At 38.7% G+C, this 213,379-nt stretch overlaps 6 protein-coding genes and 1 long non-coding RNA gene across 8 annotated transcripts; 4 read left to right on the top strand and 3 right to left on the bottom strand.

Annotated features, from left to right (window-relative positions):
• Window positions 1–2,776: 2,776 nt before the first annotated feature.
• LOC129739983 (uncharacterized) lies at window positions 2,777–3,598 on the bottom strand. Its single transcript, XR_008736051.1, has 3 exons — window positions 3,463–3,598; window positions 3,230–3,406; window positions 2,777–3,155 (listed from the first exon to the last, which is right to left on the bottom strand). It is a non-coding gene; the product is annotated as an uncharacterized LOC129739983 (long non-coding RNA).
• A 53,832-nt stretch (window positions 3,599–57,430) lies between these two features.
• LOC129737924 (uncharacterized) lies at window positions 57,431–63,846 on the top strand. Its single transcript, XM_055729093.1, has 3 exons — window positions 57,431–58,286; window positions 58,539–61,943; window positions 61,994–63,846. The coding sequence occupies exons 1-3, from the start codon at window positions 57,431–57,433 to the stop codon at window positions 63,844–63,846; spliced, it is 6,114 nt and encodes a 2,037-aa protein (XP_055585068.1).
• A 9,658-nt stretch (window positions 63,847–73,504) lies between these two features.
• Window positions 73,505–75,244, top strand: LOC129737923 (uncharacterized). The gene has a single exon (XM_055729092.1). It carries the CDS (start codon window positions 73,505–73,507, stop codon window positions 75,242–75,244), a length of 1,740 nt encoding a protein of 579 aa, XP_055585067.1.
• A 26,319-nt stretch (window positions 75,245–101,563) lies between these two features.
• LOC129739980 (probable maleylacetoacetate isomerase 2) lies at window positions 101,564–191,203 on the top strand. Of its 2 annotated transcripts, XM_055731560.1 has the most exons (4): window positions 101,564–101,932; window positions 102,328–102,505; window positions 186,791–186,909; window positions 190,102–191,203. In XM_055731560.1, the coding sequence occupies exons 1-4, from the start codon at window positions 101,909–101,911 to the stop codon at window positions 190,438–190,440; spliced, it is 660 nt and encodes a 219-aa protein (XP_055587535.1). In that variant the 5' UTR covers window positions 101,564–101,908; the 3' UTR covers window positions 190,441–191,203. The 2 variants fall into 2 exon arrangements, with proteins under 2 accessions (XP_055587535.1, XP_055587534.1); XM_055731559.1 differs by lacking the exon at window positions 101,564–101,932 and having other exon boundaries at window positions 102,257–102,505.
• LOC129739977 (uncharacterized) lies at window positions 165,352–166,211 on the top strand. Its single transcript, XM_055731557.1, has 2 exons — window positions 165,352–165,409; window positions 165,472–166,211. The coding sequence occupies exons 1-2, from the start codon at window positions 165,365–165,367 to the stop codon at window positions 166,168–166,170; spliced, it is 744 nt and encodes a 247-aa protein (XP_055587532.1). The 5' UTR covers window positions 165,352–165,364; the 3' UTR covers window positions 166,171–166,211.
• Window positions 184,453–185,428, bottom strand: LOC129739978 (uncharacterized). The gene is made up of 2 exons (XM_055731558.1): window positions 185,375–185,428; window positions 184,453–185,315 (listed from the first exon to the last, which is right to left on the bottom strand). The coding sequence occupies exons 1-2, from the start codon at window positions 185,411–185,413 to the stop codon at window positions 184,617–184,619; spliced, it is 738 nt and encodes a 245-aa protein (XP_055587533.1). The 5' UTR covers window positions 185,414–185,428; the 3' UTR covers window positions 184,453–184,616.
• Window positions 185,573–186,593, bottom strand: LOC129739976 (uncharacterized). Its single transcript, XM_055731556.1, has 2 exons — window positions 186,438–186,593; window positions 185,573–186,375 (listed from the first exon to the last, which is right to left on the bottom strand). The coding sequence occupies exons 1-2, from the start codon at window positions 186,480–186,482 to the stop codon at window positions 185,671–185,673; spliced, it is 750 nt and encodes a 249-aa protein (XP_055587531.1). The 5' UTR covers window positions 186,483–186,593; the 3' UTR covers window positions 185,573–185,670.
• Window positions 191,204–213,379: the final 22,176 nt, after the last annotated feature.

Here is a 213,379-nt window from a genome sequence, read left to right as displayed (position 1 = left end):
TTTTTGATACCCTAAATTTGCATCGAAAAGCATTTAAAATTCAACGCATTCTGAGCAGAGATGCCAATGTGCCTGATTTTTCAGGCATTGCCTGATTTTTCGAGGCTCTGCCTGACAACCTGATAAGGTATTGAATTTCCCTGATTTTTGAAAATATGCCTGATTTTGCCTGATTTTTGCGAATGTGGAACAGGAGTAGGTACTTAGCTGAAGTCAAAAAGTGGCTGAATCAAAGCAATCGAAAGGTTCTCGTTAATACTCATTAAAAAAAGGATTTCAATGGAATCTTTCGATTGCTTGATGCAATAGAATTATTCAACCAAGTAGGCTCACAACACATATTAGAGTAAAAATGTGTAGCGATGACCAAAAAAAAAAAAGGTCATCACTTTGACCGAAATTGCCGTTACTTTAACGTATTTTTTTTTTTTTTTTTTTTTCAGGGATTTTCATCCTATTGGATGATTCATCCCATCTCCTACCGTGGCTAGTGTACTTTTTTCTTTTGAGTTTTTTGTTTTTTTTTTTGAATATTTTTTTTTGTAAATTTTGTATTTTTTTTTTTTTGTATTTTTTTTTTGTATTTTTTTTTTTGGGAAAAGGAAAGGAAATGGGTTTTTGGTAGGGACAGATAGGTTGGACCGAATGTTGTTCATATTTCTTCGTAGATGCTGCTGCTCCGGAGAAATGAAAGGACCTTTTCCTCTTCTTCAGGGTCGTTCGACAGGATCTGTCGAAGGTTGTCGGCTAGGTCGCAGTCCAGGCGGGCTTGCTGGTGTATATTACTTTAACGTAGCCTGATTTTGCCTGAATTTTATTTCGCCAGTTCCCTGATTTTTGAAAAAAAATTTTGGCAACTCTGATTCTGAGATATTTTACTTTCAGTGTGATTCTATGTTTTTTTTCACATCGCCGCTTTGGAAGTGACATTTGAATCGCCTTGAAATTACATCGCTACGCTTGGAATTTGATCCGCTGATTCCGTCGCATCAAAACAACAACCAAAATGAAAAAAACAAAAGTATTCGAAATGGTTTCAAGAATCGAGAGAATCAGAGGGCATCAGAATTTTGAAAAACTAATCTAAATGTATCAATTATTGATATGTATTAAGCAATGTCAATAACTGTTTGGTTTTTTGACCAATTTCATTAGAAATTGAATGCTCGTGAAGTTGAGTGCCAGGTTGTGAAGATATTGGTGACATATATTCAATTTTTCGTTCCCCAAGAATTATATTGGTTTTGGTTGAGGTATTAAATTTTTTGCTTTTTGTGCCAAGAACGATACATTTTCTTCGAAAATATTTACATCAGATAACAAATGTGAAAAATGGAGCTCGTTTATAAAATTTGCTGTTGGAATATCATCGGAGGATATTTGTTTTAAATTTAAATAGGATTTGAGTAGTTCGATGGTATACCTTTGAGTATATTCCATCATCTTTGAAACACCGTTAATAAAAAGTTGAATATTTTTTCAGGAAGCTTTACATTGATGCGTAAATCGGTTACAAAAAAGGAAAGTTCATCTTTGATTTTATTTACAGTAATAGGTTCTATGTAAAACAATGGATTTTGAATTAAACTCGGTAAAGATTCTTCCTCCATCAGAACATCTGTTCCTTCTGAAACAATTTGTGAGGAAGACGAAGAAATATTCAAATTAATGGAAAAATATCAGAATGTTTACTTTTTAAACGACGTTTTAAGCTATGAAATTGGTGAAATAATAAGTGAAGTTTACTGAAAAAATGTTGTACCCAAATCTTTTTTCTGGTTTCGAAACGTAAAGCGTAGGAACATACATCATTCTAGTTCGCGCGCGCAGCGTAAGGAAGCGGCCTCTTAGTTGTAATCTATGTTTTTACGACGGTCCCGTTTTTTCTAGGTTTACTGAAACACCTATAGGAAGGCCCCATGTTTTTAGGTTTACCCAAAGCTAGGGACAATCCCCCAGCCCGGTCCGCAATGCGAAGCGTAAGGACCATATATCATGGTAGTTCGAACGCGTAGCGTGAGGAGGCGGCCTTTTAATTCTGATGTATGTTTCTGAGACGGCCCCGTTTTTCTAGCTCTTATCAAAGATCTAGGAGACGGCCCCGTGTTTCTAAGATTACCCAAAGCTGGGGACGATCCTCGCAATTTGGCATATGCCAAATTAGAAACCGCCAAGTGTTACAAACCGCTAAATGGTAGACCGCCAAAACGAATACCGCGAAATGGTTTACTGGGAGCGGTTATACAATCGAATTCAAATTGTTTTTGTTTACCCTGCATTTCAACTTTGATAAAGAACTTAAATCATTATTTTAAAAAATTTGCAATTTAGAGCTATCAAGTTTTCATCTTGGTTTTTTAACCTACATAGCAAATTTTAATTGTTTTAGTCCTTGGATTCAGACACTGATATCTAATTTGGCACAGGCCTGCCTGATAAAGGTATTTCTGATATTGATGCACAACTCACCAACTGCTACTTCATCCCTTACTTGTGTCGGAAGTATTCTGGCACATCCGGCGATGAATCCGTCGTCGTAGGGAACTGCATTGGTACACGCAGAAAAATTTATTTTAATATCAATAATATTTGGGCCGAAAATAATAAAAATTTTGGTTGGGAAAAAGCAGAAATATATTTTTGTCTATATTAATAAAAAACGCTACTTGGAATTAAACTTATCGTTTATGTTTAAGTAATATAGGCCCTTTTTGAAAATGAACCATATTTATAATTTCATAATAATAAAATTTTGGGTAAAATGGAAAAAAATAGATTTGAAAGAAAATTTATTTTCGATGTTCAAAATTATAATTTTTTTTGTGGTTTTGAAAATTAAAATTTGATTTGTAACAATGCAATGTATTTTGGAACATATTAGTTGATAATGTTTTCAGTTTCTGCTGTATTAATATACACATGTTTTTTTATGTTTCTTTATTTATTCACTCCGGGGTCACGGGGTATCACTAACAATCATTAATTGACTCCTCCAGCTGGCTTTGGGGACAACACCAAACCATTATTTCAACCGGCGATGCTGCTGGTGGCAAAGGCCAACTCGGGAAGGGCCTCTTCATGACCGTCCATGCCGGGTCGACAGAATTTCGGCCCTATGGAGTTGGATGTCGAGGTCATCTATTCTGCCCATCGATCTGTAAAAATTAAATTATTTTCATGTATATTTTACAAAATTTGCTCACGATTTTGAATAATAAAATTAGCTTACCTGTATATGCGGGTAAAAACATTCATTCAGGACCGGATCAAGATAACTCCATCAAAAGGTATCCATCCGTTTTTTCTGCTGCTCTAAAAGCCAGGCTGTGTTCCGGCATGCACTCACCAGGAACACTGACCCGTTCGTGCCTGTATGCCCGAACCATGTTCCCGGTTCCGAGGTTCTCTGCAAACAAAATAAGTTTAAAAGATATAAAATATAACTCAAGTTTTGAAATCTACCGGTATCTGGTCCAGCAAGAACGGTGAATGCCGCTTTTTTATTATTTCCCACGTTCCACAGTTCTCCGGCTTTGTACCGTACAGCTTGTCGGGCCATCCTGTTGTTGTTTTGTTCAGTCGGGTGCTGGAAAATTTTCCGTTTCCGTTTTTTCACTTATCGTTTTTAAGTTGCACGTTCAATGAAATAAACCGAATTTTGGTTGCAAATTAAACCAAATTTTATTTGTAAGTGATAAAAAATGCGTGTGTATAAATAACAAAATTTAGTTATTATTCTCGATCTAATTTTTCGTGAAAGCTATCAAAAAATCTGCATCAAATACACAAAATATAATAACAAAACGTTTTGTTGAAACCATCCCCCATTCTTTTTCTGCGTGTAGCCATCGGGTATCTTGCTGCTTCGGACATGACGAACAATTCCTTTTTAGGTTTATTGCGAAGTGTTTGAAAACAATTAGAACCGTTTCAACAAGGAATTTCAAAACCAAAAATCAGCGAAAGTGTCACCAACTAAAAAGCAGGAATACTAATTTTCACCCAACAAAACAGTTCTCCGCTAACAACTTCGTTTGGAGGGTAAATCTGACACAATGGTGGTAATAGAATCCGATTTGCCAACAACAAAAATCCCCCAAAAAACAGTTCTCCGCTTGAAGAGCAGGTTTGGCGTATTGACAAGCCGTGATTTTTTCATAAACTTGAGTTGTCTATATTAAACTTAAGTTTGGGGGGTGGAAGTTCTCAAGTTTGGGTATTTTTGATTTTCAGTGTATATGCCCTTGCATACGCAATATCTCGTATTGATATAAAATATAAGAAATAACTTCTTGAAACATAGAGCTTGACTTGAGTTGACAAAGACTTGACATATTCCTGCAGTGAAAAATCGGTATCATATCATGTTTAGATTTCAGTGATTTTAGATTCTTGCAAGAAAAAAAAATCCTTCATGCCTACATCTGTTGAGGGATTGTTTTCTCAGCAATTCAATAGCACATTAAAATTGATTTTGTACTATATTCATCCATTTAAGTTATATTTCAAATCGTTTAAAATTTGAGCCTTAACCCCGGTAGACACAGAATAGCAACGAGATGTCACGATTCAACGCCACTCTCGGAAACTCAATTTGACTTCTGACTTCTGTTCGCACTACCGGAAGCTGCATGATCACGTAGAGGACGGAGATAATTAAATGAAAAATATTTTTACGTTTCATTGCTCCAGAGTCTTTATTATGTCGCTGAAATTAAGAGAATCCTTTGAACAAATTACTCCCAGCCAGACATGATTCATTTGCACACGCTGGCTGCATGGAAATGCACTCATTTATTGAAACAGTAACAAAACTGAGCAAAGCAGCTCGTTTTAAATTCGAAGCGTGATACAATCATTGAATTGTCAAACGCATTTGATTTATATTTTTCGAATAATGATGAATTGTATGTTCCATAATTTGAACAGGAAATTTAATTGCCATTTCCAATTTTGACGGAGGTGTATTTAGGCCGAAAACTTGTTCTCAATTTTCAAATTAGCGGAAATACCAGGAATGAAAAACGCTTCAACCGATTCGCAACTCAACCGTAAGCAACTCGTGGGCCGAAATGTAATTTGTCGCTTCAAGCAGATTAAGTCTTTAACTCAACGACGCTTTTCGATTGCTTGCTTGAGGGTTGAAGTTTTGCGTCAACATTCTGTTTGATGTGGAAATTTTAGCGATTGTCTGTTTTCAAAACCGCCTGTAATGCGCTTGAAGGGATACGATCAATCCATTACTGCATATGTTAAATGCAAGATTTTCAAAAGAACAGTATGAATTTTTTTATCACGATGTTGAAGATTTCAAAAATCTATATCTATATATATAAAAAGCAATTTCTGTATGTTTGTTTGTGTTGAAACTCACTCGCGACGAACGACCGACTGTTTACCGCGACGACTATACGGTACTGACCGCATGGCGAATATAAACAACAACAGAGAGTCTCAAGTGAGAACGTCAATTCGCTATTGTTTCAACAATCGATGAACAGTGAATTCGTAGTGTTCACTGGAAGTGTTGCCAGTTGAACACTACGGAAACCAATAGAGAAGTGTTGCCAATATGGCAGATAATCCATTTATCAATATCAATCACTATTGTAACCTGACCTTTTAACATCACTTGACTTAAATAAAGATGATTACGATATCAGTTTTCCGATACAAACTTGCGTTCTTTATTTTCGATATTACAACAGTTTGTTTGTTTGTTTTTTTGTTTGTCCTCTATAGACTCAGCCGTCTTAACAGCTAGAGATCTGAAATTTGGCATGGATGCTCATTAGGACCAGGGGTGCCAGGTGGTTTCGTCAAAAATCAGGACATCGCGAAGCTAAAAATCAGGATTTTTCAGGACACCTCTGGATTCTTGAAAATATCAAGGATTTCTGCTTAAAATGCATAAATAAAGGTGCAATACAGGTGCTGTAAACGCCTTGATTTATGTAACAACAGTAAGCAGCTTCTTGGCTGGCCTGTAGTTCATATCGAAAAACACCATTTAAATATCATCGCTGATCCGAAGATTGCCATCTGTTGAATGGGTTTATCTATTTTATAACCTACTTATTCAATTTTCTTATAATTTAACTACAAATTCGATTATATTTGTGAAGTTTTTATGAAAATCAGGACAAATCAGGACATTTTGAGGACCAATTTTAGAAAATCAGGACAAATCGAGAGTTTTTGAAAAATCAGGACGGTCTCTCGAAAATCAGGACAAATCCTGATAAATCAGGACACCTGGCACCTCTGATTAGGACCAGGAAAGATGAAAAATGTTTTCAGATTTTCGGATGACCCCTTCTGAAGGGGGTTGTCCATACAAGACAAATATTGTTTTCGCGATATTGAGGGACAAACAACTGATTTCACTTATCCAAATTAAAGTCAGAGATCGGCCAAAGGTGACGTTCATATTAACTTTTCACTGTTAATGCAATATTGTCGTTATTATACATCGGATTCCAATAAAAATTGGTACACGAGAGTTTTTAGGGACGGGCAATCGATTTCAAGTATTGAATTCAGTGCAAGGGGCCGGCATAGGGGGTCGTGCATATAAACCTTTCAATATTTTTGCAATATCGTCGTTATCATACATCGGATTGGGATGAAAATTTGCACACGGTAGCTTTCGGTTACGGGCAATCATTTCAGATGTAAAATGTTTTGCCAGGGGTCGACGAAAGGGGTTGTCCATATATATTGTTTTGATTATAATATAAGTAAAGATAAGCATAGATTAAGAAATCAGTCTGAATGATATTAAGTTGTCGAAGACCGTGAACAATAAAATAAATAAATAGGGGAGAGTGGGGTATCGTGGGCCATGGGGAAACGTGGGCCACTTTTAATATCTCAGATGTGTGTTGAGATAAAAATCTCAAACCAACTGTCATCGTCGTCGCTTTGCGTGAGCATATATTCCTATATGTTGTTGACTGAAATACGCATCATATGCTTCTTTTATTTATCAAGCTAAAAAAAAGTTAGAAAAATTTACTTACATAATTAAAAAAACACCCGCTAATTTCATCGGTGGGGAACCCAAAGTGCATAACAAAAATATGCTCATACGCTTATGATCTTAGTTTTAACATGATCTTTCACGTGGAAAAGGAATTTTTGATGAAACATAAATAAGTCACACAAACGCAACCAATTTGCAAATCATAGCTTGTGGGGAATCGTGGGCCACACATCTTGAATCACCTGTATTTTTATGTTTTTATACACATTCAGAACCTAAAATACGTTTTTCAAATCTGTAAAGTTTTCTTTTGCCAAATGAAGAGTTGTGAAAAATATTTTGTCCATCTTATATAAGAAATTTTGCCATAACGGTTACAAGTAGGTTTTGGAATCTATGCGATCATACACAGCTCTCTTTTTTATTTCATCATCTGAAATTGCTTTAAAATAACGAAATGAATTAGAAAATCACAGCTTTGGGTCAACTTATAAATTTTGCATGTTATTTGATCAATTTGGATTTGGTGGCCCACGATTCCCCACCATTTTTAAAATTCCAAAAAATATTGATTTTTTTCAAACGGTCAGAATTTGGGGAAAATAACTTATTAGAATTTTTAAAAAAATGCCTTATGATGCCTTGAAAATGTAGAAAACCATACCATTTTTTGTTTTCATTTTATCTTTTATAATAAAGAAGTTATGGAACAACGAAAAAAAGTGGCCCATGATTCCCCACTCTCCCATATTATTTAATTTTTAACAGTTTTAAGCAATATTGACCTAATTATGCACAGGATTGCTTGAAAGTTCATACATGGGAGTTTTGAGGGAAGGGCAATCGATTTCAGATATCAAAGGTTGTATAAGAGGCCAAAAGGGGTTTAGCTTTTTGACAATAATTGCGTTGTTGAGCAACGATCGAGTCGAATTTATACAAGGGATTTTTTGGAACAGTCAATTGATTCCTAATTTCAAATTTAGTAACCGACGACAGAAAAAGTGATCGTCCAATATTTTTGCAATTATCACTTAACAACGAATTTGGAAATGCATCTGGAAAATGCTTGGCAATTGACTTTCATACAAACTGTTCATGACAAATTTCAAGTTGAAAGCGAAACGGAGTTCGTATGGGATCAGCTCGTAACTAACAACGTATTCATTGAAGAGCGAAAGGTTTAAACATGTTTGTTCATGGTAGAAAACGGCGTAGTTGCGTTTGTCAACATTGAAATTTAATCCATCTAAACATTTATCTTAATGATTACTGCTATAAACATTTCGTATAGAATGTTTTACCCCTAAATGTATGCAGCACTATGAAACAGCTTTATTGACAGAAAAATATGTAAAAATTTAGCTCGAATAAAACCAAACAATACTGCAATGGATGTTTTAATGCGTTATGGCGAAGTTGAAAAATGTTGCTTGTTACTCCAGTAGACGCAACAAATGAGGAGAAAATCAAATATTAAAGGTACCTGAATTTTGGTTAAGTTGTTGTTTGACAGATCAATAAACATTGAGAATCTTATCCACAATAACTTACTTACTATACTAAGTCCTTTTTTTAAGAATTCTTGCTGATACATGTATTTAGCAACACCGTTCATAAAGAAGAGTTTACGCGTTGTACGCATAAGGCGCGTTGTACGCCTACATCATGCATCTAGACTAAAATGATTACGAAGCTTTTAAGTAATCAAGCCTACCACATGTTCTTTGAAACACTTACTGAGCTGCGGAAATCCCTTGAGCCCCAAATGGTAGATACCTACTAAATCGAACACTCATAGATTTTTCCATCAGCCTATTTAATCTGCAAGATGGGCCATAAATTTCACTTCTGGGAAACTTTCGTTCATTGTTTCCCGGCACCCAACTAGGGGAAGAAAAAAACCCAATCGGAAATGCATTGCATTCCTAGCTTAGTAAAAGGACCGGGCGAATCCATGAGCAAACAGAATTTGAGAACATTGGCACTTTGAAGATTAATCGAAAAGGTGTAGCCGCGACAGGTCGTTTCTTTTCGTTTTCGACTACCTACCTAGAATGGGAAATTCAAACGTTTCACCGTGTTGCTTGGTCATGCAAAAACTGAGACCGCCCTTTGCTGAGTTTCATGTAAAAAAAAACTTCAACTATTGTTTTATCATTTCGCTGTCGACGTGTTTTTTTTATTATAACTAACCTGATACAAAAAAATGCATGCATACTTCAACAGCTTCTCGTTAATTCGATTTGATGATGATCTTATTTTAAAAAACCAAGTTTTCTTTGCGCTATAAATAAATCTTAAATTCAATACGAAGAATAATGTGCCACCGTTACAATAATTCCATTCCGTTACTTGATGATTTGTAGCAATATTGTTTATTTTTAAGAATAACCTTTTGAAGTTTAAATTTTTGATTTATGTATATTAGCACTTCAGCACAGTTGATCATTCGAGCAAAAATCTAGTCAAACCAGTAAATACCTACTCTCATTCTTGCATTAAATACATCCACTAACAACTTAAGAAGTACAAACTAACAACATTTAAACAAACGAATTCAAGCAACAATAAAGTAAAAGTAGTAAGTTAGGGGTGGAGATTTTTTCCAAGGCAAATTTTCAATTCAAAAAATGAATTTACCGTAGTAACGGGAAATTACTTCATCCCCAATGAATATAAAAATAAGTGTTAACAAACATGTCAGAAAATTGGCTCGCCTCCGGTGGAACTTTGTCCTATATCACTCTAGACCAAAGACATTTCATTATATTTATGACTAGTATAATTATGGAAGTTAAATTATGGAAGTTTGGACTTGTGATCCCCATCCGACAACCCAAACAGAAGCCAAACCTAATCGACAACTTCCGCCCCATGACACTCCTCCATTGCTCCGGGAAAATCGCGGAGAGAATCGTTAACCGCCGCCTTCACACATACATGGAAGAACAACAGCTCCTTGACACCCGACAATACGCCTTTAGAGCCGGCAAATCTACAGACGACTACTTCGAAGATCTTGAATCGTTACTGGATACCTACCTGAACCAGAAGCACCACCTGGGTTGCCAGGTGCCCAGATTTGTCTGTAAAACCAAGACTTTTGACCCTTCGTCCAGATATTGGTCAGACACAGATTTTGCCCAGATTTTTGCTGAGAGTGCCCAGATTTTACAGATTTTCAAAATTGAGTGATGAAACCAAGATTTATGCATCGGATTTGATCCGTAAGTGCCAGATTAGACTGAAATCTCGCTTGTATTCATTGGTATTTCACCATGCATTCATTACCAATTCTTTTTTTAATAAGATGAACATGATACGTGGTAGGAAACAGTGTTCTTAGCGCGATAATAACCTGAATACCACAGGAAACCACCCCCCCCCCCCCCCCCCCCCCCGCTCACACGCACCGTCAAATGTCTTATTTAGTATCAAATTTGTGATCTTACCTGTGCACAGACAAACACAGACTTTTTTTCGAAATTGCCCAGATTTTTACTCCTCAACACCTGGCATCCCTGAGCACCACATCGATGGCCTGTCACTCGATCTTTCGAAAGCTTTCGACCGTGTGGATCGGGTCGCCATCATAAATCAGCTTATCAAATGGAATATTCGAGGCCGTTTGTTGCACTACATAAAAAAACTTTCTATCGGATCGATTCATCCACATTCTCGTCAATGGCGTTCGCTCAAATATCAAACCAGTCCACGGCGGAGTTCCCCAAGGATCAGTCATCGCCCCCACCCTCTTCCTAATAGCCATTAACTCCCTTTTTCAGTCCATCCCAAAACACATCTCTACCTTCATTTATGCCGACGACATCCTCTTCGTTTTTTCCTCACCTTTTGCCAAGATAGCCCGACGAAGACTGCAAACAGCTGTCAACCTGGTCGAAGAATGGGCGCTCACCAGTTTTCTCCTATCAAATCCAGCCTACTCTATCTCGGCCCGGACCGAAGGCGACTCCGAAAGCTACCTCCTCTCATCATGCAAAACCAGATCATCCATCTTTCCCACACTACACGGTTACTGGGGGTTTGGCTCGACGACCAACTCAACTTCAAATGTCACCTGAACAACGTAAGAAGGAAACATCAACAACAAAATCAACATCCTCCGAATTCTTACCAACAAAACAAGTCTAGCACACCGAGGCTCCCTTTTCCGCTTTCTGCACGGGTGGCTTATGTCATCCATACTGGATTCCATACATGATTCCATATTTGTTAGCAAGGCCTTTTGGGGTTCCTCGTGGCTAAACATCATCAAAGGCTCTTCGCTCACTATCAAATGGACGGGTCAACAGTTCTCCTATGGTGGAAAGAATCAATAGTTTCTTACAACAAACAACAGGCATCCCTCTTCCTACCGTCTGTATAAGACAGGGGCCCAAAATTAAAAATTGGAATGAAACTTCACCAAAAGTCGACCTATCCCTCAAGCGGCATATCAAAGCTGGAGATCCAAGAACCACCATTTTACCCAAATTCCCCCAACCGGTCCAAACAAAATATAGAAACCATCCACAAATATACATCCGATGGGTCCAAAAGCAATTGCGGCAAAGTTGGTTGCGGAATCTTCGATGTAGTCTGCAATAGGAGCCTGGGCCTTCCTGAAGCTTGTACAGTCTTCAGTTCCGAAGCTTTTGCCCTGCACGTAGCTATTGAGGGTTCGAAGCCGAATTCCGTCATCTTCTCAGACTCGGCAAGTGTACTCACAGCTATAGCTGCCTACAACATTAAACACCCCTGGATCTATACCATTACTAAAAATGCCCTCCTAAAGAACATCACACTCTGCTGGATACCTGGGTATTCAGCCATACCAGGTAATGTGGCCGCAGACCGCCTAGCCTCTGCCGGGACCGTCCTTCCACCATCGATCAACTCTATTCCTCAATCCGACGCTATGCTCTACATGAAAACCACAATAAGCAACGCCTGGAGTATGGAATGGGGCGACAACCTGGAAGCAAAAATTCGGGAAGTAAAGAACTCAACCGAGAAAAGGAAAGACAGAGATTGGCTCAGTGAAAAAAGAGTCCTGACCAGACTCCGGATTGGACATACTCGACTTACTCATAACCAAAGATGTCCATTAGACCGCTGCAAGCTTTGTATGGAAATTTCAAATTCTTAAATTTTTACACCTCCCATAACTTTTTTTGGTTGTTTTTGCTGCCAGAAATAGCAATAAAATTTTTGAAAGCGATCCATCCAATCATGAATTAGCGCAACGAGTTTTAATTTTGTATGGAAATTTGTATGGGAAAACAAAATTTTTCATTCAAAAATCGCCAGAGATGTTCTGAAAGTTCCTAAAAATATATCTTTAGATGAAAAATGTTCCTTGATTCTTGCAGAACATTTCATATGAACAACGCACAAACCTAAATTGTACTTCAGAAAAGATATTCAATGTTTTATAAAATTTTTGTTTTCAAAATTCATTTTTTTAATTATATCGTTTTTGACTGCTTGTTTGTAAGCTGTGTAACAGTAGAATAGAAATAAAAATCACAAAAAACTGCTTTGCATTGTTAGAGAATTTATTGATTTATAAAACCTTTGCAAAAACATTTCATGCAATTATTAACAGATCTAGCAAGCAAAATCTGCTATTTTTGAGTATATTTCAATGGATTCAGATTTTTAATTTTGAAATGGATATAACTTTTTTCATGAAATGCTTAGCTGCTAGTCATGTAAGCAAAAAATGAAGCTTAAGAATAGTCAAAACCAAAAATTAAAGACCGATTTCATTTCAAGCTTATTTGAATTTTCTGGATGATTTAATGTGCAAAAATTTCTTCTTCCATACAAATTTCCATACAAAATTGAAACGCGTTGCGCTAACTCAGGAATCAACCAAATCATCTCAAATTTTACACTGATGCTTGGTGACCCAAAAGGCATCGAAAAAACCTATGGGAGCAAAAAGTCATTTTTTGCAGCGGTCTAATGTCCATCCTGCAGCGGTCCAATCAACATCAAACACATCCTTACCTCTTGCTCCTTATTTAACCCACAGAGTGGCAACATCCCTTCTTCAAATCCTCTCCCCATGCCCTGAAGAAGAAGAAAATCTGATATCTTTCCTCAAAACATCCACCAACTTTAAACATGAAAAACGAAAAATCTACAAATAGTATCCACACAAATCTTCAAAATAAAACGACAGAAGAATACTTGAAACGCTCAACGTCGGGATGAATAAATAAATATTTAGGAAAATTTTCGCGATCGGATGGAAAATATTTGTTTTGTATTAAAGTTCTTAATGTCGCTACTAATTAAAATACATATTTATACTTCGCGAAATAGGAATCTCATCGGCAGCGGATGGTGCCAGCAGCTGATCCAGTGGAGTTCCCGATTCGGAGATTAGTTTCGCGGATAACACCATCATCAATCCAAAAATCCAACCTACCGAGCTAGTATCTGGTGAAAGCCTTTGGTGCAAATTTTTGTTGGTTTTAACGCGGTCGGTCAACTGGAACAGACGTACTATTACGATTTTACTTCGCTCAGATATGTGTGGTGTAGTGTAGTGTTATAAAAACATTGTGAAATGGTGGTAGTATGATTTTTTTTAATAGATAAAGGAGTGTACTTTTTAAATTGAAAATTTTTATTCTCTTAACGATTTTCCATCTAAATTGATCCCTCTTTAAATAAATGTACAACAACAACAACAACAACATCTAAATTGAAACTCATAACTTTTATTTTGAGAAGGCTTTATTTTCGTACATAACAAAAGAACATAAATAGCTTATGCAGCAAAGTGTCCAATAAATACTTACTCCCAGAAATTCTAGGTTCGATTCCAGTTCCTGCCCAAAAGGAATTAAAAAAAGTTCGGGTGAGGGCGAGATAGAAAGAAAGCGACAACATAAGGGCTTTGGGAGATTTTTTTTTTGCTGAAATGTTTTTTGACATCTTCGCATAGGCGCGTTTCAAAGTGGTGTCAAGCCGTATATCGGCCGAAATTCACGCCAAAAGAGGCTTTTAAGTCGAATATAGAGCTTTAAGGCTATGTAAGCAAACTTTATATTCGACTATGAGGCTGAATCAGGGCCAATTTTAACGGCTTAACGATTACTTGAATATAATGTATGCTAAAGGATTTTCTTATGAACTGGCGCCATAAGAAAAATCTTTGAAATTCATATGATTATCTTATGACGCGAAAGAATTCGTCAGATGAATACCTACAACAATGAGATGTTGTTGTTTTTCATAAGAGGGTCTTATGGAAACAGGAAATGCCACGTCCAATAAGAATAATCTATATATATAAAAATGAATTTCTGTCTGTCTGTCTGTCTGTCTGTCTGTATGTCTGTCTGTCTGTCTTTCTGTCTGTTCCCTATAGACTCAGAAACTACTGAACCGATTTACGTGAAACTTGGCAGATGGGGGTATTGGAGGCCGGGGAAGGTTCCTATTATGATTTGGGACCCCTCCCTCTCTCATGAAGGGGGGGAGGGGCCTCCCAAACAAAAGACAATTTTTTGCATAACTCGAGAACCAATCACGCAAATGGTATCAAATTTGGCATGAGGTGGTATTTGGGAACGGTGAATATTTCAATGAACATGAGGTACCCCTCCCTCCTCTCAGTGGGGTGATAGGAAGGGGGGAGGGGGGCTACCTCACAATTTTTCATATAACTCGAAAACTAATAAAGATATTGGAACCAAATTTGGCATGGGAAGGTATTTTGATACGAAAAATATTTCAATGTTTATTTGAGACCCCTCCCTCTTTGCAGTTGAAAGAGGGCGGGGCTTCTTTCATATTTGTTTACATAACTCAAAAACTAATAAAGCAAATGGAACCAAATTCGGCTTGAGAAGGTATTTGGATACGAAAAATATTTCTATGATTATTTGAGACCCCTCCCTCTCTCCAGTAGGGAGATATAAAGGGGGGAAGGAGATCTCTTTTTAATTTTTTTACATATCTCAAAAACTAATCAAGCAAATGGAACCAAATTTGGAATGGGCGGATATTTGGAAACGTGACATGTTCTAATGATTGTTTGAGATCCCTTCCTTCTTCCAGCGGAGAGAAAGGAAAGAGGGAGAGAAGTTTCATACAATGTTTATTGCATAACTCAAGAACTACAATAGCAAATGGAACCAAATTTGGAATTGAACGATATTTGAGTACTAGAAATGCTTCTATGAATATTTGGTATCCCTCACTCCTTCAAAAAGGTGAATTAAAAGGGGGAGAAGAGGTCTCCCTTACAATTTTCAGTATAACTGGAGAGCTGATCGAGCAAATTGAACCATATTTGGCATGTGAGGATATTTGGATACGAGAAATGTTCCTATTATTAATTGAAGCCCCACCATTTTTCAGCGGAAAGATATAAAGGGGAAAAGGGGAGCTTCCATACAATTTTTTTTGCATAACTCGACAATTAAAAGAGCAAATGAAATAAAATTTGGTATCAAAAAGTATTCGAGTACAAAAAATACTTTTATGAATATTAAGTTCTCACCCCTCCATGCAATGGGGAGAACGGAAGTGGGATGGTACTTTCTTTAAAGTTTATGCATAACTCAAGCATTTACAACGCAAACAAAAACAAATTTGGCATGGGATGGTATTTCAATACGAGAAATTTGTTTATGTCAAACAATTCGTTTCTTGCAGTGGGATGACGGAATTGGAAATAAAGGAAAGGAAAAGGAAAGCTTACATTTAACTTTTTTTTTAAATTAAATCCGAGAAATGGACAAAACTTAACTTACGAGATATGTTTCTACGATTGTTATAGACCCTTACGCTTTAGCAGGGTGGGGGTCTCTATTATCAGTTTTTTAGCATAAATCCAGAACATATCAAGCAAAAACAACCATTTTTCATCAGTTGGATTGTTTGCGTACGATTAATTTGAGGCCCTCCTTTTTTAGGGCGAAGCTTAAAGAAACAGATGAAAATTATCAGATCTTAAACACAAATTTATAGATCAAGATTCAGAATAATAGTTTAAGTATTTTTTTTTGTGTTGCAATCCAAAACTACAGGTGCAGCTTTCATTTTATAGCGGTTGCTTATGAATTATGTTATAATTTGATTTAAAATAATGCCATCAAAACAATAAAAATTTGAATAAGTTCTGAAAATTTCATTCGATTTTGAAAGGTGTAGCAAAGCACACCGGGCCAGCTAGTTAGAAATAAATGTTTGATGTTGAAAAGTTTCAATTTATTATATTGAAAGTTGACAATAAATAAACTGCAATTCAAATGTACGATTTAGAAGACCACAGTCACATAAATTGTTAATTGATTATTTTTAATCTTTATTTTCTTATTGTAAAACATTTCAAGAATTTTGTGTCAAATTTTCAAGTCAATTGAAGCAAAACTGTAGAAATTATGTAAGCGTCAGATAACACTTCCATCGAGGTGGTAGAGATTGATCGCGGTTTAACGTAGCTTTTTCAAAAAGTAGTATATCGCAGTGAGTGACTAGTGTGTGTGAAGTTTTTCCCCAAAAATCCGCCTTCGAAGCAACGAACGCCTGCGCAACGAACGTCAACAGCATGCAGCCAGAATGGTTTATCAACTCACAACCAGAGGGCCAACTGGGATAGTCGATGCTTCCGGGTAAATACACGAATGGCAGCGACGCCCGACGATACGATGAACGAAGAGCGATCGCGAAGCGAGAGCAACGACCGAAACTCGCGATTCAAGGCCGGTCAAATGCGGCTTCCTGGTGCTGGCTCACTTTGCTAAAAACCACCGCAGTGTACACATAAAAACTTTGATAGTGCAAATAACAGCCAGACACCAGGTAAGCCAACCGCCGCTCATCCGCCATTTTGCCCTCGCCAAGAAGGACGCGCACTAATGCCAGTGTCCCCTTAATACAGGACCCCTTTGTTTTGGGACAAAATACCGTGGTTGGAAGAACCTTTTCCCTCCCACTACGTCGGGAATAACCGCCACCGAACATCAGTTAACCCACGATCGGAAGTACCGGTCTTACATCCTCGAACTTTACGGATCGACCCAAGACGGTGGACCACCCGTTACTTGAAAGGCCACTGTCTTAACCCATCGAGATCGACGCTGTACTCGAGGAAAAGGGGGACCGCCATCGTCATTGGACCGGTTAGTCCACTCGCTGACACGTCTACAACGTCAGCCTTACCGACACCCGTACCAGTACCGGCTGCATCCACAAGGGCTTGGCCCTACAGGTACCGTGCCATTATTGTGACCATTTTTTATGTGCAAATAAGCGTGAATAAAACCATTAGTCGAGAAGTGCAATTTTGGGGTTTTTTCTGAGTGCATTCTGGAAGCTCCCTGCGATTTAGTTTGATAAGCGTGCCGCCCTGAGGTCTAGAAAGGGACTCTCTTACACGCCGGTGGGAGTGGTAGGTCTCATACTTACAATTATAGGCCTTTATCTCCTCCGATCTAATACTGCAAGAAAGCAAGAGCAGAAACTTCAAACGCGTTTTTCTGGAAAGCACATTTTTAAAGTCCGTGGACATCGTCATTTGAAAACTACTTCACCGATTCTTTTCGAATTTGGAACATATTTTCTACATATAAAATACCAGACCCCAACGTTTTTCTTATTTTTTTCCTTTGGGGAGATTTTACAGATAAAAAATGGCGGATTTTTTCGTGAAAAATCGTAGTTTTTACTTCAAACAGCCACAAAAATTAATTTTTTTTTTAAGTTAAATAAAAACGTTGGGGTCCAGAAAAACATCTACTGAAAATATTTTGCTCTGATTTTTTGACTTCAGATGATTCTGTGCTGAGATACAGTGTCCACCGCAAATCCTGTTTTCTAAAAGGCATCCTCGAAAGTGCTCCGTCACCGGCTCATTTTTCAATATTTTTCTACGAAAAAATTACTAAATGTTTTTTAACAATGCTTTGTATAATGCAAAAAATTTAAATACATTTGTTTGAACGATAGCTCTAAAAAAAAAATCGTGAAAATGGTGTTTTTTTTTACCCGTTAGACCCATTTTCTCATGGCCCCAGAAAAACTTGAAAGAAATCATTAAGATGAAAGTATTTTTTATCCTTTACCGTCCATCTCCCCATTTTCATCCCCGTCATTCAGACGTTCACAACATCTTCAACCCATCAGATCCATACCCACAATATTCTCATCTTCATCAATAATTTCCGATTTCCCCATCCACGTAGCACCAAATTCAATGCTGAAAATTATCAAAAAATATTGATAAATATCTTATTTCTTCGGAGTAAATGTTTGAACGGAACTTACCTTTAATGTTCAAAATGGCGACCAGTTGGTGTTGAGATTTTTCAAAACAACCAGTGCCTCAGGAAAATTTTGATAGATATAAAATTTTCTTTTGTATCGTGTGTTATCCGGAAAAATGGATATAGAGCAGGCGTTTATTATACATTCTCTTAATTTTATTCTCTTATACTTTTGTTTTGTTTTTTGTTCTTTAAATAATATGATAAATATTTTGAATTCTGTTCTATAAAATAATTTTTAAAGGTCCCAAATCATTGCGCCAAATTTACCCACTTAAGCACAGTGTGTTTGGCTGAACAAATTAATTTTGCCATCATTCGTCGCCAGAAAATATTCTTTTTCTGTGCGAAGAGGGGCTCGGCTCCCTATGCTATGCACAATTCTCACTAGTAATATATTCTGCTAATTCATTGAATTGGTAATCCATGCAACCATAAGGGATGATATGCCTAGATATGAAGCTCACCTACACGTATGAGGTATGAAAGGTTGCTTGCCTAGCGATCTCTTGGAAGGATTCGCGAGCAATATATTCAAGATTATCCTTACCTCCTATCCACGTGAACTGCGTTTTTTTTTTGCTGAATCGAAGCATCTTAACCCTATGTACTGTTCATAACGGAGCGTAGCACATTTCGAGGCTCAGTGATGCAGAACAAATGGGATCTTGAAAGAAAGCCAACAGCATGAAATAGTCTTTCACAGTGGTCTGGCCCACAGATTCAGAGCAAGTGAAACTTTTACAATTAAGATAACTTGGAAAACTGTGTGCATATTTAAAAAAAAAATTAAAAACTTTTAGGAGATTCTTAGACATATTTTCCTTTTTTAGTTTCGATAGAAGTATTTGGTGGATATTATTGAATTTAAAATCGTCTTGTTCTTACGTTTCTGACGAGTTTTCTGAGAGAATCCGATTGCCGACCACAACATGCCTTATAAGCACTAGGAAAAGTTTAAACCCACAAAGCTGTGGCCCACAAAACTAGCGAATGATATGTATTCAATTTGGGTGCACCGAAAAAGGAGCAGAAACGAATTTCATCTGCACCAAACAAACTTTCCAGAGGGACAAGTAAAGGGAACACACTTGCAAGCATCTCGGTATGTAGAGTGATAATAAGTGGTCCCATAAATTGTAATACCCGACAAGCACCACCAGTTTAGAGATATATGTGCGAGTGTATAGTAACAGACTTATACATAAACATAGTTCACATATCTAATACCGACTGAATGGCACAGGCCAATTTGTTCCTACCCATGTTGTTATGAATCGGTTACCGGAGGCTTTGCAAAGCCGCAAATAGAAAAAAATATGAAAAAGCTTAATTCAAGACTGAGTTTTTACTATAATGGGTTATAATGGGATGAATAGGGAAGTTGACCAGTGTCAGAAAACGCACCAATTAATTCATACAACTTCAAATGGAGGCCTCGCTCGTTGCGCCCCTACTCGTCTTTTTCCTACCGGATTCGTAGTGAACACCTGTTTTGCAGGACAGTCGTCCGGCATTCTCGCAACATGTCCCGCTTAGCGCATCCGGCCAGCTTTCACCACCTTCTGGATACTGGGTTCGCCGTAGAGTCGCGCGAGCTCGTGGTTCATCCTTCGCCTCCACATCCGCTCGAATACTGAATGTACGCAGGTCCTCCTCGAGCAATATCCATGTCTCGTGCCCGTAGAGAACAACCGGTCTAATGAGCGTCATATACAGGTTACGCTTCGTGCGAGGGCTAAGTCTTCTCGACTGCAATTGCTTGTGGAGTCCATAGTAGGCACGACTTCCGCTGATAATTCGCCTCCGGATCTCACGGCTGGTGTCATTGTCTGCGGTCACCAGTGAGCCGAGGTAGACATAGTCTTCGACTATCTCCAGCTCGTCGCCGTCGACTGTGACCTCGTTATTGCTGGACAAGCGCGTTCGATCGGTCTCGGATCCGCAGGCCAGCATGTACTTCGTCTTGGACGTATTAATCATCAACTAATCTACCGCGTTTCAGTTTGCGGTAGATCTCCTCCACCGCCGCAGATGATCTGCCGACTTTATCAATGTCATCGGCAAAGCATATAAGTTGACTGGAACCGTTGAAAATCGTGCCCCGCATTTCGCCCACCGCTCGTCGAATAACACCTTCTATATATCAACCTTCTATATATAATATCATGCAGGATAGACCTTGGCGAAGCCCCCTGCGCGATTCGAATGAACTCGACAATTCACCCGAAATCCGCACACAGCACTGCGTTCCATCCATCGTCGCCTTGATCAGTCTGATCAGCTTCCCGGAAAAGCCGTTCTCGTCCATGATTTTCCATAGCTCGTTACGGTCGATCGCGTCGTATGCGGCTTTGAAGTCGATGAATAGATGGTGCTTGGTGTTCTCGGCATTTTTAGAGGATTTTCCGTAATGTGAATATCTGGTCCGTCGTTGACTGTCCCTCCATGAAGTCGGCCTGATGACTTCCCACGAATCTGTTTGCTTGTGGCGTTAGGCGGCGGAGTAGGATTCGGCACAAGACTTTGTAGGCGGCATTAAGGACAGTGATCGCTCGGTAGTTCTCACAGTCCAATTTGTCGCCCTTCTTGTAGATGGGGCATATTACCCCCTCCTTCCACTCCTCCGGTAGCTGTTCTATGTCCCAGATCCGGACTATCAGTGTAGGCAATCGGCCAACTAGTCCGGGCCCATTTTGATGAGTTCAGCTGCGATGCTATCCTTCCCAGCCGACTTGTTTCTATTCAGCTGGCGAATGGCTTGGTGGTGTTCATCGAAGTGCTGCTTCCACCTTTTGATCACCTCACGATTGTCAGTCAGGATGCCCCCGTCCTTATTCCGGCACATTTCGACTTGCGGCACAAAGCCTTTTCGGGATGCGTTGAGTTTCTGATAGAACTTTTGTGTTTCTTGGGAACGATGCAGCTGCTCCAGCTCCTCGAGCTCCTCCTCCTCCAGGCGGCGCTTTTTCTCCTGGAAAATTCGGACTCGCTGCCTCTTCCGCTGTCGGTGATTTTCCACATTTCGATGGGTGCCCCTTTGCACTACTGCCGCCCGCGCGGCATTCTCTTCGTCCATCACCCTCCTAGACTCCTCGTCGAACCAGTCGTTCCGTCGAGTTCGCTCCACATAACCGATGAAGTTCTCCGCAGCACTGTTGATGGCTGTCTTGACAGCTAGGGCTATCCCAACAGTCCTAGAGTCCTAGGGCTGTCCCAACAGTCCTAGAGAGCCGGCAGCGCTGCTTCGACAGATTGCGCCTAGTCTGCCACGAACTCAGGTTGCTTCAGTCGTGCGATGTTTAACCAAGGCGGGCGCCGGTTTCGTGTGTTGTTCACTACGGAGAGTTTTGGGCGCATCTTCACCATCACCATATAATGGTCTGACTCGATGTTGGCGCCTCGACAGGAACTGACGTCGATGATGTCCGAGAAGTGCCGGCTGTCAATAAAAACGTGGTCGATCTGTGATTGTGTTTGGTACGGTGATCTCCAGGTGTACTTGGTCTGTACCAGGTCTACTTACTAACTTAATTTTCCCGCGCCGATCCTCCGGTGCATAGGGCCGTGGTAAAGGACCTCCACTGTTGTCGATCCCGAGTCAGCGTCTTCACTTGGTCCCAGTAATGGTTCTCGTCGATAGTTCGGATTTCGGCGGCTTGGCTTCACCGCCACGAGTTTCTGGGTCTGCCTCTTCTTCGGTGTCCTTCTGGATTCCATTCAAGCGTCTCTGCAAATCTCGTTCTCATCTCTTCGCAGAGTGTGTCAAATCCATCTCCACTTATGTTGACGAATCTCGATTTCTAGCGCCCTTTGAAGACAGCGGCGATGTAGTTCCTCATTTGAGATCCAATTGCCAGGCCACCAAGCGCGGATGATACTCCGCAGGCAACGGTTTACAAATACTTGAAGTTTTCGCCAATTTTGGCACCCGTACAGCAATACGCATTTGCCGTTTGAGTTAAAGATTCGAATTTTCGTTCGTAGAAATATCTGACGTGAGCGCCAGATGTTCCGAAGACTCTCAAATGCAAACCGGGCTTTTCTGATCCGGGTTCCGATGTCTATCTTGGTACCACCATCAAGCGTTATATAGCTACCAAGATACTGGAAGCACTCCACTTTCTCAACTTGTTTCCCAGCTACCATGAAACTGGAGGGATTTTCTGTGTTGATCTCCATCGACTTGGTCTTTCTGACATTGACTTTGAGACCTGCTGCTTTGGAGCTTTCGGTGAGGTCGGAATCGGAATCCAGCTTGTTGCCGTCGGAGTGTAGCGTCGATTTTCTCCTGAATCCTGTTCAGGATCATTTTGCAGAGTACTTTGAGGGTTGTACAGATCAACGATATGCCTAGCCAGTTACCGCAATCATACTGTAATGTTTTAAAGTCTGTTTCACATGGAATCTGGTCGGATAAAATAGATCATTTCTCCGCAAAGAAATGATTTGTAATTTGCAGTGTTCGGCATCGCTAACTGAAAAATTAGCGCCGCTAATTAAATCGCTACCTCATACAAAGTTAGCGATCGCTATTTCAAAACGCTAAATGCGCCAACAAAGTTATCGCTTTAAGCTAAAAGCGCTAATCGCTAATCGCTAACAATTTACCAACATTAAGGCCGGAACAAATATTAAATTTATCTTTAGTCACGCACTTCCCCCTTTCGATTTTTCCAACTCCCCAAGGGGTAATTAATGAAGTTTCAAATATTTAATTTAAAATTAGATACATTGATTGTATTTTCATAAAATTATATGAACAAAACCAAAACTGTCAAAGATAGGAGTTTTAACGAGTTTCTGTGTTCTATAAATTAAAATAAACGATTTTCGAACAATTAAAGAAAGAGCAAAAGAACAGAATGTGGAAAATGGGAACAATATCTCTCTTTCTTTTATTTAAAAGTTGGTTAAAAATTTACTCGATTTATTGGTTTTGTGCAAAGTAGATAATATGCAATTTTGTTGCAAATAATCTTTTGTGCAATTCATTGTTTTTTTGTTTTGGCATTATTTTTCATAATCCTCATTTAAAATCTTTAACCTGTTTTCTCCTTTTTCAAATTTGCAGGAGCAATGTCAAACGTTTATACAATTTCTATTTGAACTTAAAACGAAGACTACAATAGTGATTTTATCTTATATTTATATAAGCTGGTCTGTAAAATCTCTAGAAAACAGTATTGTGAAAAGTAAATAGCTCAACCACTTGAAAACAAATGCTGAAGAAGAGATGTTGAAAATAGTATTATATTGTTTAACACCTTTTATTGTTATCTTCTTCTGTAAAAGTTCCTAAAAAAAAGTGCTTAAAGAGTGAAAAATGACACTAAACACATCTTTTCTCTATCTCTAGTACGCATTCCTCCAATGAATCCAATTAAGCAATCAGAATGATGCACAATGTCACTTTGACTTGATTATTGAAAAAAAGTTTATTCTATCACTAAGAATTCGAGAGATTGATACCAATCTATGGGAGTTAGCGATCTTCAATTAGCGGAACCAAAAAATAGCGGACCTTTTCAATTCGCTAAATCAATCCAAACTTAGCGGCAAAATTAAACCGCTAACAAAAAGTTAGCGGACTAACTAGCGAATAGCGGATTAGCGCTTTTGTGCCGAACACTGGTAATTTGTAATTTATTATTAAATCAACAGATCATATATTGATCCAAATGATATTTTAAAATTAAAAACTAACAACAAATACAAATCTACACTGAACTTAGAACACTAAGAATTCTTCTTCGGAATAAAACCTTCGAAACGTCAAAATCAAAATGTTCTGAGAAGCGGTTAAAAGTCTTGATGACGCAAATTATTGCAGAGTTGGCCCCGTAATTGTTTATTCTAACAGGAACGAAGAGCTGAAGATCCCGATTCCTCAAACCACGAGGTCGGACGCTAAGTGGAAGAACTTCCAAAAGTGCAGGAGAGTCGATTCTTGATGAAAGCAGATCAGCGACGAAAGAAGCACGAGTGGCGGTCCTGCGGGCTTGCAGCGTGTCGATGTCGATCAGGCGGCAGCGGCTTTCGTAGCTGGGAAGTCGAAAAGGGTCTTGCCAGTTTAAGTGTCGAAGGGCATACCTCAAAAAACGTCGTTGGATGGCTTCGATGCGATCATGTACAATAAAAGAAAAAATGTCATTTTGTAAGGTTTTTATTGCACTTTAAGGAAAAAAATACATCAAAATCATTCGTCAGCTTTTCGGATGATTTTTCGAATTTTTTTATGATACCACCTTTTCTGCACAGTACTGCTGGTTACCTCATTCGCCATCTTGTTCCACCACTTTTCCATTTGAGCGGGGTTTTTCATGGTTCTGCCACATTTCTTCAGTTTGCCCTTAACTATTGCCCAATATTTCTCGATGGGACGAAAATCCGGACAGTTTGGTGGATTGATACTTTTTTCAACAAATTCGATCTTGTTCTTCTTATACCAATTAACGACATCCCGGCTGTAGTGGCAGCTTGCCAGGTCCGGCCAGAACTTCACCGGACCTTTGTGGGACCGAATGAATGGCAAAACCCTCTTCTGGAGACATTCTTCTTTGTTAGCATTTCCATTCATTGTGTCCCCAGTGATGAAAATCTTAGTCTTTTTCCCACAACTACAGATCCCTTGCCAAATCATCAACTTACGAGCAAATTTATCTGCGAAAACAAACTTGAATCTACCCGCAACATTCCCTTTACGCTTCACAAGGTAAAATTTGTTACCGGGTATTCGTCCAAAATCCAGTTTGACGTAAGTTTCGTCGTACATCAAAATGCATCCGTTGTACTTGGTCAACACTATCTCGTACAACTTCCTTGCCCTGGTTTTGTCAACCAGGTTTTGTTTCAACGTCCTGTTTGGGTGTTTGCTTGCATGATACGACCACAAGCCTTCTCGCAAACAAATTTGTCGAGCTGTACTGTGGTTCGTGTTGAACTTTTTCGCCAAATTACGCAAGGAGATTCCAAGATTATTGTGAACTAATAGAATTACCTTTGCTCGCAGTTTCCGGTCATATGTATGTTCCACTTTTACGCCTGGTTTGTTTTGCTCGATCTACCGCAAGGGTCTCCCGGTAACGATGCAGCACCGAATTTACAATCGATTTAGGATATTTCAGGAATTTCGCGATCTTTACCCCTGACCACGTCGGTTTCTCTACGTGAGTATGCAGAATTTTCGTCGATAACTTTTGACTGACTGCTTCAATCTTGATGAAATTATTCACCACTAAGTAAACAAACCATCCGGATCAAACCATTGTCAATAGATTCGCAATGTGACAACTAGGGGCGCTGCAGTAAATGAAAAGATGCGACCAAATTCTATGTGAAACAGACTTTAATGCCTTCTTTGCTAAATTATACCAAAACAATAACTTTGAATATGTTAGGATACGTTAAAAACTTGCTGATGTTGATCAAAGTTACCCCGAAATGTGTAATCTGGCTTTATGATAAACATTTTATTGTGGCTACTTATGTTGTAATAATATTCTGCATCCAATGCTCATACTCCTTTCCTCAGTAACTGTTTCAAAATTCAAGGTGCTACGAAAAAGTAACCCTTTCCTAAATATTTAATAATTAATGAACATAAGTGAACAAAGTTCCTCCAGTTTACGATAGTTCTTCTGCTCCCGAATTTCAATAACGTCTTCACCAAGCAAGCAAAAACTTTGATTTAAACATGTGTTTTCTATATCCGCGAGAGCAACGCGTAACTTGAGAAGTTATCAAGCGGTAAATTTGTCTACCACACAAAACCGGGTAAAATAATTGTTCAATTAGTTTCCTTACTTTCCGAGAATCTCCGATTCTGTTTTCAACACCGAAGTACGATTCTGATTTAGAATCGATCTCAATTTGCATCATTTCTTATATGTTTGTTCGTTCGTTCTATGTTTGTGTCGCATGTCACTGAGAACAGTTCCTGGAACGGTTCCAAAAAACCGCAACCCTCCAGCTTTGCGTAGAGGTTGTTTTCCCGTCCATCGACCGACAGAGAGAGCATTCCAAGGGTAGGGGAATTCCAAGCATTTTACTGTCTGTCGATTTGATTGCAATTTGTGTAGGACCCGGCCTACGGATTTCGGAAAACGGTTCGCTACAGATGGTGGTATTCGACGAACAGTGTTTCCACTTAACTCAGGGCGAGTAGGGAGAACGTTTCCGGCCATTCCGTACATTTTACAGATTAAAATGCAAATTCATGATCGAATAAAACAATGGAGGGCAAATTTAACCTCTCCTCTGTCTGAATCCGAGCAACAAATCCACGGATTTTGTTTGTTCAAGAATTAAGGAATAAATTAAATTTCCTGTTCGGTATGAAAAGCGATTTTAGCTGCTGAATGGAGCGAACGAGACGCCACTATTTAAAATGGTACCCACTTATTTTGTTTACTGATTAAATTAGCCAGAGGAGAAATGGCTCAAGCTATGGTTTGGATTTCTCTTATCATTTACATCGATAAGAATAATTTCACATCACAAATTGAGTTTCAGGACATAACAGATTTCAAATTTTACTAGAGTCTTATGAAAAAAGTATAGTTTTTGTGTGTACTTACTGTCTTTGTCGGTACGCCTGGATTGATGCATCATCTTGAAACCTTCCTCGAGCGTGGATGTCGTTTAAAAGGTGATCTGTTGGAATATCTGTTGAACGAAAACAATTAGCATTGGTCGAAGGCAAAGGTAAAAAATTAAGTCGATGGATTTATTAAGTATTAAATTTGTGTGCAATATATATTTTTTTCTTTGTTTCCACTGAATACAATCCATTCGTAGATTTATTGGGTGATTCGAACAGAAATGTGAAGAAAACAATCTGAAAACTGTCTCCCTTCAATTAATTTTACAGCGCCTCTTTATTTAAAATTTTTAAAATATCTGCAAAACAAATAAACCACACAATCATTCAGCGCTGACCTATTTTTCAGGGAGTTGAAAATCCATCAGATACCGGCAACTGGGGCAACACGCAAAACTTCAACTTTAACGGCCTCTAAAACCTTAATAAAGAATTTTTCTTCAAATGTTTAAGTCACCGTTGTTGTTATCTTCTCGTTAATGGTTTGATTTTTTTCGGTGATTCATGAATTAACTGCCGTGTAGTTTACGTTTCGGTTTACTTATTTAATTTCAACCATCTTCAGAACTAATTTTTATGAAAAATAAACGGAGATTTTTTTTAATAAAATATTATAAACTTTCTCATCTTTCATATCTACTATCTATCGCTTACACAAATAGCACTGACCACACTGACTGGACACTCGATTTCGTTTGTTGGATAATATTTTCAACAGTACGCAATATCGATTCCAGAGTGCGCATCGATCGATTTGAAGAAATACTATCCCTGTTAGAAATTGCCACCCAACTTTCAAAAAAAATTTCAATGAAACACGGACATCGAAGTCAACGACCCAACCCGTACTTTGAATAGAATATGGTAATGAGTATCCAAAAATAGAGTATACTTAAGCAACTATGTAAGTTGGCTGTTTGAATAATCCAGTGCCAAGCCACACAAAACAAACAAATTCGAGGGGCCTCGCGATGGAAACTTATCGAAATTATATTGATTTTTGAGTTGGACACTCTATTTCGCCCATTTTTTTTTTGAATATTAATTGTTTTTATTTCTATCAGAAAAACTTCCTTTTTTTACCAGCGCAACATCAACAAAAATTGAAAAGAACATAATAAACAATATTTTAAAAATTATTATGATGTATTTTCGTTGAATTTTATCCAGAAAAATAAAAGAAATTGAAAAAAAAAATAATTTGGACACATTATTTTGCCCCTCACTGTAGATGTGTACATCTTTGTAGTAGTTGAATTCAGCACAGCTATGCCTTTTGGCACATTCCACGCGCTTGTTCCGATTACAAATGGTTTTAATCCGTTCGCGTATCAAAAAATCATCTAAATAAATTTTAAGTTTTATGAGATTTGGATTTTAATGAGTTTAAAGAGCTTAATACCGATTCATATGATCATATTGATAAGTGGCCGAATGCTGCCGCTCACTTGAAATTTTAAGAGTATTTCTAATCTTGATCGTGCTTGTCTGATTGAGTACAGGCGTACCGTAAGTAATACATTTTTAAAAAGTAAAAATATGAATAAAATTTTAAGTTAGAATTAACTTACAGTCGCTCAGCTACTGATTAACTTTTCTAAGGAAAAGCGAAAAATGATATAATTGAATACGATCCAGACTGATTAAATTTCCGATTTATTAAAAAACTGCGCTAATGAGGTTATTATTTTAAAAATATGTTTTCATATTCTGACGTTTTCGTAACCCTTATGGTTTAAGGATGGAATAGAATCAGTTGCATTATAGAAACGCACATGCCTGAGTGATTCCTCGAATCTATTAAAGTTCAAAGTTAAATATCTCCTAACGAACTATAAAGGGCAAAAGGCGGCAGATGCGGTTCGAACCGATTCCATTGCTGCTTATGGTGCTAAAGAAGTACTCGAGGGAATTAGGGCATACGCTGCTAAAGTCTTGCACTATGATAAATGCTAAATCGGCTAAGACGGTGTATGTCTTTTTTTAGTGTTCGAAACACAAGGCGTTGAAGGTAGCATAGGTATGACGTTCGTGAAAGATGAACCTGATGTAAAAAAAAATATCGATAAATTTATCGCGCTGCATAATCTCCAAGCAAAACGATATTATGTTCCTTCATCAATAACAATCCAAACTCTTAACAACTGGTTGGAACAAGAGATTTGTTTTATTTTATACAGAACCCCTGTTCGTGCTGGCGCTTTCTCGAATGAGCTTCTTGGAGAGCTTGTTAAGGAGTTGAAGGTGCTACAAAGAAACTATTTCGTAAATTGGACTATTAGAGCCCCATACATTGAAAGCCACAAAACATGCGACAGTCGCTTAAGGAATCTGAACCTCCAGAATTCATGCTTCGATTTTTTAGTCTTATAATTTGTAAATTAACATAATTGTCATAATTCTCAAATAATTTTGAATGATATATAGAATATTGTTAAGGAATGTTGAAAATGCTACATAATCATCAAAAACTTATGGTTCCAGTAAAACATCATATGTGTATCCGTGAATCTTTCACTGTAGATCGTACAAGATAATGTTGACGTGTATCGCTTCATATTTTTGTTATCGTTTATTCCAGCTTTTCCAGAATATATGCTGGCTTGATCCTTAATTCAATAAGGAATTCGAGACTAGTCAAATTTGGCCAAAAAACACAGCTATTACAAAAAAAAACTTCTTGAATTATGCCAAATTTTATTCACATTATTTGCTGAAATTAATAAAATCTTAAATTTATCAAGACATTAATCACCGTAATTCATGTTGTTGCTTTAGTTTATCGGCCATATCCGTGAAAAGTGATGTCCTTTTTAGTAGGTACATCTTAAGATTATGAAATTTTATGTATGGATAGAACGTTAGAAAAAATGAAAAATAGTGAAAATGAGCGAGTAGAATTTATTTTAGAAGCATAATCAGCACATATCAAATTTTTGTTCCGCACGGGCCAACTACTATGAAGTGGTAGATACAGATAGAGTTGCATCTACAACCACACATTATTAGGCCAATCGTGGTTCGCCTCACGAGCCGTTGGCCAAATACCACTTCTCGGTACATCTGTTATTAGTAGTATAGAATTCAACTTAATCACAGATCCTGTTTCTGACTGCAGTGACCTTTTTACAGATCTTAATAATGCAATAAGTAAATGGAAACAAAATAAAATGAGCTACGCATGATAATTCTTCTTCAAACTCACCTACTTGCCAATCTCTTGATACTACATTGTAAATATTTTATGAAGAATTAACTAAATATTTGAAACAAAAATAAACGTTTGTTCATGTTTAGTGCCAAAAAGTAAAATGAGCTTGAACTAATACCTTTACATATCAAAAAACTAGCTACAAATAGATCGAAGCTACTACAAATGAAAAGTGGCAGAGCTAGTGTTCTGGATCGAACCACCCTAACACTAGATGAAATGACCCAGTAGCAACATGGCGATGCTGCACGCATTAACGGCAGTAATGCGCGCCAAAATCATCGGATTTTCCTCGGCAACGAAGAGGGTATTCCGAAGGGTCCAGCCAAATCCAGCCCAAGGCTCGGCCTCTTTTGCCAACCAACCACCATCGGAGACGGTAACAAGTCAGCGGCCCTTGAGGCCAGAGTCAGAGGCCTGTGTGGCCATTGTTAGAGGTCCAAAGGGACCAGATTTTGTCGGAAGTCCTTGTAGTTCTAAGTTGTAAAGCTAGTAAAAATACAGTCCACTATAAATCGTTGTAATGTTGTATGAAAGTGTGTGTACGGTTTTATTATTTTATTTTGGAATATCTGATGCTATCGATTCTGCCATCAGGGGCGATCCTGAACAGCTAGTTTAGTAAAACGACGGTACTGGATGTTGAACATATAAAAGTTGTCTACTTTCACGTTCTACTAGAAAAAAAAATCTTGTTTAGAACATCGTAAGAAAATTGTAAACTAACGTTGATACCGAGAGTGCAGCAGATTTTTTTTCGTGGATTTATTAGATGTGCATACTTTAAAACGGGCCATAGACTAGGGCTACCATATCCGGCAATGCTAAAAAGAGTACAATGAAGAAAAAAAATCCAAAATTGAAAGAAAAACAAAAAAAATCAAAAATATTTAAACTCATTCAAATACTGCCGATTTGTTGGGAGCAATAGGTATGATTAAGAATTCTAAATTGCCTGCCTTTTCAAGAAAAAAAAAAGAAATAGCCCGGTCCGGCCCGGTTGGCCAGGTGTCGTGGAAAAATGCCCAAATTTATCCAAAATCTAAGAAAAATCTAAACCAAACCACCTTTTTTACATAAAGTAGGTTTTTTGTTTAACCTTTTACATTGGCTGAATGCGATAAAAATATTGATCAAGGAAAAGAACTTCGTTCCTCAAGTAAAGCTATTGCGCAAGAAGTCATCAAGATTTTAGAAACTGCTGGCTTACCCAAAAGTAGATGTGTAGGCATTGGCGCCGTAATGACATCAATAACATGTGGAGCTGCGAAATGCACTTGGCGAAATGCACTTGGTAGCGTGAAAGAAGTGATAACATTTTTTTACTTCATCCGCCAAACGCAACATCTTAACGTCTTAAAGAGAGTTTTGGGTTCACAGCTTATTAGTTTATCGGAAACACGCTGGGTCGAAAGACACAACAGCTTTGTCAAGTTTCGAGATAACCTTAATAAAATTGTTGAAGCTCTTGAGGAAATTGGTCAATGGAATGATGGAAAAACAGCTTGGAAGGCAAACATTTTGTCGTCTGCTCTTAGTGAACCTAAATTCATCGCGGCGATTGTTTCTTTCGCTACACTCATCCGAAAAGGAAACTTTAAATTCACCTGGATTTTCACGTAGCCACTCATTACGTGAATTTTTGAATGATTTACGTGAATCACTTAAAAGGTAATACAAATTCATTTGATCCGTACGTGAAAATCACATAGCCGTTTGTTGTCAAAACTAAGGCACATTTGATTTACGTGAAAATCCAGTGATTCGCTAAATACAAAGGGGTTTGGTGCATTCTATGTGATATTCACGTAACTCAGAAAAGAATATTCACGTAGCATCTACGTGGATGAAAACAGTTTTCAATATGTCGCCGGACCCAACAGTTGGTGCTGAAGCTGGAAGATAAAAAAAAATCTGGGGCATGCAAACGCTGATTTTTGTAAGTACATAGTAATAATTTGATTGTGTCTTTGTTGTTTTAATCTTTTACTATTTACACAGGATTCGGAATCGGGGTCGCTAGGACGGCCAGCAACGCGGCTGTTCATCAAAATGTCATTTCATCGACGGTGTTTTAGTGAATATGTGTAGTTAAAGTGTTAAAGTAGAAATAAGAATTATGTGCTTCGTGTTATGAAATTAATTCGACATAATAAAACCTGCAAAATTGAAACATTTTTTTATTTAATTGGCGAAATAAAACACCCGCTACGTTCATATCAATATGAAATCTACGTGAATTTCATGTAACATAACGAATTGTTTTTCTATGTACGCTTCAAGTGGAGCTCACATGAAAATTACGTGAATTCTGCTCGCTACGCGGGCTCTGTTTGCTACCTGAAATTCACGTAGATTCCACATGATTTTCAGGGTGGCAAAAATCCATGTACATTTTCACGTAGCGGTCATGTGAATAGTTTTTTCGGTGTAATATTGTGGCCAAAATTCATGCTTTAAGTTGACTTCATGAAAAAAAAAATAGATGTTGTTGCTGCTAAACGCACAATCAACGACGTTATAACTATTATAGTGAACATGCGATCAAATGTGGAAGAAAAATTAAAAGAAGTTTTAAAGGAAGCGGAAGATCTTTATGAAACTCTACACTCAGAGGAAATCTTATTATAAATTTCATAAGATACATCTTATGAACCACTTTTTTGCGTCCAAACTAATTTTTCATAAGAGACTTATGAAATTCTTTCAATTTTCATACGATGTTCTTATGAAAAATAGAAGAAACGGCATTGTGAAAAAATGATGAACACATTCATTCATAAAGCTTAGTTCTTTTAGAAATGGGACACTTTCATTTGCTAATAGCTCGTTAACTAGTTATTGGATATTAAAAATTTTGACAGCATTTTGTTGCCTGTAAAAAGTACTATTCGACCTATTTTTTTCAAAATTTAAAATTTACGCGTTTTTGAGATATGTACGATGTAAGAGAAAAAGAAAAAAATAATTTTGCACAGTTTCCTTTAAAGTTCGTCATTATCAAATTGATAGCTGACAAAACCGTTGATTATTCAAAGAATTACTGAGTTTTTGTGGTGGATAAGTATGCAAACACTGTCAATAATGTCCACAAAGTTCAAATCAAGCATTGTAGTGAAGAAAATGATCGGCAACAACGGTTAAGGATCATCAGGGAAGTCAAGTCTCATACCAGCATTTTTAATTTTCAATAAACGAAAAACTAAGGGTAGACCGCTGAAATATCCAAAACAATTTTCTCCGATAAGCTGAAAGTGTTGCCTAGTGATGACTCATAGAAATCCAACCTCAAACAACCATTTTTTGATAGTTCCAAAGCTCTTAAGCTGTAAAACCGGTACCGAAAAAAAAACGTTCAAAAATGTGGTCAAAAATAATCAAATTTGTTCATTTCGAAACAACTGTATCCACTTAAATGCTTCCAGTTTCCAGTTTCCAGAGAAGTATTGGACCAAAAATTATCAGAAATTGAAGAAGGAGGGTGAAGCCACCTAAAATATAGATTTTACGAAGTATAAGTTGGAGAAACTGATCAATACCATGACTGAAAAAAGTGTGCGCCGGCCAATGGGAGATACCAAGAATAAAGTAGAAATTTCTTTAACAAAAAACGGTAAATATTTTTTTTCAAATTTTTTCATGAAATATCATAACATTACCTTCATTTTCTTCATAGAAAGTATTTGGTTCAAAAGAATGGTTTTTGAGATACAGGCATTCGTAACTGTCCCATTTCTAAAAGAACTAAGCTTTAGCATCAGTTTTTTTTCATCATCTAACAGTACGAAGCAATCGCCAGTTCATAGTTATTATAGTTTTCCTTCAATGTTAAATGTTATTGTTATCTCCGGAATGGTAAGTTCGATTTGATGTTTTTGGTGTGAACGTTGAATATATTAGTAAACCAAAATACATTATTTGTTTACTTTTCAGCAAGCTGATCGGCAAAAAACGAAAGGTCGAAGATTAAGATGCGGCAAAAAAAAACTTTGATGGAGCCGTCTGTTGATGCGCTGCTGATGGTGACCATGAAGGATTTAATTTTAAACAAATTTGGCAAACAATAAAGTGAATGTTTTCAGCATGAAATATCGAGAATTTTTCTTATTAGAAAGTGATTTACTGTTTCCATAAGAATCTCTTATGAAAAGCAACAATCTCTCAATGAACTAGGCGTTCATCTTCAGAATTCATTCGCGTCATAAGACAATCTTATGAATTTCATTAATTTTTCTTATGGCGCCACTTCATAAGAGAATCTTATGGCATACATAATAGTATTTTTCTGAGTGTAGGCGTTAAGATAACGATTCCCCGCATAATCAAATAACAGAAACATCGAAGTAATCTACCTGCACTAAGTGAGATTGAATATTTTAGGATCAACGTGTTTATCCCATTAATCGATCATGTGGTTAATGATTTATAGGAAAGATTTTCTGACGGATCTATTGATATATTTTAATGGCAAGTGCTAATTCCGCAGTTGCTTGTAGACAAGCCACAGGAAGCTATCACCGAAGCTATTGATGCTCTTAGGACAAAATATTACTTGCTTGATGGTCAAAGAAAAATTGGCAGTTTTAGCCGATGCCTTAATTCCGAAATTGAGCTATGGCAACAAAAATGGACCGGGATAACCGACTCAGAAATCTCAAACGATGCTATTTCTTCTCTTCAAACATGCGATTCAGATGTTTATCCAACAATTAACCTTCTACTTAGGGTTTTACTTTTTTTTTTTTTTTTTTTGTAGCGGCCCACCACACTCCCCCACACCAAAAGGCTCAATTGAGCCCCCTGGTAATGGACGCTACTGTTCTCAGCATGTCTGGCAGCAATGAATAATAAAAGTTAACGCGAGCAAATTTTAATCATGCTGAGAACACAAAATTGTTTAATGTCGTGCGAGGAAATGTATTATTTAACTAAATTGACAACAATATGAATCTCAATGGAAAATAATTTCCTTTGAAGAGATTCATTATACTATATTTACTATTACACTAATTATATTTACTAATTTTATCAAGTTATGTTCAATAATTTAATAAGATAAAAATACAAACTACAATTTTTTAAAGAATAATAATATTAGAAATTAACGCTACAAATATGCAAAAGGTAAGCAAAACAAAGACTGGTTGATGATCGACTGTTTTAATGGTTCAATTTTTCTTTCAAAAGCTGTATCACTTTGGTTTTGAACATGGAACGATTGGTTATGTTTTTAATATCAGTTGGTAAGGTGTTGTATTTAGTAGGTCCAATAAACGAAATTCTTTTTTGCCCTAATGATGTTGTGGATCGGCTTCGTTGCAAGAAATCTGACTGGCGAGTGTTATGAGTTCGCAACCCCGTAGTAAAATGGAGGTTTTGAATATTTTCAGTTGAGTGTAGATTATCATAGATATATATAACAGTTTGCAAATCACAGAGTTCAGATATTGGAAGAACGTTATGCGTTCTTAAAGAGTATAGCTGAAAGGTAGGGAATAACAAAGGGAGTTTTAAGATGTTTTTCAAGCATCTATTCTGGAGCGTTTGAAGTTTCTGTAAGTGAGACAAAGAAGCTCTTCCCCATATCATAACAAGGTAGTTCAAATGAGAGTGAATAAACGCAAAATAAAATTTAAAGAGAACATGTTGGGGAACAAAATTTCTCAGTTTCCAAAGAACACCGCAAAGAGGAGTAATTTTTTTTTCCAGGTGTTCAATTTGACGATTCCATGAAAGAGTTTCATCTAAGTAAATTCCTAAGTATTTGAAACAACTAACTCTCTCAATCGTATTACCATTCATAGCTGGGTCATTAGTACGAGGCAGTTTTTTATGTGAAGAACGAAACAACATGTATTTGGTTTTTGTATAATTAAGTGAAAGTAGGTTTGAATTGAAATATTTTGAAAGCAGTTTTAGGTCGTCTTCAATGTGCTGAATTATAATATCAGGTGAAGTTTCTGAATAAAAAATTGCTGTATCATCGGCAAATAAACGTGCTGTGCCTTTAAGTTGAAGGTTACATAAATCATTTACATATAAGAGGAAAAGTAATGGCCCGATATTACTCCCTTGTGGTACACCGATATCAATATTTCTTAATTCGCTTCTTGTATTTTCAATAGCCACAAACTGCTTGCGATCTTCTAGGTAGCTACGAAGGATATTATTTGCTGTTCCTCTTATCCCGTATTTATGCAATTTGGACAATAATATGTCATGATTTAGAGTGTCGAAAGCTTTTTTGAGATCCAAAAACAATGCCCCAACAACATTTTTTGACTCTATTTTACATATGATAGATTCCACTAATTCTGAGATGGCAATTTGAGTGCTCGAGCCTGATCTAAATCCATATTGCAGTTTATAGAGTATATTGTTCTGATTTAGAAAGTCTACAATCCTATTAACAAGAAGCTTCTCGAACACTTTACTAAAAACGCTTAAGGTCGAGATAGGACGATAGTTATTGACGTCAAGCGAATCGCCAGCCTTAAAAACAGGGATAACTTTCGCAATTTTTAGACAGTTCGGGAAAACTCCTGACTCTAATATTTGGTTAAAATATTGTGTGAGTATGTACGAGAATGTTTCATGGTTGTTTTTTAGGACATTAACAGGGAAGCCATCTGGTCCATGACCCTTTTTATTTTTAAGTGAAAAAATAACTAATCGAACCTCGTTTACATTAGCGGGTCGTAAGAAGATTGTATTTTCTACCTGTGCGATATGAGACAAATGATCATTTTCAGTGTCTATTGGAATCTCTTTAGCCAGGTTCTTTCCAATTGTGGAAAAATGTTTGTTAAATTTCTCACAAATCTGTGTACTATTGGTTATAACACCTCTTTCATCTGAAAGGTTGATTGAGGAAGTCGTTTTAGATTTACCTAAGAGCGTATTTATGTTTTTCCAGAGCTTAGAATGCGGAGAATTATTTAATAAGCGCTCGTAATAGAGCCTTTTACATTCTTGTTTTTTTGCACTCACTTTTTTATTTAAATGAATTAACATCTCTTTCAAATTGTTATCATTAGGATGCTTTTTTGATCGTTTTAAATAATTATCTTTTATTTTGATGAGTGTCCACAGGTCAAATGTCATCCACGGACAGCAATTACCTTTAAGTTTTACCTTACTCTTCCGATTAGTGTAGCCACAGCAGAAAGGTCTTTCTCAAGTTTGATGAGACTCAAAACATGGATACGTTCAACTATATCTGAAGAACGATTGGTAGGATTGGCTTGACTTCATGTCCACCAGGATATTATCATCCTTAATTTTTTTAACAGATTAAAATAGAGGAGAAATTCAGCAGACAAAAGATAAGACGAATGGAGTTTCTTTTATAAATAGTTTAGAAACGTTTCTACTGAACAAAACTTATTTAGAAGGTAACTTTATTTACATATATGTTTTATACAAAAGGCTTTAACGGTACACTGCATCTGCATAAATATTTAGTATCTATCAGAAGTTAGTGGAACCCTTGATAAACTAGATAGCGACATAGACAAATTTTCGTGAATAAATTTCAAACATATGCTCAATTATGGTTTCTCATATCCGTTTATTTATTTCAGATATGAAAAAATAATTCGAATTATCGATATTCACTATCCTTGCAAATAAATCGAAATAATTATTTTTGTAAATCCACAACCTGCAAATAATTCCGCTGTTGTTGGAGAACAATACAAAAATCAAAAAACTCACTGCAAAAAAAACGCTGCAAGTATTCGATAAGATACAGAACCTATTCAGCAAAACTCTTAAACGAAATAAAATCTTATTAGTCTAGATACGTCCTTATTTGTGTTTTTACTGTTTATTTGTTTTAAATTGTTTTTAGATTCACGTCTTCAAATTTTAATGGAACTTCAAGTGAAAATATGCAAATTAATTGAATAAATACATTGACGTGTTGTGATACGTAAAGGGTGCCAGTTCGCCTTGAAGGTTCCGCTTGACGATAGCCACAGAGATCAGACGTACAAGCTCGAACAAAAAATCTTCCAAAAAGTGTGTAAAATTTCAAATGCTGACATTCAAAAAATACGTTAAAAATTGACTTGAAATAGTGCAATCTATTGTTCCGTTCAAAAGTTACAAATCAAATTTTCAGGTGGTCAGTTTTCGAAAAGGCCCAGCCAAAAGAAACAGAAAAATTGTTCAAAACTATCGTTGGAAATTTTACACAAGTTTCGTGGGCTAGCTTGTATGTCTGTTCTCTGTGCAATAGCCCAGTATTTCTCAATTGGACGGAGCTCTGGCGTGTTGGGAGGGTTCTTGTCCTTGGGAACCACCTGCACGTTGTTGGCGGCGTACCACTCCATGGCCTTTTTGCCGTAATGGCAAGATGCCAAATCCGGCCAAAACAGTACGGAACAGGAAAGGCAACAGACGTTTATTCAAACACTCTTTCATGTAAATTTCTTGGTTGACAGTCCCGGAAGCTTTGAAAATGCTGCTTTTCAAGCCACAGGTACAGATGGCTTGCAAACCAGATATTTCTTCGCGAACTTTGACATTCCATGAAAATATCTGCTACCTTTCCCCTCTCTTTTGCCGTATAAAACTCCTGTCCCGGAAGCTGCTTGTAGTCGGCTTTGACGTAGGTTTCGTCGTCCATTACCACGCAGTCAAACTTCGTCAGCATCGTCGTGTACAGCCTCTGGGATCGCGCTTTGGCCGCCGTATTTTGTTTATCATCGCGATTTGGAGTCACTACCTTCTTGTAAGTCGATAGTACGGCTCGTTTTTTGGCTCGATGCACGGTTGTAGACGATACACCCAGCTTATTTGCGGCATCTCGGAGAGAGAGGTTAGGGTTTCGCTTGAAACTACCGGCAACTCTCTTTGTCGTCTCAGCGGCTTCCGGTTTTCGATTTCCCCCCGATGCAGACTTCCTGGTTGTCGACAAACGTTCCCCAAACACTTTAATTACATTTGTAACGGTTGATTTGGCAACTTTTAGCGATTTTGCCAGGTTTGCGTGCGAGTAGCTCGGATTTTCGCGACGCGCGCAAAATTATGATACGCTGCTCTTCTTCCTTGGACGGCATTTTGACAACTGAAGAGTGAAATCCAAAATCAAAATAGGAGCAACATTCTACACACACACAGTTGATAAATTACAAAATTACAAATTACACACACCTTCAAAATGAGGGGTGGACTTTTTGCTTCTATGTGTTTTTCCGCGTCCTTTTTGCTCTCCAATCATCTGTGTTGAATATAAAATGATTTGGTTCATCCCTGAATTAGCGCAACGGTTTTTAAATTTGTATGGAAATTAGTATGGGAAAGTTTTTTTTTCCGGATTAAAATCGCTAGGGAAGCGATTCTGGGTTTTATGCAAAAAATAACTTCTTCATTGGGTTACTGTATTCTTAAACTACAATTCTTACTAAGGTTACTTTCAGCTAGATGCTACCAGAAAAAAGTTAAAGCAATCTGTAAAAAAAATCATTCATAGTAGATCAACAGTCAAAACTTTCAGCAACACTGCAATCATAAACTTGCATGCAATTTTCCTTGCATGCAACAGCTTTGACGGTTGATTTACAGACTCCGTTCGTTTTTGGCAACATGCCGGTAAATTTTATGTTGCCAAAATCGAATGTTGCCTAAATCGAGCGGTTTCTTTGTCAATTTTTTATTTTAAGTTTTTATTTCAAATTGGTCAAAATTGATGTAAAACTTTATATTAGCATGAAATTTTTTAATTTAGCTCAATTATAGTTTTAAGTAGCAAAACATGGAAAAAATCATATTTTTACAGTTTAAAACTATTATAAATAAGCCAAATTGAAAAATTTCATGCTAATATTACGTTTTACATTAATTATGGTTCATTTAAAATGAACATAAAAAATGAAATTGTGACAAAAAAAAATCCGTCTTTTTTGGATGTTGCCAAAATCGAACGGTATTTACTCGGATGTTACCAAAATCGAATGTTGCCAAAATCGAACGGGGTCTGTATTAAAAATTACGCTTTACTACTTTTTTTACATTTTTAGTGGCCATGATCTTAAGAAATTTTCAAAAAATATTTCCATATGTGTAACATATAGCTTCTAACTTCAGCGTTCTTAGGCACTAAGTTAATTTTTTTTTCGAGTACTTAACTGATTTAAAGCCTTTTTCCCGAAGCCTGTTTTTTCGATTGTTTTTTTCTTCGACTTTGAATAACTTTGAGAAAAATAATTGAAGCTCAATTTTGTCCGAAAACCGTATTTGAGTCAATTTGCGAGCTTTCCAAAATTATATACTTTATAGAAATCGGTTGAGAAACAAGAGAGTTTTAGCGGAAGAGGTGTTTGCTGTCATTGAGCGCCGATGTGGTCTAGTGGATAGGCTGGCGCGAGTCTGGTATTGGTACGCCAGGCGTACTGGGTTCGATTCCCGGTATCGGCAAGAAAAACTTTTGGGTTCGAATCCCATAAGCGGGCCGACAGGTAAGATGTGTTTCATTATATAACTGACTATATAATTGGAATGTTCAATCAGTGGCCAGCTGGCCAGGTATATACACGGATGCCGGAATACCTGTAAGTAAACTAGCCCACCTGATTGATTCGTTCTTCCAAAATATACCTACATCAACACACGCAATACATTCACCACATAACAATTCATACGAAGCCATGGGGTACGGGTATGGTGGCGCGCGGCATTGGAGATTTGTCGAATCTAATAATCTAAGGAATGTATGTGAACCCATACTTTGGCAGAAACTGCGGTGAATCCGTGCACCCATGGTGGATTACCAACATACAACATACATACAAGAGGTGTTTGCCGTCATTTGACCGCTCACGGTATGAATAGGTACACAAAAAATGTTGGTATGTTTAGTGTTAAATTTGCAATTGATCATCTGAATTTCATTTTTGTGTAAATTTAACACAATACATACAGTTTTTGTGAATTAACACGATAAATAACGCATTTTTAGAAAAAAAATCAACTTTATTTATGGTTTCGGACCTGATTATAACATTAAAAAAAAATTTCATTTCCTGTGGATTCTGTGAATCAGTTAAAACAAATGATTCAAGAGGTTGTTTACCGAAATCGATTGAAAATTATATAAGTTATGATTGATTTACTGTAATAATGATGCTTTTTCTCTAAATAATACCACCATAGTGTAAAGTAAAGTTACTAAACATAGTTTATGAAGAAATTATAAATCTTCACCTGTTAAACGGACTGACTTTGGACTGATTTCTGACCGATTTCGAACCGACTCGGGACCGTTTCTTTGATCTGGGAAGGAATAACAGCGATGTCATGAGTGAAGCAAACTCGTCTGAGTTTTTGATAAATCTTTTCTAAATTCCAAATATCTTTGTAGTGTTACAACTAAGCATCACAGTACCTTCACATCATTTGTAGAGATAAATTCGAGGAATAGTATTCAGCCTTTTTTTTTACGAAGTTTCTGTAAATCTGTAACGATTTTTGAATAAAAAAAATTGATTCCCCATGTAATTCTCCATACAAAATTAAAACTCCATGCGCTAAATCAGGACTCAATGTATCGGTTCCAAACTTTACGGAGATTTTTGTGAAAGAGAATACCATCAAAAATGGTAAAGGAGTTGTAATCTGTCGGCACCACTAGCAGCACTGCTCTGATTGTCAATAAGCAGCACCGTGTGTGACTACCTTTTTCCGTCGAAAACAAATTGAAAAGGTTTCCCTCGCATTGTGCGCATTATAGAGAAAGAAGTTTAAGTGGCCGCGTTTTAGCAGTTTTTCTCGGATTATTTCCCGCATGAGAAGTATCACTCGGTGAAGTTAAGTTGCCCATTGTATTCCTCAAACCGTAAGTTGCCTTTTGATACTTTCTTGTTAGGGTATTATTTGCTAACTAGCGATTCAATATTGTTCGTACAGTGATCCCACCCCGAGCAGATTTTTATGGCAAAATAATACCTAATTATGCTATCATGCCTTGAAAGTAAAATTTGGTATCATTTTGCCCGAATAAAGGTGGTACAATGCCAAAATTTGGGTCTCACTTTTCATATATGGATACCTCGATTATGGCAAGTGGAGGTTTCATTGAAAGCTTAATGATACCTCATTTAACAAGCGGTTTAAAATTATTTTTAGGGCACAATGATGCAACTTTTTGGTTTCAATAGCATCCAAAATCTGGTATCGTTATGCCTTCAATTTTCCATTTGAACGGTTAGCAAAAAGAGGCAGCATTAAGCTTCCATTTTGAAAGTTTATGACTTGGTCATCTACTTCCTGCCAGCTCAACTCAAATACTTACGTTCTCAGGGTCGGCGCACGTTCTCAGGGAGGACGGAAACGACCAAACACTGTCTACAAAGCGGACCAATACAATCGAACAAGACAAATCACAGGGCTCATTAAACTCTACTAATTTATAACATAAAGAATAACGTTTTACCATTTATTGACTTGCCATTTCTGCCGTCACCGGGGTTTTCCGTCTGGAGTTTCGATGGCCATCGATGGAGAAATCGCTTCGTTTTTCTTGGAGAAGCCTTCCACTTTTGGTTCCAATACCAACCGATAGGGAACCGGGCAGCGTCCGCTGGATTCGGCTGCTACGGGCCAATCACGCTGTGGTGAATGTTGACCGGGAGCTGGTAGACGAACCACACCAAATGGAGATGTGGGCCGTGGTTCGCCTGGTGTATTCCGGCCTAACCGGGTGTTTTCTTAACGCAGGGGCGTCGTTCGGAGCTGCTTCAGTTGGGGGTCAAGCAGTGCGGTCGGGATAATAAAAAAAACCGGGCAAAGCGTGTGGAAACGACGTCACGCTTTCCCAGACGGATGGGGATGAAAACCGGGTACTCACAGCTTACACAATTTGACGAAGTGTAAAAGCTGTACCTCACTCAATAATGTGCCACAAATGTCGAACCGGCACAGACGATTTGCACCAGCGGTTTTTCCCTTTTCATCGGCCTCCTTGGCCGGACACTCCGCACAAAAACTCCGAAAAAAAAACTACTTAGCGAGGATTTTCTATTAATAGATGTTCGCTGTTTCCGTATCCCGATGTAAGTGAACGAGACATCCGCCTTCGTTCACGCATAAGCCTCCAGATTCCCGCTCTTTTCTCTCTCGGGTTTTCTGGATCCGGTGTCATATGCATCAAACGACACCTGTCATTTGACGGTCAACCTCAATTAGGGCATATTGGGCAAGCTACTTTTTATGGCTAAATTTAAATTTAAATCTACTTATAATGAGCCAAAACCAAACAAAATAAAAAAACAAGACCGCGTAAACAAAACAAAAAAATTATTGCTCCATTGAATTGGTACCGAATGCAAACATTGTTTGAATCGGTAACAATCCTCCCCTAGATCGGCCAGGAAAAATTTCAAATGAAATTTTTCCGTGCAATGTCTCTTTCGATCAATTCCAAATTAAACTGCTGCCATCCATCCGCCTTGAAACCGGACCCAATGTTTTTAACAAAATTTCTGATTGAACCATCTTGTGCCCCCATTAAGCATTTCTTGCTGCCGTTCAAGTATTTCATTAGACTCTCCTTTTGAGAAAATCCCCATTACATTGCTTTTCAACTCCGGAAAACATAATCTTTACTTTCCTAGACTTGTATTAGTTGCATTAAACTCCTCCATTCCGTGCAGAGGAAAACCTAATACCCTAACTCTACATTCATTCATCATCATTCACTCTCTATCCTCAATCATTGGACGCGTCCTCCATAACATTCATACTAACACTCACGCTTATCAATCATTAAATAAACTACACTCAACTTAATATAATTCTAAAGACAAAATACGACACTGCCTTTTAAGAAAAAAAAGGAAAAGAGAAAGGCTCAATCGCCTTGGGTTAAAAATGACCGAAACGTGTTTATAATCAAGGATTGTACGGGGTCATAGGGCATCAATGTTGTGAAACAACTCCGCTCAAATTTGGCGCATGGCTCAGGATCGAGCCACCGTGTACTGACCATCAGCGTCGCTTTGACTCCGGTCTCCAGCGCAGCCACCTCGAATTATAAACACGCCCAGTCGAACAACTGGCACACGATTGACCTGCCAATTTATCCAGTATCATTTGCCATTAAATACTTTAATGGAAAGTTTTCTAACTCAACTATACAACTATTGTCACACTTTTATTCGAAAACTTTTATTCCGAAAAAGTGGACTACTAAACCCACGCCACTGTTGTATGGGGATGTGAGCAGCAGTGTTAGGTCACGTCGGAATGAAACGAACCATTACGAATGTAAACACGGAAAACTGTCATTCGGTTTTTTTTTTCTGAACGACAACAGAAAGTAAAAGTGAATTGAAACGCGTAATTTACTCCGCTTTGTGTACTGTTTTCCCCGTTTCTAATGCGATTTTGGAATTTTTAGACGATATCCGAAACCACTGGACGGGAGAGTGAGGATTTTCCGCAAAAATTGAACGATGTCCGAAGATTATAACAAGATTTTGGTGGGTGCTGGTAAGTATGAAGGTAAACAAACATTGAAATCCAAATCAGTTGAATTTGGTGTTTTTCTTTCAGATTCGAATCGGGCGGACCTGCAGCTACTAAACGGAGACTACAATCTGGATCAATCTGGGGGTTTTGTCCTGCTAATTCCGGGGAACGATGGTAAGTACCAATGAAAGTGAAAGTGGGCAAAGTGAACCAAGTAAAGTAATTTTTTCCCGTTTTTTCAGCCTTCCTACACTCTACTCCCACGCCAACTGCTGGAGATGTTCCCTTTTGGGGAGGCCTTTGAATGTCTTCGGGCGCAACTGGAAATAGAAGGAAACAAAACGCGACTGCCGAACGATATTTGGCGAAAAGTCTAGGGAGGAGAATTATCGGAGTCTTGGTGCTAGTGATAACAAAAACGTATGGAATAAACTACCCTGGTTTGAGGTGGGCCGCCGGCCACACCCCCAGGGATTTACCATTGGTATCCTCAAGCTCGTAGGATGAGCTACCAATGCGTCGTACTACTCGTGCGGGTAGAAACACAGGGCCGTATTTGGCATTATATTTTTCTGCGGCGTTTGATAGTTTGGTGTTTCGCTTGTACACCAGTTGGCCAATTTCGAATGGTTTGGAATTTAGACGATGACGGAGATTATATCTCTGTTTTCCCGATTCATGAGCTTTTTTCAGATTAGTCTGAACAAGCTCATATATTTTTGAAAACAACTCCTTTTGATGATTGGTTCTTTGCTCGAAATTGGTTTGGTCAGCACTATTGACCCAGCGATGGTCAGACCCTTTTGTAAAGGCCTCGTGGCCATGAACTATAAAGAACGGAGTCAGTTCGGTCGATGAGTGTCGGGTCGTATTCAGAACGGTTTCAATTTCGGAAAGTTTACTGTCCCAGAGTCTCTGATCTTCTCGGACATAAGTTCGGATTGCGGCATTGATTGTCCTATTCACCCTCTCAACCGGATTCGCCTGAGAGTGGTATCTAGAGTTCAACCAATGCCTCACTCCGAACCTTCCGAGAAAATCTTTGAACTGTTTGGATAGGAAAACGGACGCGTTGTCTGAAATAAGTGTTTCCGGCGTGGAATAACGGAAGAACCATTGGTCCCTGAGGTAAGTACAAAGTGAAGTACTATCAATTTTTCGCACCGGGATCAGCATACACCACTTACTGAATAGGTCAGTGGCCACTAGTATGTGCTGGTTCCCCTTCTTGCTTCGAGGAAGTGGCCCGATATAATCGATCGCTATGATTTGCCAAGGGTGAGTGGTAAGTTTCTGGTCCCCCATGGTAGGCACGACAGGAACCGAGGCAGGTTTGGTTTCCTTGCAAATGGTACAAGCTTTGATATATTCTCTAATTTCTTTCGACATCTTTGGCCAATAATATTTCAACTTGACCTTTGCCATAGTTTTGTCGGTTCCTAGATGCATTGATTCATCGTGACATTCTTTGAGAATCGAAGCGCGTTTTTCCGGAGAGACGACTAATTTCCATTCAAACCGATGATCGTAGGGGAGGTTTGGGGTGGACACAAATTTGTATAGAAGTCCATCCTTCACCTGGAAGTCTACGTATTCGTCCGGCTGATTCATAACCTTCTTCCTCAGGTCGTCATACCACGTTGAGACCGTTTCGGCTGACACTGCAGCAACACACCTTGATAACGCATCAGCAACCACGTTGTCCTTGCCTTTCCGGTGCTTGATGGTTATGTCGTATTGCTGCAGAGCCAAGCTCCAACGACTGCAACGTGATGAGGTCTTCCATTTGGTACGAAGGATATGGGTCAGAGCAGAAGAATCCGTGACCAAGGTGAAGTGTGATCCTTCTATGTACCCACGAAAAGCTTCGATGGACAAGAGAGCAGCCAAAGTTTCTTTTTCACAAGCATGGTAATTCCTTTGAGGAGTACTTAGCTTGTGCGAAAAATAAGCTATGACCCTCTCCTGGCCATCTTGGCTTTGCGTCAGTACGCCAGCGACGGCTACGTCACTGGCATCGGTTTGAATGGTAAATTCCTTATCAAAGTCAGGGCTAACGAGTATGGGTGATGTAATAAGCTTTTCTTTTATTGAACAGAATGCCTCTTCCGCCTGGTCCGACCAGGTTATGGTTTTCCCTTTTGTTTTCAATAAGTCCGTCAACGGGGCCGTAGTCCCGCTGAAATCTTCGATGAAACGGCGATAATAGTTAGCCATTCCTAGGAACCTGCGCAATTTGGTGACGGTTATTGGACGTTCGTACTCAACGATGGGTCGGATTTTTTCTGGGTTTGCGCGCAAACCATCAATCGATAGTAGGTATCCTAGGAATGGTAACTCGTTTACACCGAAGTGAGATTTGTCCAGGTTAATGGAGAGATTGGCCCTTCTAAGTCTTTTGGCTATCTCGGCTAATAGTTGCAGATGGTGTTCCAATGTCTCACTAACTACAACTATGTCGTCGAGATAGACAAAGACAAACGGTTCCAATTCTCCATTACCTAATACTAAATCCATGGTTCTAGCGAGCCGACTAGGACTATTTACCAATCCGTACGGACATCGAGTGAACCTGTACATTCCTGATCCTTGAATGCTAAAGGCGGTATAATTTCGAGATTTGGGTTCTAAGGGGATTTGGAGGAAAGCCTCCGACAAATCTATCGTACTTAAGTACTTAGCTCTACACCCAAAATTCAGCCTCTGTGCCAATGGCGTGTAGTCAATTACATAGCATCATTGGTACAAGAAGATAACGCGATCGGTGCTGAATCGATTTGCTCCCACCGGCATTAATCTCCCAAGTTAACCGAATTGCGTATGTCTGAAAGAAACAAAATAAAAACGCTTTCACGTCCCTCCCTATCGCATCACAAGACGAAGAAGGATGGAAATAAATACCGGCCAACACCAGGCAGCCAGCGAACCGAGCACTGTGCGTGTGAATGTAGCAAAAGCAACAACAAAAACATCCTTCTAATTCAATCCCTTCAATCTACCGGCAAACAACCACGGCCGAGCTGTGCGTGTGTATGTAGCAAAAGCAACAAGAATATATTCCTTCAATTGACCGGCAAACAAGCACCGGCCAAGCTGCCCGGCTTTAGCAGCTGTGTATATGTAGCGTGTGTATGTAATAGCAGGCAGTAAGCAAAGCACAGTTCTCATTCAATGGGTTTCCCGTTTCCTCCACTCCCGTTCCCTTTCCCGTTTCCATCGCAAGACAAATGAATACCTTGAAAGAAGACCAAACGCCGGGAAGCCACTGTCGTGCGTTTCTTTTGTGATTGATCGGTGGCAGAATGCCTATGACAAATATCCCTCTTCCTGCATGAAGTTCAAATAGTACACTGGTTAAGATGTCGGTCTGGCAATACGATTTAATTGGTGATTTGAGTTCGATTCTCCCTACGGGCGCTGTGGTTTATATTTTGATTTTATTGTTTCTGGGATGAATTATCCAATAGGAACGAAATCCCATAAAATGTTTTTCTTGTTTTGCTTGAATGTAGTGGTCATGCATCATTTTAGTTGGGAGCCGAGTCCTTATGCCAGTTACGGTTTTTCAAACATATCATCTTCGGCACAGTGCACATTTCAGCGCATTATCGGCACAGAGATGTTCCAAATAGGCATTGGATTTTTGCAACCTCTTCTATGGGTGTAGGTAGTTGCCCTAATATCCTTCCAGGATGAGGTAGCGGATATGCATCTCGAACGGTTCGCTCGTTCAACTTACGGGCATCGAGGCAGAGTCTGACTTTTCCAGAGGGCTTGATAACAGGAACCACCGGCAGCGACCAGTCCGACTGACAACGTTCGATGATTCCTATCTCTAGCATCCGGTTGATCTCCTCTACCACTTTCTCTCGAATTTTTGGGGACATTGTATAAGGGTACTGTCTAACGGGTGGTTTAGCTTTCCATTCTTCAGCTATTTCAATGGAGTGTTGTGCTAGTGGGGTGATTGGTAAGTAACCAGGTTTGGCCACTTGGAATAGGCGTTTGATTTCTTCTAGCTTTTCGGTTTCTTCAGGGGTAAGTATATATTCAGGGGTTCTAGGTTCAGCGCCACTCTCTTCATGCAGAAGGGCACACTGCACCTGAGGATATATATTGAATTTGGACCAAAAGGTCATACCTAAAAGACAATCAATTAGCAGATCTTTTATGACAAGTGTGGGAACTATTTTAATTTGATTTTCAAAATGGTAAGGAATGAAAATTTCACCCAAAATGGATAATTTACCCCCATCAGCCGATCTTAATTCCATCTTCTTCTGCAAAGCGTGTAATTTTGTATTACGCAAACGCGTGTGTAACTTATCACTGATTAAAGTCTGATTGCTACCTGAATCGAGCAAACCCTTGATGCGTATATCATGAATGTACACCCAGGCGTATGGACGATTGTCGCCTGAGTTTTGAATTGTAATTTGTAGGATTTCAGATGTCTCGCTTGTATACCAATCTGGGTTAACTGGTTCGCAGTTGAGTAAACTTAGTTCAGGTGTGGGGGAGTTTACGCGAGGTCTTTCGACTCTCGGCGCTTTTCGAGTGTCGGACGACCGTTTTTTTGGCAGTACGGACAGTTCTGTGTGTCGAAGCCTTTGAAGCCACAGATGTAACAAATTAGACCATTGAGCGATCTGCATTCTTCTACCTGATGATTGACCTGTCGGCAATTCAGACACACGTTAGCGGGTGGTGGTGTGAAACCCTCAACGAGGTAGTCGATTGTGCGACGCGGGCGCGACGGACCAGGTTGGTTCTCGGGCGTAGGAGTTTTCTTCGGTTCAGAAACGGATCTAGCGTTATCTGAATTCTTTTTAAAGGGGTAATTTTCGTGGGATGAGTTTTTAGGTTTATCGCGCCAGTTTTCATTGCGATTTTGATTGGATCGTGGGTATCGTGAATGTTCTGATCGTGAGTTTACTGGGTTGTTTTGTGTTACTAAATTAACGGCATGTTCTGAAGCGAATACCTGGTTATACATGGCGAAGTTCGACGAGTCGATAACGTGGCCTGCCTCAATTAGCTGGGGTAGATTAAAAATCGGTTGCCACAAAAGTGATTTCTTGTAATCGTTCCTAAGATTGCGCTTTACAATATCGAGCTTTTCGCGATCTTCCATAGGATGCATCATGCTTCGGAACATTTTGTCCATCGCAAAATAGTAATCTTGGAAGGTTTCATTTCTTTCTTGCCTTCTTTGATATATTTGAAACCGAAGAAGGGCATCTAGTTCCGGATGGGCAAAATTACGTTTCAACTCCCATACTAGATGATGCCAATTCATCAAACGACCGGGGTAAGGATGTCTCATGCTCATATACCAGCTTTTAGCTGGTCCCTCAAACAAATGAAACGCCGAATCGAACAGTTCTTGTTCAGACACGCGTTCTGAGAGCGCCAATTGCTCAACTAATGCTAAAAACTCGTTTAATTTTGTTCCTCGATCTGTACCGGAGTATTTTTCAATTTTCCATAACGAAACTGGAAGTGTTTTGTGGGCGACCGCGACATTTCGGTCGGGTAGATGCATGCAAGGTGGAACATTATAAGGTGGGTATGGGTTCGGATATGATACTGACGGATGTATATTCTGTGGTGGAACCGGAAACGAGACTTGCGGCCTAGCTGTGGTTTGAGAAAACGTGGGTGGAGATTGGCTGAATGAATTTGGCCACTGTGACATTGTCACCTGGTACGAGGCAAGCGTAGTAGGTTCGAAAAGGGCTTGGCCGCGCGAATATGGTAAGTTGGGCCATGCATTCGACATACTTTGGGGTGTAGAGGTGGGTACTTTAGTAGGTATCAATGACATCGAATTTCCGTTAATTGACGATCGGTTGAACCACGGCTGGGTGAAAGGGTATGGTGTGGGATCTCTAACACTGTCATAACTGGCATATTCTGTTAATTTGTAAGGGTATGGGGTCGTGGTAGGATTTATCGATGGGCGCGGTACGCTTGAAACAGGATTATAATCCGACGTAATCGCGGGGGTGGTTATTGGTCTTGCATATTGATTGGTCACGACAGTACACTCGACGGTGACGTCAGTGAGCCTCGGAATTGTTCCGGTATAAGGTTCATTACTTGTATTTTGGTTGATCAACGGATTTGTTACGGTAGTTTTTTCTAAATAGGTTCGTTCATTCGAGGATGTTTTACTGCGAAGTTGGATAAGTTCCTTCTCAAGTGCAATTAACGAATCGCGAAAGATATTAACATCAGGTTTTTCAAGGTCTGTCGAAATGAGGCCCATTCTCTTCAGACATTCAATGGCATCTTGTTCCGGCGATGAGTTACCTCTTTCTCCCTCCTCAGCCTTGTCGAATAACTCATCAACTATATCCTGAATCGGAGTGGTATCTGGTATATTTGAAGGGAAATATTTATCTAAATGGTCGCAAACACGGGTTAAGAGTTTACCAGCTTCTTCATTAATCGGGGCCAAAGCATTACTTCCTAAAACGGCCAACCGATTAGCTAAGTGCAGTAATGTATGTTTCACTTTAGGAGCAACTCTATTAGAATTCAAAACGGATTGTTCTAAATAAATGACTCTGTCTCGACAAACACTTATTTCCTCCTCTGGAGTACTCGGTACGATCATTTCCGGTGTACCTCTTTCTCTCTCCTGCCTCAATAAATCTCTTAAGATCCGTCGACGTCTGGTCAAGGATCGATCACCAGTAACTTCTACACTTCTCATTATCAACTCTGAATCTAAATCATTCCCTTCAAGCAATTCAGGGCGCAATTCTTGGTATCGGTTTTCGAATCTTTGTCTCAATCCTGTAGCATTTGTCGCCATTTCGGACGCACAAGTACTAAAAAACTGAGCAGAATAGAAAAGTTAAATGAAAAATAATACAAATCAAGAAAGTTAAGATCCTGTAATCCTGCTATGAAAAGTAACTAGGCGAAGTACTGAACGCAGAAATACTTAAATGGTTCTCCAATCTGGTTAAATCAGAATCTCCCAGCCCCCCTTACTGGTCAAACGGTTTCTTAGCGGACTTTTGGAAACAGCTGAAAACGAAATTGAACTAATCAAGACAAGCGACAGTTGGTCTTGAGTCTCCCTGAGGAACGTTGGAAAAAATATTCTGGCCAAAGACTAGAATATTTTTTCCTTTTCGATGGATCGCCAATTGAAAGTTTATGACTTGGTCATCTACTTCCTGCCAGCTCAACTCAAATACTTACGTTCTCAGGGTCGGCGCACGTTCTCAGGGAGGACGGAAACGACCAAACACTGTCTACAAAGCGGACCAATACAATCGAACAAGACAAATCACAGGGCTCATTAAACTCTACTAATTTATAACATAAAGAATAACGTTTTACCATTTATTGACTTGCCATTTCTGCCGTCACCGGGGTTTTCCGTCTGGAGTTTCGATGGCCATCGATGGAGAAATCGCTTCGTTTTTCTTGGAGAAGCCTTCCACTTTTGGTTCCAATACCAACCGATAGGGAACCGGGCAGCGTCCGCTGGATTCGGCTGCTACGGGCCAATCACGCTGTGGTGAATGTTGACCGGGAGCTGGTAGACGAACCACACCAAATGGAGATGTGGGCCGTGGTTCGCCTGGTGTATTCCGGCCTAACCGGGTGTTTTCTTAACGCAGGGGCGTCGTTCGGAGCTGCTTCAGTTGGGGGTCAAGCAGTGCGGTCGGGATAATAAAAAAAACCGGGCAAAGCGTGTGGAAACGACGTCACGCTTTCCCAGACGGATGGGGATGAAAACCGGGTACTCACAGCTTACACAATTTGACGAAGTGTAAAAGCTGTACCTCACTCAATAATGTGCCACAAATGTCGAACCGGCACAGACGATTTGCACCAGCGGTTTTTCCCTTTTCATCGGCCTCCTTGGCCGGACACTCCGCACAAAAACTCCGAAAAAAAAACTACTTAGCGAGGATTTTCTATTAATAGATGTTCGCTGTTTCCGTATCCCGATGTAAGTGAACGAGACATCCGCCTTCGTTCACGCATAAGCCTCCAGATTCCCGCTCTTTTCTCTCTCGGGTTTTCTGGATCCGGTGTCATATGCATCAAACGACACCTGTCATTTGACGGTCAACCTCAATTAGGGCATATTGGGCAAGCTACTTTTTATGGCTAAATTTAAATTTAAATCTACTTATAATGAGCCAAAACCAAACAAAATAAAAAAACAAGACCGCGTAAACAAAACAAAAAAATTATTGCTCCATTGAATTGGTACCGAATGCAAACATTGTTTGAATCGGTAACAATTTAAACAAAAATTTGGGCTTTCTGTGCTGTCTGCATATGGTTAATGAGAGCTAAATTTTGGTATTGTACCACCTATATTCGGGCCTTAAGATACCAAATTTTACTGACAGAGCATGATAGCAAAATTTGGCATAATTTTGTCAAAGAGGCTGCTTGGGAAAGCGAATTAAAGAAAAAGTGTACACACGTTGAATGGAATTTTACCTGCAATGAAAGCATGAATAGCAGTAAATTTGATAGTATACATTCAGGCGTTTCACTGTGCGATGACTTATGAATAACCCCTACCGCAATTGTTGCAGTGTATGACTATGAAGAAAAATATCAATTCTTTCAAAATTTCTAATTGAACAATCAATAGTGGTTTGAATTTCAATATTCAGAAGCTGAACCTCTAGAAAAACTAAAATAATGTTTATTTCGAGAAATTATCAAAACTAAACTTGCTTGATAATAAATTTAAGCTCTTCTTATTCCTCGTCATATTTAATTTACAAATCTTAAAAAAAAGCTAAACTAATTAATTGATTATTTTCATTTTTCAACTAGTATGGATCGATTACTTCGAAGATATCTTGAAAAATAATCCGGAATACACAGATTGTATAAAATGAAGTACGTATGCTATAAATACTTCATACATGCGGTATATGGTAGAGTTCAATTATGCCTTCAGTTATGCACTTTAATTAGGTATTTATGTAGCAATTGATATCGTATAATAAAATGCAACTAAATGTGAAGATGCTATGTTACGCTTCGTGGTTGTAAGAGCGCCTTCGCTTATGCAACTATTAGTGAATGCTTTACTTCTGATGGGCATAGTGAAACGCCTAAACGTTTACAATCCATTTCACTAGTGCGCGAAGCAAACGACCCAATGATCACTTAACATGAGAAACGTTTTTTAAATTGAAGATTTTTTCAAAAATCACAAACTACTGAATTTTTTTTTTTAAATGATTACCAAATACTCAAATTCAACAAATTATCGAAATTATAAGAATCCTATGGTAGAGAATCAACATGTGTTTCTAAATTTTGATTTATAGGTGGGTCCTAAAGATAAATATATTAAGTGCAACTTACCAGTTTTAGTTCCGTGTCATCATTTGACCACTGTTCAAGTTGATCGATTTGGATCACGAAACTGATGACAACTAGAACCACTTTCCGAAAAATTTCTTCTTTAGCTTTGGACTTTACCGACAGATTATTTACGTCACCTTGATGCTGCTTCCGTGGCAAAGTGCTCCCAAGCAGCGCTGGAAGCATTCATTTCTGGTTGGAATTATCGTAAAATGGAATACCTGGAAGAAATAAAAACAATCGTAAATCTTTCCGATAACTATTGTTTAAGATACTCTAAATGATTTTTGAACACTCGGGACCATGGGGTGTCAGAGCAATCGGTCGGTGGCATGAATTTCATCCTTTTCACTTGCAACGGAGCAAAGCTCCAGGAGGGGCCCGCATCATCGAAGGTAACACAATGTCACACCAGATTAGAAAATTCGGCTCCCTGTAAAACGATAAACATTATAATTTTACCATAATTATTATCTATAAGCGTGAATACACAATTCATTTTCAGTAAATAACCAGAAGCTCTGCTGCAGCACTGGTGAATTCACGACCAATTGACAATCATTCACGGTCCACAATAAAACGGATTGTTTACCTACCACTTTTCCGGGTGACTTTGGTGGTCAGCAGCAAACTTGACGCTTCAAAACCACTCTCTTCCGGTAGATTTTCCTGTGCGCTGCAGCCGCTGCAGCGGATTCCGGCGAACGAATGAAACAGGTCGGCGTTTGTTGACAAGAAAAAAATATTTTGTTTTTGTTGTTTTTGATTTGGGCGCTACACTGTAATAAATCAAGTAGTAATACTTGAATATTAAATTAGGTGCAATTGACAACTGTTGAGTGACACATTAGCGATTTGAAAGTCATGTCGAGTCATATTAACTAACTATTAATTGCTAATTAAATCTTTCAGGAAAGCATATTTAAAAATTTCAAATGGCCTTTGTTATTTATATTTCTGTCAATTTTGGTTGATTTTATTTATATCGAAAATCTTTTCCGGAAAAAAATCTTTCAGCGAGACGAGTCTAAGCAAAAACTAAAGGGAAATATATAATCTTGTAACTTTGAATAAACATTTCAATCCTCATGATTAAATTTGTCTAAGAGAACGATTCGACCTGTAAAACTACTTTAATGTTTTTTTGTTGCGTCACTTGTTTTTAACGCGGCACTATCGTTTAAAGATTATCTATTAAGGGGCCGTTCATTTACCACGTGGACAACTTATGGGGAGGGGAAGGATGTATGGAAATGTCCACGGAGAGGGGGGTAGGGGTTTGGGTCATGTCCACGTGGACACACTTACTTCCTAAAATTTTCTCTAAGGGTGAATAAATTATGACGTTTGAATCTTAAAATTACAATGCTTTCCAGTTTAACTTCAAACAATTAATAACCACTTGAATGCAATTGCACTTCAATGATAAATATGATAATTAAAAAATTTAAAATTTTGTCAAATGTCCACGCTTGTCCACCGAGGGGGAGGAGGGTGTCAATAATCTCTTTTTTCTGTCCACGTGGCAGCCTATGCGAAATCGAACGGCGGAACAAATTTAAATCTCCTTCGCCGCGTTGAATATGTCAGGTTTAAGCGATTCACATACATTTTCATCAAATGTGGTTCACCGCATTGAATCGCATTCACCGCATCGCATCGCATCGTATTCACTATGTCATCAGCCGTCAGGGGTGCCAGGTGGATTTGACAAAAATCAGGACACCGCGATGAAAAAAATCAGGATTTTTCAGGACACCACTAAATTGATGAAAATATCATGCATCTCTGCTTGGATTGCATAACTAAAAGCGAAATAAAGGTGCTGAAGATGTCTCAAATTATGCAACTAAAGCGAGAAGAACCTTGAATGGTCTGATGTTTATATCGAAAAACACTATTTAAATATCATTTAACCCAAAGATTAAAATGGTTCAACTGTTTGATTAAAGATTTGTTTGATTTTCTTACCATTTAACAATAAATTTAGTTATAGTTTAGATATTTTTTAAAAAATCAGGACAAATCAGGACATTTCAGAGGACATTTTTCATAAATCAGGACAATTCAAACGTTTTTCAAAAATCAGGACGGCTTCTCGAAAATCAGGACAAATCCTGAAAAATCAGGACAAATCCTGAAAAATCAGGACACCTGACACCCCTGTCGGCCGTAGACATTTTGACACTTCAAGCACATTTTGAAAATTTACAACAAACCTTTTTTCAAGATTTGCGCCGTCGATTTTCTTTATCCATTATCCATATTTATAAATCCATCAATTTTAGCATTACAGCATGCAAAAATAAACATAGTGTTTAAAAGAAATTTGACGGCCACAGATCTTGAAAAAAATTTGACATTGTAAAATTATCAAAATGTGCTTGAAGTGTCAAAATTTCTACCACTTTCTTCCAACACGAGTGAACTTGCTCTAATAAATCTATTTTTTCAAGGTAGAGAACTAAATATCAAATCCTGCTATCATACCGATTTCACTTTTCTGCTCTACGTAAATATTTAAATGAAAACATAATGATGGTTCACTGGGCTTAGTAAAATCATCGATAGCTTGTTTTGGTCCCAGTTTGCTATCAATTAAGACATTAAGATCTGCTCGGGACAACACTTAAAAATGCGCGACTACGCGGGTTGGTTTTCACTTCAATTTGAATTCAATAACCTTCATAAAAAAAAGATTATGACGCAGTCAAATGAATACCAAATCATGCAATCATTTTGATCTCACTTTTCCGCTCTATCGTCAAAAATGAAACCTTAATGATGCCTTGTTTTATCATCTTGGAAAAAAAACAAAACCAAATAGTGCTTTCACTTTGGTCTCAATGCCTTATTTAGGTATTAATTTCGCATCATACTTCGACATATTGATGCTTTAATGAAACCTTATTTTGCCATCGGGAAAAATGCGATGCTAAATTATGCTATCATCTTGGCATTGAAAGCTCATTTTGGTCACTGTTTGCTATCGATTTAGGCATCAAAGTCTGCTCGGGACCATTCCGAACCCACTCGATTTGTAGACAATCGTTACTTTGCCAGATTGTTTCGTTAAACGTAAGTAGTTATGAATGTTACGATAGATTGATGCTAATTAACGCTTTCGAAACAGTGATACCGTTCCGATACCACTCGATTTCGGCAGCACTCGACAAATAATCTGACAGGAATTTAGAGCATTGCTGACCGTAAGTTCTTTTTACTTTTTGACTGAAAGTGAAATTCGATCTTAATAGTTTGTTTAATGTTTCATGTTTAGTGATATCCTCATCCGGTCCGGATAGACTCGGAATCTAAAACGAGTAGTTAGCGTAGGCAACTTTCTCGCACTAAAATGTAAGTGTGATCGATTTCAAAAATGTAAATTAGTATTAAAACAAAACTGTATTTTAGCTTTGAAGCTGCTGTAATAAACACTGCTCTCGAAAATTAGTGTCGAGCCTTATTTGAAGTAACATTCTTCAAAGATTTTATCCAAAATGATGAGTGGTGTCGGAAAAGATGATGGTCGACGAAGAAGAACTTCGAGAAAATCGCGTGCATCGAAGGTAGACGGCTCTAAGCTGACCAACTGCCAGGTTTGCGACAAATCGGAGTCGTTTGATGACATGTGCCAATGCGATACTTGCTCAACCTGGTGGCACTATGGCTGTGCTAGTGTTGGCGCATCAATAGAGGACCGGGATTGGGAATGCCGGAACTGTATCCTCCGGAAGAAAGCCCCTAGCGTTAACAGCAAGATATCCGTATCCAGCCGAGCGGATTCGTTGCGCCGGATGCGTGAACGACAGGAACTCGAGCTTCAGCGAGTGGCGCTTCATATGCGCCAGCGTTTCCTGGACGAGCAGGATGCGCTGATGAAGGAAACCAGTTCTAATCGGAGGGAACATGGCAAACAACGAACGGCAGAGTGGGTGGCACACGTGGACCCAATTGCTGGTGCAGTGGGTGGCGAACCTGCTCCTCCAACAGCTGCGGATGCTGCGGCGTTGCGAGACGGAATGTCACAATGCTTCGTGGCGATGCAGCGACAAATTCAACAGTGTGCAAATGAGCACCAACCGACGCAAGCACAGCTGATGAGTCTTCGGAACCAACTTCAGCAGTGCGAAGAATTGTTTTCAACTTTAACAACCGGGGGAACGAACGACGTTCTTTCGGTAGGTGCCCAGCCGGGTTCTGAGCGGCGACAGCTCGCACTACCGGCAGCAAGTAGCAACATGGCAGCCAAGCAGACAGGTCAACATGCTTTGACGTCACTCACCGGGACAGTGCCGAAAAGGAAATCGGTAACCATCGAAGCTCCTGAGTTAGAGGAAAGTATTGGACCACTTGGTAAGTGTCAAGCCTTTGATTATGCTACAAATATTAAAAACCCCACAACATATGAATCAGCCTTGATAATTGGGCAGCAGCGAAACCATGTCGCGCCCCCAGAACCCCACATTTTAGAGCAGCAGCGCAATATGGTCGCGCGCTCCACCCATACAAATATGATCAATTTTGAACCCCACTATCAATCTACATTTTTTAACGCGGAGACTGCACATCGGCAACATTTTTTTGAAAATCCTAGTCCATTGACAGAGATGGTTCAGCAGTCCGTGTCTAGTTTTGCAGATGTTCCCCCAAAAATTGCGTATCAGCCTTCCGCACGAACAATAGCACAACCTTTGCCCTCACAACCAGGAGTGCCGCAGCAATTTATGCATGAACAGCTAACGCATCCGCTGCCCAATTTGGTGCCTCATGCTAAGCAACATAATTTTGTACCAACTATTCCTTCTTTGCCACCTTTGACGTCTTTGCCCATTACGACGTGTCAGCCAACACAAATCCACCAAACCTCCCAGTCAAATGAACACGTTTTGCCCCAGTCAATCCCGCGAAGTGATGGAACCAGAGTTCAGTGTATTCCAAGGAACGATTTCGGTGCGCCGACGAGCTTGACGCCCCAGCAGTTAGCAGCCAGGCAGTCGTTTTCACGGGATTTGCCTTACTTTTCCGGTGATCCAGCGGAGTGGCCGATATTCATCGCAAACTACGAATACACAACGGCGGTGTGCGGTTTCTCAAATGGCGAAAACATGCTGCGTTTACAACGGTGCTTGAAGGGACAAGCTTTGGAAGTGGTGAGGAGTAGTTTAGTTCTTCCGGCCACAATACCTCATGTGATCGAAACGTTGCGGTTGCGGTATGGGAGGCCAGACCTGTTGATCAACAACCTGTTGCAGAAGGTGCGAGCGATTCCGGTACATCGAGTCGACAAGCTGGAAGGATTGATGGAGTTCGGAACAGCCGTGCAAGCGCTGTGTCACCACATCGAGGCAGCCAATGAGTATGACCAGTTATGCAATCCTCAACTGCTTCAAGAGTTGATTGCCAAATTACCGGATGATCAGAAACTGCAGTGGGCTACCTATCGTCGTAACCTGTCGGTGGTGAACTTGAAGATCTTCGGAGATTACATGGCCGGGATTGTCCGGGATGCAGCGAGTGTTATTCCATTCAAACCTGAGCAGCATAAGACAGGCAATCGTGAGAAGCCCAAGTCCAGAGGGTTTATAAACTCTCACAATTCATCGCCCGAGCAGCATGATCCAGGGAAGAACAAGGTGGAAGCGCAGGTGGAGAAGCAGAAGAACTCCGAAGTCTTGGAATGTGTTTGCTGTGGGAAGAACGGTCATCGTGTTCGGGATTGTTACAAGTTCAAGGCCCTTTCGGTATCCGAGCGTTGGAAACTCATTCGTGAACGGCGTCTTTGCTTTTCGTGCTTGTGCAGCCACGGTAGGCGCCCTTGCAGAAGCGGCATCAAGTGCGACATCGTTGGCTGTAAATATCGACATAATCCGTTACTACATTCTTCGCCGGAAAAAAGCTCAACAGAGACTGCTGAGAACCACACTCACCGCTTCCAAGATTCAGGAACACTCTTCCGTATTGTGCCTGTTACGGTATACGGAAAGTCTGGGACGGTAGATACTTTTGCGTTCCTAGATGAGGGATCGGATTTGACGCTCGTAGAGGACGGACTAGCGAAACAGCTGGGATTGGGTGGAAGTCTTCAACCTCTCTGCTTACGCTGGACAGGGAATGCGTCGCGAGTGGAGCACGATTCACGCATCGTCAGCTTCGAGATTTCGGGTCCCGATAAAGAGAAGCGGTACATCTTATCGAACGCTCGGACAGTGGGATGTCTGAACTTAACGAAGCAGAGTTTCCAGGCGGAGGCGGCAGCGTTGAAGTACAAATACCTCCGTGGAGTTCCGTTAGCCAGCTACAGTAACGCCGAGCCGCAGATTCTTATCGGGATTGACAATCTTCGTCTGGCGGTACCTCTGAAAACAAGAGAAGGTGATGGATCCGGACCTATTGCGACAAAAACACGTCTTGGATGGTGCGTGTATGGTCGGCGTAGCGGAAGCAGCAGAACATCCTTCAACTTTCACAGCTGCAAGTGTGAAGCAGATGAATCGCTCAACATCTTAGTGAAACAGATGTTTATTATCGACGATGTTGGAGCAGCGATATCGAAGCCGCAGACAGAGGAGGATAATCGAGCGCTAGCGATTCTGGAGAATACTACGAAACGTGTTGGCGATCGCTTCGAGACAGGACTGCTATGGGCACACGACGATGTTGTCCTCCCGGATAGCTACGGCATGGCCAAGCGGCGCTTGGAATGCCTAGAAAGAAGGATGTACCGTGACGAAAGGCTGAAAGAAAATCTCCATAAGCAAGTTCTTGAATATGTCGCCAAAGGATATGCGCACAAGGCAACTCCGAAAGAGCTACAGACTGCAGATAGGAACCGAATCTGGTACCTGCCGCTAGGAGCGGTGATAAACCCTAAGAAGCCGGAGAAGGTACGAGTCATTTGGGATGCGGCGGCCAGAGTCGATGGCGTTTCACTCAACAGCCAATTGTTGAAGGGACCAGATCAGCTGTCGTCGTTACTAGGAGTGCTTTTCCAGTTTCGGTTGTACCGAATAGCCGTTAGCAGCGACATCAAGGAGATGTTCCACCAGATCCAGATAAGGCCAGCGGATAAGAACTCCCAACGGTTTCTGTGGCGCTCGGATCCCAGCCAAAAACCGGACATCTACCTTATGGACGTGGCAACGTTCGGGGCCACATGCTCGCCCGCCTCGGCACAATACGTGCAAAAACTGAACGCGAAACAGCACGAGAAGCAGTTTCCCAAGGCGGCAAGATCAATCAGCACTCGAACTTACGTCGATGACTACTTCGAGAGCTTCGGAGATGAAGAAGAGGCCAAGAGCGTAGCTGCAGACCTTCGAACAGTGCAGCGCAACGGTGGTTTTATTCTGCATAATTGGAGATCGAACAGTACTGCAGTTCTTGAACATCTCGGCGTAGCAGAAAATAACGAAGACAAACCCCTGAACTGGATAACCGAGGAAAAAGTTGCAAGAGTGTTGGGCATGCTGTGGAGACCGTCAACAGACGAACTCGGATTCTCGACCCAAATGAGCGTCGAAGTGAGGGAACTTCTTCGAACTGAATCCAGGCCAACCAAGAGGCAGATTTTGAGGTGCGTCATGACTCTCTTTGACCCGCTGGGACTGTTGGCACCGTTTCTAATACACGGTAAAGTGCTCATCCAGGACTTGTGGCGAGCGGGAAGCGGATGGGATGAAGCAGTTAACGACGCTGTCTTCGAGCGGTGGTTAGAGTGGACCCGTATGATAGATTTCATCGATAACGTACGGCTAGCGCGCTGCTACTTTTCTGACGCGAGAGTTGAAACCTATAAAAACGCAGAAATCCACATCTTCGTGGACGCCAGTGAAGTAGCCTACTCCTGTGCGGCTTACATCCGAATTATCAGACCAGATGGAACAGCGGAGTGTCAACTAGTGTCCGGGAAGGCGAAAGTGGCGCCACTCAAGCCGATGTCGATTCCCAGATTGGAATTGCAGAGCTGCGTGTTGGGAACTCGATTGCTGATCTTCATTCTACAACACATTGGCATTCCCATAACAAGATACGTACTTTGGACCGATTCCCGAACTGCCCAGTCGTGGATAAACGCAGACCCGAGGAACTATCGACCTTCGTGGCACATCGGATAGGCGAGATCCTGGAACACACTACGGCTGCGGATTGGCGGTGGGTACCGTCGAAACTGAATCCTGCTGACGAAGCTACCAAATGGGGATGCGGACCCTACTTCAAGGAAGATGCGTTGTGGTTTAGCGGACCCGAGTTTCTACGATTATCGGAGGAAAACTGGCCAGGATCGTCGACGAATGTTCAGACAACTGACGAAGAGAAACGAGCGACTGTACTTATACATCGAGTTCATCAACCTGTGATCGACTTCAGTCCTTTCTCAAAGTGGGAGCGGCTTTACCGAACAGTTGCCTACATTCTCCGTCTTTCTCGTCGTTTCTATAAATCATCTGAAAGCCTTGAAATCCTCGAACAACCAGAGCTGATAGCGGCTATGGAAACCATCTACAAACAAGTCCAGCTAGAGGTCTACCCGGGGGAGATCGCTGCCCTACAGCGAGGCGAAAACGTTCCGGAAAAGAGCCCGATCACACGACTTGTACCATTCCTCGACGAAAACGGTGTGCTCCGGGAGAATAGCAGAATTCGTGAGTCGAAATCAGCTCCCTATGACGTCCGATTCTCGGTAATTTTACCGCAGAAGCACCGTGTGACGATGTTGATCGTGGATTATTATCACCGACGCTACAACCATGCAAACTCCGAAACCGTCGTCAACGAGGTTAGGCAGCTGTATTCCATCTCTGGCCTCCGTACCTTTACTCGACGCATTAGCCGAAGCTGTATGACCTGTAGAGTCCGGAAAGCTAAACCATCCATCCCTCCGATGGCTCCATTACCGCCAGCTAGGCTAGCTGAACGAGAGCGCCCGTTTACCTACACGGGGTTGGATTATTTCGGCCCACTTCTCGTCAAAATCGGTCGGTCAAACGTGAAGAGGTGGATAGCGGTCTTTACCTGCATGACCGTGCGAGCCGTGCATTTTGAGGCGGTGTCCTCACTCTCCACATATTCCTGTATCCTTGCAGTCAGACGGTTTGTGGGACGCCGCGGTGCACCGGCTATATTCTTCAGCGACAACGGGACGAACTTCGTTGGGGCGTCAAGAATACTTCAGCAGCAGATCAACCAAGGACTATCCAACACTTTCACGAATGCCGATACTAAGTGGAAGTTCAATCCTCCGGGGGCACCACACATGGGGGGCGTGTGGGAAAGACTGGTGAGATCTGTCAAGGTGGCAATTGAAGATGGGAACTCTGAGGGTAAACTAGACGATGAGGGGCTCAATACTTTGATAGTGGAGGCTGAAAGCATAATTAATTCAAGGCCTCTGACCTACCTTCCTCTAGATTCCGCTGAATTTGAAGCACTTACTCCGAACCACTTTTTGTTGGGAAGTTCCAACGGTATTAAACAACCCGCAGTTCCAATTGCAAAACAACGGAACCTTCGGGATACATGGGGTCTTATTCAACGTGAACTCGATATCTTCTGGAGACGCTGGACGAAGGAGTACCTTCCTATCTTACGACGGCAGGACAAGTGGTTCCAAGACGCGGAACCGATTGAAGTTGGAAGCTTGGTATTGATCGCGGACCCACGGACCCGCAACGGTTGGGTACGAGGACGTGTGGTAGAGATATTCATCGGATCCGATGGCCAGGCCCGTACAGCAGTGGTGGAGACGGCGAATGGTGTGTTGAAGCGAGCGGTCCATTACCTAGCACGACTGGACGTGAGCAGCGGAAATGGTCAAAACAGTGCAGTCTCAGGGACGGCTGAGATGCACCCGGGGGAGGATGTCGGCACCACTAGCAGCACTGCTCTGATTGTCAATAAGCAGCACCGTGTGTGACTGTGTGTTCCGTCGAAAACAAATTGAAAAGGTTTCCCTCGCATTGTGCGCATTATAGAGAAAGAAGTTTAAGTGGCCGCGTTTTAGCAGTTTTTTCTCGGATTATTTCCCGCATGAGAAGTATCACTCGGTGAAGTTAAGTTGCCCATTGTATTCCTCAAACCGTAAGTTGCCTTTTGATACTTTCTTGTTAGGGTATTATTTGCTAACTAGCGATTCAATATTGTTCGTACAGTGATCCCACCATTCCGAACCCACTCGATTTGTAGACAATCGTTACTTTGCCAGATTGTTTCGTTAAACGTAAGTAGTTATGAATGTTACGATAGATTGATGCTAATTAACGCTTTCGAAACAGTGATACCGTTCCGATACCACTCGATTTCGGCAGCACTCGACAAATAATCTGACAGGAATTTAGAGCATTGCTGACCGTAAGTTCTTTTTACTTTTTGACTGAAAGTGAAATTCGATCTTAATAGTTTGTTTAATGTTTCATGTTTAGTGATATCCTCATCCGGTCCGGATAGACTCGGAATCTAAAACGAGTAGTTAGCGTAGGCAACTTTCTCGCACTAAAATGTAAGTGTGATCGATTTCAAAAATGTAAATTAGTATTAAAACAAAACTGTATTTTAGCTTTGAAGCTGCTGTAATAAACACTGCTCTCGAAAATTAGTGTCGAGCCTTATTTGAAGTAACATAATCTATATACAGTGAAAACCCGATTTTGTCACACACCGATTTTGTCTGCCCCCGATTTTGTCTACCCCCGATTTTGTCTCATTTTTTCACCCGATTTTGTCATCATTTTTTATTCAACGCAAAAATACTAAATATCGCCTATTTTCATTTCCGTTGAACATCTTGAGGTTGAAATCATTCTGAAGGAACAAAACTGATGGATGATTACATCGATATTGAAAGTGAAGATGATTGATCAGGGACGTATCAAGATTTTTATACAAAAAAAACAAGTTTTAAACAGGTTTTTTTTGTTAATTAAAGTTGTTTAATACAATTATAACTAAATATAATGGTATAAAAGAACATAGATATTCAAGTAATCTTAAAGCTGTGTTTTATTTGTTTGAGCTTTCTTCAAAGCAATCTCTCTGATACGTTGCAAGAAGATGACATTATCTATAGAGAGATCTGAAGCATCAGCCCAACAGACTATGTTGTCCAACATACGTACAGCTTCAACATCAATTATGTTTCTTGAAATTTCACATGAATCATTTAGGGTAGATGCCGCTGAATCTGAGTCTGGTGCTACATCCGAAATTTTTAATGGCTCCAATGATTCGAGGGGCTCGTTTAATGCTGACTGATCATCCAGCGTCATGTTCAGAATTTCTTCATCCGTAAAAGCTTTACTTGCGTGTCTCTCCTCAGGGTCCTGTGGCAAAATAGTTTCATCGCGGTTGTTTAAATCAATCAAATGGATCAAGGGAACACCATCTCCGTGAACGAGTTTGTTATTTATAATAATTCCAATTTTCTTCCATTACTACTGCATTACTGTACGCTTTATTTCACTCCAAGGATCGTGCATCCAGAAACATAAATCGCTTAACGTCATGCTCTTCAAGCTTTGACCGATATCGATTTCGCGAGCCATGACATGTAAAAAAGTTTTTGACGATATTTTAGTTTCCAGTTCTGAATTACATTCTGGTCCATGGGTTTAATCACAGCAGTCACATTTGGAGGCATAAAAACTGTTATCAAACCATCATCGCTTTTTAGCTCATCATTCATATGATGTGCTGAGCAATAATCCAGTAACAACACAGCTTTAGGAGGAATAGACATTTCGGCTGAAAATTTGCGTAAGCTGGTACGAAGTCCTAGAGGAATCAGTTTTGGAAAATCATTCGAGTCATCCAGGCATTTTTAGAGGCGAAATATGTGACAGGCACATTAATTTTTTTTTATTTTGATTTGGACGGAAGCTTTAAATCTTATCTTCAGTAAATTATAACCAAAAGAAATAATTAGATCATTAGGATTTGAACCATTAAAGATTATTTAATTTTTCTGATAACACCGGTCGAAACAAAGTGTTTTAAGATGCGTACAACCGATATTGTGTGATGTTTTGATGTTAAAAAGACCTTTAACTAGTAATATGTCAAAAAACGGAATATCTACGACAAAACCTCTACACTGTTTTATTGGGATAATATACGTTTTTTGTAGTATTTTATTAGATTACTAGCTGATTTTACCCGGCCTTGCTCGGGTTCATTTAAAATATAAATCAAAATGAGTCGTTGACTTCTAGAAATTATAGAAGCTTTGTATTCATAATAATAAAAAATTTGACCCATGTTTGGTCAAGTTAACTTTGTAAATTTTGATTGAGATTATTAACTGCGTTTATAGTTTTCATAATATTGAAAAACTCTTAGTTATGAGGTGACAATTTCCTATGTATGCTTATTCATCCTATCACGAAAAACATGTTAACCCACCCTTTTTTATAGAGATTTAATAGATTCGGCCTTATTTTTTATCTTCAAATATTGAAACTGTTATTTTTTATCTTTTCCCTTTCCCATCTAATGAAAATCTCTACTGGAGTTCATACTACATTTTAAGATAGATGATCTCCCCGTACAATAGTATATTCACGTTTGATTTACTTAGAAATTTATTAATAGACTTCTGAACCTTGTTGAAGACTCACTTTGAATGTCTCCAATTGTATGTGTCCTTTTTTCGCAGTTTAATTTTACACTGTTTTATGATACTTTTTCCTGAATGTTGAAAGATCCACTAAAAGTTTTTTTGAAGTTATCAAACACAAATCATCTAGGAACCAAAATCGTTCATTTTATAACTTTCAAAGGTGATGGGAAATATTAGAGAAACATGAGATATCAAAGAAAGTAAGAACATAAGCCGTAAATACCAACTCCCGGGGGCTTTTCCCTGCTCTATTAGAAAAAAAATTTCGAAAAACATTCAACGGCTCACCGTACAGAACTTGAACTCGCAATTTCCGCTTGTCCGCACTTCATGTTTCTCTAATACTTCCCATTACCTTTGAAAATGTGATCATGTCCAGGTATGAAGATGTACCAAGACAAATTCAAAACATAAAATTTCATTTTATAATGGTATGAAAAATCTGAGATCTATTTCAATTTGTCTATTCTTGGACACAATTATCCCATTCATTATTGAAAAGACTTGAAGAGTTGTCAATTTAACATCTCTTAGGTATCATTCGATTTAGGTTTTTTTAATGAATTTTTGCCAATGAAATTGAATGGTATAAATCTAAAACCTCAGATTTTATTACATAAAGTTTCATGCGTTAGATTTGTTTTTTTTTTTCAGATAATGCATGTACAATTTTTTACCCCCCATTTACATTCCTTGACGGCTATCAAAGCTATGAATTCGTAGTCTTCAGCTTATAACTCTGAATTCGAAAACTTTTTCTTTCTCTATGAGGATTTCCAATAATATGAAAATGGTTGGTTTTTAGAAGCTGGAATTTATAAAAAAAACGGCCATTAGTTTTCAGCATTCCGTTAAAATAGCTATTCAGCAGAAGAAGTCAATTCATAATGAAGATGAATCATTGCATTGACATTACATACTGCGTATTCTTGTAGACCCTCAATACCCTCCAGGAGCAGTAAGCACCACTTTGAAAACCACTGTTTTCATAAATATATTCGTAACATGCGAGTGGTATTTTTTCATCCATAATGTAGGCTCTTTATTTCATCCAAGAACCACGTGCTTGTGACCCGTGCTACGAACAGTAGAAAGAAAAAAGCCCGCCAAAAATTTCGCAATGAATTTTTCTATCATCAGCAGGCTTTGATTAGCTATCCAGTACACGTGAACTCTGGATGGTCGTTTGCGTTTCTAATGCCCATCCCTTGGTGATGGTGAAAACAAATCCGCCAAGGGGAAAAAAGTCGGTTGCCAAAATGGGTGCCATGACTTTTGATTTGAGAGAATAAAAACGAAAGTTGTATGGGAGGGTCCCTTTTCTTAGGTGGGAGGGGCTCAAAACTATTACTAAAACCTTACCATGGTACAAACACATAACTGTACCAAATTTCAGGCTGATCGGTTAAGCGGTGTCGATTTGTACAAACAAACATATATAGTCCAACTCATCTTTATATATTAGATGACGGATTAAAATCATTTTTTCGAAATCTCCCGATTTTATCACTCTCCTCGATTTATCACTCTAAAATTCATCATGGGGGTGATAAAATCGGGTTTTCACTGTATATAAAAATGAATTTCTGTCTGTCTGTCTGTCTGTCTGTCTGTCTGTCTGTCTGTTCCCTATAGACTCAGAAACTACTGAACCGATTTACGCGGAACTTGACATGTGGGGGTATTGAAGGCCGGGGAAGGTTCCTATTATGGTTTGGGACCCCTCCCTCTTACAGGAAGGGGGGGAGGGGCCTCCCAAACAAAAGATAATTTTTTGCATAACTCGAGAACCAATCAAGAAAAGGGTATCAAATTTGGCATGGGGTGAAATTTAGGAACGGGGAATATTTCTATGAATATTAGGTACCCTTCCCTCCTCTAGTGGGGTGATAGGAAGGGGGGAGGGGGGCTACCTTACAATTTTTCATATAACTCGAAAACTAATCAAGATATTGAAACCAAATTTGGCATGGGAAGGTATTTTGATACGAGTAATATTTCAATGATTTTTTGGGACCCCTTCCTCTTTGCAGTTGAAAGGGGGAGGGGCCTCTTTCATATTTTTTTACATAACTCAAAAACTAATAAAGCAAATAGAACCAAATTTGGCATGGGAAGGTATTTGGATTCGAAAAATATTTCAACGATTATTTGAGACCCCTCCCTCTTTTCAGTAGGAAGATATAAAGGGGGGAGGGGCCTTCTTTTTAATTTTTTACATAACTCCAAAATGAATCAAGCAAATGGAACCGAATTTGGCATGGGCGGATATTTGGAAACGTGACATGTTCTAATGATTGTTTGAGACCCCTTCCTTCTTCCAGCGGGGAGAAAGGAAAGAAGGAGGGAATTTTTATTGCATAACTCAAGAACTACAACAGCAAATGGAACCAAATTTGACATGGAACGATATTTGGTTCGAGAAATGCTTCTATGAATATTTGGTATCCCTCACTCCTCCAAAATTGTGGATGAAAAGGGGGAGAAGAGGTCTCCCTTACAATTTTCAGTATAACTGGAGAGCTGATCGAGCAAATTGAACCAAATTTGGCATGTGAGAGTATTTGGATACGAGGAATGTTTCTATTATAAATTGAAGCCCCACTTTTTTACAGCGAAAAGATATAAAGGGGAAAAAGGGGGCTTCCATACATTTTTTTGCATAACTCGAGAATTAATAGAGCTAATGAAATAAAACTTGGTATCAAAAAGTATTTGAGTACAAAAAATACTTTTGTTAATATTAAGTTCTCATCCCTCCATTCAATGGGGAGAACGGAAAGGGGATGGTACTTCCTTTCAAGTTTATGCATAACTCAAGAATTACAAACGCAAAAAAAACCAAATTTGGCATGGGATGGTAGTTTAATACGAGAAATTTTTTCATGTCAAACAATTCCTTTCTTGAACAATAATTGAAAAACAAAAATTCGGTTCTTGCAGTGAGATGAAAGAATTGGGAATAAAGGAAGGGAAGAGGAAAGCTTACATTTATCTTTTTTTTTATAAAATGCGAGAAATGGACAATGATCCTATGAAGATCTGACACACCATCCTCCTTTCTGTGAGTACACAGGAGGAGGGAGGTGAGCCCAATGCAATTTTGTTAGCATATGTTCTCAATTTATGCTAACGGAGCCAATAAATGGAAACAAATATGGCATGGGAAAGTACTTGGTTACGAGATATGTTTCTACGATTGTTATAGACCCTTACGCTTTACAGTGAAAAAAAAATGGGTATGATTATTAAAGATCATGATCTCCATTCAGCAGGGGGAAGGGAAGGACAGGGGGTGGGTGGTCTCTATTATCAGTTTTTTAGCATAAATCCAGAACATATCAATAAAAAACAACCATATTTTATCAGTTGGATAGTTTGCGAACGATTTATATGGCACCCTTCTTTTTTAGGGCGAAGCTTAAAGTAACAGATTAAAATTATCAGATCTTTAACACAAATCAAGATTCAGAGTATAAGTTCAAGTTATTTTTTTGTAGCAATCGGAACCCCCAGCTGCAGCTCTCATTTTATAGCGGTTGCTTATGAATTATGTTATATTTTGATGCCAACAAAACTATAAAAATTTGAATAAATTCTGAAAATATCATTCGATTTTGAAAGGTGTAGCAAAGCACACCGGGTCAGCTAGTAACTTATAAATTTCAGATTTCCCATACAAAGCCTGCAGCGGTCTAGTGTTCAGGTTTTTTAAATGCAAAATTGAAAGAAATACGTCAAGTTGATATTGACCAAATTTTGACCATATCAACCTTTAATGAAGCAGCATACGGTTTAAAATTGGAACTCAAAAAAGAAAATTTTTCGATTAAATATAATTGAAACTTATGTAAATGACTTTTTTACCCGAACATTGTAATAGTTTCTATATTATTAAGACGTAGTTTTAACCATCAAACCAGATATGCTTATTGGAGCAAGTTGAAATCATACCAACAGATTTATTTTTTGACTGAAAATAAATTAAGTACGATTTTCAAAATTAAATTGCTTATGGAATTCTCATCTGATAAAATTAAATAAATGGTCACTCCTTACCCCCAACTAGATAAATAAATGTTATTCAACTTCATACTAGTAAAAAAACATTTGTCTGCGTTTTGCCTATGACTAAGCAATAGACTGCCCCAAATGACCCGACTTTATACGTTTACGTATACGTTTATAGTATACGTTATACGCTGCAGGGCTTGTGATATAGCTCAGTTGGCAAGTCTGTTGTCTCCTGAGCCGATGTCCGCGAGTTCGAGCCCAAGAGTAAACATCGAACACAGTTGTACCGGATAGTTTTTCAATAACGATCCGCCAACTGCAACGTTGATAAAGTCGCGAATGCCATAAAGATGGTAAAACGACTATAATCGAAACAAAAAAAAAAAAAAGTTATACGCTGCAGGCTAAAATTGATCCTGGGCCTAGTACAAGATCTCATGTCAAATTTGGGCCGGATCGGACCACGGGAAGGGGTCGCTCAACACGCCTGAAGTTTGTATGGGATTTTGAGACATTTTGTTCGAGAGGAACATGAAATACCAGTTTTTCATCAATAACTTTTGTCTCCTTCGATCGATTTCTTTCAAAAACGGGTTTTCTTAAAGCCTAAATTATGACAAATATTTCATCAGAAGGTTGCATTTCTATTAAACCTAAGATGAAAAAGTTATTAAGCTTCAAAAATTGGCTAACTTTTTTAAGGGTGACATTCATCACTGTTTTAATAAGACGACTAAATATCCGACCAGGATACTCAATGTGAAATGCATGCCGTTTCGTCAAATGATGACCGATTTTTACCATTGTTGTTGCGTTAGATTGCAATTTTTAATGTTTTTCTAATACTTGAGTTTGGACGATATCCACTTGATAGTTCGGAAAGAAGTAAGGGCGGAAAAATGCTTGACAATTTAAAAAAAAATATTGCATAACCACAGGGGCTTAGGAACATGACTGGACGATTTGTGATGCCAATAAAAACATTCACCTTCATTCTCTATCAAAAGAAAGCTATAGCTTATATAATAAAAACGTGAGAAAAATGAAAAAGGACCTTTTTTCGAAAAATTATCAATTTATTGGCATCATAAAGTGTTGGTCCATGTGTTTCCCGATCTAAAAAAATTGTTGGCGGTTGGGTCTGAGAGTAACAACCATTTTGAATAGATTTTTTGAGAAAAAATGATCCTGAGTTAGGTAGAAAAGATGAAACATAAACCCTGCCCAAACGCGGAAATATGTACAAAAGACTGCCTCAAATTTGTATGGGAAATTCAAAACCTCTGAAATGTTATACGCTGCAGGCTAAAAAGATCTCATGCCAAATTTGGGCCAGATCGAATCACGGGAAGGGGTTGCTCAACGAACCTGAAGTTTGTATGGGATTTTGAGACATTTCGCTCGGAAGAAACATGAAAAACGAGTTTTTCATGGATAACTTTGGTCGCTGTAATAATACGTAATGAATACCACCGTAAAAAGTTTAGCCCATTTTTGAAGCCTAATAACTTTTTATTATCTTAACTCATATCGAAATGCAGTCTTCAGATAAAATATGTTACATAATTTAGACTTTTAGAAAAATTGTTTTTGAAAGAAATCGGCCGGCGGGAACCAAAACTGTTTTATTGGCATCACAAATCGTCCAGTCATGCTCCTAAGCCCCTGTGGTTATGCAATATTTTTTTATTTGTCAAACATTTTTCCGCCCTTATTTCTTTCCGAACTATCAAGTGAATATCATCTAAACTCAAATATTAGAAAAACATTAAAAATTACAATCAAGCGCAACAACAATGGTTAAAATCGGTCATTATTTGACGAAACGGCATGCATTTCACATTGAGTGTCCTGGTCGGATATTTAGTCGTCTGATTAAAACAGTGATGAATGTCACCCTTAAAAAAGTTAGCCAATTTTTGAAGCTTAATAACTTTTTTATCTTAACTTTAATAGAAATGCAACCTTCTGATGAAATATTTGTCATAATTTAGGCTTTAAGAAAACCCGTTTTTGAAAGAAATCGATCGAAGGAGACAAAAGTTATTGATGAAAAACTGGTATTTCATGTTCCTCTCGAACAAAATGTCTCAAAATCCCATACAAACTTCAGGCTCGTTGAGCGACCCCTTCCCGTGGTCCGATCTGGCCCAAATTTGGCATGAGACCTTGTTCTAGGCCCAAGATCAATTTTAGCCTGCAGCGTACAACATTTCACAGGGTTTAAATTTCCCATACAAATTTGGGGCAGTCTACTAAGCAAGGATGTAACTTTTTTTCAAATCGCCTTCAACATTATCTACATGCTGCTGAATTCTCTCCATCTTTATCATCAACATTTTTCTTGTCATAGTTTTTATTTTTTCCAATCACTCAAAAAATTTTGGCCGTATTTTTCGAAAATTTACTAAATCACACCGCGCAGAGCAATCTCTAGATCCGCGCCTGGGATAGGGTAACCCTACTCTAGAAGCACTTTAAGTTCGAAGAAAAAACTCGCATTTTGCCTGTTCTTAGAAGAAAAAGCTCATTATTGATTGCTAGTTTACAAAAAATCTATCCAAAACTAACGTTAAATTTGTATATCAACTATACCAACAAAACCCACTCAAACACTTGTTCTTCATATCGGCTGTAAGCGCATACTACTGTTAAATGTGATAGTATTTTTTTTTACACAGTCGTTTTGCATCTTCTATATGATAAAGATGGTATTTGAAACTTTGTATCTTTTAGAAAAATTTCCATAAAAAGGAAAGAAAAATACAAACAACAACCAGAGTGAATGTATTTGCTAGGGTGTTTATTGATACAATATTTATGTTCTGGTTTGAAACACTGTTGACACTCTGGATTGAAGTTGTGAAAAGAATTTCCAAGTATAAATAAGACTGTCAGAAATGGGAATTCATTTCAAAGTGAGTATTGGAACACTCAAGTCAGAAGAATGGAATTACGAGCTATATCGGGTTGCCTTATTATTATAGTTTTGTCCATCGTGGCCGCTGATAAAACGTGTCTGGTGGGAAATTCTGAATTGCAAAAACTTCAGGAAACCCTCCACAATATAGATCAAACGATTTACTCTCTCGTGGATGATAAAAATGACGATTCCGAGTGCCGCAAGACGTTGAAGCAAATCAACATACGGTTGAAACAGTTATCGCAACGCTACAAGCTCATGAACAAAGGATATGTGACCCAAAAGGAGCAGCAAGAAATGATGGAAGATTATAAAAAACAGGTTGCAGGGCTGGAATCAGAAATTGCTAAACTTAAAGATCAACTCGAAGGCGATAAACGTGGAATCATTGACAATTTGAAGGCGGAAATCGAAAAACTCACTAACGAAGCGAGTATGCTGAGGTCACAGTTGTCTGCAATCCAACAGAAAGTAGATGATGTCAAGAAACAACTGTGCATCCGATATTTGGCTAGCAAAAATTTGGATAAAGCAATACATCACTTGAAGTCGATGAGGTCTCACCATCTGATGGACATGATTCAACTGACGTACGACGAGCGAAAAAAATCCAACTTCGCCACTCTCATCCTGTTTATCGATGCATACCCAGACCTGGATGATCGAGCTGAAGCATTTTTAAGATTGTTAAATAGGACAATGATGAATTTCGACACCGACTATGCGGATTTTGTCCTAATGGAAACCAAAGTTCTTCGTCTGGTGGATTCCATCGAAAAAAAAATTTCTATAACCGAGGAAAAAGCTGAACAACTTAAAGGAAAATTATCTTGGTTCGCCTCAATGTCGTATAATGCTTTCCAAGTGTGGGCCACCGGTCTAAGAAATGGTATTCCCCACGAATTGAAGGTAAATTTTGAAATGCTTCATCGGAAACAGGTAGAACACATAGAAACTCTTCTTCACTACAATTTTTTAAAAGAAAACGACAGCTTGGTGAAATTTGATATGATAAGAAACTTTGTTCGGCTGCTAGGAATGACTCACGGCATCAATAAGTACAAGGGATCCGAACTGTTGCTGAAGCGTAATATTTCTTACACTTTGATGTCGATTATGTCGATCGGAATGGATGACATTTTTTCAACTTCGATGGATATCAAAGACTCTATGAAATCAATCATGGGTCAAATGCCCGATAGTCTCAAAAACATTGAACACTGTTTGAATGCAGTGAAAGTTGTCCAGAAAAACAGAGAGAGATGCATTCAATTAACCAATTATAATACACAGCAATTCAAAAATATAGGAAACGAAAACCTTATTGGCCATTTTAATAGAACAGTCGTCACGTCTCAAAAGCAAGCATGTACAGTATTTCGAATCATTCCAACTCCAGATATGATGTTTGTCGAGCTGAAAACTTCGGAAGGAGTCGCATTTTCAGCAATAGATTCATTCACACCGGGAATTGTCTCGTACACAAGCTATGTCGGAACTAATCAGGTGCCGTTGCCGGGGTTCAAATCACAAACCGATTCCAGATGGTTGATTGAGCCAAACTACACCAATGAAACGGTGAAAATAACTTCCGAATTCAAGGTGTACATACATTTAAGGACTAGGGACTACTTAATAACGGAAAATATTAACAGCTCTCCGACGGTTGTACTGCAAAGATACGGTTACCATCAGGTTTATTTTGGAGGCCGGGCAAATCTGGCCGATTGGATTTTGAAGTGTTCTGATGAAAAAGTGAAGTAAAAGTGTCAAATAATATTATAACCAAAATAAATTAAAAAAATTGTTCATCAATATCTCACTGATCTGAATTTTTTATTATGAACCGCAAATTGAATTCTTATTTCCCTTCTTCAATTTATCAGTTTTTTTTTTCAAATCTATTGAATCACTTCTCAAATATGCAATATTCTACACGGTACTTGTAGAAAAATCGTGCCAAAGAACGGTGCGAATTCTCGATAACCGTGCTATATTTTTAAGTAATAGCTAGGATCAGCTCTTAAAATTGGGACAAAAATACATAACCTGCACGAAAAAAAGATAGGTTAAATTTACCGATGATTTTTTCCACCCTTCTTTCTCGGTAAATTTTACCTTTTTTATAACTCACCTAGCAAAAAGGTAAATTTTACCAATTTTGCTTTCCTCTAGCAAAATAGTAAATAATACCGTTTTCACATTCACGTCCCTATTTCTTAAATATCGAAAATTTACTTCAAAATACAACAAAAACTACATAAAAACTATAAGTTTACTAAGGAAAAAAAGTTGAACTGTCACGTAAATCAACCTGTTGCTTCTAAACGCTTTGATTACATCAGGATGGGTGTTTGTTTGCGAGCCTTCGAAAAAATAGATATTTAAAGATTTTGAAATAACATTTTTACTTACATTTTCAAAAACAAACCAAGTTTTTCCCAATTTGAAACTCAACATGTAGGTTTTTAAACACAAACTGCCTTAGTTTATCAATTACGAGCATTTGTAAATACTTTGAAGGTGTTTTGTATTTTCTATGATCAAGAAAACTCGTTAAAACCGTCGAAATAGAGACGGATCAATGTTACCCTAAAGCATCGAGTTCTAAACAGAGACGGAATCGATTGTTAAATCAATTTTAAAGTAGTCCAATAAATTTCTGTAGCATATTTTACGTTCATAGGAGTCCAGTAATGGTTTTAAAAATATGAAACAGAAAAAAATGGAGAAAAATTTAAAAAAGTGATCAATCTTATTCCGTTTTACGGTACCTACCAAAGTTGAATGAAGTTAATATGCCAGAATCTTAGTCATGGGTTATATAATATCGTCTAAAAGTTTGAAAGTAATCCGTCAACTGGGTAATTTTTAACAGAGAGTATTCCGAACGATTGCGTCGCTGAGAAGTTAGATTTCTTCTCTGTTACCTAATTATCGAACGCTCCCCATAAAGCTCCGCTCCGCTTAAGGCCAATGCATAAATACGATTCCCAGGTGATTCATGTGTTGGGTTGTTGGTTTATTCTGCAAAAGAGAAAATTTTCAGTCAGCCTCACTTCGGGCAAGTTCAGTACGTTGCGAGACGAGCCAATATGCCCCGATGCACTCACCCGGGGCCTGTGAAAAGCTTGGCTTTCACTCTTTTTTGGGGCCAGAATATTTACAACCGGTGAATGCTAAAAGCCATATTAAACTGTACTTCGTCGATGTTTGAAGTTGCCCCAATCGACATGCAACCATTAACTCTGCACCTGCAATCTGTTAAAACACATCTCATGGTTGACCAAAAATATTTGGTTTCCGTACTTTCGCTCCAATGATCCTGGGATCAAAAAGGAAATTTGAGGAAAAATGTTTTGAATTGCAGCAGACGAGCTCAAAAGAGTTTCGTACATTTTTTAACCAACCAACCTGCCGTGATATGACGAAGTGTCAAATATCAATTTTTTTCAATTTTGACTTTTAGACGTCGTTTTGTGCGGTTTTTCCAAAGCTTTTAAATGCTCTGATTTTTTTCCGAATAGTTTTTGAGTAAATTCTGAAAAGGAAGGGACAAATGTGCCATTCTGATGCCAATTCGACTAATATCCGTTCATACGTTTTGACGCGAGATTCATAAAGTTTGGGGCGTATGGTAGGGTTACCATACCCTTCAATGCCAAATAGCGTAGACTGAAATCATTTTTCTAAATATTTAGGAGTAACGGGATCAACCAGGATATTTTGGTCATTCAAATAGTGACAATTAGTTGGTGATTCTGTTACTTACCTGGCAATTATGACTTTCAACAAAAAACTTTTTCTAATTGAAAAATATTGTTTTCATCGCTGATAATTTTGTTGCAGATTTTTTTCGGAACACAAACTAAAGAATTAAAAGAAATAAGTTCGTTTCTCTGATAAAATGTCTTTCAACAAAAAAAAAAGAGTACATTCCGCAAGATTTAACCAAAAAGAAAAGTACGCTCATTTCTCGATTGAATGTGAAAAAGAGTACCTACATGAACTCTTAAAAGAGTACATATGGTATCCCTAACGTATGGCAATCTTGAAATAATGATATTTAAAATAAGGACCCATTAAAAATGTGAAAACTTTTTTAATGGCAATTTTTTTTTGTTTTATCCCATTTGAGACGTAAAACAAACAAATTTTTATAGGTTCAGGCTCTGAACATATAAAAAGTTGTCTTTTTTATGTCTCAAATTTGATAAAATAAAAAATTAACGCCAGTGGCAAGCTTATGCTAGCAACTTTATACTTCATGAGCTTCGTAGAAACAAAAACCGATCAACTTAAGTTGACACCAAATAAGCATCCGGTTTGGAAGAGGAACAGGCTTTGGGAAATGGTCATTTGCACAAAGGAAGGAAAAAAACAAGTTCACTTTGCAACTGAAGTGCACTTTAAACGCACCATCAATAATCGTTTCCGGAAATGTCATGCTGGTTTTGGCCGCCGAGAGCCACAATTTGCACGGCAAATTGAAGCCTCTCGTCGTTATTTGTGCCACTGCAGGTAAATTTTTTTAGCCTCTAGTCATCAGGAGTGTTTGCAACGAAGGAAAAAATTGCATTGCAATTATAATTTATGCGTCTGTTTTTTTCATTCATTTTATAGCTGATATCGTGGCAGAATTCTTCATAAACATGAGCAGAATGGTAAAATATATACTGAAAATCTCCAGTTGGCGTCATCACCTGGTTTTTATTTGACAACCAATTTCTGCCAATCAAATGAAATGTAATTTTCTCTGTCGTTATAAGATTTTCTTGTCAAAACATGATCATATTTTATGGTGTCCTGTGTTAAAAGTGAGATTTTACCTTTTTTTTATCATCAATTAGGAAACAGCTATGAAAAGACGAGGGTGCCACCCGGCAATCGTTAACTGGACCAGTGCCATGCTAATAAACAGAACCATTTATGCAAGCTTGGGAGGGCTTACAATCAAAGCCACACCAACGAAGGGATGTCCCCAAGGCGGGGTTCTATCACCGTTGTTGTGGTCCTTGATAGTGGACGACCTCCTAAACAAACTTGTATCCATGGGATTCGAAGTTATTGGCTTTGCAGACGACGTAGTTATTATAGTTCGGGGAAAACATGAGAATGTGTTGTCTAATAGAATGCAATCTGCACTTAATTACGCACTATTCTGGTGCAGGGAAGAGGGACTGAACATAAACCCTTCCAAAACTACCGTGATAGCCTTCACTAGGAGACGAAAAATTACACTAAAACCTCTAACATTAGATGGGGAAGTGTTAAACCTCGAATCACAAGTGAAATACTTGGGCATAGCACTAGACTCAAAGCTATCATGGAACCCACAGATAGAGCATGTAATCGCTAAGGCTACAACAGCTCTATGGATCTGCCTGAAAGGAGTAGGGAAAAAATGGGGACTAAGGCCGAAAATCATCCATTGGATATTTACAGCTATAATAAGACCCAAAATCTCTTATGCCTCCTTAGTATGGTGGACCAAAACTATGCAAATTACAGCCCAGAAAAAACTAGCGAAGCTTCAAAGACTAGCAACGCTAGCTATAACTGGCGCTAAGCGAAGCACACCGAATGAGGCTCTAAATGCACTACTTAATATTCTGCCTCTACATCAATTCATTGAGTTAGAGGCGGAACGTAGTGCCTTGAGACTCTCCAAACACAAAACGCTCTATGAAGGAGATCTTACAGGACATCTCAAAATCCTAAAGAAATTTAAATTAAACTCACTTATTGTGAAAAATGATGACTGGATGGAGCCCATTTTTAACCTAGACATACCATACAATGTAACTATCAATGATAGGGACGTGTGGGAGTCAGGTGGACCTGCGGTTCCTCCCAGATCTATCCTATTCTTCACTGATGGGTCAAAAATGGATAATAGAACTGGGGCAGGGGTTTTCGGACCTAGACTCAGGATCTCAATTCCTATGGGAAACTGGCCAACAGTATTCCAAGCTGAAATTCAAGCAATTCTAGAATGCACTTTAGCCTGTTTGAAAAGGGGATACAGGTACACAAGTATCTGCATATTCTCTGACAGCCAGGCTGCTCTTCGAGCACTAAGTACGTTCACATGTTACTCCAAACTAGTTTGGGAGTGTATAGTTGCACTAAGAAACCTGGCCATAAGGAACAGAGTATCTTTATTCTGGGTACCAGGCCACTGCGGTATCCTAGGGAACGAAGAAGCAGACCAACTAGCTAGGGAAGGATCTCAGGGACTGTTGATTGGACCTGAACCTTTCTGCGGAGTATCGAGAAGTGCCTTGACTATGGAGCTCAAGAACTGGGAAAGCACCACTATTGTTTCCAACTGGAAAACAGCGGAGGGAGCAACTCAGGCAAAAAGATTCATTGATCCAAGCGCACGACTCTCCAAAAACATGTTGAATTTGAGTAAGCACGAGTTAAGTACTTACATAGGTCTCTTGACCGGACATTGTCCAACAAAACAGCATCTCAAAAGGATAAACATAATTCAAAACGATGACTGTCGGTTCTGCGGGTTCGAAAAAGAAACGGCAGAGCATCTTCTATGCAACTGCTGCGCCCTCCTAAATAGGAGAGAGCGAGTACTTGGGGCAAAGTTAATAAGCGCACAAGACATATGGTTGCATATCAGCCCTAAGAAGGTTATATCATACATCTTTGATATTATACCCGATTGGGATAAAATGCTTAGTCAGCAATCAACTGTAACTCCAATCAATAGTGCAGGTGAACCTGAAAGCATATAGTAACGCGGGGTAAATACCACAATAGATCAGCTACTGGTCGCAGTGGGCTCTCCCCTACAAGGAAAAAAAAAAAAAAAAAAAAATCATCAATTAGATTGTTCATTCGATAGTGGAAAAAATTGTAAGACTTTTGTTACTCTCTACATGCTATGTCATCGTTTATGATATTTTATCTTCTGTTTTGTAAAAGTTGCAGCATGGATGTCATATTTTAAATACTTTGGAGCCTTTTAAAAAAAGGAATTTTAAATCTAGGCCAAGGGAATTCAAATCTATGAACGAAATCTAGGCCAAAAACATACCCGAGGAAAGTGAAAGAAAACTACTTGAAATACCAAGTTTTCAATGAATCAGAGTACCTAGCAGTGTTAAAATCGTATCTAAGGATTAATCAAACATTTATGTTCATTTTGATAGTTTTTTATAAAAAACAAATCTTTAAAATCTGAAAGACAAATTTCTGAATTTTTATTTCGGTTAAGCGTTTGACACGGACAAAATCCGGGAAGTTTTGAACAGTATCTGGGCAGATTTGACTTATCTCGATTGGATTTGTGGACAAGACTGTGGTCTGTGTAAATAAAAAAAAATTTGGAATAAATAATAATCTACGTATAGAGCTATCTACAGTGAAAGATACACGGATACAATTAAGATGTTTTACTGAAATCATAAGTTTCTGAAGTCTGTGTAGCTTTTTCATCATTACTTTTGAATACTTTATAAATTGTTCAAAATCATTTGAAAAAAATTGACAATTATGTTATTTCATATATTTCAAAAATTAATATTCGGCCTATTCGGCCGAATACTTTGCTCAACTATTCGGTGAGCCGAATATTCGGCTTAACGGTTTTTGGGTGGCATTCGGCGCCGAATATTCGGCCAAACGAATATTTGGTACATCTCTAATGAAGAATCGTTTGACATTATTAAATCAAAATCGACAATTTTTATGCTTATAAAATCCCCTACCCCTTTGTTCTTAGGGCCTCATATAATCTTGAATGAGTTCTGAATTGAGTCTTACAACAACATAAAGCCGAAAGCTAATGGTTTTTCATCGATCCAGATTAGCATTTTTTTTAAGATTTCCTAAAAAAATTCCAAGGGGGGGTGGGGAGGGGTTGAGCTCAAATATTTGGCAAAAGGGGGCGGTGAGTGAAAAAAGTTTGAAAACCACTGTTCTAAAGTGTTCAGCAAAACGAACCAATCTCATATTATGCTAATAAATTTCATGCCTTCAGTTTACAGAGCGGGATTGCTCATGTGAATGTTTTATCAAATTTCTCCCCGCTTTTGATATCCCGTCGCGTTCGGAATGAAAATGTGGAATGGATTTTTCGTAAGCACATTCGTTAGGTAAAACCCGAACCTAGTTTGGATTGACGAAGGTTTTGTTTCTCCGTAGCAGTTTTTGTTATCACAATGAAATGCATCGGTTGACCGCATGCATATTTATGTGCTAGAGAACTTTACAGTTTCGGCTAAACAATTTTATTGATTGTTTCTATGCACATATTTGCTCAAAAAAAGCAATTTGCTATGTCACATTTGCACTAATGTGTTTTCCTAATGGGGATTCTGAATTATACATATGTTTAATCAACAACTCTACCGCACCCGAAAAACCCGCACTAGCCGGACTAATCAATCTCGATATATTGTGCAGTTTAATCTATTTCAAGATCATCCAGCATCAAATGCAATGCACAAAACCATTAATTTGAGTAAGCCAACATGAATGTTAGCAGTTAAAGAATGTGTTCTAGACTGTGAAGGTTGAATTTGCTGCACTAATGGACTAACGAATACCAAAAATGGATTTCGGTTACATATACTTTATTTATAATCGATTTTCTAGCTAATTTTAAATTATTGTATGAAAGTTATGGTTTCAATAATAATTATTTACATATAATTTAATTCAAGGTATGGTCAAAAATTAAGAGAACCTTTAAAATATTTATCTCATTATAACCAGGCCAGAACCAGATGGCCTCGAACCACTTTTTCTATCAATTCACATCATTTACAGGCGAGGAGCTTTCTATTCATGTGTCGCAGGTTAAAATCTGATCATTTTGATTTTTCTGATTCCAGAACCGGCCAGATTCGCCGCGATGGCCCCAAACCACTTTTACTATCAATTTTCATCATGTACAGATCAAGAGCTTTCTTTTCATGTGTCGCAAGTTAAAATCTGATCATTTTGATTTTTCGAATTCTTGAATTCATGACTGTCGAAATCATGACATGTTTTAAATTTTTCCATGGCAATCACGGAATCCAAAATTCAAAAATGTCATTCCTGTCGAAACCGACCGAATTATTCTCATTCGCCTCAACACGCTGACAGTCTCTAACCGACCTCTCTTCGTGAAATACGTCTTAAAACTAACCCGTTTTTTTTTCAATGTCCACACGTTGAAGTTTTTTTTTTGTTATGGGAGTTTAACACGGTGTGTCATTCTTCCCTAACACGTTGGAGTTCCCTTTATCAATTTAATTTATGCTCTCCTCCACAAGAATTTCTCTCCGTATAACGCATTTTAACGGCGGAACCTATCGATTTGCTTATTAAATATCAATTAGGGGTGCCTATAATTATTATGGGAGAGTGGGGAATCATGGGCCACTTTTTTTCGTTGTTTCATAACTTCTTTATTATAAAAGATAAAATTAAAATAAAAAATGGTATAGTTTTCTACATTTTCAAGGTATCATAAGCTATTTTTTTTTTTAATAAGTTATTTTCCCCAAATTCTGACTGTTTAAAAAAAAGCAATATTTTTTGGATTTTGAAAAATGGTGGGAAATCGTGGGCCACCAAATCCAAATTGACCAAATAACATGCAAAGTTCATGAGTTGACCCAAAACTGTGATTTCCTATTTCATTTCGTTATTTTAAAGTAATTTCAGATGATGAAATAAAAAAGAGAGCTGTGTATGATCACATAGATTCCCTAACCTGGCTCGCGAACGTTTGGCATAATTTCTTATATAGGATGGACAAAATATTTTTCATAACTCTTCCTTTGGCATAAGAAAACTTTACAGATGGAAAAAACGTATTTTAAGTTCTGAATGTGTATAAAAACATAAAAATATAGGTGATTCAAGATGTGTGGCCCACGATTCCCCACAAGCTATGATTTACAAATTGGCTGCGTTTGTGTGACTTATTGATGTTTCATCAAAAATTCCTTTTACACGTGAAAGATCATGACAAAACTAAGATCATAAGCGTCTGAGCATATTTTTGTTATGCATTTTAGGTTCCCCATCGATGAAATTAGCGGGTGTTTTTTAAATTATGTAAGTAAATTTTTCTTAATTTTTTTTGCTTGATAAATAAAAGAAGCATATGATGCGTATTTCAGTCAACAACATATAAGAATATATGCCCACGCAAAGCGACGACGATGACAGTTGGTTTGAGATTTTTATCTCAACACACATCCGAGATATTAAAAGTGGCCCACGTTTCTCCATGGCCCACGATACCTCACTCTCCCCTACTATTTCAACTTTTTTTATACATATATTTATTATTCCTCATTTTATTTCCTACAATTCCGACAGTCAGAGGACCAACAGAATCTTCGACTGTCACAAGTCAAAAATGTTATCGAGATGAATAATTCGATGACATTTTTCTGAGCGACTGTCATTGCAAAACTGAATAACATTTTCTCCAGTCGTTTAACATTTTTTTGGATAATCGTCAATGTCATTGAGACATTTTTGAATGTCATCGGAAAATGTTATGCGACTGTCACGATCCCGACTGTCTTTTGGATGACATTCGCATCACTGCCCAAGATGCATTCTCTCTGAAATAATTTTTATTTATTTTTTAGTGATACCTACATTGAAACAACTCTTACCTTACCACTTATAAAATAGCTTAATATTTTGCTACAATCTGTAGATTTTGAATTTGAAAGACAAATCCTTTTTCCTGATTTGATATTATATTTCGATGTACATACATATTTCTGAACAAGCTAAATATTTTTTTCTTCAACTCAACTACAACAAGTTCTAGAAAAACAGAACCACAAGACCATTAACATTTCAAGATCTGGAGCAAAACAATAATGAATAGATGCCAATTTCGTTGGGTGCGTTTCAAAAATTTATGAAAAACTGTCAATATGATGCGAAAAAGCTACTTGTTAAAAGACGTTGAAGTCATGATTTCATACCGGTTAAGAGGCCGTTCACTAATTACGTAAGCTCGATGTTGGAAATTTTTAAACCCTGCCTGCCCCCCTGCATAGACAAAGTATAAGATAGTGTTTCTGTTGGTTTGAATTGGTTCTCTATAATTTTTATTTTTTTCATTTAATCTAAATATAAATAACATAATATCAAAAATAACCAACAAATAAGTAGTGAGAAAATAAACCTGAGTAATATGGTTACGTATGGCTGTGACGAATTATCAATGTAACATTTCTTACGTAATACTTTTGGTAACCCCTCCTACCCTGCTAGTAAGAGATCGTAAGCAAATGAGAAAATTGATTATTACAGGGCTAGAAGTTGGTCACTTTTTAGTAACTTTGTCACTTTTTTCACACTGGTAACTCAAATTTTACTTATTTTGAAATTTGGTCACTAAAGTCACATTTTTCAATAATTACTTTACAACTGAGCTTATTTTTAAACATTTTTTTCAATTTCTTGAAATTCCGTTTTGTGTCACCCGTTTCAAAACACGCAGTTAGTATTTATCAGGCTTAACACTATATTTACGTCAATTTAACGTGTTCCTTTTTTTCCTTTCGATTGTGGAAAAATTTACACGATCTAAATTGGATACCAAAATGACTCTGATCCAGTAAGGAAGTTGATTGTTTTGCCTTGATATATGGCTAAAACTTGAACATTTCTGGTTGCAAAAATTGAGCTTGAGCTTGAGCTTAGATAAACCGTACATTTCAGTAGTTGCTTCTCCGTGATTGACAAGAACCATCAAAATTGTACATAGATCCAAATAAATGGGGCTTGGGATTAGCTTACCATTTTCTGTGTACACGTTTCGAAGGTTCCTTATCTAATATGGTCAATAACGGCGCCGGCCACGTCCTTACGGTTCATCGGGGAAAGGGAAGGATTGTTAGTTCGACTTCCGTTGCTACTAGAGACCGAATACACCTCTAAATCTCCACGGTCGTCACAGGAAGGGTGGTTTGTTAGTGGGGAAGGTAAATTAGATCTGGATTCCCTTTGGGAAGGGATGTGATCAAAGCAAAGTTAAATATTTAATGTTCGTCGCGTCGCACATTATCGAGTTCACCGCGTTTTTATTTAGAGCAAATACATCCTAACGTGGCATTGTCATACACATACAATGTACTTAGCACCGGTGCCACTCACCGAATTCTACCGCGCGTTTATGACGAGGAGAGCAAAACGTCCTAACGTGGCATTGTCATACACGTACAATGCACAATTTTATCGCGCGCTTAAAATGAGAAGAGCAAAACGTCCTAACGTGGCATTCTCATACACGTATGGCACCGGCAGGGATGCCAGGTGTTGAGGATAAAAAATCTGGGCAATTTTGAAAAAAAAGTCTGTGTGTGTCTGTGCACAAGGAAGATCACCAATTTGGTACTAAACAAGAATTTTTTCGACGTGTGAGAGGGGGGGGGGATGGGCTGTGGCGGGGGAGGGAGGGTGTTGTACTCGGGTTATTTTCGAGTTTAATGTTTATTGTTAGGAGTACGTTAAGAACTACATAACAAACACTGTTTCCTACCACGTACCATGCCGAAAAAAAGTTTTTGAATGATTGGTCCAATACCCATGAATCCAAGAGAGATTTACAGTCTAATCTGGCACTTACGGATCAAATCCGATACATGAACATTGATTTCATCACTCAATTCCAAAAGTCTGTAAAATCTGGGCACTCTGAGCAAAAATCTGGGCAAAATCTGTGTCTGACCAATATCTGGAAGAAGGGTCAAAAGTCTTGGTTTTACAGACAAATCTGGGCACCTGGCAACCCAGGGCACCGGAGCAACTCACCGAAGATTATCGCGCGCTCAAAACTAGAAGAAGAAAAACGTCCTAACGTGGCATTGTCATACTTGAACATTTCTGGTTGCAAAAATTGAATTTAAACAAAAATAGGTATGTTCCTCCGTAAACCTAAACCATGGATCACGATGAATCTGGACGCACTGTTTATTATACAATTCAAGGGACTGAAGAAAGCAAACATTTCCGTACCAAGTTTTCAGTCAAGAAACCCGCAGGAAGAAGAAAATTGAAACAAGTGAAACACATACACTGTATCAAAAAATTGTCCGTACAGCACGTACCTTAAAATCCAAACAATCAAAAAGTGCACTTTTTCATTCAATAAAAATACTACAATTACATCATTCGCTGCAGAAATTAGTGCTTTTTGTAGATCAGTATTAAAAATGTTTATGAATTAAACCTTAAAAATAAACAAATTCATTTTGTATAGAAAGTCCCAAAAACGAGGCCTTTGTTAAATAATAGTCAAGAAAACAGTTTTATGTCAGTCTGTCAAACGCAGAAACGTGAGTTGAATCTCAGCAAAGACAATTTCCAGTGGTCTGAGCGATAAATTCGGTAAAATGAACTTTATCTAGCATAAATCAGTAGATTTTCGTGTTTTCGGATATCAACGGGTATTTTTTTGTGAAAAGCAGACATTTTCCTGTTAATTAAATCCACAAATATTAACAAGAAAATGTCTGCTCCTCACAAAAAATACCCGTTGACATCCGGAAACTGATTGCTGACCTGAAGAATGACGGTAAAAGCTTGTCCGAAATTGCAGCTATAGTAAATCGGCCACGATCGTCGGTTCAGTATGTCCTTCAGAACTTTAAGAAGACTAACTCCCTGGAGACCACTCCAGGAAGAGGCCGCAAACTGAAGTTTACAGATCGTCACTATCGCATCATTGTAAGGGAAATCAGTCAGAATCCTAAAATCAGTGCCCCGAAACAAGCAGACAGCCTGGAGAATTTTGAAAACATACAGGTTAATCCTCAAACGGTACGGAACATACTTCATGAGAAAAAATACCGAATTCGTGTTGCTCTGAAGAAGCCGTTTAAATCTGCTAAAAATAAGAAAAAGTGGCTGGAATACGCTCAAAAGTATGTCCTGGAACCGGAAGAGTTCTGGCAGAACGTCATATTCACTGACGAAAGCTAATTTAATATTTTTGGGTCTGACGGACATGTAAGAGTAATCCAAATACTGAATTGGATCCAAAAAAATTGTGACGGACAGTTAAGCACGGTGGTGGCCATGTAATGGTGTGGTATGCTTTCAGCGCAAATGGCACCGGAAATTTGACATTCATTCACGGAGAAAAATAAATAGATTTATCAGTCATATTACGCGTCTACAGGAATATAAATATGATAGTTTGGTTCTCACCCGAAAATACGATCAAACCAACCATCAGCTTATACGATTAATCTCCAGGGAGTTAGTCTTTTTAAAGTTATGAAGGACATACTGAACCGACGATCATGGCCGTTTTACAATTCTATGCGTAATTCGAAGACAAGTAAAACAATAAATTTCGGACAAGCTTTTAACGTCATTCTTCAGGTCAACAATCAGTTTCCGGATGTCAACGGGTTTTTTTTTTGTGAGGAGCAGACATTTTCCTATTAATTTAATCCACAAATTGTTTAAATCTACTGATTTATGCTAAATAAAGTTCATTTTGCCGTATTTATCGCTCAGACAACTGGAAATTGTCTTTTCTGAGATTCAATTTACATTTCTGCGTTTGACAGACTGACATATAACTGTTTATTTGACTAATATTCAGGCTTGGCAAAAGTCATCGTCATGAGGCGTGAAGCTGTGACTGTGAAGCCTCTTGGTCTGTCAAACTCAATAGACTGTTCCTTAACGACCAGTCACTTCGTTTGCCAGTCATTCATTCCCCATTCATTTAAAACTAAAATAATAACCTAGTCAAGCAATCGCATTCAAACGACCGATGACGAAAAAGAAACGCATTTATTATTATTGTTGCTCCTGCCAGCAAGTCGAAGACGACCGAAGAGGAACAAGAAAAGCATTTATTATTATTGTTGCTCCTGCCAGCAAGCTCGTTTTCAGTTTTTTATTGCTATTGTTGCTCTCTGCCAGCAAGTCGTTCAATTAGTTGTACCTGCCGTCAGCAGCCGATCGAAGTGTGAAGAGATTTGCCAGTCACTCTCAGGAGAAATTTTGACCATGTGTAGGAGCTTCGCCATTGTAATCCCTAGCTTTAAGTTATTATATATGTAGCCTACAATGTTTGGCGAAATAAATAAATAAATAAATAAACAAAACTAGTCGGGTCAAGCGTGACGGGCGAAATTTACCATCACTGCTAATATTTGACAAAGGCCTCAGTGTACGGACAGTTTTTGGACGTCGTTTTTGGGACTTTCGATACAAAATGAATTGGATTATTTTTAAGGTTTACAGTGTATATGGGCAACATGGCCGTCTTCATTGCAACAATTTCAACCAGAGGCAGTTTTTTAATAATCCTTAAAATGATATCTGCGGCTCGGGAATGTCAATCAAAGGGATCTTTGGTAACATTAATAAATTATGGTTGGGCACAAAATGCAGAGTTTTCAGCATAATCCTTGTTAAAATTGATTCTAAATCTGCAGTATGCCAACAACAGTTGCGTTTGGCAACCAAAATGTTACCCTATTTCGAGTCTGTTATGGGGTGAAGTGTTTAATTTCGGGAACCACGCTGACGTTCTGGAACCAAAAATTTGGTACGGTGCGTTTGTATGCGATTTGACAGCTAGTTCAGTCCTCTGATACAATTGCGCTTCTAGTTGTTGTATCTGGAATGTTTTGACAGTACTTTGTTCGAAAATGTTTCCTCTATCAGTGCTGAAAATTTCATTGAGTTTCGTTTTGTTCACAAAAAAGTTACACGTGATGGAAGCCGCGAGACAAAAATAAATTTTGGACACCCACGTCAAAAACCCGACGTGGTCGGGTTTTAAAATCACAAAATCGTTAAAAATGGCCAAATCAACCGAGTGCAGCGTTCTTAAACGCTTCCGTGAGATGCATACTATCGATCGGCAGGTTCATACCAAGCGTCATAGTGGAATTAATTTGAAGGTGTTGAGAACGATCAAGGCAAACACAGGGTAGTCGGACTACGACATCGCCAAGAAATTCAACGCCGACTGGTGCACCGTCAGAAGGATTTGTCAACGCGAAGGAATACGATCCTAGCAGGCCAGTAAGCAACCAAACCGGACATTGAAGCAGAATTTAGTAGCCAAAGGATGTGCCCAGAAGTTATACAACAAGATCCCAACGAAGTACGACGGATGCATCCTCATGGATGACGAAACGTACGTGAAGATGGATTTTGGGAAGCTTCCTGGCCAAAATTTTCATAAAGCCACTGTAGTGGTGCATTGAACTGGTCGGGGTGATGTCCCTGGCAAGTTCTAATTCGAAGATGTTTGATCTGGCAAGTTATTTGCGGACGGAAAACCCCGAGTTTTGTGAAAAACAAGACCATGGCTTCCGAAATGTACAAGGAGAAGTAACTGAAAATCGTTTTTTTTCGTACATTAGATCTCACGAAGGACCAGTAAAGTTTTCGCCAGATTTGGCAAGTTGCCAATACAGCAAAAAAGTACTACACACTATTAATTTTTTGGTGTAAATTTATGTCAAATTGGATGCACATAATTGAAGCATCACTTTTGACCTAAAATTATAGCAGCAAAAACAGAAACGCTTAGAGCCATAAATTCACAGACATTAATTGTATGACATTTTCAACATAATATTAAATCGTCGATGATGTAAATTTATGTCAAACTGAACGCACAAAATAGAAACAGCGTTTTTGACGTAAATTTAGATCGTGACTGATATAAAATTTCGTAGAGTAGAATTTCGGTGGCATAAGATTACAAAAAAAGAAATTCAGTTTGCAAAAATACTAGCTAGAAAACGATTTAAAGTTAAAATTATGGAATTGCAGAAAGCTTAATTGCGAATCCAATAATTTAAATCTAAAAACCGTTCAATAACAAGTCTTCTTACAAACTGTAAAACAACGTTAAACTTTACCTTAATTAATATCCATTAAATTTTATTGATCTAACAAATTTCATTTTCATATAAATGCATGCATGGAGTTAATTTTTAAATAAAAAATCACATCTGTGCTATTGAATATGATTTATATGTTTCAATTTACAAAAATTTAAGATATTCTATTGAGATCCATAAAATCACATTCATCCTTTACTGAAAGCTGAAAATCTCTATAATAAAGACATTAGAAAAAACATTAATCCTTTAAATCTCTTCTTAAATTTTCAAGATGATCTAGAGATCTTTACAATACATAACTACATGACGCCACTGTCTAACATCTGTGAAAAACTATTAGCTATTAGCTGTCCGTTGGATCCTGCAATGAGACATATATTTGATTAGAATAACAAAAAATTAAACCAAAAACAACTTCACACACCCCTGTCACGCAGCGACTGGCTGCACTACGTTGACAAAGTGCAACCGGATCAGCTGACGTCGTTCCTCTAGCCCGGGTGTAGTAATCCAAAAATAAAAAAGGCTAGTTTATCTCGCATCCTGTCAAGCACTCGCATGTCAACAACCACATACATATCAAAGTTGTAACACTGTTCGAACGATGTACACGCCTACAGCAGAAAGATACGAAAATAAGATTTTTTTTAAATGGTATTATATTAATATTTAAGTACTCACCTTTTTCTTTCACAGCAGGTTGCAGTATAAATTTGTCAAATGCAACGGCCACCATTTATCCTATTAAATTCATTCGAACAAATTTTGTTTAAACGTATCCTCCTCGTCGATTGAAACAAAAAAAAACCTAAAATAAAATATGAAGTCCTCAGAGCCAAAACAGTATAATACCAATAAAACCTGCTTTTGAAAAAAAATACGTGATTTCTCATGTACTTTTCGAAAAATTGTAATATAAAAAATCATCCAAAAAAGTATAGAAACCTGATTAAAAAAATAAAATTTGCTTCAAAATAGGATATAAATACAAATATTTTTTTGGCATTATTAGTTTAAAAATTAATCTTTTTTGCACTTATACCCCTTTGGCTCTAAACGACTCTTCTATGGTGAGGATGGCAAGCATGGCAGCTTCATCAAAATGGGATAATCCATTCCGAATATGGAAACATAGACAACATTTTGGCGCTATCGAATCCAGAAGGTGAAACCAACTTTGTGGTGAATTTCATTTATACATCTCTAAAATTGACATTTAGGCGTTTTCTGTCTCTTAACATTGTGAACAAACTCAATACCGACGGCTAGTCAGGCATGCATAAAATGGTGACAAATTTTTTTTTTGACTTGGCTCGCATTACTGCTTCTTTATTTTATTCATATTAGGTAGTACCTTCAAGATTCGGCAATATACGAATGAAAAGTTATGTGACATCATAAGGATGCATAGCTTGCAAACCATAAACCGATGAGGCTATGTTCATAATTTACACCACATGGATAATGAATACGCCTAAAGTTTGACTCCAATAAGGGAATGAATCCCGCCAGACGATTGGTCTCACAAAAGCGATTGAATTACACTAAAATATTGACTGAACATTTGAAAATGAATAACAAATTATGACTGAACATTAAAAATTCAGCCATAATAGATTTATTCATTTTTTCATGTATAAATTATTAAACTGAGCTTATACCTGAATTCTACGAAGTGTTTCATCAACGGGAAAAATTCGTCTACACTTTGAAAGTATTTGCATAATCTTCCGGAGTCATGCGGCCAGCGTTGAATTGTATGTGAATTGATTGTAAACACACCTATGGCCCATTTGGCTTGACAAATTTTCTCCTTTCATATGCTGCCTCTTACGAAATATTCCTTGGATTAGTTGCACTGATAGTCTTATGTTTTCTGTGATATTAAAACCACCAAGCTGTCCAAAAAGTTTCATCACGGGCCACTAATTGCTTCCCGCACAGGTTTCTAAATGCGGGCACTAGTGAATAACTGCGATCCTATATGATTGAATCGATCTAGCCCAGCATTCTTCCGGTTCCTTAAAAAATACACAATATTTTTATTAGCGAATTGTAATCACTTAGGTAAATACCTTGTGAATTTTCCATTGCGTCTGTTGGAAATTGATCCGTCTTCCGGTGAATCAGTTGCAAATGAGGTAGATAGCTGACGAATAAATACGGGGAAAAACAAGCAGCTGGAACAAATCAAAATAAAATTTAATAATAATAATAAGATTTAATCTTTCAGAGTTCTTGACAATTCCGTTCCACACAGCCTCGGAGAAACTGACGCCTTGTGAAAAGTAGCCATGAGTAGAAATCTTGAATTAGACATGGGAATTTGAGAATAAATCTTGTTTTAGATTGTTTTTTCCAATTTTAGAATATAAACACTTACCTACCATTATTATAAGCCTTTAGCTGGGACGGAACTTTTGGTTGGTCTTGATTTACGGAAATGGATTACAGTGACCTTTTGCATCTGCGCTGTCTCACTGATCTGAACCATCCGGACGGCTTTTACATTGAAGAATAAAATTCAACGCGCTGGGAAAAAAAATCTAAACCATGTTTTTCGCTACTAAATCGAACAAAACTTCAATCTTACCGGAACAAAATCGTGCGCATAACATTCTTTGTTTTCATCTTTCTCGATCTGTATTTCACCACTAATAATCGCCCATAATCACAATAAAAGAAGCAGTCAATCATTATCCCAATAATTTTTTCATTGCTACATTCAAAACAACACTGATAAAAACAACGAAAGAACGCACCGTTTTTGTAGACGTAATTTTATATTCTCAAAATTCTTATTTAGATGCTAGATAACCTATTTTTAAATCATAATAAGCAGACAGCTTGCTCGAATTTACTTTTTCGTGGTGTGCGTGTGCTTTAGATTTTAAATGATGTAAAATTAGATTGTTTATCGATTAGTATGAAGAAAAATTAGGTCCTCAAGCGTTTCTGGCTCGTGTAATTTTGAAAAATTTTTGGTGTGTACAGTGGTATCGGGCCAACGGGAGGATTTTATCGAAAAGGACATCAACTCACCTAACTGATCCAATTCCGCCCTATCGAAAAAATTTCAAGCAGAAGATGAAGAAGAATGGTAGGACGACTCGGGATGCAACAGAGATGAAGAGATTGTGGAATAAAATGGCCGCTGAGGTCAGTGAATAGGGTGTTCAAACTATGATGAGTGGTACTCGACGAAAAGTTCGAAATTTCATCAAAACAACATCGGAATATTTTTTCATTATTTTTCCTTCAAAGTGCAATAAAAACCCTAAATTTTGAGTACAAAACATTTTTATTTCGTTTACATAGCTCTGAGATAGACCCGTATGAAGGCGTCCAGATTCATAGTGATCCATGCTTTTGTATTAATGATCGCTAAATACGGAGCACATCTGCGCAACGTTGATGCTATGAACTTCGCAAAGCAAAAAGCATTTTGAAAACTTATACTCACCACAATGAGGTGCTAAAAGTTTCCTAAAATATATACCTATATTGTAAATGTCATATACAGTAAGGTTTTTTTTACACTGATATACGTACCGCGTAAAAAAAAACCGTGTAAAAAAAAACCGTGTTAATTCCCGAAAACCGTGTAAAAAAAAACCGTGCTAATTCCCGAAAACCGTGTAAAAAAAAACCGTGCTAATTCCCGAAAACCGTGTAAAAAAAGACCATTCGAATTCTGCAGCTTTGAAGTTCTGACACTTAAGACCTGAGACCTGAGACCTGAGACTTGAGACATAAGACCTGGACTTGAAAATGTAGACTAAAGACATGAGACCTGAGACTTTAGACATGACACCTGAGACCTAAGTCCAGAGACCTGAGATCTGAGACATGAAACCTGAGACTTGAAGAATGAGACCAAAGACATGGGACATTAGACCTGAGACCTGAGACTAGAAACCTAAGACATAAAACACGAGACCTGATACCTGAGACATGGGACATGAGACCTGAGACATGAGACTTGAGACTTAAGACATGACACCTGAGACCTGAGACCTGAGACATGAGACAAGAGGCATGAGACATGAGATATGAGACCTGAGACCTGAGACATGAGACATAAGACATGAGACCTGAGGTATGAGACAAGAGCCATGAAAGATTAGACCTGAGACATGAGACTTTAGACCTGAGACAAGCTACTAGTGTTATAACCGCGAAAAATTATATAAGCTTCGATTACAACTTGCGACCCCTCTAGTGAAAGGGTTTGACTTGTAGGTGACGAAAAACAGTGTCGCGAAATCGCTAGTCCAAGCTACTAGTGTTAGTACCGCGAAAAATTAGTTTAGCTTCAATTTCAACTTTCGACCAGTCATGTGAAAGGGTTTGACTTGTAGATGACGAAAAATAGTGTCGCGACTTCGCTAGTACAAGCTACTAGTGTTAGTACCGCGAGAAATTAGTTAAGCTCCGATTTAGACTTGCGACCCCTCTAGTGAAAGGGTTTGACTTGTAGATGACGAAAAATAGTGTCGTGACTGCGCTAGTACAAGCTACTAGGATTAGTACCGCGAGAAATTAGTTAAGCTCCGATTAAGACTTGCGACCCCTCTAGTAAAAGGGTTTGACTTGTAGGTGACGAAAAACAGTGTCGCGAAATTGCTAGTCCAAGCTACTAGTGTTAGTACCGCGAAAAATTAGTTTAGCTTCAATTTCAACTTTCGACCAGTCATGTGAAAGGGTTTGACTTGTAGATGACGAAAAATAGTGTCGCGACTTCGCTAGTACAAGCTACTAGTGTTAGTACCGCGAGAAATTAGTTAAGCTCCGATTTAGACTTGCGACCCCTCTAGTTAAAGGGTTTGACTTGTAGGTGACGAAAAACAGTGTCACGAAATCGCTAGTCCAAACTACTAGTGTTAGTACCGCAAAATATTAGTTTAGCTCCGATTTCAACTTTCGACCGGTCAAGTGAAAGGGTTTGACTTGTAGGTAACGAAAAATAGTGTCGCGATTTCGCTAGTACAAGCTACTAGGATTAGTACCGCGAGAAATTAGTTAAGCTCCGATTTAGACTTGCGACCCCTCTAGTGAAAGGGTTTGACTTGTAGATGACGAAAAATAGAGTTGCGATTTCGCTAGTACAAGCTACTAGTGTTAGTACCGCGAGAAATTAGTTAAGCTCCGATTTCAACTTTCGACCCGTCAAGTGAAAGGGATTGACTTCTTGGTGATATTGGTTACAGGGGGTAATCTTGAGAATCCGGGGAATTGAATAGTATTTAAAGTGTATGTTTTATATTTTGTATCACGTTTTGTTTTAATAACTGGCAAAATAAATCAAAACGCGCAAGCAGAAGCTGCAGCACCCAGCTGAAAATTGAGTAAAATCATCATTCTAGAGAGCTCTGAGAGCTGTGAGCCCGTGCGTTTTTTGATTGTTTGAAAATTTGAACAAGATGCTACAAATTATCGAAAATTTTTATCAAACATCGCATTCTTTGAAAAATTAGCGGTTAATGAAAATATAAATTCAAAATTTTTATCCATCCAATCATGAATTTTTATGATTTCAGCTAGTATAATTTGGTACAGTGTTTTTCATCCCTAACTGTTTGTTGAACCCTCATGCTTTTTTCCATAAAAACATTTATGGTTAAAAAAATATAAAATTTAATTCGAACAAAGCCAAAAACTACTGCAATTGGTGCTTCATGCATTACGACATTACAAATACATCACAACTTGTGGAACCAATAATTTTTCTGACTACCTCAATTTTATGTGCAATCAACTTTAAAACTTTTTTGTACAAACGGTATGATTATCTGCGGAAATAATGTTTTTGAAGGCCATTGAAGTTGAAAACTGTTGCATGATGCACCAGATGCACCAGACGGTATCTCTGTTTAAAAGACATACGTTGTCTATGCCGATTTAGGCTTTGTAGACTGAATTAATTACGTTGAAAATTTAAGATTAACATTTAACTCCAATACCGAGATAGGAATCGAACCCATGCCATCAGTGGACCAGCGATTACCGTCTTACCACGCTAACCACTCGACCAGCGAGACGTATCTCACAACTAACCTTGAGTTCTGTTTGCTTCAAACACTTTAACTTAATTGGTCGCAGATTGAAATCGGAAATGAAACTTCTTTCTACCGGTAATAACACTAGTAGCTTGTACTAGCGAACTCGCGACACTATTTTTCATCACCTAAAAGTCAAACCCTTTCATTTGACCGGTCGAAAGTTGAAATCGGAGCTAGACTAATTTCTCGTCTTACTAACACTAGTAGCTTGTACTAGCGAAGTCGCGACACTATTTTTCGTCATCTACAAGTCAAACCCTTTCACTAGAGGGGTCGAAAGTTGAAATCGGAGCTAAACTAGTTTTTCGCGGTACTAATCCTAGTAGCTTGTACTAGCGAAGTCGCGACACTATTTTTCATCACCTACAAGTCAAACCCTTCTATTACAGGGGTCGCAAGTTGAAATCGGAGCTTAACTAATTTCTCGCGGTACTAACACTAGTAGCTTGTACTAGCGAAGTCGCGACACTGTTTTTCGTCATCTGCAAGTCAAACCCTTTCATTAGAGGGGTCGCAAGTATAAATCGGAGTTTAACTAGTTTCTCGCGGTACTAACACTAGTAGCTTGTACTAGCGAAGTCGCGACACTATTTTTCGTCATCTACAAGTCAAAACCTTTCATTAGAGGGGTCGCATGTAGAAATCGGAGCTAAACTTGTTTCTCGCGGTACTAATTCTAGTAGCTTGTCTCCGGTCTCAGGTCCAAAGTCTCATGTCTCAGGTCTCAGGTCTCATGTTTCATGGCTCTTGTCTCTTGCCTCAGGTCTCATGTCTTATGTCTCATGCCTCATGTCTCATGTCCCATGTCTCAGGTCTGAAGTCTCATGTTTCACGGCTCTTGTCTCATGCCTCAGGTCTCAGGTCTCAGGTCTCATGTCTCAAGTCTCATGTCTCAAGTCTAATATCCCTTGTCTCAGCTTCCAGGTCTCAGGTCTCATGTCTAATTTCTAATGTTTCATGTCTCAGGTCTCATGTCTCATGTCTCATGTCTCATGTCTCAGGTCTCAGGTCTCAGGTCTCAGGTCTCAAGTCTCAGGTCTCAGGTCTCAGGTCCCAGGTCTTAGGTCTCATGCATCATGTTCTTTGTCTAAGAGATAAGATTTTCCCAACTTCAAAAAGATTCTAAGTGTTTTCCGTTGAAAAGGACTTAGAATATTTTCTCTCAAAAACCGTGTTAATTCGCGAAAACCGTGTAAAAAAAAACCGTGTTAATTCCCGAAAACCGTGTAAAAAAAGCCGTGTAAAAAAAAACCGCGTAAAAAAAAAACCGTGTAAAAAAAAACCTAGGTGTACTATATCATGATGAAATCGAGTGCTCTATTGGAAAATTGCAAAAAGTATAAGAACTTTAAAAAACGGCAGGCAGGTAACATTTGCCATGCTATTAGGGTAAATGATCTTGAGCGGAACTAATTGTCTCAATTCGAGGCAACTCGGAACAGTTGACCAAGCGGTATGGATAGGGGTTATATCGGAACGAATTTTTTTTAGTTCAGCGGATAGATCTTGGTTTCTGCTTTCTAATGGTGATTTGTAGAATATTTTAGAGTAAATCCTGATGACTCTAGAGCTGTTTTACTGAAGAAAGAATTCTGATCTTGAGCGGAACCATGCTGATCTTGAGCGGAACTAAAATATGATCTTGAGCGGAACCATTTTGTACTTTCAACAACTTTAATAGCTATCATTCCTAATCTTTGTGTAACTGTGAAAACTGCAATTAAATTTCATTTTTAAAGATTTTATAGTTCAAAAATTGATGTTTTTACGTAAATAACAAAAAATTAGCTTTCCAAAGTTGTTCTCAAAAAATCCGTCCAAATTTATTTCTTACTTCAAAAATGATTCACTTTGATTCACTGTATCTTATTTTGAAAGAATAGATTCTCTAGACTCAAATTTTAGTTATTTTATCTCAAAAATTAGGTTTGTTAGTGTATTTGAGTGATTATTTAAATGTGCGTGTTTAGGGTCATATTGCCCCGAACAACTTTTGAAGGTTACGACAAAGTCAGTAGTACAAAAGAAGATGCCGTAAATTACAGATTTTGCAAATAAAACTGTACATTGCTCTAAATCAAAGTGTTTTGAGAAAAAAAAATTATTTTTTGTACTTTTATCTCAAAACTCAGTGATGGATTTCGGTGATACTAATTCCTTTAATTTCATTGAAAATTTTTGATAATTTCCTACTTTTTCTATATTTTAGTTGTGAAAACTCAGTAAGCATTGAAATTCTTATCAAACGTTTCTAATTCAAAGTAAGAAATTTTAATAATTTTGAAAATCTATTCAAAATTCTAAAATTTAGTGAAATCTGTGAATATTTAAATTTCTTTGTTCAGTGGCACAGATTCTGTGATAAAAATTTGCTTAAAATTCTGTGAAATTTCAGATTTTTCTTTGATTTCAGCATTCTTGCTCGAAACAACTTATTCTTAGAACAAAGTTTATAATAAATTCCAGTTTCTTATGAATCATAGTTAAAATTAATTCATATTTAAAAAATATGGAAAGCATTTAGCTCAATAGATAAAACACTTATTTCCCAAACCGATTTCCATGAGTTCCAGCTCAAGTCTTAACATCAAACAGTAGGGAATCGGATAGGTTTTCAATACCAGGCCACCAATTGAATCGTTAAGTATTTTAAAATTGCTAACCAGATGTCCTTTGCAACACTTTTTAGAACTGAAGGAATTTGTTTTAAAAATAATTTGAATTTTTGTTTATTGGTATATCGTTTTCTATTGGAATTTCAACATCAAGAACAACCTCCTTAACCGAAAGCTGCTTCTTGGAGGTCGAATAGTAATGGCAATGAAGATTGATTCTTATTCTGGAATAATGATTTTACTTTATTAGCTTCATTAGTTTTCAAATTATGCCAAAATATATGTATGAAAGCCTTCCTCCACCTGATGTCGTCCTTCTGAAAAAAAGAATCGAAAAACATTTCTTGTGCTCCAAAAAATTAAACATTATGAGTGCCTGGTTTGGTACGCTGTGAAACCAATTAAATAAATTTTTAGTTTTATTCGAACTTAATTTTATATTTTTTCTGTCCATAATGCTGATATAATAATAAAAATAAAAGGGTGTTGCTTACATTCAGGGGTAAAATCAGCGTGTGAGACATAAGGCATAAGGCAGCGCACCTAGCGGTTTATTTCGGAAGCAAGTAATTCCGCTCAAGATCAAAGATGGTTCCGCTCAAGATCATATTTTACTTTTAAAAACTAAGCGATCAATTGATATTTTGATGGACAACTTGTTACAAAAACCCCAATAATGCTTTTTTAAGAATTTTTCTACCATTTTAATCATTGAGAATCAGTTGATAGCGGCCAAGGGTTACATAAATTGACGTTCAAAGTCAGCGTAGATTGATGAAAATAGCAGCAGAAATGCGTATGTTTTTAAATCTTCTAATAACATTATTTCAGTTAATAAATTTTAGCAAAAGGGTCACGGCTTATATGAAAAGATCTTGAAATAGTGGTTTTTCAACATTTTGATAAAATTCATAAACAATCATTGCCTAGATCTTAGTAAAAGTAAATTGTTCCGCTGAAGATCAGATTTCGACTAGTTCCGCTCAAGATCATTTACCCTAATGGTTTTGGTTGAATTGAATGTGAGGTAAACCTGTGAAAAGTGACTCAATCGAATCAAAAAAATCCATTTTTTTTTTCAAAGTTTGCATAGACATTAATCTTTAAAATATAGCTTGGTATCAATTAATGATTTCAAAACCTATTTTAGTTATCTCTCGCCCCTTATTGCAGGTTGGCTTATGAAATTTTTTCAGTATTCTGAGGAACTTCTGAAATGTTTCCAAAAAAAATTTATGCGCTTTTATCAAACTTCTTAAAATCTTTTAAATTTTTTGATATTTTTTTTAATTCTGCTTAATGTTCCATCAACTAAAATTCATATTAACGAACATTTACTTATTTCTTTGAGTTATTTTCAAATTAACAATTTATATTTTACGCTTTTTTGTTTGATGACCTTGAATCTTTCGTTATTTTTTTTACTAAGCTTCTGAAAGCCTTTCGTCAATATTCGGTCAACAAACTGTTGTTAAGCTATTTTCAATCTTTCAATGTGTTGTCACTTTTTTATCTCCCAATTGTTACGCCATAACTTTTGCTATTCATCTGTCTTTTTTTTTTCAAAATTGAGCCAAACTTAACCTCGAGTTTATTCTCTAAACCTTTCGTCAAACATTTGCTGGTTTCTAATTTCAGTACATTTCAATTAAATGGAATTTTCAAAGTTTTCTACAACTGCGTTAGAGGCTTTGAAAAAAATCTGATTTGAGTGTAGGGTGAACTTGGAAAATTTGTAGGTTTGATTTGTTAAAGAAAATTGATAAACTCGAAGTTTCCATCCGGCTCTCATTTGTCGTAGTCCTTTGGGTGCGATCTTTCAATTCTCTTTCACTGGTGTTTCAGAACTGTAGGATTCTGTAGTCGCCATTCCTAAATCATCAACACTTGTTTAGGTTAAATGTTCCTTTTTTTTCTAACATATGCCTTTCTATGAGTGAGGCCAAGAGCCTTTAAAAAACTTATTTACAAAAAGCAAAATTGTCTTAGAATCCTTCTATAGGAATTTTTTAAATCTCCATTGAGTTACTTTTCGATTTGATCTGGTCACTTTTTTTACCCTAATTTTACCTAAAAGTAACTATTTTGCCCTCATCAATACTGATGTTATGAAACATGTACATCTTCGTACTTGAAAATAATCAGCGAGTTTATAGTTGGCATGTATTCCTTTAAAAAACTTAAAATGTTACTTGGGTTGATAACTAATTTGAGTGGGGTCTCCAAATTTAAAGATCGATGTTTTTCTAGCTGTTTTCAAAATTTTTGAGCCATCCTTATAGTTGTTAATCACATTTGATGAATGATTAAAGAAGAATTAAAATCCTGCGAAAATATAACGGAATTTAAACGCTTTCAAAGCCGTTTGTTTGCGTTACATTGAACGTGGCGACATCTGTTGTATTTCCCCGTTACCGCAGTTTTGTGCTCCTTGTTTGCCGATATGTGCGCATGTCCTGCTACGGAAGTGTTGTCATCGCAAGGATATTTTAGGGATACGAAAGCGAAAGTAGGCAAATGACGCCAATTAGACTGATGACGGTTCCTGGCCCAACAAGAATCCTAAAACAGTGTCATTCATCATTAGTCAACATAGACCGGCCCACCGAAAACGGAACCACCATTCATTTTTTTCGTAAATATTTTCACTTTGTCTCTATCTCGCGGTTCTAACCATCCCGGAAACGAAGCTCAAGTTCGAAGTGCCAAGTGTGGTGATTATTTTCGTAGGAAACATTCTCCAATCAGCTTCTCAAAATTGAGCTCTTCACGGGAAAACAGCGATCCTTCGCCGCCAACAACCCGACGGATTCCATTTTCTTTTCCGAGTTGGAACGCTACGGCAACAAAATTAACTACTCAAAGTTCCACAATGCGATGTCGCTTTCGGCGATGTCGAAGGTAAGTTGATGAAATTTAGCTGTTGACAAACAAAATTGTCCTTGATCAGTTGCTAAGCCGGTCTAAGAAATTGGAGTACGTAAAATTCCAATTGGATTCGATTGATGCGCCCGATAGGTTGGCAATCGAATGCTGCTGTTGATTCGGTCAGTAACAGGTAAATACTCGATCGAAACTGAATAAATAAAGGAACCTGTTTTACTGCCCAAATACCTTGCCAACGTATCTCGGCGACAGCATGTAGCGATAAGCTATGTAAATTTGGAACAAAAAAAACGACAACATTCTGAGAGACCGGCTTTGCTGATGGATTCTTAATAGTCAACCCTACAGTGTCTAACGCGATGTCGTCCGGTAAAGTCAATGATACTAATGTGGATTGTCTTCCCGAACAGCCGATCCTGTACTCGTACTGGAGAAGCTCCTGCTCGTGGCGCGTTAGAATAGCGCTTAATCTGAAGGAGATCCCGTACGACATCAAACCAATCAGTTTGATCAAATCCGGTGGGGAGCAGCACTGCAATGAATATCGGGAGGTGAACCCGATGGAACAGGTTCCGGCGCTGCAGATTGGTGAGTACACAGAGATTTTTTATTTTTTTTGTTTGAATCAACATTAGAACGGACGGAGTGATGAAAGCTACACACTCTTCTAAACAACTTTTAATTCTTTTTAATTCAGAAATCTTTCGGTAACAAGACTTTTTAGGATTTAAAAAATACTTTCAATGGAAATTCATAAGGACACATGTACTCTAATTGATTTTTAATTAGTCAATCGCTTTCGGAAATCGAAACGCGAGTCAAAAAACTATTCACTAAAGCAAAAATAGTTCTTAGACAGTTGTAATTGTATTCTTTTTGGAAACGATCGCCATTTCTAGGATTATATTTAACAGAAAACTTGTTTCATGCGCATTAAAAAATCTCAGAGGCATTCATTTAAATAACGATATTTTAAGCCATGTGCTTCCAAGCATGTATGGCAAAACTCCTCAGATCGGCTTGTCCAGTAAGAGAGAGTGCTATTTTTTTCGTCTGCTCGTGCTCCCCCAAGCTGTACTAGGAGAAATAAATTGCACTGCACTGAATTCAAGAGTGAGATTGTCTACACATAAAACTGAGCGAGAACATTCACGTTCGCTGATGAAGAATATTTCCCTGCTCCGGACAAATCTATTGCACATTGTGTTGAGGAGAAGTCTAAGAGCTAACGCAATTTATTCTTGGCACGTTAATCTTAACTGCAATTGAATTTGTAATTAAAAAGTTTAACCTCTTAAACCGATGGTAATTTTCGTCCCTTCTGTTGCATAAATTAAGGCGTATACAGCACCGTTATCTCGCCTTGATTTATGCAATAAGAGAAGCACTGAACTTCATTTAAACAAATATTCTGGTGTCCTGAAAACTCCTATTTTTTTTATTTGCGATGTCCTGATTTGTTTATGAAACCACCTGGCACCTCTTCTCCGAACGCTACAAGCTCCTTTTTTTAAACTCAAAATTAAGTAATTTTGATTCAAAACAGCACTTCAGTGGCAGCCCTTAACTTTGAGTTTGACTAGGTGCCTCGATTTCTCACTAAGGAATAAGTGCAGAAAAACCACGATTTCCTAGAAATATTGATATAATAACTTTATTTCGTGGAACCTCTTCAGGAACATTAGAAATCGCTCCAAATTAGAAATCCGCTAAACAGACCACAACGTCTCATCCCCCTTTTTTTTTTGTTCTATTCGTATCTAATTTGTTTACAAACACGATGTCAAAACAAAAGAGCACACGATCAACGAAGCTTGCAGCACCAGGAATATCAGCGATATCAACCTTAACCGACAGACCGACACCCAAACGATCCAAAGAAGATTTGGTTGTTACGAGTGATGAAGAAGAAGTTACATCACTTAAGGATTTGTGGATGAAAATGCGCACAATGGTGGCTGCCGAAACTGAAAGAATTCGTGTTGGAATCGGAGAACAAACCGATCGTAGTACTGTAAGTTACGACAGAGAATCGAAGGATTGGAAACGCAACTAGCGGACCTTAAAAACGACTGCACGGCGAACGTCAACAATCTTCAAAAGGACATTCAATTGCTACAGAACGAGCTACAATCTTCGATGGAGTATACCAAAAAACTCGAGCTGGATCACGAGCTAGTAATATCTGTACTCCAGATCCATATCTGGACAATGAAGATCTTCGTGTTGTGTTCGGAAATATTTGTTCTGCTCTTGGATATGCGACACAACCATTAGCTAAACTAACCCGTCTTGCCAAGCCCCCGATTAAAAACAGTTCTTCACCTCTGCTGCTGTGTGAATTTGCCCTCCGAAGTGACAAATCAGATTTTTACCGTACATATTTACGTACTCGCCCTCTGACTCTGCGCCAAGTGGGTTTCGAAAATGACAGTCGCATATTCATCAACGAAAACCTAAGCCAACAAGCGCGAGCCATACGTACTGAAGCGTCATTTTTGTGAAAACTGCGGAAGCTTCTACCTTCGAAGCTATCCATAGAGTAGAACAACTATCTGGTCAACGTACAATAAACCTTCCCTAATTAGCTATTCTCTTCCTTCCCAATATTTCCTCCCCGATTCCTTTATTCCGTCCGTTCCTGAAAGGCTAAATACAAAATCAAACCTATCCTTGTTATCTCATTTTTCCTTCCAAGTTTATCCTTTGAATCCGATCCCTATGCTATCCCGTGTATCCTTCCTTCCTGAAAGTCATGCTAGAGCGATGCTGCTGATGGATGTTGCTGATGCGATGCTGCTGGTGGATGCTGCTGGTGCGATGCTGTTCATGCGATGTGTCTGGTCCGAGGCCAGTGTTCTCGATGGTGACGGTTGCAATCCCGGTGTTGGTAATGGTCCCAGCGCTTTTCCCGGTATTCGCGATGCTGCTCTTTCCGATGATGGTAACAATGAGGTCCATGACGTGTTTAGTGGCACGTCCTTGGTGGTACTGATGATCGTGGTGGATGCTGATGGTGCGAAGCTGATAGTACGATGCTGTTCATGCGATGTGGCAGGTGCAATGTCATTATTCCTGATGGTGACGGTGACAATCCCGATGTTCTTAACATGAATGGGTTGATTAAGCTCTATACATTCTAAACGGCCCTTCGCCTTATCCATCAGGAATGATTTAGCGTAATAGTAGCGATCACTGAACTCCTTCCGTTCTCTTTCATAAACTTCAACATCAGATACGAAATCTTCGTGTGATTTGATATCAATCAGAACTTCACCAAATTTCTCCCACAAATCATCCACCGCTGACAATCTCACCGAAACTTGTGCATAAGTTGCATCTTCTTGGAAAGTTTCCACAAACTCCCAAACATCCGCAAAAGAGAATGGTATTTCTTTCAACTTCACAGTTAAGTATTCTTGTAAGTTGGATTCTTCGGATCCTGAACAGCCTTGATTGCGGGCATTTTCAAAAACTTGTTTAAACCGACTACCCAAAAATATCAATAATTCAAACCGGTCCAAATCAATCAACAATCACCAACAAGTTTTGAATGGAGGTGAAGGTAATTCAAGTAAGGTCAAGGTGAAGTAATTCAAGGTAAAATCCGAGAAAATGAGACAATTGTTCTAACGAACAGTTTCGTACTCAAGGATTGTGCCGTTATTGATTATTTCCAATAAATATTCTTTTGTAAACCATGTATATTGAAATTAACCACTCAATTTTGATCATAAATACAAAATAACAGTTGTGATCATAAATCCAAAGTCCAAAATAAGTTCACCAACTTAAACTAGGAACCACTGGTTTATGTAGCTTACCGAATGTTGATGTATCTTGCCGCTGAGCTGCCCTTTTGCTGCAGGACAATCTCAGGCACCGAAATAAGGCCACAGTGCGTCGCGATGCTCTCCTCTACAGCGCCAGACCAAACCATGCACATGCAATCCAACTAATCATGCACTTGACCGTTGAGCGACACCGATTCCCTCCGAGCCGCAGTTGACGAACCCGAACTTGAGCCACAAGGGAGGGGGTGATCTGGATCAACCGCACCTCACCTTCTTCTTGATAGCCTTCGCACCGCGTTGATGTTGAACCAAAGGAAGGGGGCGATCGGAACCAACCAAGACAGCCGCGCCTCACCTTTCCGAACCACCTCTGTACTGTGTTGGTTATAAACCCGAAGGGAGGGGGCGATCAGAACCAACCGCGATAGCCGCGCCTCACCTTCACGACGTCCGTCCTTTTGTGTTGAGTTGAGCTTGCTATCCGCTTAGCATGCACCGTAGCATTGATTCTGCTTCCTTGAATAGCTAATAGAGAACAAAAACCGCTTTTGTTCGACCACTATTAGCGATGGCGTCGACGACGCTGTCCAGCAAGCTTCTTTTGGTTCCCGATGCAAAATGGCGAATCATTCACCAAACCTCCAGCGCGTTCTTGTGTTCGATTCCGTAGGTGTTACAGCCGGTCCAAGGCCCTCATCCGGTTCGAAGGACCAATGTTTGATCCGGAATGGGCCAATACCTGCCTTGATTCGTCTGGTCCCCGGCTATCGGTTGCAGCCTGGTCGTTGACCTCAACGACTCGTTCACCCTGAACAGATGATCTTCGTTAGCTCAAATAACCTTTTGGGATATTCCGTAGGTTTAGATTTTCGAACAATTATTGGACAACGCGCGGATTCTAGATTTAATCTTAAATTTTACTTCGGGTTTTAACTTAACTATGATTTAGACTTAAGTACAAAAGGAAAAGACGATAAAATTACGGCGACCGTGTGATAGCAGTTCGAATGTGCATGCTCAACTGTTTGATCGATGGCCGGCTTGTTCGTACGCAGCACTCCAGATTGGGTTCGGATACTGCGATGTTTTTTCCACACAATAGAGACACTCTCTTATCGGTCGCAGTATCATCAACGGTAGTCACCGATGATCTTTTCCACTGACGATGACGCATATTATCATACAGTGCATGAAGAGGGAGAGATTGACCAAGATAACACGAAATAATCTGGAGGGTTACAGCATTCGCAGAGCAACTCTTCTGTTGGATTCGTTTTATGCTACCACAGTGGTGCCTAAACTAAACAGCTAGTATAGTGTTCTTGCGGATGAAAATTTATCTCACGGGTGTTTTGATCGTTAAGTTCTATCGGAGGATAACGATTTTTGGATTCCCTGGAAATTACAGGCTATCGGAATATGCAAAAGACGACGAGTTGCTCATTTTTTCCAAAAAGATACGATGGAAATAAGAAAAGGGAATCAAGTATCCCCATTCTCCCCTAAACATAGTTACGAAATCGCGAAAGATAAAAAATATCTGAATTCCTTTAATGTTAAATATATTTCAACAATCGGAAACCCTTACCTGCTGTATTGCAGGCTGATTAGTGATAAAATTCTGGATATTTAGATATAAGTTGCAAGATGAAATAACTTTATTTAATCATCACGCGAATTAAGATGTCAGTAATGATTTCCAAAGTATTGTTATTAAACTTCAAGGTTTTGTAAACAATACTCCAAGTCACTTTCGATGTATCTTATCCAGTAATCGACGTCTTCCATCACCTCATCGAGACATTCCTGGAGCTGCTCAGCGATCTGATCACCCGTTGCATCATGGCTGTCAATTTCCTCTTGCAAAACTCTCCGATAGTTACCCCAAAGATAAAGCAGCCAGTCGTATTCTTCACGCACCAAATCTAGCTGATCTTCTGGACCTTGAACCTCACTAAGAGCTCGTGCTGGTGTGTTCAATCCATCAGTGCTGGCCCTCAGGATGTAGTGAGCATGAGAGTGAAAATGATGCTGTGCATCTGCTGTCGTGAGTTCATAAGTATCCAATGCGCACCAACCGATGTCCCAGGTGATGAACCAGCTGTACAAATCGACCAGAATGTAAGCCCAGTCGAAACACACCTGAGCGGCTGGATCTGTATTCACCCATTCCTGAACTTCAATGGTTGTGTTCGCGTCGGATAGCTGATCTTTTGCGGCTATCGTGTAGTTTCCCAGAAACCGCAGCATCTTCTGATTCATTGCCAAAATAGCTTCGCTATTCAAGCCCCGTAAACGTTCAACCTCATTGTCGATCTCGTGTGCAAGATCTCCAAATTTATTCAGATAATCACCTGGGCTTACTCCCTGCGAAAGGACAACTCCCGCAAGCAACGTCAATATCACAAGAGATTTCATCGTGAACTAAATCTCGAATACATTCGGGATTTCTTGGGCGCGTTCTTATCTAATCCAGAAGCAATAAATAACGGCTACCGTTCGATTAGGAACTTATAATCCAACATGTAAAATAAAAAACTAGACAGATTTCTTAGTCACCCTTGAAAATAGCAGCATGTTCACGGTACCACTACTGTTAGTGTTGCTCGTGGCCAACACGGCATTTAGTGATACCCCAGAACACTATCAAGATCTTCTAGAGAATCTGAGTCGAAATATCACTTTGCAGCTGACAAACATTCGCGAACAACACTGGTCAATCGTCGCTAAAGCGCATCGTGACGCATTAATTCAGCTTGGGAACGTAACGACCCATGCCAGGCGGAGAACCTTCGAAGCGAGAGAATTCATCGAAACATTCAACGGTGATCTGAATGAAGATCAATCGATATGTCTTACAAGCGCTCTAGACGATCATCACAAATTCAGCCAGCTGTTGGATGATGATCTTTCTAACTGTGCGGCTAAGGTCTACGAGGTTACTTCTACCGATTCCCAGAGCGAAATCAACAGCCTGGTCAATCTGCTGCAACTAGTGGCCTTTTTCACGCCCCAACAGGCACTTGCCATATTGGAACGCGATACCTCAACCGAGGGACGAACGTTCTTTCTGAGGGGACAATGGGAGCTGCTCGAAGATTTTACTAGTGAAAACGAGGTGTTATTAATGGAAAAGCTGGAAGCTAAAGGCCGTCATCAGGAAGAATTGGAAGAAATTTTGCAGAAATGTCTTGAGCAGGCGGTTTGGTTTTTCGATTTTACTGTGGAATATGTTAAAAGTACTCTTGAACAGTGTTTTGCTTAGCAGGGAAAATTGAAATAAATTTGGAATAAGAAGAATAACCTTCCGCTCATTTCCAACATCTTTCACCTTATTCTAATCTTCTATCCGTCTATAATATTCCAATTCTTAAATATACTTTCTCAAAGAATATATGTTCTTCGTCTCTGCGACGTAGTTCCACCTCCCCGTGGTGCAGAGTGGAAACGTGTCTGCAAGTCCGGCGTATTGCAGATGTACGGCCAAAAGAACTACACCAAACCCACTAGAGGCCGTCGACGGGTCCCGCCAAACCCGCGCGGAAGAAGTGGTGCACCCGGGTACTTAGGTACCGGTACTTGGGTGTGAGCGTGATGGTCCAACACGCTTTCGGGGGGTCATGACCCTGATATGCGGATGTGACCGGAGGGAGAGCGATCGCCAACTTGTTTTGCGCTTCGGTGGGTATAGACCCGTCTCGCAAAATGAGTAGATGCGCAAAGTGGTGGCCAATGGAGGGCCGATCACTTAGGGACGTGTTTACACGTCAGTGTCCGAGAGGCACATTCTGCCGGAGGTGTCAGGGTTCGACACGCGTTTCGGGAATTGTTGCACCCGAACCGCGAGTGTGACCTGATGAGGGCGTTCTATAGCTCGATCTGCGCTTCGGGTGGTCAAGCGCCCGACTTGAAGATCGGGTAGTTGCGCTGAGTGGTGACTTAAGTCAACACTATTTGTGAGTTCGGAGGAGTCTGAGTCCTACACGTGGCCTAGGGGGCTTACCCCCCCTACCCGCGTGTTTGAACAGAGAAAGTGCCGTCGACAACTCGCTTTGTGTTTCTGGATCTTGGACTGGATTCACAAAGTTAGTAGTTGCGCTACGTGGGGACCTCATTCACACGATGAGATGTCGGGTCCTAACTCGTCAGAGGAGGGGTCGCGCATCGAGTTGTGTTAGAATGAGGCTATGCTGACAGAGGGTTCGGAAACGAGTATTGCCTTGGAGCGCACTAGCGCGAAATGACCTCCCACTATTGAAGCAAAGTGTGTCAAACAGTTCGAGGTGGGAACAAAGGTCAGTGGCCCCAGGTGGACTTTATGGCGTAGGGGGTACAGTGTTCCTTAGCATTGTATCATGAGTCGTCCAATTGCACCCATGGACCCAGAGTAGCAAACTGGGGGGACGCGGTGGCTCGCCGTGCCTTGGAATGCAATCCGTAAAATGGATTTACCACCTGGGTTAACAACTAATAAAAAAAAAAAAAGTATAAAACCCTACACCCCACCCTTTCTTTAAAAGAAATGTAAGTAACCTTGACAAACGATGTGAAATCAAATCACCTAGTCTACCTGATTCTGATCTCATCCTGGTTGATCCTTCTGTAGACTTTCAGGCATCAGTTGGATTCCGGATGCCATCTTTTTCAAATGACATCTAACGCTACTCTATATTCATTTGGTCCGATACAGGGTCAGACACTGAAACTGTCACCCTCCGTCCACTTATTGGAAATGACTTCTGGTGAGAAAGCAGCCCTTTCAAACACTTTTCTAGATGACGAAGAACAAAACATGATATCCGTCCCTTTCCATTGAATAACAACGAATTTCTCAGGAGTGCGGATTTCAGTATGTAATGCATTGACATTTTATTGGCTACCACACGATCTCCTACCTCAACTCCGCTCGGTCGCTGCCTCTGGCAAAGATCAGCGCACATTCTCCCCTTTTCCATCTGAATCATGTCAGCGTCTCTGGCCTCTTCATCACTGCCTATAGCTGCAACGATATGCAAGCAGATACTGATACAATCCTTTCCTGTCGTAACCTCTTGCTCATTTGAAACTTCGATGCACTTCTTTCAAGACTTAACGGTTCTGGCACTCCATTTCACCACTCAACTTGTAAGGCATTGTACCTTTTAGATTGACACCGTGCGGCTCATTATCCGCTCTCAGACAATTCGAGATGTCATAACAAGAGATACACATCGAATTAGGAATTAGGAGCGGACACAAGCGCAAATCCTCGACACCTCCAAGCAGGACATCATTGACAAAACATAGCTCAGTAATTCCTATCTACCGTGAAGCACAAGGGCCACTTGTAGAAACTATCTACGGCAAGAGCTTCTTGAGCCAACCTTATAGTTGAATCTTCACTATTAGCAGAAACCACTTAAAAGGAACAAAGGTAATGGTTCCGGTTTAAACCCTTGTTTCCACCATAAATTCTACTGATTCATCAAGTGTTTTTTGTGTGAACGTCGTCAACTGTGATAAGTCGTCTGCGACATCACTCTGTTCGAGGAAATCGACGAATCTGTATTAAAACTTTGTAGGCGCCGTATCCATCCTCCATAGCGACCACATGGTAGTTCCGAGCAAAAAGGAAAGTCAATGCTTTGCATTAAACCTTCTTCCCATCAAACGAGAAGACCCTCCATCTCGGCTTTGAAACATCGCTTTTCTGTAACCGTGAACAATCCTGATGACTAGCAAATTATCCTAGCGCCAGACTCGCATCTTCAAACAATGAGGAACAATCTCTCCGTAGCTTCCTAATACAATCCCCTTCCAAATAAACCACCTCAGTGACCCATCGAGCTCTGCATAGATTTGGAAAGGAACCTTCCATACTAATGGCCATAACCCAAGAACCTCTAGACCTTTTTTTCATTTTCCGGACGACGGAAAAAAGTAGGTAGCCAGTGCATCGTGTTTGACATCGGAAAGTGTAACACTTGGGAATCCACCTAGTATCCGAGTAACCTATTTTTTCTCGCTGAATTTTACATTGAATTTTACAATTCTTTCATATTCGTGATCGCATTCACTTTGAAGCCGATCCTGAGAATGGTCAACTTCCTCTCGATGTGACACTCTGAGTAAGTTCCCTAGCTGACTGACTTCCTACTACAATTCCACCTTCAAACGCACCAAAAATATGAAGTGTCCCTGCACCACCGTATGCTTCAAGACCCTTTCGTAACCTTTTTCTACAATTTGGAACGACGACCTGACGTTTCAGTAACTATCAAATTAGTTCAGACACTGAATCGATAAACAACTCAACCATTGTGCCACCAATCCTTCAATAAAAGCACGTTGGACTGACTCCCTGTGTAGAATGAATAGTAGACCCTGCTGCCACTCTCAGGATCCACACTCCCTACTACCCCAAGTAGCATACCGGTGCCGTCAATGGCTTGAACCCTTTCAGTGGTGACCCCGCTTTTGCATACAGCGAACGTTCACGACAGTACGCCTTAGAAATGTTCTTCCTTCTGGCACTCACGAAACTCCCTTCCAATGGTTAGGCATTCTAAGGATGTGGTCACACCGACCACAAACAATTTCTGGCCCCTCTCGTTTTCCTTGCCATGACCTTTGCAACATCCTTAAGAAATCTGTTTAGATGGGGATCAGACGATTCTTAATTTGATCTTACTTTGCAGATTAAATATTGCCTTTCGTTCCATGTACCGATCCTCCTCTTTTCCTCCTGGATGTTTGCGTCTTTGAGCTACCGCTACCTATCCAACGCAACAACCTCAGCCAACGAACGAGCGTTTTCAAGAATGCTACGATTCGGTTTTTTTTTTTAAATCACAATAATTCTACTGCTGACGCAAACGTAACACAAGTAAGCGAAACGTTCATCGATTCACTTTATAATATTACGCAGTGTACGCTGTTCCATAATAACTTGACTATTATGGAACTTGACTATTATCACTGACCACACTGACATGACACTTAGAACAAAAATTCAACCATTTTCTGTCTAATTTTTTGTTGTCAGATTTTGCAGGTTCGCAATACCGACGGCAGATGGCGAACCTGAAAAATTTGACAAAAAACGCCCTGTAGGAAAAATGGTCCTGTTTAGCCCGATTTTATCGTAGAAATTGCGTGTTTTATTTTTAAAGTTGGGTGGCATTTCCTAACTGGGATAGCATTTCTTCAAATCGATCGATGCGCACTCTGGAATCGACATTGCGTACTGTTGGAAAAATGATTTTTTTTGTTTTTTTTTTCTGGAAAAATTATCCAGAAAACGAAATCGAGTGTCCAGTCAGTATGGTCAGTGCTATTATCTAACCCTTCGACAGCCTTATCGCAATATCACTTCTAAAGAATGACGAAGGGACAATTCCCTGTACCATCCAAGCCTCTGAAATATCTTGAAGTTGCGGTCTTCCTAAATGCAGCATTTTAAACCGCATGGTCCTCTGATCACAATTTGTTCACAAAGGAGCATGGGCAGGCGTTTTTTTTTTTTATCTGAAATGAACAGAGATTGAACCAACACCCTATCTACCTTAAACTCTGTACAATAAGTTTTACTCAAAACGACACATGATAGTGTTATTCTGAAACACAAGTCAGCTAACCGGCCTTCATAGCACGGAACAATTACTTTCGCCCCCGGCAAAATTTATTCGTCATATCACCTAGCCGTGATTAAATCTAATCTGCTGTTTTTTTTTATCAAAACATGCAAAGTTACACACACTGCACCCAACAATGTTTTACTTCACTCTAGGCTCTTGGTATTAATGTCACTCAGCAAAGCACCAACGTTTCACTATCGTCATGCACACATAGCATGTAGGTATGATTTCCACACACTTGGCTTTCGACACAGTGTCACTAAACATACCACCCAGCTATGCTCCTCTATTTAACAAACATAGCACCCAGCATTATTTATTTCACGCTCGGCTCCCGGCGCAAGTGTCACTCAACATAGCACCCAGCATGATTCCCACACACTCGACTAACAGCAGTGTGACTCAACATAGCACCCAGCTATGTTCCTTTATCATGCACTCATAGCACCCAACTATGATTTCTACACACTCGGCTCCCAGCACAAGTATGACTCAACATAGCACCCAGCTATGTTCCTCTAACAAGCACTCATAGCACCCAGCTATGATTTCCACACACTCGGCTCCCAACACAAGTGTGACTCAACATAGCACCCGGCTATGATTTACACACACTCGGCTCCCGGCACAAGTGTCCTAAAACATAACACCCAGCTATGTTTCTCCATCAAGCAAATATAGCACTCAGCTATGATTTCCTCAAACTCGGCGCCCAGCTCAAGTTTTTCTTAGCGCAGCATCCAGCTAACATTCCTTGACTAGGCTCCCAGCACTAAATCACATACACAGTACCCAGCTATGTTTCACTAGGATGCCGGCCAAAGTTTTCCTGTAAGTTAATAAATAGTATTAACTATTTAAGCTTCTCTGGCAACAGCCACCCGGCTCCCGGCACCAATGCCTCTCAGCATAACCTAACTCCGGACACAGCTCCGCAAAACACTGAGCCACCTCCACATTAGCACCCGGCTATAATAACTCCACGAACCACTAAAAACTTCACACATTTTTTTCCGGTTTTTCTTTCATACTATTACAGTCCTTTAACAACACTACTCTTCCAGTTCACTAGAGCATCTTCCAGCCATCTTCATTTTGAGATATTTGGGGCCCGGACTCCGCATTTGTTCGCCATCCATTCGTCGTTGGACAAAAATTACAAACCCGAAAAAACAAGTTCACTTGCTTAAATTCAATAAAAACATCCCAGTATGTTCATGTACGTTACCTTTTCCTATTCCGTTTTATTCTCGTCGCCAATTGTCGGATATGGCTCTAGTTGCTTCCGTGCTCAGGGAACTGTCCTCGGCAGCTCTGTCTTTCGCACGTCCTCACGCTTCCGCGTTCAACATAACTCTCCTCTCCCAAAGCTGGCTGTTCTTCTTGTCCTTTCCAGAACCCTTCAGGTAGTATCATTTCTCGGTGTGCATACAACTCTTAAGGTAGCATCAGTTAGGGATGTGCACCTATTCAAACGTTTAGTATAAAACCCTACAATTGACAAACTTGAATGGGGTTGAGTTCATATTCATTGATCAAGATTTTTTTTCGGATTTTGCTAAAATAAAATGATTATATCTTATTTTGATATACGTTCAACTTTTTCTGAAACACGGACATCGAAGTCGACGGCTCAAACCTTACATTAACGAGTTTCGCTCAACAGATTCATAAAATTGAATCAAATTTTTGGGAAACCAAAAATGGGGCATGGTTTTATCAAATAATGTGGTTTATTGACCTTCCACTAGAAAATTTTCTCGAAGCACTCATATCTTGATAAGTTATAATTTTGATAGGTTTTGTTCTGCCCAATATCAAACTATGCTATCTGAACGAGATATAATCTTGATAGGAGCATATCAAAAACTGATAGAATTTAGCTATGATCGTATAGATTTTTTGATATAATTTGAGATATTTTAACATCCTACGAGTACTAAATTATAACTCATCCAGATAGGAAAAAATTGAATATCAAAATATCTCATCTTGATATAATTTAGTTTTTCTCTTCTGATCGGGATGTGTTCATCATTTTTTCACAATGCCGTTTCTTCTATTTTTCATAAGAACATCGTATGAAAATTGAAAGAATTTCATAAGACTCTTATGAAAAATTAGTTTGGACGCAAAAAAGTGGTTCATAAGATGTATCTTATGAAATTTATAATAAGATTTCCTCTGAGTGTAGGTCTCCGAACGTACTTCATAACCCAGCAAACAACTCCATTTGTTAACATTTGGTGCATTCACCCTATTCATAATTCACTACCGAATTTTATGTATTGTTTTTCATTTTTACTCCCAAATGTATGCAGCAATGTCATGCATATTGCGAAAAAAATTATTTTGAACAAATCAAAAATGATTGCAACTGATATTTTCAGGCTTTGGTAGTTGAATGGCATCATAATTTTTTTAAAAAATATTATGTCAGAGCTTGGTCTTAAAACCCCGGCACATGAAATTGTGTTTTTGATTAAACATTCAATTGTAGCTAGTCAGGACGTTCGATAATTTTGGCAATTCATGATCAGGTTTTAAACTCCCCATCGCAGTAACCCAGCGAGAAAAAAAATTCATTACCGTTCATTTTCTCCTTCGCTGCGAAATAAATCCAAAGCAGAGAAAGCCGTCCCGCCTTGGATTTATTTTGCAACGAATCGGAAAATGAACTTAAAAATCACTGGGAAGTATTTTAAAATTTTCAGCTGTACCCCAGTTTGCGGTACCTGTTCATTTGATAAGTTTACTGGACTAGGTTCATTTGCGTTCATCCATTGCCACCAGCTTAGTTCATTTAGAGATAGGACACAAACGCTCGATTTTTAATAACCATTTCTTTTATGTTTAAGATAAGAAAAAGTTTGTACCACTGGAGCTATCGCCGATATCCAATCGGCTTCCCTATTTTTCATTTTCCCGTGAGCCAAAAACCGTGTTCAAGGGCTTTTTTTACCGGAATCTACAACGACAGGGATCCATCGGTTCTACAGAGAAGGAAGTGCTTATCGCAAATAAATCGAACGCACTCGATGATATTCGTTGTCGGACAGGGGACAGTTGCAAACGAGCTGTGATTCTTCAATTATTTTCCAGATGCAAATGGAACAATCCGTTCCACCGGCCGTGATACCACGTTCCCTCGACAGGGCATCGATTGCCGTGACAGCCGTTTGATGACCCTAGCTTAAAATTTAAAAATATACCCATAGAAGAGGTTGCAAAAATCCAATGCCTATTTAGCAAATCTCTGTGCCGAAAATGCGCTGAAATGTGATAATAGTTTGAAAAAGCACTACTGGCATATTAAGGACTCCAGCTCCCAACCAAAATGATGCATATGACCACTACATTCATGCGAAACAAGAAAAACATTTAATGGGATCTTTTTCCTATTGGACATTTCATCCCAGAAACAAGAAAATAAAAAAAAACCGCAGAGCTGAAGGGAAGTGAGAATTGAACTCACAACACCCTTTTTGATCGTCGTACCCATCGTTCGTACTACATCTTAACCAATGTACTATATCAGCAAATGGAGGACAAGCGATATTTGCCCTAGGCTTTCTGCCACCGATCAATCACAAAAAAACGCACAACGGTGGCTTCCTGGCGTTTGGCCTCCTTTCAAGGTAGTCCGTCGTCTTGTGAAGGAAACGGAAGACCCACACGTCCCTTTTTTTAACTCAAAATTAAGTATGACCGAGGTTCAAAACATAGTTATATTCTACCCAAGTAACACCAATAGTTTTATTAGATTCTTCAAGCCCATATAAAACCAAAACTTTATCTAGTAGCCTGTTATAAAACTTTAAATGTTACTTGGGTATGAACTCAAAGTTAAGTACCCTTTTTCCTCCTTGCGATGGTTCAAAACGGAGTTCGAACTCCGAACTCAAAATTGATCCCTTTTTTTCTTCGGTTATGGAGCAAAGCTGAGTTCGACCTTATAAACAAAAAATAGAACTCTCTTTGTTGGACTGAAGTTCACTTCGAACCGGAAAAAAAGGTCATAAAAGGCTTAAAATAGTTTAAAAAAAAGGTATCAGTTAATCTGCGACATAAAATGAATAGCTTGTTATGCCTGTTACCAATATTTTGTCCAACATTTCTACACGCTCCTTTTTTTAAACTCAAAATTAAGTAGTTTTGGTTCAAAACAACACTTCAGTGGCAGCCCTCAACTTTGAGTTCGACTGGGCAATCGCAAAACTTAGTTCTGATAGGCATACTCAATACTAAGTTGGGCAGCCGAACTCAAATTTATCCTGGAAATCGGTGGAAAGTTTTGACACTCCCAGTCATAGAAAACTACCGGATGTTACTTCCCACTGATGTAAATAACATCTTTTTAATTTTTTTAATTTTTTTAATTTTAAGTAATCATTTGGATCAACATGTGATCCGTTGATAAGAAATAAATAACAAATAACAAATCTGGAAGTTTCTGGACATTCCAAGCCGCTCACCATATGATGACAGTGACGAACCGAATTTAACGCCGACACGGTGGACATTCCATTCCGGAACGATAAAATTTTGCGTCGTGTTCGTTGGTTGCTGTTCCACTTCGAAATGAACGCGCAAAGGGTTTCAGTACAACAAAGAGAGTTCAATTTTTTTGTTCATAAGGTCGAACTAAGCTTTGCGCCCTCGCCGAAGGAAAAAAGGGATAATCAATTTTGAGTTCGCAGTTCGAACTCCGTTTTGAACCATCTCGCAAGGAGAAAAAGGGGTACTTAACTTTAAGTTCACAGAATCGAACTATGTTTTGAACCTCGGTCATACTTAATTTTGAGTTAAAATAAAGGAGCATGTAGGTTTTCGGAATCTTGGCTACAGCATCCCACTTGAAACTTAAACCACAGATAAATTTAAACTGATTTTGAACATTCAAAAATAAATATTAAAAAACACAATTAAAATCAATTTAACTAAACTTCTTTGGCTGAAAATAGACTGTTATTAACAAGAAGTATTCCGCCTGTGATTAAGCCTTTCAATATGTTTTTGAAATTCTAATTTCCATTCAAATCTCGCGATTATACCTTAATGCTGATTTAAGTTTGAAAGGCAATCAAATTGTTAATCTTTTACCATGTTCCGATGCTCAGAAAACAGCGTCATACAAATAATGATAGTTTAAGGTTTTTAAAATAACTTTATTTATCTTTATGTTTCAGGTTACAAGACTCAAATACATATATGAAACAGGATTGTTTTTACTTTCAGAACTTTTTTTAAATTTTTATTAATAATAATAATAACATTTCCGTAGAAAGTTTAGAGCCGCAGCTTTACATTCAAAGAGCCTGGTCTAGAGTTATAAACGACATTGCATATATTTTTAAATTTTCGTTTTGCCTAAGTGAAATTTATATATATTTTTTGACTAACCTGCGCTCATGGATTAAATAGTAGATATCTAAAAGGAAGAATTGCTAGAATGTGCCACGCGTATGAAGCGTGAATACCTTCATAATATATCCTTCTCGCACAATCTTGCAACTTTATCTAATCGTGTCTAATCGGCGATCGATTATTTAATTAAAATCCCAGCTCGGGGGGAATGCAATCAGAAGTTTAACTACTTAGCAGCTCAGTGTGAGCTATCGATTCCAGAATAGAACACAACCACTGCCCAAAACATGTTGCCCAAATTGTCGATCGTTTTGGGCGTTCTCTGCTGCCTGGCTGGAGTAAGCAAGGCCAATGATAGTTACGAGTTCTTGACCGATTACAACTATGCCTTCGGAAATCTATCAAGAGAGGTTGTTTTCGAGCTTCAACAGAAGCGCGAATTCAACGGTTTGTTAATTCGTGAGTTCAATAGCGAAATTTTGCGGGAGTTTGGAATAATGATTCCTAGGATGCGTTTGAGGAACTACGAGTTCCTGCAGTATGTTCAAAACCGGGACGGAATAAGTCAGGAGTGCCGCGACTATGTGCTGATGTTGGCTGAATTGTACGTGCTATTCCAAGAGTGGGACATCCAGCAGTGCGCCATCTGGGCCTACGAAGATTTACAAACCGATTCAACCGAGCGTTTCGTACCAGTCGAGCAGATGTACGCTCTGGAGAATAGCAAATCAACGTTCCAGGTGGTCCGAACACTGGGACGAAATCGTGTTTTCGACGTGGAAGACATCGAGTACGAACTGCAGGACGAGTTGGACTTTTTCACCAACATCCGTCCGTATTACATGATGCGATTGGAGGAAGAATTCGAGAGACATCGGGATGCTGCCTATGAAACGATCAACTTTTTGGAAATGTGCATCGAGTACACCGAATACTGGCAGGGAAGTGACCACGATTATCTGAAGGAATTTTTCGATGATGATTGTCAGTAGGGAAAAACAACCATGGTTTCGTTTAAATAAATAGTGCTATGTTTGTGATTCCATTTGTAGTTGTGTATGTGTGAACTTTATGTCGCATTGACGTCACTACGCATTTCGAACACAATCTTATCGGAGCGCATAAGATGGCGTTTAAAGTGTAAATAAGATTGTCGCGATAAACCTGTTATTTATGATCACTTTTTGTTACTTAGACGCTCAACAATTTTGAACCGTTGGCAGATTTATATAAGGTACACCGGGGTATGTGGGGACGATGGCTATTAAAACAATTCTGTAAGCTTTTTTAAAAAAAAAATTTAATGCAGAATGTTAAATTTACTTGTAATCTATCCAATAACTGTAAATAAGATACGGTTCCGACAATAGCGGATGTTTTCGGTAACTTTTTGTTAATTTTCTATTTTTAGCTACGAGGTCGAGTTGATGTGCATCTTTTTCAATTGCAAATTTCTCGTTAACTAGCTGGCTCTTGACGAAAAACTTTACATTGAAGCAATCATTGCATTCGGAACAACCAGTTAGGAAAGAAACGACGGTGAAAAAATAAGAAAATTCAGTTTATTTACAAAAATCTGATGTTTTGTCTCCAAACCCTACCTGGGGTAAGTGGGGACGGCTTTATACATTCTTGGTGTTTACACATTTTTTCAATTTTCTCTCCTTCATACAATACAATTCAACTTTATTTAGCATTCGGATCCTGAAAAGTTGGGAAAAGTATATTTTTTTTTCTGGAATAAGTATATATTTTCGATAAAATCGGATCTTGTGTGTTGCAACATAAATTACATTCAATAATCATTGAAAGATTATATGTCTATCTAATAGTACCGAATAGTAATCGAAAGATGCCTTACTAATAGTACCAAATTTTTTTTTAAATTTTGGACGGTTCGAGCAATAGAGTAACGTATTCAACCAAGAAAACACTCCTAAAACTCACTCGGCCCAATGCAACCGTCCTTCAATTTCTCGAACATCCCACATTCGCCAGATCACGCTCCACTTGGTCTAACTACCTCGCTCGTTGCGCCTCTGCTCGTCTCGTTTCTACCGGATTCGTAGCAAACGCCTGTTTTGCAGGACAGTCCGGCATTTTCACAACATGTCCTGTCCAGCCTTAACCACCTTCTGGATACTGGGTTCGCAGTAGAGTTAACCGAGCACGTGGTTCATCCTTTGTCTCCCACTCCGTTCTCCTGAAACCCGCCAAAGATGGTTCTTAACACCCGTCGCTCGAATACTCCGAGTATGCGCAGGTCCTCCTCGAGCAATATCCATGTCTCGTGTCCGTAGAGAACAACCGGTCTAATGAGCGTTGTATATTGGTAACACTTTGGGCGGAGGCGAAGTCTTCTCTACCGCAACTGCTTGTGGAGTCCATAGTAGGCACGACTTCGGCTACACATCTTGGACGTGTATTAATCATTAACCCAATCCTTCCTGCTTCGCATTGGAGTTCGCGGTAGATCTCCTCCACCGCCGCAGATGATCTGCCGACTATATCAATGTCATCGGCAAAGCAGATAAGTTGACTGGAACTGTTGAAAATCGTGCCCGAATAACACCTTCTAGCGTCACGTTGAACATCATGCAGGATAGACCATCGCCTTGTTGAAGCCCCCTGCGCGATTTGAATGAACTCGACAATTCACCCGAAATCCGCACACAGCACTGCGTTCCATCTACCGTCGCCTTGATCAGTCTGGTCAGATCAGTCCTCGGAGAAGCCGTTCTCGTCCATGATTTTCCATAGCTCGTTACGGTCGATCGTGTCGTATTCGGCTTCGAAGTCGATAAAAAGATGGTGCGTAGGAACTTGGTAGGCTCACGGCATTTTTGGATGTTTTGCCGTAGTGCGAAGATTTGGTCCGTCGTGGACCTTCCCTCCGTGAAACCGGCCTGATGATTTCCCACGAATCTGGATTTTGAATCAATAAAATTGAAACCCAAAAACTACAAGTTTTTTTTCCAATACAAAATAAACTTTTTCATAAAATATCGTTAAATCTCGTCATTAAAAAGAAATGAAATATACGATAAACATAGAAAAAACTTTTAATGGTTGACTTGTGCAATGCACGGCGATGGGTATGCAATTTTTCTGAAATAATTTTGATTTGATTTGATTTGGCCTTATTTTGGAGAATTCGAACTGGTCGCATGGCTGTTCTGTTGGCTGAACCCCATACCGCTATGCCATAGCAAAGATGGGAATGGAATAACGAGAAGAATAAGCTGCGTATCGTGGTCTCCGGAACTGAATCCCACATCTTACGAAATATTCCGGCAATTTGTGACAGCTTCGTACATAAATATCGTATATGCACATTCCATCTTAGTCCAGAGTCTAACCAAATTCCCAAATATTTGTAGCTCGAGACGTTTTCTACTTGCTTTTCGTTGTAAATTATTTCCAATCGACGATTTTCAACTTGTTAAATAACATGTATTTAGTCTTAGAAACATTCACTGTTAGTTTATGTTGGTTCATCCATCTATGAAGGATTCGCAGGTCTTCATTCATCGCGCGTTCAAGTTGATTGAGGAATGCGCCAGCATAAACGAGAACAATATCGTCTGGAAACATGTAGAGCATGGGTGGCCAACATTTTCAACAGGCGGGCCAAATTTCAGAAATGAGATTGGCTGGCGGGCCGAGAAAAACAAATTGTTCCAGAATATTAAAAAAAAAGCAAATAATATCAAGTTTCTGATAACGCTATAAAAATATTCCTAGTTCACATCGAGTTTAGAGTCATCCTAATAAATCATTTTTGTTACTTGCATATTCTTAAAATTTTTGCTCCATTTTAAAAATAGTAGAAATATTGCGCAACACGAAATGAATTACCCCTCCCAACTTAAACCTCCTTGATTTTTCCATTCCAGAAATGTCAAATCGCGTTACTACAATGGAGATTTAGTCAGTTGTATGGTCTCCAAATATAAAAAAATGACCGCCCATTTTCTAAATTTTCCAAGTTCACCGTTCTCCTTAGAAAAATTAGAAAAAAAAAATGAATGATGCCGAATGGAATTAAAAAAAAAAAGAAACATTCACAAGCTTTCGACATTTGAAAGATTTTTTTAAATAATATTGATTCTTCAAAGTACGAATCCAACTCAATCCAACTCTTTTCAAATTTTACAGCAAATCTATTTGACAAGTGTATTGTGGAAGCCTTCTACTAACAGGATGAATACAAATTTGATAGTTTTATAATCTTTTTCTTTAATCCTTTTTTAAGTGGAAAGTCGTTCTTCTGAACGATTTATCAGTACCAAACCGGTTCTAGTTGAACCTACTACCCAACTGTAAATTTTGTCGAGTTTTTCATTATTGATGTACATAAGTACAGAGCACTATGCCAATTGAAATATATTTTGATTTGGTTTAATTTTCTTAAATATACCCTTTTCTGTTAAAACTTAGCTAAAAATAACAAATTGGAAAAATTAACAGAGCAAACTTTTGATATTTTACATAAATAACATAAGCTATTAATTTTGATGAATGAAATAAGTTGATGAAATACAATTTGATACGATCTTACTATAGGTTGTTCAAACTCCTCAATATTAAAACTGGAGTCCGCTTGAATGCTCTTGTAATAGTAATTGTTTTTTTTATTCAGCGACGGTATCTTTTTTGTAAATTTATTCGAGGCCCTCAGAGCCAAAGGGGTATAAGCACAGGTATAAGTGCAAAAATTATCAATTTTGAGTAAATAATCCCAAACGATGCTCCATGTTTCAAATTAGTTTCCGTTTTTTTGAGATTTATTAAATTATATTCGCCTAATTTTACGTTTGAACGAAAATAGCGAACGTCCGAAAAATGTTTAAAAAATGACAAAACACAACAATAAAAAAGCGTGTTTTTTCGAAATAAGTTTTTATACACTTTTACCCCTTTAACTTACATTAATTTAAAGAGATTTTCAGATCTTTGATTAGAATTTAGTTCGTGTAGATTCAGATTTATCTATTCAAATGATATATCCAGACCAAGAAAAAACGTAAAATTCTTAGAACATGGTTTTTCAAAAAGAGCTTCCCGGGCCACAAAAAGTTGGTCGCGGGCCACATATGGCCCGCGGGCCATGGTTTGGCCACCCATGATGTAGAGGGTTCCACGCAAGGGGAGATTCTGAATACTGTTAACATAACAGTTGAAAAGGGTTGGTCCTAGGGTGCTTCCTTGAACCACGCCATAATGCTCTTGCTAGTTTGAACAAGTACCGATTGCGCTTAGTTAACACCTCGTTGATGTAGATGTTAGTATTTTGCGAATTTTCGGTTGCCATGTTCAATATCGCAGTGGTTAAATTTTTCTTTTCTCTTCTCCTAGCTAAAATTTCGTCTCTTTTTTCCTTGCACTTCAATCTAAGCTGTATTGAGGGGGGAATTTTAGACTTGAAAGATAGATTACTAGGTGCCCTCAAGATTTCCTGTACCTCATCAGCTTCCAATGGGGCGTCCATTGCCTGACATATTTTGGTTGCTATGTCAAGCAAGTTTTCCCCTTCCTGGGCTGGAACATTCGATATTTCAAAGGATTTTCGAAATTTGTCCTGTTTCAGCCTATCAATTTCAATTTCATTTTTTTCCAATTGTTTTTGCAACAACGCGTTGCTGTCACGAAGCTGCTGTTGTTCGTCCATAAGGGTTTCTGTTGTTGTACGTAGCTCTTCAAGGGTATTTTGGATTCCTCTTACTTCCGCAACGACTTCCTGCTGCCAGCTTATCAGCCGAATATTCGGCGCCGAATACCGCCGAAAAACCGTTAAGCCGAATATTCGGCTCACCGAATAGTTGAGCTAAGTATTCGGCCGAATACGCCGAATAGGCCGAATATCTACTACAGACTTGTAATTTTTTTTTAAATTACTTAGGATAAATTATAAAATATTTAAATAAAAATGTTGTAAAAGCTACAAAATCATTAAAAACTTATGGTTTCAGCAAAACATCTAAGGTGTATCCGCGTATCTTTCACTGTTGATCGTACAGGAGAATGCTGACAAGTATCGCTTTATACTTTGATTATAGTATATTCTAGATTTTCTGGATATACTCAAGCTTGCGCATAAATCCAGTAAAGATTTTAGATAAGTCAATTCTGGCTGGGGTGTCCAAACTTCTCGAATTTTGTCAGATTATTTGTTAAAAATCAAATAAAAAACTCAAATTTCTGTATAAAATCTTCAATTTTTCAAAAAATTCAAAATAAACGTAAATTTTGCCTTTTGCAATATTTTTTATTCAAAAATCGTCCCGAATGCCTGACCGTGTGGATCCGTGTGGTTGAAAATATGGTATGCTTTAAGGGGGAGGGGGGGTAGGGTCTAACACTTCCAAAAAATCGATTTTTTTATTTTTTATTTTCTTATTGTAAAACATTTCAAGAATGTTGTGTCAAATTTTCAAGTCAATTGAAGCAAAACTGTAGAAATTATAGGCCTTTATCTCCTCCTATCTAATACTGCAAGAAAGCAAGAGCAGAAACTTCAAACGCGTTTTTCTCGAAAGCACATTTTTAAAGTCCGTGGACATCGTCATTTGAAAACTACTTATCCGATTCTTTTCAAATTTGGAACATATTTTCTACATATAAAATACCAGACCCCAACGTTTTTCTTTTTTGTTTTTTTTTTACTTTGGGGAAATTTTACAGGTGAAAAATGGCGGATTTTTTCGTGAAAAATCGTAGTTTTTACTTCAAACAGCCACGAAAATTTCATAAAAAAATTTTTTAAGTTAAATAAAAACGTTGGGGTCAAGAAAAACGTCTATTAAAAATATTTTGCTCTGATTTTTTGACTTCAGATGATTCTGTGCTGAGATACAGTGTCCACCGCAAATCCTGTTTTCTAAAAGGCATCCTCGAAAGTGCTCCGTCACCGGCTCATTTTTCAATATTTTTCTACGAAAAAATTACTAAATGTTCTTTTAACAATGCTTTGTATAATCCAAAAATTTTTAATACATTTGTTTGAACGATAGCCCTAGAAAAAAATCGTGAAAACGGTGTTTTTTTTATACCCGTTAGACCCTACCCCCCCCTTAAGTTAAAAATCATCATTCTTTTCAACAACTATTTTGAATAAATCTTGCTCAAATTCGACCTTCATCTAATTCTATATCAAAGAAGCAAATTCAAATAGCTTGACTCCTATTTCGACATGTTTTGTCCCAGATTTCACAGGAACGCAATCTATTTGGGGATGCACGCCCTAGAAGCTAGTCATCTGTTGTCTTTTCAGTTATTGGTAACATTTTAAAAATCCGAAAGACCCCTCCTTAAACAATATCTCATAATATATCATTCGATAATATCATCTGGTTGAAAATAATCGACTAAAAAACATGAGAGGCATTAAAATGGAAGAAATTAAAAGCATTGAAATAATAGCTGAAGTTTTTTTTTTCATTCAAAACTCAATAGAATATTCGACCGAATATTCGGCCGAATATTCGGCCGAATATTCGTTTGGCCGAATAGTTGAAAAGGTCAATATTCGGTATTCGGCCGTTCGCCGAATACCACTATTCGGTACATCTCTAGTATCAGATATAACTCCCGTGTTGTTTATGGGCCGTTCATTCCAAGCAGCTTTCGTTTGTCGTACATACATTAAAATAGGTTGTGCAACTTCAGACGAGTTATAAAACTGAGGATTAATTTTTTTTTACTGTACAGCTCTTATCGCATTGATAATCAATCTTTGATGATAAAAGTAGGGAACTGAAATATATGACTGGTTGGTTTTGTCAGGTTTTCGATTGAAATGAACGAAACAGTAATTTCATTTATTCGCTTAAAGTATGTTGAAGTTTTCCATCTTATTTGCGGCAATCGTGGCCTTCACGTTTGGCTCTTCGATAGATTTGGGTGGATTTCAAACGCAATTTGTTGAGCACAGCCTGTCAGTGGATCCCCTTCTACAGGATCTGAGGCAGGAAAATCACCATGCACGCTCGGAAATCATCCACTGGATTTTGGCGGAGTTGGGCAATTTGACGATTCATCTGCGAAATATCACCGATGAAACGTGGGAGATTGTGTTGAGCCACGAGGACACCGACGAGGACTGTTTGGACGACTTGCAAATTCTCAGGGATGTGTACGTCTGGATTGCCGAGTTCGATATCATGTACTGTGCCTCGGAGATGGATTACCTGATGCGTACGGATGTTTTGCGAAGGTTCGTCCCTACGGCTAACTTCGTTTATGGGGAAAACATCCGGGCACTTTCTCAGACTGTGCGAACGTTAGGACGCAATCGCTTCCTGGAAGACGTGGACAGTACTTTGTTCGATCTGGAAGATGAACTGGTGTATCAGCGGAATTTTTGGAACGATTACGATAGTGAGCTTCGGTCTGAGCTCAGGAACATTGATTCTCTTGACGATAACGTGCGTAGTGAAATGTACTGGTGGCATGAATATGCCATTAGATGGCATAAATATTTCATGGCATTGGTTGTTAATAGCATTGAAGCTTATTGCGAGAACTGATGATTTGTAGATTATATGAAATAAAAAAAAATGTTTTCATCCACAAGACCTTTCGATCGAGTGATGTTTTCACCGTAAAACAGACAAAAAAGTACGAATTTGTGGATAATGGGTTAAGTGTTTTTATTACTTCTCAAAATATACTATAGCACTTTTTTCGTTTGCATTTACTACTCTTATACAGATCAACTAGCAATAGTAAGAAATGTCATTTATGAGAAATCTCATAAAAACTAAGTGCCAATAAATCACGTATTCTTGTTCTTCGTACATCTGCTGGTGAATAAACTCAGCAAAATAGTCGATATTTTGTATTTCCCTTACCAGCACGTCTTTCAGCTCTACCATCAAGAGCGTATAATATTGGAGCTCGTCATCCAGTTCATGTATCAGCTCATCGGTGTTTGGCACCATCTGATTTCGACCGAGGGTCTGCAACGTTTGTGACAACGATCGTAAATTTTCCCTCTGAAGAAAGTTGTGTGTCAAATAGAACCTATTCTCGGCATCTTGGCTCATATGCATATGCATATTTCTGGCAGCTGAGTTAATATCCAGTTCACCAACTTGCACATAAATTTCAAATATTTCACGCAGACTTTCCAAACAGTCCTCGTGTACGTCCTCATGTTGAACCAGATAATCCCAGGTTTCATTCGAAATGCGGCGCATCTCCAAGGTCAGGTTTCCGAGTTCTGTCAAAATCCAGTGGGTCAGCTCCAGGCGTACTTCGTTGTTTTCGTTACGCAATCCATTTAACTGCGGTTGGACAACTAGGCTTTGATTCACGAACTGTTGCTGGTAGTTCGACAAATTGATGGAGCAGAACGCAGTGCTCACCAAAATCGAAAATATCAAAGTTTTCAACATTTTTGAGCTCGGACGACTGCGCGTTCGAACGGTTGGCGCAACATAAAACGACAATAGTCGAGAGCCGAGATGTAGGGTGATACTTGTTCTCGTTATCTATGGGTTCTATTAATTTATTATTTTTTACCTAAATTGGTATGTATGGCGATTAGAATGGCAGCCAAATCGGTCATTACGAATTTCGCAAATTGATCATATACATTTTGTAGATTGGCCTAGAAAACTGACCTGTGCAAAATTTAAGCTCAATCGAACTTGATTCAGAAGTACTTCAAGGCGCTCAATGTTCCGGTTTTTACCATAAATAATCATCCAAGGGGGATCCAAAGGAAATCGTAATAATCGCAATTGTGACTTTGATGCCAAATGACTTCAAATAAATGAAACGTCGAGATCAGTGATATCTGATATCTAAAACAATTATATAGGGGAGAGTGGGGTAACGTGGGCCATGGGGAAACGTGGGCCACTTAAAATATCTCAGCTGTGTGTTGAGATAAAAATCCCAATCCAACTGTCATCATCGTCGCTTTGCATAAGCATGTTTTTCTATATGTTTTTGACTTATGTACATATCATTTGCTTCTTTTATGAAACAAGCCTAGAAAAATGTACTTTCATAATTAAACCAGCACCCGCAAAATTGCATCAGTGCGAGACCTGAAGTACATAACAAAAATATGCTCATACGCTTATGATCTTGGTTTTGTCATGTTCTCTCACGTGGTAAAGGAATTTTTGATGAAACATAAATAGGTCACACAAACGCAACCAATTTCCAAATCATTGCTTGTGGGGAATCGTGGGCCACATTTTGTGGGGTATCTTGGGCCACCTATATTTTGGTGTTTTATACACGTTCAGAACTTAAAATACGTTATTACTATTTGTAAAGTTTTCTTATGCCAAATGAAGAATTATGAAAAATGTTTTGTCCATCTTTTTCAATGCGATAGAGACGAACAAAAATCCTATTTATGAAATTTTGCTGAAACGTTCGCGAGCCAGGTTTAAGGATCTATTCGATCATACACAACTCTCTTTCTAGTTTCCTAATCTGAAATCGCTTTAAAATAACTAAATGAATTATGAAATTTCAGTTTTGGGTCAACTCGTAAACTTCGCACGTTATCTAGTCATTTTGAATTTGGTGGCCCACGTTTCCCCACAGTTTTTCGAAATCCAAAAAAATTACTTTTTTCAAAACAGTCAAAACTCGGGAAATTAATGTATTTAAAAAATAACAAAAAATGCCTAATGATACCTCAAAAATGTAGAAAACCTTTCCAATTATTTTTTTCATTTTATCTTTTCTAATGAAGGAGTTATGAAACAAAGAAAAAAAGTGGCCCATGATACCCCACTCTCCCCTATGTATATCAATGGATAATCAAACAACTTATGCATCAGGTTCATGAGCTATCAAATTAAAGTGGTCAGAAAAATTATTGGTTTCACCAGTTATTTTTAATTTTTCAAAAACATGCGTAAGGAGTACCTTGATTAGGATAGGAGTAACTTGCAAAAAAAAAAAAATTAAATGAAAAAATCTAATGGGAACGTAGGGGAGATAAGGGCTTTCTTGAGGAAACGCTTATTTAACCATAGAAAACAGCTATTATATGTGAATTACATCATTGTTTCGTGTTCGAACACTGAAATTGTCTATTTCCTAGTTGGCTGAGACTTGAAAAACTAGATAAAAACTGAATCAAAGCAATCGAAAGATTCCTTTTAATTCAACCACGGTTCAACCCGTGAAAACAAATAACTCAAACACGCTCATACATTATGTTTCTAGTGCTACTAGCCGTATAACGTAACAATCGACCATGAATTGTAAACGGAAAAAAACACCTCGAACAGAAATCGAACTCTAGTCTTTTGATTACCTTTCCGGCACTTTACCAATAGGCCACATCGTCAGATGTAAACTAGTCAAGCTGTAGCTCTCTAATTGTGTTGACTACATCGAGTTGAATTCACTGCTAGATTATACGGCAGAAAACGCTCATCGTGCCCCGATTAACAATGCTCTGTTCGCCCCGAGCCAACAAATTTAAATAAAAACGTGTTTTAAAATTGATTAAAGTGGAAAATCAAAAATTTTATGATGGTGAAAATTGAGAAACAGTGTTATATCATTTTGCAGAGCGTACATTACAGATCAAGTTGATTTAAAGATCATAACAGCTCATTTCGTGGTGCTCAAAAATTATAATATTTTCGTCACTTGGGAACCTAGCTGGTTTATTAAATATCTCTGTAAAGGTGATAAGGAGATTCCTTTTTTTGTGAAAAACTTAAAACTATAGGAAGTACGAAACAAATCCTCATGACAATTTATTTAAGAAAATACGTACTTTTGTAGAAAAGAGCAGTGCTTATTATGCCCCGAGTGCTCATTATGCCCTTATTTTCTCTATATAGGATAATCAAAGTAATATAAAGTTTGTAGATGATATCTTTATGCCAATCCGTCATACTTGGTAAAGTTTTTTATGGCATTGAAAAATGTTAAAATTTGTATATCTTTACCATGATTTTTTAATTTCTATGACAATCGAAAACTTAAAAAAAAACTAGCTGAAGATGTGAATAACTATGTCACTATCTTTTTGTTATCATGAATTGATAACTCGATTGTATTATTTTATTGGAAAAATTTATAAAGTGCTGTGATATACAAATGTTGCATCTAGAGTGTCTATTCCGGGATCTCCCGGTCGGGAATTAGAAAAAATCGGGAATTCTCGATTCCGATTTTCACACAATTTTGATAAGTTATGTGTGTTGGTTTAGAGTCAAAATAAAAAAATATATAAAAACATTGAAAACTTCAAACTACCGGTTGTGGAATGAATATCTCTACAATATGAGTATTGAGAGAAAGGGCCAAAATAGTAGGATTTTTTTTTTTTGTCTGACGCCATCATTAATCCAAGATGGCGGCTTCCGCTTTTATTTCCAAAGCTGTAATTTACTGAAAATATAATGAAACCTTCACAATATGGTTATTGGGTGAAAGTGAAAAATGAGAAGAAAACGAATGTTGCTGTCCGTCTCCATCTTAAAATCCAAGATGGCGGCTATAACTCAACTTGAAAATACTTTAAATGACTATTACAGGGTAGTATTAGTTGAAAGAGATCATCCAGTAGAAGTCGAATATCGTTATCTGAAGCCATCATGGATTGAAATCCAAGATGGCGGCTTCCGCTGAACTTTAAAATGTTGAAAATCAGTAAAATCGCATGAAACCCCAACAATATTGTTATTGGGTGAAATTGCTAAACAAGTAGAAGTCGAATTCCACCATCCGATGCCATCTTGAACTACAAGATGGCGGCTTCTGCTGAACTTTGAAATGCTGTTTATCATTGAAAATCAAACGAAACCCCCACAATATGAGTATTGAGAGGAAGAACTAAACTAATAAAAATCAAATTTTGCTATCCGACGCCATAAAGAAATCCAAGATGGCGACTTCTGCTGAACATTAAAATGTTGTTAATCAGTAAAATCGCATGAAACTTCCACGATGTGGATATTGGATGAAAGAACCAAACAAATAGAAGTCCAATTTTGCTTTCAGATGTGATCTTGAAATCCAAAATGGCGGCTTCCGCTGAATATTAAAATAATTTCAATTACTGAAAATCAAATGAAATTCCCAGTATATGAGTATTGGGTGGAAGGAATACCTAGAAGAAGTCGAATTTGGCTACCTGAAGCCATCATTAGTCCAAGATGGCGGCTTTCGCTTTTCTTTTCAAAGCTATAAAGTACTGAAAATCTAATGAAACTTCCACAACCCCGTATAACCCCGTATAAGGTGAAATAGCTGAAAGAGTAGAATTCTAATTTCGCTATCTGACGCCATCTTGAAATCCAAGGTCGCGGCTTTCGCTGAACTTTAAATGCTACGTATGAAATTATTTCTCTGGAATAGCCTGTTAGCCTCCTGAACCATTCTTATTGCTCTTTTTGCAAATGTAGTCATACAAAACTCATTGAGAATATGTCAATTCCTGAGGCAGTAGACATTTGGTGCATTTTTTTATGCACCAAATCAAGGATGGTCTGAATCCACTCGTTCACTCAATCGCGATACACTCTTCAACGATTCTCTCAAGCGCTCTTTCGGATCTCGCGAATCTTCGTCTGAACCGAACGCTGTGGGAAAAAGAATAACGTTGATCGAATCTGATTGTGAGTGCTGCTGGTTTTGAACGCTGGGCGCTTGCATACGGGCAGGTTTGAATCATGCAATGATGCAATCATCGACTTTCCTGGCTCCAGATATTCGTTCGCTGATCCGATTCAACTGGTTCAACTGAAAGAAGGAATCGAATCGGCAAATGATTGGCCCGCCGTTCGTTCAGATATCTTTCAATCGCCGCACACAGTATTTAACAAAAAAAATCATTGCGGCCAAACGGTACACGGTAGACATTTGAATTCTTCGCAACATGTTCATATTTCTTTATGATCTTTCTTATTTTCAAAGAAAAAACTGATTTTATTGCCAAGGGATATGAAAAATAAGTTAAAACTTTGATGTACCGTAAACTTAGGGAACTTTGATCAGCGGGGTAACTTTGATTAACATGAATTTTTTGCAGATTATCATCATTAACTTAGTATAAAGATAAAATATCTGCAAACTGTTTACTACGTTTGAAAGCCTATGAATTGAGCTACAAATAAGCTAAATTTGGTTTTTATTAGAAGATTTTTTATATAACAAACTATAATTTCAAAATCTCAAAATATCTCGTTTTTTGAAGGCTCACAAACAAACATCTCTTCTGATCAAATTTAAGCATTTAGGAGCAAATGGGTTAGTTAATGCGAAAGTTCAACTTTTTTCTTGTTGTAAATTTAGTTTAAGTGTTATTTTTATGGTCATTTGCAGTTTCCGGCACAAACACGCTAATCCGCTAATCGCTAATTAGACCGCTAACTTTTGGTAAGCGAATTAATTTTCTCGCTATATTTTTCCTTGGCTAGCGGATAAGAAAGTTCCGCTAATTTTAAGTTCCGCTAACTGAAGAACGCTACCTCTTTGAAGTGTTGATTTGGCCATAGACTTATATATCATAAATTCGGCATCATACAGATTTAAAATTTTGAATCCAATCAGGAATTTAAATATTTGTTAAACATTGATTTCAGAAGCTATTCGATCTTGTTTTTGGCAGGAATCAGAGGAATAAGCGTCTTTTCGAATTTCCTTCACTTGAATTCATGTCTTAAGCATAAGCCTTCCTTAAATATAAAAGAGATGAAAAAGTAGTGAAAAATTGAAATTTTCAGAACAAAATAAGTCAATTAATCAATCAACCTTTTGAGTATTATTGTCAAAAAAGATGAAAAACTATTTCGTACAAAACAAATATCTACCTAAAAAGAATCTTTCCATTAACTGATATAAAACATTAATAAACTGGAAAACATTTTGAAAAAAAATCGATTCAATTTTGTTTTCCTTTTTCGAAAACTCAACCGATTGATATCATTTAACAATTTTACTAGTCAACATTATAATTAAAGATGGCTGTGTGCTTTGCTTATCTTTTTCAAAACTTTCTACTATCGATTAGCGATTAGCGCTTTATTATAGATCGATAACTTTTGAGCAATTTTTTTTTTTTTTTTTTAATTAATGTTATTTTTATTCAGTCATTTTTGTTTAACAATTGATGTTTACAATTAAAGGGATTCAGCTACAGGCTTTTCATCTTCGGTTACAGTTTTTAAAGTACAGTTATTGTTTGATTTTAGTTTCCAATTGATTGCTTTTACAATTTGAACCTATCTGTTCAGTTTAAATTTTGATTCATCAGCTTACTAACTACCTAACCTAATCTAAGCTACTATTTACATTATTTACAAGAGTTAGTACACTACGTATACAATTCTCTAAGTAATTGCCATTCTGAATGTCTGGTTTTTGTTTCGTGGCGAAGGTTAAAAAGTTCAATGCGTTGAGTTATTGGGTCGAAACCTGCCAGCCGATGGACTTCAGAGGTGCTCGTGTGCCATGGTAGATTTAAGATCATCTTCAGGAATCGATTTTGGATGACTTGAAGCCTTTTTAGGTGCGTTTTGGCACATCCTCTCCATATAGGTGATCCGTATTCTAGCATTGGGGACACTATTTGTTTATAAACGAGGAGCTTGTTTTGGGTGGAAGTGTTTGCTTTTCTAGCAATGATCGGGTAGAGTTTTTTAAGAAGAACTATTGCTTTATTGACTCGATCCTCGATGTGCGAACGGAAAAGCAGTTTCGTATCGAGAATCAGTCCAAGATATCGAACTTCTGAAGACCATTCAATTTCGTTGTTGAGTACTGATATCTTCGTAGTCGGCTTTAGGCGATAACTGTTTCGGTGTGGGAACACTATAGATTGTGTTTTTGCTGCATTGACTTTGATTTTCCATGTGTTGAGATAATCAATGTATGAATCTACTCCGGTTTGGAGTTTTGACACGAGTGGTCCAATCACACGTCCAGTGTAACTTATAGCCGAGTCATCGGCAAATAACGCCAACTGCCCTCCTCTGGGAAGGGATGGTATATCAGATGTATATAGATTGTACAGCAGTGGACCAAGGATGCTTCCTTGGGGGACTCCGGCAGAGACAATATACGAATTTGAGAGCGCACCCATCACGCAGACTTTTGAAGTTCTGCCACTTAAATAGTTTGCGATAATTTTGATGATATATACTGGAAAGCCGAATTGGTGCAGCTTGTAGATTAGGCCATCGCTCCAAACATTATCGAAGGCCTTCTCGATATCCATCAGAGCCATGACTGTGGTTTTGGATAGCTCTTTCGATCGTTTGACAGTATTGCTGACCCTCTGTAGTTGATGTATTGTAGAGTGCCCCCGTCGGAAGCCAAATTGTTCATCTAGGAGGATGTTGTTTTCTTCAGTGTGCTTGAGCAGTCTGGAGTAAATGATTCGCTCAAACAGTTTGCTTAACGACGAGAGAAGACTAATTGGGCGATAGCTAATCGGCACAGTTGGATCTTTTCCTGGTTTCAAAATTGGTATCACCTTAGAGACCTTCCAATTCGATGGATAGTAACCAATTTCGAGGCAGCGATTGAAGACATCAGTTAATAAGGAGTGTGCTTTGGGTCCAAGGTTTTTAAGCACTATATTGAAATGACCATCAAAACCTGGAGCCTTCATGTTGCGGGTATAGCGGATGGCCTTCACCACTTCGTCTACGGTGACTTTTTCCTCGTCAGGGAAATCGATTGGAACGGCTATGAGGCTTGAAGCGTACAGATCTACAGGTGCTTCCATAGGACTGACAATGTTTCGACCCAACTCATGAGCAATTTTAAACTGGCTAGCAATGACATTAGCTTTTTCAGAAGATGTTAAGTATATTTTACTATCTGTTCTAAGAGGAGGGATCGGCTTTGGTTTATTTTTTAAGACCTTCGCAAGCCGCCAGAAGGGCCTAGAATAAGTGGGCAAGTTTTTCAAATCCCTATTGAACTGTCTATTTTTTAGTTTCTGAACCCTGACTTCAATAATTTTGTTCAGTCTTTTAAAAAGAATTTTTCTACCTACATTTCCAGTTCTCTGAAACTGACGTCGGACACTATTTCTCAAGGATATAATACGTTTTGTTTGATCATCAAGGGTTATAAACTTACTTGTAGAAGTGACTGTTGGGATGAACCGAGATTCCGCTTCGCCGATTTCGTGGGAAAGTTCTGCCAGAATTTTATCGATATCTTCGCTGGTTTGTAGGGGAGCACCTTCTTCGATTTGGTCCTCTACGTGACGCTGGATTCTTGGCCAATTTGCTCGATGATAGTTACGTTTGGTTTGGGGCTGACGTTGGTTGATGGCTTGAGTCAGGGTGAAGATCACTGGTAAGTGATCCGAGGACAGGTTGGTTGTAGAATGGAGTTGGGAACAATTGTCAGCCATGTTGGTGAGCGTGATGTCTAGCGTAGAACCAACGCCGGCGGGGGAGTAAAATGTGGGAGTATCAGGATGAAGGACCACATAGTGACCCGCCTGGAGGTCTTCCGCTAGCACCATTCCGTTTCTGTTGTTACGAGCATTCCCCCACGTGGAGTGGCGGGCGTTGATATCACCGGAGATGATGAATTTGCTGCTACGTCGGGTAAGACGTTGGATGTCGTTCTTGAAGCTCGTTGAGGAACCGTCCGACAATTTGCACTGTTTGGGGCAGTACACCGTGATCAGTGCTACGGGCCCAACGGGAGTAATCATCTCGATGCCAACGGCTTCGATGGTGGAGAGACGGAGATCAGGCAGCGTTTTGAACTCGATTCCACGCCGGATGATGATGGCCACGCCGCCTTTGTCAGAGCCAACTCGATCAAGCCTGAAGACTGAGTGGTTTGGTAGGTTGAACGTCATAGACGGCTTGAGATGTGTTTCTGTTAGGAACGCGACATCGATGTGAAATGCTTGCAGGAAGTCGATAAATTCCAGCTGTTTGGCTGCAATGGAGCAGGCGTTCCAATTAAGCAATTGGATGGTGAACATTAAGCTTGGTGAAATACTGCATCATCTGCATCATCATCTTTTGAAGCTCCGCTACGAGGGATGCCAGCTGGGTGATAGTTTGGGATAGCGAATCTTGAGGATTTGCTTGTGGTTGCCACTGGTTGAAGTCAGAGGATGGCTGCTGCGGTTGGAACCCAGGGGGAGAAACAGCAGAGCCCGTGCGCCGTTGCTGGTGGAGCAATGGAAGCGGTTGGAGATTAGGGATTGACCGTGATGGAGGGGTTGGGAGAGCGGGAAACCCGTTCATGTCGATGAATTCGTTTTCTTGTTTCTTCTTCTTGGGCTGATTTCTCTTGTTTGCTTCCATTCGAATGCGACGGTACTCCTCGCGCTTGGGGCAGGAAATTTCGGTGGTCTTGTGCGGGCCAGCACAATTGGCACACTTTGGAACTAATTCGTCTTCAATTTGACACTGCTCGGTAAGATGTTGTTCAGTACAGAGATTACATCTTGGTTGTTTGAAGCAATTACGGGTACCGTGGCCGAAGTTGAGACAGCGCATACACTGGGTGACGCTTCGATTTGGACCTCTGTACGCCTCCCAGCGGATGACGGCGCTGTTTAGCAAGCGGACCGCTTGAAGAGATCGGAGTGACACACTGCCCTTAGTAAAGTGCACCAAATAAAGGCAATCGCGGTATGCGATTTCCTTGTTCCGGCGGTTCATAGGGAAGACGGCTAGTGGTTGAAGCTTGTAGCCATCGCGCAATTCCTCTAGGATCTCCTCACATTCCAACTCGGGTAATCCACGAATCACTGCTCTGAATGGTTTTTCAGCAGCAACATCGTGGGTGAAAAAATTCGCTTTTGCCTTGGTCAGGTATGTTTTCGCCTTATTGTAGTCTTCTTTGCTACTGGTAAAGATTTTGATTCCAATCCGAGTGATCTGGAAATCAGCAACAATTCCGATGGCCATTATAGTTCGCTTAAGTTTTGAAAATTCGACCGAATCCACCACCAGCGGCGGCATCTTCAATTTTGATCTCGGTTGCTGCCCAGATGCTCCTTCTCCGGGATCCGTCATCGCGGCTGCTTCATTCAGGATGTTGAACTGGTTGTGTGATATTGTTGGAACGGAATCACCATCATTCCTCCTCTTCTTAGATGGCAATTGCTCGGGTGAGCTTGCCATGTTGTTCACCTTTGGACTTGACGACTTTCTCGTTCTTCCACGTTTTCCACCCATGTGGAGTTGAATTCGGCTGTTAATGTAGGACTAAACTCTTTCCACTCTCTTAGTACGTCTGACTTTTGAGCAACATTCAGCGGTTTTATTTAGCGATCGCTAACTTTGAGCGAGATAGCGATCTAATAAGCGCCGCTAACTTCTCAGTTAGCGATGCCGAACACTGGTCATTTGATGATAGTTTTTGAATATTAAAAAAAATCGGTCATTTTCCATGAAAAAGCCCGAGAAGATAAAATGGCTAAAATCCTATCAAATGGTTAAGTTTGAAGAAAAAAATGAACATGGGAACAGAGCGAGGCCCCTAAATGTATGCAGCAACATTGTCCATCTTTTGAGTATATTTGTTTCGAGATAAAATTTGAAATCATGTTAAAATACATTATTCAAATTTGGGAACTTTTGTGGTAGTAATAGAGAAAGCTATCAAAATTTTTTTTTTGAAAATTAAGGTTTTAAGTCAATAATCAACTTTCCCAAAGACCGCTAGAAACTTTGACTTTTGAGAGAAAAGTTATTGAAGTTTTCTTTTTGAAAATTTTGTCCAAATTTGCAACAACGGGTATTTAAAGTTGTTGAATGAGCTGAAATATTCATCGTCAAATATTTAATGACTTCCTTGAGTGATGTGAGGAATAGTTGTAAACAAATCTTTTGGGTCTTTTGCATAATTCAATTTTTATTTTAAGTGTTGTATCTCTGAAACAAGAACATTCAATGAGATATAATTAATTGATTAAAAAAAATCTTTCCATATGTTTCCATGTACGCTTGTTTGTTTATCAGTTATCGAAAATCAATTTTACCCAAAACTGATCAATTTTAAAATTTACACACGCCATTTCACCAAAACTAGAGGTGAGAGACTAAATTTGACAAATGTTTTGAATTTTAAGACGCAAAATTTTTCCAAAATCCGTTTTTGAAACAAAGGTACCAAAAATGCTGTTTCCCTGTGTTATTTATTAATATAAAAATGAAGATTAGTTTGGATTAAAATTTGTTCAAATTTGAAACTAATCATGAGTTTTTTTTTCATCACAAAAGGCTAAATTTTGATGAAAAAATAACAACACTATGAAAAAAAATTGGCAAATGTGGTAAATATATGAAAAATGAATGTATGATAAAAACATTACAAACTTGTGATTAAACCATCGCAAAGTTTAGACAAAAAATTTACAAAAAAAAAAAAATAACAAAAATATTGAAAATTCTATTTAAACTGCGCCACAGAAAACCATCACAGAAGTTTTGGTTCAAATCACAGAATTCGAGAATTTTTTTAATCAAAAACATAGTTATTTTTTTTAGAAACCTTGGGCTTGAATAATCAATTGTTTCTTGTCTTAAATCATTCTAGATGGAGCTTTGAACTTTCTTAAAGAATTGAAACATTTTTTTATAATTTTTCATGGAATACATGTTAACAAAAACAGTCGAAAAACGGAAGAATACATAAAAAAGTTATGAAGTATTTAAAGTTAATAATTGAAGATATTATTTTAATAATAAGATGAACAAGTTTTATAATCTCTTTTCACCGATAATGAAAATGGATACATTTCTTTTTTCATTACATTTCTACCCATCATTCTTAAGCTGATGTATACACATTTCTTAAAATCGAAAATGGTTAATATTTTGCTTTAAAAACGGTTTTTGATAAAAGTAGTTTCTGAATTATCAATTTCATAATTCAAACGACAAATCAAATGTATTAATGATACTACTGATCATAAAAAAGGATCCACCTAATGCTGACGCTCGAGCTACTTTCAGAAGCGCCCGAACGCAGGCAACCAAACTGTAGCAAAACCAACTTTGCGAGCAGAACGAATGATCGGATGCGGTCGAAAGAATTGCAATCATCAATCGCTCGCTGATGATATTCGTCTGCGATTCTTCTGTGCAGAATCATCTTCCAAAGCAATTGCTTGATGATTGGATCATAGGATGGCAGACAGGCAACCCAATCGCCTCATGAATGAACTAAAGAGGTTGGCCGGAAAGTCCGATTGGTTCGCTCACTGAGTGCCATCGTGTGTAATTTTTTTCGAATGCGTTCGGGGAATGGGTTACCTCAGAGGGTGAGTGAATCATTTTATGTTCGTCGATTTATTCGCCAATCACCATCCTTGCACCAAATTATATATAAACTAGCTGACCCGGTAAACTTTGTTTTACCCGTTACCTAATAAATCGTTGGAAAATGTTTACAGTTCTTCAACTTCTTCGAGCTTGTGAATCAGTTTTCATGAAAATCGTCTTCAAGTTGTTCGAGTTTTGTCTCGTTTCTAGTTGATTTTGTATAGGAGCCCCCCTTCCATAAAAAGTAATAATCTCGAAACTATTATACAAACCATCTCTGGCCCGAAAAATTCTCGGATACCAAATTTCACTTCATTTCGACCGTCCGTTTATACGTGATGGTGTTACAAAGAAAACGCCTTCATTTTTATATGTAAGAATGTGGAAAAGAGATAATTTTGTATGGGGACCCCCCTTCCATAAAAAGTGAGATTCTTGAAACTATCATATGGTGTTACAAAGAAAACGCCTTCATTTTTATATATAAGATTAAAAAATTATATGTATTTCCATACCGTTTTCATGGAACGAAAATCCTAAACACTTCGAAAAATAATGAAAAATCGCGCAGCAGGTGTTTTTTTGAAAGTAACATTTTTGCACTTGTTTCCACCTGGTTTTGAAAGCCAGATGAGTTTTAATACTTTAAATTTAAGAAGACATCCTTTTTTAACATGAATAATTTTTTTTTTTTTTTTAGTTCTTAGTTTATTTGTCTTTAAAAGTTATGTACATTGTCTTAAAATTCACTTGTTAGAGAAAATTCTAATTCATTGATATTTACCACTACGTCTGAACAATTCACAAAATATTCAATATAACTTGCTAGCAAGCGAAGAATGGATGTGCGTGTATTTCTATTCATTCCCTCCAGTGCAGGCCTCAGTAAATCGTCACTTGATAAGCGTCGCCCTCCAATAGACACGATCAGCTGTTGCAACAGTCCAAAGCTTTGCCGTACACGAGAGCAGGAAAAAAATTTGTGTTCAATCGTCTCCGTAGAACCACAGTAAAGGCATTGGTCTCCGTCGGCGCGTCGCATCGTGTGTAGAAGTTGTTGGTGAAGAGTTTTGCCGTTTGCCCACACGTAAAGTGAGCACCGTTGGCTGGGCGTCAGAAGACGAGAGGAAAGATTGGTCCATATGCGTCTCCAGTTAGCGTGCGGTTGTTCTCGTTCGACTCTAGGTGGTTCAGTTTGCGAAATAAAAAAATTCAGCATCCCGGCGGCGTTGATTGTTTGTCTCAGCTGGTCAGGAATATTTGGATAACTTTCCAAGACTTGTGAGAGACAAGGCAGAGTTGTTGGAACACTTGTTTGGGTGCGATTTAGGATGAATGTTTTGTAGAATGGCATCGAATCGATTTCACGCAAATGACGATTAATGAGCAAAGCTTTGCATTTGAAAGCTGGGATGTGTAATTTCAGTCCTCCATGTTCAATATTGCGTGCTAGCTGCTGGATGGGAACTCGGGCGCAATATCCGCGCCAAAGGAATGTTCCGATAGTTGCGGTTATTTTTGCAATATGCACGCTGTACGGCATGATAGTAGAAGCCACGTACCACAATTTCGACGAGATAAATGTATTTAACAGCACAACCTTCTGGTGTAAAGTCAACGTGCGCAGAGTGTGGAGCCAAATGTGTCGACTAAAGCTGAGTATTAGTTTTTCCCAATTGAGTTTTATCATTTCACGGATGCAATTTGTGAAGATTAAACCAAGTATTTTGATAGCTGGTTCGGTTTTAAGCCACGACGCTGATAAAAAGTTTCCGCTTGTTGGTCCTATGCTAGATGTTGTTTTATTCTCATTCAAAACGGCGCCTGACACCTTATTGAATTGATTGAAGGCGGTGCGCATGTTTGAAATCTGTTCGTTTTTCGTGACGATTACGCTTACGTCGTCAGCGTAGGCTACGATAAGATCCTCGCCGCAGATGTTTTCTAAGCGCCGTATGAGTGGTTGAAGATATAAAACAAATAAGTGCATCGCAAGGGGGTCCCCTTGACGCACCGAGCGAAGAATGGGGAAAGATGTTGACGTGTGACCATTGACGAGAAGGCGAGATGTTGAGCGGTTGGCAATGTTTGTCAGCAGTTGTACCAGATTAGGGTTAAAACCAAGATCGATGAGAGTTTGAAAGAGAAAACTGTGTTCGACTCGATCAAAAGCGTGGTCAAGGTCGAACGAAATTAGCTTACCCTTTCTGCGATTCGAAGTCAGCTGTGCGATGCGGTCCTTTATTGCGAGCGTAGCTTGAAAAATATTTGCGTTACTGTTGGAACATTTTTGGGAAGTGCTAAGTACACTGGCGGCCAAAAGTTTGGGATCACCCACTAAAAAACATGCAAATTTTGATCGTTCATATCTCAGCCGTCTTAGGACATATTGCAAATCTTCTGATCACATTTGAAAGATTATGAGCAATAGCTATTTCGGAGTTATTTTGCCTAAATATAAAGTTTTAATTTTGAACTTAAAACTTAACCTAAAGTTATGACATTTTCAAAAAATCGCACTCAATATTCAAAGCCGATCATCTCGGGATAGGGTGGACCAAATCTCAAAATTTGAGTGGCATTAGAATCCCTATTCTGTACTTCTCAAAACACAATCAAAAAATTTTGTGAAAAAATTCAAGAATGTACTTTAAATTAATAAAATAGACACTTGAGTTATCGTCCAAAAGTTTGGGATCACCCCTTGGTATGGTGAGTTTGGGATCATTCTTATAAAAACATGCAAATTTATTTTATTCATATCTTTCTTATCTAACATCGTATTGTAGATCTGAAGGGTTCATTTGGAAGCTTAGGAATTGTTGTTTTTTCATAAATTCATTCAAAAATTTTATTTTAAGGTGAGAACTACAAAAAAATCAGAATCATAACTGGAAACTTTCAAAAAAACAACAAATTTCAGGCGATTTTTTATGGTTTTCACTTCGAAATATAATTTTTGAATGAACTTATGAAAAAACAACAATTCCTTACCTTCCAAATGAGACCTTCAGATCTGCAATACGATGTAAGATGAGAAAGATATGAATAAAATAAATTTGCATGTTTTTATAAGAATGATCCCAAACTCACCATACCAAGGGGTGATCCCAAACTTTTGGACGGTAACTTAAGTGTCTATTTTATTAATTTCAAGTACATTCTTGTATTTTTTCACAAAATTTTTTGATTGTGTTTTGAGAAGTACAGAATAGGGATTCTAATGCCACTCAAATTTTGAGATTTGGTCCACCCTATCCCGAGATGATCGGCTTTGAATATTGAGTGCGATTTTTTGAAAATGTTTTAACTTTAGGTTAAGTTTTAAGTTCAAAACTAAAACATTATATTTAGGCAAAATAACTCCGAAATAGCTATTGCTCATTATCTTTCAAATGAGATCAGAAGATTTGCAATATGTCCCAAGACGGCTGAGATATGAACGATCAAAATTTGCATGTTTTTTAGTGGGTGATCCCAAACTTTTGGCCGGCAGTGTATGTGGTTGTTTCGGATGATGCTGTCGATTCTCGCTTTTAAAATCCGAGAAAGCAATTTGTAATCCACATTTAAAAGACTTATCGGGCGGAAAGCTTGTGCAGTGTCAAGGTTTGTGGTGTTTCTTTTTTTCACTAACACTATTATGCCATTGACGAACTCTGGAGGAAAGTTAGATGCTAAGGCTTCATTAAGCACTAAATTGAGCTCCCGATGTATAACATCAAAGGAGCGAAGATAAAATTCTTTCGGCAAACCGTCGGGGCCTGGTGACTTCTTGGATGCACTTGATTTAATTGCGGTGTAGATTTCAGCAGTTGTGATGGCGCGCATGCAGGCAATGTTCTCATCGTCGTTCTCGGGGATCAGCTGGTCGCACGGGAAATGCTGGTTCGGTTCAACTGGAACATTTGTGTACAGGTTGGAAAAATACTGTACCATGTGTCGTTGTATAGAAGCGGAGTTATCGAGGATTTGGTTTTGCTCGTCTAGAAGTTGATTTATCGTTGTTCGTTTTCTTTCCCGCTCACCTAATTGGAAAGTAGAGAGAGGTTCGCCGGCAACATATGTTTCGTTGTTTCGGATAAACAGTTGGGTGAATCGTCGTTGGTGTGCAAGCAGTTCACCTTTCAGCTTATTTATGGTTCTTATCATCTCAGGGTTGCGAAAGTAGCCATCATACGCGTGACGGAGCAGTTCATGGAGTCGAAGTTGTTCATGGTGGAAATCTTCAAACGCGAGTTTCGATTTCCATCGGTAAAAAGATTGGGTTTTGGTTTTAGCGTATGATAGCCACCATTGCATCCACGATGAATAATGACGTCGTTGTCGTGTCCAATATTGCCAATTGATCTGGAACTCTTCAATATTCTCGTCGGTCAACAGGTGGGGACGGAGGCTCCAAAAACCTCTGCCGTGTGGTGGGTCGGGTAATGGTAGGCATATTCGGAGGGTGACGGCTTTGTGGTCCGAGAAAGAGCAGACATGCACGTTGGTTGTTCTTAAATGTGTTTGTAATCCAGAGCTCACATAGAAACGATCGAGCCTGGATTGCGAGTTGTGTGTAATATACGTGTGGCCAGCTTCATGTGGACGAAGCAGCGACCACACATCTCGGAGGTTCAATTGTTGGATTGTATTTTGTAAAGAGGGGCTGTTATTTTGACCTGTGGCATCGCAGCGACGAATAACGCAATTGAAGTCGCCACCTAAAATTGTGCTTTCCGTGCGATGCCGTAGGTAGTATGCGATAGTATTATTACAAAACTGTTCACGTTGGGCACGAAGTATTGATCCGGATGGCGCGTACACATTGCACAAGGTTGTATTGTGTACACGCACTGCAACCAATCTTCTATCTAGACTTTTTTCGATATGAGAAAATTTCATGTGATCTTTCAAAGCTATTGCTGTTCCTCTCCTGGCTTCATCGACATTACATATGATGTTGTATCCTGGTAGATTTAGCTGCTCGTTTTCAACTTCTTGAAGAAAAATTATGTCAAGCTCCATCATTCGTATGAACGTGTGGAGAGCGTTGAGTTTTGTTGGGCTTGTGATGGTGTTGATGTTTATTGTCGCTATATTACAACTGATGTGATCCATTTTATTGCATTTCTTCATCCGATATCATGTCACCGTAGGGGCCAGCGGGTTTTATTTTTTTGCTTGGTGGATTTTTCTGTCTCTTGCTACTCCGACTGGCTCTAGATGTTTGTGAGCCATCGGATTCGCTACTTTCGACAGTAGTTATCGGTTCGTTTTGAGTTGTTTCCTGGGCCGGTTTGGGTAGAGCTGGAGGAGGCATGCTTTGCTTGTTGGTTTTCTGGATGTCTTCTACCTGTACTGTCAATACAGGCATCGAAGTTGGTTGGGGTTGTGTTGAGCTGGATTCGGGTTGTGAGGATGCTGAAGGTGTCGGTGTAGGTGTCGGTTGACTGGTGGCTGTTGGTTTTTGAGGAAGAGGTCTCTTAGAGAGTGTTGGTTTGGTTGGCAGTCTAGCTACATTAGCGTAAGACAGTTTTGTTTGGTCAGCTGTGAGTTTCTGCACTAGCAGTTTTTTGTTCTGCACACAAGGTATACCTGAGTGTGAGAACTCGTTGCAATGGATGCATGTTTGACGTTGGCCTTTGTAGCTCAACGAGGTAGTTTGGCCGTCGATAATTACGACGGAAGGAATGTTCACATCTACTATCATGCGAGCAGCTCGAACACCAGTCGATACCCCTCCCAAGAAAAATTTTTCGTCCCATAGCACATCACGTACCGCTAGGACCTGGCCGAACGCTGCCAAGAATTCGGCAACGGCTTCGTTTGTAACAAATTCGGATAAATCGAAGAGTCTCACTTCGACAGCTCCGTCTTCCATCACAAGACGCACTTTATAAGGTTTGCCCTCCACCACAATTTCGTGTTTGTTATCGTGCTCTTCTATCACACGCTCGGCGATATCGAGGTCAGCGACCTTAACATATACACATCCGAGTCGTCTGTTCGGTTGCATCAGCAACACGTTTTCGCGCGTAAGACCCAGTTGACGCCCGACGAAGTTATGAATTTCTTCAAACGAAGGGGCCTTGGGAGCATTCGAAAAGTCGATGCGAAAGGTGTTTTCGCGCCGTCCCATCGCGAAATCAAAATGCGCGTGCCACTACTCACACGGCACTTGATCCCGCAATTACTGTCTATGAAAACGAACTATTTAATCTCAAAGTGATCTCTGTACCGCTCTTCCGAAAACACGACTGATCCGCTCAAGACGTGAGCGATGGTAATCAAATATGTTAAATGCTCAGAAAAAAGAGAAAAGGCTGGATAAATCAAACAAATAAAAAGTTGTTTTTAACTAGCCTCTGATTGCATGTATGAACTATTTATTCGACCTGTTCAGGTTATTTTATAGATCATTTGACTGTTTTAAATGTATCATTGTTGGAAACAGTTTGATTTTTTTAAATTAAAAATAAGTTTTAAAAAACATTATGAAGAGTACTTTTTGAACAAATTATGGGCTTGTATGCACGAAAGGTTCGATAAGCTATATTTCAGTCGAAGTTCCTATATTTTACATGTTTTTGAATATTTTCAGGCTACCAGATAACCCGATTGACGGGATCGATAAAATGGCCTGGAAATGGACCCTCTAGTTGAATATAACCCCGCTGTTGCATGATGTCCCAATTGGCGGTAAATTAGGACAATAAAGCCGGAAAAAAATTCAAATCCTTCTTTTGTCACTCGGAGTTGGAACCAGCGTTGCCAGATTGAAAACCGCTCAAGTCCGTAGATTTTAGGAAAATCGAAAAATGTACTGATTTCGGCAAAATTAAACTTGATGACCTTTTTTTTTGGTCGTCAGGTAGAATTTTCAGTTATCCGCAAAATCCCTTGAATTTATTCGATAATCCGTAGAAAATCCGTAGGAAATGCTAAAAATCCGTAGATTTCGAGCATCGATCCGTAGATCCGTAGAAATACAGAAAATCCGTAGAACTACGGAGAAATTCGTAGATCTGGCAAGGCTGGTTGGAACACCGCGAGGGGGGGATAATAAAAAATAATGCGAAAAACAAATAATTTGGAATAAATTGCTCGAAAGCTTGAATGCAACAAAATTGCATACTATACTATACTATACTATATTATTGCACAAACATATAAGTTTAGTGATTTTTTATCGAAAAATTCACTAAAATCAATAGCCTAGACCCGAATGACCCAGGTGGTTAAAAGGTCTCAAATAAATTATAATAATAATAACTAAATCCAAGAATACTGAAAGTTTAATAACTCCCATCTTCAAAATTTTTTTTAGGTTTTGTAATCTTTAGAATATTTGAAATTTCTTTCTAAATCTACGTAAGATACTTCAAACTTTATTTATTCCCCCCTTCGGTTTTTTTTTTAAAAATTTCGATGGGGAAAGGTGAGAAAAGAAGAAATTGATATTTGTTCCAGCCTAATAATTTCCTAAAGAAAATTTCGACCGATTCGATTCAGAATGCTGACAATATTTCACACAAGACTGATATTCAGGATTTCTCACGTCTGTCATCCTTTTGTTTCAAATGTTTGGAATTTCGAGTTCAAATTTTCAAATTTTCTCAACTTGAAACGATTATTTAAAAGTGGTTTTAATTAAAACACAGAGTAGAGACTATAGATACAAAACTTTATAATCTGGTTCTGGGTCCAATCTGCGTAAATTTGAAACGCTCTATGCGCAGTAATATTCGATGTCTTCCACGAACCAAGTCAAGAGCAGATGATGCCAACCAATGGCATATTCGTGCCACGCGAACATTTCCTCATGAACCACTTCGGCTGTTTCATCGATAAGTTCAATTTCTTGAGCCAGACTTTTCGTGTACTCCGTCATCAAAGTTGTGTAGTACAGAAGCTCGTCTTCCAGTTCATATAGCGTATCATCGACGTTGTCCACAAAACGGTTCCTTCCCATCGTCTGTACCGTTTGGAAGGTCGATCTGACATTTTCGCGCTGCAGGAAGTTGTGCATAGGATTGAATCGGTAGTAAGCATCTATCCACATGTAGTAGTACATATCGTTGGCAGCATACATAATGTCCAGCTCGCCAATGTAGACGTAGAAGTCAAAGATGTCGCGCAAATACTCCATGCATTCCTCGGTGGCGTTCGGATCATCTTCCACTTGTTCCCAGTATTCTGCAGTAATTTCGCGCATTTCCACTGTCAAGTTTCCAAGCTGCGAAACGATCCATCTCGTCAGCTCATTCCTAGCTTCGTTGTTTTCTTCACGGAGGTCATTCAGCACGGGCTGGCTAGCAACACTTAACTCCGAAAACCTTTCGTGGAAGTCCAAGAAGTCAATAGACGCCAAGGCTGTACCCGCCAGGGCCAAAACTAGAAGGTACTTGAACATATTCGATTGTATAGACCGATCACCAGTGGCTACTGGGGAGAACTGAAGAAAAATTCGCAAACAGCAACGTTAATTAAGTCATCGGGAATAAATCTATTGATATAAATTGACCTTTTCAAAAATCATTTCCTGAGATCTTTAGTAATTAGAACTAAATCCCCGCTTTTGCGCACGCAGTACCTATAATCGTATCTGGGAACGATAAAAAGTTTTTTTTGTCAATAAATCTTTCAATACTAAAGACCCCTTTTAGATAAGCAGCGATAACCGAGGGTGTTATAAAATCTCGTCTCGAGTAACGCCATACGATATCATTGGAAACAAGCAAAATTTTATATCATTCAATTTGTCTACATGTAGAAATTAGAATTTATAAATAACCAATTCGTTACCATACGCCCCCATTCGATTGTTTTAATGACCTGGTCTTGAACAATTTGAAAGACACAATAGCAAAAATAAACAATACTATTTAATTTAAATTGTTGAAAACATTATTTTAATTAAAATCGCATTTTATTATAACCACTCAGTAATAAAAAAATATACTCTTTGAAAACTGTTTTGCTGTTGACATTCTGCATGCAATTCTTGAATGTCAAATATCGATATAAATATTATGAACCGTAAACTGGAGGAACATTAATGACTTTTTTCATTCAAATATAACGCTCTAAATCACAAATTATTATTTTCTCTGAAAATCTCTCTAAGCTTGGTTTTGTGATTTGAAACATCTTTCATTCAGTTGAAAACCATATTAAGAAAAAAAAATGTTTATTAAATGGATCGATCGATGAAGCCTTGGACGAAGATATTTTACAAAGAGATGTCACCGCCAGCGTGTCGAGCTGCACGGAAAATAATAAAAAGGTAAAATTTACCGAGTTACGAGGTATTTTTCCCACCCCTTTCTCGAATTGAATTTTATCTTTTTTTCATTCCCCTAGCAATTGTATTGTACCGTTTTTCTTTTCACCTAGAAAAAAGGTAAACTTTACCTTTTAGGGATTCACTGAGCAAAAAGATACGTTCTACCAGTTTCCCATTCGCTGTCTAAAAGCAAATATATTTAAAAAAAATATACCCCACTGTTAGCCTTCCCCATACATCTCATCAAGGACACGTATGTCCTTGATGAGATGTATGGGGTTTTTTTAAGAGTAAAGTATATTGGTTTTATACTATATTTGCTAAAAGGGTTTTTTCGCAATTTTGGTTGTTCACCAAATTAAATGAAATAAACACACAAATTCATTCAAGATTGGATTTTATTTTATTTCGATTACCTATAGTCGTTTTAACATTTTTATGTCATCCGCGACTTATTTATATCTACGATGCAGTTGGCGGACAGTCATTGAAAAATTTATCCGGTGTAACTGGGATCGATGTTTACTCTTGGGGTCGAACTCATGGACATCGGCAAGATTTGATGTTTATTTTTCATCTCCTATGTGATTAATGTTTTGGGAATCTATATTCCAATAATGTCCCAGTAAACATGTTTGTAGGTATATTTCTCAACAACTTTGTTATACGTTTCATATACATCATAGAATGATCGTATGAAACACGATAAAACAGCATTTACCTACCAAAGTGGAGGCAATATCATGGTTGCCACATGTACAGATTTATCTAGACAGGTAAAGATTTTTCAGCTCATTTTTGGTACAGAATCTGTACGTCCAGATGACAGATTCTCAAAATTTGGTACATATATGTACAGATTTTTGACTTTCAAAAACTAAAAAAAAGTTTCTACATTTTGCTTTCAACCAGTTTATTAACTTACCTACCTAAGGGTCCGGCGCCGATTGACCGACGCATAGGGCTGAGATAAAAGATCTCCGTCTTCACTTGCTGCCAGCCAAGGTTCTCGTCAACTGTGCGGATTTCAGCGGCTAGACTTCGCCGCCACGAGCTTTTGGGCCTGCCTCTTATTCGATGCCCTTCTGAATTCCAGTCTAGCGCCTCTCTGCAAATCTCGTTTTCATCTCTTCGCAGCGTGTGCCCAATCCATCTCCACTTACGTTCCCGAATCTCGATTTCTAGCGCCTTTTGATGACACCGGCGATGAAGTTCAACGTTTGAGATCCAGTTGCCAGGCCACCAAGCGCGGATGATGTTCCGCAGGCAGCGATTCACAAAAACTTGCAGTTTTCGCGTCGTCACCGCATATGTGCACCAAGTTTCACACCCGTACAGCAATACGGATTTGACGTTAGAGCTAAAGATTCGGATCTTAGTTCCTAGAGAGATCTGGCGTGACCGCCAGATGTTTCGGAGACTCGCAAACGCAAATCGGGCTTTTCTAATCCGGGTTTCGATGTACTTCTTGGTACCACCATCAGGCGTAATCTGGCTATTAAGATACTGGAAGCACTCCACTGTCTCAACCTGTTGTCCAGCTATCACGAAATTGGAACGATTCTCTGTGTTGATTTCCATCGACTTGGTCTTTCCGACATTGATTTTGAGACCTGCTGCCTTGGAGCTTTCGGTGAGGTCGTCGAGTTTGCTCTGCATGTCTGGTTGTGTTTGGGCGAGCAAAACAATATCGTCTGCCAGGTTAAGGTCGTTCAGTTGCTCAATTGATGAGTCAGTCCCAATATCTCTAGCTTGAGGCGGTTAGCTTCTTTAGGAAGTTGAGCCAGCTTACCTGGCTGGGCGAGGGTTAAAACGTTCCAAGTTCCAGTTCGTGTCCGTGTTTTCATGCTAAAAGTCGTTGCCAAAGTTCCAATTCGGTTATTTCTTCTCTCAGTTTCCGTAACAATACTAGATATCAGGAGCAGTAGGTTGTTAGCCTAAAGTCCCTATTCCGCGATGGAGCTGCCATCTTGGACTTAGCTGGCGGGAGCCGCATTTCATAGATTCAGCCGCTCGCTGCGAGACAGACGCTGCTTGAGCCGCCCTGACCTGGAGAACAGACGCTCGGTTGTTGTTGCACGCCGCTCCTGACCTGGGGAACAGACGCGTGCGGCCACCTTCTCAGTCTGCATGCGACCAAAGCATCCAGAGGTGTTGGGTACCCGATTTCCGCTTAGGTTACTCGCATCCCAGCAGGCACCACGGGGAGGTAGAGATAGGAGTCGTGAATAAGAGGTGATATGACCACTATGGGGTCTCGTGTTGCACATTATCCACCATTTACCAGCCAAAACTTTATAGAAAATAAGTCAAAAGTTAGCCTTTTTTATTCTGACGATAGGAGTTCCTTACTGGAAAGTACACGATGGAACAGTTAGATTTCCAAATTTGCTTCAAATAATTAAATATCTGATTATAATCCCCCACTCGTCAGCAGTGGTAGAGCGCATTTTGTCGCAAGTAAATGCCAATAAAACCAATGTTCGGACGCTATCCTTACACAGTAAACGAAAATTACCGAGTTCGGTAATTTTTTTTACCGAAATCCTAACATGTGTAAATCGTTAAACTGTTCGGTAATTTTTTCGGTAAAAAATAAACGAACATCGGTAAAGGAAGAATCGATTTACCGATGTTCGTTTATTTTTTACCGAAAAAATTACCGAACAGTTTAACGATTTACACATGTTAGGATTTCGGTAAAAAAAATTACCGAACTCAGTAATTTTAGTTTACTGTGTAGATCGAAAAGTTATTTAAGATTAAATGGCGGATCGAAAAATGTCGTATTAAATATGACGCTCAAAAACCGTTTTAATAAAACTATGTATTAACATCATGAGCATTAGGAAGTGTTTGCTATGAAAAATATTTTAATGTCAGTTTTTTAAAGATAGAAAATAAAAATGATTGAATGAGTTTCACAAAAATTGTTTAGCTAAAAAGCTGCACTATATGCAGTAACGTATCTATCTTCTTTAAGTTTAAAAATAAGGAAAAAAAAATCTTCAAATATCAACACATTGAATGCAGAAATGTGTTTTCTTCGGTACAGATTTTGGTACAGATTTTTGAGTTTTTGGTACAGATGAGCAAAAAAAATTTCGATGAGCGGTACAGATTTCGATGTGGCAACATTGGGCAATATACATACATAGAAGAAATGCAAGAGAGTACAAGTTTTTTCTCTCAGCGCATGCGAACCGTTGCCAGCGACAATATTTGCTGCTTCTGTCATTGGGCAATTCTTGCAAATACACCATCTGATTTCTATCAATCTGGTTGCACTGGTGGTCGCAGAGAGAACATCAAAGCTGTTCTCTCACTTGACCCACGCGGGAGATAAAAAAGGAAAGAAATCGCCTTCAAAGTCTGGAAACATGGCGGACTATTTATCATATCCGATTTGAACCATTTAATCCGAGTTCGAGTAACGATTTTTACGACCTTTTACTTGCGTTAGTTGGAATTACGATTCGCAGTAATGTTTTTAATGACTTGAGTTATCATTTTTAACCCTCCAAAGCCGTTCGGGTCAATGTGACCCGAAGCGCACATTTCAAACATCTTTATCATCATTCCAATATACTGATGAACTGGTAGTTTTGACAGACCAAGTATGTTCTATGAAAATAATGATCAAATTAACGTCAAAAAACTAAAATTTGAGTTTTTAAAATCGGTTCATTGAGAAATGAAATACAGCTAAGCAAAGCAAAAACTGGATGTCGTTTTTTTTAAGTAAGACTTTTTTCTACCGGAAAATCTGTCATAGCGGTAAAAACTTTCATTGGACCCCAACATATTTATACATTGTCGGATAGATGGATTCTTGACAATTTCAAACATCAATGAAATAATTAAATACAGAAAAGCTGTCAGAAGTTATGAGTATTTTAAAATAAAATTGATTTTTCGGACTTTTAACTTTCTGAACCAGTTTCTGAAATCCTGGTAATACATATCGACTTTATTTTGAAATGATGAGTAATTAGAATAAATTACCTACACAATGAATATAACATCATCAAAATCGGTTAACATTTACAGCCAGGAGAACGAAATCAAATTACAACCAAGGGGCTGAAGGAGAAGAAAATTTCCGAACTGACATTTCAGTACCGCACTGACGTTTTGGTTCCAAAATTCCATTGAAATCAAAGGGGAACTGACGTTCTGGTTCCAAAAAGTCAGTACGGTCGGTTTGTATGTGATTTGACAGTTGCTTCAGTCCTTTGATTACAACGCATATTTCCCCGAAACGGATATTTAGCGAACGGCTTTGGAAGGTTAATGCGATTTCATGTTTGCTGGGGTTCTTCCTTCCGACGATCCATCTCGCTGAACTCCGTTTTTTTCTTGAATGTTCCGTTTTGTCGGATGAAAACACTTTTGCATGCTCTCGGCCATCAACGCTGCCTTTTCCGTGTCCTTCCGCTCCACTGGCCACTAAAACTTCTTATAATTAGCAAAGACTTCGAAGCAAGCTGGGGGATAATATTGGCTGTTCCGGAATGATGAGGAAAACACTTCGAGAACTTACACAACAAAAAGAAATCTAATGCTAAATTTACCTTTCTGTTCCTAGTTTCACATATTGCGCACGAAAAAAAATCTTATTCCTGAATGAAAAAACAACTTAACCTCAATAAACGGGTTCGAAAAATAGTTACCTTAATTTTGGGGGAATTCTACCGTTTTGTTCAGCGCAATCCAGGTTAACTTCAGCTCGCTACGGGGTAAGCTTTACCTCGAAGAGGTAGAAAGTACCTTTTTGGATTTACTTTCCTTCTAGGTAAATTCTACGTGTTTTTTTTGTCTGCTCGATTCAGGTAAACTTTTCCTCGTTGTGAGGTGAGTTATACCTCGGTGTGGTAAAAGTTACCTTTTTGGATTTCATAAGCACTCACCCTTTTATCTTAGTGCATAGTGCATTTTTTCAGTAAGTTTTTTATATCAATCAAGACATATACAAATCAATGTTCAGGAGCTTCTTTTACCGTGATCATTAAGATTCGACGGACGATTTTATGTTACCGTAGGACGGGGATACTTTGACCAACAATAAATTTTTGCACATTATCATCAATAACTCAGTCTATAGTTTAAACTTTCGCAAATTGTTTTCTACGTTTTAAAGCCTAATTATTGCGTATTAAAAAGGCAAAAATTGGTTTGTATTTGTAATTTTTTTCTGTAAGTAAAAATGTAAAATTTTAAAATTTCTATTTTTTTCAAGGCTGGCAAACAAACAGCTCGCCTGATGAAACCAAAAAGCATTTAGAAGCAAACGGGTTGTTGAATGTGAAAGAACCATTTTTATTCTTTGTATACGTATAGTTATAGGTGCTTATTTATAGTCATTTAGTGATAAATATTTTATATTTAAAAAATAAGGACATTTTCCAAGACTAATCCCGTATTGGACAAATGGCTTTATCGAAGTCAAACATGGGCTCCTGTTCGAAGCAATGTTCGACGACGGCTGACTGTCGCATTTCCCTGTTGCTGGGGGGTTTGACGCTGTGGCCCCTGTTGCTAATATGCGTTTCAATTTGGTGACATTACATCTATGTTTCGACATTCTAGTCAGTAGTTTATAGCTGGTCTGCCCAACATAGCATTTGGAGCATTCTTCGTCTCGTTCGGGAGCGCCTCGATCGGCGATATCGGATCTTTGACCACTGGTAGTAAGCTGGCGGTAAAGAAAACGCTATGAAAACCCAAACAACAATGACAAACAGTGAGTCGAGTGATAGGAGTTTTGCCACGGAAGTGTTCCAAAACGACGGAGTAGGCGCCGACGCCCTGGCCGATACCAGAATATTGGGCACATAAGTCACACGTCAGCTTTCCTCCTCACTTCCGACATGAAATGAGAATTCCAAATCAAAATCTATAGCCAGAATTTCGACGATTGATGAAAGCTTTAGGAGTGCATCTGCTTTGGAAAATAACACTAATGTCCGAGTAAGTTGTGAATGTAAATATTGATTATGAGAAAATCTGTTTTATGCTCCTGTATTTAATTTTAGTTCCTTGATAAAGAATTAATATAATTCGAAACGTTGGATGAAACACATATAAAAAGTGTTATAATTGACCGGATAAGACCAAAAAGCCAATACATAACCTAAATAAATACAAGTAATTTTGATTTTTTATTGAATAACTTTTTTAGTAAACGATTTATCAACTTGGTATATTTGAGAAAGTTTGTTGAAACACATAATTTTGTGAAACATGTCAAATACATATTTCAACTAAGAAAGGATGGGTACTGCAAAATATCCAAACTAATGCCATTTTTCAGTAAGTTATAACCTTAAGAGTTCGGCCGAGTTCGTATAATTTTTTGAGTGGGTTTTGTTGGTCAAGTTATTGGCTTTCCATTAATATATAAATTTAACATTAGTTTTGGATAGACCAGCAAACCAGCAATCAATAATGAGCTTTTTCCTCTAAAAATAGCAAAAAATGAGGGTTCACTGCTTCGAATTCGAAAACGAGTGATAATTGATCCTTTTTACCCGTTCACAAATACCAGCAGTGAACTCTGCACGCTCCTTTATTTAAACTCAAAATTAAGTACGACCGAGGTTCAAAACATAGTTCGATTCTATGAACTTTAAGTTAAGTATCCTTTTTTCTCCTTGTGCGCGATGGTTCAAAACGGAGTTCGAACTGCGAACTCAAAATTGATCCCTTTTTTTCCTTCGGCGAGGGAGCAAAGCTGAGTTCAACCATATGAACTAAAAATTGCACTCCTTTTGTTGGACTGAAAACACTTAGCAAGTTCAGTTCGAACCGGAGCAGCAAACAACGAACACGTCGCAAAATTTTGTCGTTCCGGAACAATTACCGGAAGACTATGAAGGAACTTCATAATTGAATGCATGTTCACCGTGTCAGCGTAAAATTCTGTCCGTCATTGTCATCATACGGTGAGCGGCTTGGAATGTCCGGAAACTTCCGGATGTTGTTTACTTCCCGTAGGAATAACATCCGGAAGTTTTCTTTGACCGGGAATGTCAAAACTTTTCACCGCTCTGAAATTGCAATGCAATGTACCGGAACAGCAACATCCGGGTACAACACATTTCAATCATCCTTTAATTCCCTGAAAATAAGCTACCCTCGAAAAAAAGGATAAATTCGAGTTCGGCTGCTGAACTTAGTATTGAGTATCAGAACTTAGTTTTGCGATTGCCCTCGAGCTCAAAGTTGAGTGCTGCCACTGAAGTGCTGTTTTGAACCAAAACTACTTAATTTTGAGTTTAAAAAAAAGAGCGTGTGAACACCGAACCGTTGAATGAAAACCGCATTGACAAGAATAACAACAGACTTATAATTTCCTTGAAATAGACCACCAAAACTGGTCGAAACATCGGATATTTCAAAACAAAGTTAATTGACAAACTTAAAAGACCAAAAATGGCCAAAAATATTTAACGACAACATCCGGTAGTAATGTTAAACCTAAATTATAATCTTTGCAATCGTTGAAGAGGCTTGTTTCAGAAGTGGTTTGTTTAGAAATGTTAAATGTGACAAGTTTTTCCATAAGAACATCATCGTTTATTAACGCACAAATTACAACACAACTTTTTTGTTGGATTTGTTTGGTAAATATCTCTTTCTTTCCAACTGGTCCACTAGAAATTTGAAAAAAAAATGGATGGACACTGTCGTCTACTCTGTGATTCTTCCGCAATAGTTGTCCAAAAACTGCACCACGTACTCCATGTCACCCGCATGCCAATACAGCGCATCTGCGAGACACTGATCAAGTCTACCCAAGATCGGATGATCATCGGTGAAGCGGGCTAATTCGCGATCCAGAATCGACTGATAGGTGTTGTAAAGCCAGCCTGCGTCCTCGTAGTCTTGCTGTAGCCGATTGTTCGCCCTATCGCCGTCCAGCAGCTGATTGTAGGTCGCGAAGGCATTCGTCACGTGAACGATCATACGGCTCAGCTCCCGGTGGACGAAGTTAGCGTACCGGAAGAAGTCACTCGTAGTCAAAGGGACGAGATCGTACATCACTACACGAGCACAGCTTTGCAGATCGTACTGCGCGTAATAGGTGAAGGCATCGTACAGATCAAAGACCAGCTGTAAACACTCCGCATCTTCTGCTTCGGCGTCTTTGATATTGTTCCACGCCCTCGAATTTATTTCGCGAAGCTGCACCGTTGCATTAGCCAAATCGCTAAGCAACAGTCGGTTGAATCCCGAAGTAACGTTCGAGTTGTTTCCTCTCTTCATCTGCATCAACCCCTCTCCGAGAGAGCTGAAGTTACTGAACGAATTCTGGTACTCGATATAGAATGGTACTGCATTGGTCACAAGTACTACACTGCAAAGAGCGAAGAAAACTATCACTAGTTTGGAATACATGTCTGATGCTGACTCAAGTGAACATTAAATTCAAATAAAACGGCAGAAAGATTATAGCGATGTGTTGACCGGTAACGATTCCGGTTATCAAACAAAAGTTTAAGACAAGATTAGATAACACTGGTCGGTAAAATTTTGAATATTATGGCTTATTTCAATCGTTAACCTTCATTTCAAAGACTGTTCCCATTCACAGTTCTGTGAGTAAATTGAAACTCCAAAGTTTTTGCTTCAGAGTATTTTTCAAACACAAGCATCCCAAATCAGAGAAATTTTTTCAGAATGAAAAGATTCTCAAGGTTTATGTAATATAACTAATGGTTTAACTGACTGTTCCATAGCTCTTTAAATTGAAATTGTCTTTGCATTAATATAATCGAACCCAAGATATTTGTTTCGAACAAGCCGAATTCTTATATTCAAACACTTCTTATTGTATACATTTAGGACCAATTGGTTAGATTATATGTATTTATTGAGAAATTGGATACTTGATACTTGAACCTAATTTCCTATTTTCATCCTAACTTTTTTGAAAAATTTCGAAACCTGCCGTCAGATTCTAAAAGCTTGTAATTCTTAATATATATGCTCCAAAAATAAGAAAGATCCTTGAGCCCATACATTAATTAGAAGCTTTTTCGCAGCGCGAAAAAAGAGTGATATTTTCTCGTTAAAGAAGACTTGATCCTTCACCAAAGGGTACTTCATTCAAGGTACTTCAACTTTGCCGAAAATGAAGCAAGTCGAAAGATAAAACAAAGATAGACTTTTTTTTGTCATATAACTTTTATTTTTTTCTTCTTTATTTCTTAGATATAAAGAAATCTAAAAAAGATGTCTGAAACCCTGTAATCATAATATACTTTCAGGCGAAAATTTTAATTTTTCAACCAATTCAATCTTTTATGTTTTTTGAACCAGGAAATCATTGGATTTTTTTTTCGGAGATTTTCATCCGGCTGGATGATTCATCCCGTCTCCTTCCGTTTATGATTTTTGGTTTTGTTTTTTTTTTTGTTTTTTTTTTTTGGGACGGGGGAAGGATAGGAAAAACAGGGGTTTTTGGGAGACAAATGGGTAGAAGAACGTTTAAATTTCTTCGTAGATGCTGCTGCTCCGGAGTCCGCATCCGGATCGCAGTTCAGGCGGGCTTGCTGGTGATGGTGATGGTTACGCTGCAAGCAGGGCAGATGGGAGGGTCCTCTTTACCCATAAGATAGCCATGGGTTAATATTGCGTGTCCTATGCGTTTTCGAGTTAGGGCTCTCCGCTCAAAGAAGGAATTCCGGTCTTTCCATGCATAGGTGCAGTTTTTGACCTCCCTCAGCTTGTTTTCGGTGATGTTGTTCCAGGTGTCTTGGAGTAACCTGGAATCCAGCACATAATTATTTTCTTCGCAGCTGGTATGTTTGAAAGGGCAATGATCCACGGGTGTTTGGTGTTGGCTGCCTGGACAGCTCTCAGCACGCTTGCAGAGTCGGAGAAGATGACTGTTCCGGTAGTCGGGCAGAGGTTTTGGGCTGCTTTTAGGATGGCGAAAGCTTCAGAGCTGAAAACGGAGCACTTGGATGGTAGAGCAAGAACCACATTTGTCGGTAGTGCTGAATATGCCACATCCAACATGACCGTCAGTGGACTTGGAATCATCAGTAAAGAACATGGGTATTTGCTTGTTTTTTCGGTTGACGAGCTGATGATAGTTGGCCAGGGCAACGGTAGAGCTTACTCCGGCTCGTACCGCGGAAAGCAAGCTGAGATCGACTTTTGGGACAGGGACATAGAATTTGCTAAGTCTAGGTTCAGGGCGGGTTGATATTTCAGGGATAGATGTTTGATACTTTTGTAGGTAGTTTTCGGTACGCTGGACCATAGGTACTTCGGTTTTTCGGTTGTAGGAAAACCAGCGGATCATTTTGCTGGAAAAGTTCTTTAGAATTTACAATGACGTAGTCAAAAGGGATCTGTCCACTTTCTGCCATGATAGAAAGGATTGGGCTGCTCCGGAAGGCGCCGCCGATGGGGCGAACTGCTTGGTTATATATTGGCTCCAGTTTTTCGTTAATGCGGTCGCCACAGCGGCTAAATAGGCCTAGTCCGTGAAGCAGCCATCCATGAAGGAATCGGAACAGTGAAGAGCGGAAGCCGGCGCTCCGGGAGCTACATAACCTTTTAAGGATGTTGAGTTTGGGTGAAGCTGATTTCCGGACTTGGTTTGCATGGTTGATGAATTTGAATTGACTTTTCTGGAGCGGAGGTGAAACCCATGGAAGGTGCCCAGTTGTCTACCCTATCCACGGCTATTTGTAGTTGCTTTCTGGATAGTACTGAGTAAGGAAACGCGGATATCAGGGTTATATCGTCAGCATAGGCAAGAACATTGACGTCCTCTGAAATTACGCCAAAGAGTGATTGCATCCCAATAATAAATAGCGTTGGGGCCAATACAGAGCCTTGGGACTAATCGTCTGCTATGGTGTGGGAGGATGATAGCTTGCCATCGATGTAGACTCTAGCTTTACGTTCAGTCAGGAAGCTGCGGATGAAATATTCCATTCTGCCCAGAACACCCCATTGTTTTAGCCTGAACAAAATTTGATGACGGAACACCCTGTCAAAGGCCTTAGAGAGGACCAAACATAAGCACTTCATCAGCACTGGTATCAATGGCGTCGACAACGAGATTTTCAAATGTGGTGAGGTGGTCGTCGGTGGAGCATCCAGGGCGAAAGCCAAACTGTTTTGTGTCGAAAAGGGTGTTGGACTCGAGAAAAGAGTCTAGACGGCGTTTAACCAGGCGTTCAAGAATCTTTCCTGCACAGTCCAAGAGGGTGATAGGACGGTAACTGTTGATGAGGTGAAGGTCTTTATGGGGTTTAGGAATTCGTATGATTAACCATACTTCACACTACAGATATCATTGAGTATTTCCAGGAACAGAATCTTGCCGATCAGTGGGAGGTTTTCGAAAGGGGATAACCAATCTCGTCTTGACCAGCGGAACCTCCTTTGACCTTGCTAAGGGTGATGTCGAGTTCTTATAAGGTAAAATCAGAGTTGTAATCGATGTTTGAATCAGTACCAAAGTCGATAGCGTTTTCGTTGTTATGGGTTCGTAGAAGAGACGGAGGAGAAGTGTGTGCCGAAGGATTCAGCGAGAAATGCAGGGTCGTTAGAGTATTGTTGACCCAGCAAAAGATGGAAACGGCTGGTGCGATTGGAGCCATTCAGGCGTTTGATTTTATCTCAAACTTTGGCGGATTGAGTTCAACTGTTTCTTTTTGCGGTTTTAACGGCAGCCTTAGCGGCAGATCGTGCAGCTTTGTACTCTCCAAGGGCGAAAAGTTTTTGGGGGTGATCTTTAGGGAGGCGACGTAGTGCTCGGAGATTTTTACGGCGAAGTTTGATAGAGTCCCGAACTTCTGGGCCCCGCCATGGAACGGCTCTTTTACCTGGTACTCCAGTGGTCCGCGCAATGTACAGAGAGACTGTGTTGAACAGTAGTCTAGTAAAGAAATCATAGGTGTGGTGGGAATTACTTTTCAAAGCTAGCTCAATTTCGGATTGGTATCCGACCCAGTCAGCATCCTCGAATTTCCACCGAAGTCTTGTGGCTACTTGGGGGGTGGAATGCTCGAGTGAGACAACGATTGGGATGTGGTCACTACCGTGAGTGTATTCTAGAACTGTCCAGAATAATTTCTGGCTGAGATTGCAGGATACTAAACTTAGGTCCAAGGCAGACGTGTTCCCAGTAGAGGGGTCGATTCTAGTGGGTAATGAGTTGTTAGGAATGTCCGAACTCTTGGAGGAGCAGACGTTTTCAATAAATGCTCGGCTGGTTTGAGAGCACCCCAAGCTGATGGAGTGTGCATTCAAGTGACCCAATATTAAGACAGGTTGGGGAAGTTGTTCCAGGAGTTCTTTAAATTCTTGGGTAAATATATTCATCCAGTGGTTTCATGAGGGGTATGTAGAGCGAGACTATGGTGATGTTTATGGGTGATTTGAGTTGGACGCTGACTGCATTTAGTGGGAGTTAATTGATACTGTTGTGTATGGGTACCCGTTTTTAACAGCTAAACCAGCCCCTTGCCCGTGGTTGGAGCTCAAATGGAGAGAATAGCCATTAATTAGGTTTTGAGCAATCTGGTTTCGAGGAGTGAGTGTTTCTTGTAAGGTAAGTACAATGGGGGAGAATGTTTTAGTAAGAAGTTTCAATTCGGCTGTACGGGCTCTCAGACCTCGTAAATTCCATTGTAAGGAAAAACACATTTTTCTTCTAGGCGTAGGAGTTCCAGTTGTGGTGATACTTGAGACCAGTGAGGTAGTAATTGTGGAGTTGTTATAATTGGTTGGGGATAGGTTCACTTGAGTGGGAATGAGTGGAGCCATTTTTAATGATGGTTGAAAGATATGGTTACTCACCGATCTGGGAAGAGAATTGGGGCTAATTGTCGCTTCGAGATTTCCTGTTGCAGGCCGATTTGGGTCCATTTGGTGGTAGAGGTTTTTTTCTTTTTCAGGTCTATCGATGTTGTTGGGCTACGGTCTTCTCGGTTTCTGTTCCGTTTGGGCGTGTTTGGAGCGGAGCTGGTTTCAGATGTCATGGTGGCATCGGAATCCGACGTATAATCTACGGTTTCCATCGTTGATCTAGACCTTTCTCGGTGTTGGTTTAGCAGGGCAATGTTTTCATTGTACTTATCACTTTTATGCTATGTTGAACTGCCTCTTGACTTCCCAAGCAACCAAAAGTTTCATATCTACTTAAACTCGTTCCTCCAAAGTTCGAATTTCGCTGAACAAAGGTTTCAAAGGGAATTGGTACCAAATTTTCTTGAATGTGAGCATGAAAGTTTCAAAAGGTTCCTCAAATAGCCTTCTATGGACTTGAAGTTCCAAAAAGTTCCTCAAATAGCCTTTTTTGTGACATGTCAATCGCACCCACACAGTATAAAAGTTACAAATTAGGTCTCAAATAGCCTTCTGTGAACTTCAAGCTCCAAGAATTTCCTCAAATAGCCTTCTGTGAACTTCAAGTTCCAAGAAGTTTCTCAATTACCTTATTTTTTGACATGTCAATCGCATCCACACAGTATAAAAGTTACAAATTAGGCCTCAAATAGCCTTCTGTGAACTTCAAGTTCCAAGAAGTTCCTCAAATAGCCTTTTCTGTGACATGTCAATCGCATCATTCAGAATAGAAGTTACAAATTGGATCTCAAATAGCCTTCTATGGACTCGAAGTTCCATAAAGTTCCTCAAATATCCTTTTTTGAGACATGTCCGCCATTTCATGAATATGAAATGTGAACGAACATCACAAAAGGGCATATAATAAATAAATCATTTTTTAAAGCTTGGAAATTGCTGAAATGTTTAATATATTTTGAAACTTCAACTCAGAACAACTTAAAGCTAACTCGCAAATGATTGTTTTTGAAAAGAGTAAATACTTTTACTTTATAAAATTTCGTCCAACTGTATTTACTTACCACGAATTTATCACACATTGAAAGTCAGTTGGAGCAATTCATTGATTGAATATCAAGATGAAATCAAAATTTTGTATAATTTTATGCTTAACAGTTATAAACATGGAATTTCATTTTTTTTCTAAACCGATATTATTTTAACGGATGATTGATTTATAAGCCGTTTCGTAATGTTTCTTAGTAATAATCAACATGCGTCTTTGCTGCTGGCCGCTGGCTGCCCTTGCGGGTATTCTAAAGCCTAGTCCACACTAGGAGACGGCTCGTCTCGAGACGGTCTCAGCGTCTCCCATTTTCTTCGGGAGACACTGAGACCGTCTCAGCTTTCCAACAACAACAACAGACAACAAAGTTCGTCTCATAACAAAAATCGCAGTTCATGTTGCCTAGTGTGGACTAGGCTTAAGAAGCTTATAACCACTTCGAATTTTAGCTGCCGGTAAGGCAACATCTAGGCGTGGCGTCGTGGCAGCGTGTTCGGCTATCATCTCGGAGGATGGGGTTCAAATCTGGTACAAGGACTAATTTTTTCCATTAGGTTGTTTGATTGCTTGAGTAAGCAAATCAAATAATTGTGTAGAAGAACTGGCATGCGTGCCGGCATGTATCGAACAAAACAAAGCAATTAAGTATGATCAATTGAGGAAGGGGATGGGAGGGATAAAGATGGATGCCGAGAAACCGGCAGCACCACATGGGGTGGTGATGACCAAAATAAGAGAGGAGAGGAGAATTATTTTTTGTTTTTGCTGATTAAACGTTTACTTGTGGGCTGAATAGAAGGCCGTTCAAATCTGTAATGGAACTTCAAAGTTTCAATAAGAACTTAAATTTTGGGCTGAATAAAAGGAACTTCAGCACACTGATAATGCTGATTAAGCTGTATTCGACCTATTTAACGAGACTTTTGGTTGCTTGGGTTGTACTCATACTTTTATGCATTGTTTCAAACTTGCGCAATTCTTGAAAAGTTTGGGTACAGCCGAACCTCAACCTGCAGTTTGAGAGGCGCGTACGCTACCACAAAACCATGCTTGATGCACTGGAATAACTGCTTAAAAATTCCAATAATAACTTTCATAGCAGGCAAATTCAGGCAAAAGAGCTATATCTAAATATTGTGATTGTGTGATAAAATAAAATTCTTATTCTGAAAATAAAATGAAGTAGCGTTAAAAATACAAGGCGAATCTACAATATTTATTGTTGGCCTCACGAAATCAATCAAAAAAATATAGTTGAATTTATCATATCTCTAGTTAAATCAACTATACCCTTATAGTTGATTCTACATTATCTATAATTGGCCTCATGAAATCGATCACAAAAATATAATTGAATCTATCATATCTATAGTTAAACTATACTAGTTGGATGTACTATACGTTTTGTTGAATGCAGAAGACCAATCGTACGATTATAGTTGAATCTATTTTATTTATTTTTGAATGCATAAAATCAATCAGACACATATAGTTTATACGTTAAACTATATTATTGAATGCACAAAAACAAACAGATAATCAATGATATATATATAAATATATAGTGTAAAGCTTAATATTTATAGTTGGTCGGGAATTAATCAGAAATATGATTCAATATGAGTGGCTAAGTAAGGATAATTGTTGGAAATACTAAACTTTTCTATCCGTGTAGGTTAATACCGTTATGAAAATAGAACACTTGAGTGAATTGTTACATGTTGTATTTTTGCATCATGCATGCATTATATGTGGAACATAAACTTTATAAGCTGGAAAAATAAGTTCATTTATCTTATAAAATATCTTTCGACAAAAATTGTAGATTTCGTTACGTATAACAGAAGACCTAAAATTAAGCATAAAGACTTAAATCAATTTTATTATTTTAAAACAACTATCGGCTTAATTTATCGTTTTTGTCTGAATTCATCTCAATTTATTATCAATACTCTGGTGTTGAATAAAATTAAATTGACGACAATATACAGATAATTCAACTTTGCAACGGATGTCTCATACGATAGGTTATTTTAAAATGAGCTTAAAAATTCGATAAGGATTAGGCAATTTGAATTTGCAAACCGCGGTTCCGTTCGGTTTGGAACACCTGCGCCGGTACTCGAATCGAATCGGTCACAATTTCCGCAATCACATTACTTATCTAATCACCGAACGTTGGAAATTATTCGGTCCCAGCAGTAGCAAACAATATAAGAAATCGGGAGCTAACCCGCATGATCCATTATTGTTTGATAATCTAGTCAGGATGGCAGCTATCATGAAATTCGTTGCACTTCTAGCACTCGTGGCGGTAAGATTTACTAATAGTTACACAAAAAAAGAGAATTCTAAGGAAGTTATTGTATGTACCAGGTCATCCATGCTAATCCCGTGGCCAAGAAGAGGTCAATTTCGAATCTGATCGACGTTGTTGAGGAATACAAACTGCTTTTCAATGACCTGAGCCATGAAAAGGATCAACTGCTGCAGTTTGCACGTGTTTCCCTGTTTGCCACGTATAGTCTCATGAACCAAGACCTTCTGAAGGATTTGGGCCATACCCGAAATGCCATCGAGTTCGGCTTCGACGAGTTGATCGGGGACATTGCTGAGGAAATCACAGAAGGAGGCAACGAAGAATGCCTGCTGAATCTGACTGCCCAAATCCGACGTGAACAAGTCGAATTGGCTGAAACGATGGGCGTTTGCTCAGCTCTCACCGGTTCAGCTAAGGATGATCTGTCCTATTCGTTCTACGAATTCATCGATCTTCTCCAGCGTTTGTCGACCGCACTGAGCGAATACGTTCTCTGGTCGTTTGCTGTTGAAAATTCCGTCACCCATGCAGATCGGCAAGCGGAAAACATTCGCCAAATGTACGAAGATTCGGTTGAAATGTGGGACGAGGTGGTGCTGCCCTTGATCCAGTTCGAGATCAATGCCATGGAGTACAACAGGCCGATCATTGTGGCCAATAACAAGGACTGTCTGGATATACTGATTGAGAAGGTTGACTTGTTGAATGAGGAATTGCGGGAGCAGCTCGGCAGCTGCAGTGCGATAAGAGCCTAAATTTGATAGTTAAATAAAGAATATCATACAACTTACAACAATTAATTTGAACATTATAATTATAACAAAGTAATGTTTATTGAAAATAGAAATATTTTTTAAGACAAAAAATCTGTATAATACGAACAAAAGTATTAAGAAGAAATATTGTTTCTTGTGAGTTTCTCCAAGAAAATTATCTTTTTTGGACTCAATCCGTTTGTGGAATAGCGACAATAGTGTATTTTTTATATCTTCAAACGTCCTTATCTCTATCGGTCCAACGATTTTTCTTAGTCAAATTGAAATCGATCTAACATTTGTTGTTACATAACGCATAATTTAACACATTTCCTACTTTTTATCAGCATAACGTGAGGTTCCTACTGATTAAAAGTAGAGGTCTGCAGATAACTTGGTATTGTATAACCAATTTCACAATGAATTGTTTCATTTTCACGTTTGTTATGATGATTTTTTATCTCATCATATTAGCTAGGAGACTTCAGGATCTAGTTTGTTGAATTTATGAAGTCAATTTTTTCGTGTTGTGTTAACATTTATATCAGGTCCTTGCGAAGGACTCGTTCATGGGGCGGAGGGGTTTCGAAATTCATATTTAGTGAGCAATAATTAGTGAACACTGTCAAAAATACGTGATTTTTAGGTAAATTTATTACCAAAACCATCTTGCTTATTAAAACTATCCCACAAATTTGCGAAAAAATAAGATTATAATGATAAAACGAAAAATGTTACAAATAATTTGACAAAAAGTTAGGCACAATTTTCCCGTTCGTTTGGATAACGTGCCGCTTTTAAGCCTACCCCTTTTCTGAGTGTAAATAACAAATATCAAAAGTTTCAAATCAAAGATTACTTTTGGTAATTCATTAAATAAATAACAAAATAATGTTCCTTGTTCCTAGATAGAAAATTGCTTGAAAATTTATTTTAGGTAGCACAAATCTCAATATTTCTGGATCACCAGAGTCAAATAATAATGAAAATTCCGTACTAACCACATCCTTAAACTCAAAACATAAAAATGCAATTAATAGAGAGGAGAATTAAAATCAAAATTTTCCATATTCAGAAATGAATTACCCTCGGTTTCAGGTATCAGTAGTGAACCTACATGTAAGAGAAGCGACATCTGAAACAAATAAGTTCCAATCGATACACGCAAAATAATTTTCACTTAAAAAATAAGTGACATCTGTAGTAAATTCTCACCTAACGTAATTTCATTTGAATTTTTTTAAGTAATGGGTCAAGTGAATTCACTTAAGTGCCCAGTCAAGTGAATTACACTATGACGTTCGAGTGAAATTTATCTGAATTTCTAAGTAAGTTTCAAGTCAATTATCTCTCGCGTTTTTGAATAAAAGAACATTTATTGAACACTACTTCGATTTCAAATACTTACATTATGCTTTCGCCACAAATTTATTGATTGGAAAATTCCATCGTAATACCAAGGCAGATCGGTTACTGCGGATAGTGCGACTTCTAAACCTTCCCTGCTGCAAACTAGAAATACTTTTGGCGCATTCGCCCTTTTCAAAATTTTCTACCGATTTTGATTTCATTTTTTTTTTTTTCAAATGAAGGTTTGATTGTAAAACTTTAAATGGTGATACGGTCAAAATTTGGTCAAGGGAAAACGCGTGTAAATCGGTCAAATCGATTATTTTAAAAATCAAATTAAATTTCTTTTTCAAGTTTAATTAGTATAAAAATCAGGAAAAATATTCAGTTAGGCTTCCGCCTTTCCAAATCCGAATTGCCGGGCCTTACGCTTAACCCCTGCTATCAGATTTTATACAGCCACCTTATCCTCCTTCTTCGCCGCAGAAAGCCAGTTTGCCTTGAACTGCTGCTCATCCTTAGCAGTTTTTTTGGTCTTCTTTAGGTTCCGCTAGACAATAGCCCAGTATTTCTCAATTGGGCGGAGCTCTGGAGTGTTGGGAGGGTTCTTGTCCTTGGGAACCACCTGCACGTTGTTGGTGGCGTACCACTCCATGGCCTTTTTACCGTAATGGCAAGATGCCAAATCCGGCCAAAACAGTACGGAACAACCGTGTTTCTTCAGGAAAGGCAGCAAACGTTTATTCAAACACTCTTTCACGTAAATTTATTGGTTGACAGTCCCGGAAGACATGAAAATGCTGCTTTTCAAGCCACAGGTACAGATGGCTTGCCAAACCAGATATTTCTTCGCGAACTTTGACAGTTTCATGTGCTTGAAAATATCTGCTGCCTATCCCCTTCCTTTTGCCGTATAAAAATCCTGTCCCGGAAGCTGCTTGTAGTCGGCTTTGACGTAGGTTTCGTCGTCCATTACCACGCAGTCAAACTTCGTCAGCGTCGTCGTGTACAGCCTCCGGGATCGCGCTTTGGCCGTCGTATTTTATTTATCATCGCGATTTGGAGTCACTACCTTCTTGTAAGTCGATAGTCCGGCTCGTTTTTTGGCTCGATGCATTTGCGGCACCTCGGAGAGAGAGGTTAGGGTTTCGCTTGAAACTACCGGCAACTCTCTTTGTCGTCTCAGCAGTTTCCGGTTTTCGATTTCCCCCCGATCCAGACTTCCTGGCTGTCGACAAACGTTCCCCAAACACTTTAATTACATTTGTAACGGTTTATTTGGTAACTTTTAGCGACTTTGCCAGCTTTGCGTGCGAGTAGCTCGGATTTTCGCGATGCGTGAGCAATATTTTGATACGCTGCTCTTCTTCCTTGGACGTGATTCTGACACTGGAGAGTGAATTCTAAAATCAAAATAGGAGCAACATTCTACACACACACACACCTTCAAAATGAGGGGTGTTCAGGTTTTTTAAATGCAAAATTGAAAGGAATACGTCAAGTTGATATTGACCAAATTTTGACCGTATCACCCTTTAACTTGTGGTACTGTAGTTTTTCGATTTTATCACGGTTCGATTTTATCAATACTCGCCATATTCACGCTCTTTTAGATATCATTTTTTTTTTTTGATTTTTTTTATTAGCTAGTTAAGTATAAAATTTACATATCATGGTTACATTACATTGTTTCCGATTCAAACATTGAACAATTGATTTGCAAGTTTGACTTTTTTTCTGTTACAATTTTTAAAATGTGTTTATTATTTACTTTTTGATCTGAATTTAATCGCTTTTTCTTGTTCCGTCTCCATTTTCGGATGTTTAGTTTTACTCCTCGTTCTTCGCTCCTGTAATGCTAATACCGATGGGGCGTCTGGAGTAAAAACTGGAAAGCCAAGTTCGGAATCGTTGGATGAGTGTTCTTCAGTATCGGCGTCCTTTTTTGTGTTCCTTCCTCGCTTAGTAACTCGTTTCCATTGTTGCGATGATGATGTCTTGAGTTCCGTGCTCAGAGAACTGTTGGTTTGTGTTGCTTCTTCCGTACTCTCCTCAACATTTTTTGGTTGCGTTGACTCAGCTGGTAGCGCCATTTTTCCTCGATGAGCCTCCTCCGTATTGGACGCTCTGCGCAAAGTACTTGTACTACTAGTAGCGAAAGCTGAGTTCGTGTTTTCCGAAGGTCGATTGAACACAGTCTCCGAGAGAAGCGTCTTTTGATGATTTCCAGCAACAACGCTACTGAATAAACGGCTTTGAACCGATCCACGTGTTACTCTGCTACCGAACAAAGTAGATAGGTTTGCGTGTTTTGTTAAGTTTTTCCTCAGTGTATATCCAATCTCCCTTTCCATTGTCCTATCCCTCATTCCTTCCATTATGCTGCATGGGTCTTTCGAGAACATGATGTTCGAAAAGCAAAACCGGCATCACTGTAGGCGGAGGAGGGAAAACTGACAATCAACGAGAGGACGGACATTCAGTATCGGACCGTCCGAGTGAACGGTCGCAAATTTTGGAACAGCTTCCCGTCATAGTGATATCACAGCACACCACGTGTTATCACTTCCGGTGTGTCTCCAGCAATCCGCCGTTGTCCCGAATAAATTCGGTCGTGAGGTATCGTCACCGGGGCTGCACAGGATTCGTCGGAGCTCGAGGTTCCCGATTAATCCAGATCTTGCAAATCGTGACCGGGTATCTTCGAGGCAAGTCACGCACCGTCTGGAAGGAGTCCACACTCAGTATTTCCGGCCCTTCCGAAGCTGTCCATCCTGCCAGGCAAGTCAAAAGGTTGCTGTCATCGTCATCAATCAACAGCAATCGGGACCTTCCACCACACGGATCGCCAATTACCGTGTCCAAGGTCGCCGCAGGAACCACGTGCACGAATAACTGCAGAAGTCTACCGCTGGTACCAGGTATGAGACGTTCGTTGTCCTCGTCCATCCACAAGCCTAACAATTCGAAGCTCATAATGCTTGTCCTGTACACATCTCATCAAAACCGTCCTAATATAATGTAAAATGTAATCCTAACCCTTTTATGCACGCAAATCCGAAACACCTTATTTTTCTATTGTTCTGCCCAAGTCTACCTGTGATGTGCAATAACCATGGTCGTGAGTCTGCCCTAGTGAATTGCGTTAGCCGACCCTGAGTGCAATAGTCGTCTGAGCGGTTACCAACCAGCAACAGTCGTGGTGTCCGCCGGTTACAAATTCGTACTCCGTGCCGACCACTTCAGTCTCTAGTTCAAATCCTCATCCTCGGCGGGAATATTGGAACTCTAATATGAACCCTATAGAATCCCAACTATTCAATCAAGATATACGACACGCCTCCCATCACAAATCGCTCGCAGTCTCCAAATGGAAACTGGACAAATACGCCGGTACCGACCAGGGTCTAAAGCTCAACGAGTTTTTGGGCCTTGTTTCGCAACTTGCTTTATCCGAACACACAACCGTAGAATCTCTTTTTGACTCGGCTTTTCATCTGTTTACTGGACCTGCGCTCAATTGGTACATGTCCATGAGGTCAGCAGGCCAGTTGAACGATTGGAACCACTTAGTGGTAGAGTTAAAGAAGGCTTTTGTGCATCCTGAGTTAGACTCTTTAGTTCGGACCAGGATCTACTCTCGCCGCCAGCAACGGAACGAAACCTTCCAAGAATTCTACTATGACATGGAGAGCATGTTTCGGTCCATGAACAATTCAATGAGCGACCACGAAAAACTGGATATTTTAAAAAGAAATATGAGAATTGATTATAAAAAGTCTTTACTTTGGAAACCGATATCTAATCTTAGAGAATTACTAGAAGCAGGCCACACGATTGATGCCTCCAACTTCTCGCTGTACGCAAAGGTGATTGCAGCTGATAAATCAACCAACATGGTCACCAAGGACCGACAACCTAAGAGTAGTAATAGGTCCAATGTAAGACCAGTCAGTACTCGACCACCAAACCAGCCAGAATCGAGAAATTACAAAAATGACCCAGCGAAAGAAACATTTCTCAACCCAAAAGCTAGAAACGAACCGCCAAGTAAGTACGAGAAAACCGGAATTCCCAACCCAACACCTGAAGAAGACTTGCGAGAAGCTAGTGGTTCTAAAACCACCAGAACCCTAGAAGGACTTATAAAGTCTCACCGGCCTCCTCGCACTTTCGAATGTCTGTACTGTCGGCAGACAACGCATTCGTTAGAACAGTGTCGAAATTACAAAGGTGTATTGTGCATGGTATGCGGATTTAAGGGTTTCGAAACGCAGAATTGCCCATATTGCAAAAAAAAACGGGCTGCAGACGATCGAAAATCGCCGACCGTCCAATCCCAGCGTATAAATTCCTTTCCGCTTAACACCACACCTTCCGAACTCTGGGAACCGGTCTTGGAAAATGCCTACGCCCAAGCGTCAACCCAGGTTCACTATATTTCCCTTTCAAGTTTTGACGATAATCGTCCTTATGCTGACATTTTTGTCTATGGAGTTTCTTGCAAAGGACTTCTAGACTCCGGTAGTCAATTGACATTAATCAACGAAAAAATGTTTAAACGATTTCAAAATCTTAAGCTAAAACCCCTTTCGCAAAGGATGACCGTTAGATCCGCAAATGGTTCTGAATTGAAAGTTCTAGGAAAACTCCTAGTCCCGTATGAATTCGCAGAACGAATCAAAATCGTACCAACTCTCGTAGTCCAAAACCTGTCAGTGGATTGTATCCTTATGGCATGGATTTTTGGGATAGTTTCGAAGTTTGGCCTTCTATTCGAGACTGCCACGTCATTGAAGATGAACTCCATTCAGATTCTGAAATGATTTGTGAATCCATAGAGTTAACTGATAAGCAGAAAGTTACGCTAGAGAAAACGAAGCTAAAATTCTTAGTAGCACAACCCGACTGCCTAACGGAAACCCCATTGGCTGAGCATCGTATTGAGATCGCTGATGAGTGGAAAGGGAAACCGCCCGTTCGTCAGTACCCTTATGCCCTCTCCCCAAAAGTTCAAGAAAAGGTAGGAGCAGAGCTGAAACGAATGCTTAGGGTAGGCATAATAGAACGCGCCCAATCTGATTGGTCCTCTAATGTTGTACCAGTTATAAAGCCGTCCGGCAAAGTACGCCTCTGTCTGGACGCTCGGAAAATAAATGAGCGGACTATCCGAGATGCATATCCGCTTCCTCACCCCGCGCGAATACTGGGACAGCTTCCACGAGCACAGTACCTGAGCACAATTGATTTGTCCGAAGCATTTCTTCAAATTCCACTGGAAAAATCTTCGAGGCGGTTCACTGCGTTCAGTGTACAAGGCCGGGGAATGTTCCAGTTTACTCGTTGTTGTTACGGACTTGTGAACAGTCCAGCCACATTGGTTCGATTAATGGACAAAATCCTTGGCCACGGAGAACTCGAACCGAACGTCTTTGTATACCTCGATGATATCATCATCGTATCAGAGACGTTCGAGGATCACGTTCGACTTCTCAACGAAGTAGCAGAAAGACTTAGGTCAGGAAACCTTTCGATAAATATCGAAAAGTCGCAATTCTGTGTCCCTGAGTTGCCATTCCTAGGATACCTACTTTCGACAAACGGTCTTCGAGCCAACCCGGAGAAAATAAAAGCCATCGTTGAATATGAACGACCCACGACAATCACTAAACTCCGAAGGTTCCTAGGGATGGCCAACTATTACAGGCGATTCATCGAGAATTTCAGCGGTATAACTGCTGCCCTGTCTGAAATGTTGAAAACAAAATCGAAGATTCTGGTCTGGACTGAATCTGCAGAAGATTCGTTCGAACAGATTAAAGAAAAATTAATCTGGGCGCCTATCTTGTCTGCTCCTGATTTCGAAAAAGAGTTCTGCATTCAAACAGATGCTAGCGATGTAGCTATCGCTGGTATTTTGACCCAGGAGCAGCAAGAACAAGAACGAATAATCGCTTACCACTCACATAAATTAACAACTCCGCAACGCAATTATCATGCCTGTGAGAAGGAGGCACTGGCTGCCTTATTGTGCATCGATGCATTTAGGGGCTACGTAGAAGGTAGTCACTTTACCCTCATTACGGATTCTAGCGCGTTGACTCATATCATGACGGCGAAATGGAAGACAGCCTCGCGTTGTAGCAGGTGGTGCCTGGCCTTACAGCACTATAATATGACCATCGTTCACCGCAAGGGGCGGGACAATATTGTCCCAGACGCCCTGTCACGAAGCGTGGCAACCGTGTGCTCAGCAGCGGACGCGGATTGGTATAATGACTTACTAGAAAAAGTTTTTCATCAACCCGACGATTTCGTCGACACTCAGGTTCGGGATGGCGTTCTTTACAAGTACGTAACCCAACCTAATAAGTTGCAGGACACACATTATGCATGGAAGGAAATTCCTGCCCCCGAAGCTCGTCTCAAAATCATCCAAGAGGGTCATGACGACTCCATGCATCCAGGGTTCGAGCGCACATTGTCCAGGATTCAGCAACGATTCTTTTGGCCTCGAATGACTAAGCAGATCCGTGATTACGTTAGCATGTGCGCCACTTGTAAGGAAACAAAGTTTCCCAGCACCGCAATGGCCCCTCCAATGGGAGACCAACGAATCACCACGCACCCATGGCAAATAATAGCCTTAGATTTTGTTGGGCCTTTACCCCGTAGCAAAAAGCAAAATCAATACATTTTGTCGGTCGTTGATTTGTTCAGCAAATGGGTGATGCTATTGCCATTCCGGAAGATAGATAGCTCATCGTTTTGTATTGCACTAAGAGACCAATGGTTTCTCAGAAACTCGGTTCCCGAAGTAATCATTACAGATAATGCTTCCTATTTTTTGTCCAAAGATTTTAAGTCCCTCTTGAATAGATTCGACATTCGGCATTGGCTAAACTCTAGATATCATTCGCAGGCGAACCCTGTTGAAAGAGTTAACAGAACAGTCAATGCCGCAATTCGAACCTACGCAAGAGGTGACCAGAAGCTTTGGGACACAAAACTGTCGAAGGTGGAAACGGTTCTAAATACTTCGATTCACTCCGCAACCAATTTAACTCCGTACTTCACCACACACGGATACGAAATGTTTTTGAAGGGAACTGATCACGAACGCTTTCCCAGGGATTCCGATGACACGCAACAGCAACAAGCCGATCTCTTCCACCAAATACAGGAACTGGTTAAAAAGAATCTGGAAATCGCCCACCAAAAGGGTAGAAAAACTTATAATCTTCGACACCCTCGTCAATCCAAAGGTTTTAAAGTCGGTGATTTGGTTTATCGCCGGAACATGAAATTGTCCAATGCACTCGAGCACTACAATGCCAAATATGGTGCTCAATATCTTCCGGCTAAAATTGTCAGGAAACAAGGGACATCTTCTTATGAGATTTCAGACTTATCTGGTAAATCTTTAGGAATTTGATCAACCGACAATTTAAAACCCGCTTAAGTAGGAATTTCCTCGGCTTGGCTTAAAAAAAATCCGATTTCATCTTCAAAGGTTATTTATTTCCAATTTTTGCAACACATCATCTGAAAGAAATAAAACGAATTACAATTCTGTCCAAGATCAGTACCTCTTCTTTATTCACCGTCATATTCCACCTATTGACCTAGTTTACTATCAGGTCGTTGAACCGCGATCGAATCCTGCCCATAGATTTGTCGGCATCTGGAAACCAAAACAAAACCGTTTCAATAACAATCAAGTTTTCGACTCTATTTTCGTTATATTTTCTTACCGTCATAACAAAATACCTTAATTTGGTTTCGGATACATGAAGATCCATCGTTCAATCCGAACACCGTGGCTGGACCGCTTTCCAACCCTCCGAACACGGAAAATTTCGATGATTTCACCTACGGAAAATAAAACCACTTTGTTACCGACCGATAGGATGTTTACTTATGTTCTTCTTGGTCTGGTAATTTCATTCTTTGTTTGCATAACTACACGCACAATCGAAAGAACTCAAAAGTTAGATTTTGGAACAGCTTCCCGTCATAGTGATATCACAGCACACCACGTGTTATCACTTCCGGTGTGTCTCCAGCAATCCGCCGTTGTCCCGAATAAATTCGGTCGTGAGGTATCGTCACCGGGGCTGCACAGGATTCGTCGGAGCTCGAGGTTCCCGATTAATCCGGATCTTGCAAATCGTGACCGGGTATCTTCGAGGCAAGTCACGCACCGTCTGGAAGGAGTTCACACTCAGTATTTCCGGCCCTTCCGAAGCTGTCCATCCTGCCAGGCAAGTCAAAAGGTTGCTGTCATCGTCATCAATCAACAGCAATCGGGACCTTCCACCACACGGATCGCCAATTACCGTGTCCAAGGTCGCCGCAGGAACCACGTGCACGAATAACTGCAGAAGTCTACCGCTGGTACCAGGTATGAGACGTTCGTTGTCCTCGTCCATCCACAAGCCTAACAATTCGAAGCTCATAATGCTTGTCCTGTACACATCTCATCAAAACCGTCCTAATATAATGTAAAATGTAATCCTAACCCTTTTATGCACGCAAATCCGAAACACCTTATTTTTCTATTGTTCTGCCCAAGTCTACCTGTGATGTGCAATAACCATGGTCGTGAGTCTGCCCTAGTGAATTGCGTTAGCCGACCCTGAGTGCAATAGTCGTCTGAGCTAGCCGGCTGTTACAACTCCAGCATTTCGACTAGGGCAGTTTGCTTTCACGTGATCCGTGCTATGACACAAAAACACTTGTTGATCATACCATCATGGTACAAGCGGACCGGCAAGTGTCCAATGCGAAGCTGTGGGGGAATTTCTTTATTTAATTCCAAATAGACTGTGGAGAATACCGGAAAACCCGTTCTGGGATGGTATTTCTCCCTCACTTGTTGCCGAATGGTTCCGTATTGGGTAACATTATAAATTTCCGTGTCTTCGAGTTCTGGTGGAAGGTTAAAAATCCGCACATATTTGAAATTCACTTCTGCGTCCATCACGGTTATCTCGGTAGTCGATCCATTCTCGTATGAAAATTTAATCACTGGAGGCATATTCTTCATGTATTTTTCCTTTAATAGTTTACTTTCAAACTTCACTAAAATTGATTGCGTATCCTTGTCCTTGTGTACGGAGTAGATATCTTCCGGCTTGAAGCTTTTTTCTAGGCAAAACTTAAACATTTCTGCCTCCGTCGGTTCTGCTGAACCTTTCCCAAAGGCAAATCGAATTGTGTTTGCTCGAACTTTGTTATCCGACATTTAAGCACGTGATTTTGAATTCTAACCTCAAAACATAGCACTTCTATCTCAATACAATTGAGAGCATAACCACTTTAACCTTGACCACACCAGTTCAGAGAGCTGAGTTAAAAACCATCCGTTCTGTACGACGTCTCGCAGTAAACTGATTCAGAAACCATTTCCAGGACCTTAATTTTCGTTCAAAAGCGTAAATACAGCGTCTTTGTTCATGATATTTTATATGGTTTATTTTATGGTAGGTATATAGGTATTCAATAATATGAAAATGTCATTGAGCTGTATAGTCTTTAAAATCGTGAAAACACTTGTAATAATCGACATGAATATATTTATTGCTAGCTTTGCCTTAAGATATGTATAAAGGACTAAGATTTTCTACATATGAAAAACAATGAATTATCTGCCCAAAAAGAAAGTTTCGAGAAACACACTTTAGAAGTCTAAGTTAAGCAAATTTCAAAATAGTTTTCGAAAACGTAAACTTTTTAGTTAATCAAAGGTGTGAAGATTAAAATATTGAAATTTGAAATTTGCAAAACTTTTTTTATGTATTTTTCTTTGAACTCTTTTTCAAAATTGACTTAAGAGATAACGACTGTTAAATTTTCATAAATACTGAATTATTCACTTTAATTTTATGTTATTTATATTCTACATGGTTTTATTTGTATGTATGTATGTATGTAAGGGTCCCCCATCGGTAGCAAGGTCCTGCCTATGTCTGTGTGGTTGGCCCGAGGGCTTCCACGGCCGATGGTTCGTCGAGGGAAGGCATCCAACCCTCAGAAACCTACAATGGTTGGCTACCACTCCGCTTGCAATGGTTTTTCAGGCTATTCCCAGATGCATTCCCTCTAAAATTATTAAGTATATACAATATAACAAGAAAAATCCCTAAACCCAAAGATATTTTTTGGCCGTAAGGAAAATTATTTAGATATCATGGAAATATAAATTTGTTACAATGTTAAAATGATTATGTTTTTTGGTTAATATATTCAATTGTTGTTTTTTTTAAAAGGATACTGATCTGAAAAATAAAAAATAATGAACACATGTAATTTAAAAACATGAGGATGTTTGATCCTTTTTCATTCAATTTTATGTCAATGGATTTGTTGAATGCAGATGTTGGTATCATTTTTGACATCTTCTAACCCTAGGTGCATTCTATCACTTAAATGAAATGTTATATACATATAACGAGATTACATAACACAACAAGAATAAAAGATTGAATTTAGCACAATTGAATAAAAACGTTCTAACTATCTAACAATAGAAAAATCGTATAATGTCATAAAATAAAATGTACTACTGAAATACCTTTAAATAGATTTTTTTTATTTTGGAAGTTAAAATACTATGAAAGTAATTGGATAAGTATCTAAAATCGACTTATCACAACAAGAAGGAGAATAGGATATATTATTAATTTTGTCTTATCGCAACTGTAATTTGGAGAGGTAAGATTTTATATAATTAACACTTCCAAGATACACCCCTAAACTGTGCTTCTGCTATTCACCACTGTAGGTTGGAAGGCGTTCCTATAGTCCATTTAGGAAGTTGAGAAAAAAGTGTGGAAGATAAATGCAACGGTGTGTGTAATTTATTCGAATGCTTTCCGTACCGCACTATAAGGGTATATACGGGCGATAGTATTGGCGAAAAATTGGCCTCAGCCATAACCTCAAATTTTGATTTGCTGGCGTCCTCACCAGTGATGCTAGGTGCGTAACTAAAATCAGTATTTGCTTGTTCAAAACTAGTTATAATATTTCTGAATTGATTAAATTTTTTAACTAGGAATAGCAGCTAAACGTTTGAATTCATTACTAGGCGTCCCTAAATGGATGAAAATAAGCCATCTTTTGCTAATGAATTTTCAAGGTGAATTTAAAACATCTAAAAGATATTTTCATGTATTGCATGGTAGATTAAAAAATAGTTGTTTCTAGCTTCCAAACGAATGCAAAATAATTCACTGAACAAACAAGTAAATTAATGAGAGCCTAAGTTGACTTTGAAAATAATCGCCTACATGCTCTGATTATTTTAAATATATCCACATAATTCGCTACATAGTTTAAGTGTGCGATACAGACAATTGTCATTTCGTTGCGTTTAATGTTCACATTCGGATAGAAATCTACGGGAAAGTTGCAAATCCTTAGTACTCATGAAAAGGTTTTTCAGTAACAATTGCATTAATGCAATCAAAAAAATATAATCATTTTCCAAATATCAATGCTCTTGGCAGCCCTGAACACCAAAAACAAATCAAAACACGAGCATCTGTGTATCTTTTCCACAGGGCGAATTTGTCGATATTAGTACCGGAGAATCGCGTTTATCGTGCGCCCTTCTCAAAAATCGATTCTGTTCTCCCATGGTTTGAGGTTAGGGCTGAGGCCTCCTGCTAAGGTGGTGTTCGTGTAGAACTGTCAATATATCCTAATAGATGTTCATAGCTTGCTTTGATCTAAATCTTCGGAGATTCGTTCTGAGACGAACTTTTGTGAGGCAGTATAAAAAAAATAATTAATTGATTCCAAATGTGCAGTTAAAAAAAAGATAAATGACTAAATATATTTCCTTCGATTCAAAGCCCTCTTTTGGTGAATATCACTAATAAAGACAGTTTTGTCCAGAAAACTATGAAAATAATTGTTAGAAAATAAAATTAGAACATCCTCACCGGCAAATGATGTCACCATGTTCCATTCTCACGATGCACAAGAATCTTGTTTGAGCACGCCACCAGAAGAGCGTTTTTTTCCTTCTCTTCCAAATCCAGCTACACCCATACATAAACATTCATTGAAATGTTCATGTTGGCGTGATAATGGTTGAGAATTTGTTATAATCTCCTCGTAGAAATTGTGGTTCACTAATCACTTTTATTGCAGATCAATTTTCGGATACATTTATATGACAATTCCAGCAACCAAAAATTGAATAAAACTCTTTTCTGCATAGTATGTTCCCCTCCCAACACAAATTTGATTCATGTATCAATCAGCCAAATTGCTTGAGATTGCTAAATCTGTTTCTTCTGCAAAACATCTGGTAGCCGCAGCGAGGAAGCCATTTTCTCCAGCCAGACACGAAATAACCCTCAACACAACTACTCGCGGAGAAGAAAAAACCCGACGTTTAGCACGAGCATATAAAGCGATCCGTTCTCAATGAGAGCCCGATGAAGATTGAATTTATATTCTACATGGTTTTATTTCAAGCAAAAATCTTAAACTTGCTATAGAGAAGAATAATTTGAACTGAAATAGATCTTTTGTGTTTAGTAATCCTTGATAATTATATCTCATGATCAAAATTTATTGATACAAAACGTTTCCACTACTGAAAACATTATGAATTTCGATTAAAGACAATAAAAATACTTTTTTCCACATTATTTTTTAGTTTCACCAAATTCACGGTTTCGCCATATAAAAATTTTTTTGACCGTGATAAAATCGAAAAACCACTGTATATTTAATTTGAAAAATAATTGGACGATTAATCAAATGTTAATTTAGGATCAGATAAACAAATTTTAATTATGTTGCACTCAATAAAATAGAACCAAGTAAATTATTAGTAGTAATCGAGTTTGATCCGATAAAAAGAAGGAAGAAGATTATCCTTGCCTGGTTCTACCCGCAATTGCCTGGATATTTGACAAAAAAAAATCAGAAAAGTTCGGACCGGCTCGGCTACCCGGATTTTCTGGAAAGAAGCTCGGATTTTTCTATTTTATTCAGTTTTTTTTTTTTTTGCAAAATCAGGTAAAAATTAAAATGGAATGCTTAGAAAAAACCTATTGCGTCGAGAACCAAAATTTTCGAAAAAGTTTGACGGACCGGGTTCAAGTCCTGCCAGTGAGCCGTTCTATCTTTTTCGAAAAACTCAACTATTCACATCAACATTTGCACAAATGTGATGAAATTCGATAGAATTATGTCACTGCGAATGCGAGATGCAGCGTGTATGACGCTGTTTGGTTGAGCGCGCAAGCGGGTTGCGAAAAATTGATCGGGAAGCAGTGGTTTTTTCGTATTAGTTGCGATTTTCACTAGCAATCGTTTGCGTTTGCTAGAAATATGTTTGTATTTTGTTTGGGTTAGCATATAATCAAACTGTCGTCGTATATCGCATTTGTGCAAATGTTATGTAATGTATGGCGCAGTTTTTGGACCTTTTTGCGCAGAAAACAACGAAGTCTGGTAAACCTGGTCTAAACGGTTAAAATCCAGTCCGCGTTTTCAGCATTTGCTTTAAAGTTCAGGAGCTGCTGCACCCAAGCAACCGAAAGTACCCAAGGTCCAAAAACGCTTACTCGGCTCCATCATTGATATGAAGTACGTTCTGTGCAGCTCAAAATTTAAATTCTTATTGATACTTTCAAGTTCCAGAACAGGTCTTAATGATTCAGCTTCCAGCGGCCTTTTAATTCAGATACTAAAAAAAGAAAAATGAGCAAAAAAATATCTCTATGTCAACTGCACCTTTGGTATCGGTTCATATCACCTTCTCTCGATTATTTACTATGTTCTGTACATGGTACCGCTATAATGCCACCCGCTAGATTCCAAACTCGACAAATTGCTCAATTGCTTCTTTCCTACATTTCCTACATATATAGCATCAGAATGGTCACTATACCAAATTACTAATTAAAAAAAACTTGCTCGGTTTGGAGATCGAACCCCGACCTTCGTGATGAGAATCGAACACGTTACCATTAGACCACGCCTAGATGTTGTTCTAACTGAAACTGAAACTCGAAGTGGTGATTTGATTTTGAAAGCACTTCAATGCACTTTTTGTGACTCACCGAATCCAGATTCGAGCACTTTTGTGCCCTTTATATGACTAAAGTCCCGTACAGCGTACGTATAGATCACTTTAGCAACTTTCAAGTTCATTAATGAGTACATATAGTTCACTCATGGGAATAAGGCAACACAAGTCATATACAACGTACATATTAATCGCTTTTGCAACTTCCAAGTTCATTAATGAGTACATTAAGTACACTAAAGAGAATTGGGCGGTTGATTCTCTTTGTCAGCCAATATGTAACTATCTATGCCTTCATTCAAGTAAATATGTATGTGACTTTTTGTTGCTTGGGCAGCCATTGATACAACTGAGGAGAAGTAGGCGATGTTTTCTGCCAATCGCACGCGTTTTTCTCTCCGTCCGCGAAAATTTTATAAAACTTTAATTTTCAACGTTTTATAGATTAATAAATATCAAAAAGTGTTCAAATGTAATGAATGAGATAAAGTTTAAAAGGGTGCACTGGATGTTCCGCAAATTCCCCGTGAAATAAGTTAAATTTTTGAAGTTGTTCAGCGGGTGGCTGCGTAAGCGACGTGATAAAATAGTTTTGTTCGGCCTGGCTATATCTCTTTGGGTTTTTAAAGAGTGTTTAAGGAAATGATTGTCCAGAAAAGTTACATGAAGATATTCAGTCGCTCGAAAAAAAATCGATTAAGTGCGATAAATAAGCTTTAAGAAAAATGTGTGCGATCTCTCGGTCTTACTCGCAAACAGCTGCGTTTTCGTCTAAAGAGTGTCGTAAAAGTTGGTTGTTATTGAGAGGGCTCAGAACTGTGATTTGCAATAAATTGGATACGGGAAAAGTTCAAAGTTTCATATTAAAATTTGATAAGACAGTGTACAGAATCGTGTTTTGTTAAATACTGAAATTTGATCATTGACGTGGCGTATTTTGGGTTTCGTGTTCGGCGAATTTGTGGGATTCAATTTTCCGGTTGCTGAGATGCGTGTCATTTTTTCGTGTCCTGCTTACGAGCACGTTTGTATTCCGCGTACATTTGGACAAACCGAAGTAAAATATGGTAAAAACATATACATCCGAGGTCTTGTTTAATAGCAGTGGTTCAGATCGAAGGTGAAAAAGTTGTGCTCATAAAAAGAAAGGATTTTGTGGGAAAGTGTGTTTGCAATGCAAATGTGGTTTCTAATTTGTGTTCACTGGAGAGTTACCGAGGAATTGTTCCGAAGAAGAAGCGGACACACGATAAGTATTTTTGGAAACAAATAATAACATAAATTTATTAATTTATTTGATTTTCCATAATTGCGAAATATGATTTCATTTGGCCATTGCCTGCGATGAACTATATTATCGATCAATGTTTAAATTATAAGGGTAAATTAAAAAACCTTTCGAGCTCAAACAGACCTCGGAAGGTTTAATCTTCTACTAATATTTTCCATTTCTCTTTTTTATTTTCAAGAGCGAGTAAAGGCGCTTTATCCTTGGTCGATGACCAGATATGATTGTACACTGAAACCCAAAACAGAAAAAATAAGTTAAGAATTCTTCAAAATGTTTGTTTCATAAAGTTTTGTGATTTCTATGTACTAAATAAATCATTTCCAGCCCCTCTAGAATGGTCCTGGTGATTGGCGAAGTTTCCTTAAATTACACATGGTTTCTTCATCAAGGAGCATTTTTCTTAGCATGCTTCCAACGATAATGTCCATTTGAAACGTATGGTACTGGTGGTCCACGTTTCTTCCTGTTCCTGTGTTCCGGATGTCTTTGCGTTCTCTGCTCCATGGTAGGCCCAACCACATTATGTTTTCGATAATTTTAATGTTTTTATGTTAAAATAATCAAAAACATGATTAAAGACAAGAAGAATATTTACACACTTGTATTATTCTTTGGGACTCAGACATAAGTTCTGGCTGTGGAAGTACGATTAGTGATTAGTGATTAGTGATTGGGCAGCCATTGATACAACTGAGACCACCGACACCGCTTGCCTTCTTCCGCTTGCACAATTCACTGTAATAATATTCACTTAAAACCAATCAAATAATGAATTATTTGGATCTGCGATATTCAAGAGCAATGTTTTGTTGTATCCTGCTATTGTTTTCACAGAGTTTTGTTGGTATTGGATTGAATTGAGAGTATAAGTTAGGGCGAATTCGTACAGTAATCTAGAAATAATGCTCATAGTAATCGTTATGCAAAACACTTATGCTCAATTAATTGTTTAACACCGCTTTTCAACCCTCAAATTAAAAGCAAAGCCTTAACCATAAGTTCATCAGGCAATTAATGTACGTACAGTAGACTGAGTCGATTTGGGGTCATTTTTGAATTTTTCAAACCCTGGGGTCTTAAAGGGCTTCGTCTTGGTCCGAAACTCATCCATGATTTTTTGCAGAATTTTTAAGTAACGTTTACATGAGTAAATTTGTACATAATGGTTTGTATGGGAAAATTTAATAGTTTATACTGAAGAATCAACATCATTTTTGTTTCTTCTGTGGAACCGACCCACCTTAGGGTTTTTTGTGCCAATGTGCCGCTGAACAACTTTGTCGAAAACCGTAACTTCGTATCTTATTGGGCAAACAAGTTATTAGCTGTTTCACAGGGATATGTCTTTTCTATTCATAAATGACCCCAAATCGACTCAGTCTAACGTACAGTCATCTTATGTAACTTCTTTTTCTTATCGTGTTACTACCAAAAGCAATTGATTATAAAATTTTATCATGAGAGATAAGCTCAATTTTGGTTTTACGTCGAGGTAGAAGCGATTGCTGACTGTGGGGTTGACAAACAAAATCTAGGGTCCAGAAAAACCAACTAAAGAGATTATGATAAGATTAACCAATCCGCTTCGAAAATGTTTCGTCTTTTTATTTCTAGCAGTATGGTCAATATCAATTTTTATTGATTGATTGGATGCATGTGACGTCATCTTTAATTGTTGATGAAATGGTCACACCGAGGTACGGAGACATAAAATACTGTTTTATTGATCTTTGTTAAGCAGCAAAAGTGTTAAGCACCGATGCACTGTTGAATGCGATTGTTAACGTTTCTTTCGACGAGTGCCATGTCGGCTATGATACGCTCCAAGCACAGACGGTTTTCCTCTACCAAAATTGGACGATTCAGTTCCAGGTTGTCTACGTCCTCTTGGGCTTCCGGGCGAGCGACATCATTCCAGAAGTTTTCCTGATTCTGGAAGTTTTGCTCCAACCATTCGAGTTGGTCTTCAGCGTCTGTGAAGGAGTTGTGGGTAGCGTACGAGTACAGAGTGTACTCGGCAGCTGCGGTAGAAATACGTTGCAGAATATTTGCCAGCGCACGCATCTCATCGGCGATTGTCGATTTGACATCGTACTTATCAGCGGCGCAAGAGCTCATGGCACTGCCAGCACGGACCTGTTCAGCAACCAACTCCGAGACCAATCCGAGCAGACAGTCTTCATCTGCGTTCGGGTCGAGGATCCTTTCGGCAATTGTAGCTCTAGTGTCGTCAAACTCGTGTTCAATATCACTCCAGGCATTGCCAAGGTTTTCGAGCACAGCACGGTTCAAAAGGTTCAATTCTCCCCGAGCAATGATACGAACCAATGATACGAATCGGTCCTTCTCCTCATGCAAATCGTCGAAACGTTCCCGGAATTCCTCCGTCAACCTGGCGAATTCTTCCATGCTGAACTGACGAGGACTCGGTTTGGCCGTGACCGAAGCCTATAGATAGAAATAATTAATTTTTCACGTTTTTTTTTCGCTCAACAATCAATACTCACCACGACTCCGAGAACAATGGCGAATACCAACAGTTTCATTCTGAAGCCTCCGATTAAAAATGACCAATTAATCCCAACAATAACCGTACTTACCCTTTTATAACTTTCCAAAAACATACCCCCCACATAATACAGTTATACAATACAGTCCGCTCGAACCAATCGACTCAATCTACGATAAGATTAGCTGGTTAAAAATATTTTTAAATAAGCACTCGCACAGAGATGCACTTTTATTCAACCAAGATAACAAAGTTTCGTGCAGAAATGTAATGGACACGTTTCCGAGGATCTACCTATTCGCACCGCAAGGCTTCGGCGATCAGCTGTTCCATGTTGAACAAATAACTGCGTCCGATGTAGTCAATCTTGGTGAAAACTTCGCGACGAACATTGTTGATCAGATACTGGAACGATTCCAACTCATGTTCTAAGCCACTGATGACCTGATCGACCATGCCCTCGTTATCCTGGTAGTGGAAGGCCAAATCCCGCAGAATGGTTTGCAAATTATTCACCGGATTGTTGGCTTCAACCTTGGCCGTCGTAACCCACTGAAATTCGGATGCCGAAGATTGGAACTGCTTGACCAGGGGCAAAAAGTAGATCCGATTGATGGTAGCCAAATCGCTGTATGCTTTCTCTGAAGCTGCTGCCAAATCTCTACCAGCTTGCGTAGCCCGACGAACTGCCTCATCGTTCTTCTCCACGATACAAGGATTCTGAGTTCCAATATCCAGTGCATGGTCCAAGATAGCTTCCTTCGCGTGCTGTTTCATGTGTTGGATCTCGGTAATGGTTATCGCGTACCGTGAGATGAACTGGGCATTCAGATTTTTAACGCGAACTGTATGATTCATCCGATACACTCGCAGTTTGTAGTTGATGTCAGATGCCAACTGATTGAACATTCGATCAAATTCAACCAACAAAGCCGCTTCCTCGGACTTGGATTGCGTACCCTCGATTTCCTCATTTTGAACAGGGATGGCAAAAGCCAGCTGGGGGCCAAAGTCGTTTCAAGTTATTTCCCTTGAATATTCAAAAGATTCAGTAACCTCACCTGTCCGAACGCCACCAGGGCCACAATCACCAACTTTGTCAGCATGATTCAATTTTCCCACAGCACGTCCTTTCGAAACCTGTTCCGGATGGCTAATGTCCAGCTAAGGTGCCGGACCAATCGAAGTTACTTCCGATCTGGCGGCATCGCATTCAATCGTCCGATGTCCACTTCCCCAAGTTATGGCGGGTAATCAACGATTGATTGGAGGAACCAAAGGGCCGCGCACACCGGTCCGCCAAATAACACCATCATAAACAAATTTCCCGATATTTCATAACAAATTATTGTCCCGTAAGGCGGTACGCGTTTTTCTATGTCTTTACAAGTGTTTTTTCTGTTTTTTTTTTCAGATGGCCACACACTGATAGAATCGATGGCAATCATGCACTACCTGGAGGAGACCCGTCCGCAGCGTCCGCTCTTACCCCAGGATGTCCTAAAACGTGCCAAAGTGCGGGAAATTTGCGAGGTAAGATTATCAAAAAAAAAAAGATTAAAAATATAACAAACTATAATCACTTAGGTATTCACATATTTTGTTAGTTTTGTAGATTAAAGTACGAACAGAAAAAAAAATCGTCATTGTACAAGAACTTAAGAATAAATTTAAAATAAATTAAATTTAATTTTCATAAATAATGTACTCGAAAAAATGCAACATTTTGTTTTCGGTATAAATTCAAATTGAAGGAGTGAAAATTAAAAAGTTTAACAGTAAAAATAGCTGTGAGCTTAATGTTCACATAAGAAAATTTTGCAATATTCTTGATTTTTGATAAAAGATCCAGATAACGTGTGGCAACTTAAATTTTGGATTTTTTTCGAGGCCCCAATACTCAAACATAACCGAGTTCAGAGAAAAATGAGAGTGTGTATGGGTTAGGTTATCTTCTCATCTTTTCGCCAGTATTTTTTGTTTATTTGCCCAAAATACCGTACACTCAGAAAAATACTATTATGTCTATCATAAGATTCTCTTATGAAGTGAAGTGAAATTCAATAAGATTGTCTTATGAAATCAATGAATTCTTCAGATGAAAACCTGCTTCAATTAGAGGTTGTTGCATTTAGTAAGAAGGTCTCATGGAAACAGAAACATCAAGATAATTGATGTTAAAAACTTTCAGTTCAATTTCTGGGTAATTTGTTATTTGTTTACAATTACATCATGATCACCATGAGCAGCAGATCAAGGCACGGTTCCAACTGTCATTCTGCCGCACTCGGTCCATTAAACTTATCCTTTTCGCTGGTCAACATGCTGAAAAGCAAAAATAAAAATATGTGTTATTAACAAATAATTTGAACGTTCACAAAAAAAATTCCAAAAAAGGCGTGATAAAATCGAAACAATCGGGGAGATAAGGAAATAATGGCCACCTTAAGAAAAACGCTTATTTAACCATAGAGAACAGCCATAATGTGTGAATTACATCATTGTTTCGTGTTCAAACACTAAAAAAGTCTATTGCCTAATTGGCTGACCCCTGGGGCAGTATAAGCACCATCAATCGGGGCACGATGAGCGTTTTCTGCCGTTTTTTTTTTCATTTTGATCGATACATTTTGCACTAAACGGCGAGGCGTAGCTCCATAAAAAAAAGCAATAACAAAATAATCAAGGTCTGTTTGTACAATTCAAACAATTCACACACGCTCATACATTATTTTTCTGATGCTTTGTTTGGCGGATGATGCTACTAGCCGTATAATGTAACAATCAAAAAAATCAATCATGAATGGTATTTGAAAAAAAATCACCTCGAACAGGAATCGAACTCGAGTCTTTTGATTTCCTCTCTAACACCTTACCAATAGACCAAAGCGTCAGATGAAACAAGTCAAATTGTAGCTCTAAAGTCTGCTTCATTTAATATTGGAACAAATTCTTTTGCTCATTGTGGCGCTCCTAGTGGACGGATTTGGAAACTTTTTTCACCCACGTGTCGGGAAATTCATTACCTTTCACCATGTATTTATGTCATAACACCAAACGATAGCATTTTGTAAACAACCGCCATGGAAGCCGAACGGAGAGATCAAATTGTGCACAGTTTTCTTACGAGTACGAGTACGAGAATTTCTTCGAAACAGCAATGAATAATTTTTTTAATTTTTTTTTATGAAAGAGTAAAGAAAATGCTACATTTGTATGAAAAACAAATTATGAATTCGTTAATAAATGACTGAACTACACGCAATTGTTTGTGTTCCAATATTAAATGAAGCAGACTTTACATCCGTCGAACTTGGTCAGCACTTGGTCGTACAGCTTTCGAGCACGGATTCTGGCCACATTGTTCTGCTTCAGCGTCCGATTTGGCTGTTTGCTGGCTCGGAATGACCTTATTCTTTCCCGGAGACGAATTCGTCGCACCGTACTGTGAGCGGCCTGGAACTTATTGGCCAAATCGTGGTCTGAAAGATTGGGATTCCTCTTGACGGCCTTGATGACTTTCCCACGCAGTTTCCGGTCGACAGTTCCACTCCGACGCTTCGAATGCGGCTTCCGAGTCGTCGTCAATGTTTCCTTGTACTGCTTGATAACACGCCATATGGTATTTCTGGGCATTTTAAGCTGTTTAGCAAACCTTCGATGCAGACAATAATGGATTTTCAAGAAAACTGTGCACAATTTGATCTCTCCGTTCGGCTTCCATGGCGGTTGTTTACAAAATGCTATCGTTTGGTGTTATGACATAGTAACATGGTGAAAGGTAATGAATTTCCCGACACGTGGGTGAAAAAAGTTTCCAAATCTGTCTACTAGGAGCGCCACAATGAGCAAAAGAATTTGTTCCAATATTAAATGAAGCAGACTTTATTATTCAGTTGACTTCATCGCGTTGAATTCGCTGCTAGAATATACGGCACAAAACGCTCATCGTGCCCCGATTGATAGTGCTCTGTTCGCCCCGAGTCAACAAATTTAAGTAAAAAACGTGTTTTAAAATTGATTAAAGTGAAAAATCAAAAATTTAATGATGGTGAAAATTGAGAAACAATGTGTAAATCATGTTGCAGTGCGTACATTTTAGATCGAGATGGTTTAAAAGTCATAAAAGCTTATTTCGTGGTGCTCAAAAATAATAATATTTTCGTCACTTGAGACATAGAAAGTTATTTTTTAATATTTCTGTAAAGATAATAATGATATTTATTTTTTTGTGAAAAATTAATGCTATAGGTAGTACGAGACAAATCCTCATGAAAATTTATTTAAGAAAATACCTACTTTTGTAGAAAAGAGGAGTGCTTATTATGCTCCGGGTGCTCGTTATGCCCTTATCTCTCCTAACCGTGATGAAATCGAGCTTGAATTTGGCGAGTATTGAAAAAATCGAACAGTGATAAAATCGAAAAATTCCGCTTTAAATCGATTCGTGATACCAACTATTTTTATCCATCGTTTAGAGAATTCAACTAAGAAGGAAAATCCGAAGTATACTTAAGAATATACAAACTTCATGAATTGGAAGAAATATGTAAGTTCGTTTCTCAGATTACCTGGTTTTCAACAACAACAGTTAAGGGACATTTCGTTAAATTTCACAAAAATAAGCTTACGCCTATTTCTCTATCGAAAAAGAGTACACGTACTCTTCAAACATTCTTCAACATCCCTAACATTAAAAATCAATTTCAAACCGTATTCTTCCAGGTTATAACGGCCGGCATTCAACCACTGCAGAATTTGATCGTCCTGATTCACGTTGGCGAAGAGAAGAAAAAGGAATGGGCCCAGCACTGGATTACGCGTGGCTTCCGGGCCATCGAAAAACTGTTGTCTACCTCGGCTGGGAAATTCTGCGTCGGCGATGAGATCACGTTGGCCGATTGCTGTCTGGTGCCTCAGGTGTTCAACGCCCGTCGTTTCCACGTGGATTTGCGTCCTTATCCGATAATCCTGCGCATCGATCGAGAGCTCGAGGGTCATCCGGCATTCCGCGCCGCTCATCCTTCGAATCAACCCGACTGCCCACCGGAAGCGGCCAAGTAAATTCGGCCAACCCTCGTAAGAGGGAGCCCAATACTTATGCACAACGTCAAAACATGCAAGCACAATACACACCCTCACAATTGTTTTTGTCTGGTCGAGTCATTTTGTAAGAAGAAAGATTTTACAGAAAGCTACATTTTTTATATGATAGAAGAAAAAAACTTTAAACAGTTATGTATACTGCAGATTATTTACAACAAACCATTAGAGAAACATTCACTTATATCTAACATTTTTACTGAATCTCATCAGGAAACGATATACACATTGAAAGCACACAAAAAATGACTGAGAGCTGGACAGACAAAACCGAGAATATAAAAACATGAGGTGCTTTTTAAAGAATTGTCAACGATTTAAATGAAAAGTTGAACGACAACTTTAAATACAATCTACCACATGCATGATGTCCGTGCTTAAACGCAGATGATTTATTCGCAGAGAAATCATCTATAAAATATACGATTTTAAACAAAACTCATAAATTAAAAATCATATTTGTGTCCCTAAATGTGTACTATCCCTTTTTGTGGAAACCCTATATGCTATTCCTGTTCGTGTTTTCTGAGCTTTTTTCATTTGTTTTCAATTTTAAAAATAATATAAAGTATTTGCAAATGTCCATTTATATATTTAAAAAAAATGCTTGATTGTCAATTCTTACCATTTCTTTTCATGCGGTGTAAGTGTACCTACTAAATGAGAACATAATGTTTTATAACTGATTATTCTGGCAGAAAATAAATACGAATGCAAATATTCATCGAACCTATTTTTTTAATTTCCGCATATCCGAGATTCTTTTTTTTTCTGACGGGAAAATCTTACTAGAAGACGTAATTATTTATATCTTCTATGTGATATTCAAAATTTCGGTTGTGAATGAACTTCTTCGAAAGCTTAGGAGCAAATTTGTGTTGAAAAATTGAATAATTTTATACTGGGATTAAAATTAAAAGCTCTTTAGTTCAAATAACACACCACCAATTTTGTTTATGTTAATTATGTTTCTTAATATAAATTCTGAATCTGAATTCTGACTCTTAGTTCTGCTTTCAGACTTTTCTAAGAGTGTTCACGATGAAATTGCCACACTATGAAATTGCTCTAACTTTTTTATCAATTTAGGAAAAATATGCTCACGGATATTAACCTGAAGTAACATGTACTCTCAGTTATCAACTGCGCCCGTTTGTTTTTGTTTAAGTCCGTCTCCCATGAAATTTATATTCAGCTCGTTACTCGCAGAATGGGACGTCAAGGTAAGTTCACATCAATAATATTCCTAAACAGAGATAAAGTAAGGTTTCTAAAAAGTTGTTTAAAATGTAGAGAAATGAATCCAACTGTGTTAGTTGAAATTTCAGGGACTACACAAAATGAAAATTAATGTTGAAAAACATGCGAAAAAAAATCGCCTTGTCTCCCGGTAGGACTTGAACCCACATCTTGTGCCTCTCCGGGGCCCGTGTATTAACATTCTACTACAGGAGACAACCTGGCGTATGAAAGTTATCAGAGTTAAGACCTATCTCTAGGTCGCAGTTTAAAAAAACAAAGTTGTTTAAAACTTGCACGGTTTTTTCAACAATGATTGATCTTTTTTCCAGGAACACCCTTTGTGCGTCAAGAACAGCGAAAAAAGTGAAAATAAGGTGTTCATGTCTCATAACTTGCTTTCCAATTTCCGGAGGATAAATTGAAATACCTTCCAAGTATGAATTCCGTGCCCAATTTGTGTGATTTTTACATGGATTTATTTCATTCATCATAAAGCATTGAGAATTTAAATACGTGCGAAATAATGTAAATCCACCATAAACAAAGCATTGAATGCGATCTGAAATTTCCATGAAATAAGCTGTAACATTACATATAAAAAGCCGATTCCTTTCTACCCATATATTTGCATGAAATGTAACGTGGTTTTTTTTTTAACCAAATTTGGTCAAATTAAAACGAGCGTGAAACTAGTGTTGAAAATAAACTTGCTTACAAGTTATGTTTGCATATCTCACTACTAGGTAGCGCTTCAAGTATTGGAACACAACCCAAACCTCATGCAGCAATTTGAGGAAGAGATAAGAAAAGTGGAAATGAAACATGCAAAAAAATGAAAACGCTTAGATGATGCCTGTTCATGTCTGCATCGTCCTATGAATATTTGAAATATTCGGAATACTAAGACCAACAATTCACGCCAATTCTTTTTACCATAAATCCTAATCCCTAGATCGATTATTACCGCATATTGCGATTCAATCATTTTCTGAGTGCATTCATTGACTTACGGTTTTGTCGATGAGCAAAGGAAAAAAATCGTCGGCAAGGCGGTGTAATATAAGAGCATTCATGAACGATTGATCGCACTCGTAATAACGGGTAAGCCAGTGGAATACCAATTACTTTGCTGTTGCCTGCCATGCGCCCTGCAAGGTTAAGCGCGGAGGAGTTTCGATAGATTTGCATAACAACTCGGTCGGTTTTGGACAATTGCTAATCGATATGGTTGTGGAAAATGCCGTATCTTCTGGGAGATTCTTTACTTTTGTCTCATGCCACAATCAAAACTGGTTTATTGTGAATTTTAATAAAAATTTTAAAAACGTCGCTGGTGAACTGGCAACAAAATACAGACTTCCGACAATCTAGTAGAAAAGACTTCACTTTTCTTTGTCGGAAGTATTTTGGAAGTCGGAAGTCTGGACTTCCAAAGCAAAATTTAGTACTGGCTCAAAACTGCATCAGAAATACACGCAGAGAAAACTAGTGAATGAATCTAATGAAAAAAAGGGTGTTCATTGATTAGCCAAATTCGAATTTTCATCCGATTGCCATAAAATTTTCAGAATTGAAAAATAACTATTGGACTTCATTTTACCATTTTACTCGTATTTCATTTACAGCTCATACGCAAATGCCCGCACCTTGGCCTTAACTCCGTCTATAAGATTCTGCACAATCTGTGAATCAACCGTTTTTTTTTGCATGTAAACCCTCTCTTTCTTCAATTCCCCGACTGTCTTCACTACCTTAGGTCGTTTAAGAAGGTGCTGCTTCATAATCGCTCAGTACTTCTCGATGGAGCGGAGCTCCGGAGGGTTGAACATTTTCGGCACGAAATTGACCTTATTGTCCGCATACCACTTCAGCACGTCCTTGGAGTAGTGGCATGAGGCCAAATCCGGCCAGAAGATTGTTGGGACGTTGTGGGCCTTCAGGAGAGGATGCCGCCGCTTCTGGAGGCACTCTTTCATGTCCGTTTGTCGTCGATTTCTTGCCCAACCAGGAATTTATTCGTAAATTTAGACAACATCTGAGTGCGGTCATGCTCCGGAACGCTGAACTTATCCTTGGCCGTGAAAAACAGGTTGCCGGGGATCTGTTTGAAGTCGGCCTTCACATATTTATATTTCGTCGTCCATGATGCAGCATTCAACCACTGACCATACTGACTGGACTCTCGATTTTGTTTGTTGGATAATTTTTCCAACAGTACGCAATATCGATTCCAGAGTGCGCATCGATCGATTTGAAGAAATGCCATCCCAGTTAGCAGTGTTCGGCATCGCTAACTGAAAAATTAGCGCCGCTAATTGAATCGCTAATTTAGTCAATGTTAGCGATCGCTAATTAAAACCACTAAATGTGCTGAAAAAGTTATCGCTTAAAGCTTAAAGCGCTAATCGCTAACTGCTAACTGTTACCCAACAACAAACCTAAACCAAAAAAAAAATTAATTTTGTGTTTTTTGAATGTACAGTACAAATGTTACACCGAAATTGGAAATACAGTTAACTAAAACTTCTAAAACAGGGGTGGCCAAGATTTTCAACAGGCGGGCCAAATTTTAGTACTAAGGCTTGCTTGCGGGCCACACAACAAATTTTTTTTAGTATTAAATGCAAGCGAACTTCAGTAGGTTATCTTAAGTGAAAATTTAGCCAAAAATGTGTTACTTGTTTAAAAAAAAAAATTGTGGTAAAAAGATCCCCGAGTTTCAGTACAGATTTTAACCAGTTCTTCTTTATTTGATCAAAACAGAAATTTTAAGGATTTTAATATACTTTTAAGGAGCTAACAGACAAGATTCTACCTTCCAATACAGACTCAATACATGGGCTATGAATTCAATATAATTTCCTTAACAATACTTCACATACTAGCGTTTTTTAGATAGTTTAAACTTTCTGAGCTAATTCATTCCATAAGGATCGAATAGTTTAGTTTCACATCTAAAAAATCAAATCATGATAAAAATTTGTATATTTAACTGAAAAAACAACTCTGTAGAGCGGGGTTGTTCAAAACAAAATAACCTTCAAAGAGCTCTTCCGTGTTCCATTCCTGTGCTGTTTTTGGTGAAAATCTCAAAAAATTCTCGTGCCTAATCTTACAGTTTAAAATTTCAATCATCGTTCTTTTGAAATTTCTCATTTGGTCAAATTCAAATTCTATAAGTGGGAAAGTCGTTCATAAAAAGGATTAAATTAATTTGATTTTTTTTTCAAATTATCATTGTCATTTGAGGCCCTCAGAGCCAAGAAGTAGATATAAGTGACAAAATGATCGATTTGGGTAATGAAGCCAAACGATTCTTCAAATTTCAAACTAAATTTGATTATTTTTTCGAGATTTGAGAATTTTTTAACATACTAGGTATTATGTTCAGATGAAAAATACATATTCTCGAGAAATATATGGAGAAACAACACAACAATTTAAAAGCGTGTTTGTTGGAAATAAGCTTTCATGCACTTATACCGCTTTGACTTCAAGCGCATCATTTTACCTTTTTTGAATAAAAAAACAAAAAAAAATTACTATGAAAACTTTTTTTTTATAAAAGTCCCACTTCTCCATATTATGTAAGTACCAAATTAGTTCAAGTTGAAATTTAGATGAATTTTTCCTAACTGAATATTTAAATTGCAAAAATATAATCACTTATTAAGCCGGTATTTTTATATTTTCTAAATTAGTTTCTCTCATAATTTTTGGCGAACTTACAGATAAAAAAGCTCTTCAATCTGAGGGAAACTTTATATCAGCCATCTTGCTTGTAAAATTGTCTTTGGTGGAGCTTGTTTATTCCTTAGTTCCCCACAAATTTGGAGAGAGAATGTATTTCCAAAAAACAATAACAAAGCACAATTATAAGCGATCAGCGTTTTAATGCCCAACACTGTCTATTCGTTTGTATACCATTACACGTAGATTAAAAATAAGTTACCAATACTTAGATATATCATTTCGATTCAATTTACAAAATGATTATTTTTTCTGTAAAAGTTTAGTTTAAATAAAGTGCAGAGTTTTTATATTTTTTATATCAATTTTAACGAGCTGAATAAGTTTCGTACCTTTTTTTTAACTCTGATAATGATGTGATTTCAATATTATGTGATAATTTTACAAACTAGATTTAAATTACTTTGAGCTTCGGTTTTTCTGTATGTTTTTTTTTTTTTGAATCGAAGCTGACAACTGAAATTAGAACTTCGGACTACTAAGTCAAAAATCACTAAGTTTATGTCTTGTGAAAAGCTTGTGAGTGATTTTGAAATGCGGTGAATTTTCAGCTTAAACTTTACAAAAATAGTTTTTTACTTTCTCATTGTCATTTTATTGTACTCGTTATTCGAGTTCTTTCGTAATTTATGAGCACATCTCCCTGACGCTTTCCAAACTCCTCAATATTATACTAGTTTCCACTTGAAGACTCTCAACGCTCCCAGAATAGTGGAGGCCACTTTCAATACCACTGGTATGAAGTAATTGATAAACAAATATTAATTGTATAATTCGTGATTGCAAGGTATAAGACAACTAGCTGATCCCGTACGAACTCCGTTTCGCTTTTAACTTCTAATACGTGATGAGCGTGTGTGTGTGAAAGGTAATTGGGATACATTTTCTGAAGAAATTACTGCAAATATTTTAAGCAGGACGACCCCTTTTTCTGTCCTTTGATACAAAATTTGAAATCAGGAATAGATAAACCGTGCTGTGAAACTTCCGTGTATGAATTTTCACATCGATCCGATGCTCAGTAACAGAATTATGGAAGAAAAAAAATTATATCAACGATCCCTTTTTTTCGTTTGATTGAAAATTTGAATCCAGCAATCGATTGTCTTTTTTGTAAAACTCCCGTGTATGGATTTCCGCCTCGATGCAATGCAATTTAATTATTGCAGAAATATTGAACAATTAATAGGGACGGCTTCCTTTGCTGACCTCTGCCCAAAATTTGACTTCTGAAACATTAACCCATGCTGTAAATTTCCCATGTTCTTGTTTACATAACAATTCGATGTAATATCACTACAATATTGTGAAAATATTAAAAATTTCGTATGGATGACCGACCATCTTTTCCCACCCCTGATTCAAAAGTGGGCACCTGAAATCAATTGTACGTCTCTCAATCGTATGCATAATCACGACAAAATAGCAAAAACAGTAAACAACTAATATGGATGACCCCTTTAGCCGACCAAATACACAAAGTTTGATAGCTGAAATTGATTGCTCGTCCATGAAAACCTCCGTGTACTAATTTTCATCCTAATTTGATGTATAATAACGTAAATATTACTAAATATCGCAAAAACAATGAACAAATAATATGGACGACTCCTTCGGACGACCCCTGATCCTAAATTGGATACCTGGAATCGATTGCTCGTCCCTCAAAACACTCATGTGCAAATTTTCATCACAATCCGACAAAAAATAGCTTCAATATCGCGAAAAAAATATTTGTCTTGTATGGACTACCCCCTTCAGAAGGGGTCATCCGAAAATCTGACAACATTTTTCTTCATTCCTGGTCCTAATAAGTATCCATGCCAAATTTCAGCTCTCCAGCTCTTAAGACGGCTGAGCCTATAGAGGACAAACAAACAAACAAACAAACAAACAAACAAACAAACAAACAAACAAACCCACAGAAATTGCTTTTTATATACATATATAGATAAGACAATATGTAAAATGTTGTAAAAATTGAAGAATATGAAAAGGTTTCTCTTTTGCTTTGTGTAGTAGGGTTTTTTATTAATGATGTAGAAGAAAAATATTCAATTCTAAAAAAAAGTTTCGCGGGCCACAAAAGGACAGACGCGGGCCACATGTGGCCCGCGGGCCATGGTTTGGCCACCCATGTTCTAAAAATATCACAAAAATATTAATTGTTCATAGCATGGACACAGTTGAATCATAAGTTTTTTTTAATTCCAAAGTTCCAAAGAAGTTTTTTAGTAAAATTTTCAACCAGTTTTCACCTCATTCAAACTTGAGCGAATCTCATGTTAAAAGCGTTTCCAAACGTAAATGTTCATACAATATCTATTCGAATCTAAATCGAAAACAAAACGAACAATTCAATGCACGTACTGGGCTTGTGATATAACTCAGTTGGCAAGTCCGTTGTCTTCTGAGCCGATGTCCGCGAGTTCGAGCCCAAGAGTAAATATCGTACACAGTTGTACCGGATAAGTTTTTCAATAACTTTCCGCCAACTGCAACGTTAATATAAAGTCGCGAATGCCATAAATATGGTAAAACGACTATAATCGAAACAAAAAAAATGCACATACTGGTTTAGAATGTAAATTTTTTCTCTTGTGATTTTTTTTTTTCTTATTTTCTATAAACTGGCCGGGCTTCGACCAGACCGAACTGAGCGCCATGAGAAAATTTAAAACCAACAGAAATTGAATCTCATGAAATTCATAAACCAGATCGAACAAACGAATATGATGGCCTAGAATGAATTCCTTGGATTATGAACTATCGATTCTGGTTCATAAACTTCAAAGATTTCGACTATAGATGAAAATATTTGCACATAAAATTCAAATGTCTCGAAAAAAGGCTGATGGCGTTCAGTTCGGTCTGGTCGAATCCCGACCAACTGATCTGTGAAATAAAAAAAAGATCTAATTTTTAAAATGTTAATATTTCAACTACTTTAAAAAATAAATTAATTAGAGGATGTAAATAAGTTCGATATTGTTGAGCAACTTTCATTAGATTCTTCTTCTTTAACTATTGCCAAAGAAGTACTAAACGAATTTTGAAGTTAATCTCAAGGTCATTAAAATACTAGATGTTCTGACTTTTACAATATGTAGGCGAGGAGAACACGGTGGAGTGTGGTGATGCTCGTTATCTTTGCTTATAAAATAGCAGTGTTCTAAAATGTAAAGGCAAGCTTAGGTCTCAGCTGTTCTATGAATTAAAGGTTTACAAACGCAACGAAGCAATCAAAATGGCTGATTCTGAAAGTCGACAGATCGCATCAATTGCTGTTTACCCATCTTGGTTAATCTGCGTGACTGTGGCGTTAGGTGACCCAACATTTAACTCTTGTACGCACTCTTCCATTGAGGCCATTCGAAGTGCCTGATCAGCCTGATAAATGACTAAAAGTATTGATACCTACTTCTATCAGCAGTGATCCACGAGTTTAAAATAATTATATGGGATTAACGTTCTTCAATTAGCGGAACCATAAAATAGCGGAACTTTTTAATTCGCTAGCTTATCAAAAGTTTAGCGGCAGAATTAATCCGCTAACAAAAAGTTAGCGGACTAATTAGCGATTAGCGGTTTAGCGCTATTAGGATATATTGACAGTTTTACACGAACACCACCTTAGTAGGAGGCCTCAGCCATAACCTCAAACCATGGGAGAACAGAATCGATTTTTGAGAAGGGCGCACGATAAACGCGTTTTTCCGGTACTCATATCGACAAATTCGCCCTGTGGAAAACCGATACACGGTGTTCGTGTTTTGATTTTTTTGGGCGTTCAGGGATGCCAAGTGCATTGATATTTGGAAAATGATTATATTTTTTAATTGCATTTTTATTGCATTGTTATTGAAAAACCTTTTCATAAGTACTGAGAATTTGCAATATTCCCGTAGATTTGTAGAAAAAAAATGAAATGCAATTAAATGCGTAGAAATTGATTGCAACATTTGTCTGAACGGAATAACAACTGCCTGTATCGCACACTTAAATGATGTAGCGAATTATGTTGTTTTGTTTATAATAATCAGAGCATGCATGAGATTATTTTCAAAGTCAACATAGACGGGCTTTCATTAAATTACTTTTTTTGTAACAGTTAATGATTTGGCATTCGTTTAGAAGATAGAAACAAATTTTGAATCTATCAAGCAGTATATGAAAACATATTTCAGATGTTTTAAATTCACCTTGAAAATTCATTAGAAAAATATGGCTTATCTTCATCGATTTTGGGACGCCTCATAATGAATTCAAACGTTTCGTTGTTGACATTTAAAAAAAAATTAATCAATTCAGAAATATTATAATTAATTGAAATCAAACAAATACTGATTTTAGTAACGCACCTAGCATCACTGGTGAGGCCGCCAGCAAATCAAAGTTTGAGGTTATGGCTGAGGCCAATTTTTCGCCAATACTATCGTCCGTATATACCCTTATAGTGCCGAACACTGCCAGTTAGAAAGTGCCACCAACTATCGAAAAAAAACAGGCAATTCAGACGATAAAATCGAGCTAAACAGGTACATTTTTCTTACAGGGCATTTGTATCGGAAAAATAATAGGTTCGCCACCTACCGTCGGTATTGCGAACCTGCTAAACTTGACGAAAAAAATTTGCCAGAAAATGATCGAACTTTTGTTCTAAGTGTCCTGTCAGTATGATCAGTGATTCAACTTTCGTAAGCATGTTGAGGTACAACTTCCTGGCACGGGTTTTGGCGGACTTGTTCTGCTTCTCGTCGGAATTCGCGATTCCCAACGATTTAGCGATGGAACGATGCGAGAGATCCTTGTTCTCGTGATGAACGCGCAAGATCTTATCACACACGAGTTGTTCTTTCGACTCCATTTCCGCGAGTTTTGATCACAGGACTTTAAAACTTGCAGGATATAAACAATGCACTATGAATTAAATCCACCCAAATTTTCATTAAATTCTATCCAATGGTTAAACAGTTCGAGCAATTTCATAGTGTGGCAATTTCATCGTGGAGACCCTTTACATTTTTGAATCAAGGTTAGCGTTCCTTGAATCTAAATCATATTTCTTTGATTCAAAAAACTTTTCTACCGAAACAAAAGAATCCAATCATCTACCGAATCATTGAAACAAAGCTAGGCAATGAACCAGTGCAAAAATGCAAAATTGTAAGAGATCTTGGCGTTATACTGGGTTCGAAACTCATGTTTGTAGAACATCAGAATACTACTATAAATGAAGCAAATTGTATGTTAGGATTTGTCAAGCGTTTCGGCAACCACTTTCAAGACCAATACACCATAAAGTCGCTTTATATATCTTATGTACGATCGATATTAGAGTATTGTAGCATGATATGGAATCCTTATTCACATATTCACGAGCAACGTCTTGAATCTGTTCAAAAACAATTTTTATTGTATGCACTCCGTAAAATTAATTGGACCACTTTTCCTCTCCCCTCATACGAATCGCGTTGTAAACTTGTTGACATAGAATCTCTCAGAAAACGAAAGAAATTTTCTGAAATTACATTTGTAAATGATGTTGTTTCCCAAAGAATAAAGAGTCCGGAATTATTTTTAAAACTCAATTTTTATGCACCCTCCCGTCCATTAAGTAACAAACACCTATTCCACATTAAATTTTGTGATAAGGACTATGCCAAACATCAACCCATTAATCAAATGATGTACAAATACAATGCACAGAGTGAAACTAAAGATGTAACAATGAATAAAACACAACTTAAAAAGGCATTTAAAAAAAGATGTTATTCTGTATGTATGTATGTTGGTTATCCACCATGGGTGCACGGATTCACCGCAGTTTCTGCCTAAGTATGCGTTCACGTGCATTCTTTAGATTATTAGGTTCGACAAATCTCCAATGCTACGCGTACACTATACCCGGACCCCATGGCTTCGTATGAACTGTTATTTAGTGAATGTATTGTGTTGATGTAGGGTATATTTTGGAAGAACGAGTCAATCAGGTGGGCTAGTTTACTTACAGGTATTCCGGCATATGAGTTATATGAGGAAACACATCTTACCTGTCGGCAGCTTATGGGATTCGAACCCAAAAGTTTTCTTGCCGATACCGGGAATCGAACCCAGTACGCCTGGCATATTAAAACCAGACTCGCGCCAGCCTATCCACTAGACCACATCGGCGCTGCATTTAAAAACGGTTTTATTCTACTACAAAAAATGACTTACATTTGTATTAAGTGGTTTTCAGTATTGTAGTCTACAAAGATTGACTTGACAATAAATAAATAAATAAATAAATAAATAAATAAATAAATAAATAAATAAATAAATTAATAAATAAATAAATTATTTCACGTTAATTGAAAAAAGTGTTTACCGGATTAATGTTCTGAACTTTAAATCAAAAGAAAATTATTCGTACCAGAATCAATGAACAAATTCTTTGATTTTGATTGAATATTCTTTGAAACATTTAATGTTATTAGATCTAATGATCTATCAGTTATTTCGGCAATCGGCTGTATGCGCATATTACCACAGAAAAAATACCCAATATGCGCATTTAGGAACACTTTCCCCTACTGATAACCAAATCTACACAATCGAAAATGTGGAACGTCTAATTTATTCGATTCTATTTTCAATGCAGCTTAGCTGATTTCCAACGTATTGGCTTTCAAGTCTGCTTAGGACATCAACCGGAGGAACGTACGTTCATGTAGGTGGAAGATGTACAAGGAATAAAAAAAAATAATATTATCCTCACACGCCCCGGTGGTAGACCAAAACCGAATCGTAAAAGATAAGATAAGCGCCCTATCGGACTGCTTCCTTTCGGTCTGAAACCGTTTTCCAACCCAACTTAACCTACTGTTCTTCTGTCCGATAAAGCTGACTAATATAAACTGTGACTGACTGACTGCAGTTCAAAAATATCGCACAAGAATGCAGAATACTGCTGCTCTAAGCCGTTGTTGAGAAGTTTTTGGTTACCGGTCTCTCGCTTATCAGCTCAGCGTATACGAACGGAACATTAGAACCGATCGATCATTATCATTGTATCACGATGTCTATTTTAGAACAATTTCAAGAAAAAAAATCGGTATCTCTGAAAACTTGCCACTTTATAGAGGAAACTCTCCCCTATCCCACGCACTATTCAGGAAAAAAATCGATCGGGAGGTCTAGAACAATTTTTTTAAAGAGTTACGAACAAAAAAAACGGACAAAATTTTAAAGTTTTCGTCCATATTTTTTCCTAAAAACTTTACATTTAATATTTTTGAGCTTAGATGTGCTAAGATTCCTTCAAAAATAATTCATAACTTCAAATTGTTTGAATAAAAAAAAATTTAATCAGAACTTTGGAAAATGTTAGACACTAAGATTTTATATCGATTTTCAACAACATAAATCGCTGGAAACGTTCAGCAATCCCAATTTTTGCTGGAAACCAGAAAAAAGATGCGTTTTGTTGGTTTTTCCAGCCATTGATCGGTATTGTTAAAAAATAAGCAACCGATCTGTCAAAGTTGTAAATTGTATGTTAGTTTTCGTTGGTTAAATTTACATACACAAGTGAAAAATGATTCAGTTTTAATCAGGAGCATGGCAAGCTGGTTCTTCTTGCGAACAAGAATTTTTTTCTTTTTTTTTATCTATCGGGGGAAACGTTTATGGTGTTTTCCTCCCAAAGCAGTACGAAGTTGAAAAAGTCAAAATTCAACCAATAAGGAACCAGAATGATTTTTGTGTTAGTGTCTAATCATTCATAATTCTCTAGGATTTGACATTTAGTCCGGTTACTTGACAGCAAAACGTCAGGTTTGTTATGGGCCCAGAAAATCATGGCCCGTAATTTTGATGGTTGTCAAATTTAATGACAAAGGATAGGGGTGCCATCCCTTTGGTTTTAATTAATTATTTGTAAGTCGTTTCTGAAGGGCTATGTGTCGTGAGGTGTAGAAAACGTGCTCGTGACAAAATCGGCTGGTACCCTCCCACAAGTGAATCCTTAATTAGTTCTGGATGTTTTGTTACGATTTTTGAAAAGAGTCTCACTTTTTAACAACGGAGTGGCTGCACAAATAATCTGAGTCTAAACAATATTTGCTATTAAAACTGCTATCAGTAAAGATATCGCCTTCAGAAACACTGACATTCGTGTACCACAGAACCGACCATAACCTCTACTAATACCGTATTTTTTTCACCTGGAGGCAAACTAGAGGCAACCTAGGTTCGCTCTAACTGCTGTCATCGTGCTCATTTATTGCTCTAGAGGCAACCTAGGTTCGCTCGAAAAACGGACGGAGTCGCCCTGAGAAGAAAGTCAGTTTTGCGAGAAGTTCACCAATACTCTCAATGTTGTTGTCAAAACATTAAACAGCTGTTTTTGGCTGAAAGCAAAACAGTTGAAATAATGAAATAATTGCCGCGATTTTGAACCTCTCAGCCAAGCAAAATCGTACTATCTGCTGTCCAGTGCAATCCGGACACGAAAAAAGGCAATCCGGATGTGAAGAACCGAGTGAATTAATCCAGAAGGGAAAACAAAATGACAGCTGCATGTAAACATTGCGCTCGTTCTCACGCACACCTACGTATGGAATCACTCGAAACCCGAAAGTCGTTTTTTAATTCGGACGGTTCCAGAGCCAAATCCGAGCCAAATACGCCATAAGTATCTGTTTTGTGCTGCTTCCTAAACTGATACTTATTTACGAACACGATGGCAAAACAGAAGAGCACGCGATCAACCTCAGTACCGACACCCAAACGGTCGAAAGATGATTTGGTTCATTCGAGCGACGAAGAAGAAGTTGCCCCTCTGAAGGACCTGTGGATTAAGATGCGTACAATGGTAGCTGCCGAAACAGAACGAATCACAGTAGGAATTGGAGCTCAAATTGACCGAAGTACTGGTGAGTTGCGACAGAGGTTTGAAGGGCTGGAATCACAGTTAGCTGACTTGAAAAATGAATGTTCAGCAAACGTCAGTAACCTTCAAAAGGACATTCTTTTGCTAAACTTTGATTAGAGTGCACCAAAAAACTCAGATAGACCATGAACTCGTTAGATATATCCGGTGTGCCGTATATGGAAAAAAAGATCTACGGTATGCTGAACCACCTTTGGCTAAATTGACTCTTCTCTCCAGGCCCCCCATCAAATACGGAACTTCACCTTCACTGCTGTGTAAGTTTGCTCTTCGAAGTGAGAAGTCTGATTTTTACCGTACGTATTTCCGTTATCGCTCTTTAACATTGCGACATGCGGGGTTCGAAAATGATGGTCGTATGTATATAAACGAAAACCTGAGCCTACAAGCGAGAGCCATACGAACTAAAGCGATCAAGTTGAAGAAAAAAGGTCTTATCGGTACTGTACGTACCGTCAAACGGGGCATCATGCAAAAGCAGGGTTAGATGCAACATTTGTATACCACAACACTCATTAAATTTTTATTTCAGTATACTGTAATAAAGTTATCATAGAATGATAACAAGTTGATGATGACATAGTTTTTAACATCGTGAAAGAGATGTTTAAAGTTTTTGATTGTCATAAAAAATGTAAAAAATCGAGCAACAGATGTACAAATTTTTACATATTTCGATGCCATAAAAAACTTTACCTAGTATGACGAATTGGTTTGATGATATCACCTACAAACTTTATATTGCTTTCATCATCTTATACTAACACTGTTGGTGTACAAATATTATTCAGACAATCTTCAATTATTTTGAATAAATATTTTTTATAATTCAGTTAGCTGCCTGGGGAAAAATGCAACAAAATACAAATCAGAACAAAATGTCGTAAATCGCGTTTCCATATGCTGGGATATGATTTTATTGCATCATACGTTTGTTAACATTAAAATTTCATCCATCCTTATATTTATTCTCATGATTTAAGCTAATAGAATATTTTGTAGTATTTTTTTACTCCTAAATGTATGCAGCAGATTAAATCTTTTTTCATGAAAACACTACTACGTCAGTTTGGTGTCCCATCATCCTTAAAACTTTTGATGTACAAGAGGTATGATTATCTATAAGCATTAAGATTTTAGAAGCCATTGAAGTTGAAAAGTGTTGCATATTGCCCCAGTTGACGGTACGCGAAACGGAATCATCTTCGTGAAACCTGCTGGATCTTCAACGTTCGAACTTATCTATAGAACAGAGCAACTTCCTGGTCAAAGTTCTAAGTCTGTTTCACATAGAATCTGGTCGAATCTTTTCATTTACTGCAGCGTCCCTAGTTGTCACATCGCGAATCTATTGACAGTGTTTTGATCCGGATGGTTTGTTTACTTAGTGGTGAAAATTTCATCAAGATTGAAGTAGTCAGTCAAAAGTTATCGACGATGGAACGCGAAAGGCGAGAGAAAATTCTGCACACTCACGTAGAGAAACCGACGTGGTCAGGAATTAAGATCGCGAAATTCCTGAAATATCCAAAATCGACTGTAAATTCGGTGCTGCAACGTTACCGGGAGACCCTTACGGTGGATCGAGCAAAACAAACCAGGCGTAAAAGTGGAACATATAACCGGAAGCTGCGAGCAAAGGTAATTCGATCAGTTCACAATAATCCTGGAATTTCCTTGCGTGATTTGGCGAAAAAGTTCAAGACGAACCACAGTACAGCTCGACGAATTTGTTTGCGAGAAGGCTTGTGGTCGTATCATGCAAGCAAACACCCCAACAGGACGCTGAAACAAAACCTGGTTGCCAAAACCAGGGCAAGAAAGTTGTAGGAGGAAGTGTTGACCAAGTACAACGGATGCATTTTGATGGACGAAGAAACTTAAGTCAAAATGGATTTTGGACAAATACCCGGTGTTGATGTGGAAGGATTCTTCTAGTCAAACTCGTTTGTTTCTGATGGTAGAGTTGCTTCAAAGCTATATTTAGAAAATATAAAATTACTATATACATAATAAATATCAAATGATATTGAACTTACATTCTAGTTTTCCTCCTCTAAATTTACATCAACAAATCTTCTTCAATATTGTTTCCTGGATTTTCGTTTAGACAGTTTCCAAAGTTTTCTCCTAATGTGTTAACCTGTAAGTTTGACATTATAGATTTATAGCCAAGTATGCTTCAAACTCCCAGTCGCAATACTTACAATCAAGTTAAACACAAACTGTTACACTAAACTTAAACTGCCTAACAATTAATAACTTCTTTTCAAATTCAAATTGTTATCACAAAATGGCTTCCTTTCCTGGCTTCCTGTCGCTACTAACTGGCGGTTAATTTTCACTCTGCATCGCGCTCTTCTCCAGTCGATAGTGCAGTCTGCGCAGCACTTCCCAACGAGGGGTCTCTCGATGTAACATACCCCTCCCCGTAACACTAGTTCTTTGGAACAGTTTTACCATTCTGCACATCCAATACTGCTAGCTTGACCACTGGGCGATCCAAAATACCCTTTGCTGTCTGCACCTTGGCTCGGCGAACATGCCCAGATGTAGTTTTCATGACTTGTATTACACGTCCTCTTTGCCAATCGTTTCTTTTGCCTTCATTAACGACCAGTACAAGGTCTCCAACCTCCAAAGCTTTTACCTCATGAAACCATTTCGTTCTGCGAGTAATAATTGGGAGGTACTCCTTAACCCATCGTCTCCAAAAGTGATCGACTAAGCATTGAGCTTGATTAAAGCTGTTCCTTAGAGCAGAACTTTCAACCGTAAAACATTTTGGCGGCTGTTTGATTCCATTAGAATTCAATAGTAAGAAATGGTTGGGTGTTATTGCTTCCTGATCCTCCGTGTCCAGCGATACAAACGTTAATGGTCGAGAGTTAACTATCGATTCTGCTTCTGCTAGAACTGTTGACAAAACTTCATCATTGGGCTTTCGATATTGTGACATTGCTTCTAGTGCTGTTTTCACTGAACGCACCATTCGCTCCCATGCTCCGCCCATGTGGGGAGCATCTGGCGGATTGAACTTCCAAGCGGTATCTGTATTGGTGAACGTTTCAGCCAAATCTTTGTTTCTCTCCTTCTCCTTCTCGAGGTCATTCGCTGTTCCCTTGAAATTAGTCCCGTTATCCGAGTAAAACACCAAGGGCGTTCCTCGACGCGCTATGAATCGCCTGATAGCCATCTTGCAGGACTCAGTCGACAAAGAAGAAGTTACTTCAAGATGGACTGCTCGTATCGTTAAACAAGTGAATAAAGCAATCCACCTTTTTTCGGTTCGTCTTCCCACTTTTACGAGTAACGGTCCAAAATAATCAATCCCAACAAAACTAAATGGTTTGTAATCCGGAGTCAATCGTACCGCTGGGAGATTTGCCATTTTTGGAGGTATGGGTCTTGACTTGTACGACTTGCACCACATACAATCACGAATCACTCTATCCAATGCTGCTCGTAAACTTATAATGTGAAAACGCTGCCTTACTTCATTCACAATTGTTTCTCGGTTCGCATGTAAATAACGACGATGGTACCAATCCAATAGTAGTGACGTTACCCTATGGTCCTTGGGCAATATAATAGGCCTTTTAAAATCTTCAGATAAAGACGGTCCCGCATCCATTCGTCCTTCCAAACGCAACACACCTGTATTGTCCACTATTGGAGAAAGTCTGTATAGCGGGCTTGATTTTTCAATTCTTTGAAATGGAAATCCATCGCGGTTACGGGTCAGCACAGTTAATTCATCAGGAAATTTACTTCGTTGTACCCATGTCCATATTGTTACTTCCGCTGATCTTAATTCTTCGTTCGTTAGAGGACAGTTCAATGGAGTGATTTTTTGACACGTTCGCACGAAATTCTCAACATATCTATGCACGTATCCCACAGTGCGGTGCAAACGTTCCCATTTAGAAAAATTGGTCCAAACTATCATCTCATCCCTAGGTAGTTGGTGAATTAAGCACGAACGAAGTTCTTCTTCCGTACCAGCTATTTCAACTTTCGACTTAGGCCAATTTTGTTCAGGTTCCATAAGAAAATCTGGTCCTTTAAACCAACGGCTTTCGTGATCGAATGATGGTCCTTTACCCCACTTTGTCGCGTCATCCGCAATATTGAGTTTGGATGGGACCCATCGCCATTCCTCGACTTCAGACTTATTTAAAATTTCGCCAATTCGAAATGAAACGAACTGTCTGTACTTCCGGCTGTCCGATCGAATCCAAGCAAGGACTGTATAAGAATCTGTCCAAAAAACTCTTTTTGAAATAATCCAACTATGACTCGAAACTATAGTTTTTGATAACCTGGTACCCAGTAAGGCAGCTTCTAGTTCACCACGAGGAATAGACAACGAATTTAACGGTGCCACTTTGGTTTTTTCGGACACCAACGCTAAATACACCTTGCCATTTACAACCGCACGAAAATAAGCAACCGCTGCATACGCTTGTTCGCTGGCATCGGTAAAAACGTGTAATTCAATTTCAGTGTTTTGGTTTCTTACAGGAAAATAACAACGATTCACTTTGACGTTGTCCAGCTGACCAAACAGACGGGTCCAATCCATCCATCGTTGGAAAATTTCATCTGGTATCGCTTCGTCCCAACCAATCCGACTTCTCCAGATATCTTGAATAAGAATTTTCCCGTGGACTACAAAGAACGACACGAGTCCCAGCGGATCAAAAACGCTCATAACGCATTGTAAAACCTGTCGCTTCGTTGGTACTTTGTTGGTCATCATAAATTCATTCAGTTCAGGTCGGAGAACCTTGGAAAATGTGAAATGATCTTCAGAAGGTAGCCAAACCATACCAAGAACTCGTTCAATATTAGACGGTGTGCCGATCTTTTCAATTTGAAGGCTCTTCTGCTCCAAAGTGATTTCTTCACCAATGCCACGAAGCACTTCGGGTCGATTGGAAATCCAGTTTCTTATATTAAATCCAGCTGCTGCATGGATTTCCTTTATTTGCAGTGCCAATTGTATAGCCTCCTCAACCGTATCGCAGCTCACAAGACAGTCGTCCACATAATGTCCATTTTGAATAGCTAATGCCGCTTTGGGGTACAAACTTGCAAAGTCCTCCGCATTCCGATTCTTCACAAATTGTGCCGAACAGGGGGAACAAGTGGACCCAAAAGTTGCAACGTCCATCACAAACACAGTTACGTCCTCGAACGGCTGATCTCTCCATACGAATCGTTGGGCTTGCTTATCCGCGTCACAAATCCTTATTCGGTGAAACATCTGTTCGATGTCACCAACGATTGCCACTCTATGTTGCCGAAAATTGCTCAAAACTGTTGTCAACGACGTAAGAAGATCAGGTCCTTTTAGTAACATCGAATTCAGACTGATGCCGTCAACCTCTGCTGAAGCGTCCCAAATAAGGCGAACTTTTCCGGGCTTTCTAGGATGAACCACGACTCCAAGTGGTAGATACCAAATTCTCTTCGAGTCAGTATTCTGGAGTTCGGCTAGAGTTGCTTTATGTGCGTATCCTTTAATCTGGTATTCCTGTATCTGTTTCCTAACAGCATCGTACAAGTTATCATCCTTTTTCAATTTTCTTTCCAGACATTTAAGCCTACAAAGTGCCATTTTGAAACTGGAAGGAAAAACGAAGTCCTCATACCGCCATAAAAGTCCGGTCTCGAATGCGCCATCAACACGACGTGTAGTTTTCTCCAGAATAGAACGAGCCCGCTTATCCTCTTCAGACTCTGGGATTTCGATTCCGATACCAGTTGACTCTACCTTAAAATACTGCTTAACCAATTCATGAAGACTTTCTCCTTGATTGCAGTTACATTGTTTAACCAAATGGACGTTGACAACCGTGTTTCCTCCTGGGCAGCCTCCATAAATCGACCAACCTAATCGTGACAAAACAGCTATTGGTTGGCTTAACGTGTTTCCTTCAACTGCTTTCATAGGAACCAACAGATGAACGTTGTCAATTCCGATTAAAATTCGTGGAATGATTTTTGAATAGTCTTCAACAGGCACACATCGCAAATGTGGAAATTTGTCGAACAATTCACGGACCTTTAAGGATTGCTGTGGAAGGACAAGTTTTGAAACTGAATGGACATTTAACATCGGATACTTATGCCCATCTTGACCGGAGATTTTCAATTCTGCTCGACGAGATTTAGCTTCGATGCGCGATACATTATCTGTCCATAATAAGCATAATGGGTCGGCGACGCCAATTGTTCCCAATTCCTCGAAAAGTGCGTTGTCCATTAACGTTACAGCCGAACCTTCATCCAACATAGCGAACGTCTTGATAGACCTATTTTTACCATGAACAGTCACGGGAACGATCCTAAACAACGTAGGCATCTGTACTGAATGATGGTTTAACACCGCTTGTGTACCTGGTGCCACCACGTTCGTCTGCTGCTGTTTAGTAGTATTGTGTAGAAGCTTATGATGTAGTTTCTGGCATCCGTTTTGGTTACATCGTCGTTTGCTAGGGCATAACCATTTTCCATCAATTTTGCCATGCTGTCCAAAGCACGTTCGGCACCACTTCAATTTATGAACCACTTTCCATCGTTCGTCGACTGGTAAGAGTTTGAACCAATCACAAGCATCTGCTTCATGCTCCCCGTTCTGACATTGTGTGCAAATACTATCATCATAATCTCCTATCATCGACTCACTATCTCGTGATTGGGTCAGAGAAGTTTCATGGAAGTTCACAAACATTCTATCACGCTGTTTTGATTCGGATTTAGATCCCCTGGATTCTGGCACTACGTGCAAAACAACCGAGCTTGCTTCCATTACTGTTCGTTCCATGAATTTCCCAAAGTCATTCAGATTCACTGTCGACAGACCTGAACGATAACGTGCCCAATCCATTTTGTTGGCAACTGGTAGTTTATCAATGAGTTCCTGTAGCAATAATGGGTTTGAAAGATGATCGCCTTGTTCCGTGGCAATCATGTGAGCGCACATATTTTTGACTGCCATGCCAAAGGTGATCAGCATATCTAACCTTTCGGGTTTGGGTGCCGGCGTATCACGAACTTTCTTAATTAATGAGTAAAGAATTAGTTCTGGCTTACCGAATAGTATCTGTAGGGAGCTGATGATGGACGGTACTGATGAAGGAGACAGTAGGAGACTACGAACCGAATCCAGAGCGATGCCTTTCAAGCTTCTTTGCAGCCTTGCTAAGTTTTCAACGTCTGTATATCCGCATACTTCAGTCGTCATTACATAATGATTGTAAAAGATAGGCCATTCCTCAGCGTTACCCCAAAATAACGGCAGATCCTTAGGCATAACTTGTCGGGCTGCAATTTGCTCCGGCAAAAGCATATTTCTTGTTGGTTTTGTGTACAATTCTCTTGGAAGAGTTTCACACCCACGAATCGGCGGGATTTCCATAAAAGTGGTTTTTAGTGACTCACGACTTGTACTGAGAATTCCATAGTCCTCACGTTTCGGTACGGTGGGCTCAAAAGGAATCACCCCTTCACTTGCTTCTTGCGCTAGTCGAAAATCTGTTTTCCTTTGCACGTTCAATTTTGGGGTTGACTTTCCGGTTGGGTTTACAAGTCCGTTAGTAGGAAGCGTATAATAGTTAGAAGCGCAACTTGTATTTTCGGCAGAATTTTGGAAGCATACGTTAGTTTGAAACTGTTTCTCAATTTGCGCAATTTTGATGGATTGAATTTGGTTTTCCAACATTGTGGCAGCCACCAGCTTCTCCTGAACTGGGTCGACATCACACACACTATCGTTTTCCTTCAACCAATCCTCAACTTTGCTTCGGCTTTCCAGACTACGAACGCTTATTCGACTAGCATTGCTGGATTGTTCCTCCAATTGCTGCTCCAAAGAATGCTTGCTCTGCAGATATTCCAAAGCTTCACGATCCTCTTCCTTCTGTAACTGCTCCTCCTCTTCCAGTAGCGTCCGGCGTTTCTCCTGTAGTTTCCGCTTTGCCTGATTTTGTTGATCCCGCAGCTGCTTTTCTTCTTCTAACTGCTGCAGTTTCAGAGCTAGCGCTTCCGATCGTCGGCTTGTTGTCGAAGTTCCTTTTTTGAGTGATCTTGTATCCGAGCGCTTCTCCGCTAGACATTTAGGACACACATAGTCGAGTTTCTTTGCTTCCGCCTCATTTGCAGCACCTCCACAGGCATAATGAACCCAGGCTAAGCAGTTCCGGCATTGCATCATATCTTCCCGACTATCCGGAAGAGGGCAGATTACGCAACTGAAAACTTCCGTTTGAGCTGGTTGTTTTATTTTGCGCGACATTTTCACGTTGCAATTAGAATCTTTGAAGATTGTTGATGTGGAAGGATTCTTCTAGTCAAACTCGTTTGTTTCTGATGGTAGAGTTGCTTCAAAGCTATATTTAGAAAATATAAAATTACTATATACATAATAAATATCAAATGATATTGAACTTACATTCTAGTTTTCCTCCTCTAAATTTACATCAACAAATCTTCTTCAATATTGTTTCCTGGATTTTCGTTTAGACAGTTTCCAAAGTTTTCTCCTAATGTGTTAACCTGTAAGTTTGACATTATAGATTTATAGCCAAGTATGCTTCAAACTCCCAGTCGCAATACTTACAATCAAGTTAAACACAAACTGTTACACTAAACTTAAACTGCCTAACAATTAATAACTTCTTTTCAAATTCAAATTGTTATCACAAAATGGCTTCCTTTCCTGGCTTCCTGTCGCTACTAACTGGCGGTTAATTTTCACTCTGCATCGCGCTCTTCTCCAGTCGATAGTGCAGTCTGCGCAGCACTTCCCAACGAGGGGTCTCTCGATGTAACACCCGGTAACAAATTTTACCTTGCGAAGCGTAAAGGGAATGTTGCGGGTAGATTCAAATTTGTTTTCGCAGATAAATTTGCTCGTAAGTTGATGATTTGGCAAGGAATCTGTAGTTGTGGAAAGAAGACTAAGAT

Source organism: Uranotaenia lowii, chromosome 1 (genome assembly GCF_029784155.1).
Source record: "Uranotaenia lowii strain MFRU-FL chromosome 1, ASM2978415v1, whole genome shotgun sequence".
Taxonomy (NCBI): domain Eukaryota; kingdom Metazoa; phylum Arthropoda; class Insecta; order Diptera; family Culicidae; genus Uranotaenia; species Uranotaenia lowii.
This window is presented reverse-complemented; position numbering and strand designations above follow the sequence as displayed.

Coding starts and splice junctions, on each gene's coding strand:
- LOC129737924 (XM_055729093.1), top strand. CDS start 57,431: ATGATGAGTGGTGTCGGAAAAGATGATGGTCGACGAAGAAGAACTTCG. Junction 58,287..58,538: donor GGAAAGTATTGGACCACTTG/GTAAGTGTCAAG, acceptor GTCCATTGACAG/AGATGGTTCAGCAGTCCGTG. Junction 61,944..61,993: donor CTTCATTCTACAACACATTG/GCATTCCCATAA, acceptor CGAACTGCCCAG/TCGTGGATAAACGCAGACCC.
- LOC129737923 (XM_055729092.1), top strand. CDS start 73,505: ATGGAATTACGAGCTATATCGGGTTGCCTTATTATTATAGTTTTGTCC.
- LOC129739980 (XM_055731559.1), top strand. CDS start 102,277: ATGTCGTCCGGTAAAGTCAATGATACTAATGTGGATTGTCTTCCCGAA. Junction 102,506..186,790: donor GGTTCCGGCGCTGCAGATTG/GTGAGTACACAG, acceptor TTTTTTTTTCAG/ATGGCCACACACTGATAGAA. Junction 186,910..190,101: donor AAGTGCGGGAAATTTGCGAG/GTAAGATTATCA, acceptor GTATTCTTCCAG/GTTATAACGGCCGGCATTCA.
- LOC129739977 (XM_055731557.1), top strand. CDS start 165,365: ATGGCAGCTATCATGAAATTCGTTGCACTTCTAGCACTCGTGGCG. Junction 165,410..165,471: donor CACTTCTAGCACTCGTGGCG/GTAAGATTTACT, acceptor TGTATGTACCAG/GTCATCCATGCTAATCCCGT.
- LOC129739978 (XM_055731558.1), bottom strand. CDS start 185,413: ATGAAACTGTTGGTATTCGCCATTGTTCTCGGAGTCGTG. Junction 185,316..185,374: donor CCATTGTTCTCGGAGTCGTG/GTGAGTATTGAT, acceptor TTCTATCTATAG/GCTTCGGTCACGGCCAAACC.
- LOC129739976 (XM_055731556.1), bottom strand. CDS start 186,482: ATGCTGACAAAGTTGGTGATTGTGGCCCTGGTGGCGTTCGGACAG. Junction 186,376..186,437: donor CCCTGGTGGCGTTCGGACAG/GTGAGGTTACTG, acceptor TTTGGCCCCCAG/CTGGCTTTTGCCATCCCTGT.